Raw genomic sequence first — 224045 nt, 5'->3', positions numbered from 1 at the left:
TTGAGGGAACACTTCCCACCACACCCTTCTCAAAAGGCAGAGCAGAAGGCATCCCCCCCCTTTCCCATCTCCTTTCTAATTGTTCAGACATGTCCAGTTCATTCCTCTGCTTGGAGGTTTTATGTCTTCCCACACAAGATCTCAGGTTAGCAGTGATGTGAAGCTCTGGAATGGTCCATGATGCAAAGAACCTAAATTTTTTTCAAGATAGCTTGAAAAATTCAAGTTAAGGATTAGCTGATAAGATACTGTTTGGCATTGTCTTGGTTTTTATAATGAAGTAATCTGAGGTTTATCCCCTGTAGGCCCTGAAATGTCTGGATTCGTATCTGATTTTTTTTTCTTTTTTCTTTTCATCCTTTCTTTTAAGCAGAAGAGGTTGGCCATCAAAACATGAATCTTAGTCAAGCCATCTGACCACTTCTAGTGATACTGAGAAGTGTGAGATTTCTTCCCTACAGTCACTGTCCCATTCTGTCACCTCTTCTTTTACTGCAGCTGTTTCAGATACACCTCACATATCAAGAAGTTTATACTCCTGGGCAAATTTTGGGTTCAGGAAGGGGTTTTCCTTAAGTAAGACACATGGGGTTCCTGGGTTGTTTTTTAGAGAATCTTCCCCTGTAGCTTGAAGGTCCACCTCACAGAGTCTACAACATTTTGCCTTCCAAATCCCCTGCCAGTAAAGCATCTCAAAGTATTTGCAGAATACCTCCTGGTGTGAGGCTGTGCATATTTACCATCTGAGGCAATTGATCTTTCATGCTAAGGACTTAAGATGTTGATGGCATTTCATGGGAGGACAGGTCAGTGAGAATGATTTAGGTATATACAAAAGTATAAAATAGAGAAAAACAGCAATTCATAAAGAAATCAATACTAGGCAAACCCATGACTTCAGAAGCATTTGGAAAAGGGGAAAAGAAGATGGTGAAAAATACTGTTGAAAAGAGGGGAAGGAAAGTGAGCTGAATGGAAAGAACAGTAACAAATTAATTCAGATAGAGAAGAAAACCGTGCCCTCCTTCCTCACGAACTGCGCCCGATGGCGGTGCGAAGGCCTGCATTGCCTAGTGACACTGAAATACGTGCTGGCAAGTTATATATCTCCCAGAAGATGACTCATGTTAGACAGTTTGCAGCACAGGAGGCTGAAGTCAGTCCGCAAACTCTTAAAACGACGACGTGTTGTCTTTCCTGCCTTTGCTGTCATTTTCCCTTCCTTTTCTGCACCTTATCATCGTTGGCCCAACCTATGCGGACGTCTCCTTGGCTGTCCATCAGCATTGTCTGGTACTGCCCTGCTTCACTGACAGTCATTGCTTTGACCCACCACATAACGTTACTGTACTATACAATCCTGTGCCACTACTCTGTCATCGCTAACCTCTTCTGCCACCTCTTGTAACACTACATCACTACATCCACCGTGCCTGCTGGGGCGATGTTGCTGTTCCCTCTTACTTCTCACTCCCCCTCTCAATGTGACATCCCAAGGCTCAGGGTCACAATCCTGTTTTCCCACCTGATGCATTCACTGCTGCTAGCATCCTGCTCTCTACCTCTTGTTGTTTTCCAGCCACTTCTCTTTTTCCCGTTCTGTGTTGTCAGCCTTTATTGTTTTGACCTGTTTCCTGGCATTGACAGCCTACACCAACACCTAGCATAACTGTTGTCTTCTGTCTGTCCACAAGTACCACCCCTTTTATATTTTCATCTTCAGCGAAGGAGCTCCCAGTGCTGCAGCCACTGCATCTACCTGGGGACACGGGTGGGGAAGGTCCTCGGTCCTCCGCTGTCTCTACTCACCAGGAACTGCTGGCAACTACATCTGGTCCTAGAGGCTGAAATCAGCCCTCTCCACTCCAGATGTGCTTTTTGAGCTTCTCAGCTAATTTTTGATCCTGAGGGGGCATCTGCCATTTTTCAGCATCTGCTCATCATTCATTGAGGGAGATGCATGGGAACCCACCATTCTGTGTGCTGGGAGAAGCTGAATTTTCAGCTGACCTGGGAGGAGAAGCATGTTTTTGCAGTGGGTAGAGCTAGACTGATTTAGCATGACACATATGTTGTGGAGGGAAGCATGTGCCCCATGATTTTGTGTGGGACATAAGTTAGGGGGCGGTTGCAAGAGAGTTTGAGGCTTTGGAAAAAGAAAAGCCCATTCTTTTTCCCTTTTCCTTTTTTTTCTTTCTTTTTTTTTTTTTTTTGACAGGAGGAGAGTGCGGAATATTACAGGAGATTCACTACCCATTGTAGCTTATCATTGCTCCTGTCTGTGAAGTCCAGATGAAGGATAGGCCAGAGGAAGTGATCAATGCAGAAGATTGCTGTTACTAAGAAGAGCAGTGCTAGTGCAGACATGTCTTTGCTCAGCATTTCCTACTTTTCACAGAGAGAAGCCCAGGGACAGTGTTTCTGCAGGCAGTGCTAGGGAGAAGCAGCGGCCATTGTATAGCTGTGAGATGACCTTCTCTATGAAAAGAGGTATCCAGCTATTGAGAACTACCTGGTGTCCGTGGGCTTTCAAGAAGCTGCAGCCATGTGGGAGGGAGTCATCTTACTGTGTACTTGTGTGAACCCACTGCTGCTCACTGTGCCGATCTAATGGAGGACTGGGAAGCCAAGCTCTCGCAACGGAGCTTGCTGCTTCAAGCTTGTGGTCTGGAAGAGATGCACAGTAGGAGAGTGTGAATGCTGGCCCTGATGCTTTGTTCTGGCCCACCCCTACCAAGCAGGTTGCAGTGGTTCCTTGCAGTTCATTGATCAAGATGAGGGAGATGTGGGAAAGTTTGGTATAATTTCTACGGTTGGTGTGGAAATCGGTTTCCTGTTGCATGCTAGGATTGAATGAGTTGCTGCCCATCATTGCCTGGTGGGCCACAGGAGAGAGGTTTTAGCCTTGAAGTGCATTAGGTGCTTCACTGTCTCTTCTAGTTAACACATGCTCTCTCTGAGGCACATACCACCTGAACTTCAGCTATGTTCATAAAGTGCATCTAAACCAATGTTGGTAGGCTGCTGGGTCTATTTTGCTAGCTTAAACTGAGTGAGCAAAGGCATAATCAAACAAGAGGAACCTATGTGGGAAAGATAATCTTGAGCCTGGCTTTGTTGTTTGCAATGACTGCTCTTTCAATACCACATTAGAAGTTTTGGCTTGTCCATATTCACAATACCGTGCAGCCACAGCCCCTAAGTAATCTTGTGCAAATAACTTCATCTTATGTTTTGCAGATTGACAGAATCCATATCAAATTTCATGTCATATATCAAATAATTCTTCTAAAGAACTTGTTTAAAACACCTACATTTAGCATTCATTTGTAGAGACACAGTATACCTAATAACGGCTTGGTGTAACTAGCAGCTCATCAGATGATAACCAGATTCCTGCTTCTCAATTCACGCGGCCAGGCGTTGATGCCATATGGCACTTGGCCATGGCACATTCGACCTTGGAAGGCAGTGTGGCTCTCTCCTAGAGACACAGCATGCATAACATTATTTGTATGTGTCTTTATAATGCAGTCGAGTTTATCTTTGTTCAACTTTCAGTCTCTTAGTGGTATTTTCTGTAAGAAGTGTTTTATATTTAAAATACGGGGAACATTGTTGTTAAACACAGCATCACTTTGTTTATCAGTAAGTATTACTTTTTCTGCTTTAGGTTATATGCTTTACTTGTTTTTGTGGCTTAAATTGAGCAGGAGACCTTCGGGGACACAGTAACTGTGGACTCCCCACAGCAACTCTAGTGGGGAGCACCAGAGGATAGGTAGTCAAATAAAATCAAGTGCCATAGTATATTTCTCCTCATGAGGAATACAGCCTCTCCTAATGCATTTCTTGTATCTCTCCCTTATTTTTTAATTTCCTTTATGTCAGTTTATGGGCCAAAAAGGCAGACAAGCCACCAGCTCACACTTCATGGGTATCAAAGGCCTCGGAATTTTCCCCAGTGTCTTTTAACTGATGCCATTAACTTTTTTTTTATAATTATTATTAAAGAACAGCTTGAAAAAAGTAACGTGGCATTTATTTTAAGGCCTTGAAAGATAGTCTGCCATTTTTATTGACAGATGGCTAGGACAATCATCCTCATCATTGAGTATATAATGCCTTCTTCTACTCAGAACATGCCTAAATATAACTTGCAGCTGTTGATTCTCACTGTGTCTTTCTCTGCAAGTTACGGTGCAACCAGTACTCTGTATTTGCTGTGGTGTAATTGAGAGATACTGATTTAGTAAGACCAGAGTAACGCCTCAAAGTGCCGCCTATAAGGTGTTTTCTGACCTTCCCAACTGGTCCTGTCATTTTGCTCTGGACCACCTCCAAGCTTTCAACATACTAAAAAACCATGTGGGCGCCTGCACTGCTGACAGGTGTTGCAGCTCCAGGCTTTGCTGGGCTTCCAACTTGACGTTGTCAGTCACGGGTGACAGCAACTTCTCCAGTGGTTGCCAGCGAGGTTCCTGCCCTTGGCAACTTGTCCTCCCTCCCTGGCTGCACAGGAGCCAGCAGCCACATACCCACCCATTATCTGGGGGTGTCTCTGAATGTAGCAGGCAGGACAAAAAGCTTCTGTGAGTCCTGCTCCAGTGTAGCAGCCTCTGGGAGCATTGAGGGGACCAGCATTGACACCACGGGTCCCTTGGAGCTCCCCTTCCCGAGTCCCAGGTGGTTTCCCCCTCTGCGTGGGGCTCAGCCCCTCTGCTCACTGGCCCTAGAGCCACACAGTGGCTTCACTTCACAGGGTGGCATGGGAGATGCACAGACAGAAAACAACCGTTGGAACTAAAAATACTTGGTTATTGGTAACGCATAAAAAATGAAGAGGAAATGACACAAGCAAAAACTGCTTCCACCAGCACTTGCATTCTGCCCATGGTCACTCTTACACGTTCCCACAGGTCAGGCAACTGATGAGGTTCATGGGTGAATGGCATTGAGACAGCGTGGTAGTCCAGTACCTGAGGAGACTCCACTACCGTTGCTGAGCATCTTGTCTGGTTTGGGTATGTTCAGCTGGCCAGGTGACATGTGTAGATCTCTCGATGCAAACATTAAACAGCATGGTTCTTGCAGAGAGGCACATGCTTTCAACAGCAATTGCTGCTTCATTTTGGACAATGAATTTTTGCCATTTGTCTGTTAGCTAGTAATTAATCCATATAATGCAAATTATGGTGTACACATACACCATTATTGTTTCTTCAGAATTTACAGATTTCTTGGTTTGTTAAATCTGCAGCAGTACTTTTCTCAAAATGTATTATTCCGTCAAAGAATCAAGACAGGTTTGTTTCTCACAACTTTTTTTTAAAACATACTAAATTATTAATGTTATTTTCATGTTGAAGCCTTTTACTTGTAATAACTTCACACTCTCTTACCTGCAATTATTACAGTGGAACCATCTAACAGTCGTTGGTGTCATCTTGCTTTCTCTCTGTGAACACTGACACAATGTGCTTTTCCAAGGTCTTGGGACTTTTTGCTAGGATTTTTAAACACCTAACTCCACCAGGTGCCTTGTCAGCCAAATCTTTTGTGATTCTGACATGAAAATTATCTTGGCTACTGATCTGAAAATACTTATGCTTAACGGATGCTGTTAAAACACTTCCTTTGTCCGCAGATAAATTAGGAAGTTGTTTACCATCCTCACGTAGTCCGAATACCCATTTCTGTTCCTTTCTGTATACAAAAAACTACCTTCTCTTTATTAAAAAGCTTCCATCAAAATCTTTTCTATCAACAGTTTCACCTATATCCACCTGGTAAAAGCCTAGGCCATTGCTAGCATTTCTTGGTTTCCAACATATTTTGAAAAAAAACTCCTTCCAAGTGCCGTTAGCACGTGCAGCAATCCAGTTTTTCCAGATTATTTTGAACACTCCTTATCGCTCTGTATGCTTCATAAATTCCCACTTTTATTGTGTGCCATATACCTCCTTTCCATACACGCCTTCATTCTACCTTTTTCCCCTGTTGGTTATATACAAGAGTTCTAAGTGTTACCTTCAAATTCCATGTTAGGCAGAAAAGGCTTTTAATCATGTCTCTTTTTCACGACTACAGAACCACAGATCATTTCCACCTTGTAAATGTTGAGCAGTGAAATTTCTATGAAAAATTTTTTTGTAGTTTTCTCCTGGAGAGTCACATTTTTCTGATTGCTTGATTTGTGGTCAGTTTAACCCATAACTTCCTCTCTTTGAGGATTTACCATTTTGGAGTGTCAATTTTATCTACATATTTGCCCAACTTCACAGTTGAAACACATACATACATAAATATCTTACTTAAACATCTGCCTCATAGGCATTAACCAAATGCACCTATATACAGCTAGATACATACACGTGTAAATGCTGTGTATCTACTTACAACGTGTACACATACACACATGTATCTGTATATACACATGCACATGCACAGTCAGTCACCTATATACAATTTAATTTTCCCTGAAACTGGAGAAAAGGTGCTTCTAAAAATGTCTGCATTGTTGCCTGTAATGCAGCATCGCAGCAAAGAGCTGTGGCTATTGATGCTGCTCTCCCAAGATGAAGACGTGTTTTAGTGTGAGCCCACCTCTGAACGGCTGCTCAGCTCTGCCACCAAGGGCAGCCCCACCCCTTCCGTACCGACCAACAGCTCCGTTAATATCTGGACAGGGCTGGCTCTCCTGAGCAGGATGTGTCAAGGAACAGGAGACAAGGGAATGCAGGTGGGTGACACAAGGGTTTCCTCTATTCCGAAGTGCTTAGAAGTTGCTCAGGCTTTGGTCTAGCTGAAAAGGAGAGAGAAAATAAAAAGAAGCAAGATGCAGGAAGACCAAAATGGTGTAAAACATCACATCATGCTGCCTTCCATCAGAAATGAGTCTCCAGCTCATCCGCTCCCCACCTCTCCCTCCAGGATCCTGGGATATCCCGACCTCCACCTCTCCTGAGCGGGGATGCAGGGGAGAGAAGGACACTCCTTGCTCCTTCTCGCCCACGAGGGAAGTGGCTCAGCATTTTAAACTCCTACCTGCTCTTCTCCTGAGCACAATGAAGAGGACAACGATGAAGATGATGGTAGCAATGAAACTCCCCACCAGTCCTTCCGATCCCATTTGCTCTGCAGAGGAAGAGGAGGATCAGTGGCGTTAGGTTAGCTGGAGCAGCTGAAGAGCCAGCGAGTTGTCACAGTTAAATGAGCTTCCCCAGCTACTGACCATCTGCATGCTCTTGTCAGGTACACAGATGTGACACAACACACGTGAGATAAAGCCACACAAACGCAGGGCCAGTTACTCTGGCTGGACTGATGTGTCCTAACTTGTTAAACTGCAATATTGCTTGCTTTTCCCTGCTGGGTCAGGAGGAGAAACAGGAGCAATCTCCCGTCAGCAGGGAGAATGAGAACCCCAACAGCTCCAATGGGAGCAAGGATTTTTTACTATAGCTCTTGAGCAGCATCGGTCCTCAGCTGAAGATCAAGTCCAGCTGGACATGGCTCCTTGGGACATGGCTCTTTTCTTGTGCCTGTCCATGAGGGTCCAGCCCACGCGCTACCAATTTTTGATCTGTTGCTCTACTTTCGGTCATAAAATCTCTTTTCCCCTGAAGGAAATGAGATAGTTGTGTCCCAAAATCTTCAGGGAGTGAAATAAAAGATGAGGAAGTGAAAAGGAAAGGGAAGAGGATAGAGAGGATCGGTATGAGATTACACCGGAAGGAAAGCATGGAGAAACAGGCAGATGTGATGTGACTCAGGGGTTTTGATCCCTCCGATGGGTTGATGAGGTGGGAGGAGGTCTGGGCAGGATGAAGAACTCGCCCCTCTGCCCGTGACACCTACCTGGTGCCTTAAGATGGGTGCTCACAGAGATGGGCTCTGCCAGGGCCACGTGTGAGACATGGCAGCTGTAGGTGGCTGGTGCCCGTGCTGTGGCTGAGCTGATGCTGATGTAGGAGGTGATGCTGTAGGTGCCATCTTGGCTTTGCCGGTGGCTGGAGAAATGTGCATCTGAGAGAGGGATTTCCGTATCATCTTCAGGAGTCTTCTGTGTCCAGCTCACCAAGACGTCCAGGGGGTAATAGCCAGCAATGTTGCAGGCCAGAGTAGTTGTCACGTCTCTCTCAAATGACACCACTGCTGGAATGATACGAACTCTTGGAGGTGCTGGAGGAGATAAACAGGGAATTGACTTATTGTCAGCAGAGTACAAAAGCCCCCATCCACAAGGGAGAGAAGATGAGCTGACTGTGTCAATGCGTGTTGGGAGCAATGGGGTAAGGGTGCAGGGCAAAGTTTCAGTGCCTGGGAGATGGGACTGCTGTTGCCATCAGGCATTTCCCTTCCTCACCGGCCACGTGCAGCTGGATGATGTGCTGGGCCTGGTGCAGCGGGGTGGACACCAAACAGATGTAGCTCCCTTCGTCCTCCACACTCACTCCTTGCAGGGTAAGTGACGCGTCTCCACTCCCCAGTAGCTCTGCCACATCCACATGGACTTTTGGCTGCGATGCTGGGCCTGTGCTCCCCACCTGGTACCGGAATAGGCTCTGGCCACTGCCTCGGTGCTGCCTCCTCCACTCCAGGGAGGAGAACAAGGAGCTGGGAGCCAAGGCAAAGCGGCAGTCGAGGGTGACCGAGCCACCAAGATGCATGCGCAGAGAAGTGTTGCGTGATGACAACTGAAATTCAACTAGAAACAGAAACACAGGCAAAGCAAAGAGTTAAACAGATGTGGTTAAAGAAGGCACCCTTGGGCGGGACGGGCTGGCACTGGGCTCCCCACCAGGAGGAGGAGGAGGAGGAGGAGGAGGCACAGGCATCCTATGTGTTGCCCCAGGGGCCATGTGGACTGCAGAGCTGGAAGAAGCCAGCCTGGTGGTGTTAGTGGGGCAGGGAGACTGGTGGACACCAAGTGCATGTCACGGTCTTGAAGGTGCTTATCATCCTCAGGGGCTGGGGCATGGGAAACCCTGAGAGCAGACAGGGTCGGGGGCAATCTGTGTGACCCTCTTTTCCTTAAGCTCCAACTCCCGGCAGCCCTCAGGTCCTGGAGCGAGGTGGGGCGTGGGGGTCTCAGGGACACAGGCTCCCCTCCCCTTGTGTCCCCCAGTGCTGTGGGGGCACCCCAGGCCACCTGGTCACCTGTGGTCAGCAACGTCCCCTCCTTGCTCATAGGAAGCCTCAGCTTTGGGTGCAGTGTTGCATCGTGCTCCTCCTCCTCCTCCCAGCCGCCACAGTGGGGTCCTCTGAGCACGAGGGCGATACTGATCCTGCCGGAGAGCCGCAGGGTGGACATGAACCAGGAGGTATGGCACAGCCCGTCACCAGCCCGCTGGGAGCTGTACGGGGAGATCTCACAGGTCAGCTCCTCCCCATCACACTCGGCGTGCAGCAGGGACTCTGCATGTGGGATGGATACCGACGGTGCTGTGGGGACAGAGGAAGAGGTCTGACTGCCTGAATCCAAAAGGGGAAAGAAAGCACAAGCTGATGAGACACGTTATTTTGGAGAAGCATCATGCACTGCAGGGGTCAGTCAGAGCCCAGAAATGCAAGGCTAGGCGTAACAGATGAAGGCCTGCAAAGAATATGAGAGGTTTGTCATGACAGTCTTACATCCCTCAGTCTGTTGGTTGTATTTTATCCTGCCTGATCACACAGAGTTCACTCTGGGCAAAGGAAGGTGTTAGGAAAGGAGAATAAAAGGAACAGATTCCATTTAGCTAGCTCAAGAAAGCAAGCTGTGTATGTGAAATGCCCAGTAAAGACCCACAATGTTTATTTGGTTTAGGCCTGAATCCAGAAACAAAGGGGACATTGAAGCATCCCAGGTAAGGAAAGAAAGGGTGGCAGGAGTGGCTGACTGCAGAGACACACTGCACCTGTGCCTCTGATCACAGCACGGGCTTAAGCGTAGGTGTAAGCATCCCTAGTGACCTGCATGCTTTCCATGGACGTCACTGGAAACTAACTCTGTGTCTGCAATGCCTGACAGTAGCCTGGCTGTAGTGTGCTTCAACTCACCTATGCCCAGTCCAGCCACACCACTCGAAGGAGAGCTTGGACCCAGGCTAACGGATCCTGCTGGGCCTCCAGGTTCCCCTCTGAACATGTCTCAGGGCCTCAAACAGGCTTGTACTGAAGCACACGCCTGAAGATAAGCACTGTAGGCAGCGGACAAGACCACAGCAAAGTACACGCTCAGACCTTTGCTTCACTCCATTTGCAAAGTTATGCGCAATGCAAGGGCTACAGAGGCTGGACCGCAGGTTGGCACCCACGAGTGAAGTAAGAACCTTCTTCACTGGTTAGGTTAGGGTCCTTAAGGCCTTTATGGCCTTCTGAGCAGGACAGCTCTCCTTCATGCCCACTTACCACCATGCTTCCTGCTAGCACAGAACACTCGCATGACTGAAGATAGGAACACTCTTTATGGGTGCAATAATTCTGTGTAGTGGAATACTCAGGATAACCATGAGCCAGCAGCACACCCTTGTTGCCAAGAAGGCCAAAGGTATCCTGAGGTGCATTAAGAAGAGTGCGGCCAGCAGGTCGAGAGAGGTTGTCCTCCCCCTCTCCTACTCTGCCCTAGTGAGGCCCCATCTGGAGTACTATGTCCAGTTCTCGGCTCCCCAGTTCAAGAAAGATGAGGAACTACTGGAGAGAGGCCAGTGGACAGCTACGAAGATGAGGAGGGGACTGGAGCATCTCTTCTACGAGGAAAGGCTGAGGGAGCTGGGCTTGTTTAGCCTGAAGAAGAGAAGGCTGAGAGGGGACCTAATATATACTTACAAATATCTTAAGGGTGGGTGTCAGGAGGATGGGGCCAGATTCTGTTCAGTGGTGCCCAGCAACAGGACAAGGGGCAACAGGCACAAACCGAAGCATAGGAAGTTCCATCTGAACATGAGGAAGAACTTCTTCCCTCTGAGGGTGACAGAGCACTGGAACAGGCTGCCCAGGGAGATGGTGGATTCTCCTTCTCTGGAGATATTCAAGACCCGCCTGGACGAGGTCCTGTGCAGCCTGCTCTAGCTGATCCTGCTTTGGCAGGGGGGTTGGACCAGATGATGCCCAGAGGTCCCTTCCAACCCTGACCATTCTGTGATTCTGCAATTCTGTGAATTCCTGTTTTTGACAAAGTGTTTCCCAAGAGACAGGCAATCTAGGATAGACCCAGTAGGAAGGAGATGCCTCAATAGGGCTTTCTAACATTTCCCACAAACTTCCTTTCTTAAAGTCCAAACTGTGGAATTCAGGGAATCATGTGTATAGCTTTAGTGGCCATACAAAAATTAATTGTCTAAACTCAGTTAAAGAAAAATCTTGCAGAAGCCCGGTGCGGGTGAGTGGCCAAAACCCCGGCTGCAGCTCTCTCACTCACCTGAGGCTTCAAAGACGATGGGAGCAGAGGGGTCAGGCTTTTCCTGCGGGACTTTGTACTCAGTCACCTCACCCAAGTTCCGGTCATCGCTGACGCTGACGCCCCGCAGCACGAGGGCGGCGGGATGCTCGGAGGACGCCTCGCCAGCGGCACGCAGCAGGCCTCTCGCTTCTTCCCCCACGTAGGAGCAGCCCAGGGCGATGTCCACCCTGCGAAACGCAGACGCTGCGGTGGGGGCTGTCGCTGGCCCTTTAGGGAGGGAAAAGAACCGTCTGAACGCACGACCCCCGCTGCGAACCAACGAAGAAGAGTGGGATGGCGATAAATAATCGGGAGGCCGGGGGCTGGCTGCCACGGCGGGGTTGTTCTCCCAGCCCTGCTGCCAGCGGACCCCTCCACCCTGCTACAGCAGCAGCCTTTAGGCAGCCCCCAGACCCCACTGGGAGACCTTGGCTGAAAGGGTGGGGGGATGAGCGCAGGGGGATCCCCGGCCCCCGCCCCGGCCGCTCACCCGCTGCCACGGCCTGCAGGACCCCGCACAGCAGCAGGGCCCCGCACAGCAGCAGGGCCCAGCGCAGCCCCGGCTCCCCGGCCATGCCGCCTCCCCGTCCGCCTCCAGACGCCGGAACCCTCAGGGGAACCAAGGCCGCCCGGCTGCCGTTGGTTTCGCTTTCGCTCTGGCAGCGCGGAAGGAAGGAAACGCCCGGCCCTTGAGCGCGTTCACTCAAGAGACCCGCGGCGGCAAGGGAGCGGGGCGCGGCCAGCCGGGGTCGAGCAGCACCCCCAAACCTGCTGCTGGGCTGCTTTTGCCCGGTCCCTCTTTAAGTCGATACCACATCAGCCTTTCCCGCCGCGCTCCGGCGCGCAAGCTCATCCCCTCCGGCCTGCTGAGCAGCCCCTGCAAGCAGCCGCGTCCCTGTCCGCTTGCTTTTTAGAAAGCTTTAGCTTTCTGCAAGGCTTGGAGGTGGAAGCTGGTTGGTTTGCTGTTCCCCCCCCGCCCCGCAAAACCTTCTTCAACTGCGTAGAAGCCGGTTTGCTGGGTGGTGGTGTGAGCCAGCCCCCGAGCCCGGGGATGGGTGGTGCCACCACCGGCTGCCAAGTCAGCCCTGGCTTCATGGGAAAAACATCACGGCATAAAAAACAAGCTGCGAGAGGGGAAATGGGTGAGCTCTGATTGTATTTTAGCTACTGCCTTTTCCCCCCATCTTTCAGACACACGTAGAGAAAATGGCTGCTTCTCTGCTGATCGGTTCCTCTCTTCTCAGTCTTGCTAGCCCCGCAGTAATACAACTTAACCCTCACTGTGGCCTGCTGTGATCATGCACGCACAGCTACAGTAAACCATGATAACCCCCAGCCTCAGCTCTTTCAGTAAAACTTCCTGACGCCCAGCCCAGGAAGCACCTTGCACCCAACACAGATACAGGTTCTTGATACAGACTTACCCCTTGCATCCCAATCCCATCCTCACTCACCACTTCAGTCCCGTTGGAAAAGGCCCACAAGATACGTCAATTCTTCCTGCTGAAGTTATACTTACGAGCCCTGAGCTGTCAGATGCGGCTAGCTGCTCTGACTCGCTCTCCCACTGCCTCACTGGGGTAATACCATGCACTACCCGCACATCCTGTGAGTCCCGGCAGCCCCCTTCGATCTGAGCTGCGCTCATCTCTGCTCCCCGGGCCCTACATGTTATTATCCGGCATTATCTGTGCTCTCAGAGGGCACCCACATCTTCTCATCAGCCAGTGAAGCAGAGCACAACTCCTTCACCCCAGGCAAAGGCAGCAGCAGGGTCTGCTAAGGCAAGGCTCCTTCCACTGATTTGTTTCCCTCCCTGCTCCAGTGGGGCCAAAACTGCGTTTCAGCAGATCTGCCCGTTAGCTGTTCACGCAGAGGAGCTGGGGGAGGTCTGCAGCCTGCGCTGTGGCTGTGAAACGAGCTGCGGGGCACTGCCTGCAGAGAGGCTCAAACACAGCAGTTGTGATAGCCTTTGTTTTGCAGAGCAGTAAGCTGTTCTCTGTAATCAAACCCTTCCAGATGTCTGCGAAAGCTGGGACTCCCTTCCGTGCTCCAGAGCTGCGATCCATTGCATGCTGGATCAGCCTGCCTAAAACAAACAGCTCTGGCAAAAAGTTGTGCAACTTACTAAGCTAGCTAGCAAATATAACTTCATCGTGCAGGTGTTTGAGAGAGCCATTCAGTGATGCTGCAACCGCTGGGGGAGGGCTCTGTATCTGTTTCATATGCAGGGAGATGAAGACCAGTTAAATAAGTACCTGATGACAGATGAGGAGGTAACGATGGGCAGAGAGGCCTAGCCAACAAGGGGGAAGAATATACTAATTGTGATGAGAGAAGCAGCAGCAGACAATACCAGTAGCCAAAGGGCTATCTAGTTCAGCTAAGGGAAGCGAGTGAGGCCAGGGAGGCAGATTTTGGTGTACTTTGGAGAGTCAGAGAAGTGGTGATGGGAGGAGACCTCTGGAGGTCTCTGATCCAACCTCTGGCTCAAGCAGCTCACCATGATTTTGTCTGACCAAGTCTGGAAACCCTCCAAGGGTGAAGATACTGCCACCTTTCTGGGTACCTTTCCTTTACCTTTCTGATGAAAAAATTTTTCCTGAAACTCAGCCTGACCCTCCCAAGCTTCAGCTTGTTGCCATTGCCCCTTGTTGTATCGCCTGCTATTGTTGAGAAGACTTTGGCTCCATTATCTTTGTAACTGCCTCCCAGGTGTTGGTAGGAAAGAAATATGAGCAACTAATTTGGGGTGTAAACTAGCTATTGTGCAAGTGACATAAATATGGTAGAATAACAGTCATCCCTGTATTAAAATATTCTGCTGTTCAGGACTGATACAAAATGAAGACAAAAATAGTGCATTGGCATCACATGAATGATGTTATAGATTGCTTAGGTGACGCTCAGAACGTTAAAAGAGGCTTTTCTCTGGTGCAGCTCAGAGTCAGCTGTGAACCACTCAAGTTCATAACTGGATATGTAGGGAGAGAGCTAATGTTAAAAGAGATAACTATGCTGCCATGGGGGAACTAACTTCAGAGTTATGGACCAGAGAATAATCTCTGATGTTCATAAAGGGTCTTAGGCCTATAATTTGCAATATGGCAGATGACAAATTCCTTCACAAAACCATCACTGAACCTTCAAAAGATTTGTTAGTTGTAAATAGCAATTAAGTCATAGAGCAGGTGGTCATCAAAAATAAATCTGGAGCGTGTGATCATAATTTCCTTACATGTCAATTAAGTGGGAAGCTAAATAAGTATACTGTACATGGAGGGTTTGTTTTAAAAGAAATAAAAAACCAAGGAATTAAGAAGGCTCTGTAACGTGGACTGTAGTGGGAAGGAAACTGCATGTGAAAGATGCCCAGAATTTCAGAGAGCTCTACAGTGGCTGTGGAACTTGCACCCCAAGTAAAGAAGCAAAAATCCCGCTGTAGCTACGTGGGTGAACAGCCACAAAGAAAACTCTTCTTCAAATGTTTGTAGATATAATGTAACTTCAGTCTGGAAAATGGATTTTTAAAAAGGACAGTTTTTCATACAAGTAAATAACTGAACCAGGAAGGAGAAAGTGGCTATGCAAAGAGGATGGGGTCAAAAATAAAAATAATTGTTAAAATTAAATAAGTATAAAATAAATATAAGTAATAAATACAAATAGTAGTCTTCAACCAGAAAAATTATAGTGGAGAATGGAGCAGAGGAAAGGAGCGTAATGAATATGAGGGTACAGGAACTGCCACATCTGATTTGTAAGCAAAGCAAACATTAATGTGATGAAACTAAGAAAACAAGATAAGACTTGGGTTTTGCTGGATTTTTTTAAACCATAAAAATTTTTATTCTTAAGAAAGCAACAAGGAGTTACAGAGTTTTGCAAAATGGCAAACAATGTTCAGATAAACTTCACCTTATCTGTACTCGGTTTTGGGAGTCGGAGGCTTGGCAAGTAATTTCTCCCTCCAACCCGGACTTACGACACGTGTCAGTAGGTGACCTATGCTTTCACCCCTTAAGAAATATCATCTGCTGCATGTTGCTGTATAACACTGATTGGGAATTTCCAGCCTCTTCCTCAAGAAGAAGCATTTATCCAGAAAGTCTGTTGCTGGCAGCAAATGATGAGCGTACAGGAATATCAAAATTTGTGACTCTTTGTGGTTTTACCGTGGCCTCTCAGCTCATGCATCAACAATCCGCCAGCTGAATACTCGAACCCAGAACAGAGGCCGTGCCACAGAGTGGGGTCCACTGTATAAATTACAGTTCAGAACAAGAGTCTGCGTTTCACTGAGTTCATCAGGCTCATCCAAATACCTTCCTGTGTCAGTTGAAACCAAATGAAATAAAATAAACTCTCCATTCCCCTTACATCTTTGCTCTCCCAAACGTCACTCTTACCCTCCTAGAGTCCTGTTGAATTGAACCATTTGCTCCCAAACCATGCAGGTGCATCACCTCTTCCACATCCCACTTCCCCTTATCCCTGTGCCCCTTTACCTTTCCCCACTTGCCTCTCCCTGTGACACCTATGGTTGAGTGGGTCTCCTCTATCCAAACCTGACACCTTTCCTGTCTTCCTGCTCTCTCGTCCTGAGTCTTTTTGCCCTGCTCTAAACTCTCTGATTTCCACGATGCCATCATTTCTGTTCCCGTTCTTCCAACAAATGGAAACACTGCAAAACACATCAGCCTGGAGTGTGTGGAGCGTTGCTCTTGCCCTGCACCAGACTTGTGGGCAGCACAAACGGGATCAAAGCTGTGAAGGTCTGGAGCGTGTGATCTGGACTGAGAGCAACCTCAGTGCTCTGCTGGACTCAGGTCCTCTTTTCCAGTTCAGACCTTGTGGTGGTCACATTACAAGCTTAAACCAGGAGCCCAAGGACTTGCTGAACCCAAACCAAAGCCTTTCGCTTTTTAACTAAGCCGGTGTTGTGCTCACCAAGATAAATAGGGCAGACAAATTTGGTTCCTTGTAGCTCTCCAAAGCTTCCGACAACTCTGCTAATCAGCAGGACCATCAAGAATGAGCTAGCTTGGCATGTATCCTCTGATTATTTAAACTGCACCCGGCACCAGCCCACAGCTCTCCACTAGTGTTAAATGCAAGATAAAGTAAGAAGTGGCTACCAGCTGGCATTTGCCAGGTGGGTATGCACCAGCATCAGGGTGGTATCCACTTCCCTGTACAGCTTTCCTTCTTCCAGGGTCGGGTTAGCCGGACTAACTTGAAGATGGCTGTAGATTTTTAGCTTTCACTATATATGCTGAAGGTTACTTAAACAAATTTACAGTTTACAGATACATAATCACGGGGTGAATTTATCTCCCTCTCTCTCTGTGAATTAACAGCCTGTGTCTCTCCAGTGTAGCCCATAGCCGTACCAGAAGGAAAATGATCCAGTCTCCAAGACGTTGTATATACACCTCGGCTGATCCCAAGAGGTTGTGACATCCCTGTCTCTGAGTGGCACCTTGAACCGCCACATTTGCAAAGGTTGCATCCTCCCTGAAGTCTGACTCCGTGCACGGGGAGGAAGCAGGATCAGGGGTAACAAGGCTGGAACTGAGGTCATGCGATCTCCAGGAGCAGGGAGATACTGGAACAGAATCCTCTGGCATCAAGAGAATGAGGCCACAAGTGGAATAGCAGTGGAGCCAGTGACACTGGCACTAAAGGTAAAATGAGCCCAATTCATACCTAATGTAAGCTAAAATTTCAGGGCAGCCACACCAGTTTACAGCAGCTAAGTGGCTGATCTGGTGAGAGATGAACAGGCTGAACTTTTTCATGGTCTCTTACACCAGCCTTGAACAATGACTGAGACCCTATTATTTAAGCGTCTTTTTTTTGTCCCCTTCCTCAAATTATCCATAATTTTGAGTGGCTCCGTTTTTAAGCACCCAGCATAGATACTGGCACCCGATTTTTGGACGTGCATTTGCAGCTACCATGCTCTTCAGCTACATTTGGGTGCTCAGTGTCTTTCAAAATCAGGTATGTGATATGCGAAGGATGAGGCCCTGATGCAGAGACCAGTCTCAGAAGTCTGGCTGTATGTCCTCACCTTTGTCAACTTCCCTCTGTAAAACAGAGTGATAATGTTGGGCGACTTATGTTAGATGGGATGTTTTGAGGACAGGTGAACTTTTGTAAGCAGCTTTAAAGGATGGCCAGTTTGTTTTTGTGCGGTGCCTTGAGCCACAGGATAAAGGATCAGAGCACCCTGCTTTAGCTGCTCCTGGCCCTGCTTAGGTTCCCTGTGTTCATTTGCTCCAGTTTCCTCTGTGTAAAACTGGGATGCTACTTGTTGTGTTTTCGGCAGGATACCTGCGCAGATAATTTTATTCTCATGTGTAAAGCATTATGAGACTTCCCAGAAAGGATCTCTAGGGACAGAAAAGAGAATAGCATTAAAAAAAAAAAAAAAAGTAACTGCTGCTACTCCTGCTGCTGCTCCTGGGACCAATTCACTGTCCCCACAACTCAGACGATACATTCCTGAGGACATGTGTCTGGAGAAGAAAAACATTCTTGTATGGTCAACAATCTCACAGGGACCACTTAAGCTGCAAGTGTAGACAAGGACGAGATGCACTCAGCATGGCTTCGGTCACCACACGATTCACGCCTTCGATTACCAAGCACTCAGCTCAGGTTCATCAGCAACCTTTATCGGTAAGAGAGGGCTCCTTCTTGCATAGCTGCCTCACCCCAGATCTGCATCAAGACCAGAGATGCCAAGTGCGGCGTGCGTCCATCCACCTGGGCCAGTTTTCACCTGGCTAGCGAGGAGAGTGGTGGTCCAGGCCAGCAAACGTCCCAGCTCCTGGTGAGGTTCTCCTGCGCAAGACGCTGAGATGAAAGCCAGACCTCATGTCCTGAGCTCCCAGTTCTGGCTACGAGCTTAAAAAAGAAAGGGGCATGAGTCGGCGCCGCTGTGGCTGTGCAGCGGCTGTGAGCTGTTGAGTCCCTTTACGGCCATTTCAGAGGAATCCCACCCACCACCACAACTATGGCATTTCTAACTAGGGCCTCTGAAATGGGTTTAAATAGTGTAATAAGAGATGCTGTTGGTAACATGCCCACTTTCTCCCATCTGTTGCTTCAAGCATGTTCTGTTTTTAGATTAATGTATTTATTAAAAAATAAACCAAATCCTAATAACTCTTCTGCTCTGTAAAAAAAGAACAAATTCTTATACTCCAGCCCATTTAACTGAAGCAAACATTATCCATACCATTACTGAATGGGTTGCTGAATGCCTTTTACAGAAAAGAATAATATTTCTTTGACAAATTGTTTTCTGTTGCTTACGATTACAATTTGCAACTTACAACTGTAAAACTGAGTAGCTAAGGCATTCTAAAAAATTACTTCAAACATTCTTTGATGGCTTTAATGGATTTTTAAATAAGACAGAGAACGTTATTAGCTGAAAAATGTAAAAAGTCAGTGGAGCGCCTAAAACTGTTTGCTATTTGGTAATTTCTAACAAAGAGAAAGTTTGTTTGCTTTGGTTTGGTTTGAATGCTCCCAAGAGCTCAGCTTTAGGCTTGTGCTCAGCTGGGCAGGCTTGCATGAATCAGGGTCTTAAATGGTGGTCTGTGGCTGTGCAGTGATTTCCTGAGTCCTCATTGGAGTTCTAATTAAGTCACTTAATTTTGGGGGGTCCTTTTCTTTTGCCCACATCTCAGAACAGATTAGCAGGCCCTAGGTCTGCCAGACAGGAGGGCATCTACCTGTGCTCCTAGAACTTGGCTTTCAAGCCAAAACTAAGGTGTTTCAGACCTAGCTGAGCTAGGTACGTTAACTGCTCTTGCTTCTCTGAGGGACATGGTACAGGAGCAGCAGCCTACCTTCAAGGCTGTGAAGATGCTGTTTTCAAACGAGATCCTTATTGCTTTCTTTGGGATGCTGTACTAAGCAAGGAACAGAAACGTAAACAGAAAACACATGATATCAGTGAGCGGTGGATGAAGTTTCAACAACTAAATTAATGCAGGCAAAAAAAAGATGCAGGATGTTTCAAATGCAGCTGGGGAGAAGCCAGTTTTGTATGTCCAAAGGAGAGTTGGAAGCAACAATCTTTACACCGAAATTCCCAAATCTTCTTTTCAAGGGCCCTGAAAGGAGCATGGTGGAGGGGAAGCAGGTTGTTCAGACTCTACGCTTGAAAGTAGAAACTAAAGTCTTTTGAGTCTGCTCTCGAGATTCGCACATGCCTGTCAGCAGCACGGGGTCCGTCTTGCGCTCCACTTGGTAGAAGGGACAGTTCTTCAGGTGCTCTGACATGCACGTGATTTCGTTGCGCTGCCATTTGTTAACTCTGGAGAACAGGCTGCTGAACTGCCAGATCTAATACGGGAAAGGGAACATAAATTGGAGAGAGAAAATGGGAATGTTGGTAAGAATTGAAGAGGATTTTAAAAATCTATATATGCTTATAGCGGGTGTGCATTACTCGTGCTGGAAAGGCTAGTGAACATCTGATCATGCAGGGCAGGCACAACAACTAGTGGGGTCTGTATTGTGATGTACCTTGTACTTGCTGGTTTTGTTGCTTTAGTCATCACCTGCCATTTTTAACAGGAAAATATCTTTCTATAGTTTTTTGTGCCAGTCCAGTGCTGGGCTTGAGGAAATCCAGGACACCTGACCACCGCCCCTCTACAGAAAACTCCATCACATGTACAGTGTGATCCAAGATGTTTATCAAGCAAAGTGACTACAGCATGCTTGTGTGATACGTATCTCAAAGAAACCTGACTTCACAAAGACCTTGCAAAGCATCTATCAGCAACTTCAAGGTAATTAACATTACAACACTTGTTATTCACCCCACCCCAGAACAAGCCTGGGAAATCTAAGGTTAAAGTTACTCCTAGAGGACATACAAGCTTGTAAAAAGTAGAAATGTGCAGTTAAAATTTTCCAATTCAGTTTGCAGTGATACCATGTACCGTTTAGTGATATACTAGCATGTAGTGATAAGATTGTGATTAAATCACTTTAATATTTGCTGTATACCATTAAATCAAATGAACTCTTAAAGTCATAGTAGATTTCTTCTCCCTAAAAATGTTTCTTTCTGTGGAAGAAGGACAGTATGTGTACAACGCTGAAGATTACCTGACCCTGTCCTAGCCCTAAGTAATCATAGCTATTATACACATTAATTAAGAAATTCAGACCAATTACAGACAGAACGTTTTCAAGCACACTCTGTGCATTGGAAACAAGATTCCTGTGTGGTCAGTACAGAGAGCTAACGTGAAAAGGGTTAGACAGTCCTTAAATTCAATGCTGCTGGTTTGAAGTTGTGCTGCAATAACGGAAGTTAATTGCTATATGATTGCTCAGCTGGAATTTTTTTCTTTTACTGAAGGAAGCCGCATCCTCCAGTAAATTATTTCAGTGGCTAATTCCTGTTTTGGATTGCGCTGATTCAACTTGCAGCCACCAAACTTTGTTACACAGATCTTGAATTCACCACGCTTCATGTTTTCTCCTTAATAAAGAGCACTTTCTCTTAATAAAGAGTCATAAACTACTAAGTTTCCATTTGATAAGAGTCAATAGGTGGAGATCTTCAGGGATCTGCTTGAAAGCCAGGTCCTTAGATCGTTTCTGGGAGTCTTCCCCGGATCTCTAAATTATTTGTTCTGAGATCCCTATCTCGTCCACCTGGTCACGCTGGAGTCTGTCATGCTATTCTTTCAAACGGTTTTATGTTAGAACAGCTGCAAGGCTATCAGCTAGCAAAAAAAAAAAGTAATAACTTTTGTTCAACTAGGACTTAGACTGAGCTGTGTTTACACATTTCTTTCAGCCTACCTAACCAGCCAGTAAGGGTGGTGATTTTCCAGTGCATACAGTGGGAGACCAGCCTTACAGAAGAAGGCTTTCTATCCCCATGCTCCTCCCTCAGGTGCTCACAACCCAATGAATCAGAGACTCATGGCAATCCTGTGAACTACTAAGCACGAAAGCCCTCGGGGGTTGATGTGAACGCCTGAGCTCTTCTCACAGCCGTGTCTCCTTGTTCTTTACCTGTTTGGCGTTCCAAAGCATGCTTTAGTTTTGACTTACTAGACAGTCTTGTAAAGAGCAAAAAAAAGTATGAACTTGAAGTTCTTCAGAAATCCATGTGTGAACTTTAAATATCAGGAATTCTCAGTTTCTAGTGCCTAAAAACAGTGCACATGCAAACAGGTTACCCAAGACAAGCTTGGGTGGGGACATTCAGCTGGTCAGAAGATGTCCACTTACACCTTCCTACCTTTGCTAGATGTACTGCATTTTATAGCCCTGATCCCTGACAATTGTGGTGCAAATTCACAGCCTCATGAACCTTCCCCACATCTGCATGCTTATATGCAGCATCCCCTGCTATGCTTGTGTTTTATGTGAAAAGAACCCATGGCTGTCTTTTTCCCAGTGTCACAGTCACTTGCCTTTTTGCGAGCTCTCCACGAAGTACCGCCATGGGAATATCTTTTTTTCTCCCAGACTAGCAGGACCATTCCCCTCTCTTGAAGAAGAGTGGCACAGATGTCCCTCATCAGCACCGACACTTGCGATAGCTGAGATAAACTGAAGCTGTCCAGGAACCCTGCAATGTACTTGAGCACTTCCACTGGGAGGCTGCTCAGCGAGTCCGTATTTCTCCCTTGATTAGCCACTATGGAACTGCACTTCCCTGATTCAGCAAGGAGAGTGTCCACCTCTGGCTTAATAGCAAAGGTCTTGAGAGGCTTGCTGTATATAACCTTGGCCTTGAGTCCCTCAGGGCGGAAGTGATTCTGAACAAAAGTACATCCCAAGTAGGCCAGTGGGCAGCGATGCTGGAACCATCCATCCAGACATGACTGGATATCAGCATGCACGTTCTTGAAGTGGGATGGGAACTCGTCCCTCCTGAAGAAATGACTGCAAGTGAATGTGAAAGCTGAACTGCTTTTGTTGTGTCTTCTGGTTACACATTCAGTGTACAGCTCCACGTGGAGTTCTGGTGGGCTTTTTTCATCCAGAATATCTGCTAGAACAGCATTGGAAGAGAAGGGCTCCAGAGGAAAGCTGTATGTCTGTGTTGGAAAATCCATAAAGAGCCCATCGATACCCCTTGCTTCGGAGATCTCATGGCCTTTCAGCTCTTTTTCCAGTGCACACAGCAGTGTGGCTTTAATTATATCTGCCTTAGGTAGTTCTTCTAGGTTTATTCCCAATTCTGAGGTATCCACAGACTTGTCTGAAGTCGGTATCTTGTGGCCCAGCGCGTCTCCTAATCGTGCTCTTTTGCCACAGTAACTAACTGGCACTTTAAAGGTGTAGACAGTCTTCACCTCCTGAGCTTCCAAGTTCCCATACACAAAGTCTTTTTCTTTGGGAGTGCAAGCAGCTAGCTGGCCAAAGCGGATGAGCATTCCCCCATGATGTACCAGATACATGTTGTAATCACCTACACCAACTTCCTTCTTCAGCCTCTCCAGGACCCCTTCTTGCCAGGGAGCCAGTCCTGTCATTTCTCTATTTGGTGTTACTTCTTCAGGCTTTTGGTCTTTTGTCTCTTTTGCACCGTCAGATACTTCCTTTGATTTCTCTGTGGAGCTGGCAGCATGAGGGGCTGACGCTGTTTTCCTGGAAGCCTCCTCCGTTTTTTGTCCTGTGCTGGCTGCTGAGCCTGTTACCTTGCAAGCCAGGAGCTCTTTGCTGAAAATGTTCTCCCAGGTTTTGTAACTCCCCAGATCCATTCCCTCTTTGTCCTTTGCCAAATCTTCACGCTCACGTTGGCTGAGCTCAGACAACTGGTCGTTGCCGTCTTGGGAACCACAGGCTACTCCTCCCACAGCACCTTCTTCCCCACCCATGGCTTCGTCTATTAGCTCTTCCACTTCATCCTTTTTCCTCCACTCTGGAAACAAGTCAGCTATTTTTAAAGACCTGAAAAGGATCTTCTGGTCTCTGAGCGCCAAGGCTGTGTCCAGACACTCTTCGTTCAAGGTCTGCTTCATAATGTTCTTGTGGAGGGTTGTGTCTGAATCGACATTTGGCCAGCGATTCCACTCCATCGAGCAGCAGACAACGCTGGCTGGACAGACCTGGAGGTGCTTCGCCAGCTTAAAGCGGGCCATGGAAAAAGGGCAGCCATAGCCTGAGTTGAGGCAGGAGACCTGCTCTAAGGGACAGAGCAACAGGTGCTCCTCCTCCTTGCACATGTGGAAGGTGGCCCCGCAGTGAAAGCGGCAGTTGATGACCATGCAGGAGATGGAGGGCTCAACTGGTGCACGGCAGTGCCGGTTGAAACATCTCTCACAGTGCCTGTGCTGCCCAGGGGAAGCTTTCTGAGCCCGGTGCTGTGTGTAGCAAAGACAAGAAGACAAGAGTTATTGCCTGAAGGAGCAAGAATGGCCACAGACCCTCTGTGCCTGTGCTTAGTTTCTACGCATTAGGTGCTCACATGCATGTCTAGCTGGAATAAGGCTGTGGGCAAATGACTGCCAGCTCATACAGTCACTTATCAGCACTGATCCCCGCGGTACAGCATGGCCTGGTAGCAGCATGGGTGTAGATAAGGTCCTTACTCGTTAGCCCGGCAGAGGCAGCCAGGGTTTGGAAGTGAGCTGTTTTCTGTCCCAATATTTACACTGGTTCTATCTATACCAAGCTGCTGAAATCAAGACTGCCGGGGCACAGTGAAGGAGCTTCCCCCTTCCGCGATGCTGTTTGAGTAGGACAGATGACATTGCTTTTTCCTCTCTAGAAAAATTAGCTGGTTGTTTGGCCTGCGTGTCTTGTCATTCCTCCATAAAGACATGAATGTTGTGCAGCTGAACCCCCCCTTTGCTCTACACCAGCAAGGCTGAGGGTGAGGATTATCTTCACAATCCCAGTTCCCAGTGTAGACAACAGCCTGGGTAAAGGCTAATTTGCCTGGCCTTCTTTACTCTGCTTTTATGATTTACGCTTGCACTCCTAGCTGATGCCTGCATGCCATGGAACAGAGACTGCAGAGGACTTTCCTTCAGGCAGGTTGTTTGCTACATCTACTTCCAGGTGTCAAAACCTGGAATAAGGCGATGCCTCTGTCTGTGTTTTGGAGAGAAGCTCCAGAGTGCAGTGGAGGCTTGTGGCAAGGTTATACTCACCCAGTTAAATCCAGTTTCTTTCACTTTTTCTTTTTACAAACTGCCTTTCACCTTCCTTCCGCTCGCTTTCACCAGTGAGTGCTGAGTAGACAGGAAAGAGGAGAAGAGGGCAGGTATGGTTTATCTCATGCACTGCTCAGCACCACGGTGTGAAGTTAGGGCAGAAGGGGAGCGACAAAGGTCTAACCTCAACAGAGCTTCTCCCTTCCTGTGATGGAGCAGGGGAGAGGTCAGCTCTGAGCATGACTTTTACAGAGTGCCTCTTTGAGAAAAAAATCCTTTTTTGTTCCTTTGGGATCTATTTTAGAGCACGATCCTATTTTGTCAGTTCATCCTACATACTTCTGACACGTCAGTGTCAAGCACTACCCGGAACTGAATAGGTGACCCTGAGTTGATCATATTTTAGATTCAGTTTATGAAGGTGTTAGTGGCACCACAAGGGGCCAGAAAATAGGGAAAAAGGTCCTGGGCAGCAAGTAATAAAAAATACCAGCCTCCATTTCATGAATTCAGCTGCCACCAGGCAGCTCTATGAATTTAACATTTTGCAACCAACAGACTGGATTAAAAGAACAAGTTGAGGATGCCAAAACAAATGTTTCAGAAATTTCAACCGGCTTTCTTATATAACAGGCTAAATGTTTTAAGAAAGACTGCATTTCAGTTCTCACATTTCCATATTAACGCAGTTTCAAAAAATTTGTATGAATTTTCCCTCTCCTCCCCTTAAAAACCTGTGATATAAAAAGGACATACAACTTTCCTGAGGTCCAACAATGAAAAGCAGAAGTAGAAGAACCTGACGTATGAAGATCCTTATACATAATCATAGAATAGGTTGGGTTGAAAGGGAGCTTTAAAGATTATCTAGTCCCACCCCCCTGCACTGAGCAAGGACATCTTCAACTGGATCAGGTTGCTCAGAGCACCATCCAACCTGACCTTGAATGTTTCCAGGGATGAGGAAACCTCACCTCTCTGGGCAACTTGTGCCAGTGTTTCCCCACCCTCACTGTACAAAATTTCTTCCTTATATTTAGTCTAAATCTACCCTCTTTTAATTTAAAACCATTACCCCTTGTCCTGTTGCAACAGGCCCTGCTAAAAAGTCTGTCCCCATCTTTCCTATAGGCCCCTTTTCAGGTACTGGAAGGCTGCCGTAAGGTCCGCCCACAGCCTTCTCTTCTCCAGGCTGAACCACCCCAACTCTCTCAGCCTTTCCTCACAGGAGAGCTGTTCCATCCCTCAGATCATCTTTGTGGTTCTCCTCTGGACCCGCTCCCACAAGCCCATGTCTTTCCTGTGCTGAGGGCTCCAGAGCTGGATGCAGGACTCCAGGTGGGGTCTCACCAGAACAAAGCAGAGGGGCAGAATCCCCTCCTCCGACCTGCTGGCCATGCTGCTTTTGATGCAGCCCGTGGTACAGTTGGCCTTCTGGGCTGCAAGCGCACATTGGTGGCTCACGTCTCATTTTTTGTCCACCAGTACCCCCAAGTCCTTCTTGGCAGGGCTGCTCTCAACCCCTTCATCCCCCAGCTGGTGTTGATGCCAGGCATTGCCCCGACCCAGGTTCAGGACAAAAAGTTGTCACTACCAGATTACTAGCTTTGTGTCAGAATGAATCACTGATCTGCTTTGCTTTCATTATTGTTTTTGGTTCTTTCCCAGTAAGTCAATTAAATCAGTTTAATTAGTAAAATTAATACACTTATGAGACCTGCTTCCAAAAGTTCTCAGTTGCCCTTGCTCATAATATCTCTACCCTTGCAATAATTCCTGGCAGTAGCTGTTACTTCTCGCCAAACACGGGAAAACAGAAGCACAGAGTCCAACAACAACTAAATGGAGATGGCGATTAGCATGAGGCAAGCCTTCTGTTGTAAAAAATCTAAAACCATGAGAAATGACATTCTGGGTCAGACCAGTGGTCCACCCAGCCCAGCAGTCTTCTTCAACAACATCCATAAGACACGCTGTTTAGGGGGAACATGTAGGGGCTCCTGTGGTCCTTTCCTGTCAAACATAGTTGTTGGATCAGACAACTGCTCAGAGAGAGCAGACTCTCTAGAGACTGCTCAGTCACTACCTGGAGCTAATTCCCTGGACACCTCCAACTGGTGTCAGTAATTTGGCCCAAAGAAGTGCTGCTGCAAGTAGAAAACTCCTGGCCTTGGACTTTCTGCTCCTTGCTGTAGAGGCTGCATTCTGGCTTGGTTCAGCCTACTGCGATTCTTTGTGTAAGGGAAAAAGCTAATGATAAGGAGGAACTGTAGTTCTTTTTCCAAACAGGATCCAGAATGCTTTTTTTTTTTGTGCGTGAAAATGAGAAAAAGATTTTTGACAAGTCTTCCTACTGCACTTCCTATGCAGTAAGAACTGCCATAGGCCCAGCAGACTCTCATTTGTCTTTGGGAAAAAATAGACATTGTTAGTAAAATAATATTGACTTTGTTTTTTCCCTAAGGTTAAGGAAAATACAGTAGTGTCATTTACCTAGATGTGAGTGCTTTTGCAACCCCAGGCTTAAGTGACCCAGCCCTGAAGAGAGCTGTGCTGCAGCAGTAGGCTCAGACTCAAGGGGAAGAGATGCTACGTGAAGCTGCTTCTGCTCTCTTTCCTGAAGGCACTGTTTTAACTTCTTGTCTTTCACATCTAGGCAATGAAATCATGAACAACGCAGGAGAAGGAAAGACGTCTGGGGAAGGCAATACACATGGGTTTCTGCAGTCAACAAAGATCATGCATTTGTGTTGGCATTTGATGTGCACTAATTGCTCAACACATCTTTGTTCCATCCATTGCAACTTCCAGCACTAAGCAATACCCGTTTAGATCTCTTAGTGAATCCCATTCCTCCTCAGTCCTGCAGAGTGAAGGAACACATCCTCTGCGGTCTCCTTACCTAGGGACAAACTTACACTACGAAGTTTAGGCCTCAGGTACCTTCACTTTTGTTTGCATGGAAAGAGCTTGAGACAGCAATGCAGAAAAATATTATTTTGTGACTATCCATCATACCATTCCCTGCCTTGTCTTGGGAAGCACTGGCTTCCATACAGAGGTGACACTGAGGTGCTGGTCAGGGTGGCCCCAGCCATATCCGGCCCCTAAATACATGTTTAGGATGGCATCTGTCCTGCTTTAGGCTGTTTAGTTACGTGTGCTTTTATGTGGCTCAGAGAAGCAGGAGATACAGATGGATTTATTGGCAGCATCCTTGCTGCTCTCATTCTTGTAACATTTTGCTGCAAATATAATCTCTAAAAATAGTCCCAGCTATGACTTGCGTAAGGTCAGAGGAAGGCTGGGTACATTACACTGCAACAAAAACATGAATGTGTGAACAATATTTTCCACTGCAAAACTAATTCTTGGAGAGAAATAATTGATAAATGAAAATACATCTGAGGCACAGGCCTTATGGTTCTCCAAAAATACAGAAAGGGCTGATTGCAAAGTTTCTGGAGAGGATCCTGCTTTCACACTGCTGTATGCTGAAATGAACCCATCCGAATCACGTGAAGAAAACACATGCTTAGTTTATCAAAAGTCACCATATCAGAGCATTCAGATCCAGAATCAGTCTTTGTGATTATTCAGGTATTTTTCAGTTGAGTTTACCTCATCTCTAACTTGTATATGCTGTTCTTTTCAGACAAATGATTTCTATGCCTCTCTTCTCGTTGTCAAATCTGTGAAGCTAGAGAACACGAAGAAGGGATAGAGAATTTTTCTGATATTTATCAGGGTTTGAATGCTTCTTCTGTTCTGGCCTGCTGGTAATCAGAAGCTCTGTATTTTAGCTGATGATCTAGTTAGCTCTGTGGTTTAGTTGTTGGTATTGTTGTCAGTACACAAACTACAACTTTCAAAACTCTGAGCAGAAAGTTTACAAATTCTTGCCTCAGTATGTTTGATACATGACATCCGGAGGCAGGTGACACACAGATATGTCAGGTGATGACACATTTCTCTAAACCTGTACACTTCCTGTTTCCCTGCAACTTGCAAAATTTCCTAAGAGCTGGGTTAGAAAAAAACTCAAAACAGAAATGCTTACTTGAATCATGTTCAAGCTACTGTGGAAAGAAAGGATGCAAATTACAGCCCACAGTCTGTCCACTTTGGTAAATCTTTATTTTTAGACTGTCATGACAGCAAATCAAGTAAGGTTTAAAAATATACAGCTGCTGTTTTAACTGCAGATATGTGTGTGTCTGGAGCAGATCTGTTCAGTGACAATAACTTACAGTTTATAAACCAACTACAATTTATTTTCTCTAAACATATATTTAATTTAGTTGCAGTCAACAAAACAAAACAACACAAAACTGTTTTCTTATTTGGTATTTGCTGTATGTGACTGATCATATTACATGCTAAGTTTATACATCATATCTCAGCTCTTTGCGCAGAATCAAGGGGTGCTTCCCATTTCAAATAACCATCAAAAAGCGCCACCAGAAACTCCACATTAATTACCTTAAAGAACGCCTCTGAGATGAGACTGCAAATGAACATAAAACAATCTTTCTAACATTTACAACATGATAACAAGCTCTTAAAAAAATCTCAGGAAAGTTTGCATCCAAATGCTGGAGCCAAAATGTTAAAGTTATATAATGTTAAAACAGAAAAAGTATTTTCAAGGAATGTGAATATGTTTGGTGAAGTGTATAGGGCAGATGGGAAGTATTCTCTATTTCTTTTAATCCTTGTTATCTGGTATATAGTGTTTATCTCATTTTCATCATAATACTTAAATCCTGAGGTGAATACAGAGTTATTAAATTCCTTACAGGGTTTTTCAATATATTTACTATCTTAGTATCTGAGGGGGTTCACAACCAACAATGAATTTATCTTTCCAGTACTAGACGTGCACTTTAGGTTAAAAGATACTATTACTTCCATTTGGCAGATGTAGAATTGAAGTATAGAAAGATGGGAATAAATATAATTAAAAACAATACTTTATGTAAATAAAACAAAAGATATATACTAAGCATGGAGATGCTCTGGTTCTGATGTTTCACTTGCAGTTGCATCCCTCCTGTACAAAAACACTGGCAGAGTCAGCTGTAGAATCACATTTTCTAGGAGAGCATCTAAGTCTCCTTAAACTAGAGATTTTATTTGCTCTTCGTGCAGCGCTTTTCCTCCATCACTACATACATAACAATCTCAGCAAGAAATCAGGCTTGGGTCTCCCTTTGCTACATGGATGTATTTACTTCTTGGAGCTGAGGAAGAAAACACTGTGCCATTGGAAACCGTACTGTACTCCATTTGTACATGATTCTTGGGACTCGAAGTTTTCTAAAGTCCTGTCCTTTGATAGAAAATAAGAAGCAAATCCAGGAATGCCACCACCTGGAATCATGGTGACCCCTAAGTGAGCCAAGCCCCACATATTAACACCCACAGCAAGGACAGCTACAGCTTGAGTGACCACCTTGACGTTAGGTGTAGCGGGTCACTGTCCTTCGTGGCACACCTGCTCTGCAGTTGCCATTCAGACTGATCTTGCATATGTGTTACCAGCTGAGCTTTACATGAGTGAGGCAGTGAATACGGTACAGCCCAGGGTACGTGGAAAGGGAGAATAAAAGGTATAGATGAAACCTTCACCAATAACACAAATAAATTTCTAGCGAGCATGTGCGAGACAGTTTCTTTGAGGCTCAGACCTTGAACAAGGCTGTATGGGTTTTATAGGCTTTGATTCCAGGACAATCCTTCTGGTGAACCTCAAATCCCCAGTATAAGACATACAGAGTGAAAATGTTTTCTGTGAGACAACCGGCCTGTTAGATGAGGCTCTGACAACTAGGGAGCTACTTTTTGTATTTTCTAGTTGAGGAATAGCTTGCTGAGGCTGTGGTGTTTCGTGGCAATAACGACTGGTTCAGAGTTACTGAACAGGTTGGAATTGCTTTATACTGAAAAAAAAGTGCTTTAGAATGACAGGGATAGCGTAGGTCCACAGTATAATGCATGTCACGCATGTTCCTTGCTTTTCTTCCAGAGCACGTGCACTGCTCAGGTTCCCACAGCAGCACATCAGCTTCTCTTCAGCTCTTAAACCTGGCACGCGGGACCGTGTAGCTCAAGAGAAGCTGTTGCACCATCAGGCCTCCCCCTCACCTGGTAAAGCTGTGCTGTGAGCACGCAGTAGAGAGGCACCGAAACTTGCTTGTGCAATTTCTGTCCCGTGAAATGCACTAGGTGCTGTTACAGGAGGAGTACAGGAGAGCAATGAGGCACGGGTAACAGGGCGCTGCGGGCAGAAACCCCACACTGCGCTCCCCACTATGAGACCTGGATCAGCAGTATTTCTTACTCCTCCTTACCTGGTGAAACGTAGCCATAGCTCACCTGAGACAAACCCACCCAAAAATCCCAAGTGCTGAAGCGGTCCCCTGGGCTGGCAGTTTGGTGCAGGGTAGCCCAGCAGCAGGATCTTGTGCTGGGCATGGTGGGGAGTCATGTGGGAGACGGCTGGGACAGGGAGAAGGGGGAGGCTGTGGTATGGACTGCTCTGTGGCTCCTCACGCATGCGAGGGGTCCCTGTGCTGTGCTTGGTAGAGACACAGTCAGGCAAACTCTCACTTTGCATCAATAACTGGGAAATGGGTTTGGTTTTGGTTTGAGTTCAGCACGTGCTTTAAAATAACAGGTTCCAGTTTAGTTGCAGTTTGAGGAAAAAAGTGATCAGTCCAAACTGGTTTGTTTTGGTTTGGTTTTTCTTTTTTTCTTTGGGCTCAGGTTATATTTTGTTCCCTGGTAACAATCTCATTAACAAACTTTTCTAAAACCTTCTTGAGATAATCAGCTGAATGATTTAAGCAAAATAAAAAAGAAACCGAGCCCAAGGCAGATGGCCAGCATAGAGAATTTCAGGGCTATTGGTCAAGGTCTAAGTCATAAAAACAAAAGAGAAAAGATTCCTGAATAAAAACTGCTAAGTGGCCACAACTCTAAATGGTATAGCAATACCTCTAACACTTGCGATTCTTACTTCATCATCCTGTTATTCAGTCTGGCCTACAAACATAAAGTTTTTAGTCTGAATCTACAAAACTCACCAGATTTGAAGTCTTAGCATTTTTGCTAGAAGATTGCTCTTGCCTCTCCTCTGACCCTTACTGTATCTCCTTGCCTTACTTCTCTCAGAGTTTCTTGAAAATAACAGAAATTGAATTTTGGATTTATCATCTGTCCTGCTACTGAAGCTCCAATCTTAGAGTCAGCATCTTAGTGTTTTAAAACCCCAGATACAGCACTGCAAACCACGGCTAAGCCACTGAATATAACTGAATATATTATGGAGGGTTGTTTTTTTTTTTTAGACTAGCAAGTCACACAAGTGTTCACAGTTACCAGCTGTCTCTGCTTTAGGGTGTCATTTAAGACATCTTGTGTCTGATTATTCTACTTCATCTTAATTACTAAGGCTGTTTTGAAGACGTATTGATTCTCATAGCTCGATACAGTAACCGTTGCATTGCATAAGGTTTGACCAATAAAGACTCCAACTCTATTTACAAAGCCTTACCTTAATCATAGAGTCCTTGTGTGTGTACCAAACACTTGATCTCCTGGTTGTGCTCAGCTGGGTTGAAGTGAGGTGGGTAAGGGAGGACTGCAAGCAAAGAAAGAGAAGAGAATGGGAGGACACGGAGCAAGCCCAGGCAGAAACATCAAGTAATTTTTAGATGTTAAAAATAAAACCCGTGCATGTGACCATGTAGCTCAGCTTACAGAGCAGTCTCTTCCACTGTATTTGTTAACACTGTCACTTCTGGAGTGATCCTTCACAGAGAAGCTGTGAGAGGCAGAACCAATAACACCTCATGCGCCCTGCACAAGAGGAAAAGATCAAAACCTTTCCCAGAGCCCTGTGTCAGCTCCCTGCCACTCTCTGATGAAGGTTTGCCCTTTATGACTCGACTCCCCTTGGTGCCCACACCGCTTTGCAGTTTCTGCTGTTGTAATTGTTGCTGTGCCGCCAGCTCCCGTCACCACCAACTCTAGCAGCTGGTGTGGACACTGATGATGGGTTTCTGATCTGCCTGGCCAGGGGTGGGCAGAAAGAGGGCCGGAATGGCCGGGAGCCAAGCATCCAGGCAGCTCTGCCTGGCTGCCTCCCAGGGACCCCCAGGAGCCCCCTCAGCTCCAGCCCGGCCACTGCACAGCAACAGGGTCCTGCCAGCCACCGGGAGGAAGCCTGAAGGGTGCAGGTCCCAGCGTCACCCTTCCTCAGCCAAACCGGAGGGTAGCAGCGAGGGAGAGCAGTCACGTTATACCACCAGTATAGACCCATTAAAGCATTTCATGGTGAGTTTTGTGGTGAGGGTTTCGTACTCATAATGAGTACAGACATACAGGTACCTCACCTGTCAGTGAGGTTCAGGGGCGCAGATGGGGCAGATGCTGCTTCTCCCTGCTGGGCGCTCACCCCATCTGGCTGCAGAGACACCTCTCACAACCTTGCTGCTACACGCGACCACTTTTCACCACCTGAGAAACACGGACCACCATCTTTTGGCTGTGGCGGTGGCAGCTCCGAGATCCTAAGTCACGATGAACTTGTTGCTCTGCCTTATCTTTCCCTATCTGCGAGTCCCCAGTGACTCTCATCATTTGAAACAGGGCAGGCAACTGTGTTTTCATTTTTAGGGCTGAACAAAATGTCAGTAGGTGACAACCAAGGCTTGCTGGTGCCAATCGTAATTTAGTAGTGCTAAATATGGCTAGCAGCCGGGCTCCGTGGCCTTTTTTAGAAAGGGCTGTATTATTGTGATACCATTTTCTGTCATCCCATTGCACTGGGGAAAACAGAGGCCAGTGCTAACCTGCCTAAACCCAAATTTCACTCAGTCACAACATGATCACTGATCTGTTACCCCATCCACTTCCACCCCTCGTCCCACCAGTTCAGGGTCATTCTTCAGCCTTGAATGTTGTCATCATCTATTTAGACTGTGTTTAAAAACATGCTGCTTGTGTGCCTTACTTTTATATGAATTAAAAAAACCTTCTCAAAATTCTGCGTTGCTGGTTTAGGATTAAATTCCCTCCAGCTAAATTAACCCAAATTACTAAAACACTCATGGCTTCAGAAGTATCTGTTGCCAGAAATGAAACTACCTTCTGCATTAATTTCACCAGCACCTGATGTCAGCCTGGTTTTAGATCTCCATGTTTCCAGGCAGTCTGAACTCTGGTGGCACTTTCTACTGCTTCCATGTGTTGCTCAGTGGTCATGCAGATCCAAACAGCCTGCCCTGGGCCTGCCTCAGTCTGCGCTGTGCTCTGCCTTGCAGCCCCACGTAACACAAGCCCACAAGTTTTGCACATCCTTGCCTCCAGGTGATGGCTGTACTGCAAAAAGGTGGCATCTGTGGTGGCCTTTTAGGGCAGCATATTGCAAGACATGCAGAATGAACATAGGTCACCATCCCTGAAAATGTGTACGTGGTGGAGAGGAGCAGAAGAGCGAAGGCAATGGGAAACAGGAACTCATCCTTGTACCTGCAGCACACCACTGTACCCAGTTCTGGGCTCCCCAGTTCAAGAAAGATGAGGAGCTACTGGAGACAGTCCAGCGGAGGGCTACAAAGATGATTAGAGGACTGGAACATCTCTCCTACGAGGAAAGGCTGAGGGAGCTGGGCTTGTTCAGCCTGGAGAAGAGAAGGCCGAGAGGGGACCTTATCAATGCCTATAAATATGTTAAGGGTGGGTGTCAGGAGGATGGGGCCAGACTCTTTTCAGTGGTGCCCAGCGACAGGACAAGGGGCAATGGGCACAAACTGATGCATAGGAAGTTCCGTCTGAACACGAGGAAGAACTTCTTCACTCTGAGGGTGACGGAGCACTGGAACAGGCTGCTCAGGGAGGTTGTGGATTCTCCTTCTCTGGAGATATTCAAGACCCACCTGGACATGGTCCTGTGCAGCCTGCTGCAGGTGACCCTGCTTCGGCAGAAGGGTTGGACTAGATGACCCACAGAGGTCCTTCCAACCCCGAACATTCTGTGATTGCATCAGCTCAGCTGCACCTGAAACCAGACTCTCAGCAAAACCAGGAGAACTTGCAGATCTCTGCTGCCGCTGTTACCTGTGCTAATTTGATTCAAGGTATCTCAGGAATGCCAGCCAATGCTGTAACCAGACCTCCTGCTGCAGTACAGATGTGCTTACCGGTAAGGTGTGAGAAACGTGAAATCTCTGACAGAAAAGTGTAACAGTTATTTATTTTTTGGTGCAAATGGTTTGGGAGAAAGCTGTTGCCTGTCTGCTTTCATCTCTCGTCTCAATTCTGTGGGTAGAAATACTGTGCTGTATGGAAGCCCTTTGAAATATACCTATTAGAAGTATATGCTATCATATATGTATATGTATACCATATATGTATATGCATATGCATGTGTACACATATACATATGTCTATAAATATATGTATCTATTGATATGTGAAAATCGGGCCAGACCTGGTAGCCTGAGAGTGGCGAGGCTGCCGCAGCTCCATGCCCCCAGGTCCACGCAGCAGCCAGGCTGCGCCCGCATTCCCAGCGGGCACACGCACAGATCACAGATAACGCACATGCACCGCTTAAACGTCCACAGACGGACGGCCACCCGCGTAACACAGCCAGACGCACAGGGCACTCACGCGAACAGCAGCGCCAGCAGCCTCGTCCCACCCCTGTGCCCTGGCTGAGCAGGGTGGGGGTGTGCTACTGAATATAGGTGTCTATATATGTGTGTATTCATATATATATAGAGAGAGAGACATAGGTACAGCGTGGCTCCCTCCAGCAGCTGGGCTCAGACACTCTGCCCAGTAGCTCCCCTCGATCCCAGACTCTCCAGTCTCCCTGCTCCCCCAGCAGCCCCTTCCTCCGAGTCCTTAATCTGGGTTCCCACCTGCCACGGTGCCCCTGTGCCTCCGGCGGGCTGACGGCTCCGGGGACGGGCCCGGGAGCAGCCCCGCGCGGTGCCGCTTGGGCCCCCCTCCCGCCGTCGCCTCCCCGTGCTCCTCTGTGGACCTGCGGGCGGGCTCTCGTCACGCCGCCTGACGGACGGGTCCGCCTCGCCCGCACCGCGGCTGACGGGCGGCTGGCGGGGCTGCCGGCGCTACCGGTGCGGCCAGCGCCCCCCGCCCGCGCCTGTCACCGCCGCGCTGCCGCGCTCGGCCTCGCCGCCCCCCGGTCCGTGTCCCCTCCACCTCCCTCCCCTGGGGCAGCGCTGACAGGTCACGGCCCGCGGCCTGATGCCGCCCCGCCATTCGCGGCTGATGCACCGTGGCCGCCACGCTCCGCAGGGAACAGCCCCACCGCCACCGCCTCCTGGCCTGCGACCCGCCCGCCCGCCGCCTCCGCCCCTCAGGCGGCGAGGCGGCGCCTCCTCCCCCTCCCCAGCGCCCCCCCCGTCCCCGGCTCGCCGCACTACAGCTCCCGGCATGCCCCGCGGCGCACCGCGGCGACCTCGGCGGGAGCGGCGCCCCCTGCGTGCGGCGGCGCGGGGCAGCGCGCTGCATGCCGGGAGCCGTAGTCTTCCCGCTGGCCGCGGCCCACCGGTGCCGCCGTCCTGAGGAGGGCGCCGCTGCGGCGCGGCGGCCGCCGCCGCCACCTCCCGGGCTCGTCCGGCCCGGCCCGGCTCGGCCCGCGGGGCCGCCGGAAGAGCTCTTCCTCCCAGAGGGCGCTGCGGTGAGGTCGGAAATGACGCAGCTCGCTCGGCGCCTGCGCATTGCCGTCGCCAGCCAGCGCCGGGCAGGCAGGGAGGGACGGAGGGAAGGAGCGGCGCTCGCGCGCCTCGGGCCCGAGAGGAGACAGCGCGGGGCCGGGCCGCGCCGGCAGCAGGTACGGGGGGGCGGGAGGGGGCAGAGCGCCGCCGGGAGGGGCGAGCCCCGGAGCTCGGGCCAGCGGAGCGGTGGGGGATAACGGCAGCGGGGCGGTGAGCGGGGCCGGGCCGGGCGCGGGAAGCGGGACGGGTCCCCGCGGCGGGTGGGCGGGGGGCGCCTCGGCCCGGGCGGCGGGAGGCCCGGGCTGAGGGAGCCCCCAGCCTGCGCGCGTGCAACAGGCGGGGGCCGCGCGGGCGGGGCGGGGCCGGCCGGCGCGGCGGGTGCCGCGCGCGTGGGCCGGGGCCGGTCGCCTCCCGCCGGTCCCGCGCCGCCCGTCCGGGGGGGAGGTCCCGGAGAGCGGGAGGGCGGCGGGCCGGGCTGGTGCCGGTCCCCCCCCGGAGCCCCCGGGTGGCTGGTGGGGCGGCGGGGAGCTGGTGCCGGTGGCGGGCTGCCCTCGGCGGCAGAGCCGCGCTCCGGCTGTGGAAGTCGGCGGGGTGGGAGTCGGGCAAGTCCGCGCCGCGGGGGCACCGGGCTTCTCCGTTGCTGCTGCACGCCGGCGGGACCGGCCGCCTTGTCCGGTGGCGGGACGGGGCGTGAGGAGGGGCAGTGCCTCGGCTCCAGGGGGAACTCGGCCGGGGCGGGAACTTTCTCCTGGCTCTGCCAAGCTCGTCCGGGTTGTTTTTTTCCCCTGGTGATCTCGGCTGGTCTTGCTGAGGCTGCGCCTGCTCCCCGCACGCATCACCCCGCGTTACCCCCGCCCCAGCGCTGCCCCTTTGACCGCCTGCATGCGGTGGAGGGTTTGCGCTTTCTCCGTAGCTGCTGCAGTTGTCACGTCTGCCGAGGCCTGGTAGCCGGCGGGAGCTCATCCCATTCATAATCTTTAAATTTGCGTGGCTCGTAGAAGATTACGCGTAATGATGATTTTTAAGCTTTGCCTCTTGAGGGCGTTTCATGAAAACTCAAAACTGTAAGCTGAAAAGGCAGGTCATGAGCTGTGAAAATACTGGGCTGCTGTTTCTGCAGAATTCCCCAATGGGGCTGAATGGTTGTGTTTAGTAAATGCTTTATCCTGTTTTCCAGCTGCCGTTTCTCTGCTTTTTTGTTGTTTTTTTTTTTTTTTTTTGTTCGTTCGCTGGAGTATTTTCTGCTCTGACTGCTTGATGTTAACAAAAGACTTAACAAAGTTGGGATATGTCTGTGGGCTATCCAGAAACAGGATTGCAACTTTATTCCTAGAAACTAGTGTTGGTTTTTTTTTTTTTTTAAAAAAAAAAAGCTATTTTATATGTACCTGTGGCAATTAATAATTAGGATAGAGCAGTTAACAGAACACTATGTAGATTAATAGTTTGACTCACGCAAATCTTTGGTGTATCTGTCCTTGTTTTTGTTGCATCTTCATTATGTTGCTCTCCCTGCCACGTTACCACGTGCATTGACATGTGAACTAGCTCCTTCAAAACAAGTTTGTTTCTACTTGAACTGTGATTGCACCTTTTAATTACCCTTCAGACATACCCATAGGCACAGGGAAAATGAAGTGTAGCTTGAGGCATGGTAGGATAAGATGACATGTGAAGTAAGGTTTTTCTCTGAATGGGTTCACTTGTCATAATCTTTCAGATGCCTTGATGCTTCACTTCCAAGAAACACAGCTGTTTTGGGGGCTTGGGATTTTTTTTCCCCCATGTCCAAAACTTCTAAACAGAATCTTGGTCACATTCCATCTCGCATTCCAAGACTGTACCAGAATGTTTACCTTTTACTGTCAGCATGCCATCCATTGATTTTTTTTTTTAAATTTTTTTTCCCTGATGTTACGTTATCTGCGTTGATGTCTTCAGACCTGGCTTGCTTGTGTTCATCTGGGTGCTGGTTTCTGGAGAAGTCAGTTTAGTCCAGTTAGAAAGGGAAAGGCAGCAATGACCCATTTCAGCGGCACTGGCCAAAGACACTATGTGAACTAAAAGTACTACAGTCAGATGTTGTAGCAGTTTCTGAAAGGTTCTTTATAGAGGCTTTTAAGTGTAAATGTTTATTTAACCAGATTGTTTGATAGTCTTATTTCAGCTTCAGTGTTTCAATACAGTGCTCTTTTCTTTTTCTCCCCTTTCTGTTGAATAAGCTAAAATGAACAGAGTGGTATGTTTTATTTTAGACTGCCCTGTATCTGGCAGGCTTGCTTTGATATCTTTGTCTCTTTTTCCATGAGATTGTGGAATTTTCATCCTGAAGTGTTTTACAAGTGGGGGGGGGGGGAGGAAGTGGGGGACTTAATTGATATCCTTAACACAAAAGGGAACTGCACCTTTAAAAGCAACAGTAAAGAAGTTGCTAGGTTGGAAAATGTAACTGTGGCAAGAGAATAGAGGTTAATGGATGTAAAACGGTGTCCTCCAGAAAAATGGAAATCCAATCTATGTGAAAAAGCATAAAATATAGCAGATTAAAAAAAGTGATGTGAATTAGGTTTAGGGGTTTTAATGTAAATTGGAAACATAAAAGGAAATAGAAAAGCAGCAGGGAATAGCTAAATTTAATGGATTTGTTTAAATACTTGTGAAGGCCAGAGGGAATAGGGGTGTGAGGGAGCTGAGTAGGATAGAAGCAAGTCAAGAAAAATAAAAGGCATTAAAGGAATTGGTCAATGAAATGTTGTGAGTGGCTGGAATATCTAAACAGGAGGTTCTGGCATGATGTAATGGACAAACAACAAGTTAGGAAGACCAGACCACCTCTTTTTTTCAGAGAACAAGAGTGGAAGTTAAACTGATATGAAAATTATCCAGCTTCATACTAAAGGGGCTAAAGCCTAGTGGAAGTCCTTGTTCAAATAATAGAATAACAGTAATGAAAAAAATGCTGTTGTAAATTGCAGAGATAAGGGGTAGCGATATGATAGCAACTCAGGTTTCTTGCTGCTCTGAAGAAAAAATCCGTCCTTAATCTGAAACAGTTTTTGAAGTCTGTCAAGCAAGTAATGGATTAAACTGTTCTATGTTATTTGGAAGAATGAATGTGAGGTTTTTGAGATACAAAATGCCAGCAGTAGGATGCAAGGCCCATAGAAATATCAGTACTTTAAAATTATTTTGAAGAAGGTAGAGGAACTCTGGAAAAACAGCATAAGTAAGTTTAAACAAAACACTTAGTAGAGACCTCTGCTAAATATAAAACCTGTAGAACAGTAGGGCTGGAAATTATATTATACCACCTCATGAATATCTTGAACTGCATTAAATATTTTGCAGGCTTAATAATTCATTAAAAAAGGATAAAAAGTAGAGGTAGTCTAAGGCAGGTGGTAGACAGTAATTTTCCTTTCACCAGAATTGGTTTAAAAAAGCGTGTTAGTAGTAAGAGGGTATGAAAAAGTGGTAGGAAGTAATGGTAGATTGGACATTGTGTTATCACTTCCGTTGATCCATTCATGTAAGACAGGAGTAAATGGAGTTCAGTGACATAGAAGAAGTTTTAAGTTGGGATAAACTGAATACTTTCTTGAAATATAATTAATGCTTAGTGTCATGAGGAGGCAAAAGCTAAAGGCATTAGAATTGAAAGAAATACGAGTGTGTTCCTGGATGTGTATAGAAACAGACCCTTGAGTGTTAAGGGTATGCCATAAGACTTAAGATATAGCTAGTCACCAGCTGCTGAAAGCTTCCTTATGATCTATAGTAATTATTTTCTCTTTTTTCTGTTTTCATTTGGTAGTTCAGACTGTTTGCCAGGCTCAGCAAGGGGATTCGTATGCTCTGTGAGAAACTAACTGGTTTGATACACACAGATTTTTTTTTTTTTTTTTAATAGTCTGGGCATGAAGTTGAGATTATGCATAAGTGATATGCTGATTTTAGAAGTAAGTATCCTGTGGCTAAACTTCCTGAATGTATTTGTCTCCAAAGAAGGCATTGTAAGCCTGCCAAATCTAGTGCTATGGTTATATTTGAAAGTTCACCTGTTGAGATATGAAAATGTCATTTTTGGCAAACCAACCACCTTTGGTGGCACACAAACAACAGCTTACCTTTAAGTGAAGTTGGGTAATAATGTTGTGATTAGTATTAAATTGTTGTGGTGTGTTTTTTGTCTGAAGCAGGATGAGATTGCCCCTTAAAAGGTGGAGGACTCCTTTGTATAGCTTCCACCTGATAGCCTCTTTAACTGCCTGTGTCTTCTTGTTTTACTTTTTTTGTGTTGTGAAATGATCAGAAAGGAAAATAGATGGTTTTGTGAATATGCTGTGTGCTGGATTCAAGAGCTTTTGGTAGGAGAGATGCCGGGTGTAAACGGGTGAGGGAGGCAAAGTGAGTGTCATCAGGCTTTAAATAAAGTTCTTGCATTTTTTTGGCTTGGTGCAGCTGATGCAGCAATATTATGTGACTCTTTCAGTTGCTGATGTCCAAAGCTAGTATGAAACCAGTAGAATTTTGACTTACAGTTATTTTGTGCTTTTGCACACCCATCTTCTATAATGCTGAGTCACAGCAACTAGTAAATTTGTTGAAGGAAAATTTGTCATCAGGGGAGGCATGAGGTAGGTTTTGTTTCAGTGCCTTCTGGCATTCACAACCCCAAACAAAAGTTACTTGAAACTACAGAATCAGCTTAATTAATAATTTACTTTATTTTTAACCTTATTTGTTTTAAAGTGTCTGGGATTTCTTATTTTCATGACATGAAATGCTTGAAAGATGCACTCTCGTTCTCCTGTAAAGAATGTTTAAGGCATGTTAGGATGTTAGATATGTTATGATGATTTTTTTCCTGACAGATGATGGCTGTCAAACAACATAAATGAATGTTGTTTTTCAAATGGTTCAATTTTTAGATATGACCGTACAAAAAATACATCGTGGGTCAGCTCATTCTGCAAGCTCAGGGAAGATGTGCTGAAATGTTAGTCAAAATACAAATGAATCTCTGCTTTGAAAGAAAAACAAATTGCATTTTAGTTGGCAAACAGGAATAATCACATTTGTTATTTTGTGTAGATGGGCATGTTAAAGTGAAGTTGTTTTTTTTTTTAGTGTTAGTATAATCCTATGAGGCTGAGAAGTTTAATTCTTCATTGCTAGCTGCTTTGTTTTATGACTTGTGGGAACTTTTTCGTTTCAGGTTGATTTTGGGCTTGTGGGCTTATAGAAATCAGGGTAGTTTTGTGTGTTTTTTTATTATTATTTAAACAGGTTTATTGCACTGCAATGACTTCGAATGCCGTAAAGAAATTTTGTGTTTGTAACTCAGATCAGAAAGGCTCTGTTAATGAATTTGTTTTCCTTATAAGTTGACCTGGCTTTGAGAATTGGTGTTTTTTTTTTTCTCTCTTGCTCAAGTTAAAAGCTTTCTGGAACTTTGAAAGATACACCTCAACTCAAAATGGACCTTTTGAAAAAAAAATAAAACTCAGTCAGTCTTGGAAGTACCTTTGCGATAGTGTAAATGTGCAGTGAAGTGCTAGATATACAGTGTATAGTCTTTATTGATTTTTATTTTTTCCTTTTTTTTCCTGGTTTGGTAAAACTGTTTTCCAATAAACCCTGTAAATGCATTACTACTAAATCTTTTCACTGGTGCTTCTTCAAAAAAACCCCAAAACCAACCCATAATTCTTAAACTTTTAAAGATTAAGTGCCCAGTTGTATGGCTGTCAGTGCACCGAACTGGTAGTACAGGATGATGTGCCAGATCAGTTTTTGAGACAGCATCAAGTAATTTTAATTTTAGTGGGCTTTTTTTTTTTTCCTCCAGCCAGAAATATGCTTCCTTGGGTTTGTTAGTTTTGTGTTTTCTAGTATGAAAAAAACATTGGTACCTGGCCAGCGGATGTTGGCCTGACTTCACAGAATCACAGAATGGTAGGGGTTGGAAGGGACCTCTGTGGGTCATCTAGTCCAACCCTCCTGCTAAAGCAGGGTCACCTACAGTAGGCTGTAGAGGACCTTGTCCAAGTGGGTCTTGAATATCTCCAGAGAAGGAGACTCCACAGCCTCCCTGGGCAACCTGTTCCAGTGCTCCATCACCCTCAGAGGGAAGAAATTCTTCCTCATGTTCAGATGGAACTTCCTGTGCTTCAGTTTGTGCCCATTGTCCTGTCGCTGGGCACTACTAAAAGAGCTTGGCCTCATCCTCCTGACACCCACCCTTCAGATATTTGTAAGTATATATTAGGTCCCCTCTCAGCCTTCTCTTCTTCAGGCTAAACAAGCCCAGCTCCCTCAGCCTTTCCTCGTAGGAGAGATGCTCCAGTCCCCTCATCATCCTCGTAGCCCTCTGCTGGACTCTCTCCAGTATCTCTTCATCTTTCTTGAAGTGGGGAGTGCAGAACTGGACACAATACTCCAGATGAGGCCTCACTAGGGCAGTGTAGAGGGGAAGGAGAACCTCCCTCCACCTGCTGGCCACAGTCCTCCTAATGCACCCCAGAATGCCATTGGCCTTCTTGGCAGCCAGGGCACACTGCTGGCTCATGGTCAACCTGTCGTCCACCAGGACACCCAGGTCCCTCACCGCAGAGCTGCTCTCCAGCAGGTCCACCCCAAGCCTGTACTGATGCATGGGGTTGTTCCTCCCCAGGTGCAGGACCCTGCATTTGGCTTTGTTGAACCTCATCAGGTTCCTCTCTGCCCAACTTTCCAGCCTGTCCAGGTCACGCTGAATGGCAGCACAGCCTTCTGGTGTATCTACCACTCCTCCCAGTTTGGTATCATCAGCAAACTTGCTGAGGGTACATTCTAACTCTTCATCCAGGCCACTGATGAAGAAGTTAAACAAGACTGGGCCCAGTCCTGACCCCTGAGGGACACCACTAGTTACCGGCCTCCAACTAGACTCAGCACCGCTGATGACAACCCTCTGAGTTCTGCCATTCAGCCAGTTCTCAATCAGTCTCACTGACCACTCCTCTAGCCCACACTTCGTGAGCTTCCCTAGGAGGAGATCATGGGAGACCATGTCGAAAGCCTTGCTGAAGTCTAGGTAGACAACATCGACGGCTCTCCCTTCATCTACCCAGCCAGTCATGTCATTGTAGAAAGCTATCAGATTGGACTTCAGACATGTGTGTTAAAAATCCCTAATTCTTGTGAGCACAGAAGATCTTTCTGAACATTACCTGGGACTATAATCAATTGGCCCTTGGAGATTAGTAATTTTGAAAAAAAAACTTTTGATATTGTTTATTTTTATTTTAAACACATTTTCTGCCCCGCTTTTTTGTGGAAGATGAGGAGATCATGTTGTTGAAATGTGATATCCCAACAAACCTGATACCAGGTGTCCTCAGCATTGTTCAGATAATGCAGTCTGTTATCTTTTCTCCTTTTGTTTGCTTTAAAGCATGTCTTTTATATTAGAAAACCAGTCAATATTGAACTTTTTCATTAATTTATACTTTCATGTTCCGTATTGTGTAAAATTGTATGTCTTTTCAGACCTTGTATTGATTGACAGAAGTTTTAAGATGGGCCATGTTTTGGGCAAGTCGAACTTGCAAAATGGCCAAAGAGCTAGAACATGCTGAATTTGCCATAGATTAAGTGGATTAATACTTGCTTTGCTGTTTCACATGTTTATAAAAGTGCTAGAACAGAAACAATCCTCAATTAAGGCCTGCGACTCGGCATGAAAAAAAAAAGACTAGGAAGCCTGCATAAGAAAACATTTTTGAAAGATGCAGAGATGGGAAGTGATTCCATGAAGTCCCCTTGCTATTTCCAGTTTTTGACAGAAGAACCCGGAAGTCTGAACCCTGTTTCAGGACTATCAGTTTTTAGCTGCAAATGTTACATTGCGTTTGAATCTTCTGGCTTTTTGGATAGCAGAAGCCTGTGGTGGTTCTGTGTGATGGTTGTCCTGGGAGCGTGGGTCCCTGCTATTGTGCGTGAACTGAAGTCTCTTATTCCTGCTGGTGAATAGCACTTGTGCCTGCTGCTGCAGCTTTCCCCAGACAGGGAAAATGAAATTCACATGATCATTTTGTTTCCTTGTTAGTGCTAGGTTTTGGTGTATTATCAGCAAAACTTACTCTGCAGGTCTTTAGAAATACTGTGACTTCTAATTGTATAGTACCTGTGAGACATGTTTCCCAATCCCATTTTAGAGCTAGAGAAAGTTGAGCAAAGACTTTAGGAATGGACTTGTGTTGTGCTTGAACAATAGCTTTTTGTAGTTGAGATGGTTAAATGTCCTTTCCTCTAGATGAGCTGAGCTTTACAAGAGTCTGTAGACATTGGAAATTAGAAAGTAACACCCCTGTCCCTCAGGTGATACGAGTGTCTCTACTGATTGGCATTCCCAGAGACCACTATAATCCAGTATGCTTTGTCAAGTAATTTTGCAAAAGAAGCAGATACAGCTTTGCCAAAATATGTATCTGATTGAGCCAGTTTTTCAGACAACAGGAAGTGTCAGTGAAGAGAGAAGTCAGTCTGCTGATGCCCTCTATTTTCTTTTTTCCTCAGATAACCCTGTCAACAGTGTAGAGACTTGGTGGATGTGTTTTCATCTCTCTAGGATGATGGCAGATGTAGGATGTTGCTATAGAATTTTTTTCCAGGAAATAGCATTAATCCTAGGTGATATTTTTATCATTCTATGCCATATATTATTCATAGTTTTATCATGAAGACTTTACATTGTCTGTCCCCTGCAAGAAAGCTGACCGTTTATTTCACAAGATATAAATACCTCTGTTAGCATCCTGAACCTGTTGCCTTAGAATTGTCAAAAAGCAAATTAGAAGGACTTTGCAAAATCTACCCTTCACGGGGAAAAAAACCAAACATGTTTGTGGCCAAAATGTTGGATTTGTAGGGAGTGTGTTGATGAGAGTAATGAATGATCAAGTGCTGCTTTCAGGGTAGTTTTAAAAATTGAATGGGTTTTCTCGTCTCTCACAAAGATTGTCAGAAGGTGATACATCCTATAATCAGAGGTCAGTGAATTGCTCAAACATCTGTCCAGGCTGTGCTGTAGGTCTTTGGCATGATGTCAAGAAGCATGATTGTGAGGAAGCTCTAATTCTCTAGGAGGTCTAGAGTCCTATGGAAGAGTCAACAAACAAACATTTGCTTGGAATTAAAGATTTTGTAGTGTAGCTGAACAATTTCTTGCATTGAATAATTCCAGCTTCTCTCACGTCTTGGAGTTCCATCTCGACAGTGACGCTTCCAACACGGTTTGTCCTTTCAGAGACGACAGTGCCTCGTATTTTTTCACTGTCTCTCTGGCAGCAATTTAAAGGAGACACAGCAGATCGACAGTACAGTAGAGCTTGCAAGTATGCCTCCAGTGAGTCCTTTCCTGCTGACAAGTGCCTCTGTTAGTTAGGAGTAGACTGGTAATATGTTAGCTCATGGATCTTCAGCAGAACTTTTCTATCACTTACACCATTTCTCTTCAACCTCCTTGTTTGCCTTCATTTTCACATCTTCCTTTTCTGATATATTTCCAGTGGAAAGTACAATTTCATGTATAGGTTTACACTTCTGAAATAGATTTTTTTTTTTCTTATTCTCACTCCTAATTCCAAAGAAGGAAAGTTTGTCTCTAACAGTGTTTAATATCAATAATGTATGTGGTAATCTTAGTTTCAGTCATCTTGGTTATATATACTACTATGCAGGTCTTGTTTTGTAAGGCCTTTATTTTTACATTGGGATACTGCTGATGTGTGGAATATCCAAGAGTATTAGTCACATGGCACTCCTTCTAGCAAAGCCCATAAGTCTAGTGACAGTGATACCTGATTTAAGAAGGCAGGGAGTTAATTTTTGTTCCTATCCACATGATTGCTTGGGACAATATAGGTCATCGCAGTGAGTGACTCTGCATTTCCCGGTGCCTCTGAATTTCTTTGCCTTGACGAGCAAGGAGAAATGCAGTACTTTTCCTTTCTCCTAGAAATGTGTGCTTAGAACACATCCACATTTGGTAGGATACTTGTCTTGATCAGCGAAAAATTTGGGGATCACCATTTCCTTTGTGAAATGTGGACATTCAGGAATAGATGGTGGTTTTACTAAAAATATTTTTTTCATGGCAGCCAAACTGAGGAGGTGAAAGTGTCATATGTGGTTTGAGTGGTGTTGCACAAAAAACCAAAGAATGCACCATGAAAACTCCTCACTGGGTTGCCAGAGATATTTATCTATGGACGGGAGTATCAAAAAATGAGGAAAATATTATGCTATCTTTAGGAAAGAAAAGATGGGTAGAACATTTCCATGACAACCACCACAGATTTTCACCAGTAGCATTATTTTTGATAGTGCAGAGAAGATCCGGGACTTACTATTTGCTGTGAAGAAATTGCCATGGTTGAATTTGAAGTGACCTTTGAAAGATTCTCAGTTAAGCCACAACAAAGATGCAGAAGATGAGTAAGAGGAAATTTGAAGTTGTTTTGCCACTGTTGTTTAGTCTAGGGGAAAGCCTATATCCCAAAAACTGGGAAAGGAGAATTATAGAAAACAGTCCTTGGATGACTGTAACAACTAATGTAGGATTATTTTATTTTCAGTCTTAAAAAATTATTTGTCTGCTCACACTGGATTGGTCTAAAGATACTAGCAGTAGGTATAGGCTAGATGAAATCTTTGTTGTGGTCATTGAATTTTGCACCAGTAGTCAGGGAACCAGTAAAAGAATGATGAAGAATGATATGATTTTAGGAGATGTTGAGGATATTACAAAAGCTGCTTTTAGAAAATAACTTTGGATTTAATAGTTACACAGGTTGGTTGGCTGCATATCCACTTTATGTACCTGCCTGTGTGTTCTGATTTTGTTTGTGTACTATCAGTGAAGGACTACTATGAAATAAATTCTTGAACTTGTTACTGGTTGAATTTTGTAACTTCTCAGTGGTGAAGGGAGCTTAGTTTTTTCCACGTTTAATAGAAGAAACTTTGTCTTTCTAGTCTTTTGGTGGTAGTAATTTGTAGGAAGGCTTTACTCCCAGTGTACACAATGCACTATTTTGATAAGATTTTAAGTGTATGGATTACTCGGAAAATAGAAGAGGGGGTTTGTCAGCAATACGAGATGTCTTGAAAGTCAGAGATGAGCATAGCCAAAAGTTACAGCTTAAGCTTTTAAAGGGTGTTATAAATAGAAGAGAATTTGTAAGTAATAAAAAAAAAAATGTGAGGGGTTGAGGTAGTCAGAGGATTCAAATAAGAAACAGGTAAATGTTGTGCCTGTATTTTCAATAAATGAAACGATGATATAAAACATTATGGGAGAGGGCAAATAAAGTTCAGAGAGGAATATGAAAATTTACTTGTGACTTTTGAGAAATAAATTAATATGCAAGTTGGGAGATGAGGGGAAACTAGAAGAATAAGTACAATGAGGAAGAATATGCTAAGGAAACTTGCTGATGATGAAGTTGGTTGATGTCATTGGCATTTAGAAACATTGGACTGTTGTAAGGAGGGGCTGCATAGTGGAAATGAGGTGAAATTGTGTAACAAGAAAGAAAGATGTTTGCTGTCAAGGATTTCTTTAAACTAAACTTTCAGGGATTGAAAGTGAAGGTGTGAAATGATTACAGGAGCTACTGAAGTCCCAAATAAGAGCAAATGTGATTTTGTAAGTTGGAGAAAAAGTGTTTCAGATAACAATGGAGAATTATTAACAATGTCACAGGAGGCCTGAGATCTTGTCTGGGCTGTTGTGTATGCCTGTGTTTGTTCATGCTCGAGGGCAGATTGACTAGAGTGGTTGCAAAGCCGTTTTCCTGTTAGGCATGTCCTTTTAGCTCATGGTTGTCTGTCTGGTGTTTGAGTTCATTTTCTTAATTCTAAAATATATCAAATATTTCTTTCAAAATGTTTTAGAAACAAAAGAAAAGAGTGTTTGCTAGCCAGTTAAAATCCAAGGCTTCCCCAAATATTTTGTATGTTTAATATGCAGGTACTAGTCACTTAAACTAAAATGGGAAGAGAGTGTTATGGCCAAGCATATTGCAAGAAACATGAATACTTGTGACTTTAAAGAAATAAATTAATACGCAAGTTGGGAGATGAGGGGAAACTAGAAGAATAAGTACACCTAAACACAGGAAGAATAGCGTCTCTGAACTATTAAGAATGATATAGGGATCTTCTGGTGTTCTGAGACTTATCTTTTTGTAGGAACTTCATTCAAAATAAGCCATTTCAGGGAGAGCCTTTTCAGCAGAATTAGGCTGCTGAGTTACTTTCCTATATACTCGGGTTTTAATGCTGCATTCAGTGCGATCTATGACTAATCTTGAACACAATAGTTTTACGTCCCTTAACAGTTTTTTAAATCTCAGTTGGCAGAATACAGTAATGCTTGAAGTGATGCCCGAAATGTCTTCTGTGAAAGTCAGTTCTGATCATCAGAATTCTTATGAAGAGTTGTCCAGTAGCAGCAACTTAAAAATAGGCTCTAATAAGCACACTTGAGTATCCTCTTTTTTTTCTTTTTTTTTGAGTCTCTTAAAACTCTGTATTATCTGAAAGAAGAGGAGGTTAGAGTAGACTTGCTTATACGTTTGATGTATTTTAAATAGGAAACCGAAGCTGTTGAGAGTCTGTGTACACTCATGTTGCTCCATTTTAAAGTAAAAAGTGCACAGGAGATCATTTATCAGCTGGTGATTCTGTGCTTATGGAATTTGAGGTAGGTAGTGTATTTAATACATCACGTTAGGGCATTTTGAAACAGACCTTTAAAAGCCTTGTAGAATAACTTTTTATATTGCATAGTTTCCTAAATTTTTTATTACAGAGTTGGAGGCATTTACAACATATTGGAGATTCAGTGTCTGTATGAAGATACATGGAAATACTGAGATGTCTAGAATTTGGTTCCCAACCTTTTTTGGATTTAAAGGAACGAAGTAGCAGCAGAATGGAGAACTGAGAGGAGAGACCTGATCCACAGCCCATTGACTGAAGGGAGGCGTAGTCTTTCCACACAGTTTTATAGCTATTGTTTCATGCTAAGTAACTTCAAAGTGCAATATTGTACATGGGAAAATCATCATGGGTAGATAGAAATGATGATCCACTGAGTTACATAAGACAGACAGTACTTGGAAATTATAGACTGAAAAAAGGCCCTTCTGCATAAACAGTGGCTGGAGTAGAGGCTGGGGGTGGGGAGGAGGGGAAGAAAAGCACTGCTTTCTTTGCAGGAGCGAGCATTTTCAGTGGTTAAATCATTCTCACCCAAAATTTCACTCTCCATTTCACTTTTCTTGCAGGTCTTGTATTGTCTGGATAGAAGGAACACATGAGTTGTGTTGAGTTGACTTAAAGTGTGGATTTGGAGTGCATAAAAGGCCCTGTACTGACCTGCAAAGTGAATCAAGCTAAAAAGCAGCTAAGACCCCTTCACTTTTGTGTGAAGATGGGAATATGATTAGTATGGCTAATTTCCTGTATGGAACAATGTTAAGATTTATTAGTGCAGCTTTCTTTTTAGCCCAGTCTGTATCCTCTGCCTTATGGATCTCAGTTCTTTCTTAATAAAATACTGAACTTATTCATGCCTAGCAGCCTCAGTGAGTAAAATAAGGTTGTTGATCTCATGTAAAGAACTGGCACGCTGGAGTGACAGTTCTGTGAAATTTAGCTTTATGCCTTCTAAATTACTGGAAATTAGGTGACAGGATGTAGGGGAGCAGTGGCTGGAGGTGCATGGCTAAAGAGATTAAGAGATGGAGACAGAATATAAAATTATGTGTTGTTGAAGAGTAATTGTTTCATGACTTCTCTTTTTGATTGCATTGTAAAGGAATCATGACGACCTCAGGAAAAGAGAATTTCCGACTGAAGAGCTACAAGAACAAATCTCTAAACCCTGATGAGATGCGTCGCAGGCGGGAAGAAGAGGGTCTTCAGCTACGGAAGCAAAAAAGAGAGGAACAGGTACTATACTACAGTTGTGATAACTGTAATCAGGCCTTAAACAGTCTTGTCTTGCACTGTGTCTAGCTCTTTGCTTCTCCCAAGCCCCTTCTTAGTTGTTCCTGCCCTGCCAGATTCATACATAGTCAGTCTGAAATTGGAGTCACTTGCAGACTTCATTGCCTCTTCTGCAGGTGGTAGAGGATTTAAAGTGAATGCTCCTCATTCAGTGAACATCTGACATGGCTTGATGCTGGAGTCTTTTGTTTCCTGAACTCAACAGGCCGAGCAGCACCCCCAGACCCATCTTGTCCTTGCTAGTGTTTCTTCCAATGAGACAGCTGGATTAAAGGGAGCTGTAGCCTCTCTAGCTCTCCTTGTGACATCTGAAACTGGATACCATCTTTAAGTGATAGCAATCAAATTCTGTTCATCCCAATAAAATTTCTTTAGACCAATTCCATGTGATCATCCTCCAAAGTCCTCTCTGCCATAGTAACTCGATTACCCCAGCCTCTGCAGGTGTTCTACAGAAATCTGTTATACACAACAATTCTTCAGGTCTTTGAGCCCCAGCATACTCTGCCACCCAGTTGCAAGAAAGCAGTTGTGTGGAAGCTAGAGATAGCTCATAGATGGAGGGGGACAGTGAAGAAGAGGAGGGAGTATCAGTGAGGATTTTCCAGAAGTGTTGGCAACCAGTATTCTAGCTCATTGTTGTTTTCATTTACTCTGTGACTAAACTTCCTCCATTTACTGTCTGGAGGAGTCCTGCAGCCAGTATACTAGCTTCTTTCAGGTGATAGCATATGTGATTTTTATTGCAGCCTAACATGACATGCTCTGTATATATTTGCTTTATAATATATCTTAAATGCTTTCTCTCTTTAGTTATTTAAACGCCGAAATGTTGCAACAGCTGAGGAAGAAGCGGAGGAGGAAGTGATGTCAGACGGCGGCTTCCATGAGGCTCAGATGAACAACATGGAGATGACTTCTGTAAGTGATGAGAAAGCAACACAGTGTTCAAACTGAGCAGGCCTCTCGTGCAGTGACTTCAGGGCAATGGAATTCCAGAAAAAAGTGGACAACAGAATTCAAAGAGCTTACGGACAGCTCTTGAACACCTGTCTTGGTGATCTGCCCTGAAAGAGGTTGCAAGCAGAGCAAAATGTTACAGCTAGAGTGAGTGGTTGCTCAGTGGATATGCTTTCCAGAAAATTCAATAGAATGTCATTGTTCCACACAGTCTGATTACATCCTGGTTTTGATGTTTGATCACCATGATGGGTGATTTTATCAACTGTTGCCCAGAGTTGTTGGGGTTTTTCAATCTGAAATTCTTAATATTTGAAACCAGGCAATGTGTTACTGCAATTCACAAAGTAAAAAGGGGCTCAGTGGAGATTTTTGTTAGTGAACTTTGAAGTGGCACCATTTTTAGCCAGGGTGTTGAAAACACAGCTAGACATAGCTTATCTATCTACATGTGCCCTTAAACTCCTTTCCAAACTGGTATTTCATCGTACAGAGAAAACCTCTAGCAGAAATTAGATTTTTCTGCTTTCTCCCTTTTTATTTACCACAGGCTGGAAAGAAAAATTGTAAGGGATTCAGGCTGTAACAGAGAGGTGTAAGGAAAGTACAATCCTCACTTAAAAGTCTGACCACTGATCTTCACGCTTGTGTCTGTGTTCAGAGCATGGAAATGATGTTTTCATAGAAATCAGGCTGGGCTTGGTTTCTGTTGGTGGTTATGCCAACTTTGAAAAGTTACTGAGAAACAGAGAAATGCCTATAAGCAATGTGGTAGGTCACTAGTAGAATATAGAGTTCTACTCTTCAAGATAGTCTTGAAACATCAGGAAAGCCTAAATACCATTTAACCATTTGTGTGGAAGCTTATCTGAAATTATTAGATGGTTAAAAAGTAAGGCAAGGAGCCTATCTGATTGAGATAGGTACCACTGTTATACAGTTTACTGGTTTAGGTATCATTAATTTCCGAGTCTTAAAAGTTGGAGCTGTTAGACAGCTGTTACAGACAAAGCTTAAGTATTTTCAGCGCTGTGGTCTGTCTCGCTGTCTATCTAAGGGTTTGGATCAGTCCTATCTAAGGATTTAGATCAGAAGAAGTAGAAGAAAAATATCTGACTTCCCTTATGCTTCTTTACGTGGATTTACGTGCATGACTAACAGAATGTCAGATTTTACCTGGCATAAGAAAGGTTGCTGATTTAATATAGCCATTTTAGTGGAAACTGTCAGTATTACGGAAAATTTAATGCTCTGATTAGAATGACAAGCATTAGGTTTGTCAGCTCTGCTAAAAATGACAGGTCTTGTATGTTTTGGTGTAAGAGACTGACTCAAAATGTACATGTTGCAGAAATCTAAATAGCATAATCAAAATGGACCTCTTGCATAACAGTAATTGCTATTCTAATTTAAACTACCTTTTGTTGAAGCTAACAATTTTATATTTGTTTTAGAGGAGGGGAGATAGAGGAAAAGGGAGACAATACTGATGAGATGTTCTGAAGAGTAATTTTCTTGCCATTGCTTAAATAAAACTTGAATTTTGGCTTTTCGAGAAGAAAAACTACACTTCAGAATGATGCTGCTTATGTAGATGTACATATATGATGACTCATTTGTTGTCCATACTGGTCTTATCTAGGTTTTTAGTCAACAAGAGATAAAATTGATACCAGTTTAGCAAATGCTGTATCCTTTTACCACTAATCACAGATTTTCTTCTCCCTCTTGCTCTCTATTACTCTCATTCTGTCTCCCTCACCTGAATTCTAGAGTGCAGTCATCACCTCTGATATGATCGAGATGATTTTCTCCAATAGTCCAGAACAGCAGCTTTCAGCCACCCAGAAATTCAGAAAGCTTCTTTCTAAAGGTAAGGGCTGAAATTACTTGGAGCAAAATGTAGAAGCCTCCCTGGCATACATTTTTACTTTGACAGCAATAAAGATTGAGTTTCATACAGAAATTCCTGGGTGAAGCTCTGTTTTGGAAAATGTCAGCTAGGTGTATGTCATAGTCACGTCTGTTCTTGAAATGTGTAAAACTACTAAATGATCCAGATGTGATCTCTTCTCTAATGTAAGTATTGTAGACAGTGTCTCTACTACTCAAACACTCTGTTTTACAGAAACTGGGCTCTGCGTGCATGTCACGGTGACTGCAGAGCCACTACTGTGAAGGTGGTCTGCTTAAATTACTGACTGCCTTAGTGTTTTGAATCTTACTACCTGGTTACCTCAGAAGTTTGCTTTTGGTGGTGTGTATGAATCCCTTGCCTTTTAGTGTAGGTAAAGCAGTATTGCAGAGAAAGAATAGATTTTCAAAAAAGAGGAGTTGATATGTCATTGAATATTGTTTTGATGCTGTAACTTGAAAATTTCCCGACAAGGAAATGAGTGTATCTAACTTTGCTTTTTATTTCAAATAGAACCAAATCCCCCAATAGACGAAGTCATAAGCACACCAGGAGTGGTGGCCAGGTTTGTGGAGTTCCTCAAACGAAAAGAAAACTGTACATTACAGGTATACAAATATAAATATATTTATGTTCCTGTATTATGAAGGTATTTGGTGATGCAAATTAGGTAGAAAATAATCAGTGATTTGCTTAATTAGCTCTACTTCCTCTCTTTTTCTTCACTTAGGATAAAAAAAGCTATTTTATCTTTAGGATTTCTTGCAAAACCTCTGATGGGAACGAGAGAGAGAGAGAGAGAGGGAGATGTCAGAGTTGTGTTGTGATGGCCAGGATGGGGTCTTTACACTTTCTCTTGTAACAAAAACAGAGTTTGAAATTTGTACCTCACCAGATGAAAAGCTATTAAACTAAACTTTAGTCTTTGTCTTTTTTGTGCTAATCAAAGACAGTTTTAAATCTTTAGGATTATGACTTAAATATTTGATGAAATTACAGAAAGTTTAGAATTAGAATTACAATGCATAATGATCAACATGGAAGTCTTGAAACTTACAATTTAGTTTTTCAAAGCAAGTATCTGCTACAGTGGTGGTTAATTTGTCTTGAACTTGCTTCATGGAGCTTTGTCTCATTTCTAGCTGTCCTTTTTTTCTGATCAGGGTTCTTTCTTCTGGGCTAGTAGAAAATGAAAGAAAACCAATGCTCTAGTAAAAGAAAAAAAATGTTAACGGGTAATCATTAAATACAATGTACAGGTTAGAATCAAAGTTCTATCAAAATGTGTAAGGCAGCAAGTTTATTAACGCCATGAGAAATCCAAATTTTGGTGACTGGAGATAATGAAAAAAAAAGATACATTTTTTTCCTACACATTAGAGAAAAGGTATCATTTATGGGAATTACTTTTCAAATTGATATCCACAGAATTCCAGAGATCTGTCAGCTACTTTTGAGGAGTCTGTGGGAGGTACCTAAGGCTATAGCTGGGACTTAAGCCAGTTTATTGGTTTGCAGCTCTGGTGGAAAGTTTGTAAGCAATCTGATAAAAAAAAAATGTAATGCCTTTTATTACTTATAGGGACTCTAGCATGGAAACCTGAGACAGGCAGATAAAGGGAAACAAGCTCCCAATATTTGAAGGACATATTTGAATAAGAAGGGAAAATAAGGGTAGAGGATACTTCATCACATGCAGATGCATCTTTAGTTTGATACAGTCTATGATTGTTTTTCTTTTTTTTTTTTTTTTTTAAATTCCCTTGGCCTTACTGGTATAACTTGCATTGTATTGATTTTCACATGGAAAGAGCAAAAATCGATCAAAGCTGAAAATTCCAAGCCTGTCTTAAAGAGTTTGTAACAAAACATTGGAAATACAAACCCGAGTACATTGCTCTTGATACTCCATTCTGATTGGTTATTTTTCCTTCATCTTTCCAGATCTGTCTGCCTGCTTGGCACTTCAGGGTCTTGCAGGGAGACCTTTTTGCTGTGATCAGTTAGGAAGTTCCTCTGGACCTCACTTTAGTATTTGTTTTTACTCTGTCAGTGTTTCCAAAAGCATTCCTTGGCACACACATGGATTTTGGGCTTCCCATTCTAGGTGTTCCTGACTCTAGCTTAGCTGTAGAAGGAAAGGATTTTCAACTCACTCTGGAAATGCTGAAATATTTTTTTTTGCTCAGATACTGTAGCTACCTCTGTGGTGGATTGAATGTGGAAACTCTTCCGTGTTGGTAAACTTGGAACTTTATGTGACTTTATGCTCCGTTTTTCCTGTGTCATCAGTGGAGTATCCAGTAAAAAATGGACTGCTGGCATCAGTGGTAGGAAGGCCTAATTTGTCTGGAATTCCTCTGTGCCATTTTTACTCAAATGATTTAGAGACTTAAAAGAACCTCCCCTCTTCTCCATGATCACTTAAACCATACGTGAATAAGTAAATTTGTTTTGTGTAAAATCTTTTCGTGATGGAGAGAGAAATCTTAAAGAACAATACCACACAGATACCAAGATAATCCCTTGGATGAGATTTTCTTCCTGTTAATCAACTTTAATTATCATAAAATGTTTTATTTTTCTGTCCTTTCCCATTTGCGTGTGGCTGTTCCTTAGTTTATACATCCTGGAGCATCAGGTGTCCACAGTGGAGAGGGAGGAGAGAGGCTGTCACTCAGCTAACCTTCCTGTAACTTATACCATCTGAAGTGTGAAGTGGTGCTCACACAAGGGCATCATCTAATTTGCCGTTGATTCTAGTTAGATTTTTGGGAAGAGCTTAGTTTAACAGAACTCCATTCCACAAAAGATGGGGAGATCTTGTGATTAACTCATAATCAAAACTGATTTTATAAATAGTTCAAATAAAGTACGGATGTGATGAAGGAGAAGTACCTGCTATGTGGTCTTAAATTTGATTAAGCTGTTTATACAAGGTGTTTCTTCTCCATTATGGGTATGTGACTGGAGAGAGAGAGTCTCTCTGAGTTGAGTAGTTCAACCTGGCGGCATCCATTAGGACGCCAAAGGGCAAGTTCTGAAGTATGTGTAAGAAAGCTCTCTGGTTGAAAGATGACTAATAATCGTGTTGTACTGTATCATAAAACACTGGATACTCACTTCAGAGAAGGTAAAATTACAGGAAAGCAGGTACATTTTATGTTGGCCTTAAGCTCAGGCCTGAGTGTTCTGCTTCTAATTCGTTAATGATGAGTCTTGCTGTTTTGACATTGTGTGTTTCTGCTTTATTGCAGCCCATACTCTTTGTGTATTACAACGATGTATTTTGGAATCACTTACTCTGATCACATCTTACCAGAAGATAATTTCTCCTTTAGTTGATCAGGAGGGCAGGGTTAGTTGTATTTTTAAAACTGGAATCTTAATAATTAACACTTAAAAATTAAAAGCCTTGCAAGCCTGGGCTTAATTGTTGAGTTCTTATTTCAGGCCCATTTCAGGATTCTGTGTGTCTGCTTAGCAGGAGTTGCTTGTATGATTAAATCCTGAATATAATTCCTTCCCGCTCTTCAGAGATAGTCTTGGAAAGTATATCAGGATTTTCACTGGAATACTGCTGGGTCAACATCGGTTTAATAAAAATCATTAGTAATGTCAGAATTTATCATTTATAGCATACAACTTCTATCTTTATTGTACTTTTTTTTGCCTTTTCATTCAACTTTTAGCAGTCTTCGTTCTCTAGACTCTAGATGGTATCTGATAGGATTTAAATTTACTAGTGTAGTGTGATATTTTTTGGACTGAAAAGCATGCAGTAGTCTACCACTAGAATCTATATTTTCTGAGGTCTGTAGGAGAGTGTTAAAATTTGCATTTCAGCTTATAAAGTTAATGCTTTTGCACATTGAGACAAAAAGAAAAATAACTTACAAAAAGAGTTACATCAAAAGGTGTGGAGTATTAATTCAGGATCTCCGTTTGCTTGAAGTCTTGAATAAAGACATCATACAATAATAGCTCCTGGCAGTGAAACTGGTCGCTGGAGTTGGAGAGGCATGCTTTGCTGTAGTCGCAGAGTTCTACAAGATTGTGATCACAGTTTCTTTGAAATCTCCTTTCCTGTTTGTTTGTGTGTTTTTTTTAATGGCTGTTATTTACTTTATATACATGAAGTTTTGTCAAACGATGTTGATAGTGCCTCTCTTTGTGCATTTTCAGTAATACCATTGCTGATTAAGTGAATGTGGGTGTCAGATGCCTTGTGGGAAGACTCCTTTTTTGTGTATAGGCCCTTAGCCAGTAAGGAAAGGTAGTAGAACAGACCAAAGGTAATGTAATTGCATAGTAGAAAATAATATTTGAAAAACCACAGCAAACCTGATCTTCTTCTCATAAGGAACTTACGCAAATTTTGATTTCGAGTGGTATCAATAACTTTTAACTGTAGGATTCAGATTCTTACTTTGCAAATTGTGTGTGTTAATTAGTAATATCTCATGCTTTCCCTACATATATTCTTTTTGTCTTTAAAAGAAATTTAGTCTTCATTTTTGGTGTGGCACAGAAGGCTCCTGATAAACTTTCTTTTGTGTTCTGTGTTCCAGTTTGAAGCTGCATGGGTGCTGACAAATATTGCCTCGGGAAATTCCCTTCAGACTCGAATAGTGATCCAAGCAGGAGCCGTCCCCATCTTCATAGAGCTGCTTAGTTCAGAGTTTGAAGATGTACAGGAACAGGTAAAGATTAAGAATTTAATCTTTAATCTAATAAGGGGGATTTGTGTGTATGTTTGGTGGTTTGTGGGGTTAGTTGGTTTTTCGTTTGTTTTTGGTTTTTTTTGTTTGTTTGGGTGATTCGTGTTTTTTTTTTTTTCCCCCGTTCCCCAGAAAGGGGCAAGACTGTCCTGTAAGAAAGCCTTTAGAGGAAATGTAGTGTTTGGCAGTTTTTCACAACAGTTCCTTTCTACCTAGTAAGTGTTAAGATGTCTAAGCAAGTATTGTATTTTTCTTTTTTCTGGAAATTATGTATTTAACCACAGCCAATTGGGTAATGCATTTTGATCTCTAATGGGTTAATATTTTTCTGTGTATTGAGGAGTTCAGGCAGCCTTGTTTAGAAAAGTTGCTTTAGAGATGGAGAGTTTGTGCTTGTTTCTCCTGAAGGTAAAGCATGAGTGGAAATTATAGTTTGTTCTCTACAGACAAAATTATGGTTTGTTCTCTATTTTCCTTACAGAGTAGATGAATATTCTTTAAGGCCCAAAGGGATCAGTGTAAAGCACAGACCAGACATTTGACTCAGTAATTTCCGCATGAGGTCCATAACTTATGTTTGAACAAGGAAGTATTTAAGACATGTAATCTTGCTTTGAAGACTTAGGGTGATGAAATATTAATCATGTTAACAAATAGATTTTCAGTTAATTCCAACTTGAAAGTATGTACCTTTACTGTACAAATTTGACTAGCTTTGGGTCCAGGTATTTGCTTTTGTTTCACTGTCTACTCAATTAGTAAGCTCTCTGTTTTTTCCAATAGCTAGTTAGAGACCATAGCTTAAGCTTTTCTTGAGCAAATGAAGTTGAGCTCTGAATTCTCACTATGAGGATATTTCTGTGGTGGTTGGTTTGATTTTTGGTGACCCTTTTCTGAACGTTTCTTTGTTTCGATATCTTTCTGTGGTGGTGGAATCACAAGCACTGCATATTCCAGTAGTACTCTTCCAGCACTGCTGTTTGCAGAGATAGTACCTCATTTCATTTCTGCTTGATACTTTGGTGTGTAAATATCCAAGATGTCTTTACGGACTCTGCAACAGAAGCTGTCTGCGAGTTCAGGTTAAGCTGATTATCCAGTATGATCCATTGTTCTTTTCAGAATCACTGACTGCCAGTTCTCCATCCTGTAAGTGTGACCTCTATTCTCTGTTCCTAGATGTCTGGCCTTGCATTTGGCTGTATTGAGATGCATGACTGGAGAAGTCCCGACTCATAAGCATTGGATTGCTTTGTGTAACTTGCCATTCTCTTTTGTAGCTGGCTCAGAATGTTCCACCTGTACTTTAGGTTGCCTAACGTTTTCCACAAGATTGACAGTTTTTTGTTTCTCAGTTGCTTATAGTTTTCTAGTTCTTCCACTCTGCAACTTTCCATTTTCAGTGGTCTGTCTCAGGCTGAATTATTTTGGAAAAGGTTTTTTAAGAGAAATTAAATTCAGGTGCTTGAGAAAATGATATTAAAGGAAATAAATGGGAGGTTTTGTAAATTTTTTTTTTTTTTAGCTTTCTTTGAGAAAATGAGGGAGTCAGTTGCAGAAACTGATGTAGTTGCCAAGCCGCTCTCCGTAAAATTTGACATGTCATGGCAGTCAGGCAAAGTCCCTGGTGACTGTAAGAAGGGAAACATTGTGACCATTTTTAAAAAGGGTAGAAAGGAGGACTCTGGGAACTACCAACCTGTCAGCCTCACCCCTGTGCCTGGGAAGATCATGGGACAGATTCTCCTAGAAGCTATGCTAAGGCACATAGAGGACAGGGAGGTGATTCAAGACAGCCAGCATCACTTCACCAAGGGCAAGTCCTGCCTGACCAACCTTGTGGCTTTCTATGATGGTGTGACTACATCCGTGGACAAGGGAAGAGCTATGGATGTGATCTGTCTGGACTTCTGTAAAGCCTTCGACATAGTCCCTCCTAACAGCCTTCTCAATAAATTTGAGAGATATGTATTTGATGGGTGGTCTGTTTGGTGGCTAAGGAATTAGTTGGAAGGTCGCATCCAGAGGATAGGGGGCAATAGCTTGATGTCCAAATGGATGCCGGTGACAAGTGGTGTCCCTCAGGGGTCCATACTGGGACTGATGCTGTTTAATATTTTCATTCATGACATAGACAGCGAGATCAAGTGCACTCTCAGAAAGTCTGCAGATGACACCAAGATGAGTGGTGCAGCTGGCACACCAGAAGGATGGGATGTCATCCAGAGGGACCTGGACAAGCTTGAGAAGCAGGTCTATGTGAACGTGGTGAGGTTCAACAAGGCCAAGTGCAAGGTCCTGCAGCTGGGTTGGGGCAATGCCTGGTATCAAGACAGGCTGGGGGATGAAGGGATTGAGAATAGCCCTGCTGAGAAAGACTTGGGGGTGCTGGTGGATGAAAAGCTGGACATGAACCACCAGTGTGCACTCACAGCCCAGAAGGCCAACTGTATCCTGGGCTGCATCAAAAGCAGCATGACCAGCAGGTCCAGGGAGGGGATTCTGCCCCTCTGCTTTGTTCTGGTCAGACCTCACTTGGAGTCCTGCATCCAGCGCTGGAGCCCTCAGCACAGGAAAGACACGGGCTTGTGGGAGCGGGTCCAGAGGAGAGCCACAAAGATGATCTGAGGGATGGAACAGCTCTCCTGTGAGGAAAGGCTGAGAGAGTTGGGGTTGTTCAGCCTGGAGAAGAGAAGGCTGCGGGCGGACCTTACGGCAGCCTTCCAGTACCTGAAAAGGGGCCTATAGGAAAGATGGGGACACAGGGCCTGTTGCAATAGGACAAGGAGCAATGGCTTTAAACTGAGGGAGGGTAGATTTAGACTAGCTATAAGGAAGAAATTTTTCACCATGACGGTGGTAAAGCACTGGATGGGGCTGCCCAGAGAGGTAGTGGAGGCCCTGTCTCTGAAAACATTCAAGGTCAGGTTGGACTGGCCTCTGAGCAACCTGGTCTAGTTGAAGACGTCCCTGCTCACTGCAGGGGGGCTGGGCTAGATTGCCTCTAAAGGTCACTTCCAAATCAAAGCATTCTATGATTCTATGAAACTAGAAATGTGAGAGGGAGCTTGCCAAAATGGCAGATAAATGCTATGTTCTGTCCATATGAAAAACCATCCAGACCTAACTATATGATGCTTTTGTTTTATGGGAGTTGAAACTGGTGGCATTACTTTCCAAATTCAACCGCCACATTATACAATGTGGTTCCTGCAGTGTGATTAGTGTTTTGAGTGTGGTAAGGGCTACTCCTTTTTTTTTTTCCTAGTGGTCTGTGCAAGAGCTAACTTGTTTGGTTTTTTTTACTAGGTTTTTGTTTTATTCCTGCTGATGTTCAGAGAGCAGGCGGGAAGAGCAAACCTATTTAGAATGAGTGTGCAGCCTTCAGCCTTAAGACGTGTGAATTAACAGAAGAGTTTAGGGGCTACAGCTAAGTAGTTTACCTGTCTCCTCCCCCCTCTGCCTCCTAATAAACTGCTGACATGTTGAAGTTCACATTGAGGGCAGGCAGAGTGGGTTATAATTACTGGAAAATATTTTACTGTGTGATTCAGATACTGAATCCGTGATCTCTGTTACCAGTAAGTCTTTGAATACCAGTTACAAGTTGCTCTGTAGTAAGTAGTGCTAAAGGAAAATGTGCCATTGTGATGTGTTACCTACACCTTTTCATGGTGTGTTTCTGTGCTGCAGGCCTAAAGGTTGCAGCCCTGCTCACAGCTGACTTTGGGGACAAGGCAGGCCAACATGAAAGATATTCTGTTTTTTCTGACAGCTTTTGAAAAACCCAAACACTTCACCATAATAAGGTGTGCCTGCCCATTGCAGGGGGGTTGGAACTAGATGATCTTTAAGGACCCTTCCAAACCAAACCATTGTACTTCTGCATTACAGCAGAGCCTTAGTACACAATTGCATAGTGTTGATGGATAGGATGACTCTTGTCTCATTTAGTATATGTACAGATTGTTGCCCTGGTAACAAATCAGCAGGTAGTAAAGGAGGCTTTTTGTCACACTGTGGCCCTGTTTGTTAAAGTTGTAACACATTGTACTGAATGAAGGAGAGAAAAGGGAAGAGATTCTTATGATTAAGGCAATTGCAGCTTTCTGAGATAAATGTAACTACTGCTTTGTGTCTGATGCTGGACAGTTCGCTTGTATCAGTTTTCAGTAAGTTGATACTAGTTCTGTGGCTTTTTTTAAATGCGCAAGGGGAAATATTTGCTTTTAATTTTGTAGCTGAGGACAACTTGATACTCTTGCAAATGACTCTTGTAGTTAGGTCTGTTTTGAGCAGATCTGGTCCTTGGCTTCTCAAGCTGGAATTCTGAAACTGGAAGATACTAGGCCATAATTTTCTCTTCTGTAGAATGAGGATTCTTATCTTCATTCACACCAGTAGTGTGAATATTAATATTTGCAAGCGACTCTTGTTACATCTGTAACAAATTACAAGACTACAGGAAAATACAGAAAGTACAACTACATGTTCAGGGCAGATGGGCCAGAAGCTAGTCCATCTAGTTTTGAATACGTAGCATAGTGTAAACACACACACTCAAAATCATGTTTAGTATTATTTTAATTTGACTTACTGGCTAATCATTATGCACTGTTTTTGTCTTACAGTAAGTCAGTCTTACAGACTTACACAATTGAATCTGTCTTTTATTTCCTTAGCAGCTCAGGAATAGATACCAGTTTACCTTATCTGATCATGATTTTCCCAACAGTTATTTTTCATATTTATAAGCCAGTTTTAATCTATAGTGTTGTACTGTTTCTGTTGCATATGCTAGTTTCTGGGTCTAATGTGATTCTAAGTCAGTGGTTTTACTGAAGTCTGTGTGAGGGAATCTTTATAACTATGTTTAATAAACAACATATATTTTAATGAAATTGTCATCTGTCTTTTACGAGATCTGTTTCCCATTAAGCTATGCTGTTTGACAATTACCCTACCATCGTTTAACTCTTTCATTGTTTGCATTGTGTATCAGTGTCTCAGATTGTATATCAGTTTTTCTCTGCGAGGAGTGGTCAAACCTTTTGGCATTCATTTTTCCCATCAAAGAAAATGAATTTATTATAGAAGATACATATCAATTATTAATGAAAAACACTTTGGCTGCATCTTGCCCTGTCTCCTTGTTTCTGTTTTTGGTGTACTGATTCTTAGATTCAATCAGTGGCATATGTCCTAGTCTTCTTCCACTTACCACATTTTTTTCTTCCAAATGATATCTAGAAATTGAAGTATGCCAGCCTGAAATTATGTGTGTTGAAGGACTCCATCAAAGCCTTTTAGACATGCTTAAGGTTGATCTAGCTTCAGCAGTGTCTTAGCTGCAGTTCTTTCCTGGGTGCCCTTGCTGAGGTATTTAAAACCCAGATGTCAACTTGGTTTTCCTTCATGAACTCTGAATTTCCTTCAAAAACTGTGCAAGGCATTACTCTCTCTCTGAGATTATTGAGGTTGTCTCACAGTGGTAGATACGTGTCATTGTGCTCTGCTGAACAGCCGATGGCAGGAGCATCCCCAGCTGCCCTGTTCTTCTTTGGGAACATTTGTGTTTTCAGCTAAAGCAACCAATGCATTTTTTCCTTGGTATTTTTCCATTTCTAGTTGTATTGCTGTTCCTTTTGGTAACCATCGTTTGTTTGGCAGAGGTGACCTGTGAATCTGATGTCCACTTTCAATTTGGCTTTTACATCAGCAGTCCTACTAACTAGGTCTTATTAATCAAACTCAGGAAAGACAGTTGAGGCATGAGTATGAGCTACTTTGTCTGGGTGGATGAGATGTGAGAAATAAGGAACTATGATCACCCTAGCCACTGAAAGAAAGGTGTTTTCTGTGTTAGGGCGTAGTAGAAGTCCTCTCCTAGGAATCTGGCCTTCTGGTATCCTTTGTGTCCACTAATTCAGTCACATCTGTATGCAGGCTAATCTTTGCTGTCTTCATCCTAGCATTAGATCAATTTCCCAAGTCAGCGGCCAATACTAGAGAAACCGTTGATTCTTGCTTCATAAAATTTTTTTCTCCACCAAGAGGCACAGTCTCTATGCACAGTTCATGGTTGGTTTAGCACCTGGTTTAAATATCCGAAGGCCTAATGAAATAATGGCTGAGAGCCTTCAGAATCCAGGGGGAAGGGGAGGGTTGTCAGAAAGCTCATGGCTTATTCACAGAAGGCACCATATGGCTCAACAGTACTCCAGAAAACTTGCACTTTACCGTTGTTGACTACTGAAGTTGTCCAGCACTGTAGGAAAATGCACTGGAGTTCAATAATGAGTAAAATAAACTGCAACAATCCCTATTCCGCTATTAGCAATAAATGGAAATTTATACAGATGTATAAAAATAGATGCTGTCAACTGACAAGGCAGCATTTACATTTTCAGTTTACACACAACTTTACTACTTCACATGTTGGTTAAAAAGACTACTAATCTTAAAGTTACAGGTTCTTTTCATCTTCAGATCTGAGTGTCAATATTGGAAAGTACTGAAGCTGAAATTTTTTGAGTCAAATATTTTTTAAATCTAATGAACTCTGAAATTTACTGGAATTAAATATCCTTTTACCTCTGCGACTATCCAGAAAAGATGGTAAAAATATTTGGGATGTGTAGAATGAAGTCACAATGTTATGGCAAACAAGCAGTTTGCATCTTGAGGAGTGCATATAAGAATCAATGGAAATCTTTCAACATTATGTGGGCAAACAGTCCCTGAAGATACTTGTCATTGTTCACATAAACTCTGTGGGAGCCATGATGAAGCTTTGTATTTATAGCAGTGTCTGATGAGAAGAGTTTAAATGAGCTTGACGTATGTTCCTCACTTACCCGAAGAGCTGAAATTAGTCCTTAAGGAAAGACATCTTCCTTGTTAAACAAAACGGTGCATATTTTTCTAAAGATACTTCAATTTCTTTGCATCTTGTGTACTATCAGTCATTAGTATTACAAGGATTTCTTGCAACATGCTCTCTTATCAGGTCCTGTGATATCAGACTACTGAGCCAGACTTCTCTTGCCATGACAGATCGAGAGTTGGAAAGCAGTAGAGATGCTGTTTGACTTCTCTGGTCAGACTTTTTGGTGTGAGATTTGCTGTTGCAAAACCTGTCTGTCATTCAGGGTCAGAATGGATTCCTGGATTAAGTGATTATCACTGTTGTCAACACTAAAAATAGATATTACTGTAGTGGCAAAAACAAAGTCCATAGACAAGCGAAATACAGCTTCCATGTGTGTTTTAATGTGTGTAAGTGTGTCCAGGAAAGGTGACTGTATCTTCATACAGTTACCTGCATGTTCAGTAAAAGGAAATTATAGGAAATTCTAACTTTTTCCACCCCAAAATTTTTTTAAAAGATCCACAAGTTATTTAGAATCAGCTGAAGTCTTTGATTCATTCCTTGAGGTTCTCATGCTGCAGAAATGCAAGCATTGCAATGAGCAACAAATGTGGCTGCTTACAGTTCTAATACAAATGATGTTTTGCAGGAGGTGGAATGTGTTCTGTCCTTAAGCTAAATTTTTCCAGTAGCTGCCTTCTCCATCTTGAGTCCGTGAGGCTTCCAGACCTAAGGTTATACTTTTATTTCAGACAAAATGTTGTCACAACAATTGTAAAATAATAAGAATTTGAATGAAAAATAAGCTTTCATGATGAAGATCAGTTTCAGGGGAATACCACGGAATAATAACTGTGCTGTTTCAGTGCCAAGGTCAGTATAGCCTGGTGCCTTCTTTCTGACTGTGGCTGACAGCAGAAGCCTGGAAAACAGTAGGAGAACAAAACAAACTAATCATCTCCCAGAATAATCTTCTAGTATCTCAACTTGCAGTTTAGGGACTTCCGATGGATCTGTCTGTGGTGTTACTGGTAATACTGGTACAGAGGAGGAATCGTGTTGTTGTGCATCTAGCAAGCTGGCGTCTGTATCTGCATTTTGTATATATATTTTGTTACCTGGTTTTAGCCATATTAATTTTGCGAAGATTTGCTAGTGATTTTGGGCCCCTAGAGTGGCTGGAGTCTGTTTTTTAAAGTAGCGTCTTTTTGAGACTGTTTAAAAACATGTTACAGTAGAAATCTAATGCAACAAATCAATTGACATCATATTGATAATAAATAAGCTTATTTCAGAATATCTCTGAATTTCCTTCAGGTAAGAAATTTGGCTTATTCTGTCAATTTTTTTAGAGGAATAATTTATTTCAGGTAGAGATACAGAGAAAAAAACATGTTTATTTTGTGTGGGGAATTTAGGTATGTTCTGTTTGAGAAATAGTTATGTACTGTAACCCATTTTATGGCAAATAAATACATAGTCTTCAACTGGAGAGAAATTTGAGGAGGACATTCAGCTGCTGTCCATGATAAATAGGATTGCTTTTGTCCTCTATGTGCGGTATTGGAAGTATTTCCAGTGGTTGTGTAGACATTGTATGGGTTTTACCAAATAAGCAGATGGTTGTATCTATTTAATAGGATACTTAGCCCTCTGCTAACTAGAAATAAATAGCAAAAGTGAGTTTCATACACTTTCTTGTGTGACAAAATATTGTCTGTAAATTTCATGGAATTCATAAAATGGCTTTTATGCTTTGTATAGACTACTTTTAATTTTTTTCGGTTATAGCTCTCATACTAGTGAACAGTGACATTAAAAACACCACTTGACCCAAACATATGAATCAAAACCAATCAAATCTTTTATTCTTATCATATTACAGAAGATGGATTTCATGCTTCTTTAATTATCTTCTGGTGTTTTACATATTTTCTTCTCAAAATGAAGGGTTGCAGTAGTACTGATGTCCCAGGGAGAAAATACCTGTCCTTGCATTTTGTTGTGCATATGTCTTAATAGGCAACACTGGTTGTGTCTTGTATAGCTTTGTCTTAAAGAATATATGCCAATGTCCATCTGAACTCTTTGATTCTGAATGTTGGTTTATCTTGCATATAGATTCTCATTTTCATCTTAGCTGGTGTCAGCATTCTTAATGACTGTGTAAACAACACATGCTTTTATGGCTTCTTAGGAAATACTAATATGGGCTGTTCCACACAAACATTTTTGGGTAGATACAAACTTGCTTGACGTGTGCTATGGACATCTGGACTTGAACCAGCTCTGAACCAGGAGGAGTGTAGAATTAATATGTTACTAAGCCTGAGGAGATAAGCTCATCTCTCATATTGTGGACAGAGCAAGGTTATATCTGCCTGCAAAGTCTTTGGAGACATACGTGTTGGCTGTTTTGGTATTCCTCTTAAATCTCTGTAAATATTCCTGAATCGTATAGTGAGCTTGGGTGTATATGTGTAACACTGAAGCAGAATGCGTTCCCCTTTTGTGCATTGTCCAGGTTCTAACAGTGAGAACAGAGCATCTCCCACTCTAATACATACACTGAACTGGTTGAATTGTGAGAATGAAAGCAATTACTATTCTGTTTTTCATTGCAGGCAGTATGGGCTCTTGGCAACATTGCTGGAGACAGCACTATGTGCAGAGACTATGTACTGGACTGTAATATCCTGCCCCCTTTATTGCAGTAAGTCTGTTTTAATATGTTTTCCAGAATTATGCTTGAGTGTCTGATTTTCGTTTTTGCCATGAAGAATAGTAACTATGTTTATTGTGGACTAATCAGACTTCTTAGTGAGGGCTTCTGAACTAAGTTTTGTAATGGAGCTAAAATGGAAATGTGTTAGGAGCAGCTAAGCTGAAACTATTTTATTCTACAGAGTGGGTGGATGTCTGGGCTTATTATAGAGTCACAGAATAATTGAAGTTGAAAGGCACTTCTGGGGGTCATCTAGTCAAACTCTCCATAGCAGGTGAGATCAGGTTAGATTGCTCAGTTACTTAACCAGTTGAATTTGAAACATCAAAGGTAGGTTCCATAACCACCTGGGGCAACCTGTAACAGTATTTGACCATGGTATGGTAAAAAACAATGTTCTGATACCTAATCAGAATTTCCTGTGTTTTACCTTGTGACAATTGCATCTTGTCCTGTCACTATGCACTTCTGAGAAAGGTCTGGCTTCCCCTTTTCTGTATCCACCTGTTAAACTGTTGTAGGCAGCAGTTTTATCACCCCTTACATGGGCTGCTTCTAAGGCTGAACAAATCCGGGTCTCTAGCCCTCCAATTGTGTGTCATTTCTCTGGTCTACTAATTATCTTGATAGTCCTGTACTGAAGGAACATATTATTGCTGAAACAGTGACACTGTTTTGTGTTGCAATGTCCAGATTAGGATTACTTAGTCTCTGTCCTTTGCAGACTCTGCAGCAGTGGAGTTCTCCAGTGCTCGCATAAAGATGTTGGTACAGTGTGGAAATAGTACAGCTATGGGAAAAAGAAACTGAGTTGTTACAGTTGTGACAAAACTAGGTCTTGCCTTACTGTATTCTTCCTAGGCCAAAGAGCACTATGGCTGGTCATTTCTAAGCTGTCAGGAAAATGACTTGTTTAGAGGCTTCACACTGTGTTATGACTTAATTAACCAACTCCACAGACATCTTTGTCAGCGCTAGGGTTGATGTCAGATAAGGGAATGCACAACGTACCAGTGGCTGATGCGGCGTTGGTCAGTGTGATAGTCCTAATGTGTTTTGGTGTGAAGATTTCATGAAGGTGTCAGTATTACAGTTCATCACATCACTGGGCTTCCTGTGTTTCACGGAGCAGAAGCTGAACCCTGCAGCTGGTGTGTGGATGCCACCCCTTGACAACTGCAGGAAGAAACTGGTTCGGCGTCGTCTGTTTTTGTTCTAACAAAAACTCAGTGGGCAAGGCTCTCACATGCTGGGACTGGAGCCAGTGTGCGTGGAAAGTCTGTGAACTGCACTTGCTGTGAGACACATGGCTGTCTGGAACATTTGGGAAACCGTAAATCTTATTATATGTATTTTCTGAGGAGAAGTTTTGTTCTGCTTCACTAGTGAACTCAACATACGAAAGTGCAAAAGTAGGGCTGATAGTCTGAGACTGACATAAAAATGCAGTTCAATGAAGAGAGTACTCTCCGAAACTGCCTGCCCATCCTTCCACGCCGAGTAATTTTGTCACAGTTCCTGTGTCTTTTGAATGTTAATCTGCCACATTAGTATCTAAGCAATTAAATGCAGATAGTTTTAGGGTAATGGTTACTGTTCTTGTTGGGATACTAGGATTTATCTGTCCAGCATGTATGTTGGTATCCAGCCATCAAACTGCATTTTTTTTTTAAAGCAAAGGTTGCAATTTTTTATTTGTTTTAGATTGCTTTCAAAACAGAACCGTCTCACTATGACCCGAAATGCTGTATGGGCTCTGTCCAACCTCTGCAGAGGGAAAAACCCTCCTCCAGATTTTGCCAAGGTAAGATATATTTAAAAGGAAATGCTTTGTGAGGTGGTGTTATCCAAATAAGAGATAATGGTGGTGAAGTGTAAACTAAACAGCAGCAATGTTTCAGAATTTCTCTGAAACGATGTGTGGGCTCCTTAACAAATGACATTTTTGAATGTTTTTAGTCTTTTAGGCAGGTGTTGACAAGCACTCTTTTGATATCGTTGCCTCTTAGCTTTTTGTTACTGTTCCTGTACTGGAGACGACCATCCCACAGCAGAGCAAAACTCTGTACATTTGGCTGCTGTAGTGCAAAGTACAGCACATCTTAGCGGACAAGTATGAGTTTAAGTTGCCAGACATTGTACTGTAAAGGCTGAAGAATTCGCGTAGTGCTTTTCTGCTGACGTGCTCCTCCGTACTTGCGTAGCTACAGCCCTGCACAGAAATATTCAGAGTACTGAACTCTGAGATGCTAGTGCCTAGTCCTGTAATGTCAGATACAAAATTAACTGACATGTTAATGGATCTCCTGGCCCTTCTAATTGCACAATGTATATATCTCTTCTTAATGTCTTACAGGTTTCACCTTGTCTTAGCGTGCTTTCCTGGCTGCTTTTTGTCAATGACACAGATGTATTAGCTGATGCCTGCTGGGCTTTGTCCTATTTGTCTGATGGTCCCAATGATAAAATCCAGGCTGTGATTGATGCAGGAGTCTGCAGAAGACTTGTGGAGTTGCTGATGTAAGAAATTTGCCTGAGTGAATGTACTATATCTGCTCTTTTCCCTAAAATCAACGTTCCAGCAATAGGAAGTTTAATTAGATATGTCTTGAAATGTAATAACTTCCAAAAAGCAAGATTTGAATTTTAATTTTACCTGGCTGTGTTCAGTCTTCTCTATTTGTCATGAGTAACAGAAGCAATGGAACTTTTCTTGTAGTAGTTTTGCTGTTTCTGAACAGGTGTTTTTTCCTGCACCTAGCAGCTGTGTTTTTGTAAAATTGATAATATATACTGGAATTTTCTCTGTGCCATTTTGGTCTATGTTATAACTATCTGCCAATGAAATTGCTGAAGGATATCAAAGGTAGAAATGCAAGAAGCCTTAAAACTTACTAGAATTGACAGTACCAGGGACTGGAAATATAAATAATTTCCTAAACTGGTACTGTAGAAGAGTATACTTACACTTTGGTCAGTAAAGTGTAGCTGTGAGAGTTGGGGTCAGGGAGACTGGCCTTGTTCTGAGCCATTTCTTCAGGTCTGAGGGAAGGACATGGAGCATTCAGTTAACTAAGAACAAGTAGTAATGGCTTTCAGTGATGTAAATAAAAAAGGCTATTAAGGCTTTTAAGATGAAAACAAATTTGATGCTGGATTAATGAATAGAATGTATTACCTAAGGCATCTTTCTGTAAAGAAGCGTTCTTGTTTGAGAAAAGAAGTTCCTTACTTCACCCTTCCTATTCCAGTCCTGATTTAACAATGGGGGGAATGCATATGATGACAGAAGATGATCAAACAGCTGTATGGAGACATGGTTAAGTTAAACACACAGCTTCTATCAGTGTTCCTCTGTCTCATTCTCTGCCTTTGTGCATGCTACATTAAGTATGTTTCATAGTTAAAGCTGATTACTTTTTTCCTCCCAAAGATGCGTATGGTCTGAAGTACTTGTATTCTTTTAATCTCATATTTTATTTTTATGCTGCTGAATGATATCTGAAGACTTAAGTATTTAGAAAGCCTAGGAAGAGTTACCATTAGTTTAAAATCAAAGAATGTTTCAATTCATATAGTGAGAGTTAAGACAGGTTTTAGCAGGGAAGTTTTCCCCTGGCTGATGGATGTTCCTTCTTTGAGGATGTAAAGATGGAGATGCTTCAGGATAGTTAACACTTAGATCTTTCCTTGGTAATTTTAGGCACAATGACTACAAAGTTGTATCTCCTGCCTTACGAGCTGTTGGGAACATTGTCACGGGAGATGATATCCAGACGCAGGTATGGATTCATCTTCTCATGTGTTGTACTGCAATTCATCTTTGTGTTGTGGTAACCTGTTCACAAAAAGCTGCTCTTGTTCCTTTTGAAGTTTGAAGGTGAAGGATTGATGACACTAGTTGCCTCAAAACATGGTTTTCATAATTTTTCTGTTCAGCCCTGAACTGTTGGTGATTCTTATATAGCTATGTCTGGGATTTGTATATAGCTGTGCAATACCATTCGAGGGTTGGTTTTGTTTTGTTTTGTTTTTCTGGTTAGTTTAAAGCAGCTCTGCCTCTTTTCTGAATTTTATGCTGAATGATGTAGGGCCATCATATTTGACATTGTTGACAGTCTGTGACCGAAAAAGAGTGTCTGGTCAGATTCTGGATGGTATGTAACTATGTCTGGGCACATGCTTGGACAGGCATTGGTAGGATTCACTGACTTTCACCACTGTATTAGAATTGAACAGGGAGCCAGGAAGCTTGATGCTTCAGAGGCGCTAGGTTATCATGCTGTTGCTTGGTAGGTTTTGCAAGAGACAGCAGCTCCCATCAGTTTTTAAAGTCTGTGGGAGCGAAGAGTCAGTGCCTTGCATACATGTGTTACTTGTGATCTACTGGCTTGTGGCAGTCTCTTTTTACATGTAGGGCAGAAGCTTCAGTAAAGGGCTTCTGCTGTTGTACCTTATGTTGAAGTTTTTTCCCACTTTTTTTTGCATATTCTGACACCCTTTTGTGACACTTGGTAATATGAGGAAGGAAAGTACAGAGTAGGCTACTGCTTTTCAAACTTTACTGGCTCTTGGCCACCATCTCTGTTTACAAACTAAAAAGCATGCCAGTGTGGTGCAGAGCTGTCTGACAAACGCCCAATGAAATTGGATTGAAGTCACAGGCTCAAAGAAGCTGCTGTGGTGGGCTGTCTAAAGCTGATGGCAGAAATGGGATCAAAAAGTGGTAACAGCTGCAAACAGAGATGTGTGCAGTGGAGGCAGTGAAATGGAGACCCAGGAGGCAGCAGTAGCAGTTAGAAGTGTGAGATGATGTGAAGAGTTCGGAGAAAGATGCTTTCAGTGAGGTGTAGATGCACAAAACTTGTGATTCCCCATTCAAAGCATTAAATTACTTCTTCCATGTAAATAATGCTGAAGTTAAAATCCAGGTTCCTAACCTTGAAGCTTCTTTCAGTGCTTATTTTTTGATTTGTATAAAAGTATCCTTTGGAATTTTGTAGTTCTGTGACAATGAGATTAGAGACAAAGATGAGTTAGCAGCAGCAGGACACTTCGAATATCTTATCACTAGTGCTGGAGGGGGTTAACATGATTTTTTGATTGTTGCAATATTTTTTCAGTAGCCAAATTGCATGGGTTTTCTTGTATTTTCTCAGTGGCTTTTGATTTGCAGATCACTCATAAGAATGAGATTCATTTTCTGATTTCATAGTTTCATTAAAAAAAAAACACAAGGGATTACTAAATTACATGTAATGCAGGTCATTAAATACTGCCTAAATCTTAGATTTCAAATCAAGAAAATGTTTAAAGATTTGTTGCACGCAATTTTTTTTTAAGAGGAACATACCGTAAGCATTCCTAAAATTCTAGAGAACTGCTTAAGTAGGGTAGTTTGGTATTCCTGCCTGCAGGTTGTGCTGTATTCTAAGGACGGGTCCAGAATACATATAAAAATCTTTCATCGGGTGTGTGAGGGAGAAGGAAGAACTCAGTTTTGACGCTTGGTATGTTTCTGAATATGCCAGTAACATACAAGACAGTTGCCTGAAAACCTCTCTGTACAGCCACAGAGCACAAACCTGCTTTTGCTTTGTTTCATTTCCAATACTTTACAACTGCCAGTGCTTGGAGATGGCCAAAACCATAGAAGGTATGTGTGAGGGAAAAAGAAATCTTTTCTGTCCCAGTATATCTTTGATAAAATCCTGAACCATAACCTTTGCTATTTTTAATCTTAATTTGGAATGGACGGGTTTTAGGAGTATGTGTGGAGAGAGAGAGAGAGAGGTGAGCAAGGGAATTCAGATTCCAAGATCAGAAGTCATCATGAGGATTCAGTTTGACTCTCTCATCCTTCTGACCTCCACAAAGGGACTAAAAAATTGCTCATAAAATTCTGTACCACACTGTCTTTCTAAGCTGCCTGCTTTTACCATGCAAGGCAAAACTGCCATGCTTCTTAGCAATATTTTATTTACTTGTAAGAAGTAGCAATTTAATAAAAAAAAATTCTTTGATTTTTCACTCATTGAAGCTTGTTATGCCCTTTCAGAGGGTCAAAAAGCACATTGCTATCAAACATTACATGATCAAGTGTTCCATCTTGTAACATACCTGTTCTGGGGCATTTTCTCTTTTTCTTTAGGCACTTAGTCTTTATTTTGGAAATGCAGATTTTCTTGCAACTTTTCTGCTCTATACATTTGCAATTTTTAACAATTTTTTAATAAGTTACACGTTCATACTGTCATTGGACACAACACTGGCAACAGTCTTCCCCACTGTGCCAGCTAATGCAGAAAGCAGAAGTAGTTGGAGCTTCCAGGTATACAAAAATATAGAAAACAAGAATACAGGAAAATCCTGTCATCTTAATTTTGTTTGGTTGTAATGGGCTTAGTATCTTTTTGTATTCAGGTCACACTGAAATCATAATGAAGGTGTTATCTCTTATCTGAATTACTCAGTTGTTTTGCTCATTAGCTTTCCTACATAGAAAATGCAAACATTTATTTTTTAGTTCTTGCTCTGTTTTGTTTTGTTTTGTGTGTGGTTTTTTTTTTTTTGTGGTGGTGGTTTTTTTTTCCCTTAACTTTATGGGATCATCTGATCGGGTATGTTTTACGGATATTCAAGATACCGTATTCCTTGTTCCTGTGATTCTTTATCCTAGATTTCCTCTAACGTGTGGTTTATTTTTATTTCTTTTGTATTCAGGTAATTCTGAATTGTTCAGCCCTGCAGAGTTTACTGCACTTGCTAAGCAGCCCAAAAGAATCTATCAAAAAGGAAGCATGCTGGACAATATCTAATATAACAGCTGGAAACAGAGCCCAGATCCAGGTAACCTTTTCAGCTATGATCTTACCTTGCAGGCTAGAAGAAACACATGTTGGGCAATGCACTGGTTTTTGTGTATAAAGTGCGTATTTGTGTGTATACACAGTCACAGATATGTAATTACATATAAGGAAAAGTATATTGTAGGCTCTGTGGATAATTAGAATACTTCAGTGGCCCAGTCATCTCTCAAATTCAAATTAAAATTATTTAATTTTATAATCATCTACAGATTATAAGGGAGGAGAGACAGTCATGCAAGAGAATGACAAAATGAGGCTAAGCTCAAAAAAAACGCTTGTTTTAAATAATTTCCTTCATGCTTTTGACAGTCATTGAGATACAGAAATGCTTAAGTAAGAAAGGAATATGCTACAAACTTTGAGAATCAAATAACTTTACAAGTTTTTTAATTTCACCACCAGATCTGGACATCTGCATTGTAAGCTACTTTATTCCTGATCATATTTTCTTATAATTCCTGATCCAGGCAGTTGTACTTAGCTAAATCTAAAATTGCCTTTTATTAAACTGAACGGTAATCGAGGACATCTAACATACTGTGTTGGGATTTGTCCTTACTAATGATGCTAAATTTTGTAATCCCTTCATGTCAAGTGATAGCACACAGAAGCAAATGAAAGCGTCTTGTGTCAGTCTTTAGAATTTGGCCTCCAAAAAACCACATCTTTGTTCTGAGTCTGGACTTAGTGTCAGCCATCAGGAAGAAGTCCCAGGACTTGTCTCCAGATGGTGTAAATGAGAGATTAACCATCTCCTCCCCAGAGAAAGTTTTTTTCTTTGACTAGTTAAAGAACAAACTGCTCAATATTCCTCCCTCCATCCTTCCCCCCTCCAGTTAGAGTGTTTTCAGAACAGCTATACTAGGGGAGTTTTTCCTTGGCTTTCAAGAACAATTCCTCATTCCTTCTATTTTTCAGAAGTGATGGAGAAACAGATTATAGTGAAACCAGGCTTTATCTGGTAAATATGTAAGGTTCCCATCAAGGCAGTTGAATGAAAATCTCCTCATGTAAATCAAATGTAATTCTTCTGAAGTTATGTTTCTCAATGCTCTTCTCCCTCACTGGATACACAGAGTATTTTCAGAGATTGCAGAGGATATGTGGAAGTCCAGTTGGAGATACCTGTTCTTTGAGGAATAGAAATAAATAGCAGAAGTATTGGGCATTAGGAGTATGTGTCTCACTCATTAGTAACCAGGCAGAAACAGTGCATGTTCATGCAGAAGGTAAACCAAATCTTTTACCTTGGCAAGAGGTCAAGGAGTACTTTCTTTCTTCCATATCCTTTTCCTTGGAAGGCAGCCTGACACTTGCTAGTCTTGTATCTGATGGCTCTGGATTGTTCATTCCATATGATCAGAATGAGAATGAAGTGGTTAACCCTCTTCATCCAAGGGATGGAATTACTTGTCTTTCACAGAAAACTTGCAGGTGATTGTAGAAAGGCTGTATGTTTTTCCTGAGGAAAAAGCGTATAACATCCTTTGCAGGTAATTCTTGCAATCTTTTGGTTATATGTTCTCCCTTACAAAGAACACTCAGCTGCTGAAGGGGCAGCGTAAAGTCTTAATGCCTGGAATGAGGTCTTCATCTTCATCTTGGAAAGCACAGGAAATACATTTAGTAGTTTTGTGGACGATAACTCAGTCTCTGCTAAGCTTCCTGGAATGAAGAGTGAATTCTCATCTAACTTAAGAGATGCTTCTATTAGGAAATGAGTAGGCAAGAAAACTTATGAAGATGGAAAGGTGTGTAGGTCCTTCTTGTCAGATGTACGGATGCGACTAAGATGGAAGTGGAACTATGAGCAAAGAAACCTCCTACAGTTGTATTTGCTCCGGCTTTCTCAGTCCAGATTTTACTTTTACCACCGAAGATCTTGTTTTTTGTCAGATACAGAGAACAATATGGTTACTTAATCTAACCTTGGCAGAGCTCCAAGAATTTAGATTCTGCCTTTATTGTGGCTTGTGTGTTAATCTGTGGATTAGCTAAATTTCCAACAAAAAGTGCTGTGTAAAATCAGCAACTGTATCACTGTTTTTTTTCCTGCATCAGCAATTGTAATTATTGTGCAATTGGTAGTGCAGAGAAGGTAGTTACTACTGCTTGTACTAAGGTGAAAATGTTTTTGCCTTTGCTTTTCTTGCAGTGAAGAATCTTTTGGTTGCTTTATCCATGCTGCTATGACCTTAGAGACAGGGAGGAGCAGTATTTTCTCTCTAGAAGGCCATTTCTGCTTTTCCTGGGAAGTCTAAGAGTATATTCTGGGGAACAATCCAGCTCAATACATTTTCTTAACTTTGTGTTTTTTCCCAACTCTGTTAAGAGTTGCTTCAGGATGCACAATCGTATAGGAATGTTGCGAACATAAGAAAAAGAAGAGCTTGAGAAAATCAGATATCTGTACAAATCATTCCATAAGGAAGGAAGTATTGGAAGTGGCAAGAGAAAGTAAAGTTTGCGATTAGAGCATTTTTTCAAAACTTTAGGATCTCTGTTTTCATATTCTTGATCTACTGAAGACACAGTTGTGAAGAGTTCTAGAGGTAACTTAAATTCTAGTGCACCAGAAGCTATTTCAATAATGTATTAACTTCTGCGACTTCTACATAAGTATTCACTGTACCACGTCATCCTGTTCAAGTGAAGCAGTAAGTGCCTGTCCTTGTTTGCACAGTATTCTTACACCTGGTATCCACTACTCAGACATGTGAAAAATAAGGCTTTAGGTGGAGACTCTCAACTATACCCTTGGTAATCCTCTGTCTTCTAAACTGTTGTCACATCTTTATTTGAAAACAAGTAAGGATAAAATAATCTGTCCTTCGTTAAAACAGAATTTACCTAATCTAGCTGAACAGATTCATTAGGTACATCTATGCGTGTGTGTTTAATAGTTTTTAAAGGCTTTGGTGTGTCTTACCACCAGTTCAGATCAGCCCCCTTTCTGCTGAGAACTGCTTTGTGACTTGGAAAGAAGAGGTCGGAAGGCAGGGAGGGGGGAAATTAATGCTATGAGCCATGAATATTGCAGCTTCATTTCTAGCAGGAGATTCTTTAGAAGTACAAAAACCCCCTTAACTCTGCATGGAAAAATAGTTATGGATGTGTGGGCAGCAGCTTGCTTTCTAGGATTCTTACATCAGGAAGAAAACAGTGTCAACTAAATCACCAAAATACATGTAGATTTAAAAGAATCCAGCTTAAGACAGTTTAGGATATGTCATAGAGAAAGATGGAAGCATGTTGATGTCTTACTCAAGTCCAGGGAAGAAATGTGAGAAGCAGCTTCTCAGAAGTGAAAGCTATAGTTCATTTAAGAATCCCTCAGGCCTCACTCAGAGTAATTGAGCTGCCTTCGAACTCGGAACACGCACAGGCTATATATAGTGAAACACTGACTGCCCTAAGTGTGTACTCAATTTAATACATACTGGCAGTTATAAAAATGAGATTGAAAAAATAGTGTTTCTTATTCTGAGCAGGAGATGACTATCCTGGTAATTATGACATTGCAAATAAGTCCATCACGAGGCTTAGATTTTTTGGAACTACAGGAGGAGGCCTGTTAGAGGAAAGTTGTGAAGTAAAGGAATGTTTACAACATGCTTGATCGGAGATCTTGAGGCCACTGATTCTTGGAAGTAAAACTGGCAGTTGAAGGTGTAATTGTAATGATTATCTCCTGTTGAAAGGAAAGTCTCATCACAGATGTGTAACAAATGCTAGAAAGGCTCTAATTCTTTAGTTTCATGTCTCAACCTAGAGAAAGTCATGTGAGGTAGAAGGTGTGATGAAACTTCCTTTCAGCTCCAGAGATGGTGGGTCTGGTTTTCTCAGAAAACTCCTTCTCTGAGGTATAATATCAGACGACTCCTACTCAACGTCAAAATCATTGTAACATTTGAGCTGAAAAACACTTTCTGAAATTGGAAAATCCTGTTTAGTAAGGTGTTTCTTGACGACAGTCATATGCTAAAATGGAGAATAAAAGCCTAGTCTGTTTTCAGTAGCTGTGAGGACAAAGGATAGTTCTCATCTGGGAAGAATACGTGATTTAACTAAGTTCATAGATGAACCTATTTCATCTGTGAGTGGAGGTTTTTTTTTTCTTTCTCTAAATTAATTTAACATTGTGATGAATTAAAACATTATTTCTTGAGAACTGGTCTTGCTTACAGAAGGAATTCTAAAATACTAGATGCAGCTCTAAACTAAATTTATTCATTTTGAACATGCACAATCTTTAGCCAGAAATCAGGCAATAATAATTTCAGCACATGGTAACTTTTTTCCCTGAAAATTAAAAGTCTGCCTGGCATAGTAAACCGCATTATTGTAAGTTACCAGCTGAACTAACTAGTGGGTTGTTGCTCCAGAGCAGTCAGGATTTTAGAATACTATGAAAACTTTGGGTAGTGCTCAAGCCATAATCTCACAATCCCTTCTGCACTCCAAGAAGAAAATGACATATTTTGGCAAATCTAATAGGTATTTTACCTAACCAATATTAACAGACAGAGCTATATTTAGTGTTGTTTAAGATTGCATTGGGTTACACTCTCGCCATCCACCCACTCTGAAGTATAGAAATACAAAGTTAGAGGGAAGGACTTCTATATTCATTTCCACTTTCATACTGCCTGCAATGCTGTTTGGTGGCACGCTCTAAAGGCTTTCACTGCCATTTCTAAAAGATAAGACAACAGCCTATCACAATTAGATTTGCACTCAAACACAATCAAGTAAACCCGTTCTAGTGTTAAGGCGATGTAAGTTAACATGCATGAAATGTGTGCAAGTCAGTGCTGAACTTTCTTTTGTAGCTACTGTTAAAACACAGGAGGTTTGGTTTTTTTTTCCCCGCCAAAGGTGGAAGTGAAAGCCTTCAGAGTGTGTTATCAACAGTGCCTAGGCAACAGAAAAGCATGGTGGAATACAGCAGTCTTTCCCCTCTTTATTTCTGTGCTTTTAAGGTTTGGGTTGGATGTGTGTATCCTGATGCAGTCGTGATTGTCACTAAGTATAGTTTTTGTTTGTTAATTTCCTAGTTTGTATACAGCTTTGCTGTACTTCAGTGGATAGCTTCCCCAGTCAGGGAGAAGGGGAACTACATCTTCCTGGGAGTCAGAAGGAGAACTGCACAGCTGAAGCTAAATCCTGACTGTCGACCCTTCTGAAGGGTATGAAAGGCTATCACACACCCCAGGAAATGTTCTGTGACTTAACTTCGCAACCTGTTGAAAAGCTATGAAAGGCAGTACATCAGACACAATCTTCTGTATCTGACAGTGAAGACATCATAGGAGTTCTCTCCTGTTAACAGGTTAAGAAACTTACCACTTCTTTTTTCATGTACCTTAAATTCTTGCAAGAACATCTGAAAACTGGAGTATGGCTAGGCACGGTAGCAACAGGATCTGTGCTGTATTTGTCCTCCTTTAGGGTTTCCTATTCTTGCTGAAATGTGACGTGGGCAAGTGTAGCAAATGATTAATTGCCCGTCAGTTTTAAAAACTCTGGAATGAAAGTAATTGTTACAGACTGGGTTAAAGATACAAGGGAAGAATTGTCAGAGGCTCTTCTCCAAAAAGACCACAGTATTGCTGGGGACATGGAAAATGAATTACATGATTCACACAGAGTTGGGGCCTACACAGGCAAACTGTGTATCAAATTACTTCAGTATAAAGTGTGTTTAGTTTATGCTATTGTTGCACACATGGTCTAAAAACTTCACATGCTGTTTGTGGTGGCAGGACTTCAAAAAATATCTCAGTTAGGAGGAAAATATGGCATTGCTGACAAAGTCATATTTGTTTGAGCACCAGCAAAAGTCAAAGATTAGTCTGTCAGGTTAAAGTTTGTGTTTAAGTACAAAATATGTTTTCTGGCATGTGGTGAATCCCATACATCATACCACATTGAGGGCAGCAAAGCTAGAATACCTTTAATTCCTTTATTCTGCCTGCAAACTTCAGCAGTCAGCGGTGTATTTTGCCATCTTATTTTTGTAGGATGGACCCTAGAAGCTGGAGACACCTCAACAAGGTGTTGTTCGTTATAGTGCAGGTTATTCTGACAGTGGCAGCAACCTTGCATAAAGTGGCTAGCAGCTTGCTTTATACACAGTTTGGAGTGCATAGGCTTAGGTGTCTGTGTCAACAACGTAAAGGTCTACTAGAACTGAGATCTGAAGTGCTTCCTTCCTGACTCTCAGATGGCCGTGGTCTTGTACTCATGCCATCATGTTAAGTAGCTTTGGCATACAAATATTTGCTATATTATTTAAAAAGCAGTTGTAAATTCAATCAATAAACATGGTAACTGGGACACAAGTAACTGAGACACCTCTATGAACTGAAATTTTCAGCCAGGAGATCATAGCAGCCAGGCTATATTCACAGCTGCCAGCTAGTGGTGACTGTAATCTTGAGTTGTTAAAGGTAATGAGAGAGCTTGCAGGAGCAGGAAAGCAGTCATGCTGTAAGACTAGATTGCTTTCATGTTTATGTGATGAATCATATGTAGAGACATGATGCCAGCACTTGCATGCTAAATGTATAGGTGTACTTTTGCATACCATGAATGATTTATTTGTGGGAACTCAAAAGGGAGGAGAAGAAAATTCACTTGGTATTGACCAGCTTAAAAGACTAATTTAATACACTACTGCTGAAGACCTGTTCCCTAGCAGTGACTACAATGTATTTAATTCAACATCCATGCAGATGTAGTATAATTCTGAAAATTCACTTTTATCTGGCTTCACACTCCAAAAATTAAATACTATAAAGTGAAGAAGCTTGATTAAAATAAATAAGAAGCATAGAATGTTTCCAAGAGACAGTCAACCCTCTTGGAGGGCCACAGCACCAGGGATACCAGCTATTAAAAAAAAAATATATAAAACCCCAAAACACAATAAAGTTGACACTTCAAAAGTGAGGGCCAGATTTGCTGAAGGACCGAGCATTACCATTCAGTTCAATGTCAAATTAAAATTGAAAATTCAGAGTGCAGGTAAAATTCAAGTTCGGTTTTCTGAAAACTTGTAGTTACAAGGCAAGATGGGCTTCACTTCCAACAAATGTCAATGGATGCAGTTGGGCAAAAGTCTCAGTGTTAGTTTAATGTATTAAAGGATGAGTTCTGGATTACCTATTATGCAGAAAACAGATTTCTAATGTATTTTGAAGATACCACCTCAGTGCCTAGTAGTAGCAGCCTAAAGCCAGTGTGAATATTAGAAATCATCAGGAAAGGGATAAAAAAAAAAAAAAAACAACGAAAGGGGAATCCTTGTTCTTGTTCTAGTTTAAGTCTGCCACGTTGTCCTGTGTGTAGATCCATCGTCAGAGGATATGGTAGGAGTGGGTGGTAAGGAGGGACCATAAAATTTCAGCTGGATCCCATAGGAGGAACAACTACGTAGACTATGAGACAAGCAAAGGGAGATATGGCAGAGTTCTGTAGAAACGTGGGTGGCATCCTAGAAAGTGATTGAGAAATGATTGTTCTTTGTTTTTTGAGTAAGATCCTTGAAGGAAGAGGCATCATAGAAATTACTAGGTGCTGTGTTTAGGTCAAACAAGCAGGTATCTGCTCATACAGGTGTAGTCAAACTGGACCTTGTTGCTGCAACTGTGAATACTTGAAAAGGAGAAACAGAAAAATAAACATAACTAGAGTTTACACTTCCATGTGCATCTGCTGTTGATTGCTGTTGGAAGCCGGATGTTGGTATGTTTTGTTCTTACATGCAAGCACAAGACTAATTTGGATTGGAAAAATTCATTTAAAACTGCTAAAAATGAGACAGGTTTTAGAGTGTGTCTTTAAGTTTTGGTTACTCTGTTGGCCTGCTATTATACTCCTTGAAAAATTCTGGTCATATTTAGAGGGCATAGAAAAATGCAAGCATTACAGCTCATCAGCAGCTCAGAATGTTTAAACATCCTTTATGGCACGTGTGAGGCAGTTGCCCACTATTTTCATGAATGGCATTTTTCATTTTTCAAGCAATAATGGAACAGGTGGCAAAGAGTAGAGATCTGCAGTAGCTTGTACATCCGTCCTTAGTTTACAACTTGATTTTTTTTAATTTCCTTTTTATTTCTTTCACAAAGTTCTTGTTGAACTGAAATACCTAAAGCGTGTTAATTTTGAGTGAAAGCTATACTTGCCTTGAGCATTTCTATATGCGCTACATTGCTGTAGTCTTCAATACGCTTCCACATGTCAGACACACACAGCATAGTAATGCTAAAAAAGTAATTTGAATTAACACTTTCTAAATCCTCATAAGTTTTAGGTACCTCATTCTGCCACAGTCCTTTAGGGTTTTGTTCTGCCTAAGGTTTGATTTTCTTCAAGGAAAAAAAAAATTCAGTAGTTTACTATTTTATCACTTAGAAGGAATTTAACTGAAAAGGAAACATTGCCTGTTTCCAAAATAACTGTGGAACCTGTTCCCATGTAAAACGTCACAGAGCTTGGAATCCTTCGGTATTCTAGTTTGCTTTCAAGAGTAACTGCTGTGGGCAAGGCTGCAAGACATGGGGTGTAAATAATAGATACTGCTGGCGCATTCTCTGTATTAATGCTTTATTGTTTCCGCCCTTGTTGAGCTTAACTGGACTTTTGAAATCTAGTGAAGATATTAAGGTTAAAGCAAGTTATTTTCTGACCTAGTTAATGTATTTTTTTAAAAACAATCTAAGCTCTGACAGTTTCAACTATTCAAAACCTTTGCTGTGTTATAGAGGGACAGTTAAGTACCTTTAACAGGGATTCATGCTAGGGTGGGGTGGTGACAGCACTTACATTGCATGCCAAGCAGTAGGAAACATAAAAATATAGTGACTGATAATCTGCTTTTCTTTTGAACCAGTCTCTTTCGGTGAAGTGCCTTATGAGAGGCTGCAGTTCACTGTGGTGTTTTAACCTGTTCTGCTTGGGTAAAGATAGTCAACTTGACTGTAAAGCAGAAAGTAAACAAGATGTCCATAGGCTTTTATACAACAGAATGAGAAACAGAAATAAATAGAAATAGAAATAAGAGCACTCACCCAAGAGATGTGAGATCTGGATTCAGTTCCTTCTGAAAAGGTTCAAATGCACATTTCTCCACTCTGAGAAGAGTAATTTTACCCACCAGTCTTTGCATTGAAGCAAAGAGTTCAAAATTGATTGAGCCAGAAGGAAAACAGTAACAATCTTCTGTGATTCTCCCTCTTGTTGCCCTCTCATTGCTAGTGCCCTTTGTTGTGGAATTCTTCTACTATTTTGCAAGTTTAAATTGAAATATTTGAAGGTAACTTTTTTTTTTCATTGAGAAGGCTCAAAGTATGTTGTTACTGCCTGCCAAGATGTGCTGACTTAGTTGCGTGCTGTCAAGTAACATACTCTGATTTTAGTACTTACTAAAGAGGTTGGTTTTAAGAAGACAGTTTCTAAGGAAATAGATCTCATGTAAAAGCTTTCTTTTGGGGAGAGTATTTAAGAAGCCATAAATAGATTTTTGACATGTTCTTTGCTAGAATAGTAAAATACTAATGCCCTCACGTATCCTATCCTAGATCTGTATCAAGCTCTTTTGGTACAAAATACTTAACATCCCTTAACACACTGGTCTTATAAAGGCTTCCACCTCAACAACGCCTTTGTATAGTACTATCTGGACTCACATAAAATGTAAGTGTAGACTGCCAAGCCCCCTTTCTCCTCTCCAGCTGGTCAGGACTGAAGTTCACTAGTGAAAAGTTGTATTCCCTTACTCTAGATCCACAAGCACACATGCACATTCATGTATCTCTTGATATCAGTGTGGGCTCTCTGCCCATCTACTGTCTGTGGCTGCTTCCTGAGCTCTCTTAACTTGCTGTACTTGGCTCCTGCTTACTGGCTAGTTCAGCCTGATTCTTGCTAGTAAACAGATGCACGCACTTGTCTCAAGCATCCCCACACTTGCAGACCCCTGGAATATCAGCATGGGCCCTCTGTCCATGCCTGGATCCTGGGCCTCCTACTTGCTGCCTAGTCCAGTTTGCCAGCAAATTACGTACTCCACAATCCTCCATTCCCACCATTGTGTTTGTGGATAATGTAATTCCCCCCATCCCATGGAGCTGGTGCCCAGGCACTTGGGTCCTGTGACATGTAGCCCCACTCCAGCTGAGGTACAGAGACCCTCACTCAACTTCACCCCAGTCCCACTAGTAGCTGGTATCTGGGCATGTGGGCTGTATGGACTGTGATCCGGCACCAGTGCTGTGACCCTCACCTGCTCCAGTTGCAGGGGCCCCTTCACCCAATGGCTGACACCAATTGCTGGCCCTGAATTCACCCTTTATGGGCACCCCAGAAATATGCTCCCTAGTCCATGGCCCCTCCAGCTACTGATGCTGAGACCCCCACCCATTCCAGTTGCAGGCCCCACAGACAGATTTCTCCTGAGGTCTGATCTGCTTGCTGGTCCAAATTCGGTCATGCTGGTCTTCTCAGTTGATAGCACCTAATGCTTACAAGCATTCACGAGGGCTAGAGAGGGAGGTTGTGTGGGAAGATAGTTAAGAAAAGATTCATTATAAAATTTTGCACAGTCCCACTTGTACACATCTTATCAGTTACAAAATCCAGGATGGCTCTCTGCAAAGCCGTGCCTCTAGTTTCTTCATTAATTAGTGACTGGAGACTTTTCCTCTTCGTGATTATCTCTCTTATCCCTTGTCTATCAGATTTGTGTCACTGTGTGTTTTATTTATTACTTTCCTGTTATTTGTATCTCCCTTTGAGCTGAAAATGTCCTTGATCTGATAACCTTAATGAAGCAGATACTTTCACAGAATTTGCCTTTACCAGTTTTGTGATGGCTTGTATTTGTAAAACAGTAGTTTAAAAATGTAATCCTAAACTCTCGCTTCTTTGAATAAACCTTATGGAAGTGTTTTGGATCTTTGTCATACGTGTGTAACTAAACTGGTTTCATTTGTGTCTTATTGGAAAAGGTTCTTTCCAGAGGAACTTTCTAGAAACTTTGAGCTGCTGACTAAATACTCCTTTGACTTACATCAGTTTGGTGGGCTAAGCAGTTAACCATACTACCGAACTATCCACTGCTTTGCCTTTTTGCCAGGAAGGGACCTATTGGTGCTTGTTTTGAGGAGTTCTTACAATACATTCTTTCTTTGCTCTGTTGTCTTACCCAGTGGAAATGTAGTATGACACACAGGCTTATGAAGTTTTTTCTCTGTTTAGGGGATCTTGATGACTTAGTGGTTTACTGACTTCATAGCTGAGTGGTTCACTACCTAGAAAAATAAGGGAAGTATGGTATTCTTTTGCTGTCAAAGTATGATTAAGTAACACATTAGATATGGCAGTCTGAACGTGTTTTGAATTCTTTTGGGATAAGCAAGACCCCGGCAATAACTAGGGTTTTGAATGTAAAACTGTAAACTGATTTTTGCCCCTTGATAAGTAACGTTTCATTGTTAAATGTGTTGTGCTGAGCATAGATATTAACTAGGTCAGGACAAGGACGTTATTTCTAATGTTTATTATAACCCTGACATGCCATGTCTTTTTTCAGACAGTCATAGATGCCCATATCTTTCCAGCTCTTATAAATATTTTGCAAACGGCTGAGTTTCGGACAAGGAAGGAAGCTGCTTGGGCAATCACAAATGCAACATCTGGAGGCTCTGCTGAACAGATCAAGTATGAAATAGTTCAAATCTTTCAATGCAATTGGGTGAATTAGTGTTTGTGCAAGAAATCAAGCTAATAACCTAGAAACTGGAAAACCTTTCTGTATGCTTCCAGTGTTTGTCTCCAGAGAGACCACATCTTTGTATTGAGTTGTGAATGAGGCATTCATTCCTTTAGGGAGAAATCAGCTTGGGGAGAATTTCAGCTGTAATACTTACTTCGTTAATTGACCCATTTCTTTTATGTGAAAAAACTAAAGGCAACTTTTAAACTCATTTTCTTGTGGTCACTGTAGAGTGTAACAAAGTGCATTAGTAGTCTGGAGAGGAATAGCTCAGCCCCTCAGTCAAGGGCATTGTGTGCATTGTTTTTCCTATTTAATTTGTACCAGTACGTTATGCTTATACGCAATTTTGTATAAAATGATAACATTATAGATATGTTAAAATAATATAGTTGCTATTAATATAAAATATTTATAAATTATAGAATTATAAATGTAAGTTACAAAATTAAATTATTTCATATCTACACATATATAGGGAGATACAGAGAAGGTATTTTAAAGTTATTTTTATTGTTTCAAGATAATAGACTAGATACAAATAGATATCTATAATTTCTCCAGTTTCTCCAGTCGAGTTGATATTTTACCTGATTGTTTTGGTTCTTAGACCTTCACACTAGGTGCTTAAAGGGCTACACTAATTATGATTTACAGACAATTTACTGGGTTCCATGTGGTGTTTTTCAGGTATTTAGTAGAACTGGGATGCATCAAACCACTCTGTGACCTCCTCACAGTAATGGACTCAAAGATTGTGCAAGTAGCACTGAATGGGCTGGAGAACATCCTGAGGCTTGGAGAGCAGGAATCCAAACGCAGTGGCACTGGCATTAATCCTTACTGTGCTCTTATTGAAGAAGCATACGGTATGAGCTGTGGAAGACTCGGGCTAAATCAACGATCACGAACCCATTAGAGTTGCAGTGTAGACCCAATTCTATTAATTTCCTCATCGCTGTTATCTGAAAATTAACTGTTCTTTGACAAGTGTCCATTTACCAAAATGCTCCAAATTTTTTTACATTATCTTTGTCTGTATGTAGATTGGAGACAGTGTGTGCGGATCTGCTTAATTCTTTTGACTCTGAGGGAGCCTGCTGGGTGTCATTCAGCCTCAGTGTCTTCCCTCCACAACAGATAAAAGTTCAGGTGCACTACCCTGTTGCTCAGGTTGCAGACCTTTCCCTTCCCTCTCTGCTGCCCTGTAGAATTATGTCAGCAGCAGCATCTTCTGCGTTTGCCTTTGCTGTGCTGGAGTTCTGGCATGTACCAGCATGATTTCATCCCAGTTCTGAGGTACTGCTGCTCTTAAGGTTAGTTTCCTTGTTGATTGGCAAGTACTTACTAAGCAAAATAAAAATAGTTATCAAGAGCAGTATAGAAGAAGATAGTATTACAGAACATGGTTTCTTTAACCGTGTTTCCCTTCATGGTTACCTTGACTTCCAGGGAGGAGTTATATCAGAATAGGATTTTCTCTTGTCTGCTTCTAGGTTTTAACTTCCCTTTTCATGTCAGTGTTGCAGAAATGTCTATAGAGAATTGTTTCCTGTAGTCTTCATGCACAGTAAACGGAGCAGACAAGAAAGCGACTACGACTCCCAGTATTAGAGATTTATTAGAGTGGCTAAGACTTGGATTTCATAATAGCATCATTCCTAGGTATCAAAGGTAGTTTAGCTTGCTGTATTGTATTTTCATTTGTTTCTGACTACAAGGCCTGAGCTTGCCCATCTGCTTAATGTCGGCCCAAAAACTGGTTGCATGACTTTAACTGCATTTGTATATACATGTGATACAGATTAGGTAATGGAGTCTCCATCCTTGGAAGTTCTGAAGACTTGGCTAGATACAGCTGACCTAATCTGGTGTTGGTAGTAGTGCTGGGCTGGGCTGCAGGCTGGACTAGAAGATTACCAGAAGTCTCTTCCAGCTTGCAGTTATGTGATTGTGTACTTGTGGTCCTTGTAAACAAAGCACTGTGAACACACTTTCAGGAAACATGGTCCTAAGAGACTCTTTAGAAGAGGTCTTTGAGGCCTTGTTCTTTACATGTTCAAGCTTGTTGATTTCATTTTTGGAGTGAAAGGGTAGTGGCAGACAGAAAGTGTGGAACACATCACACAGTTACAGGGAACTTTGTAGTTCAGCCTGTTTTTCCTCGGTTGTGGAGAGTGCAAGTTCGGTAAGGGTCACCATAGAGGGACCTGTTCTTTCTGAAGGTGGGAAAGAATTGTCCTGGAACTTGATGTTCACAACAGACTGAAAAATGATCATGGGTTGTATGCTTTCACTGATCTATAGCTTTTACATCCTTCTTTTCTCTGCAGGCCTGGACAAGATTGAATTCCTGCAGAGCCATGAGAATCAAGAGATTTATCAGAAGGCCTTTGATCTGATTGAGCACTACTTTGGAACAGAGGATGAAGACAGCAGCATTGCCCCACAGGTGGATCTCAGCCAGCAACAGTACATCTTTCAGCAGTGTGAGGCTCCCATGGAAGGCTTCCAGCTCTGAGGTGCCCCCTGTGCTGTGTGCTCCTCTACCTAGCCAATCCTGTTGTCAAGCCACAAGCCACCCGTGGAGTGATTCTCTCAATGTTTTCCATAACCCTGTTTGCGCTCATTCGCTTGCCTTGTGCACATGCTCTTACATACGTCTGGAAAACTTTTGGCTCTCTGTGGCAGGATGGCCCCTCCTTGGCAAGGGGTCGCCAGAATCACCCTTCTCCTCTAGATTCTGAACCTCTCCACTGTCATCTTCGTGGAGCTGAGGCACCTTTCTATACTTCGAGATACTTCCATCTCCTACTACAGGAAAATAATCCCTCCTCCACTGGCCCCCACACTCCAGGCATCCAAGATAAGGCTGCCTTTCTCTTGTATTTGCTGCAGTGTGTGCCTGCAGTCCAGGGAGACATTCAGACTTTCTGAGAACGTACCTGAATTCATTCCCCATATTCTTCCCTGGATGCCTCCTTGGATGGCTGTGTGAAATGCGTTAGATCTTCACATGCAGTGTATCTACTTTGCTGTATGTGCGAGCTGGGGTTATTGGCATATAGAACATGTTACAAATAATGGAATAAGTTCTCCATCCCCTGCAACAACAGGCTGCAATGGACATGTTTTCTGATTCTTACGAATGCTGAACACATCTGGCTCCATCCCTTCTCAACACCAAGCTCCCAAGCTGGATTGCAGACCACTGTGGAGATTTGTATACCTTCCCAGTCTTTCCTCTCCATCCGCAAAAAAAGAGCCTGTGAATAGGTCACTCTTACCACCTCCCCAGAAATGACTTTCCAAACCAGCTTCTAGAATGGAGAAACTACCCTCACTTCTGCTTGCCAGCACGGTAGGATCCAGCTGGGCCTTCCTGAAACGTCAAGCCCTTTCTGGCTTCATGCTCCAGAGTCTGGTCCTTGATATTATAGTTATCGCTGAAAAATCCCTGTCTCTTTACATTTTTATGCAGCGTGACTTGAACAGATTTATCTTCTGAAAAATTACCTTCCGAGTACAGAAATCTTAATTTGTAGAACTTAACACAAGGAGCGTTAGATCTCCTTTTCATTTTCACAAGACAAGAGCTTCCTCTCCAGCTCACCTGATAAAATAGAGTCCTCCTGGTCAAGCCCCTTATTTAACAACTAAAAAGACACTACATTCAAAGGATAGTAATATTATACCCGGATCTGCCCGGCCTTTTCATTTCATTTTTCCGTTTTGCTGTTTACGAGACTTCAGGTGAATTAGCATGGAATGCATGGTTCCTACAGGTGACATCTGTAAGGCATCGCTGACTGCATGACAGCTGTCATCTGCAGCTGTAGACTGCCGTTCTGCTAGCAGCATGTTCTTGGCTCCGCAGCCTGCTTGGATCACAAACATCTGATGCAAAGGCCAGCCACTCCTCACTGAGTTCAGCTGAAATTGACACCAAACTCTTCACGCAACTGGGGAGATGCCACGTGATTGAAAGTGGTGGTTCCATTTCTGTAAATGCAATGGATTCTCCAGGCCGTCCGCTCCCCCCTGCATCGGGCTATGTTCTTTCAAGCCATTTTGGATGCTTGGAACACACATTTGTCCATTGTAAACATTTCAAAATCGCCACTGACAACTGCAGTGTCATGTACCTGTGGTAAATGTTAGTGGCAGAACTGTCTGCAAGATCCTCCTTATGACTCCTCTCAGTGACAAGCCACTGCAAAAGCAAAAAGAGCTCATTGGATACAGAATAATAAAAATACGCAAATCACTTGTCAAACTGCTGAAAGAAGCTAGGCAAAGGCCTGAACATCAGCTCTGTGTGACCGTTATTTAAGCAGTCTTCACTTCTGTCTGTGCTTCAGGATGGAGACTCTGACCTGTGTGGCCACTGCAGAAGCCACCTGCTGCCTCCCTAGCTAAGCCAGTTGGCCTCCACCTTCCCTCTCCCAGTTATTTTCTCTAGTGCTGCTTTGTGCTGAAGGAACATTTAGTTTACTGCACTTGATCTGTAAATGGACTTTGACTCTTTGTAATTTTAGGGGGTTAAATTTGGTGGTTAATTTAAAAAAAGCAAAAAACCCCTCAATGTTGCCTTTACATCACATATAAATAACTGTGTTTCTCTTTTCTTGAAGGGTGATAGAAGCACTGATTAGTAGCAAAATCTTGTTTTAGCTTTTGGATTTTTTTGTGCTGGATTTTTTTACGTGTAAATTTCCAATAACATGTCATTTCTATAAGATTTGTTTAAAATCATGTACCTCTTATTGGATGGTATAAAAATGCTACATATTTTGTAAACAAATCTGAGCAAAGTGTGTGTGCATATATTCTGTATATTCATATATGTATATTCTGTGTATATATACACTAGTGTGTATATATACATATATACACACACACGTATATATATACACACATGCATATGTGTGTATATATCTACATATCTATATATCTATATATATATAAGTGTTTTCTCTTCCAGGCTAGTGAAAACAATGTGGTGCATTGGCGTTTCCCTCCCCCGTCCCCCAAGAAAATAATGACAATTGCCTCTAAATGAGTGAATTAAAAAAAGAGTACATTTAAGCTGAATGGTGTGCCTTCCTGTGTAAGGAGCCTGGCCAGTGTTTGTTACTTTTGCAGTGGATATGTGAATTCAGATCAGATAAGTATAAATCTTTAAACTTGGTATGTTTGTTTGAAGTGACAGGCTTGGTTGACACAGGTAATATTGTTGTCATATATACTTAGACTGTGTAAGGCATTTGACTGGTACTGCATAACATTTTGACTGAAAACTAAAACAATGCAAAAATCAACGTGGCACACATTAAATGGATTTAAATGTGGCTAACTCATAGGTCTCAATTTAATTTTAAATGGTTCTTAATTGAGTGTATTTCCATCAGGATCTTCCAGTAACCAGTTCTTGGCCTTGCTTTACTTAGCCTTATTAATGGGTTGAAAAGAACCAAAATTTACTTCTAATAAAGGCTGCAAATTATGTGAGTATGAAAGGGAGATCAGACTTGTGAATTATGACAGGAGCAGCTCACTGATACAGGCTGATCAGAATTACTTGGTAAACCAAGGGCAAATAAACTATTTGCATTTTAATAGAGCCAAACCTGGCGTGTAACGTTACCCATCTAATAAATAACATTCAGGCCACAGGTGAAGGACTCTGGGAGGAAAAGTGCCTCTGAATGAGTATGAGGATCATTACACGTTATCACTTGAACACTGCTTCCGAACGTGATTCTCTGTGGCTACTGTAATGCTTATACATACAAGAACAAATCTGCAGTAGAAATGGGGAATTTTTATTAACTTTATATTTGGCATTGGTGCAGCTTTTTTCACAGGAATGCTCTCAGTGTTGCTATCAGCAGATAAAAAGAGTTGCTAAAAAATTAGGAACAGCAATGGCTGTTAAAAGGTTGTAAGTTCCATTCAGATGAGAAATGAGGCATTTTTTTGAGTGACATGAGAGTAACAAGGGTTATGTCCCCTGCTAGAAACATTGAAACCAGCGTTCTCTGCTTTCCTGAAGGATGTGCTGCTGCTCAAACAGGAGCTAACTCGGGGAACACCTCTAGCTTCCACCTTTGTGAAGGTCACTCTGTGTATTAAATGATCTGGTTTTGTTTTTTGTGTAAGTGGGAAACAGCGTGGTTTCATGTGCGGAGGCTAGGCCAGGGAGCTGTTGGGGCTCTTGGGTTCTTCTCTTAGTTCTGCCTTTCGGTGTGTAGTGCCAGAAAAGTGATCTCACATATTTTCTTCTCCCCTTATCCTGAAAATGGAAGTTAGTGCATTTATTTCTGTCTGCTTGTGGAGATCCCGTCTAAGCACCTTCCAAAAACCCCACAAGCTGCTAAGGTGAAAAGATTCATGAGAACAAGAATCTCTGAGTTGTTCTCGCAGCATCAGTTAAACTGGGTGTTAGAAAAGGGAAGATGTGAGACTACCTGGAATTGTTATCTAGCGATCCTGTCCGCAGACCTGTAATGCCTTTTGAGTGTTGCATATTTGCTGGGGCAGCAAACAGGAGCTGTCATTCTTTCTGTTGGTAAAGCTCCCAGTAGGATGTGGCAGGGTAGCTCTCTTGGATTCAGGAGGATGCAACAAACGATGGGGCAGAAGGTTATTTAAAGCTCAGTAACTAAGCCAGGACCAGTGCTTGGGCTTCCTGGGAAGACACTACACACACAAACAACCCTTTGAAGGAACCGCTGCCTAGAGACTTCAGCCAGTTCTTAAATTCCTGCATTGGTTCCCTGATGCAAACCAACTACTGGTGGCCAAAGTCCCTTCATTTAGTGTTAAGGGAAGGGAAGGAGGCAGTGATCCCGGAAAACCCCCATGTTCTCAAACCTGCGTTTCTGTAACTATCAGCACTGAGAGTCTTAAGAACCAAGTCCCACCACCCAGTCCTAAATGTGACAGTGCTCCTGGTGATGCACCTCTGTGCTTCCCTGAGGATTTCCAGAACCACTGTTGTACCTCTGTGCCAGCTTTAAGTAATTCCCATATTTTCCAGCATGGTTTCTTTGCTTCTGGGGTTGCCATAACACATTGTTCATACTTCCCCATGACTATTTTAGCCAGTAGACATGAAAGTCTTTCTTCAGATGCCTGAGTCTTGCTAGGAAAATAAACAGGACCTTTTTCTGGACTGCTGTGGCCATGTCCGTAGGGTTCTTGCATGCTCTTCTAAGGTGGTGTTCAAGCTGTCAGATTGATCATTGCACTGGGAGGTTTCAGTTGCCTCTGGAATAGGTGCAGCAACGTGGCATATGGTACAGGATTGATAATTTGACTTTTCTGAATAAATGTGAATGGTGGTGCAGACCAAGACAAAGGGGAGAACTGTTCAAGGGCTTAGTATGTTCCCCTCGATCAGGCATTGTTAAAAGGCTGTAGGTTAAAGCTATGAGCTAATCAGGTGATCTGAGGTATATTACGAAGTTCTCCAGTCAGCTAGACTGGCTGCTTAGGCCAGAAATGTGTGGGAGGTTTTTTAACCATTGTCTGTGTTTGGAGATGCTTTCTTGGAAATCATCACACTAGGAAAGAGATTATTTCTTTCACTGCCCCTCGGAGAAAGACATACATCATTTTTCTAGTGCCCAACTGCTTGCAAAAAAAATACTGCAACGGAGACAGCACAAGGCCCAATGACTTAAACTTTTATTTGAGACTCTGGAGTCTATGTGGAAGACAAAAGAAAACACAAATGTGCACAGCGATGCACAGGTTTTATGGTAGATACTGAAATGGTGGAGATACCAGAGTGATAGAAGGAAAGGGTGTATGACTTCTACAGGCACCTTCTGTCAAATCACCCGACCAGAGTTCATTTTTATAGTAAATGGCATAAAACTTATAGAAATTCAAGGAAAATGAAAAACTGGTGACCGTTGCTGCTCTGGGGTATTGCTCTCTAAGAGGTATTTTACATATTTTTATCTGAAGTACTTTACCAGCTGGGTGAGTCCACAGAGTTATATTTCCAAAACTAGAAGAGGTACCTGCCAGTTCTGTTCAGAGTGCGCTCGGAGGAGAGGTGCAGGGTTTTAAGCTCTGCCATCACCAAGCATACATCAAATCACAAGTTTCTTTTCATGGTAGCCTGAAATACTGTGTGAAGTGTGTGTTCTCCTTTTTGGCCTCACTTAATACGTAAGCGAGCACAGGCACAGTCTGGGAAGATTTTTTGGTTCCCACCTGTGTGCTTACTAGCGTGGCAAAGAACCAGAGCTGTTGTGAAAGATCTGCTCACATACCTGCAGTGGGATTAAGCATGACGTACGTTCAGTGCTGAGTGGACCGATCTGTGGAAGCCTGCTCTGTTTGATTGACAGCATACTTGCAACAATTGCCTTACAGAGAATCTGATAACAAGTTGTAGCATCATCTGAAGGTTGTAACTTCTGTGGTGGAATGACTGCACAGCTTGTTTGATTGGTTACATCTCATCAATATGAGTGGTACCTAGAAATGCAATTCATAAAAACGTGAACTGCAGCAGTTATTTTCTAGTTCTAGAGGAAAGGACAAAGTACTAGAGAGGACTACACTAGATACCTTATTGCTTCTCTTTTCTGGGTATAAAGATTTACCCTGCATTTTTTAGTAGGGCTTTTTTCAGCAATAGTGCTGATTTTCAGTAGTACAAGAAAAATAATCAGGACAAAGTTTCAAAAAAAAAAAAAAAATCTGCCTCCCACTATCAGGAAGTTCACAAACTGTATCTGTCAAACACAGGTGCCTCTCCTGTTTGTGGTGTCCCCAGTGGCCAGTTAGCAGGCAGTGCTGGGAAGTAACGCGGTTTCAAACAGCCCTGACAGTCCCAGTCCAAGTTTCCTTCCAAACAGAGAGGAGGACGAAAAACACTGGTCTCCAGTTGCTGCAAGCTGTTCAGCATGAACAGTGTGTGACTCTTCTGGGATTAATGCCAGAAATAAATAGGACTGTTGGGAGTTGCTCTGTGCAGGTGTTACTGGGTCTGCTGCTTCTAAAACTTGAGGCAGATGATCTTTTAAGTTAGCTAGTATCAGGGAAGCACAGATGACAATTTAAAGGGGGGAAAAATGCAAGTAAATCTAAGTGAGGTTTGGAAAAAAGAGCTCAGCAGCAGAGACCAGCAATGTCTGATTGACCTTCTCATACTCCCATACCTCTAAATACTAAATCTGATAGCATAGGTTGAAGCTGTTGCTCACTATTCCTCAAAATACTCATCTGTATTCTCTTAGCTTGGATGTTCTCTCATCTCACTACCAGCTCTGGTGTAAAAATCTGTTAGGTTGTCATCTGCAACACACTGGCTCTCTGGAATGCCATTTCGCTATCACTCCCCCTCCGCTTTTTTACCAAAGGCAGGCAGTTCTCCACAGAAAGTAATCCTCCACTTTAATAAATGCAGCCAGAATATATTGGACCTAGAACAGGTAAGAACTTCTGATCATTTTGAAGATGTTAATGCAGATCACACAATTATTCTTCACTCAAAGGCTCCCCTAATAATTGTTCTCTCTTACACAGAGGAACATACGGAATATTTTAAGCAGCCTGTAACTATACAGTACATACAGCACCACTCTACCTGAAGGTACCTGAAATAGTCACGGATAGTGGATGACTGCCCAGCAAAGGTGTTTTGTTTGTTACAAGTATGGCTGTACAACTGGAAGCCAAATGGGCTATCCCTTTGTGTCGCAGTTACTGTCTCATGTGTGGTAAATAAGAGCATGAGACTTCGTAAAGCAGCTTGGTACCACGAATGCAGGTGCAGCTCCTGCAGTCTTCTAAAAACCGCTTAGTCTTGTGCATAGCACATGTGGGAAACAACTGTTCTATCCAGTTTGCTCACTTGTCCTGTTCCACTAAACCTGAAGAAGAGAGTTTGGACAAAATGGGAGGTTGTCAGGAAAAGAAAATAGGTATTTCTGTTTTTAATGATTACGGGATAATGTATTAATTCTTTCTTGAATGTGACGGTAGAGAACTAACACAGGAAAGATGCGACTAGATCCTCCTTCCAGTGCTGAAAGGGACATCAGCTTTTCTTCCCCAGTCCTTCGTTTCTTCATTTCCTTCTAAGGTTTAGCAGATGTATTCTGAGTAGCTTCCTCTCTCCACTGAGCTTTCTTCTCTAAGTTTACGCTTGTAAGGGATTCACGCCTTTTTATAGCCTACAACATGAAAGCAAGAGCAGAAAGCATCACCTGAAGGATCACAGAGATGAAATGTGAATCAGTAGCTTACAAAATATCTGGCCTATCCTTACCAAGGTGCAGTTCTGTCAGCTTTAATGCCAGAAAGAGAGAGGGTTAAAACAACCAGAGACCATTGTGGCTTAAACTCATTACTTCTCTGGGAATAAATTAATCTTTTGCTAATGGCACAGGCGAATGTATTCTGTGCTTCTGGTCAATATTTAATACTAATCTCTGGTCTTCATAAGTCAGAGGTCCTGGCAACAAATCAAAAGTTAAACATAATAGATTTCCAGCTGCTGTGAAAACAAGGGTCCCAAAGCAGCTGTCCTCTCTTTCCGGTATTTGCATTCATAATACTCCAATGTAAGAGGAAAATATTCTGGTAACTGTCAATGTTTGATCTCTTCTGCTAAAGCCAGGGAAAAAACCTTTCCACTGTTTTGTTTCAGTGCGGCATCCTTTTCATTTTCATAGGTGAATGCTGACTGAAATGTCACATGACACTTCAGTAGTTCACAGTGCTGGGGTTGAGACTCTGTTACTAGTTTTACGGTTTCTCTAGAACACTTAGTAGTCTACAGAAACAAGACCTGAACGTTGTCCTCAGAAGAACTGCTTCAGAGAAAGGCAGCATGCCAGTAAGGTTCTGCCCATGTAGGTGCTTTAAGCTCAGGGTTTTCTGCTTCCCGTCATCCTTAAAAGAATGTAGTGGACTGTGTTTCTGTGACCACTGTGCTTTTTATTAAAAGCAACACGACAATGAGCTGCACAGATTACACTCGCGTTCCTTGACTTTGATGAGACTGATGCTGCTGAGAGACTTTAGCTTGGCTTCAGTACACAAAAAGCACGCCTTGCTTCTTTACAGAAATACCACAAAGTTAATAGTTCACCAACTATGTTAAAAACCACATAAAATTAAAGCATGACTAACCTTCGCTGCACGTGGAATCTTAAACTTTATTCTTGCTTTCTTCATACGATGCAAATTAAATCACAGACCTAGTTCTGCCATAACGCTGAACTTCTTTGATACCTTGCCAAATTCTATGCAAGTGAAGGGTGCTCAGCATCTACAGGACTTGGGAGATTTTCTATGAAATAATTTTTTGATTCAACAAACAATAATAATCTGAGAAGTTGTTCCATCCACACTGAAGGAGGACTATTTTTCAATGCAATTAAAGGGCACAGAATTATTACTGACCATCCCTCCAGTGTTTAAAAAGAGTTTTGAGAATTCTCAAGTCTGTTTGTTTGTGGAGAAACATACTCATTTGCTGTTGCCATTATATTGATTCTACAAGTGTTGCAGTGTGCAGAAAGCCTTTTGTAAATAGGTCCAGTGAACCGTGTGGACCATGGCCCAAGGAGCATTTACCTGCCTACCAGATCCACAGAACAGAAGGTGCTCTTTCCTTTCAAACTCTCGCAGCCCGTCAGCAAAATTAAGGAGTTAAAACAGCACAAGCTAAAACTAAGTATTGCGCCGAGAGAAAATATTTTTTTTCTTTTAAAGGAAGCATATGCAGTCTAATAGTGACACCACCCCTTCTGACTTGGGAATTAATTAAGGGTCTCTTCTGGGGCACTAGGAGGACTAATTTTTAATTTTTGCTCATTGATAAAATGAAAAATCCCAGAACAAAACAGTACTAACCAATCCATAGGAGGAACTGAGGAGTTTATGTGAAGATTGATTTGCACTCACCACCCAAAAATCTGTGCTTACCTGCTTCCCTCTAATCACCATGATTATGCATCCCAGTATTGTCAAGGCAATCATTGCATAGCTGAACTTCACACGCAGCGTGGTCTTTGCTGCTCTGATTGTTTCAATCCTCAAGAGAGAATAATAAAAGACTCATTATCAAAGACCCAAATAAATAATTTGGCTAATTGCTTGATTTCTCCTAGCATGCTATTTATGTAATCTTGTATAATGCTAACCATACTTGGCTCTTATCACAAAAGGGTTTTACAAGAATGGGAAAGGCTGATCCCCAGCTACCTTGGGAGATGTGCGGTCACAACGGAATTCCTCTCAAAGTCAGAAACAAACCCAACATTTTTAACTTTCAGTTATTGTTAAGAGACAGTAACTGCCTTTCTAGACCACTTGACTGCAACACAGAGGAGGAAGGCTGCAGTATTTAAGTGTTCACTATGGGGGAGAACAGGAAAAGGAGAGGGATGCATTTACTAATACTACTCTACTACGGGATTTGATAGTGCTATAGATTACACACTGGCTGCTGAATGTAGTACGCGTCAGAAATTTTGAATAGGACTTGGTAAAAGACCAGCAGTTACCACTTCCCTCCTGCTAGCGTAAAGAGTCTTAAGGTAGTCTGTTTTCCTAAGAAACTAAGCTTGTAAGCTTTCCAACATTAGCTCTGGACAGAGGATTACTTTAATTTTTTTTTTTTAATTTCAGCCACACCAGTAGCTATATAACTCCTTTGGGAAACCTGTTGCCTAGTCTGCTGTTATCTTTTAAAACCCACAAACCTTCCCCAAGAAGCTGGGTTAAACGCTGAATATCCTTCTACTCAAATGACATCTCAGTTACAGCAAATTCAAAATTTGTGTTAGAGACACCAATGCAAGTAGGGCCAATGAAACATAATGCTTTTAGATGTTCTTTCCACAACAGCCAAAGACCTATACCCTATATATTTAATTCTCCCTGCAGAATTCAGAGCAGATGACTCCCTTCTCAAGGGGGTCTAATATTCTCACTGATTAAATTGGGCATATTATAAAATTACAAATGACAATGAGAGCATCAACATCATGTAATGAAAGAATAAATGCATCAAACTAGGTGCTTATACCTCAAAACTAACATGAATAGTGGATTTAAGGGAACTGGGAAACGATCACTGTACACAAACATGAGTCAATATGGCACCTTTTACCGCATTTTGACCCTTACACTTGGAGGAAAAAAGATACCGAAGGATCTGCGATAGTTCCAACATGGTAAATCACATAGGGCCTGAGAACTGATGAGAGTTTTGTTCTTGTTTTTGAAGATGATGGCAAGAGTGATTTGATCACTGTTTCAGAGTATTAGATCTGAGTACAAGATTTATGATCATAGGGAACATGTCTATACACCAGATTATTTGTTTTTGCTAATAATCTGTGATGAACAACTTGGGTGCAGGTGGCAGTAAAGATTGCATTTTAAATCAATTCAGTGGCTAAGATTAACATTTATTTAATAAATGAGTTACTTCTGATCACCACATCTCATGAGATTACTGAGTTGTATCACAAACCCTTGCAACCCACTCTTAATTCAGCTTAGAACAGGCAAATAAGATTTTTCGCTTTTATAGTTCTCAATCATATTCTCCGCTTTGGCTGAACTATTTGCTTAAATAAAAACAAGAATTCCCTATGCACTTGCAAAAATGGTCAGCTTTTATCAGAACTTGGTTTGTCCTTTCAATAAACCATTGAAATGACTTCAAGCACTCCGCTGTTTCCTTAAAAACACTCCTAACAAGTGTCTGGTATGCAAAAATATGTCAACTGACATAATTTAGTAAGTTTTAATAATTTACGCCTTTATGTATTTCAAATGCGATTTTAAGAAAAATGATTCAATACAAAATTGAAAAATTCATTTTCAACAATAGTTATCCATTGTGATACATTTAGAAAAATCTTAAGGTACGAGTGGATTTTCAGTTCCGATACTGTGCACGCAAGCAAATGGAGTACCTTTAGAGGGCAGCTACATAGTTTGCTTACCCAAGTAGTACAAGATTTACTGTATCTTTTTAATTTAAATAAATGCATATATTTAGAAGCATTACAAGCATGTTTTAAAAGATAACTATACTACCATGAGGCATGTTTTTTAAACTAATAGTTGCCTGTTGTTAAGTTTGATCTTAATTTTAGATAGGCAAACTAGAACATCAGGTTTTATTTTCTACTTTTCACACAGGGTGAAGCATTCACATTTGGACTCCACCAGCAACAGGGAAATTTTGACTATGTATTTTTTGTTAGGGAGCCTTTCCACTGTTTCTTAGTTTAAATTCCAAGAGTAAGGAAAGTTGGCCCATGCCCTCCAGACTTTCATTAATAAATATTTTAAATGAGTTTCAGTTATTTTACAGCTGTGTCATGCAGGTTTCACACAATGGGAGACTGACATATAAAGAAAAACATTAGAAAAAGCTCACATTGATATTTGCAAAAAGCTTTTTTGATTGGGGGAGAAGAGTGAAAATTAACTCATTTGTGACGTTTTCCTAATAAAACAAGTGATAGATGCTGGTCATTCCTTCGGAAAAAAAAGCAAAAGGGGTGTATTATCTCAGCAATATGGAATAGTTCAGGTCATCTCATCTACAAGACGACACACCAGACACAAGCAGCATAAGATTTTTTCAGCTGCGAAAACCCATTCCTCTTAAGAAAAGTTATTCTAGGGTTGCATTCAAGTAACTTATTCCTGCATAGACAACGTCTCTTTTACAGCTTCAAAAATGGCACTTACGAGACAGTCTCTGGTATATCCTCTGTTTTTTTGAAATGGCCTGCCCACAACAAAAATCTCTTCTCCCAGTCTGTAGGCTTGTGTCCTGGCACCCTCAAGGGAGGCTGACCTAAAAAAGCCCAACAAAACACACAAAAAACCAAACAAACCAACCAACCACCAAAACCAATAGTCGGAGCAGCTGAATCGCCACAGCTGTAATGAAACCAGATAGGGTGAGCAATACAGAATTTTAAGTATGATTGCTAGAGTTGGTTAGGGAACAAAAAGTATATCAGAGTCAGATTAACAAACCTGTATGTATGGATTAAACTGAGGCCTTGTAAGGAAAAGCCAAATCTTGCCCAAGACCTCTATATCTGCAGCTCTAAATTTTCGGAACCTGCTCCAGCATCTAAGCCTTCTAAGCTGCTGTGGTATTATAGTTTTCAGGTTACATTTTAAGTAGTGTAAAAAATAAAATAAACAATGAAATGGAACTTCTACAGAAAAGGCAGTATGCCACACCATTGCATCACAGAATGTTAACTTTACCAGAGAGTGTAAGATTTTATCTTATCTGGAGTTATAAACAAACAGATGACTGTAGGCAAAGATTAGACCCTTTATTTTCAGTTGAGTCTTTCAAACTCCATATAAAAAAGTATTCAGAATGTAACAGGGAAAGGTGTCCACACATAACGTAACATTACAATCTAGCAAACAGGGTGCAAAGATAGACAGCTTCCCCCCCCCCCCCCCCCTTTTTTTTTTTTACACAAAATACAAACCACCAACCCAACAATGGGAGGTATCCTGTATGGCTGTGTGCTACCTCGTGGATTCATGAATTATCTAGGAAGCAGGGCGGATAGACAGTTTGCTTACAACACCACGTTATTCAGAAACATAAAGAAGAGGGCTAAGCTCAAAGAGCCGCAGAATCCTGATCAATGAGACGGATGGTGAAACCCTGTGTATATAAACAGGAAGCAATTCCCGTTCACATACAAATGACAGACTCTAACCTAACCATTACCGCGGAGGAGTAAGTCCTCAGGGTTTCACAGAGGTTTTGGAAAAATGTTCAGTAATAGCCCGAAAGGGAAACAGCATTGCCAGCAATGTTTAGGAACACAGACCAATACAAAAGCATTACTATGCCACTGTATAAAACCGTGACTCCAGCATTTTGAAAAACATGTGAAATACTGATCCCTCATCTCAGAAACAGTAAAAATACAATGGGTACAGAAAAAATTGGTAAGGAGGACCACAGGTATGGAATGGGCACCATATAAGAAACCGTTATCATGGACCGAGATCTTTGGTCTGGGAAAGCAGTGACTGAAGCTCCCCTCAGCATGACAGAGGGCACTAGAATTGTAAGTGACATCAGGAGTGGGGTTATAATGAACAAGTCCTGTTTTGGAAGGGCTTCGGAATAAAGGCACGTCAGATCAAAAAAAGCACCAGGTTCAAAAACAAATACAAGACTGTACTTGTTTTCTCACAGCATGGTTCAGCTGAGGAATTCCTTCCCAGAGGATGCAAACGCTAAATATACATCCAGCTTTAAGAGACTGGGCAAATTTATTAAAGGGAAATCCATTAAACACAATTTAAGACCATTAAAAAATGGTCCCAAAGAATGCAAAAGGACCATTAAACACACAGATGCCATTTCTGGGACAGCAGTCTAGGGGAGAAATGCTGCATTTGTCCTCTTTCTGTACTCTTCCTCAGCTCCTTGCTATTGGTCACCACTCCTATTAGTCCTCACAGAAAGGTAAGGAACCTCCTTTACTGGAGACGCGACACTGTTAAGGAGACCTTTGGTCTTACCAGTACAGCTGCATTATGTTTCTAACACAGAAGTAAGCAAAATGCTTCACATCTGTATGCTCCTTGTATCTAGCATCCGGTGGCAAAGAAGGGAACATGTTATACAGAAAGTCTCATTAGAGCTTTACCTGGACAACCCCACGCTTGAACATGAACTAAGCCAACGATCCAGACTGACTCTCTCCTGCAGGGCATGTTCAAATTTGTGAACAGCTGCAGTTGGCTGTACTTCGAAAAACTGCAAAAGTATTTTAGCTCATACAATGTTCCTAAACATCGATTAGTTTACACTGGGGTTGAACAGTCAGTTCCAGAGCACAGCAGAAGAGCTTCAGCATACTTCAGATAAGATACTACTGACCTGCTATGAAGTGAAAGCCATGTTATTGTCACAAGAAGAAATATTGACCCCTGGCTTTGTTCAAAATCAAGATCTTACTGCTAACTTTAATGCTCAGTTTTTCAGTCTAAAGACCGAATTCCATGTCACGAAATCTGGAATATTAGCATCTATGTCAGCCAAATTCCTGGTCTGATGATTGCAGCCTGGATATCTAAATATTTCACGTCATGAAACGTAGCATGATCTTTATCAGAAACTCTTACTTCTTGGCTGAAGTTGACTTTCTTCCGGGGGTTTAACGCAAAGCCTTCTGCTTATCTTCGGATCCACTCCCTTAGTCACCCTCAGAACTGAGGGAATATTTCTTCCCAGCAGTTTAACAGCCATATCTGGAAGAGAAAGCAGAGGAAGCAAAGGGGCCAAATCGTAACCTGGAACAGTAGAAAATGAGAATGCTACCTTTTAAATGGAAGTGTTTGGGTTTTTTTTTAAACACCAGAAAAAAGAAAATAAAACAATAGGTATGAATCTAACATTACGCAGAACCACCAGATTTAGGTTGTAACAGAGCATATCAAAGAAATTAAAGCTTGCCTGGAAGCCATGACCTGAGCTTGCCCATTAACCTTATTTAGAAAAATGGGAATGCAAGATTACAGCCTACGAGCGATTTGTAAAGAGAGAATGCACATCTCAGTTTCAAGGAACTTCTCCATTCATCTGCTTCAGGTGCACTTCGGACAGTGCTGCTCCAAGGGCAGCGTTCTCCCAAACTTGTCACACCCCAAAAGCAAGTAACAGGCTTGGCAGAGTCAAGAAAAAAGCCGAATCTCGTAGTACAGAGATACCTACTTTGTCCTGAGAAAAGGACAGGGCACCTTCTATATGAAAACTTACCCTCAAGAAAGAGCTTCTAATTCATTAATTAATACGTTCTGAGGGAAAAAAACCCCACAACTTTGAAAGCAAAGGGCCTTTCTAAAATACAAATTGGTTTCTCTTTTTCGTCTTTATGCTGGCTGAAAATTTTTCTCCCATCAGAAACAGTTGCCCTTTATTTTCCAGGCATAATACATTCCAGCTCTGGGAAAAAAAAAACAAACCACCACCACAACAAAACCCTTTACATTTATAGGCGACCGCCTCCAACGAAACCAAACCCTTCTCAAGATCTTCAGAGAAGGAAAAAAAGCACAAATCCATTCCTCTCTCCCCTCCCCCCAGGTCAACTCGGGGGCCGGCAGGCTCCCGCCGTTACTGCCCGCCAGGCGCGGGCGGTGACGCCTCACCCGGCCCCCGCCCCGGCGGCACCGCCCGGGCACCCCCCAGCCCCGCGCTCCCCACCTCCGGGGGCCCGCCCGCCGCCTAACCGGGGAGACGGCGAAACGGCAGGCAGCTCCCCCGGCCCCGGGGCGGTCACTCACCAGCGCGGCCCCACACGGCGCGGCCTCCCGCCCGGCGCCCCTCAATGTCACCGCTGGGCGCGCGCCCCGCCCCGGCCCCGCGATTGGCGAGGCGCGGCGGAAGGCGCGTGCCCCGGGCCGGGCCCGCCGCGCTGCCGCCCGGGCCCGCCTCCGGCGGGGGTTGGGGAGCCGCCGGAGCCCTCCCGCAGCTGGACGCGGCGAGGACGCCCCAGGCCGCCGGGACCGCGGTGGAGATGCGGGACCCGCCCCTCGGCACGGCACGGCACGGCACGGCCCGCCTCGCCCCGCCCACCGCCCCGCGCGTCATCCCGCCTCCCCGCCCGATTGGCCGCCGCCGCGGCCCTCTGCCTTTCCAGTATGGCGGCGCCCAGCAGAGCGGCGAGCTGCGAGGACTTCGCCGAGTTCCAGGTGACGCGCGTGGGGCGGGCGGAGGGGTCTGGGGCTGGGGAGGGGGCGCGCTCCCGCCGCCTCCCCGCGCCGGCGCCCGGCGCGACCCCGCTGTCTCCTGGCGACGCCGCGCGGCCCCGAGGGAGCGCGCGCCCCGGGGTGGGGGCGGCGAGGTCACCGCTCCCCGCAACGGTCGAGGTGCGGGGCGGGGTCCGGCCTTCCCCTCAGCGCCGGCGGCGGGAGCGCGGTGCCCTCCGGCAGGGAGCGGGGCAGGGCGGGGGGAGCCCCCCTCCCCGGGTCCCTTCCCGTGAGGGGGAGCCCGCGGCGTGGAGGCCCGGTGGGGCGCGGGGAGGTCCCTGGGCGCCTTCGCGTGCTGGAATGGAGCGCGAAGCACCAAGCGTGCCTGCTGCGGGGGCGGCGCGGGGGGCGGCAGCCGGCGGCAGCTGAAGCGCCCTGCCCCGACAACAGCCGGGCTCCCGTTCCGAGCTCGCCGTTCCGGTGCCGCTTGTGCCCGGTCTCCCGCCTGGAAGCGCTCACGGGCGGTGACGGGGCCTTGGGCGGCGGCTCCGCGGCCTGCCCGTGGCGCGGGCGCTTCCCTGAGGGGGCCGGGGCGGGCGGGGCCGGGGGGCTCGGCGGGGCCGGGTCTGCTCCCCCCTGTGGCCTTCGCCGCTGGGGACCCGGTGGGTTGGCAGCACGTACCTCTGCGGGCCGGAGTTGTTCGTTCGGTGCGGGGTTTTCTCTATTAAAAGACTTAATCGTGCAAATTTTGTAGTAGGCTTTTCTCAGACACATAAGCAAATATTTTTTTTTTTTTTTTTTCATACAGGAGCTGCTCAGGGTGATGAGGACGATCGACGACAGAATCGTCCACGAGCTGAACACTACGATTCCAACAGCTTCCTTTGTGGGGAAGGTTGATGCCGGACAGACGTGTAAAGAGCTGTACCAGTCTGTGAGTGTGCGCTCCCCTGGCTTTCCGCTCGCTGCCTGATGTTTTTTATGTGCGCTGGCCAGTAAAACATCACCAGTTTATACGGTGCTTTACGTATTCATAACTGGCGTGCTCGACTTCTCTACTTAGCTAAACCACGTGCGTGTAACGGCTGCGTCGGTTTAAAACCACACGGGGAGCTTATTTGTTCTGCAGCCGCCGATCCTCTGAGGCGCACTGCAGGCTTCGGTGGAGGGCATTAGCCCAGTCTGCTTTTTTTCTTTTAAAAATGGGTGCTGGCACGCTGTTGCACTACGCTGCCAGACTCCTGCTCGTGTGTATCTTTGACTGTTGATCAAGTTGGTAGCTGCCGCTCAGGGCGGTGTTGTTCCCAACAGGCACGGAGATTACAGAGTCAAAGGGATTTCTGTAGGCACAGCAATACCTTGACTTTAGAAAGTCTCTATTTCAACCTGTAACATGGAGGCTTTTATTCTTTGCTGAGCCGTTGTGACTTTCTCTCTCCCTCCCACTTAGTTGATGGATGCTCACACCAGCAGAGAGAGAATCATCAAAAACTGCATCGCTCAGACTTCCAGTGTAGTGAAAACTCTCAGAGAAGAGAGGGAAAAGGCCCAGGATGACGTAGCGTTATTAAAGCAGCTCAGGAAAGAGCAGACAAAGGTGAGTGGTGGAGCTTTTTAGAGATCGCTTAGAGGGGAAGGAGAGGGTGTCTTTCCCAAATGGAAGGACCGGTGTGATGGAAAGAACCTGGAGTGGATCCTGACTCGGGCAGTCTTTTCTGAGGTTCATGTTGACTGAGTTTGTGACAACCGTTTCCCCAGTCCTCAAGACAGAGCTGCAGCTGGAGCATTTTCTGAGATCCTATGACACAAACGTCGTAGAAAACCACATGTGCTTCCCCACGGTGGACTCTAACCTTCACTGACTAACACCACTGAGCGTACAGCTGACCTGAGGCTTGCTTAGTCCTTTCAAAATGCCCGGAGGTTCATTTGGCCTTTTTGAAGTCTTGTAAAACCGGTCTATCTGCAAATGGCAAGTATGGGTGCCAAGATGCAAACACCAGCAGATAATAAAGTACGGCTTTTGTGTATGCCTCTTGCACCACAGGGTTACACAGCGTTAAAGCTGTCCCTTTCCATCACCACCCTGAGAAGCATCGTTCTTACTCGAGGTGTTAATTGGAGTTCCTGTCCTCTACGAGGAGCTGCCAGACAACCTTGAATTCCACTTCACCAACTTTTTTGGTGTTTAGTATTTCTTGGATTGATTTTTTGAGTACCTTGTGGTGGTGTGAGAGAGCCTTCTGGGTTTGCATAAGGAATTCTAATGTGCAAACGCCCTCTCAACCTTCCGGCCTCTGGATGGAAAGTGTACTTCACCAGAGGTGAGCAGAGGTGATCCAGGTGGAATATCAGAAGTGGAGAAGGGAACCACACTGAAGTTTTTGTCCCCATTCCGGGGTCCGCTTTGTAGGGGAAAGGGGAAAGGGGAAAGAATAGTGCATGTGTACCTCTGGGACTGGAGATTAGCAGGGACATGAACTGTTCCACTGATTTCTCTTCCAGACCTGCTCTGTGTGGCTCATGTTCACTTTACATTTTTTTTTTCCCCACGTAATATGCATGCAGCACATACAGAATAAGCCTGCTTGCTTGTGGCTTTTTTTTTTTTGCATACACTGGCTAGGTGTGTCTGTTGTGTTCAGCGGTTTAGTGAGCCCTCCTCTGTTCAGGACTGTCTTAACCAGGGTTTCTAAAACGGTGCCTTTGGGTTTCCAGTGTAACAGTGAGTTCTCGTAACCGCCACACATCCCACCATCACATGTAGATATAGCTCTGTGGTCCTGTGTCCTGGGTGCGGCTTTCCCTGCTGCAGTACTGTGAGACTTGAAGAGACGGGTCTTGAAATTTTGCTTTTGCAGTGCTGAACTACCTCAAAATTCACTTACCCCTGTGCTTCCAAGAGGAGCCTGTTGTAGCCCCTGTTTCAAAGAGCAGTTGGGTGCTGATCCAGTTGTAGTGAAAGAGCTTCCTGAGGGGATGATTTGAGCTCAAGCGTCTGATTTTTTCTGGACATTGAGTGAGTGAACTATTTGTTCGTGTGCTCTTCAGAGAAGTGCTCTGTCATGAGCTCAGATTTAAAGTACCAGGTGGCAGGCAACTGGTTTTATTCTTGAAGTCCCACTTACAGAACTGCTAACAAGCATCCATATTAGTTTGGAAAACTAGAATGGTAGCTTAGTATTTTCTACAAATTCTGCTTGCAGAGCCAGTTCTTTAAATTGTTTAGTTACTGTGCCCAAAGCCTATCACTGAAACTACTGGGAGGATCATAATGATAATGTTTAATAATTGGAGGTGATTTAAAGTGTTAAAAGCAGTACATGATTTGGAAACCTCCCAGAAATCTTTTGATGAGGTGAGCTCGAATTGGACTTTATGAGGTATAGTCCCCCCGCCCTTTTTTGTTTTCTTGATTATGCGTGAGAGTTGTGTTTTTTCTACAGCTCGAATAGGCTATCTTGACAGAACGCGTCCTACATTTAAGAGCAGTCATTTCCAATGTATGTTCACTTCTTTGCAATACAGATCTGTTTTCTCTTGTTGTTCATCATTCTGTCATCCTACTAATGGTATAAATTGGAGGACTTTATCCAAAGTTATTACTTCTGGGTCATTGAATAAGAAAACTTGGAGTAGTGTCAGTCTAGCAGCCAATTCTTTTAATCCTCTTACATTAAAACATAATTTGATTCTTGTGTTAGTTTGTTATTGTCTTAGTTTACTTGAGTGAAGTGTCATAAAATATCCAACCAAATAAATTCTGGAAATCCAAAAGGATTGTTAGCTTTATCAAGCAAATTAGTTAAGGCTTGTTAAAATGTCAGAGTTTTAAAAACGACAACAACAAATTCCCCTGTGTAGCCATGTTGATTGACACTGTATTGCTGTTCAGGTCTGCAACTCTAAGGAAAAGGCTAAAACGGTAGTTTTCCTTAGGCTCCATGTCAAAGGCAATTAATGTGACAGTCCAAATGACTGTAAACCTATTCACATCCTCCAGCAGGAAAAACCTTGCTTTGAACTGCTAAAGATCTGAGTGGTTATTTAATGGGGACTAATCCTGGTCATCTAGTCACCGTGTGGATGCTGGATTGTTATTTCAGACAGTTTGGGGTCCTGCTGAGTAGGTCAAAGTTCACCCAGCAGCTGTATTAGCTGTGTGTGTTTGGACATCTTAGTTGGAAGGTTTTTGGTGGGATTGCTGTCTTGGCATACATCTCTTCACCAGCTCTCCAGTTGGAACCGTGTATTTAAAATGGATAAACTCTGATTCTTTGTTGCGTTAAAGACTCCAACAAAAATACATCCTAAATGTAGGCAAAAATGGCAGATGGTTCTTATGTCTCCTACTATTGCTTCAGGGCCTCCAGGCAGGGTCAAATTACTGCAGGTCACCTGCACACAACTGTCACACCTGCCCTTGGAGTTACTAATAGGTGGGAGACAAAGAGATTCTTGAATTTCTCATGAGTCGAGTGAGTGCTCAAGAACTGGGTATTGTGGCAGTTCTTGCTGGCAAGTCTGCCCGCAGTGTTGGCTGAATGGAAGGGCCAGACTTTCAGGATGATTATGCGTTGTGCCCTTCAGTTTGCGCTGTCCAAGGGGATGCACAGCTGGTACTGGGGTTGTGATCTAGAAAGTTGCAGTGGTAGTAAATACTGAAGTCTGTGGGGAGGCCTGACTGACCATAACCTCTTTGTCTGTTACTTTCTGCAGTTGAAATTGATGCAGTCGGAGCTGAATGTTGAAGAAGTGGTAAACGACAGAAGCTGGAAGGTACTCAGTCATTCGAAATAGCAATGATGTTCTGTCCCAACAGACAGTCGTGCACTGGAGGTGTGGGACTGGTGCGTGACAAGGCAGGTTAATTAGAAATAGGTGAGGGCAGTGCTGGGGGGAGTGTTTAAGGCCAGTCCTTTTCCCAGTTCTGGATGCGGAGATCAAAGCTTTCCAGTTGCACTGCAAAGGAAAGAAAAGCATCTGATTTAGGGGGGAGGAAGGACTGTGGAGTACTCCCTGTGTATATCCCTTGCTCCACCTTGCCCAGTGGCTAAGGACTTGATAGTCTTTTCCATGGTGGCCTGTCTGAAAAGCTTTGCTGGCCACTGTCAGAGGGATGAGTCTTTCAGATTTGGCTGTGTTTGGTACTGATCGTGATTTTGAGCAAGCAGAAGCCGGAGGAGGGTGGGGCTGTAGCAGCTGAGCCTTCTCCTGATGGAGCTTCTGCAGGCCTGGACTGATGCTCCCTGGTGCAAAGGGCAGCCTTGCCTTTGCTCTCCTGCATCAACAGAGGGGACAGATCACCCTCTGGACTGATGGCCCCAGACACTGTCTTGTTATAAAGCAACCTTAACAGTGAGCTGAGATTCTGAGATGGCTGTATTCTGTCACTACAGCATTTCACGTCTAGCATCCTTTTCTCATTTGTGGTAGCTTTTCAGAGCTTTCAATACTGTATAGAGAACCTCTTTCCCTCTCTAAATGCGAAAAGGATTTCTTCAAGCAGCTAGTGCTAGCTGCAGCTCCCTTTTTTATCTCTACTTGAAGATTTTGGTCCTCTAGACTGCATCAGCATAAACGCAATACAGCTTGTGTATTCTAGTCACCACAATACAGCTCAATGCAGGCTGATTAGATGAGCGTCCATGCATTTTTTCCACGTATGCTTTGCTGTCAGTACTGCCTCTGTACTGTCTCAAAAAGTTATTCACGCCCTTAAGCTTAATTAATTTAAAGCCAGCTCAGATATGACTAAGAAACACCACAGCATTAAGAATATGCTGCAGGTCACGGGTGGCAAACTTTTTATGGCAACTCTGTTGTCAGTTTTGTTTAAAAGGGATGGAGGGAAGAGCCGCCACACACTATCTCCATTCTGAAGCCCAGAGTTGATATGAAAGATAGCACTGGTGCCAGTGATTTCCTGTATCTGTATTAAGCTTTTGCTAGTGACAGAAATGTCCAGTTTTTCCTGAAGATGGAGAACACTTCATTTATAAATAGTGAGGTATGCATGCTGTAGCGATATCTTAGCCTGCTAGTGTTTAAAGTAGGGCTTGAACAGAAAAGTATTTTTGGGTTTTATCTCCAGCTTTGCTGTTGTCTCTGTCTGAATATAGGCATAAATCTCTCATGTAGCTGGCTGTAAAAATATGTCACTGAAGGAATTAGACTCAGTCATAGTTTTGGACTGAATATAATTTGTTACATGGAAGTGGTTATTGGTTTGCAGTTGAGGACCTCCACGCTTTTACTGTTGCAGACTTTTAGTTGTAAAGTCTGCTCACCTATTTACATTAACCCTAACCAACTGAAGACTGATTGGAAAAATCTGATTAGGAAGCAAAGTTATTTTCAAGCCCTTACTCTGGGTAGCTGTAGCAATAGGAGGTGTTCCACTGCATGTGGTAATGTAGTGGGACAGGCTGTCTGTATGCACGTGAAAGAAACTGTATCGTGACGTTTGCTTTCTGCAATATGAAGCAGTTTCAAATACGTGTCTGTTTCTTAAAGTAAATTAAATCTGAAAAGAAGTTGAAAATGACTCAAAAATTGTTAAGAATCAATGCTAAAACTAATGCATGCTGCAAACATCACTTCTGCTGAAGTTGCCATAGGTTCTGAACCGTCAATAAGGAGATCCGCTGTAAAAGTAGAAGATTATAGGAAGATACCGTTTAAAGTAATGTATTTATATAAAGTGATGCATAACTTTTCCAAAATTACAAGACAGCTCCCTTTGCCTGTGAAGCCCATGGGAGAGTTCATCAAACTTCACATCCTGAAGATCACAGGCATTTGGATCTGGAAGGTCTCTGGACAGCTTGGCAAAGCGTGCTCTTGCAGGAGTGCCGGTGGGGGAACTGGTAACTGCCAGTCCCTCAGCTTGGTGCTAGGTGGTGCTCGTGTCGCTTTCCAGGACGTGTGCTGTACAAACGATAAACAGCTAAATTGCTTGTAAAGAGCACCTGTAACTTTGGTGTGAGCCTGTCTGTTGTGCTTTTGATTCAGACTGCCTTACTTTAAATACTGACATTTATTGGCCCTCCTTAGGGTAAGCAGTCTGTTTGACAAGGCCTGCAGGTCAAGCTCAATGAACATGATCTTCACTCTCTAGTTCTGTGTGCTAAATTTTACCCAGAGAGGGTGCCAGAGGTGAGCAAGGGGAGAGCAGTGTGCCCTTTGCAATAGGAGGGCTGGCAGCATCAGCACCTGCGATCAGATAACTAAAAGTGTGAATATGGCTTCCAGGAGCCCTTGCACTTCTTTTTAGCTGTCACAACAATGTAAAATGTGTTTGCTCAGGAAAGAGAAGACTACAGTGTCCAAATTTGAATGCCAGATTGAACATAACATAACACAGCTGGTCAGGAGCCTTCCACTGATAATTTCTCTCCTTCTTAAAAAAAAGAAAAAAATGGCATCATCATCTTTGAGGATAACAGACTATCAGGATTATAAACCTGCCTTATCTGAGGGAGAAAACTTTTAGTGCTGTGCAGTCCTCCAGCATCAGGCTGCAAACTTTGGATTCACTAAAGCCAGGAGAGAAGGTGAATGGAGACAAATGTCTTGGTAAGTACTGTGTATTGGTACAGCAGGGCTGGGCAGCTTGAGATGGATGCTATGTGAAGAGAGAGTTGCCTGAACTGGCCCTGAAGTTCTGATCATCTCCTGGATAGGGGCTGATTCCCTTTTGCTCTTCTGTTTTGGTGTCTCAGGTATTTAATGAGCGTTGCCGAATTCACTACAAGCCTCCGAAGAGTCAATGATGTGGGATATTTTTCATCAAGGTGGTCCATAACCATGAGAGCCAAACTGGAAAGAGACCTTGGGTGAGCTGTATTGGGACTCGCCAGAACCAGTAGAACCCAATCTTGTTTTGTTTTGGACCTGCTTAGCTGAAATCTCAAGGTTGAAGTGATTCTCCTGTAATTAAAACAACTCATCTTTTGTACAAAATATGTGAACAAATGAATTTTATAGTATTAAAATAATTTTCAAATGAAGTGTGAAACTGGCATCTTTCTTGAACTTCTACAGCTTCAGCAGTCCTAGCGGGGAAGAAGCAGTAAAAAACAGTGCTGAGCAGGGAGGACAGGGCGCTCCCTGAACTGGTGCTTGCCAGACTATCAGGGCACAAGGTGTGTTTGTGCAAATGATTACTAAAATCTGAAAGGAAATAAAAATTTCAGAATGATCAGTGAGCGTAGGTTCAGCACCGCTGAAAGAAAGAAGCTACCAGCATTGTTCTGAACTACTCAACACCAGCAGCGTTGGTTTGGGGTTGCACGTGGAGACAGGTTTGCCACTGTTCTTGCAGTGCTGAAAGGCAGCATCTGTTACATACTGTCCTTTAGTCTGTGTTACCAGGTTCTGTTTGGTTTTTTTTTTTTCCTTTGGGGAATATGGTGTTGATTAAAACCACTTTAGGCTGGAGATGAAGATATATCTCATTAGGGAATGAGACAGTTAACTATCCAGTGACCCTATTTTGTCCCTCCTTCTGAACCTTTAAAATCAATTCTATAGGTGAATTGCATCTGAACTGAGAAAATAGCTGTGCATACCTGATGCTGTTGATTCTGGCTGTAGTGTTGTATTTAGAAAGCTTTAAATGCAACACCCCTGCAGTAACAGAGCATTTAAATGTGGATAAGTATGAGGAAAGCAGAACTGCTGTAACTATACCTTTATTTTTTACTAACTCTAACTGGCAGACAGTCAGATAACAAGGTCTGCTTGGTTGCCAGCTGTTTTTATTATTTAATGATAAGTCTTTAAGAACCATTGAATTTGAATAGAGGCTTAAAAAAACAGGCCCCGTAGAATCACTTAGGTTGGAAGATCGAGTCCAACCATCTTGCCAACACTTACAGTACTGAAATGACTACATACTGTTGCATCCTTAAATATATGTATATCTGGGGGGTGGGAAGTAAATGGAGGAATGTACCTGTGTGTCTGAAAGCTGGCAAAAGACTGTGCAGCATCATCTGTTTTATAATTGTTTGTCCAGCAGAGACTCGGAACTAGTTGGTGGCCTTTATTTTTAGGCAGCAGGGTCATTTAGTCTCACTTTTCTTTTGAGAATGAGGCAGAAATACATATTAAGCCTTTGAGGATGTAAATCCTAATGTTCAAATGTAATTTTTTCCCGTTTTTTTTCCCCAAGGCACTGCAGCTGCTCTAAGCAGAACTTTACTCCAGTTGGAGCGCTCGTCTCGCTCTTGAAATATTCTCATTGTTTTTCTGCAAGTCTGACAGCAGAAAACATGTTTGTTCTTCAGCTGTTAAATGTGGTGAATGATTTCACGGACCCCGATCTTGTGCTCGATCAGAAGCATTTTATTGCTCAAGTGAATACCTTATATACTAATACTAGAGCCAATCAGCTTTGGATTCGTGGCTTTGCAAATGCCAGTTCACGGTTCACGGTTGCTGTTTTTCAGGATCTTTTGCAGCTGGATGTGTGAAAACAGCTTATCTCCTGAGAACAGAGAAGGGAGGCGCAGGATGCGCTGATCCTTCAGTGTCATGAGACAGCGCTGTTCTGTCTCAAGTTATTTGGTTTCCCACGGTTAAATTCTTATAACGTTTATCCTCGAAGTAGAAATCAAATACTGCTCAGAACTGTGGGCTGAGTTGCCAGTAACCGAATTTCCACAGAGGATGGTCCATTAATCAGATGTCGAGAAAGCTAGTTTTGATTTCAGAGTTGGTACTCTCATACTGACTTGTAGTATAGGTGTCTAAAATCTTTGTTCTCTTCAGGGTCTGGATCTGCGACTGCAGAGACAAATTATCCTTTTAAACCAGTTGCATGTTAGAAACTTCTGCTAGCGTGTATAAAGTTGACATCAATACTCTTGAAATTTAAGCTTCTATTGTATTTCTGTAGGAACTAGAGGTTGTAATGAGAATTAATCACTGTCCTCCTGTATCCATCCACATGTTTGCTCAGCTGTTGTGGAAGAACTTCTTCACTTAAGCAGATGCTGTGACAAATGACCTGTGAAATGGATGTGATACATATGCAGATTTTTTTTTTTTTTTTGCAGTCGCCCAGTTTAGAATTTGTTCCGAGAAAACTATGGTACCCCCCCCCCCCAGCCCCAACATAGCACTGCTTTTCATGGGAATATAAGGCCACAGAAGTTGATTATACAAACCTGTGTATGAAAAACATCTGACACCTTAAGAAGACTTCTAAGTCCCAAACATGCCCTCTTTGGGTGTTTGCAACCTGCATGCAGAGGGTTGTGCCGAGAAGTTGAATTACTCTATTTAGTTTGCTCAGGGCAAAGAGGGATCTTTCTTACAGCACAGGGCAAATGGCGTGGGTCAGAGGCTGTTGGAATCTTGCTGTTGAACACGGTGGAGCATGAAGGTGAGTGAGTGGAATTGCATGCCATGCTTTGGGGCACAGGGAGGGAGAAAAAGGCTTCGCCATTTTTTTGAGTACTTCAGATCTATCTGTGAAGTGGGATGTTTTGGGATGGTGTGTAAATGGCTTTGGTATGAGCTGTGGGCCATACTAAACACAGGCAGGTAAAATCTCTGTGTCTGGTGATGCCTGTCCGTTCTTGGATCATGCCTTGTCTGTGACGGAATCCTGCTTCAACTTTGCCATCCGAGGTAGTGACAAAATTACTGGGCTGCTTGATGTCGTATATGAACCAAATAATGGTCCCCACACACACCAGGATTCCACCCTTTTCCTGGTTCTGATGTGATTTCTGCAAGTAAAGGCACTTGAACAAAAAGCACAACTGATGCCCGTGCCCAGAGTCAGATCTGCAGGTGGCCTCCCCCTCTACCGGGGCTTTCCCATTGCTTGGAAATGGTGACTCCAGGTGGGCAGATCCTGGTTCCTTGGAAAGCCCTCTCAAGCATGTGCTGCTTTGCTTGCTGCTGTGAAAGAGAAAGAGGTGTGTTTTTCTGGCACTCAGTCCTGTTGTCTGCTGCAGCCTGTAGGCACTCAAGACTGACGAACTAGGTAATGTCGTTAGAGAAATGTTTTAAGGATAGACTTGGGTTGTCCTGAAGGATACTGAGGGGAAGAGGTCCTTTACTAGTACCATAGGCTCGGCATAGGTTGGGGTATGATAGCTTTGTGCTCCTGAAGTTTAGGTTTCTGTTAATCCTGGTCGATGTACAGCGTCAGAAATCTTACGAAATCTGGGTGGGTATCAGGAAGTAAAACTTGTGTAGATCAGCACATTGAAAGCCAAGGCTGCTGCTGCTGTGAGGATGACAAGTAAATCCTCAGTTGATGGATGGAGGGCTGCTTTCCTTTGGCAGTGCTTAAAGTTTGGTGCAGACCATGTGTGATGTGATCCAGTGACAGTGATCTCTCTTGTCACTGCAAAACCAGAAGACTGACTGTAGAGCCCCACATCAAGGTGAACAATTGTCTCAAATCATCCATCTCGAGAAACAGACACTCGAATTAAGGAAACTCCTGAATTGGGCATTGTGCTTTGGGAAATTGCTCATTTTGTTGAGTAATTGGGGTGGACAAGCGCAACCTTGTGGAGGCAGGGTGCCGTTTTGTGAAACCCACCTCCTTCCCTCTGAGATGTTATATAGACAGGGAGGCAGGGGGAGAGTGTGAGACCACCAAGACCCCCGCCCCGCCATGCCCACTGGCTAAGCACAACAGTACCCTTCCCCTGAGGAGAAACAAAGTGTTGAAGACAATCTCTGAGTTGTTGCCGAGTAGCAGCCAGTGTTCCAAGATAGGGAATGTCTCATGGTTACAAACTTGCTTGACCAAGGACATACTACGTCTGCTGTGAGGCTGTGAAACAAGGAGTTGGCAAGAATAACAACTCTGGTGTCCTTGGACAATGCATGACCGTAAAAGGACAAAATAAGCAGGGGTCTTCCTCCCCAAATGAGCACCAGTGACCCTCTGAGACCCCTGTGCAGGCGTAGATGACTTTGCTGGCTCAGCACAATCCCTGTGCAAGTGACCCTACTTACACAACACAATGAATATGCGTTAGATAGGTGGAATAATTGTATTAGTTAGGTGGACCTTTTTGTAACTTTGGTGTATAAATATGCGACGCGATTGTAAGCAGGCATGCACACCCATCACCGGAGGACCCCGACCACCAGCAGAAGTCGTCGCTGGATGCAGATGTGGTGATATCTGTTATCTTTCTTTTTTGTTTTCCTCTCTATCTCTGACTTTCTAGGCACGTGTTGTTATGAGTTTGTCAGTCTGTTGTATTTTGTAGTTTATTGTACCTTTTGTCAAGTCAATATCCATTCTAACCCCACTGCCTTAAAAGTAATGTCATTATGAAGTCTCAAAGTTACCATCTTTTGTAATTCCAGTGAGTTCCAAGTAAAGCTTTGTTTGTAATCAAGCCTCTCCAGTCATTGTCGTGACTGCTGGGTACTGCGCAGAGAATTGAAAATGATCACCTCCCCGCCATCCACCAAGTGGGATGGGACATTAAATTTGGTGTAGTCTGCAGGATTCTCTGTGAGAAGCAGTAAAGAGGTTTTTGTGTGAAAAGGAGTGTCAGCCAGAGTGCTGCAGAAAGGAGAACGGATTTTTAGTTGGAGCTGAAATCCCCGGCAGGAGGTCACAGCAGCCTGGGGTAGGCCTGATCTTGACTGCTCCCCACTGTTAAGTTTGTTAAAAGAATACAAAGCTTGCTCGATGCCCCGAGGGTGGAGCTGGGCCAAGGAATGTTGGCAATCTCCTGTGACTGTGGTGGAACGGACAGGAGACCTGACAAAAGCAGTGATATGCCTCGTCCTGGGAGCTGCCTTAGTGGCCGCTCAAAGGGACAAACATACCATAAAAAGGACAGATCGAGAAGCCAGTGAATCCCTCCAAGAATTTGTTGAAACGTTGCAGGCAGAACTGGAGGTTGAACGAAAAAAGTGGCGAGTCGCTGAGTGGGCTTTGGTTGATGAAAGACAAATAACAGCAAACCTCCAGCACAGCCTGCAGGATGCTTTTATAAGGGAGAGGGAGTTAAGACAACAATTCACTGAGGATGATTTGAAGACCCATCCGGGGTTTTTCAGCCCAGCACAAGAAACTAATCCTCTTGTCCAAGATGCTACTGATCATTATCCATGAAAGGAGTTAGGAGAGGCAGAGGGCGAGCCTGACCCCACTCCTCAGCTCTGACCACTTGTTAAAACTCAGGTGGTATGTGAGAGCAAAGACGCTGAATCTACTGTTACCACGAAACACCCTGCAGTGCAACTGATTTGGCTGAACTACATGAGAAGTGCAGTAGACAAGCTAAGGAAAGTGAAACTGCGTATGTGCGGGGGGGGGGGGGGTGTCTCCCTGACCGGGAAGGATCTAATAAAGCTCACAGAAGAGGAGTCTCGGGGATATTGAGGCCCTGGTGTGTTTCTGACAGTAGAGGGTGAGAGAGAGCCGTGGTCTCTGACCCAGGGGGTAGCATGTGGGGCTGGTGGGATAGACCTGGCTGAAAGTGGGGGGTCCCTGTTGCCATCCCCACCCCCGGGCTGAGTCGGCTCACTGAGAGTATATACAAAAGGCTGCCTGCCTCCAGCTGATGCACGACAGGCGCCTTGTGCCTCGTCAGCCCTCCCCCGTTCTGTTGTTTGTCAATCCAGATAGGATGAGCCCTCTCATTAGAGGATTGCCAGACTCGTTGACGATGTGTGCAGTGCAGATCCAGGACCAGCTTAGGGTTGTTGCTGTGTGTGGTCCACAGGTGGGACCGGGTCTGTCTTGGGAGGAGGAGGCACAGGAGAAGCGCAGTGGCGTAGCTGCCGACAAGAAATAAGTTTGGGTTGGGAACTCTAAACCACAGCTGATGGCTGGAGTTCAGTGCTGGCTGCCTAGGGACGAAAGTGCAACAGGGGCTTTACCAATGGGTGTTCTCGGGCTTGGTTTGCATAAAGGGTGTGCCTAGGTGGGCTTGGGGGGGAAAGAGTGGGTATTCGGTCTGCCGGCTGCTGCAATGTGATTATTCCAACCCGCGCCGGAATTACCCCCTCAGAAATCATAAATGTAAAACTTTACCCTCTTCCCTTAGGGGCCCGGGAGGGATAACTCCTGTCATAATTGAGATGCGTGAACAAGATGTAATTGTCCCAACTCGCTCACCCTACCGTTCTCCGGTGTGGCCAGTCCATAAACCAAACAGGAAGTGGCAGCTAACAATTGACTACTGCGATTAAATGCCAAAAATGGGCCCCGTAACCGCTGCCATACCTAACATAGCTGAACTGATCGTGACTATACAGGAACAAGCCCACAGGATTTTAGCAACCGTTGATGTGAAAGAGATGTTTTTTATGGTTTCCTTGCACCAAGCGGACAGAGACTGCATTGCCTTTACCTGGAAGACGTGCAGCAGGGTAAATGGATGTCCTCGCTGTGTCTGGCCCCAGACCCCCCTCCCGTCTCCCGGGGAAAAGGGAAATAAGGGATCCAGTAAAAACACCCCGCTATCCAGGACAACCCATTCTAGTGGAATTACCAGCGGTGGGGGAAGTACCCTTAATTCTAGAAACCCTTAGACCTCTGGGGTCAGTATTACCTGCTGCTCCCGGGGAGGAGCCCTTCGGTCCTCCCGAGCCGGGAAACTTCTCACACCGTCCTGAAAACGAGCAAGGGGATCTATTGGTAACATTCCCCCTTGGCACTTTTTAAAAAAAAACCCACTTAATATGTATGTGTGGGTAGCAACAGATGCTCACGGCAGAGAGCATAGAATTAATTCCCAGTGGATAATCCTCTCCTTTTGAAACCGGTCCAATAGAACCGAGTTCTCACTTGTTTTCTCTTGCAGGGAGAATTCACAGAGTCTGAGGAAACCTCATCACAAGCCAAGAGCTCATGCTGTTCTTATCAATAGTTTGTGTGGTTTTTAGTCTTACAGTCTTTTTAATATGCATATATTACTATTGTCCTCGCTGTTTGGGATCTTTTAGATTATACTGATACTTGGACTTGCCGGACCAGTATTTATCCTGCACCATTTGGATTGGCCTGGGGATTCATAGTGAAATTTAACACAACATGCAGGATTGCGATGCGGAGTAGTGTTACCCTCACTCTGCCCAAACAGAGTATTTAATTTTGGCAAATCCAACACATAATAAGGCATCAACAGAACCTGGACAACCTAACCTGGCAAGTCCACGTGTTACCAAATTGGACCAAGTATGCATTTGGAGAATTGAATCCACAGGAACAAGAAGTGTCTAAAATGACTTCACAGAACCATTTGGCTCTAGATATGATGTTTCTTAAAGAGCATGGAGTTTGTGGAATGTTAAATCTGAATAAAGGCTGTCTTTACTTTTACGGTCTGGTCCAAGCAATTTGAGCCAGCCATGTGCGTTTCATTTTCTCTTCAGAGTAATCTTCGGTTTTGTTCTTTTGCTACTTGTTGTGAGGAGGAGGGAATTGGTAGTGTGTGGTATTTGTACTTTGTGTACAAAATTTGGGTAACTGTAAGGGTAACAAAGCCAGGCTTTAAAGATTTTTGCAGTAGAGCTTTCTTTTGGTTTAGACCTTCAGTAGAAAAGTTGTGCAGTTTGTGCCCGCAAGTCACCAAAGGCAAGTATCTGTATGCTGTGCAGGGGATGAGCAGGAGGGTGAAATTGTAGGCTTCTTGTTTAGCTGCAGCAATTGTAGATAAAAGAGGAGGTGAAGAAATGCAGGAGAAAGAGCAGGTCAAGAAGGAGAACCAAAAGGCTCAGTTGTTGGCTGCAGCAATAGTGGAAGGCAATCAAAATAGTGAAAGAAGAGGTGGTGGCTACAGGCCAAATAGGACCCGCTTTAGATCAGGGAGAAACAGATCTTTGGATAAAGATTAGTGTACTTTCTGTAAACAAAAGGGGCATTGGAAAAGGGAGTGCCCTCAAAATCAATTAACAAGAAAACAGGAAAATCCAAGGGTAGCAGAATTGCTTACCTTGGACAAAGATTTGGAATGATGGGGAGCGGGGGAGAATCGAAAGTTTCCCCAACAGAACCCCTGGTTACCCTGAAGTTGGAGAATGAAAAGATAGATTTCCTGATTGATACAGGTGCAACTCGTTCAGTGTTAAATACATATAAAGGTAAATTGAGTTGTCCTGGGTTCGGCCAGGACAGGGTTAATTTTCACCGGACTCCAGGAAGGGGCACAGCTGGGCGGGCTGACCCCACCTGGCCAAACAGAGCCAGGTATTCCATACCATGTGCTGTCATGCTGGGTTCCGGTGGGGGGCAGCTGGGCGCGGGAACTCACTTGTGGCTCGGGAGCATGGGCGGCGGTCCGGTCCGGGAGGGCGACTCTCTGGGTTGTGCAGTTTGTGTTGTGTTTTCTCCTTATCTGTATCGTTGTTGTTCCTGTTCCCTTTGTTTGCTGTTCTGTTAAACTGCCCTTATCCCGACCCACCGGTTTCTGCCTGTTTCTTTCCATTCTCCTCCTCACCCCGGCGGGGGGAAGGGCGACCGCATGGCACTTTTGTTCCCGGCCGCAGCCAAACCATAACAGAGTGAACAAACGATATTGTTGGGGCCACAAGGAATAAGGAAATAAGGCCTTTCTTCCAACCGATTATGTGTGGAATTGGAAACTGAGTTTTTACTCATAAATTTCTATGCATGCCTGATTGCCCAGTGCCTCTGCTAGGGAGGGATTTACTAAGCAAAGTAAATTGTTTTCAAAAAAAGGAAACATACAGGTGCAGACACCAGAAGAGAAAGCCCTGGAAGCACAAACATTCATGTTACAGGAAGAAGTACGAGGGAAACCGGAACCTGAAATAATTCCTGAAGAAGTATTGGATGATGAGCTTCCAGGATACCAGAACCTTCTCATGCAGTTGAGCCAGTAACCATCACTTTCAGCATGACTGGTAAGCACGAGTCTGCAGCAGAGGGCCCCTGGGGCAACATGGCCAAAAGGGCAAGTAAAGGGGGGAAGCTGCCGGAGCAGGAAGAAGACGAGGCATCTCAGGTTTTGCACAGAACAGGCCATTGCAAATGCTTCAGTGTGAGAATGGGATTCGGGTTCATCTCCATGAGCAACCGAGAGAGAAGCTTGGAGTCTTCAGTCAATGTCTTTGCACACCAAAGGAAGTTTGACTATAGCTTCTACTTCTTAAAATCACTTATAGAGAACCAGAGAGTAGTGGCCTGCAAGCTGTAAAGATTTGTTTCTTCGTTATTGGAACAGTACATAGTGGAAGACATTACTCAACTTTAAAAATATAAAGAATACTAGTGCTGTTCTCCCACCACAGACTCTCCAAGTTAACAGCAGCACAGTTATCTGAAGAGCAGTTGTCGTGTCTGGAAATGGTGAGCGTAGGCTGCAGGGGTATGTGATGTCAAACACGTCTCCAGTACTAAGGTGGAGACGCTCACTAGCTTGCTGACGTTGTGCAAGAGATGCAATGGGGACGGCTGTTCTCTTCAAGGCAACGTTGGAGGGCTATTTCGTTACGTCCAAAGCTTAATAGAGAGAGGTGTAGATGAGGGTTGCCTAGGACAGTCCGTTGCCACTGATCATCTTTGAGAGCAGGTCTGTGAAACGTCAGCATTGCAAAGTGACTTCATGATCTATGTGTGCAGGATGAGTGCTGCATCCCAATCTTAGAAATACCGCTGGATTTTGGGATGGCCACTAGCACTCCCGCAGAAAGATAACGGACTGATTTGCCTGTGTAAACTTTTGTGTCAGCTTGCTGACAAGTGGTGTTGATTTTCCCTCGCTTCTGCACAACTCTGTGCATTCTGGGGAAAATAAAGAAGTTCTTATGCTTTGAAGCAAAAAGCCAGCAAACCCAGAAATATGGAGTGCCATGACTGATTTCCACACAACATTAACGTCTTTAGTTTCACACCTAGCGTTTCCCAAGGTTATAAATCAACCCTGCTAGCCTTTGTGCTCGGTGTATTTCTGACTGATGAGAATGAAGCGTTCTCCAGAGGGGTAGTGCTGCCTTGGGGTTCTTGTCAACATCCCTTCCCACGGGAGTTGGTGAGAGCTGCATCCTGGTGAGTGGAGAAGTTTGTAGAGTGTCCTGGCTTGGCACTGGTGCTGCGTGGTAGTTGGATGCATTCTGTGGCTTTTGGCCTCAGTGAGGTGAGTGGGTTCTTCCAGGTAGTCCACTCATCCGTCCCACTGTGAATAAGGTGCGTGGTAGCAACGTGGTGTCAGACGATCAGCATTGGAGTGAATCAGCAGGGTCTTGTGCAAAAGAAGGAGTTTGAGCTCATCAGCTTGAATTGTCGTTAACTCAAATGCCTTTCTTCCACTCCTATAACACAGTTGCACAAGTTTGGGAAATACTGCAAGATCCTTATCGGTAACATGCTCTTGCCTTGACTCTTGAGTTTTGGGCCTCAGGTTCTTGACCTTGGGTCTTTGTACCAGGAAAAGGCCTTGAAGTTAGGTACAAAGTACTTGTTTACAGTCTGCTGCAGCACTTGTTGTCCATGAGGAGGGTCAGCAGGGTGGTTCAGACACTGATAAGTGTGCTGCACGGCCACCATTGCTGTGGCCATGAACAGACTTGTTTCTAGCGAGTTCTCGAAGGCTGACTGCAGCAAGAAATGCCCGTTGCCTGTGTGCAGCACACATTTTCATTTCACCCCCTCCTATGAACCCGCCCATAGGGACTAAAAGTCCAGATACTTGCTCAGCTCTTTTGGAAGAACTTCTTCACTTAAGCAGATGCTGTGACAAATGACCTGTGAAATGGATGTGATACATATGCAGATTTTTATTTTTTTTTGTGCAGTCGCCCAGTTTAGAATTTGTTCCGAGAAAACTATGGTACCCCCCCCACCCCAGCCCCAACCAACATAGCACTGCTTTTCATGGGAATATAAGGCCACAGAAGCTGATTATACAAACCTGTGTACGAAAAACATCTGACACCTTAAGAAGACTTCTAAGTCCCAAACATGCCCTCTTTGGGTGTTTGCAACTTGCATACAGAGGGTTGTGCCGAGAAGTTGAATTACTCTATTTAGTTTGCTCAGGGCACAGAGGCATCTTTCTTACAGCACAGGGCAAATGGTGTGGGTCAGAGGCTGTTGGAATCTTGCTGTTGAACACGGTGGAGCATAAAGGTGAGTGAGTGGAATTGCATGCCATGCTTTGGGGCACAGGGAGGGAGAAAAAGGCTTCGCCATTTTTTGAGTACTTCAGATCTATCTGTGAAGTGGGATGTTTTGGGATGGTGTGTAAATGGCTTTGGTATGAGCTGTGGGCCATACTAAACACAGGCAGGTAAAATCTCTGTGTCTGGTGATGCCTGTCCGTTCTTGGATCATGCCTTGTCTGTGACGGAATCCTGCTTCAACTTTGCCATCCGAGGTAGTGACAAAATTACTGGGCTGCTTGATGTCGTATATGAACCAAATAATGGTCCCCACACACACCAGGATTCCACCCTTTTCCTGGTTCTGATGTGATTTCTGCAAGTAAAGGCACTTGAACAAAAAGCACAACTGATGCCCGTGCCCAGAGTCAGATCTGCAGGTGGCCTCCCCCTCTACCGGGGCTTTCCCATTGCTTGGAAATGGTGACTCCAGGTGGGCAGATCCTGGTTCCTTGGAAAGCCCTCTCAAGCATGTGCTGCTTTGCTTGCTGCTGTGAAAGAGAAAGAGGTGTGTTTTTCTGGCACTCAGTCCTGTTGTCTGCTGCAGCCTGTAGGCACTCAAGACTGACGAACTAGGTAATGTCGTTAGAGAAATGTTTTAAGGATAGACTTGGGTTGTCCTGAAGGATACTGAGGGGAAGAGGTCCTTTACTAGTACCATAGGCTCGGCATAGGTTGGGGTATGATAGCTTTGTGCTCCTGAAGTTTAGGTTTCTGTTAATCCTGGTCGATGTACAGCGTCAGAAATCTTACGAAATCTGGGTGGGTATCAGGAAGTAAAACTTGTGTAGATCAGCACATTGAAAGCCAAGGCTGCTGCTGCTGTGAGGATGACAAGTAAATCCTCAGTTGATGGATGGAGGGCTGCTTTCCTTTGGCAGTGCTTAAAGTTTGGTGCAGACCATGTGTGATGTGATCCAGTGACAGTGATCTCTCTTGTCACTGCAAAACCAGAAGACTGAAGTCTGACTTAGCTTTCACAATCATTTCCACAGAGGTGTCTTAATTTCTGGTGAAAAATGACTCAAAATTACATAACCTTGCATTTTGGGGGGGTGGGGGTTGTCATAAATGTGTGGCCAGGTCGCTTAAATGATCACTCAAAGGTTTCGCAAGAAAAGATTGGCCTGATAATTTAGAAAATGTGATTTTACAGAGTTCATTGGCAGGGTTCACTCTATTCCTCAATAAATGAATGTAATACAGAATCAAAGGCACTTTTCAGTAGAAAATGTTTTATACGGAGTTGAAGAAAAGTGTAAGGGGGGTAGTCACCAGGTTCGGACTGGACCCCCTTGCTTTCTAAACTGCTTCCCAGAGAGGAGCCCAGGGGCAGCTGGATCCAGAACCGGGCTTAGACCACAACTGCTTATGCCTAAGCAATATGCTTAGTGGCAGTTCAGGGTGTGTTCACAGTTTAAACAGGGAAAGAGAATCACAGGAATTAAGCTGCTATTAGTCACTGTTTAACTTTGCATTTTCTGAGTGATTAAAAAGAATTTGCTACTGCAATCACAGTAACAGAATATTATGTTTTCAATTGATTCACACAAACACACACACTCCTATGCAGCCCATAAAATGTCCCCTTGATTTCAGTGAAATACTCACTTCAAATCAAACAATTTCTCAACGGCGAAGGTTGAGTCTCAAGGAGATCACCCCACATAGGTTGCCAGTTACTCTGAGAAGCGTCCCACTCAGAGGGAGTCACTGGGCACAGCCCGCTGCAGACCAGAAAGAGCTCAAAGGGCTTTCCTGGCTACTGCTGCTGATAGGGTCTCAAGATGATTGACTTTAGGCGCCAGTAATTGTCCATCCTGGTCACAATCCACATGATGCAGACAGCAACGATGCAGTTCCCATACTACCCAGACCGTACAGGCCTGACATTTGCCAGGTGGGTGCAACTCCAGGCATCAGTGGTTCCTGGTACAGTCAGGGAGCGCCCAATGGGCCGGACTCACTGCTGTTGTACAGAGACAAAAGAGTGCCAAGTCGCCCCGATTCACTACACGCCAGCCAGCTATTCCTGCAGTGCAAGCAAGAATACAATGCTGGCTGGTTCTGGGATTGCCAGGTGTGTGGGGTGTTTTTTTATTTGCTTTGCTTTGTTACTGTATGGGTGGTTTTTATTGACTATAGCTTCTCCTTCTTAGAATTGCTTATAGAGGACCAGAGAGCAGTGGCATGCAAGCTATAAGGAATTGTTTCTTCATTATTGGAACAGTAGATAGTGGAAGACGTTATTCAGCTTTAAAATTATAAAGAATACTAGTGCTGTTCTCCCACCACAGATTTTCCAAGTTAACAGCAGCACAGTTATGTGAAGAGCAATTGTCATCTGTGGAAATGGTGAGCGTAGGCTGCAATGGTATGTGATACCAAACACGTCTCCAGTACTAAGGTGGAGACACTCACTAGCTTGCTGATGTTGTGCAAGAGATGCAATGGGGACGGCTGTTCTCTTCAAGGCAACGTTGGAGGGCTGTTTCGTTACATCCAAAGCTTAATAGAGAGAGGTGTAGATGAGGGTTGCCTAGGACAGTCCGTTGCCACTGATCATCTTTGAGAGCAGGTCTGTGAAACGTCAGCATTGCAAAGTGACTTCATGATCTATGTGTGCAGGATGAGTGCTGCATCCCAATCTTAGAAATACCGCTGGATTTTGGGATGGCCACTAGCACTCCCGCGGAAAGATAACAGACTGATTTGCCTGTGTAAACTTTCGCATCAGCTTGCTGACAAGTGGTGTTGATTTTCCCTCGCTTCTGCACAACTCTGTGCATTCTGGGGAAAATAAAGAAGTTCTTATGTTTTGAAGCAAAAAGCCAGCAAACCCAGAAATATGGAGTGCCATGACTGATTTCCACATAACATTAACGTCTTTAGTTTCACACCTAGAGTTTCCCAAGGTTATAAATCAACGCTGTTAATCTTTGTGCTCGGTGTATTTCTGATTGATGAGCATAAAGTGTTCTCCAGAGGGGTAGTGCTGCCTTGGGGTTCTTGTCAACATCCCTTCCCACGGGAGTTGGTGAGAGCTGCATCCTGGTGAGTGGAGAAGTTTGTAGAGTGTCCTGGCTTGGCACTGGTGCTGCGTGGTTGTTACACACATTCTGTGGCTTTTGGCCTCAGTGAGGTGAGCGGGTTCTTCCAGGTAGTTCACTCATCCGTCCCACCATGTGATTAAGGTGCGTGGTAGCAACGTGGTGTCAGACGATCAGCATTGGAGTGAATCAGCAGGGTCTTGTGCAAAAGAAGGAGTTTGAGCTCATCAGCTTGAATTGTCGTTAACTCAAATGCCTTTCTTCCACTCCTATAACACAGTTGCTCAAGTTTGGGAAATACTGCAAGATCCTTATCGGTAACATGCTCTTGCCTTGACTCTTGAGTTTTGGGCCTCAGGTTCTTGATTTTGGGTCTTTGTACGAGGAAAAGGCCTTGAAGTTAGGTACGAAGTTCTTGTTTACAGTCTGCTGCAGCACTTGTTGTCCATGAGGAGGGTCAGCAGGGTGGTTCGGACACCGATAAGTCTATGCTGCACGGCCACCATTGCTGTGGCCATGAACAGACTTGTTTCTAGCGAGTTCTCGAAGGCTGACTGCAGCAAGAAATGCCCATTGCCTGTGTGCAGCACACATTCTCATTTCACCCCCTCCCATGAACCCACCCATAGGGACTAAAATTGGTCTGGTGTGTTGCCACCTCGCTGGTCCTAGCTCTGGCACAGCATTCCTCCCATGTGCTGGAGATGGGGACAGCAGGAATACCACAGGGGAGTAGTTTTCCTGTGATCTTGAAGTGTTCGCTCTCCCTCACCAGGAAGGGTTGCTAATAGTTGCTAGCCTTTCCTCAGCAGGTTGCATGTGTTTGGAGCTTTGCACATTCATAAATGGTTGTCACTGTTTAGAGCAGGGCAGCAATAAGCAGAGTGGCAGATGCTCTCTGTTAACCCCCTGCACTTCCACCAGATGAAGGGAAAAGGAGGAAAAGGGAGAGAGACTTACAAATTGAAGGTTAAAAGTTTTACTAATCACACTAATAATACTATTAATAATAAGAGAAATAATGCAAAATATACAAAATGGTGATATTGCAAACCTGCCTGGATGAGGTCCTGTGCAGCCTGCTCTAAGTGACCCTGCTTTGGTAGGGGGGCTGAACTACATGGTCCACAGCGCTCCCTTCCAACTCCTGCCTTTCTGTGATTCTGTAAGACTCTTGCGATCCCCCAGCTTAAACTGAGGATGACGTGCATGGCATGGAATACTGCGTTGGTCAATATTGGGTCACCTGTCCTGTCCGCCCCTCCCTGCAAGTGTGACCCTTTACGACTTCTCACTCGCAGGACCTGAGAGATCTATTGGTGACCTTGGCTGCTGTAGTAATAATTATACACAGGGGCCTTGTTCCTTTTTAACCAAAACCAGGACAATGGTCATGAATGTGACTGTAACTGCAGAATGAATACTTCTGACTATATATTCTGCACATTATATATTTCAGCAGCTTGTGACTTAGAAGCACCTTGAAATGAGAACAGCTGTTGTGCACACAAAACTACTGTTGTGAGAGGGATCATACTTTGTCTTCCAGGAAATTGGCCCTAGAGTTGCAATAAAAATGTAGATGGTACTGCATATCCAGCTGTTGCTGTGATTGCCTGAATGCAGCCAGAGGTTTGATGGGGAAGAAGCCATAATAACTTACTTGCAGGACTTAGCTGAACCTAGGGCTTAATTTTTTCCTCACTGGTTCTGGTGTTTACCTTGGTACCTTTCAGGTCAGGCTGAGGGAAGTAAAGTCACTGAAAGGAAAATGCAATCTCCTTCTGTTTCCCACTTTTTTGGAAGGCTATTGAGCCTTCAACTTGAATTTCAAGTTGAATGGGACCTGCACCAAGGAAATCAGCGCATGCTTTCTTCTCATCTGGAGTGGTGTTGCGAAATACTGGGTGTGACTCTGATCCACTTCCTAAGTGCACAGACTGATCATCTGCATGTGGGTGGAGAGGGAAGAGGTTCTTCCAGCCCAAACCAACTATCTTAGCATGTGGGTGGCGAGAGGCTGTTGTTTGCTTTTTTTATTGAGATGGAGACTATGGACACTTAAGATTTAAAATTGCTTTTCACATTTAGTATTATTAGTGCTTTACATTGCCTTTTCCCCTTTTTCCCCATTTCTCTCCTCCTCCAGTTCACTAATGGTACGCTCCATATGTTCCGAGTCATGTGATTCCATGACACATGTATAGGTGTATATATATGAGATGCCTGGTGACTCTGCTCAGGCTGCACTGAGCTTCCCTCTTCAGAGCCACCCATCATGTCAGAGATGGTTGGGGGCTATTCTGAGGCCCAGCCTGCCACTCCAGAAATCCAGCGTATTGTTGACGAGGTGAGTTACAACCTGTCGAGAGATGAAGTCTCTGTGTGCAAAGGGCTGAGTCTTGAAGCTTGTGCAAAGGTGGGGAGACGAGGTGGTGATGCTGAACCAGGGTTTCAACTGAAGAAGCTGGTGCTGAAAATGGGAATCTCCTTGATTACCAGTAAGCATTTTCCCAGCATTCTGCATTGGCAGTGTAACAGTAAGACCGGGACAAACCACTTCCCCGTCTCAGCCTTGTCAATAGCCAGGCATAGTACTCACTGCCTTCAGTTAATGTGTGCGTGTACTTTGAACAGATCAGAAATTCCCTTTTACGCATGGAGAGGAGACCCTAGGCAAGGACTTCTGGCACCTTCGTGTATTTGCCCTTCTTGTTTCCTCGTGTAGGACAGGGAGAACAAAGTCTCCTGCCAGCTGGGAGGTGTAAAATTTGACGAATGAGCCTACGAAATATTTTAAAAGGCTCCTTTGAACACTGCTAGGACAGTGGAGCATGCCAGATACAGAGCTATGTTTTCACTGCTAGGCTGTGTTATGGATGATCAAAAGATTCCACCCTGCTGCAGCGTGTATCAGAGATGAAACCACAGAGCCTAACTGTCCGTGAGCAGACATGCACTGAAAAGTGTCAACGCTTGTTGCTGGCTGCGCTAATGCTGACAAACTACAGGGCAAAACGGGAACGAAATGCGGATGTACAGATTTTCTAATTCCTGAAGAGGAAGAGGACTGACCTTAATTCTGGTGTTCTTCCGTTCTCAGTAACTTCAGGAAAATTAAAAAAAATAATTACACTTTGCTCTTTATTTTCTGCAAGGTGACATTTTTGCCTTGTGCTGAGTGCGGGAGAGAGAACTCTCTCTGTTCCTTTTCCTTTCAAAAAGCTCACGCTCCCCTGCAGAGACTTTGATATAGTGCTCGAAGGAAAATATTCTTATGGAGACAAGCCTTACGCTGGGGCAATCCTGCTCTGCTTCCAGCCAGACACGAGTGTCACCCTTTCATGATGCAATTCGGTGGGATTTTATGCTCTGCTGAGAGGCGGAGCAGTTCATAGGATTTGAGTGAAGCTGTGAAGTGCAAGCAAGAGTACAACGTTGGCTGGCTCTGGGATCGCCAGGTGTGCGGGGGGCTGCACACCACAAAAGGCTGTAGATAGCTGAACTGTGCGTATTTTAAAATCCACAGGGCTTAAACTGGGTCTGTGCACAAACACATCTCACTGAACTGGGAGCGTGAACACTGTCAGCACAGAGCATTGTGGAACTACGTTACCTGCAGCTGCTACGTAGTGAAGGACTGATGATGTTGGTGCAGGCCTGGGGTTGATTTCTGGCTCACAATCTCAAGGTGGTGCTTCCAGTTTGGGAGATGAAGTAGGCAGTTTAGTCCTGGGCCGTTGTAACTATTACAATTGTTTGTGTGTTACACGGTAACGTCGTGTGGTTGTCTTGATGCTCTCAAATAACCCTGTTTATTGCAAGTCCTTAAAGAAAACCATGAACGCAACAGGGGTCTGCGGCCTCCCAGGCAGACTGCCATGGGTGTAGGTCTGCCAGGCGAGGGGGGCTGTCTTGCACCACTGTGTAGCAGTGTGGTTGACGTGGGGCAGACCCTGCTAGGGAGCGTGGCTTGGTACCTGGCTCCTTTGACAAAGGAGGAGAAGGGCAGCAGGTAGCAGTTCCCCTGTGCTGAGCAGCTGCGAGTTTAGCCGGACGGCTTTCGGGGCGGGGGGAAATCAACTAGGAAGTCTAGTTCGAACAGGGTATTAAAGACTGCTGCGGGCAACACTAGGAGAGAGGGCTGGAGGTCTTGGTGGAAGTTGAATTATTTTGGGGTTTCTGGCTTTATTTCATTAAGGGTGCGTGTTTGAAAGGATGAAAATAGGAGCGGGAGATGTGAAAGAGAAGCCTAAATATGAACCTGCCAACCATTTTCCCCTTTCCTTTTACAGGTGAAGCCACAATTTGAAAACCAGGCAAACAGGAAATGTGATGTCTTTAAAGCCACAGAATATCAGACTCAGGTCGTTGCTGGGACGAACTACTGTATTAAGGTTTGTATATATTATAGAAGGGAGTGCTTTGTAGTGAAACGATATAGGTGACCTGCATAGTGGCTTATAGCAAGAAAGAGAAGGAAATGTAGTAGAACACCATCTGATGTGACTAGCAAAGTTAAGGCCTATCTCCAGATGCTTACAAAATTCCTCTGTTTGGCCCTACTGTAGAACAGGAATATAAAAACCTGTAAAAAGTGCGCTGTGCTTCTTCAGATAAGAATGAGAACTTTCATAGGATCATCTCACTCAAAGACTATAGATTGTCTTATCAGCTCATATTCTTTAAACTAGTCGTAACTTTGCTCTCCTGTTTCCTTTCAAGGCCAAGTAGCTTTCCTATGGCCTCTGTGTCCTCCCATTGTGTTTATTATGATGAAGATGAAGTCAACCTGAGGATCTGATGGAGGGTTAGAGTGAATTTTTTAATTTGACGCAAGCATCTCATACTCTGCTGACTAGTTTTGCATGCAAGCGTGTGTGTTGACACTTTGGTTCTGTGTCATGTGCTGCAGAGGTACAGCCTGCCGGCCAGTTCCTTCTATATTTTCCAAACCCACTTTCGTTGCGGAGGAAAACCGGGTAAGGCTTCATTTGGAGCCCTCTGAGAGTGCCATTCATCCTCTACTAGAAAACCTTACCCATGGATTTGAGCAGCTTTCTGTGAAGTGAGATGATGAAATTGCCGGGCATCTTTTGCAAGCCAAGGCCGGAAAGCATTGCTTAGCGGCAGGCTGGCGTTCTGGAAGTAGAGCAAACACTGCAAGCGGCTGCTGTGTCGTAAGCCCACGTGTGTGCAGACATATGCCTGGTAGGATGTGCTCCCTTCACAAGGCTCAGAATCTTTTTGTGAAAGAAATTGGCAGGTAGGGTTTGGGGGACAGTAATTCTGCAGAGAGACATTATGAGCGTTTGCTGCACACTTCTCATATGTAGCTGATCCCAAGAAGGACAGACACTGCCAAACCGTCTTCTTTCCCAGGTCCTTCCTTAAAAAGAACTCCTCAGTTATTTCTGCTCTGTTGGCGCCAGGGGATTGTACTGAGAGACTACCTATTCTGTGGCTAGCCTGAGTGAGACCTTTCTTACACAAATGATGCTTATCCTTCCCTTGCTCCTGTGAGATGTGCGTTCACTTGGTGGACAAGGTACGGAGTAATGAAGAGTAACCATTCAGAGGAAGGGTGCAGTAAAGCCAGAAGTCACACGCAGTTGCATTTCGTCCCTTAGTGCTATCCTGTGGCTGACCTAGGCAGGTAAAACACTTGTCTGCTGTCCATGCTAAGCCTCATGACCAAACTACTCGCTGATGAAGACTGACATGTTACCAGACTTGGAAGAAATCCATTTATAGCACTGAAAACCGATGATTTCTTCTTTCCCAGTCTTGCAAGTGACAGAAAACAGTTGCTCATTTTAGCATTAGCTGGAATGAGCTCTGTCACAAGATTAATTCTTTTACAGACCTGAATTTTTCACATCGCTAATATTTTACCAGCAGACTTAGAGCTGAGATGTAATCCAGACCAAGACACGCATAGTGCCGGGTTGCAGCCACCAGACAGCACGTAAAAACCTCTTAGAGCCTAAGGCGTTAAACTTTCCCTTAATACTACATCCCTCATGCAGTGGGAGTTCAGCAGCTCTGGGGCTTGGCTCTGTCTGTACGAAATTATGCACAACCCCATGGCGAGTCTTTATGGAAGGGCTTTCTGCAGGGGAAGGCGAGTTCATTTTAAAAGCTGTTTCAGCCTCTCACTCTCCCGCCCACAAGCACCAAGATGCATCCAGTGGTCTGTTCAGGCGCTGAGGTGCTTGCAGTAATTCTGCAGACAAGGGATCCTGGCTTTCAGGTTGTCACTGCTTCCAAGGAGCAGGTGCTGGTTTTGAGTAGATCTTTCTGTACCTTCTCGGAGCCGACACTGTCTCTGCATCTTGCCTGACCCCTGGGTCATTAAGATTTACTCATTGTCTCTTGTCTCCTGCCTGGAGTGTCCCAAGAAGTTGTGCGCTGATGCGCTGGGATCTTGATGACTGAAATAGAACGCCATCAAGACCTTTCTCCTGTTGTGCCTTCTGGTGCTTCGACACCCAAGCAGTCCTACTCGTTTTCCATTCACATGAGCCTGAAGGGTTTTATTACAGTTTTCTACAGGTGCAGACAGATTCTGCCGCCCGTTACTATCCAGACTTGGGTTAAGAGCTGTTGAAGTAAAAATGGAGATATACCTAAAATTAAGCTCCTGCGCAAAGCTATGCTTCCACATATGTAAGAGCATACTTTTGTCTGAACCTGCTTCACCCATGATCCTCACTTTCCTGCTGTTTTGGTTTCTAGGTCCAAGTTTCTGACGTCGAGTATGTCCACTTAAAGGTGTTTCAGAGCCTTCCTTATGAGAACCAAGGTCCCAGCCTTGTCAGTTTTCAGACTGGCAAAACCAGAGATGATCCCCTGACCTGCTGAGAGACGACAGGGAATGGTGCCTCGCTTCTGCAAATCGAGTGTGGATTCTGCTTGTGCCAGTAAATGCAGGAAAATAAACTAAGTTTTGAAAGCTGTCCATCTACTGCGTGTCTTGTCTAGGTCTGCTGCTTGGCTAAAGCTCAGGTCGGCTCTGCAATACTGTTCGAGGCTGTTTCTGCCACCTGAGGTACTACAGCTGTAAGACAGAGCACACCCACTGCAGCCCCTCTTTCCAAAACACTGTCAGGCTCGCTCTGAAGGCAAAACTTGGGCCTCCTGGGTGTACTTTAGGCATTGGCAGGCTTCTTGCGTTTGCTTTAAGTGCATTAAATGCAAATTATTGGTTGCTCATCAGAAAGTGTGTGAGAGAGATGACAGGTAATTTTTGTCAAGGGAGAATTGAGAAGCCAAACTGTGTCCCCCTTTGTAAGTTTAGCTGCACTGTGTGGGAGCAGGGTGAGTGGCAGGAACAAGCTCCTCGATGGAGCCAGGGCAGCTGAACCCCAGCATTCAGCCCCTGGAGCAAGGGAATGGCTGTCCTGATGTCGAGGGTGTGCTTTACTGGAGACCTGTGGAGCCGATTCCTGCTTCTTTTGTTGGTAGCATCAGCCACCTGCAGTGAGAGCAGTCTGCACCTGAGCTCTGAGGTGACAAAGGCAGAGGGCAAGCCCAAGCCACAACAGAAACCCTTCCCTGTTAGCAGCTGCTCAGGTAGGGGCCTTTGCATTAGCTGCCAGGGAGCTGGGGCTCGGCTGCGAGACATTAAATGCATAAACGGGTTTCAGGCCATGCCTTGCTGGTATTGCTGGTTTGATGCTATAGTGAAGGATGGGCTTGGAATTGTCACAGGCAAACAGTGCTGAGAGAAGTGTGACAGCTGCCCATTTCTCTGCCTGCCAGTATCCTGGATCAGATGCTTTAATTCCTCAAAGCGTGAAGACAGCCTGTGGCCTGCCTCAGCCTTTTCGGTGTCCTCTGTCAGCAGGTCTCCTGCTACGCTGAGCACAGAGGGCCCCCATTTTTCTTAGCCTTTGCTGTTGAGACACTGATACACCTGCCTTTCTTGTTGTCTTTCAGGGAACTCACCAGGTTAAAATAAAATACTTCTAATTAAAACAGAGTAAACATAAGGTTATTTGCACATGAGAAACTCTCCTGGAAAAAAACTCTGAGTACGGTAAGAGCCAATATCGAAAACCAGTAAAGAGAACAGTGAAACACCAGTCAGGTATGCCATCTCAATTCAAGAGAAATGTTTATTGTCATTAATGCAGAAATGCTTGTCCAGCTGAAGTTCCTTTCCAGGACTTTCCCTTAGGACTGAGAAAATAAGCAAGTTGGTTTTGGTTTTTTTAACTCCTACACCCCCTACTGGACATTGTCTCATACTGCTGCAAGAGGATAAACATGATTACCAAGAGAATGCGCATTTTGAAAGGCTGTAATCCTCCTCTTTGTCTTGCTTTTAAAATTGCTTCAGCTCAAGTCTCCCTTCTGGTCTTTGCCAATAAAACACATAGTACAACTGAAACCTACAGATAGATTCACAGTTGCAAAACAAAAACAGTACTACAAAGATCCTGGTTTTCCTCTTGCTCCTTGCTGTAAATACAGGAGTACTGGTGTCACTCCCCTTTCAATTTCCAGACCAAGGAAATCCACAAACACCACTCAGCCGCAGTATTCCTGTTCAGCTGCGCCCAAGTCAGCGCACCTACTTGGGTTTGCATTAGTGTAGATGAAAGGAGAGCCATGCAACTCTAAAATTTAGATCTTGCACAGGAAGGGAATGGCATAAAAGAAATTGATTTTTTCCAGCATTAAGTTTAACAAAAGACACTTCCTTTCTCTCTTGTTGGCACAGGAATCAACATTTTGCAGCCTATAGAAAATGCACGTAAGAAACCACTAGGAAAACGCAGAAGATGAGCTTGCTAGAAAAAAGCCAGTTCATCATGCTTAGTCTTGCTGCTCTGGTAACTGTGGAGACTCAGCGGCTGATTCTCGTGAGGAAGGCTTCTGAACACCCGCAGGTGCATGAACTCGTCATTGCCAACATGGACCTGTGAAGTGTGAAAACCAGTGAGTTCCATGGAGTAATGGCAGCTTTCTCCAGGAGGGCTGGTGTAGACTGGTGTGTTTTGAGGACGGAGAAGCAGAGATGCGGTAAGAAAAGCCATCACCTTGGAAGGTGTGGTCTCATTTTAAACCAGACTGGGAGACAGGACTTTGTGGAAATACCACCTAAGCCTTCTACGCTTGTTAATGCTCCCTGTGCCTGAGATAGGGAACATACAGGCAGGGAATCACCACAGCATGTGACAAACAGCTGCAGAGAAGTGATTAATACATTAAATACCTGCAAAATGCTCTAATCTTATCTGGCACAACAAGCACTTCAATGCTTTGATCACTGCTGCTTGTTTTTGTGTGTGGTATCACTACAGGCAGAGTCAGAGCAGGTTTGATACTTCATTGTAGCTTTGCACATCTGGACTTCGCTTAATGCAGTGTTAGCACTCAGCATCACAAATGTGTAATTATCCCCTGAACCAGCTTTCACAGAATAACTGAAAAGTACAAATCATTATGAAAATTGTGAAGTACTCTTATCTCCATTTAACACAGGCAGGGAGACGGGCTGGGTGGGATGGTTTTGGCTTTTTTTTTAAATGCACAGATTTTTTTATTCTTGTTAAGGCCAAATCATAAGCATCCCTGTGTAGGTAAGTAAAGGAAAAAAACCCACCATTCCAAATATAATACACATTAATTAAAAAAAATCCCATTGCCCAGTGTCCTTTACCTTGATGAAGTAGTTTGTTCCAGCAACCACCTGAGTTTTAAACTCCACTGCAGTGAAGACATCAAACGTTTTCCCTTCTTTTTCTTCTAGCTGAGGTTTCACCTTAAGGAAACAATAGGTTATTTAAGACTCATCCAATATTCGAGTATTTATGACTTAAAGCCCACACCATCAGGGTGCCTCAGCACCCTTCAGGTCACTGCTGCTGAATTCACAGACACAGAGTTCCTGCTTTCCAAGTTATTAAAAGACCAAAATAAATAACGTTAAGTTTTGGCAGGGGGATTGGACTAGATGACCCCCAGAGGTCCCTTCCAACCCCTAACATCCTGTGATTCTGATTCTGTGATGCAAGGAAGGGCACACAGCCCCAGAAAGCACAATGATTCAGTCCTCCCTCCTCCCCTTCCCCTGAGTCAGAGGATGGAGCAAGTGGTTTGAGTTTCAACCACGAGAGCTACTATTACAAATTTTAAGCAGCGGGGAAGAGAGCAGATGTAAGTATCCTACTTATCCTATCCTGTCCTGTGCTCCTTTAGCAATCCTAGGTGCTGTGCAAGGTTGGGTTCTTAGGTGTCCAAAGCACCCCGCCTCAGCGCATCCTGCATTCTACCAGCAAGCTGAACACTGGGCTCCGTGCCTGCGGACAGCACAGAGTCTCATGCAGCTGTGAGCTCATCACCGTGGCAATGACTCACCACAGCATGTGACAAACAGGCATCCTGATTCAGCACAGAGAGGGAGAGCCCAGAGAGAAGCACGCTCCGAAAGACCTGGCATCAGCCCACCCTGCCAGTTCATGATCTCTGTCTAGATCTGGGGGTCCCGGTGGCCGGTGCACAGAGCATGAGCCAGCCCTGTGTGCTGGTGGCAGGGGAGGCTAACAGCATACTGGGCTGCATCAGCAGCGGCCTAGCCACAAGAGTGGATACTGCCCTTGGCATTTGTCAGGGCACATTTGGAATACTGTGTCTGGTTTTGGTCCCCCAGTACAAGAAAGATGTCAGTAAACCATCGTGAGCTCAGCACAGGGCCACCATGAGGTCAGATGGCCGGTGCACTCGTGCTGTGAGGAGAGGAATAAAATGAGCTTGCTCAGCCTGAAGAAGGCTTTGAGGAAATCTTTCCAGTACCTGCAAGAAGTCAGGCTCTTTACTCAGAGGTGATGGCAGAAGAACGAGACTTCACGGTCATAAATCGAAACTGGAGGTTCAGACTGGTTATAAGGAAAAACTTTTCCCCTGAGGACACTCTGGCAGTGCAGCAGGTTGCCCAGAGAAATTGTGCAGTTTCCGTCCTCAGAGGTTTTCAAGACCTGACTGGACAAAGCCCAGAGCAGCCTGGGGCTGCTGACCCCGTGCTCGGAGGAGGTGCAGTCCCTTCTTTCCCACCCTAACAATCTGTGATTCAGTCACAGGGCTGAACATTATCATGCCCAGAAGGCTCTTCGCTGTTCTGCATGGCCTGTTTGCTTACTCCCAGAGCAGTTACTAAAAAGCACATGGTTCAGAATCTCCCTGACTAACCTCTGCCACAGCTGCCAGTGAGAAGCCAAAGGCTTTCCGGGTGGAAAACCTTGCCGTGGAGAGGCAGCTGCTACGGGACTCCTAAGCCAGATGCCGTGGGGCGGAAGCTGCCCTGCTCTGTCTCACGCTGCGCCTGCTCTGGGCGAGCAGCAGTACTTGCACGGGCCACGAATCTGAACACTGTTCAGCCATCGCCACAATCCTTACGAAACGCTACAATGGAGGCAAGAACTGGAAAAGCAGGAACAGGAAATGTATTTATGGCAAGCGAACTGGCAGGCTCTAACATCTCCACAAAGATTTAATTTTAAGCAGACAAACCCATTTGAGACGTCTGCCTTGATTTAACAAAACTAATGTTTCCTTCACAGTATGTATCCAGATAAGGATATGACTGCACAGGCAAATTTCAGTTTTGGGTTTCCCCACTTGTATTTCACTAAAGTAATTTAAACTGGCAGTCAAAACAAGCTGGACAAACTTTGAAATATTTACATGATTTAAATGGAGATGACAGATCTTTTTGTTAATTCTGTTCACTCCTGAATCCAACTAGGTTTTGTTTATATATTCTTCCTTTTATTTTTGGATTACCAAACGACTGCAGTTGGCCACAGAATAGAAAGTCACGATTTAAAACCTAGTTTTCAGTCCATGTGCAACATTAATTGCGTATTTGCATTATCTTTAACATGACACTTAGGCCTTTTCAGGTCAAAACAACAACTGTGACTCTCCGCAGTTCTCAGTAATGTACTCATTACTGCAAACTCAGGTTGGTGCTTAGAAGATGCACATATCTTTTTTTTTTTTTAAAAATCATCAGATTCTGCAAGCTAAATGTTAATTTCAATGACTGCTGTGCCTTTGGGTGCTCTGTATGTACATAGTTTAGGAACTGCCGCAGCCTCAGGAACGAATCTGGACAACGACAAAGAGAGTACGAAGCTGCAGCTCGGCCTTCATCTGCCTTCGCTGGCTTGACCCACCCTAGCTGATAAAACCAGAAAGGAAAGGGAACTTGAGTTCCCGTGACTGAAACCAGACAAGCGCTTTGAAAGAACTTCGTTGTATATTGGCATTTTCAGAGCAAAAGCATGTGCTTCATTAACATGGGCAGTAATTTAAGTTACTGTATGTGGCAGCAGGATCTGGAGCTGGCAGCGGTCCGGGCTGGATTCCGCGCTGGGGAACAGCAGAAGCAGAGAAGCAGCAGAGAAATTTTCTTCCTCGTTCCTGCCCCCCCCCCCCCGCAAGCACCACCCGAGCTCCTTCCTCAGGCTGCAGAGACCGGAGCTTTCCGAGCGGATACGTGGAGGGGCGGCTCTGCGCCGAGGCTGGCGGCAGCCATCACCTGGCGGGGATGGCAGCTCTCCGGCTACCGCCGAGCGCTCGGCGCTGCTCCCGCTTCCTCGCCGAATCCCTCCGCAGCGTGGCCGTACGGTGCCGAGCCCGCTCCGCCCGAGGCCAGCGCGGCTGCCAGGGCAGGCTGCGGGGCGCGCACCCCCGGCCTGCCGGCCTTCCCGCCCTTCACCGAGCGGGCAGGGAGGGCGTCTCCGCCGCCGGCGACGCCCAAGCACGCCGGGCCCCCGGCCACCCCCGGGACGGGGCCATCCGAACGCTCCGCCCGCGGATGCGGACGCTCGGCGGGCCGGCCCGCAGGGAGAGCCGGCGGCTGCCAGCCCAAGCCGGCAGGCTCAGGCCGCCAACGGGCCCGGCGGGGGAAGCACCGGGGAGACCCGCCGCGCCCGCCCGCCGCCGGCCCCTTCCCGGGCCCGGGGGGTCCCTCCGGGGGCTCGCCACTCCGCAGCGCCGGCCCCTCACCTCGTCCGCGATCTTCTGCGTCTCGTCGGTGGCGGGCCGGGCCGCCGAGGTGCCCCCGCACAACATGGTGGCAGCCGCGCCGCGCCGCTCCGTTCCGCTCCCCGCGTCAGGCGGGGCCGGGCCTGCCGGCGGGGCGGGGCCGGGGCCGGGGCCGGGGCTCAGAGCTGCTGGTCGGCGGGCGGCAGCCCTCGGCTCCGCGGCCGGCTGTCTGTGGGAGGGTGGGAGATTCCGCCGCCGGGACTCACCGCTGCCCGTGCCCATCATTCCCCCCCCCCGCGCGGGTCTTGCTGTTCCTCAGCCCGCAAACCGGAGCCTGGGGGAGGACGGAGGGTTACCCGGCTTTCGGGAGACGCCCTGGTGAGGCTTCAGCCTGGATGTTCAGGTCCTCAGCTAAATTTCCCCGAGTTAAACAGCCAGATTCCATGGAAAAACAACCACCGCCACCACCTGCTTCCCAGCGTCCCTCGGTACATTTATAGAGTCATAGAATCACAGAATGGTTTGGGTTGGAAGGGACCTTAAAGATCATCTGGTTCCAGCCCCCCTGCCAGAGCGGGGACATCTTCCACCAGACCAGGTATTTGGTAGCTCTGAGCCTAGATTTACCGGCAGCATGGTGAGGAGCGTGCGACGGAGCGGCGAGGAAGGGTTTCCTTCCCCTGGTACCATCTCTCTCCTCTCTGGAGAGCGAATCAACGCTGCGCTGGGCTTTGGGCAGGCAGAGCTCTGCCGGGTTTGTGAGCAAGGTGGGGAGGAAGGATCAGGCTCTTCACTTGGACCTTCCCTGCCCATCAGCCAAGTCTGCCAGCGGTAGTCCCACCGCAGAGCTGATTCCAGCAGGTCTGTGAGCCATGGGGGTGGGTGTGTGCACGCGATGGGGCAGCCATTCACGTGGGCAAATTCTGGTGGGACGTGCCAGTGGAGGTTCTCAGGCTTGAGCTTTCAACAGAAGGACATTACCCAGCTTGCCTCCATCAGTGTCGTCTTGTGTGAGACAGAGACTCTTGGGCAGGCGTCTGAGCACACCTCTTCTCCTGGGCTTGGCAGGATGAGAACATACTCTGCCCTCCATGCGTGGGAAAGCAGGTTTGGTTGCAGATCACCTCCACAAAGGGGGCTGGTCCTTTTCTACCAAACTCCCTCCGTGCCCAGCTGTGCATCCCTACAACAGGCCGCAGCTGTGGCGCGCACACGGCGTGCGGAGCTGAGGATTAGAGCTCAGGCGCGTGTGCGGTGAGGGGGCGTGGGGGGTCCCCAGCACACTGAGCATGGTCAGTCGGTTGCTGTGAAATTATGGCAGCTGTGGAAGCCTCATCGTGTGCCAGGGTACCAGTTCCTGTTAAGTAGATGTAAAGAGTGAAAAGCACTTAAAGAATGAAAACCACCCGAAGGATGAAAACCACCCAAACGTCCACATAATCTACGGTGTGCGTAGCCGGTGAATATTGTTCTCCAACCAAGGGAGCCAGTGGTGACTCTCTGTTTCTCACGTTGCCTGTGTTTGTGCACAGTCTTCGGTTTGTATCTTGTGTCGTTTTCGTTTAATTCATTAAGCTCTTCTGTGCTTACAATGCTGTTGGCTTCACTTCAGGGGCTACCATACTGGGTTTGGACTGTAGGATTCACTAGCACTAAAACCATCTGGCTGCTGAAATTTTCAGAAGTGTGGGCCATAACCGAGGCACTTTTAGCCCTTCCTGCCGTCTAGTGCCCAACTCCGTTCCTGCACTGAGGCTCAGCAGACCACGGGTCTCAATTCCATACCCTAAACTAAGCCTAGAGGCCACACTCAGCAGCCTGGGGCAGGGGCTTGGCTTTTCAGAAGCAGTGAGCAACTCTCACCAGGTCCAGGGGTAGAACATCATTTCCAAAATTGTGGCCACAAGGGTTTGTGTTTTCAAACTCTTTTCTTTTTCTTTTTCCTTCTAACCAGCTGTGCCATAGCTTTAATCAAATATTGTAATATGCAGGCCTTATAGTTAAAGTTGGATTGGTTTTTACATGGTGAAATTAAAATTTGAGCCCACTGGGAGAGGAATGTAACAGATCAACACAAGGGTTAAAATAACTTGTCTGAATAGTGTGCTTCTTGGGGTTCTGGACTTGCACTTTGCTCTCCTAAGCCAAAGCTCCTCTTCGTTGTCAGCAACAACTGGAGGTGGCAAAACAAAGTTTTATGCAGTAATGTCACCTGTAAGTTTTATTTGCCTGCCCTGGCAAAAAGAACAACCAAGCAAAAACAGTAACGAGAGAGTTGCAGTATTGTCCCCAGCGCATTCACACCGTCCTTTCGTCTTTGCTCACACGAAGCTGCAGCCCGTCCAGCTTTCCATAGTGGCCTAGGCTGCTTTCGTGTTTGATGAGGGAGGGTGCTGACGCCTTCATGTCAGACGCTTGTTCTTGCACATGGGATCTGAGAAGAGCAAAATAAATTCTGCAACGTAGCCCCACGCCCTCCTGCCAGGCTGTCGAGGGGTGCTATTCCTCTCATCGGGCTGCAACAAATATCTCTTCTAAAGACTCTCTTACTTCAACCTTTGCAGCCTGGATGGAGAAGAACCAGGCATGCCTTGCAAACCCAGGAGCACCTATGTCTACTTTTGGGGAAGTGGGACAAGTGTCAGGAGTAATGAAGTTCTGCTCTCTGCTGAAGTCCTTACTGTTTTTCTTTAGGTGCAGTCCACCCTTCTTGTTCTAGGTGCCCTCTCTTCAAGATGGGCCAGGAGGGAAATAACCTAGTAGGTGGCTTATAGGAGCCAAAACACATCAAACGGATGTTTGTCTTTCTGCGTGTCTCAGAGCCCGGGCCTGTATGTCTCCCTCATCCAGTCACCTACCAGCACACACACTTCAGGTATTCACCCACTCCTGCAATCACATTACTACATCTGGGAGCTATTTCTCCATCCGTAACTCCTCCATTTCACCTTCTTTCATCTGCTTTGTGTCAGGCCCACCAGTACCGTCACGACTAGCGCAATGCTCTGTGTAGGTGTGAGGCAGATTAATCTGGCAAAGCACAACACTGACTAAGGTGTGAAAGGGTTAGCCATGTATGCCATGTGGAATATTACAGCAGCAACACTTTGTTAAGCATACAACTACTAGCGACATAATCAATCATGGATACATCTCATTGTCCTCTTGCAACGTTCTCCAGGGGGATTTACAAGCTGTTCTCCCCCTCCACCAAAGCAGGCAGGCTGGAGGTAAAGCTACCTCAGCTAGAGGAAACCAGTAGGAACCTAGTAGCTTGGTCTAGTGCAATGGAGTCTGTGAAGGGTATTGTCCAGTATTTCCAGCTGGGCAGAAAGGAGAGATTGGGACATTACTAAATATAAATAGCAGGGCGCTCTGTCACATTAAATACTTTACATGTTCACACCCTTGGCTGTACACAGCATGCAGGATGTTGGGGGCTTTTTTATTTTCCCCGCGACCGTGCTTTCCCCAAGTGAAACCGTGTTCCTTGCTTTTGTAGAGCTGAGAGTCCTGATGCACATGGTTACAGATCACATATACTGGATAAAGAGGGAATATTATACAGTGTGGGAAAGAGGAATATTATACATAAATGTAAAAGCAGAGTATAGTGGAATTGCCTAGTGCCTCCCATAGTCAGCTGAGTTGCAGTCTGGCAGGAAAAGCTTACGGAGGCAAGGCAGCGTGCAGACTTCTGCTTAAGCCCCACCAGAGGCGATCTTCACTTGTCCTTCTGAGATGTCCTGGTTTCAGTAAAGTGAACGCAAATTCAGTCCAAAGGCTCCCCAGACACAGTCCTTCCTCTGGAGGCGTGTGTGTTACCCTGCTGCCACTAACAGTACGTGTGGTGGGGCTGTGTCACGGGATTGTGTCTTTGTTGTCTTTCCCGCTCAGAAGCAAGAGGTGAGCAAGTTCCTCTTGGGGGCTGGTGTGATTTTCATGATCTTCTTTCGTTAGGAATGTACTGTGTTCTCTGTGACAGAGCCACCTCCAGCGCCTATAAAATTTCGGGAGTTAGCTGATGGCAGGGAAGGCTCCACCTCAGGGCTTGGTACCTCTTCTTTGGTGTCTCCCATCACTGACTCCTGTGAGCTCGTCTCCGGGCTGGAAGCTGCCTGGAAGCCGATCTCAGTGCTGAGAGGCTCGCTGTTCTGCAGGGGAAGCAGGGCCCGGTGCCTCATCAGGCTGTCATCGCTGTTCTGGGCCTCCAGGGAGTTCCTGCGCTTGGCGTTCCTGTTGGGCATGGCGTTCTTCTGCGGCTCCTCGAAGCTCAGCGACAGAGTGACCGTGCCACTCCCGAAGCTGACTTTTTGCTTGCACCCACGCTGCTGCTGGCGCTGCCGCTCAGCGGAAGCCGGTAGAGGGAAAGGATCTTCATGGTTGCTCTTGCTGCTGATGGAGGAGGAAGGGGTGGAACCAGTGGAGCCTCCCAGGCTGTTGGAGCGCTTGCGTGACACGTTGCTGCGTCTCAGCGTGGCTCTGGCGGCCACCTTGAAAGCGTGGGCAGCTGTGCTGCAGCGCACCTCCTCAATCGTGTTGCGGGAGGGCTTGAAGAGGATAATGTAGACTTTGTTGAAGAAGATGCAGGCCAGGAGCCCAAAGCTGGCAGCCAGGATCGCAATCACCTCCACGGCAGAGACAAACTTGCCATATGTGCTGGCATAAGCAGGGATGAAGGAGATCCACACGATGAAGAATATCAGCATGCTGAAGGTGATGAACTTGGCCTCGTTAAAATTCTCGGGCAGCTTTCGAGACTTGAAGGCAAAAAAGAAGCAGATGGCCGCCAGCAGGCAGGTGTAGCCAATGAGGAAGCCAAGGGCCATCAGGGAGCCTTCATGGCAGGTGATGAAGATAATCTCATCCTCCAGTTCATGGTTTCGGTAACTGGATGGCGGGGCTGTGTAGAGCCAAATCACACAGATGACAATCTGCACAAATGTGCACAAGAAGACCAGGAGGAACTGGAGGTTGAGGCCCCACCACTTTCGGTGGAGGCTTGTGGGGATCTTTGCCTCGAAAATGAGCAGGACACGGTTGGTTTTCACGAGGATGCAGGAGATGCAGAGGACAAAGCTGATGCCGAAAGCTGGCTGCCGCAGACGGCAAGTCCAGTTCTGGGGTTCACCAATGAAGAACAACGAGCTGGAGAAGCAGCAGAGCAAGGAGAAGAGTAGGAGGTAGGACAGCTCCCGGTTTGTGGCCTTGACAATGGGCGTGTTGCGAAATTTGGTGAAGACTCCCAGGACAAAAGAAGTCAGGAAAATTCCCAGCACAGCAAATAGAGTCAGAGCAATCCCAAAGGGCTCGGTCCAGGACAGAAACTCTATCTGCTTGGGGATGCAAGATGTGTGGTTCTCGTTGGACCAGTAATCCTCGGGGCACTTGTCACAGGCACTTGCATCTGAAAAAAAAGCGACAGGGAGAGGGAAGGCTTGTCAGAATGGGAGGCTGAAGATGACATACACGGCAGCTACACACCAGCCTTCAACTTAAATATGTGGGGCATTCACTTTAGGTGTTTGCAGGTTCCCAGAACCATATGGTGATGTCTCAGAGTGTTTTACACTGAAACAACCAGCGTCTCACGAGCTATATAGCAGAACACAAAGTATGGTTAGTTCCAGCTTAAACAAAATCCTGCCCCTGCACTCATGTTTTTAGAATCCATTTCTTGGCAAAACTTTGCAAACTTTGATTGCTACCACCTGTTACACAGGCTTTGTCCTTCTCTCTTTCTTGTTGCTTCATTTTTATTATCTACTTCTGTCTTCATACCTCTCACACTTTTATCATCATTTGAAACATCCTGCCTGTCTCTATTACAGAGAAAATTAAAAACGTGCTTGCATCCTTAAGTGCTCTGAGAACCTATTTCATATTCCATGGAGGCAAGTCTTAGGAGTGTTTAAATTGCTCTTCCCTGAAGGCAGGCAATGCCCTGGAGTCCCAGCACTCTCTCATTTCATGTTGGAACATCAGAGGAAGATGTGTCTTAACGACATCACTCTCCCTACACCCAGCAAAGTGTCCCACTGATACTTACAAAGGGAAAATTGATGCCTCCATCTCTTTACTCTACATGAAACTAGTTTTGCCTGCTGGGATGGCAACCTGTGCCTCCAGCGGTTGCCATGATCAAAAGGCAAGGAACTGCTGCTTCTTCTTTGACCCAAATAGATCTCATGCTCCAGTGGGGAGGATCACGGCTCCCTTGATGGCAGTGGAAAGGGGTTGAGAGCAATGAGCTGAAAGTCACAACCTACCTCAGCCTTCAGGATCCCAGCAGTATAGCAATGGGCTGCAGTGAGTTCTGGGAATGAACACTCAGAAAACCCCTTTAGCAGCAACCTCTCTCTGAGCTTTGCGCCTAAGCACACATGGAGACGAAGAGCATAGCTTCCAGAGCAGAACTTGATGCTAATGAGAAAGCCAGGAATGACCAGCTAATGAGGGCAGAGGATTTCAAGCTCTCTCGTTCTGGAGAGGTAGCTGGAGGGAGCATCTGTGACGTGATATGATGCTGCTTTCCTAATGACTAGTTGCCTCACCTAAGCTGTTCATGTGAAAAACTCGCACTTGATGCAAAAGCTCAGTGAGAAGCTCCCATCACCACATGTCGTTTCATTTACATCCATTCAGCCAATCATTTTTATTTTTCTTCTGCCTTTTACCCGGAGGCCTATTGCAAACTGCAGGCAAGGAGAGCTAACTTCACGCAGCAGGGAATTCAGCTGCTTCTGCCAGAGACAGGGGCAGCTATTTAGCGCTGCATCCTAAAGATGCGCTTTCACTGTTCTCCTGAGGTGACTTAGAGACCATGCTGCCAGCGAAGGGAGTAAACTAGATTCAGCTCCTCCTACAAGGCTGCTCATTCCTGCCGCTTTGGGTTAGCGCTAGAGGTCGTACGGCTTCTCATTCTAGCTGGGAAATCAACCTGCCAAGAGTTTGTTTTCAGGAGGACCAGAGACCAGATCCAACTCACTCTGTGGTCACACGAGTATCAGCACTGCTCCCAGGCAACGGGTGGGAGCAAACAGCCGGGAGAGGACACGACAGATTCTCTCCTTTGGTGGTATCACTGTCTCAGCTGGATGAGACTGGTTATAATACTGCTCTCTATGCCTATAGAACTGGCAAGCACAGGAGATAAAGAGCATTACTGTCAGCTGAAATAGCAGCAGGAAACTGTGGAGTCAGAAGGCCACCCCACAAATTTCACCAGCACACCAGTGCCAGCTCACAAAATCCTGTGAAAAACATCAAAAGACTCCTATGGCACACGACAAGAATTGCCTCTATTTCATTTGAAAATGCTGCTCCCAGGCATCTTGCAGTACTGTATGTTCATACTAAAAAATTGTCATTCCTTTCTGATAGGATGCAAATGAGATTATCCCAAAGGGGAACAGTTGTTCAGTCTCGCATGCAGCCTACTGAAGTTTTCATCTCAGGCAAGGTCTGCAGTGTGAACTGGGACCAGTGCTGCTGGAGAGGCTGTGAGGAGATGCCGTGTGATGGGGACTGCTGTTCTGAAGGGATTTACTTGCCTTCATTACCCTGGGGATGCCCAACACGGAGGGAGCACTAATGGTGTTGGAAACTCAGAATTTTTCAACGAACTCTAAAACTGAGGTTACCTTTTCCCTCCACGGCAGAACCCGAGAGGCTCGATCCAAGCTCTCACTGAAATCAACGAAAAAGATGTCCCTGGGTGTCTGATAGGACCCAGATATTCTGGTCTCTTGTAGCAGCAGTGCTCAACAGAAGCTGTGGTTCATGACCCCATAAAGGGAAATACCCGTTTCTGCTTGTGAAGTCAGGGATGCAATGGACTTTTTTTGTTAAGCATGAAGTAAAACCCTGACAACATGAGGAAAAGCAGACAGATAACTACAGAATTTAGGGTTAGGGTAGGGAGTATCTCCTGTCTCCTTCCTCCAGTCTTTTGGAGGAACAAAATGGAGTTTGCTTGTGGCTGCCTGAGAGGCTTCCTATATACAAGTCCTTTTTCAAGTTCTCTGCCCTACTCTTCCTAACTCAGAGCACAAGGGACAAGCAGGCCTAGCAGAAGACAGGACTTGAGGGCCACAGGACTCGAATCCCATAAGCTTTTCAGAAGAAGCGCGTCCAGACTTTCAGGGAAGCCCCCTGGCAAAGCAGCCTCCAGTTCAGCACTGCAGGGAAGCGATTTCAGCGCAACTGCAGGTGACACCCAGAGGGCTCGCAGGGTCCCAGAGCAGCTCTGTGGGAATTACCTGTTTCATCACTGTATTCCCCGTCGGGGCAGTCCACGCACTCAAAGCAGCAGGTGGGCTCTCCCTCGATGATGCCCTTCCTGGTGCCTGGGAGGCAGTCCCTGCTGCAGTTAGAGAAAGGCACCTGCAAGAAAAGAGCCCGGGGAGGGTTAACGGTGGCAGTGCCCCACATGCAGCCTCTCTACAGCAGGACCTTGGGCTTCCTCCAAGGGTGTTATTGCTTGAGTAGCATGCTGGATGGAGAGCTTCAGAGGCTCACCTCTTCCCTCCACAGAACAGACACATTTTTGCACAATAGTCCTTCCTCGACCCACTGCAGTGATCTTTGTTTGAAAGAACACATCAAGGAATGGTAGGGAAGATCAGCAGATCTTTGTAATCTCTGCTGTGTTGTGGGCACTGCGAACTGGTATGTGACCCATGATACACATACCAGAAAACAGTCATTAGATGGTTAAAAGAAAAGACAATCCATCTCTGCTGGCAGGAATTTGAGTCAGCCTTGGCGATGATGGGTTCTGATGGCTGATCCCCAGTCCCTTATGTTGCATATGGACTGCTAATGATTTATGGGAATTTAAACAGTTTCTTGAAACCCACTTCCTCCTGTTCTCCTGAAGACCCTCTCCAACCTACAAACAAAAATGGTAAATTAACTGAGCAAGAGGAGTTTTCATATGAAAGAAAGGCCCCGTTTTTAGAACACTGAGCATCTAAAGGTGCAGATCAGGAGCTATATGCAGATCCAATGGCTTCCAGACTGCTGCTGCTGCTGCAAATGATGAGCTGTTTCACCTGCCGGCTGTGCCTTTATGCTATGTGGGATCTCACCTGGGCACGGTCATATCCCAGCAGCAGATGGTTGCATGGGCATGCTCACCGCATGCCTAATGCACACTGACAACAAGGAGTTCAGCATAGTAAGTGGAAGCCTGGGCCTTTTTTACACAGAAGCACAATCTGAGGTTGAGCTCACCTTTTCCCAACTAAATTAAGGAAAGAGAGCTGACACAGAACACGGCTTTATCAGCTCAGGGGAGTTAAATCCACAGTTTCCACTGCCAGCAAAGTACCATCACCTGGGCATACGTAAGGGCTGCTCTGGTTGGAAGCCTCCGTTCACCTTTTTGGAAGTTTGCTGCTAGTGTGCCCAAGTGCTGCTAACCTGCAGAGCTCCAGGAAGCTCCTGTCTGTGTGCGCTTAGGCAGTGAGTCTGGGGTGAAACTTGGAAATTGCCTGTGTGCAGGCACTGACCTCAGCCACCGGGTAAGCAAGCCCTCGGTAGTGGCAGCTCCCGTGCGGAGATGCCCGTTGTGTGGCTCAGGTATTCCCCTGCAGCTGAGAGCAGTCGCTGCTGCCTATCACTCCGAAGTATAGCTGCAGCATGGTTTGGGAGCACCGTTTCTAGGCTGTTAATCAGGATTGCCTAATTGGACAGACACACAAACAAGGCAAATCCCTGCAGCTCCCCACTTGAATCACTCTTTCCTGTTAATACCTATTGCTACTAATACAGTGTGCTGTTAATACCCATTCCTTGGGACAGACTTTCGGCAGGTAGTGCATCCACCAAGAGGACTTCCTCAGCCTGGACTGTCTTTCCCTAGGCTGCCGCTAATGATTTTGAACAGGGCTGAATCAAAGGCCCAGCTGAAGTCATGCACTGCTTGCCCATTATCTACTAAGCTGATTGAGCTTACAAGGAGGAAAATTAAATTGGTTTGGCATGATTTCATCTTGACAAATCCGTGGTGGCTTTTTCTTATCAGTTTATTATCCTCTAAGTGTTTATAAACTGTTTAATAATTTTTGTTATCAACTCTTAGATTACAGAAGCTCAGCTCAATTGTGTGTAATGCCCTTGGCTCTCCTATATCTGCTTTGAAAAACAGGTATTATGATTACACTTCTCTAATCCTTTGAGACATCACCCATCCTCCACATTTTTCAAAGATGAGTTGCTAGCACTTTTGAGATTGCTTTGGCTGCCTTCTTAAGTATTCTGTGGGGAATTTAATCAAGTTCTGCCAAAATGAATCTATCAATCTCACCTACTCCTTAACTTATTCTTTTACAAGTCTGTCCAATGCTGAAGTTCCTGTGTTAAAATTAACTACATTTAATCTTTGTTTGAGGATGACAGAGGCACAGCAGCCTTCAGTGAGTGAAGTACTGGCTACTGTCTTTGAGCAGAGCCTTTTATCTAGATAAATTCAAACTTATAAACCGAAAAAAGGCTGCAGCAGACATAGACATGACAAACCCCTCCACTGGCATACAATTTACATGCCCTGGCATGACACTCAGCAACATCCAGCCACATTTTAACATTTTAACAGTTTAGGACAGAGAATGAAGATAAATATTGCACTCTTGGAGCAATTTAGACCAAGAGGTCACAATTACTCAATTTAAGTAAAAAAACCCAAAACCCTAAGTGTTGGAAAAGGTGCATTTGCAATGATCAGAAGGAGGGGTTAGAATATAATGTTTTTTTCATTCCACTTGTAGTTTGTGCTCAGAGACTCCAGCTGGGCTCAGAAAAGCCTGAGCTCAGTATTTCTGCGGTGAGGTGCCGTGTCTGACCCATGCCTCCTTCAGAGAGCTCTGAATTTAAACCATAAGTGAAGCTGGGGTGTCTGGAGTAAAGGTAAGGCTTAACTGATGGTGTAAGTACATTAGGTAAGTGTAGCTACTGCAGAAGCAGTTACCTGATCTGTCAACCAATGTCAATAATTACCTGGAAGTGAATTGCCTTATTCATTAATCAGGTGCTGATTTACCATGTCTAAACATTGCAGCAGGGCCTGGCAGTGACAATTCTAAGCTAACGCTCACGGTGTCACCTCCCAGGCCACAAGCCAGATGCCTGCTCAGTATCTGCCTCCAGGAGCCAGGGTTTCTGTCCAGGCTGGAGTGGGCTGCTGCCAGCTATGACGGCAGCTCACTGGGCTCTTGGCCGGAGATCTCTGCACCACATTCCCATCACGCGGGGGAGACACGGCCCTGGCTGCCTGTGACGATACAGGTATGCTGAAAAGATCTAACATATGCAAGAAAGTGCAGGAGGACTGAGGCCTGACTAAAGTCAATGGCTACATCACGTAGTTTTGAGACTGCACAAGCACCTTTTGGTAGATTAACAAAAGTTAGCAGGTACTGGTATCTCCTGCTATTTGAACAGCGCATCCAAGTTAAGCTAGGCAGATTGACAGTGCTTGTTCTGTTCGGTTTGCAAGGCAAGTGTGTGAGGATGGCTCTGGGACTTGGAGGGTAAAGTCAGCAGAAAGAGTCGTTAATTTATCTAGGAACAGGAGGAAAGTCTTCTTGATAGAGAGATGCTGGGAGTGGAAGAGATAGAGGTCTTCAGCAATGAAACTACTGAGCTCAGGAAAGTCTGACTTAGTCAACAACTGGACTTGGGTAACGAATTTCTCATCCTTGTGGAAACAACACTGCAAAATTCCAAGCTATATACTTAGGCCAGAAAAAAGAAGTTATTTCCAGAAGTGTGTAACAAGGGTGTGAAAGACTATGGCAGAGGCTACGTATAGTGTAAGATGAATGGATCTTTTAGACATGGACCTATAATACAAGGAGTGTGCAGGGTTAATTCACATTTTGGATGTGGAAACTTGGGAAACACTGCTGTGAGGATTTAAGCACTTACCTCCTTAGAGAATCCACTCCACAGGATCTTGTTTTCATTGATAAAGAGCCTCTCCCCTTTCTTGGCATAGACGTTGTAGTGTCCAACCTCTTCAAAGACAACGGAGCCATCCTCCGGAGAGAGATGCCAATTGATTATTGAGTAATTCCCTACCAGGTCCCCAAACTCATCAAAATCCACTTGCTCTCCCATGTTATTGGTGAAATTTAAGTGCCGCAGATGCTTGAGAACCTAGAGAGAGATAGAGAAGCATGGTGAAAGCCTGCTTGTCACAACCTTACCACAGCACACATCTGCTATGGGGACAGAACTGGAAATAATCACTTTCCTACAGTCCTTAATCTCTTAAAAACCAATGAATCACAGCACTAGCAGGCTCTCTGTCATAGACATCACACGCACACACAGAGCGTGGACAAACCTCATAGATGGCACAAGGTATCATGGCCCTCAGGGTGGTCAGCACCCATCTGTAATCCTTACCAGTTGCTACCCCATCAGCCATTTAGCATTCCTTTTCAGTCCGTTTGAGCCACCTCTGCAAGCCCGTAGCTCTTCTTGGGGAGCAGAGAAGTTGCAGCAGCCACTGAAGTATTTCAGTCACCCACGCATCTCTCTCACCCTGCTCTTGCAACTACTCTGCATAAATGCTCTCAGTTGGCATCACTCGTCTCTGAATGATCACTCAAAAATGGGAATGCTTGAGAAACAATTCAAACTTGACTTCTGATTGAAAAGCCCCAAGCCTGATGCACTTCAGTAAAAAACAACAAATCAAGCTTGCTCGCCTAATGGCAGGCCTGGAGAATTCATACCACTTTTTTTGTGGCTGCTGTCTCCTGGTTGTGTAGTTTAAAGTAATCACATTCCACCTGTCCCCACGTGTTGACTCTTGTAATTTTCAGCTCATGCCTTGAACTGTCATACGCGGCGGACAAGAGCAGTTAATCCCAGGGACAACTGCAGTCAGAAAATTCATGATCTAGATAGCCTGACAGCTAGACCAAAGAAAACGCAGCCTGAAAGAAAGCCTGTACTGGCAGCCGTGATACAATTCATCCACCTCGTGTTTGTCTTCAAAAGTTAGTTGCTGGTTTATGCACTTATCAGCTTTTTTTCCCCTCTCATTTAACGGATGTTCTTAGTTACTGTCTGTGTGGAGCTCATCTATGGAAAGCTGCAGTAACTCTGAGGGCCCCGGGCTGTCAGCTGCCCCCAGACCACTGCGGCATAGTTACTGCTGTGGTTCTGGTGCCTGCGACAGCTTGTAAACCCAGTCCTCTCTCTCATCTGCGAGTGCCCAAACATACAATCCTGGATGGCAAAGTGTAAGAAAAACCAAAATGAAATTAATTTGTCTGGGCAGGCAGACCGCTCCTCAGCCCATAGACATGGAACAGACAATATTGTTTGATTAAGCCTTTTCACCTGGAAACACAGGGGCAGGGGAACAGAATCACTGCATTAATTCCTGTCAGTTTTGCTAACTGTCTCATTTTTCTCTGTTTCCTTTTGGGATCCTCCTATCTCATGCTAAAATCCCCAGAGCTACGGAGATAACCTCCTCTCACTGGCTATATCAATGCCAGCCTGAGTCTGGAAGACTCATAGCAGTACTACGCAGGATGTGGCTGGCAATACCTTGTCTGATGTTGATGGAAGTACATCAAAATATTGCCACAGTACTCAGCCTTTGAATAAGGGGTGAGATGGCGGAAACAGGATTTTTTTCTGTCCTTCTCATCCCTGCTGGCCCTCCTCTGTAGACCAGCTCCCCCACAAGGCGTGTAGCTGAAATGATCTCACTGAAGAGCCAGGATCTGGAAGACCTCACCCTCTGATGGACACAGCAAAAGAAGGTGCTCTGCTCTGGCACCTTGCTGTGGAGAGCGGGGCATGGCCTGCTGTATGGAAGAAAAGAGGAGGCTGCTCCCCTCTGCTCCCCCTCGTCCCTGAGGGGCACCCAGGAAGATGCTACTTGTCCAGCTCCATCAGGGAACAGTGACAACAGGGCAGAAGCAGCTCTGAGATCAGAACGGATGACACAGGGTCTGCAGAGCCACAGTGACGTCTGTACTGCATCAGCTCACTTTGGCCTCATCTGCAGCGAGACTGCAGTCCTAGACATGTTAGCAGGAAGCTTGTCCATCAGCAGTGTGTGTTCCAAGCAGGGAACCCACATTGCTCTGGACCCTCTAGCACCTACCACAGGGTAACAGCTGCAGCTTTGATGTCCAGATCAGATTTGTTACCTTGAGCTGAATGCCCTGTTTCTCCTCACTCCAACTCCGTATTGCTCTCTCACGCAGCACTGTAGCACTCTGCTGAACGACACTAGGATATCCTGAGTGGACATCACTGCTGGGTTGACCGTTATCTGGCTAGACAGGAGGTGCAGACCTTGCACTTCTTTTGATTACACAAAATGCGCACATACTCTTACACACATTAGGAGACAACCTTGCAAGAGGCATATTGAAGATTCTTCAGTTCAAGTCCTGCCTCTCCTGGCCAGCTGCAGCGGCAGGAGGCTGGCTGGTCTTACGGTCAGTGAGGTGAAGGGTGGAAAAACTTCTGGATTACCTAGATGCATTTTTTTGTTTGTTTAATTTCATAATATTAATTTCATTTATTCTATTCCTTTGCCTTACCTCCTGACGTTAGGCCTCTTAGAAAGTAATATGTACCCCTGGTTACTGGTGGGTTTTTGTAGGATTAGTTTAGCAGCGCGTTTCCCTTGGTCACACACTACACCTGAGGATTCAGGTTACAAACCATTTCGTGTATGACTTGATATCTCTATCTGGCAGGTAAATATTAATATAAAAACACTGATCTGCACTTAATGTTGTCTTTCCCCAGGCACAGAATAGCAGCATCAACTATACAGCCATAGCCATGGAGCAGGAGGGCCACAGTGTACCAGTTCATAGAGGAAAGACACATGCCCTATTTAAAAGCCCAAATGGAGGGGCAACAGGAACAACAGGAGTAACAAAACCTGTTTTCTCTTTCCAGCAAATACCAAAGTTTGTCTTCAAGTCTAAATTTCTGAGGAGCAGCTTGTGAAAGGGTAACTGAACGGCTACTAGGGCATGTTCCTGTTTTAGATGGTAAGAAAATCTCAGGATGATATCTGTATATCACACAAGTTCTGCTCTCTACAGGATGAACATATGGTTTCAACAGCCAAGGACTATATAAGCACTAAACTTTAAAAGAGTAAGTTGTAGACTCTGAATAACTACAGCACTTTTATAGGCACCAGTCTATCAATGATTAGCTAAAGCCTTTACAGTTAAAAATACGTCACTGTGTTTTGTAACTAAAGATAGAAACAGAAATACCCAGGACTCAACCCACAAAGACTTAAAAGACCCTGCTTCAGCAAGGGCAAGAGCATGTGTCAGGGGTGCATGTATCATATCCTGGAACCAAGAGTTTACGAAAGAAGTGTTGGCCTTGTGGCTTGAATACACCATCAGCAGCTGGTGGAAGCCCGTGAGGAGGGCATTGTGCAAGCTGCTGTCTTCACATGTTTCTTTCTGCAATTTTTCCTTCTTTTTTCTTCCCTCTGTCACAGGCTCCACGTTGAATTGCAATGCCTTTTAATTAAAACACCTATTCTGAGAAAGGACTTGCAAGCTGCCCTCTAGTTCACCTTCCCATTATTCCTGGTAAGGCCATTCCCAGCCATGTAGCATCCCATGCTTTATCCAGGCTAGATATTCTGGGTCATGTGGTTTCCACTCTCACGAAAGGAACACAAAACCATAACATAAATAGAGTTGTATTACGTCAGACCGGCAGCTCATCTCCCCAGGACCTGTTTCTGACTGTGGCCAACGGCAAACGCCTACACAAGAGTAGCAGGGGACGTGACACTTCCCCGGAATGCTCTCACACATTTTGCAGCTCAGTGACTTCCTGGGCCAAAGGTCTTTGTACCTGATAACCTGCAGTGGATTTTTCTTCCATGACGTTGCACATTTGTGTTCTGTACCTGTGTGAACTTTTCACATTCGCAGCCTCCTGCAGCAAAGAGATCTGTGTTTTATGAGAAAAGCACCTCTTCTTGCTTTCTACGCTGTTGGAACAGAGCAGCTGCTAATGTCTTTTGACAACATTCATGCTTATGTTGGAAAAGACAAAGAACTGTCATTTGCTAGTCACCTTTTCCATGCTTCTCACGATTTTACAAACCTTTTTCAGACCTCTCTTCAGCCACCTCTTCCCCAGGCTGATGCACCCTATCCAACTTTGCTGCTTCTTGTACAGGAGCTGTTCCATTGACCCTTCTCCAAACTTTCCCAGACTCCTTCATCAGTTCTAAGACCTCCAGAAGACATTGAAGTGAGATTCACCAAGGCTTAATGAAGTGGCCCCGGGGCACTCTGTTTACCTTTCTGTCCCTTTTCCAGTGTGACTATTCTTAAGAGTGCATTTGATTCTCTGACGACTCCTCAGCCTACCCAAGGACTTCTTCAGGCTTGAAGATCTCATTTGTGATTAGTCAGAACTCACCATTTATTTTTATTCTCTGCTGACTGTCTTTCAACCAACTGTTCATCCATGAGAGGGCCAAATTTGGTGACAGATTACCAGAAGCTTTTTAGCAGCCTGAGCACACTGTATGAAGAGGAGCTTCCTTATCCACATACATCCCAATGCCTCCAAAGAACTTCAGGAGTTCTGTGAGGCAGACATTCTCTTTACAAAGTCATGGTGACTCCTCCTTAGTATATTCTATTTTTCCTTTCTTATTATTATTTTTTACAACAGTTTCTAATAATGGGCTCAGCCAGGCTCTGCTAGTTCCTTGCATCTCCTCCAGAACCCTTTTAGAAAACTGATGTCACATTGGTCAACTTCCTAGGCCTCAGGGAATAAAACTGTTTCAAGTAAGGGTTTGGTCACTGTAGCCAGCACTTCAGCTACTTCATCTACGAGCTCTGGCAGAGCTCTTGGGTGAACATCATTCACTTGCACTGAAGTATTAAGGTTCATTTTGCTCTTGTGTCCCATAGCTTCTCCTACAGTCACTTCAGACAGATTCTCTACAAGTCCCCCATAAATCAACAAACTCAGGAACCTTCTCAAGTTTGTCCATGAAGAGCACACTTTTTTTCCTGCCGTGGCCTTACCTTGTCTTTTGCGGTGATAATCTATGGCTCAACAGACAGTCCTACTGCTGAAGTGTTTAAAAAACGATTTATGAGGTTTTACCCCATTTACAGCCTGTTCCTTATTGTGGTTTTTGGCTTGCCTTATTTTATTTTTACGTTTAACCTGCCAGAGTTTATGATCCTTCCAATTTTACTCACTGGACATAACTCAGCTATTTGAAGGATGCTGTCTCACTTTTAATAAATACCACTTAATACTTTTGTTTTGCCTTGCCAGCTTCCTTAGCCTTTCTCCACCTTTTCTTGATCCACAGTAGACACTTACTTTGTGTCACTAGTATTAGGGCTGGCGGCAGGCAAAAAAACCCACTTAAACTGCAAACATTGTCAGGCAGCAGATGATTTTGTGTGTGTGTGTGTGTCCAAAGCTGAATTTTTGTACTCTGGAGCACAAGCTAGGTGCAAGCAGTATGCAATAGTTGTACGTTCTGATAGCAGCTGGACTAAACAGAAGTGGCATGCCCTGAATCCTCTGATTAGTAATGAGGTGTGAGACAGAACTGCCAGTTAGGAGGCTGATCGCAACCAAAACCTAGGGCTCAGGGCTCGAAAGAAGAAGGTGAAGATCATGTCTGGATGAAAAACACTGGAAGTGGGGAAAGATCCTGGAGATGAAGGAGACGTGTGGAGATGAATGTTGGGGGATGCCCAGTGACCTTGGCCAGTAATACTTGAGACTTGTAACTGTGAGGAGCTGCACAGCATGAAACAATGACTTCCACCTTGACAGATCACCCACAATGTCCCTGCTGGGAAAGGAAGGTGAGACCTAGTGACTGTAACACTGTGGGGAAAGCAAGCGAGTGTGTGAGATAGTAAGCAGGTTGAAAGCTCTGGTCTTGTTAATTCATAAATAAACATCGGTATCCAGATCTGCTATGGGTTGTCATTTACTCTTAACTGTGACGGGTCCTTAACTAGTCTCCGTATACTGGCAAGGGTTTAATATCCTTGGCTTCCTTCTGTAGTTTCTTTCTAACATGTTTCCTCACTAGGTCAAATGGTCCTGCAAGGGAAGTGAACCTGGGCACATTACAGGTGTCTGTCTCCACAAAAGACAAACGATGCCCCCTCCTAACATGCAGTTGGAAGGAATCCTGTCTTGACAGTTAACGTACATTTTCCCACACTGGGTTTGAATTTCTGTCTACCTAGCTATATCCAGGCCTGTAAAACAGTTCTGGACCGATCGCTACCAAATGTTTTTCTCTCTGCTTTGGTAGGGTGCCCATGCTGAGAGCAGCAAAACATTCCACTTCATGGCTCCATGTGAAGATGAAAAGCTGGCAACTGTGCTGAAGACGGCAAGTCCTCCCTTTCATTCTTAATTGCTGAGGGCCCATTCCACCCTCTTGTTTTAGATCCTAATCAAGCACTCGGAGAAGATACTCTTATAATGCTGTAGTAAGCATAAGGGCTTGAGAGCTCAGCTATCACATTTGCCCAGTGGTCAACGGCATACAGGATTTGGCTTCTGCCAGTGGTCAAGTATCAGGAGGAAATACGTCCATGCCAGTTCTGAAAGAGCCATTTGTCCAGAGGGGTCCAGAGGTCCAGAGGTGGTGATGATAGCTCTTAGACAGTTAATCTGACTTCCATTTGAAGAGAAATGAAAGTGCAGGATTGTTTAACTGTTCATGACACAGGTAGTGATTTGTGGGAAAGAGGTGACATATTCTCACAGAAGCAGAGACCCCTATCCCTGCAAAGCTGACTGACTTTATTCAGGTCTCCAGAGAATTACAGGACATCAAGCTGCCATGACAAGATGTGCTGACTGACATATTTTAATTGGTAATTAGTTTGGCTTGGTTCTGCCTCCATCATGGATACGAGATCCCCAGGCAGCCGAGAGATGGATCTCTCCCGCTCTTCCATTGACCAGTGTCCTCTGCTTGAGCAGGAACAGCAGTGGTGCTGACGTGGGCTCCCATGCATACATTTTGTTTTTTCTTTGTGAGAGAGAAGCAGGCCCTCCAACAGAAACGTGCAGAAATTGGAAGAGGGAGGAACCCAGATGGACTGCGTTGGAAACACCTCACTGCTCAGCGGAAGGTGCTTGGTGCTTCCATGCTCGTGCTGTGCGGTGAGTGCTCCCTCTGCTTGGAAACTGATGAAGCCTGGAGTTTCCTACGACAAGGACCGGCTGGACTGGTTGTAACTGGGCTTGATGGGTTAGCTTATGCGGTTTTCTTGCCAGCAACAAAGGGACACTGCTTTGCTAATTCAAAACTGCAGCAGCTTTGACGCTTTCTTGATAGTGAAAGGTGACAGAAGTAACAAATTAATAGCTGCTACAACAGTAGGAGAAAGTAAATTCAACCAAAAATGTCAAAGGAGTGCATTTCAAAATGGGACTTGATATAAAACAGAACTAATCTGATTTGGGGTCAGATTTACTGCAGTAGTATGTTTACAAGCATATCCAGAAAGAATTCAAAAACACAAGCCTAGTGGATTTCACAACAGAGGCTGCGTAAGTCAAGTCAAACTGAAATACTTTAGAAAACCCCATTAGGTATTTACTAGTGTTTGCAGATGCCTGAATGCCATTACAGAACTGGGTCTAAAATGCTTCAGAAAGAGCTGTCTGCTGAGTCACAGAGGTTCCCAAAGGAATCAGGAAATGATCTTACAGTATTTTGGCATCGCATGGCTGGTTTTCCAGACTGATTTAACTATCAGTTAGGAGGTCACAGGACACAGTGAGGATGGGACCAGGATATTCTGCTTCCTGAAGGTCCCCTGAAACTCATGCTGGCCATGTGCACACCTGCTGTTTGAAGTGCACTTGTCTATAGAACACAAGTCCCGAGCCTGTACTGCTTAAAGCAAAGCTGATAGCTAAAAGCACATCGCTTAAGCATGCTATGATAAAGTAAAATGATTTTTCTTAGTGTGACATGACTGGAAAATATAGCAAGAAAGTTTTCATGTGCTTGGCCTTGACTGGATCCACATGATATATGAGGAAATAAACAGAGTGGGAACATCCTCTGCATACATCTCTGAAACCAAAGATTTACACAGGAAAATATTATGTGAAATCCAGTCAACTGAAATCCAGTGCAATTATGTTTTTAAAGTCAAACTTCAAAATATGACCTTCAAGTCAGACTTTCATTTTTAATTATAATTACTTTTAAGTAGGAAAAAGGTGCAACACCTTATTTTGAGTCTGACAAAATGCTCATTTGGACAGTGTTGTTTCAATTAACTGCAATTAGTGAGTTTGACTAACTCCAGGGGAGAAGAGAGAAGACAAAAGAGCTTTTTCCCTCTAACATTATCTCCTTTTTCTGTTTTAAATTAAGATCCAGCTGTATGATGGTACCCCAATACATTTGTATGGCCCAAAGCATGATATTGTGCTATTAGTTCCCTAGAGTTCAGAGGAGTCCTTCCTACAAGTAACTTCAGGAGTTAAGGCATCTGGAGTAGCCTCCATCCTAGTTCAATGCCATCCCAAACAGACTTAATCTGATCTACTAACTGCAGTAGATTTCTTCTGGAGAAAAATGACTGGAGTGACAGCATGTCTTCCCTCCTTACAAACACTGTAAGCATGAATGCAGTTCCTAGTAATCAGGACAAAAATCATGGTAGAGAAATGTAAAATAATGTCTGTGGAGAATCCCTAGATGTGGAATATAATGCTATGCAAAATTAAGCAGGCTTCTGACTAGTCTCTGCCCCAGTGGCATACAAGTGTAGGCCAGTGATGATGGAGGTCTCTGTACTGAACAGAATGGAGAAAATCCGTGAACAAGTAAAGGACTGAAAGACTGTACCCTATGCATGATGAGCCCATTATCAGTTCAGAAATTTTGGCTGTGTTCATTAAAATAAAAGCTCATTAATGAAAGCGTAATGATATATTGCTATCCTCATCACACAAATAAAGCTCAAACAGCAGTATTTATTATGGTGTGTGCTAAAAGCACAAGTCCAACACAGACCATTCAAACAAGGCTGCGAAACACAAGTATTATACTAACAGAAAGTAAAAGTTAAAACACCCTCGACAACAAAGAAGAAAAAAACACTAGGCTGCATATGAAGAAATTTCTTGAACATACTAAAATTCAAGGCCGTCATGTATGCCAGATCCTCATGACATAAGGCTGTAAGAGACAGCTAAAGAGGATGGAAAGCTAAAGAGACAGGTAAGGAGGAGCAGGAAAGCTAAATGAATGATATGTTATTGCCCTTGCTATAAGAAAAAAACCCTGGACATTCTCATCCCAAGGGCACTTATTTTGGAGCCATAATTGAACATTAACAGAAGTAGAAGGTCCTGAAAAAGAGATTAGGGAACAGCGCAAGCAATTTAAATCAGATCTAAAAGGCTGACAGAACCATAGAGTTCATCACAGCACTCCATGAGCAATAAAAAGAGCACTAATACAGTAGGTTTATGATATATGCATAAAAATGCCACTGGCTTTAAATGGCAAAGTCAATATGCTATCTAATATTATTCCACAGCAATCCCAATCCACCTTTCTGGTACATGTGTACTGTACTCCCAACAGCGTGCCTGAAGTTTCTCCCTGTGTCAGTCTGTGCAGGACATCAATCAGAGCTAACCCCTCTTACAGAAGCTTGTGTTTTTGCTTGGTGGGCTGCTCCAGAGTCGGCCTCTGCTGCGTTGCAATAGCTGCCAAGCAAAGACAATATCGTAAAAGGCAGAGGGATGTCGTCTGTAACCAAGGGCTGGATAGCCTGATATCAATCCCAGGAAAAAAAAATGGGAAAACAAGAGCTTTGGGTTGAGGATCAATTAATACAAAATGGTAGGACAGAAACATAGTTGCTGCCAGTCAAAAAGGCTTTGAATAATACAGATCTTGTCAAATCCAAGTTTGGCTGACAAACACACACCTTTAGAAGCGAAATATCTGAGCTTTACATTTAATGTAAAGCATCCATTCATGGATCAAGAATTGCCCAACAGATTTGTGAAAACAGATGTCAACAGAGACAGATCATCAGTTGATGGCGCATTCCTCCAGCCTCAGTAAACAGCTCACTGTTACCCAATATGTTCATCAATACTCTGGCAACAAATACAAAGGTGCTGCTGGGAATATTTGGAGAAAATGCATGGATTAAGGCAATGGTAAATAACAATCAAGACAAAGCATTTCCCTCAGATTGCTCTCAAACGTCTGGTTTTAATGCAGTGAAATTCAGATTTACACATCAAGGCACTGGTATTTCGAGCCATAGGTACAGAAAGGGTACCACACCCTGCAAAGTATTACTGGCAACTTGATCCGACCTTTCCATTGCTTGCTAGCAGGCAAGGAAGGCTAATTCAACTTGTGCACATAAAAATGACGAAGTAATCAGAGGGTGTAAATGTGGGATTTTTTTCACTGTCTGGCTCTGCTGAAGCTGTCAAAACAACAGTGAATACACGCCAAAAAAGCAGGATGAGTAAACGGACAAGATATAAAAATAAAGCAGAAAACATATCTTATGACTAAAACCTCACTCTGTTTAAATTATCAACATAAGACCAAGGAATAATTTAATCAATGTGCATAAATACCATATGGAGCAAAATTATGAGTACTGTATCTAGACTTTTAAATCTAATAGAGCAAAGCCCACTAAGGACCAATGAAACTAAAGCTCAGTTAAATCCCAACTAGAAATAAGACACAATCTGTGACAAAAGATGTTACCTGCTATGGATCGTACTGATAAAAAAAGGTCTACTATTCACATGTCTTTGAGGAAAATAAATCTCGCTAAATACAAGTTTGACTGGCAAACACAGCCCTTCAGAAGTGAAATACCTAGGCTTTACATCCAATGTGAAGCATCCCTTAGCTGGATCAAGATTACTTTCCTGAACGTGGTATAAGTTTATATAATTTATTATACAAAGGATTTCAAGCTGCATGATCATTTGGAAAGTGACTCCAACTGAACATATTTTAGGTTCCTATTATGGTTTCGAGGAGAGAGATAGTCTCTGGACAGACAAAGGCAGCTGCACAGGTAGTATGAGAACTAACTGTCAGTGCTGTTATTTTTGTACTGCACTCGGTGTGCTACTGTCTTTATCTACAGCCACGATGTGAAAGAACCATCATGGTCACCCAGTCTAGACTTAACGCCATAGTTGATTTGTTTTTTCTTGTAACAAATAGAACACAGAGAAATGCATTGGGTACAGTGGCCCAGGGTGCTGTGTGTACTAATGGTGAAGGATCTATTAGCAGAAGTCCTGACAGAGTAAACGATCTTTTAGTGCTCTTGGGAGGTCATCATACTGCACAATAACTGTTATGGCGAAGTATCTAGAAGCTGAAGATAGGGCTCTCTTTATTAATTGAAGTCTAAATTTAATACTAAATAATACAGAATTAATTGTCCAATTATTAAAGCTAATAATAGAGCCAATGATAATCCTACAAGTTCAGTGTTTTCAAGTAGCACAATTCATATATAATGTCTTGCATAATCAAAATCTGATTGCAATGGCTTTTCTGGAAGGTGTTTAATGCCATCTCTACCCAGCTGTGCAGAGAATGAGTCTGTATATGTGTCTCTCTGCACCCATTTGCTGACACTTTCTTCTAATAGCCTTTTATGGATGAGTCTTTTCAAAGTCCCAGCAAGGTCTGAAACTGCATCCTGCACAGAATACTGCTGATATTGATTTGAAGAACTGTGCCTTTCTCTAGGCCAGGAGGAAGTAATAACTTTTGACTGTGAATTCTTTCCTATTTGGAACTATAGGATGAATTACTTCAGTGCTTGAGTAAGCTGCCTCTCTGTTGCAATGAGAACCAACTGATACTGCGTACCTGGTGTCATTTCTTTTAACAAAACAATAGCCATTCGTCAAACATGAGTTCAGTGGTTGTTTATAATCTATTCAAGAACTACTATCCATTAGAAAAAAAAAAAAAGAGTCCTAAAGTTTCCTACAGTCACACTGAGTTGACTGAACTCATGTAATCATTTCAGACATTTAGAATGGGCATCTGTTGCAAGCACAGTCATAGGTCCCATCAATGGTCAACTGAAGTCCTGGTGGATTCCCTGTTACTGTGTTTGGGCGCATGTTCCACTGGGCTACTAGCTTAAAACCATTTTTTCCATGTCCTTTATCAATATAAGTCTTGGCCAACAAAGAAATCTCATGCCAAGGCTTTGATTTCTACAGTTCCTAAATAACCTTAATGTAATTCCTCCTAGAGACACAACCCTTTCTGAATAAAGTATTGCTTCTGCTCCAGTGGGGAGATTACTCTCTTGATTCTACAAGGCAAAATGGTCCTTTACGTGGCATAAAAGGTAATTTGTTCTCCTTCCTCCAAACTTCACCTACTGTGTGGAGCAACACCAGTCCTTCATAGTGCATGAAAGTTCACTTTGAGGATGAAACTATGTAGCTGGTTAGTAAAGCATCTGTGAAGATGGGTGACCACCCAGCAAGAAAAGAAATAACAACCTATGCTCTGATTATCATGCCTTTGAAGTTAGCTTCAACCCTACCTTGGGATAAATGGAAATCAGCCAAGTCAGAGGAATGATTATAACATGAAACTGAATTTTTGATAAATCCACTTGTTTCCTCACCTCACTTCCTGAGTGCCTTTAGGGGACTCTCAAGGTGCCCTTTGTCATCAGCTCCATTTGTGAGTAGCATCAGGAAAGGTCAGTCCTAGAAGAAACTTTACATCCTTTTGTGTAACAAAGACATGTCTTAGTAAAAGATACTGATGTCTTGGTAATTCAAGGCATAATTATGATCTGAAGTTGCTACACACAGAGACATTATACGAGCATCTCATGGAGCCTTCCCTACAATTCCCAGGTCCAATATAGGCTGAAAAACTGACTTCTTTTCCCCAAGTGACAAAGGTACAAATGAGCTTCATAAATATTAGAAAATGCTTCTTTTCAAATACAGCTTTTGTCATAATGCAGCGTATAGGTGACTACATTAAAAATGACTTTTATTAAAAATTCAGCAGGTTTGGGGGTGGGCAGGAATACTGCATTTTTTGTCATCCAGCAGTGCGTACTACCCTGATTCAGAAGAATCTCAGCCATTCTCTACCAAGTAATTAATAACCACAACTCCTCACTTCACGACATAGAGGTTGTGTATTTGCTGCATGCAGTTCATTCACTCTGCTTCTAGCAACGCTATTAGGGCGATGGTTTCCCTGTGCATTATCCACTGGTGTCGTTACAGGCCTGACTGCCCTTTAGTAAGGTCCAGTTAAGTCTTTCTCCTTTTAGTTGCAGAGACATCTAAATAATACTCCATTTATTGCCTGCTTAGTTGAAGAGCTCACAAGTAATGTTCTCAGCTGACGGCAAGTTGTTATCTCCAAACTGATGAATAAGCGATCCTCTGTTCTTGCCCTTATGGGGAAAGAGCTGTGTTTGCTGTATTGACCCACATATTTCTGTGTGTGGCTCAAGTTGTCTGCCTCTCAATTCAGTCTCCCACAACAAAGGCACACTGGTGAAATGCTTGTTTTCTGTTCGTAACAAATATATGTCCAGTGCATTTGTAATGCAGACTAGGTGAGGTTTTGCAGTTGCCTGATATTTAGCAGCTTCCTCCATCTTCATTGCAGTTCTTCCCAAATGACTAATTTTCACACCAGCCTCAGTTAATACCTGTTCTGATACTGTTTCATTCTCTATACCACAAAGCAGCTGTTTTCCATACAGCATTTTAATTGTTCAGACAGGCATATATAGTTCAAGAGACACAAAATTGATTAGATAAGTGCTCAGGCTCAAAGGTCTGGAGAGACGCATGTCATTTCAGGTATCATTCGCTTCTTTAAAGCTTTGCAGAATCAATTTCCAGCCAGCCAGACATACCTAAATGTAAAGCTGGAGAAGGCACCAATCCATTTTTACCACTTCATAATGTGTATCACCAACACAGAGGAAGGAATTGTTGGCTGGGAGGTGCACAGGTGTAATAAAAGACTTTAGGTGTTGCTAGGTGATGCCAGTTTGTATTTGCATTTATTTTGTGGAAGAGCATATGGCAGCTTTCCTCTAAGTCCGAGGTCAATCAGATTTCTAGGCATAGAATAACTTACATGAGTGTGTCTTTAACCTGGTTATATTTAGGACACCACATTTTTCAGTCTGTGCAGCATGCTTTGCCTTGATGCCTAGAAGAGCTATCTCATTTTTCACTCATGAGCCTGCCAAAGTCCACAGCCTGCAGTGTAACCACAGCCAGAAAACTGTCTGGGAGTCCACCTAAGGGTGCCCTGCTCCACGGCCCTGTGACTGCACACCTTTGCCTTCTCAAATCCATGGGAGCTTATCTTCCTCATTTAATTGCAATGCTTTTACTGTGAGACAGAAAGAGAGGCCCATCAGCTGCTTGTTGGCAATCATCAAGAAGCCTAATGAATGGGCAGAAACATAGAGTCAGGATAGGGTTTTCCTCTTCTTACACAGAAAGAATATGAAGTAATAAATATTTTCTCTGAAGGACAGATTAGGATCCCCTGCTGGTTTTCCTCTTATCTTTTGCAGGACCACCCAGTGTTTGAAATGAGAGAGACACCAGAGAGGCTCCTGTAAATGCCCCAAAGGGATATAAATCTTCACTCAGAGGGGAATTGAAAAAAGAATAGATGGACTTGCTATTAGAAGTGACCATGGGAATAGGCATGTGAGCAGAGACCAAGTAAACAAAAGAAACAGGGGGACCTGGGAAATCTTATCAAGGAAGATATGAAGAAAAAAGGCTTCAAAACCAGACTGTTTGAGCTGTTATGGAGAAACAGTCCAAAGATGCAGGGAATTTTGACAAAGAGGCAGCATCAGTAGAGGAGTCCTGAGCCCACGTCCACCTCTTACTACACCTTCCTGCTGCTGTTCTACAGCTTATGGGAGAGCCTGTATTTGGGGGAGGCCAGTCCATGAACCAGAACAACACACAGAATTAACCCTACTCAACACAGACTCCTAAAAAAATCACAGCCTACCGGCAAAAAAGAATGGACATCTGATAATCAGAGGTGATAGTGTTCTTTAAGAGGATTCTTTCTATTGTACTATTTGCAGTCATGCACTTTAATCCTTAGTGCTTTGTGTAGAATTTTGCCTTTTTCAAATGTGACAGAAATTGCTTATAGATTTTGCTCTGGATTGCCCTGCACCTTTTTGTTACCAGAACAAAACACTGTAAAAAGAAGTAATTAATGTGATCTTGATCAACATAGTACAGGACACAACAATGGCACATGCAGAGAATACTGTCTCCTCTTTGCAAGCATCTTGCAAGGGTGTGCACCCAGATTATCTCCTGCCTTGCAGCAGCGTAGGTTCTTAAAACATGCCAGCTGCAGGCGTATACATTGCTCAGAATAAGGGCAGCACAGACACGCTTTTAAAGTACGTAATTTTCTGTAGAGTACAGAAGTGCCAGTTTTCCCAGCTCAGACAGAGAACTCTGAACCTTGGTAGCACTACTGTGTGTTTTGGTTACATTCCCTGCAGAAAAGACTGAGCTGAGATCTTGCAAAGTGCACACAGGCTACTCTGTCTTGTATACGCAGCCGCTGAGAAGAGCTCCCATGCGCGGAAGAGATGTGGGAATGGTGTGCCCACGGCCAGCTCCACGTGTGGAATGAGTGACACAGCTCCTGCCTGGAAGCTGCCTTGCCTGCTCACCAGCTCTGCCTGAGCCTGCATCGCTGCAGCTCGTGCTGTGGCAGCCTGCGAACCCAGGCTGCCCAGTCCCATCTCTAGTGGGGATGCTCACTGCCAGCTTCAGAGGTGTTCGTAAAACAAAAGGAAGCAAGACCAGGTTTATGGACAGGGTCTGTCACAGACCACTGACATAGGTGGAAACAATGAGTAAGCAGCTTCTTAAACAAGTAGCTATAAAGAAACAGACAAGAAAGTTGTTAGTATTTGATATTTCATCTTGGGAGACACAGAAAAATCCTGTGCTCCCCATGCTGAAACATACTTGGAGCTTTCTTAAGTAGTAGATGGTAAATTCTTCACAGGAGAATTGCAATTTAACCATCTCACAGTAATTCTGTGCTAGGCTTCTTGCTGTCCAGTTCAAATGAACTGATCACTGAGGTAAAAATCTTATCTTTATACATACACCCACACAAGCACCCTCCACAAATTTTATAAACCAGTTCCTCCAAACAGGGTTATATTTTGAGTACATAAAATTAACAATTAGCAGACAACGAATAAATAATATGTGCTAATGGGATAACACTATTGAAAGGCAACAAAATTAAATGGTATACAATTAAACTGTGGAACACACCATTTATCCTCCGCAGCCACTGACCCTGCTGCAAGGGTTGCTCTGGACAGGAGCTCAGGCTAATGGAGCCACAAGTTCATCAGGTTCACTGTATCTGTCCCACACACCACCTGGTCGGTGGTTGCAGACACTGTTAGTGGCTGCTGCCTCTAGTCTCAGGCTTGGAGCCTTCCTAACACTGTCCTCGCCCTCCCAGGTCGCTTCCTATGAAGAAACTCTTGAACCGACAGTGAGAAGAGGGAGCAGGCACTAACGACTGGCAGAAGTACCACTGCAAATGAATTTGACTTTAGTAGAAAGGTTTTCTTTTCTCTGGTTGTCAAGAAACTGCTCTCTGGAGATGCTGGAGGATGCACGTTTGTGAGGTGAACTCATTATCCCCAGGACTGAGGAAAGCTTCCAGAGGGTAATGAGCCACAATGCCTGATATGAAGTAGGTGTGCACACATATTTGGCATGTACCTGCTATTCACGTGTTTGATTTTGAAATGAAGTGAAAAAATGCACAAATATCAAATATGCTTGACAGTCAACACCACATAATAGTGGTCATTTCAAATACAGCCTGTTCCTTTGTAGCACCTACTATTCCTACCCAATCATATTATATCCCACATACTCTTTCTTGATGCTGATTACCTCCTTTAAGGCAAGTATGGATACCCAAAAGTGTAGATCAGCAGGACGCTTTATATTTTGATACAGCCATCCTTCAGCACCAGACGAGCAACACAGAAATAAGAGGCCATTCTTCCCAACTGTGGAATCCTCAACAAACACCACATTATTTTACTTAGCTATGGTATGAATATCCTACTTTACTTTCCAAGTTGACAAGGCATAAGGGAATGAATTCAAAGTATATTTATTCTGGTTCATTTTTACTGACACACTGAAAGCTGAATCTGTCTGTGACTTGCCCATTTCTGCCAATATGCTCCTGAAAAGCAGAATAGCTTTGAAAGATAGAAACCTCAGAGTGAGACAGCAATTACAAGATTCCTCTAAACCAGGGTCAAACCCTGCACTCATCAACTGCGAGTAAAATGGTTTTGGTAAACCCAAATCAGGTACCTAGAGCAATGCAGGTTTCCCACAAATGCCAAGACAAAGCCTTTTTACTTTGATCTGACTGATATTTTTGAGTTGACCAAGACTAGGCAGAAACCAAACTACAGTTCCCACATGCGAATGCTGACCCAACATCTGCAAAGTTTGTGGCATGGATAGCCTTCATCTTAGTTAGACTATCTGAAACAGAGGAAATTACACGTGCAAACAGGGATGTGATCCTCCTTATATTCATCCGTGTTGTTCTGTTTTCAGGTCTGTTTGAGTCCATGTTTTCTGTGATGACCAGAATGGGGCAAACAGAATTTGCTACATATCTGGCATATCTTCATTTGATAGCCTTACAAGCTAAATCTGTTATTTAAGAATGCAGAGGATATTTAAAACACATACTGAATGTCACATTGGATAGCACAATCAAACGTCTGGTAAGGCATAGAGTATTCATAAAGGATTGGAAGACAAAATGCCAGAATACCATCCATATGCCAGTGGACAGAAAGCACTGAATGAATGGGTAAATACGACTGTCAGTATCATTTTATCAGTTCACAAATGCCACTGCTGAATCAAAGCAAATATCTATTATTTGCCCAATAGCTGCACGTTATTTTCCTTCATTACTCAATCTGCTTTAGTCTGATGCCATATAAGCTTAAAACTATGGCAAAAACATACAGCCTGTATGGAAAATTGCTGTGGGATTGCAAAAGACGTAGAGCTTGCCAAAGAAAATGAACTCTAAAAACTGTTTTCCTTGTTTATGTGCTCTCTCCAGGCCCCCTTGTTTATGTAAGGGCTCAATATATGATCAAGTTACCTTGCATCAGCCAGGCTGCAGTAATTGTCTGTGTGTGCCCTTTTGGCCAGTTGCAAATGCAAGAAAATTTAACTTAGTTTAAGCCCCTTTCACCGCAGGCAAACCTAACACAACTTACATTACTTTCCCTGGTGGGGTGGGAGTGTGCACCTAACTCACACACAGTGATATGTTAAGTCCCAAGAGCATTACGTTGCGTCTGAGACCCAGGATTACGAAAGGCACCCTAAAAGACATCCAGGACAGCTCTTTTTTCTGCAAGTATATTGCACCAGGATGCAAATGAAGGACTTACCTGCCATGCCTCAACCTTCTTAATGTCTGCACAGGATCCGTTAGTGAAGAGTCCTTTCCCAGGGGTACAGGTATATATATCCTGCAAGGCATGGGCAATAGAATATACTGCCAAATACACATTATAGGATATCCGCAAGTGTGTGTAGTCCATGTACGGTGTCTCCACACTGGTGATGTTCTCATCCCCTGTGCACGGAGGTCGGAAGGCAGCCGTTCCATTTCCAGCTCCCAGTCCCTCTTCATGGCCCTTGTGGAAGGAAGTTGAAGCTGGAGAATTTTTGGACCCGTCAGGGAGATAGCAGTTAAATGTCTCCTCCCAAAACTCCTTGGCAAAGCCGTTGTTGTTGGACTTCTTGGGATGCACCTTCTGCAGGAACTCACGAAAGCCTGGGATCTGTCCTGCCTTCAGTGCAAATCCAATGGTGCTGCCGATGACACGGAAGAACTCTGGCATGGCTATCAGGGAAGAGCTGGCCCAGGCCTCGCTTGCCAGCCAGATCTTGCCAGTGATGTTTCGCCTGACGATCTCTTTGATGAGAGGCTCCAGGTCTGGGCCACTGGAGAAAACAACAATCACCCTTGCTGTGGAGTTCTGGATGACCTCCACCACCTGCTGGATCTCCTCTTCGTCGGAATACTGGGAGATGAGTTCGCTAAAATCAATGCAGATATCTCTCTCCTCTGCCTCCTCCCGAAACTTTTCAATCCCTGGCCGGCCGTAGTCATCGTCAGCTGCAATTGTTCCCACCCAGTTCCATCGAAAGTACTCGATGATGTCTGCCATTGCCGTGGCCTGATGCTCGTCATTGGGGATTGTGCGGAGGAAGGACTTGAACTGGTTCTTATTGCTCAAGAGACGACTTGATGAGGCATAGCTGACCTGTGAGAGCATAGTAAACAAGCAAAACACACCATGAAGTGAACTGCCTGGGAATAAATTGCCTACATTTATCTAGCAGCCCTGTCAATCTGTGTAACCTCAGATGGGATGAAGAGAGAGCTGAGCACCACACTGGCAGCTACGTACTCTTAGCCTGTGGTTGCACACAACCTACTCTGAGAGTCTATGTTCTTGTAGCTGTGATTGTCTTACAGGGGCACATGTACAAGAGCAGCTGCTTGGACCTGAGAGGCTGGAGCAAGCTTGTGTCCACCTGTAAGGTCAAGCATCTGAGGGAGAGAGACACTGACAGTAGCTTGGAGGCATGGCAAAGAGGTGAACCATGGGTGGCCTACACGCATCTCACTGCACTTCCTGCCAAATCCAGAAACAACAAGAATGTATCTTTTAGATAAATGAGGGCAATGCACATAATTCAGACAATGAGGGCAACGTATATAACTCAGACAAAATGCAGGCTTCCTCTGTTCCAAACCAGACATCAGACAGCAGGCTGGTATTGCCATCCCAGACCTGCTCTGTCTGTCTCTCCTGGCCTCTCACCTCTGTTCCCATCCTTAAACAGGCAACATATGCATGTTACATACAATCCCTGCCAGCTGAAATAAGAAGAATGTGATGTATATCAGCTACTTTGACCCTGCGAAGTTGTTATGGTAGTGCTGATCGATACTACCTTAGCAGTAGTTCCTGATTGTTGGCCAGAACCCATGCTTCCTGAGCCACCATGTTTTACAGTTAAAATGGGATTTTACTTCCTTTCCTAAAGCTATCAAGAAATATTTTTTGTTGTAATCAGAACAAGTGCCATTGTCTTCTCCTCTGGACAGGCTCCTGCCCAGTGCTACCCTCATCTCCTACAACCTATTGCCAGGAGATACAGGCAAGGTACCCCACTCCCACATGTGCTGTAAGGGTACACTGAGGTGAGATACTGAGAAACAGAAGTCATAACATTTTCAGTTTCTATGTCAACGGAATGAGCAATGAGCCTTACATTAATTGTAAAATACATCTCCAGCTTGTACTGAAATGCAGGGTCTATTAAGCATGGATTTGCTAATGGCTGTGCTATAAAAGACAGCGATAATGCATATTCTAATGCTGCCCAACAACTCCCAGTTTAAAAGCCTGCTTTCAGCTGTCATACGTCAACCACCTGGCTGAGATTTCATTCCAGAATTGAACCTCCTAACGTATACCCATTGCTGCAACCTCTAGATAAGGCTACTGCCTTGTAGCAAATGCCATTCCCTGTTCAAAGGGGAAGTCCGAGAACTGCAAACATCTCTTCTGTTCAGTCCAACCCACCGACTCTTCTTGGCTGCCCTTGTTCACCTGGTAATGTGCTGTGTAAATCAATAATAACCCTTAAAATGCCATCACAGTGCTTATTATATGCCACCTTCCCATGTTACTCCAGGCAATACCTAGATAGCACATATTGGTCTTAGCTTAAGCCATTCTTGCCCTGCTCAGAGACCAAATGTACATTTTTTTCAGACTCTTGCAAGGGAGTCAGGCTGTTATCATTAAATAGACAAGATATATTACTGTGCAGGCAGTCAAGAATCCTTTCTTCTTCATTTGTGGTGCAGATGGGAATTGGAGCCCTGGCTGAAGTAAAGATATATTTTCTCAGGACAGACTGAGAGTGCAGCATGACACAATCTTGTTGCAAGGACTCTTGTGAGCTCTGGCACCTGTATTCTTTTTAGAAGAGGAATTGGAAATGTTAGGCTATGCAAAGCAACACAAAAATGGATAAGGCCAAGCACTTTTTCCAAAGTTGTCTTCAGTGTAGGAATCTAAAATCAAGAGCAATAACATTGAGCTATAATATGCCAGCCTCATACTTTGCTTAGGGTCTTGTCAGACCAACCAGCTTGTTAAACAAAAGGATGGGACCATGGATGCCAGCGCTGGCCCCAGTAGAGTCAGCAAACAGCAAGACAGATACTGTTGACACAGGAGGTGGCACAACTACACCACCACAGATGATCCCAGGACAAGGAGGGGCATATCCACATACTTTCACAAACCCTGTTTTAGAGGCCCTAGGGCAAAAGAAAGGCATGTCAGCCCAGAAGAAACCTTCACAGCACCTGACCAGCACATGCAACAACTTTACAGATCACCTGCTTGAAAGATCAGAGATGCTGAGAGACCTAAGAGTAGCTGGCAATGACTGAGCTCTGCTTTAAGTGGGCTCTGAGGGAATTGGGCATGGCCAGACAGTGACCATGATGAAGTAACATCACAACTAACCTGTCAAGGCTGGCAACTGCCAATGACTGACCTAAAATATCCCTGTTCACAGACTAAACCCCTCTAGAGGACTCTAGTCCTCCTAGACTAAGTTGCTGTTATTGGCTGCTTAGTAACCTTTGTGTTTGGGGATTGCACATTGCCAGCAAGACATACTTCTACCAGAAGAAAACCCCCACATTTTATATTGTTTCTCTCCTTGAGATTCTATTGCAAATGGCAAAGATTACACAACCTTTGTTTAATCTCTGCAGAGCAGAGAGGCAGGTCCCTTCTGTAACCTGAACAAGAGAGGTGAAAGTGTACCTGAGGTATGTAAAAGAGTCCCAGCAGATTTGCCACAGCGGTAGAGATGCCAGAGCCGGTTGCCCCCACGACTGCAATGGTGGAAGGGATATGGTCTGAGCAGTTGCAAAATTCGTCCAGGTTCAAGGAGTCTATCTTGTTCTGGGCCACAAAACTCAGTGTGGCCTCCAGGGCCTTAGAGACTGTATTGCAAGTGTCAAATATCCTGTATCCCAGGGTCATGTTGGGAAGGAGAGTTGGGCTACTGTTTATTTCTTCTATGGCAAAGATCATAGCCTGGAGCCAGCGAAAGCCTCGGAAATTGTACCTGTGGAAGCAAAAATAAAAACAAAATAGAATGAGAAGAAGGGAAACAGAGGAGATGAGACCATGACTGAGACAGAGTTAAGAATTCCAGATACAAAAGGCAAAAGCAACTTATACTATTTCTTGCATCCTACTAAATTTGGAAAGTTTTGCTTTTGTCTTCAGTGGTTACAGAAGAGGTGTACATATGCTACAAGGTTTCGTTCTGGTATTCAACTCTTCAGTTTGGAAGCTCTCTTCAGAGGCTGTGAGGATGAAATGAACTTCTCTAAGTCCCCTAAAGTCTGGGAAAGTTGAAAGAGCCCATGCCTGGGGTGTTGGCTCTGGCCTGTCCCTTCCGCTCAGGACCCTAAACCTGGATCCTCAGCATGATTCCTCAGCAAATGCTGTGACACAAAGCTACACCTACCAGGTTTCCTTCCAGGCTCCTCTGACATGTTTCTGAATGCAGATGGCAGTGTCTGCTAAGCCTGTGCTGAGCTCGATGCTGCCAGGGACTTGGGCTCAGGGATACTCGGTGTGTCAGCTCCTCGTGGCTTTACGCAGGCAGAGCAAGCTGAGACACAGCACTGGCATGCCGTTGGATGCACAGGGGTCTGGGAGCTCTGCTCAGGGAAATCTGGCCTCACTTCACACACTTCACGTTGTGAGAGAGAGCACAGTCAACCTGTTTATACCAGAGAACAGAGACATGCTATAAATGTAAATCCTAGTGTAAGTTGCTAACCTGTTAATTGGATACTTCAGGGCTTTCACTGAAGGAATAACTTTTCTCATTATTGTAGTGCTTTCATACATTTGCTTTAGACATGAGCTCAGAAGATGCCATCAGAGCTGGCCTGTGAAACTGAAACTGTGTTTTTTGAAGCTGTTTCTATTCTCTGAAATGGAGAAGCTGTGTTTTCTGACTATCTCTCAGCTGCACCTGGAGCTCAGCCAGAGCTGGGGAGTGGTGGCAAGTGTGCTGCAGGACCTGGAAGTCCCTGTTTAGAGCATCACATGGGCTGGCAGTGAAAGAAGCTGGTGCAGTGTGAGTGACTACTTAGCCATAAAAGAAAGAAGTTTCTTCCTGAAAAGCAGGGGGAAGAAAGTATCTTTGACACATGTTATTCTCCAGTTTTATTTACTGTGTTTCACCCCATAAAGTTGCACAAGCAACCAGCTGTGTGCCTGTGAAGCTGCCATATTTTAGGGTAATTCAGCTGGAACGGCAAAATTGAAACCAAACTGAAACCTGCCCTTCCTTGTAATGCACTATGGTTCAGGATACCAGTTGATTTTCAGTTTTGTGTTGAGTTGCAGCTGAGAACAGGAAAGTGTCAAAGCTGTTATGCTTGAGATCCATTAGGAAAACTGACGGGCCCCAGAACTGGAGGAGCCTGGGGAAATAGCCTGCCCAAGAACAGATTCTATATGAAATGGTAAATTTTAGGTTTCATGAGTGCCATTTTGAAATGCTTTGAGAGATGTTTCCATTACCAAGGTGAAGATTTCTAAAGATAAGCTTCATGAAATCACAAACTTTCAATCTCTGACATATATGTGACCTGAACATTTTTTAATTGCTGGATTAAATGAATTGCTTCCAAAGCTGTTGTTAGCTATGTTTGACTTCTTCAAAGCTGAATGAACATTGCCACATCACTTCCATTCCAGGAGTTTTATCTGATTCATCTGGGATCAGAATTTCTAAAGATATCACATCTAACGTTTCTCTTAAAGTCTTAAAAACTTCATTTATTCAACTTGATTCCACCTGCTCCAGACATCTTTGGCCAAAATCCAAATGAGGTTCTGCTCTGAGGTTGCACCCTAAAGACCAGACAGCATGGTTTCAGTACAGATCACTTCAAGTCAAAAAGTTTGAGGCCAATAAAAATCCTTAGTTATAACCTATAACCAGAGGGACAACCAGCTTTTTTAAGATCACATTTCAGAAAATGGATACCCTTTAGAACACGGGAGTGTGGGTTACCTTTAGAAGTAATTTGGTCATTTAGATTATTATTCTTTGCTCTAGTTCCAAACTATTAAGGAGTGAGACGCAATGGGAGAGCTCTCACATAAAAGGGCAAGTCTCAGAGTGAACGAGGCAGTGAGTGTTGTGTACAGAAAAAAGACACGGCAGGCACAGCATGCTGCCTCACATGGTCAGCAGTGCCCACTGGGATGAATGGCAGCAAGGAGGGGTTTTGTGACACTTCTTTTGAGAAAGCTAAATGTGTTTACAGATATTTTTAATTAAAATGAAAATAGGATTTGAAACAAGGAACTATATTCAGGCTCCTCACGTAAAAGAGAAAAATCTGAAAGCATTTTCTGAATTTAAAGGGAAGACTGCTGAGAAGCTGGGAAATTCAAAGGTACCGCTATACTACTGTGAAAAGCTTCACTCATTCGAGTATGTGTAAAAGTAAATTTAAGCATGCTCACATTAAATTATACAGGTGGAGTACAACACAAAATATGTTGCCTGCTTGACCAGCAATTTGGCTTAATTTTTTTAAAATACCACAAGGTGGTATCTTCAAACACAGTGAGAACTGGACTGTCTTCCCCTTGACTTCAAAGAAAATATTTGCCATTTAATTCAGTAAATGCAGAGTAAGGCCTATGACACACAGTTGCTTTTATATTCCTTTCTGACATATGCTCCTGATGAATGTTTATTTACAGCATAAGACCTGTACTTCAGGTACTTGTGCTTGGATTGGTTTTATTTCAGAGGGGAAAGGAGGGTAGAGGTGTTTTCTGGGAGCTAGACTCCAAAATGTCTTTGAAGTGCTTTTGATACTTTACCTCAAACAGGCCTGGGCAGGAGACCTGCAGTTCTCTTCAGTTACACCTCTGCTGATAGAAGCATCAGCAGATCAGGAGAAGAGGATCAGATGGGATGGAGACAAACACACCTTGCTCTGTCTTCTCTAATACCTGATAGAGCTTCAGACAAGGTCTCATTTTGTTAACTGATACAGTGTTGTATCAGTACTGCAACACGGAATATGGCCACAAAACTGGTCTAAATGAAGCAAGATTTGATGAGTCCTTCAGTCCCTGTGAATGGAAATTGTGTGGATAAATTCTCTCCCATTGTACTCTAAAACCCCAGAAAGAGGCTGCAGGTAGGTTCCTCTTGGCTTGGTGAGTACATGAGTGATGGTAAAGAGCAGCTTTTGAGCCTGGCAGCAGGTTACACTGATCCAGTTGACCTCCTGTGCTATGCTGCTGCTGTGACCAATATGACTAGTTACTGGAATGCTCTGTCAAGCATGCAGAAATTTGACTGGTCATTTCCATGAAGAAACTGCACAGGAGTTGCTAACAGAAGCAAATTTTTCATTAGATTTCCAGAATATTTAAATAGCCACTGATATTTTCTTGGTGGACCAAAAGCAGCCTCTGAAACTTATTTTCTGCCATATTACTTTACAGGTACATTGGCATAGTCTTGTATTTAACATTTCTGAGATGTGGTGCTATGAAAAGAGGCCATTAAACTCTAAATGAGAGTTTAATGTAAATAAATCAGTGCCCAAAGGTGTAGATAGGAAATTTTTATTTACACTCTGTTCTTTAAAGGTTTCCACTCTGATGCCTGTTCTCCCACTTGTCAGAGTATGCATCCCACTGATCTTTCTATTCCCAGGCAGGAGCACAAAGAGGGAAAGAGAAATCAGAAACAATTCCTCCACAAATCCTCATTTTAATTGTCACATCTGCAGGGGACAGATTATCTTTGCAGCAGCCCAGTTTGCCAGACTGTAGACTCACAAGATCTCACTGATTCCCACAGGTTTCTTCCTAGTTGGTATAAACATGTCAGTCAAGGGGTGCTCAGGATGGCTTAAACGTCTCAGTCAATGTTACAAAACAAGGATATGTAAATTAAGGGACACAAGCTCACTGCACAGTTTAAGCTCCCCATAGCTCCATCCCCTGTTTGTTTGCTTGTTTGTTTGCCTGGTTTGGTTTGAACAGCTCTTACTGTCTGGATGCAGCAGGGAAATTAGTCCTGACCCCTGTTTGTCTCCATAAAGGAATAATTTACAGCCTCCTGTGAATTCATGACCTTCATTTATGAACACTTGCAAGGCACTAACCTAAGAGCGATAGAATATGAAGGAAAATAAGGAGAAAGTAATGTGAAAGCTCTAAATACAGCTTACACTTACTCACCCATATCCGACAGGTACTTCTATCCAAGAATGGTGGCAAAGCCTGCAAATGCCTCTTGGCTCATGCCAGTACTCCTCTTTCTCCAGTGGTTGTATGCACATACTAATTTCTATGTCCTCTCTAGATTTCCAGTACATTAATTACATGTTATTGCTGCTACTACCACTGCTATTACTAAGCTATGCAAAAGGGAGACCTTCAGTCATTTGTTGGATTCCTGAAGTCAGTAGGTATACTGAGTTGCTTACCATTCTTACAAGCTAGGACTATGGGTAAAGGGAATTGTGCAGACAAAGGGAAATTAAAAGTTAAAAAAAAAAATTCAGCAGGTGGGTGGAACAGAAAGAGGAAAAGGAGTTAATTCGGTCTTAGGAAAAAAATTCTAAATACCATGTTATGCATTCAGTTCTGCAGTGGGATTAGCAAATACATCTGCAAGGGGTAGAATTAAAATTCTCTGTTCTCTCAGATGGACAGACAGACTCAGTGAGCTAAAGTGTCCCAGAGCCATGCTCTGGGAAGTCCTGCACTATGACATGGGGACAGTGTGTCACCACAGTTTCGCAGTCTGAAAGCTATGTGTCACAGTGTGAGGCCTTTGCTAGGTTGCTCATCAGAATACAGGAAACAGGCATTAAAAGTGATGACCTAGTGACACCATACTGGCAACGCCGTATCTCAGCTCAGTAAAGATATATCTTCACTGCAAGCTGTTCATTACAACAAGAAGAATACATGGGTATGGCCCATCTGTGCAATAATGCTAACGATACTACTACCACCACCACCATCACCACTACTGCTAATCTACCTGAAATCAAGAAAGGACAGAGAAATCAGGATATGAATAGGCCTCCGTGGGTGCTGACGGGGAATGGGGGTCAGAGATTGCTCTGCCTCCACTGCACACATCAGATACGCATCAGCAACTGCTGCAAGGAAAGTTGCTGCAACAGCACCTGAGGCATAAAAAGGCAGAAGGTATATTTATACCAAATGCGGGCTACTTGATTGCTTAAACAACAAACATGAAACCAACTTGCTCTCACTTTCTGTACTCCTATTTGACATTTGGTGTGGCAAAATCATGAGAAAGTTTTCACTTTGGACTCTACAACTCAGTGCTTAAAGAATGAAGATGCATTTTCAGTAGAAATAGCACAAAAAGAAAAGAGAACAGATCATTACTGTTCCCCCTGCCTTTTGCTGCTGTTATGCATACAATTTTCCAAATAACCATGTGCAAGGTATGCACAGTAGGTTCAGGCCAGCACATATGCTGAGCTGGGGTGAAAGGTACCATGCCACAAGAGTATGAACAGCGTGAAAACTGAAAAAGTGGAGAAAAAACTGTCCTACCCATTTTGAGAAGCCCTGTTTAGGAGCACAGCTATGGCACTGAACATAGCTAAATGTGTGGGAGGACATCAAAACAGCACAGACCAAGTTGAACAGTCCTCAAAAGAAAGGAAAGCCACGTTATCTGAAATTGTTTGATATTGAACTCCAGAAAAGACTGGGGCAAACCATCCACAGGGTTTCAGTGGGTCCCTCAGGGCTTTTCTCGGTTTCAAAGCAAGGAGCTTTTTGTATGGTCTGATGACTTGCTCATCATCATCTTGCATATCTCCCATTGTGCCCTTAAAGCAGCTGGTCTGGCTTTTCAGGATTTGCCTGTTGTTTGCAGTGCTACCTCATTACCAAATCTTTTGGCACCACACACTTGTAGTACTCGTGGGGGAACTTTCTCCTGTGATCCATTCTAATCATGTGACCATGTCATGACAGTCACCGAGGTTGACCAAGCGCTGACAGAAATGAAAGCTATGTTCAGTTCGCAAATATTTGCACTGTCCTGCCTGCCGCCTGGAGCAAGGTGAAGAAGACAACGGAGCTGAAAACACCCATTGCTTTTCAGCATTCCAGTTTTAAAATGCTGCTTCTGGGAGAGAAAAAAATGCTGAAAATCTGGCAGAACATCTTGCTCCATGAAGTAGACATTCCACGTACATTTAGTCCATGACTTTCTTGTGCATGCACAGAAAAAGCCAAAAGAACCCCTGCTTAATTATGCTTCTTTCTGCATGTTCCCTATGAGAGCATCTGGAGATGATCTTATAACCTAGACGGATGTGTCTTGCTCCGTGTCTCAGTGGGAAACTGCACCTGAAGTCTGTAAGCATAGCAGGAATGCTGTCAGCCATCCTTCATTACCATCTGCAACAAAACTGTACTAGATCCCCAGTCTAGGATGAGAGGTCCAAGTAACACCAGATGGACAATTTTTCACGTATTATTACAGAAGATGGCCCATAACACTGAAGTGTTTTCCCATGCATGGTCATGACAAAATTCCACATCAATTTCTTATATTTTGTTTATATGACATTTGATTTGCAATCAGTTTCTGTCACACTTTCCACTTGTATGTATTATGTGCAGGTTTGTACTGTTAAAAATTGTTCATGTTTCATCATAAAAATGGCTACACTTCAACAACGAGAGAATTTGTTTTCATGTGCATTTCTCCCTCCAGGGTTAACGGCCAAAGACTGAAGACAAAACCTATATGCACTGTTTACACAGAAGAAAAGGACTTGGATGAGGAAAGCCTGGGTAAGGAGTTTAAGTATGGGACTTTGTAAAGGTCCTAAAGAGACATCTATGTGTTCAATGGGATTTTTCAAAAGCAATGACCTGTCTCACTTTCACCTATTCACTTATTTAGGCCACTGAACAGTTTGTAAAGTCTTAGAAGATGAGAGGCAGAACTGGAAAACAACCCCAGAATTTGATTTCTAAGATATTTCACCATGCATGACTGCAATCAAGTGAACTTAAGGGCACTATGGGTTAGTTTCCATCCTTCTGCTAGAAAAGCTAATTTTCAGATACTGTTCAAATGTCCCCTGCGAATGGCCAGAGAGATCATTACATTCATGTTTTGGCAGCTTTGGGTAATACAAAAATTGTCCTCCTTCACTGTCCAAATATAATTTATGTTACTGTTTAACATATGCACTTCCTGTCCTTACACACTTGTTTTTTCTATTATTTACTCCATACCTTCCCATTGCCTCTTCAAGCATCAGATCACAGACCTTATTTACACAATGTATAGCCTGTCACCTGAAGTTGAGAGAGGTCAAGTCTTTCCCACCAAAACTTTTTATTTTTCCTTTTTGTAGCTTACCTGATACACTCCACTGATTCTGGTCTTGATTTTAGATCCTGGTCTTTAGCAGCCACTCCAAAATGAATGGGGAACAATCCTCCGAGAATAATGTCTCCCTTCTTCTGTGCCCGCTGGTTTGGCCCATAGGCAGCAGCGTTCCAGGTAAATAGCAAAAGAATCAAGCCGTAGCTATACAAAGTCATTGTTCCTCTTTTCACCAAGGGGTTATAGGATGCAAAATTGGAAAATATGATGTAGGAAAGCAGATGTCGTAATGTCTAAGCTTTTCCTTTCCTTAATACAGCGCAGGGAGGATTCGGGACACATGTCTCCAGGGAGATAGGCAACAAGGTGGGAGCCACAGTGCTGGTATTTCTCCCTCTATATTCTCCATTGCAAAACGACAATTCAGTGATCCTTCTTTCTTCATACCAAAGCATTATGGAAAGCCCATCTCTGAGCACTGTAGAAGAAAGACATGAAAAGTGATCCCAGCTACACACCAGGGCCCCACGCTGCCACTGTGGTTCTGCTTTGTCAAATCAACCCCTCAGTATGCCCCTGAGGCTGCCCCCACTCAATAACCCACCCGGCACACATACCAAGACAGACTAAGCCAGGCACTCCAGTGGTGCCAGCCACACCTCCTCAAACAAGCATCAGATGCCTAATTCTCTGTCACATGTGTAAGGTGGGTTACTAAATCTTCCTATGGTTCTGTGTGACTCTGGTCGCAGAAGACCCTGTAAAACTTGTGATTGGACCTCCATGAACAGAGCACGCTGTGAGACTTGGATGGCTAAGTGGGGAATAAGGAAGCATCAAATGCGTAAGAATCAAACCTTTCTCTTAAGCAAATAACTATGGTATTCCTTTTGGTGTCAGTCCATCCCTTCCTTTCCATTGATCATTCTTAACTCTCTGGTTTGAACTTATCCTTGCTAAAAATGAAACAAGCTCGCAAGAAAGACTTCTTTGACATCGAAAGTGAGGATGACTTCCAGGGAAGCATTTGAAATCAAGATACTTCTCCACAATGAATCATGAAGGCTTGAAAGGTTTCGTGATCATGTCATTGCAAGTGTAGCTGTAGAGCTTTGAAGTCTGCATCCTGGGGATGAGAAACATTGCAGCTTCTCTGTGCTCAATACATTTTCCCTGCAGCACATCTACAAGCATGCCAAATGAAGAACTAATTTAATTATGGCATATGAAAATGGCTATGGATATGGGGGAGGAGGTAGCACAAAAAATTCACCATAAACAGCTCTTCAGCCCATATGGAATGTATCTAAAAGCTAGTAATATATATCTGGTTAGTCAAACTCAGAATAGAAGCTAGGCATACGTTGCTAATCCTAAGGACAGTTAACATCTGAAGCAAGTAATCAAGAATTCTCAAGTGCTGTGAACCTTTTTATGAGGATGACTTTATTACGCACCAAATGTACCTAGACAGATATGACCACTACCTATTTCAAAAAAGGAGGTGCTTCAGCGAAACACTGTGATCATGGGGGTTCTTCTAGTAGCCAGACTTAATGATTATGCATGCTGCATAATCACCAAGCATTTGGAAATATTTCACACATTTTTGTTAAAATGAAGGTCCAGATGTAGTAGTCAATGGGAGAAGAGAGACAAAGCTCACATCATTCTCATGCCTCTGCAGTAAATACATTTAGACAGCTGGGTAGACGCTGCACTTCTCTGTGGCAGGTCCATTCTAAACCATTCTTTGGTCCTGGCTTGAATAAGCACATTTTTATTGGCAAGGCCAATCGAATCTTTGGCTAGAGATCAAAATATATCTAGGCAAACAATTTTCTACCAGGAAATGTGGATTCACACTGAAAGATTTTGTAGGAACATACTGGTTTTCATATGAAAAAATAAGTATTTCGTGTTTTCAGCATCCAGCTGACTCAATCCAAAATCAGGAACTCCCATTTTTAACAAACTTGACTGTTAGATACCTACTCCTGAATGGGGATTTCAACACTATACTAAAAATCTGAAACATGGACATTAAATGTCCAGCTGCTGCTGCCACTGGCAGTCAGAAAACACTTTGGGATATTCCTCTGGCAAGCAACTGGAGTTGTGTCACACTGATTTGTCAAGGATGCAATATCGTCTATCACTTGGGAGCCCGTTGTCTTAATATATGACTGGTACCTTTTACTGAGGAGCCTCTGGTATTGGCATGTGGCCCCTTCACAGCAGGATGACAGAACTCTAACCAGAGCCAGGATTAGGAGGTGACAGAGCAATGCAACAAGTGAGTGTTCCCAAGCATTTGGGTTCTCTTTTTTCCTGGCAGATGGATGGTGGTTCTTGCTTCTTCGTTGCCCAACAGAATAAGGAAGGAAACACTGCTATGTTTCAGCTAGGGAAAGGTCATCTTCCTCCCACCACTTATGGATTCAGAAAAGATAAGAAAAAGCATATCAGGGATTTTTTAGACTGATGTTCTCTTTTTCCACCTGGCTGAAGCTAAGTCTGCCAGGTCCTATAGGATGAATTACTGAAAGGCAAAAAATCATTGCAGTCAATTGCAGATACTTTCCATTCTGTCCTGGTTCACAAAGCCCTCCTGCCATCTGATGCCCCATGGAAATACCTACAGTCATCTACAGAATGGTTGTCTGGCCTTGTGGCAGGATGAAAGATGTGGACTGCCAGCTGCAGAAAAGAGCTTTACGCCATGACCCACTGCCTTGACACATAGCTAGCTTTCCTGTGCATACATCCGGACAGATTGTGAATGCACAGCAAGCTCAGCACTTCAGGAGTACATTAAATTTACTGCAGATGAGGAGGTTAAGTATAGCATGCATGCTGTCTACATCTGCTCACAGCCCACTCCCTGCCCCAGTGTGAGGACCACTTAGGAAAGTTTCCACCCACATGGAGAACCATGGCTAAAGCATCACTGCAGCTACTCTATCTGTCCTTTTTCCCAAGCACTGCTCAGATAAGGCAGCAAAGGATGTATGCAGACAAACTGTTCTACTATTGTCAGTCTGTTCCTCGCTGCCATCCTTCCAAGGACATTCTCCCAACACTGAGTGAACTGATAGCATGGGGTCCCTAAGAAAAAGTGTGGTCTGTTGCCAGCTGAACTGCTTCACCTGTTTTGCAGTCTGCTCTTCAACCACATCCAAAGGTGGGTAGGGCCCTCACGAATTGCTCTGGGGTCTGTAAACGGTCTGTGACACACTGAGGCTGACAAGTGAGGTCTGTCACATGATCTCTGGTCCAGCCAGTTGCATCGTGAATGACATATCCCAGTGGAGCAGGGTGCTTGGCCTTTGGTGCAGCTGATTGCCCTTGTGTCCTTGCCTGCTTCATTAATCTATCTGAACATCTCCCGCTCAACCACCATTTCTGTCTGGCACAGGCATGAAGAGCTATGCTGGGAGCTTCTGTTTTTACAAGCAACTATGAGTTGAACAAAATACTTTTACATTAATTTTGATTAACTTCTGTGCATGTTCTATAATGAGCAGTCACAAGAAGATCAACAACAGGCCAAAATTGTGACCTCTCCTGGACAATTCAGTAAGAAATACCAGCCAAAAAGTAAGTAAAATGTTCTTCTGGGTAGCAAAGTGAGATTAAAAACAGGGAAGTAATGCGGCGGTATTATTAAAGTCAAATATGCTTGCAGATAATATTGGCTTAGATACACCTGTCCCAGCGTAGCATTTAGCACACATGAAAGCAGCTCAGAAAGCTGGCAAAAAAGTTGAGCGTCCAGGATTGACTTCATGGTTAGAAAGGCTGGTACTGTTGAAATTAAGAGAGGATACAAAGGAAAGGGAAGAGCAGAAAAGATCTGAAATGATAAACAGTACCTCGAGCCTGACGTGACGGGCAAGAGCTCATGGTTGACGCTTGTGGACAACGGGAAAGAAGAGCAACCTAGAACTTTGTGGGCAAAGGGAAATAAGAGCTCCCACTTTCTGTTGGGAGCCCTCTACCTGCATCTGCCAGAGAGCGAAGGGGTCCAGGGGAGCCAGCATTACAAGCACAGCAGTCGTGCTAGGGAAGAGCATTCTTGTTTAAATACTGCCAGGTTTGAGGATAGTATGAATAGAACGCTGCTAATCACATCTGGTAATGAATGGACAAACCCTGCTGTGCCCACACCAAGGGCAAGCTGGGGGGTCACCCCAGGGCTGAGGAATCTCCCCAGCCAGCAATGTAGCCTTCCAGGACAGCAGAGAGGAGTCTTGGGAAAGTGAAACAAAGAGGAAGAGGGGTCTGGATTTTAATTTCTTCAGTAGTAAAAAATAAAAAGAAGGAAAAAAAGCTGATACAGTATACTGAGGTGAGGGCCAGCAAAGATGGGGCCAGCACTTAGAGGTGAGATGTTTGAATCAGGGAGAATAATTTCTGAAGAGAGGCTGCAAAGAGACGGGATGGTTTGACTAATGCTATTTGGCCTAGGGCATCCCCTTCCCTCCCTCCCTCCCAGCTGGCAAAGGCCTGGATTGCATGCTCCTTCAGGGGCAGAAATGGAGGTGCCCAGCTATGGAACTGGGAAAGGAACCGTGTGTAGGACAGTGGGATGACATCAGTGTCATCCCCATCTGCTCTGGGAAAAGGGTGAGATCGAGACCACAGCCTGCTGATTTATTACTCTGCTTTTCTGCTTTTCCTTTAATAAGGCTTTCTTTTACCTTTGGGGTTCTTTGCTTATGAAAAAGGAAACCATTTGCATCATGAACAGATAGACAATGTAATTTAGTTTGCTGGGATGCTATGGAGGGGTTTGAGCTGGTGCTGCTGAATATTTAGGAACCACTCTACCCCCAGACAGTACGTGGCTGAAGTATTAAATGTAGAAAAAGCAAATTCATATTCTTATTTCTCTTTTCTCACAGCAGGCAAAGTTGAAAGATCTAAACTGGTAAAACAGGGTTCGTTTTAAAACAGCATCTACAGCACTCAGTACTCGAAGATGTCACTCAAGAGCATGACAAGGGATTATACAATGAAAACAAAGTTATTCATTCATGGTATAGGGTAATACTTGGTATCCCTCTGAAAAATTTGGAACTGGCTATTCTCAGGGACAGAGCACAGAATTGCAGTAATACCAGAGGTGCTGTCTGTGAACAAGACGGCATGTGTATACATAAAACACATCCCTGAGGCAGCATCTGAGGGATAAAGGTCCAAAGATGCACTGGCACAAAATGATATCCAGAAAAAGCAAAACTAAGTGTATGACCAGCTCCTTGTAAATCTCAGTGTCAAAATTTACAACTCTCCATACTTAAATACCAACTATAGCTGGGAAAAACCAGGTATCTCAAACTCATTTAATAGAAGACATAAGTCTCCCAGCTGCTTTCAACTCCTCTCCACACCAGAGTTTGAAAATATTTGAAGACACTGATTTCCTGATGAACAGTTATTAGCTTGCTGCCAGTACTCCAAGATAATATCCTCTACTATCATCTTTTGTTGTGGCAAATCTTCCTTCAGTTGTCTTTTCTTTAATTGGATTAAGATTATGAGCCTCTTCCTTATTAAAGACAAGTATTATGCGGCCAAAGATTGAATTACCTGCTCATGCATGCCTGAAGACATAAAACTTAGCAACATGTAGGTGGAAACTGTACTACTAATAGAACAATTACTGTGGTCCTGCAGTTTTAAGATAATAAATTAGAAAGATTAAATTAACAAGCAACTGAATTAAGAAGGAAGCTCAGAATCCATTGCGCTTTTTTTCCTTTGCAAATATTTTTACATTTAAAACATTATTTAGTATTCAGACGTAAATTCTTTGATTATAAGCTCTTCAGTGCAGAACACTTTTTCCCTGTCCATATATTTAGCAAATACAATTACATGAGATTTATTTTGCAAGAAAAATACAAAAAATAAGCACTGTCTTTTCCATTATTTTTGACACAACCTTATTTTTAATCCCCCTCCCCTTCTTTAAAATATTCTTTAATAGTTTTTTTTCCACTCTGTTTTGTAACTATCAGACATTTTGGTTTTGCACTCTCTTGGAAGTGAAAGTAAAGTAGCAGCTATCTCGCCTAAGCTTCAGTGGAAGAACTTAAAGTGGTTCCAGGAAGAGAGGGAGACATTGTGTCACTATTGTCATAGCAGAAACAGTACCTGAGGGGCGAGAGGTTGTACCCTGGGTACAGTTGTGGGTATTTGAAGGGCTTACAGCAATCGATAGTTTTTCTAGTTGAATGAATGTTTTAGTTGTCAGACTAAATCACGCAGAAAAGCCAGAAATGTTCAGTAAATGTTTGTTCTTTGGGTGAAAAGAAGCTGAATGGCACACTCATGGCATATATTACTTATGAAGTACTTCTTAATCAAACAGTAACTAACCCCAACTCTAAACAGCAGCTGCTCAAGTTCATATAACAGCTGAGCTGGAAAGGATCTCAAGTGGTCATGCAGCCTGTCCCTTAGTCCAAGAAGGGCTCATTAATAGTAGTGCTGTTATCAGCATATTTTCTCTAAAACCTGTTGAGGAAAAAGACCTGTCGGACACCCAGGGCAGCCTACTCCAACGCTTCTCTGCTCTAACCGAGGCAAATGTTTTCTCACGTCAGACTTGAATTGTTTTTGTTGGAACTTAAGCCTGTCTTCTTCTCCCATCTATCACATGCAGTCCAGTGCCTCCCTCCTCATAATCGCCTTATTTGGGATTTGAATTCACCTCCCCTTTTTCTCTTTTTTCTTAGACCCAGCAAACTAAATTAATTTAATATTTTTTCATAAAGATGCTTTCCTGAGCTCGTATTATTCTTGTTTTGTTCCTCTGGCCTCTCTCCAGCATGTCTCCACATTTAGTGCAGAACGCTGCCCAGAGATGGACACAGTGTCCTTGTTTGGCCCTTACCAGCATGGAGCAGAGTGGTAGGATTACTTCATGTATCTTGCAGACTATAGCCCTGTTTATATATCTCTGTACGGCACTTGTCTTTTCTGGAACAGCAAGACATTGTTAACTTATGGTAGAACATCAGCTGAACACAAGGCAAAGCTGAGCATGTTTACATCTGCGAGGCCATGAAACCTCATAAGAAATTTTCACCTTCCTAAAGGTTTTCTCTCCCATTCAGCCTAAAGGTAGAACCTGCTAAACTTCATGTGATCAACCTGGATAACAACAAGGAACCAGTGTGCTCAAGCTCAGCTAAGTGTCCTGGGCTTTCAGGACCTTTTTACAGCAGAGAGCTGGGGAAGATTCCTGATCCTGGCCATAGCAACAGGGCTGTCCCAGACCCCAAAAGACCCTGGACTCCCACACAGCCTATTCAGCAGCGTTGTCCTGCCTATGGGAGGCCTGGATGTCCCATGGCCAGCATAGCCTGCAGGCAAGGTTGCCCCAGACCTGCAACGTTGGGTGGTTTGGAGGAGCTAAGCTGCTCCATTCAACTGTTCTGTCTTTAAAGAAGGCAAGTGGTAACTGAAAATTACTATAAAGCACTTATTGCCAAAGCTGAAAGAGATAATTCTTACACACCACACTCACTCCCCAAAACAAGGACGTATTTGTCCAGACAAATAGCATGACTGGGAAACGGAATCTCAGCCTCAGAAAAGTTTGGGGAGAGACAAGAGGAGTGTAGAGCAAAATTCAGATCTAGAATAATGACTCTGTTTTAAAAACACTACCCATACACTTGATTTTGAACTAAATACAAAACATGAATGCTAGAGTTTTTACAAAATCATCAAGATGACCATCACAGGATCTCCAGGACAGTATTTCCATAACCTGCTATTAGCTTAAGGGGGTGTTATCTGTTACAGATGAAATTTTGCTGGTAGGAATCAGGATGCTAATATCCTATTACATTACAGTAAATGTATGTCAAAAAAAGATACATTACAGTCACATTTGGCATTGGAAAAGCTAAGAGGCCAAAAATACTGCATACAGATCAGACATGGTACTGAAGAAGCTGCTGAAGCTTGTAAATAACAAGACATGGCAGTTCAAATGAATAAAGCCATATTCTTATCGCTGGGAGGAATAGCCTGCAAAAGGAAACGTAGGCCTAAGAACGTGTTAAAGTTGGCCATGAAAAACCTAAGCACTTGTCCTAGAGTAACATTCTCAATTCTCCAAGATAAACTAAACATAACAAAAAATGAGTTACTGTTTAAGTTTCTAAAATTTTTTGTACCAATAACATTATTTTCATGTAGCAGTCATATAATTAGTTTTTCTTTATTCCTACGATCATGTACTTGTGTCCAAATAATAAAGAGCCTACTACGAAAGAGTATGGAGTCACACCCTGATCCATGTTTAGCGCTACAAAATACAAGAGTGGCAGGAGTGACAGAAATATGCCTAGGGTACCACTGCTGATATTCTGCTCAATGCTGCAACTTGAGAGCAAGTAAGCCTAAACTGTTAGAGGCTGATGTCCGAGCCTCTGGGGACTGCAGATACAGAAAAAGGAGCCAGGACTAACCAGAAGACTTTATTTCAAGGAGTCTCAAACAAATTTGGTGGTAGCAACAGCAGTCAAAAGAGCATCAGCTCGTGGCTCTTGCACAACCAGGTAAAAACCCAAACATGCCCACAAGAAGCATTTACTGTGTGCGGATTTAACGTGGGATTACGAGGCCTCTGATCTCCCTCCCACTTCAGCGCTGGCTCGTAAAGTGCATGTGATCACATGCCAAGCAATGCAGCTGGGACTGAGCGGCTTTATAGCAACCCCCTTTCAAGCAGGACTGTACCTGACTTTGGGATTCGCATAACACTTCTCAGGTAATTTTCATCAGTATCATGTTCAAAATCCCGGATCAGTATGATTTGGGTCCTGGGAACTGATATCCCTTTGTGGAAATAATTCTGAGTTTGCTGATGGTGGGAAGCAAAAACAGAAACAGAAGTGGTAATAGAAAATACCTTAGAGACTCATCGAATGCACTCAGTGAACACCATTAGCAGATGCAGGGATGTGTTAGCAGACACAGAGCTGTAAGTGGTTTCTGAGTAGTGAGTGCTTGGTGGAAATCTATGTGAAAGGTGACCTGTTTGGAGCCATTTCTACACAGGTGTGTCTGTAAGCTAGCCTGAGAAGCAGCTCTATGGCCCTTACAGACATGACAGGTTTTATTCCTCTGAAGGATGTTTTCTGCAATAAGAGCTAAAGCTCATTTTTACAAAACATGTAACAAAGCTCTGAAACAAATACCAGAAGGGAATAAGACAATTCTGCAACTTCTTGTCTTTCCACTCAGCCTTTTTCAGTACATGTGCAGCAAGAGTGCATGTATTTATACATAAAAGGGAGTACTGAAATGCATGAGGTTATTAAGGCATCCTACTAAGCAAAGCATTCTGCTGCACCCCCAGCACTCACTGAGAAATGACTAGACAAGAAACAACATCTGACAAATTCATTAGATTGCTTAATGAACTGCTAAGAAATGCTGAGGAGCTACAGCATCACACAGGAGCTGTGGCAGAACAGCAGGGCTTGGAGGGATTTCCAAGTCCTAGGGAGTTCCAGAGGCACAGCAGCCCATCTGCTGCCTTTTGGGAAGTTGCCATAAACCTACCAGTTACTGACAACCCTAATGTATGCTGGAAGCTGCATCAGACTCTCCAGCAATCTCAGATTTAGAGAGTACAAGGACCAGGGAATCTATCTAGTCTGCATCTTAAAGCTGTCCTGTTTTGCCTCTCTGCGTTCTAGACTCTTACCTTCTCTTGCTGTGTCACAGTTTCCTAACTTGGTTGTTTCCAACCCTTCCTGTTAAAAGTCTACCATCATATCAGTTGTTTAAAGTGAGTGAAATGATGGCTTACACAGAATACCAGTCCAAGGCTTCTCAGTTGTTTCAATGATTTTTCTCTTCATGTACAGGGGAGATTTAGACCGTTAAGAGTTGCAATAAAATAGGAGGAGAAATATTTTGCTAAGGTATCATTTTATATTAAATTAGTTTCCCTAACTTTCCTTGTTTCTGAAGAAAGTCCCACCAACCATGCTAACAAGCGTGCATTTCAGTGACAGTTGTTTTACCTCACCCCATATTTTTGGGAAGTGACTAGACCTTCCAGGACAGATGGAGAAAGCAAGCCTGGGGGATGCTCTGCAGAATGAAGATACTCTACATCTTTGTAGGATGGTGCATATGGCAGTGGGATGTTGTTTGCAAAATTTGATTAGTTCAGACTTTTGCCTGCAGGTGAAACCGTCAGGCATTCAACCTGTGTGCCTTTCAGGGTACCTTACATTCCTGCATATTCCTGCATCTCAAGCGAGCCTTTCCTCCTACATCCAATGCAGAAGTTTTGCCGGCAAGTGTCACCCAACTGAACAGCTCTTCATTCCTGATTTGCAGGATTAATAGCTTGTCTGGCCTTAGAAGATACGGAAATGTTAATGGGTGCTGTGTTCACAGCCCACAGAAGTAAAGTCCACAACTGCTCTACAGAACAACCCTGCAGAGGTAACTAAGTTTCTCCATCATTCCCAGCTCCTAGTCTATCCTAGTCTATCCTCTTCCTCTCTCACAACAAATATCTCTGGGGTTGACAAGAGAGCTCAATGCCCCTAGCACAGTGTCTCTTCCTTGCTAGGCATGCCCATAAAACACTGTGATTGTGTTATGTTCTTTGCATCAGGGCATTTCTTTAAGATGCACTTCTCTACAAGCAAATGAAAAGAGGCTTCCTCTCATTTCTTGAATCATAGAATCATTAAGGTTGGGAAAGACCTCTGAGATCATCAAGTCTAACCGTCAACCCAACACCACCACGCCTACAAAACTATGTCCTTAAGTGCCATATCTACACATCTTTTGAACACCTCCACAGATGGTGACTCCACCACTTCCCTGGGCAGCCTGTTCCAGTGCCTGACCACTCTTGCAGGAAAGAAATTTTTCCTAATATCCAATCTAAACCTCCCCTGAAGCAACTTGAGGCTGTTTCCTATCATCCTATTGCTGGTTACTTGGGAGAACAGACCAACACCCACCTTGCTACAACCTCCTTTCAGGCATCTGAAGAGAGATGAGTGATAAGGTCTCCCCTCAGGCTCCTCTTCTCCAGACTAAACAATCCCAGTTCCTTCAGCTGCTCCTTATAAGACTAATTCTCTAGACCCTTCACTAGCTTCGTTGCCCTTCTCTGGACATGCTGCAGCAATTCATTGTCTAGATGGGCGTCACACTGGCAAGCCTCCAGTTGTCTGGGACCTCCCCTGTTAACCAGGACTTGGCAAGCTCCTGCACCAGCTCCTTCAGTACTCTCAGATGGATCCCATCTGGCGCAACAGAGTTGTGAGTGTCCAGGTGGTATAGGAGGTCGTTAACTGCTTCCTCCTGGATTTTGCGAGGTTTATTCTGCGCTCTGTCCCTGTCTTCCAGCTCAGGGGGCTGAATACCCTACGAATAACTGGTCTGACTATTAAAGACCGAGGCAAAGAAGGCATTAAGTACCTCAGCCTTTTCCTCATCCTTGCTGGCAATGTTCCCCCCCACACATCTAATAAGGGATGGAGATTCTCTTTGGCTCTCTTTCTGTTGTTAATGTATTTGTAAAAACATTTTTTGTTATCTCTTACAACAGCGGTCAGATTGAGTTCTAGCTGGGCTTCTGCCTTTCTCATTTTCTCTCTGCCTGACCTAACAAGATCCCTGTACTCTTCTTGAGTTGCCTGCCATTTCTTCCATAAGTAGTAGACCCTCCTTTTTTTCCTGAGTCCCAGCAAAAGCTCCCTGTTCAGCCAGGCCAGTTGTCTTCCCCACTAGTTTGTCTTACAGTATGTGGGAACAGCCTGCTCCTGTGTCTTTAAGACTTCTCCTTGAAGAATCTCCAGCCTTCCTGTACCCCTTTGTCCTCCAGGACTGCCTCCCAAGAGACTCTCTCAACCAGCATCCTGAACAGGCCAAAGTCTGACCTCCGGAAGTCCATGGTGGTGGTTTTGCTGATCCCCATCCTTAGCTCACCAAGAATTGAGAACTCTGTCATTTCATGGTCGCTAAGCCCAAGATGGCCTCCGACCACCACATCTCCCACCAGTCCTGCTCTGTGAACAGCAGGTCAAGTGAGGCACCTCCCCTGGTAGGGGATATTGCCCAGCTCACTAGGGATGAGCCTAGGCTTGGAGTGCCAAGGCCAGGGGTGAGATTGACAGCCCAGCTCAAGTGTGTTTACACCAATGCATGTAGCATGGGCAATAAACAGGAGGAGCTGGAAGCCATTATACAGCAGGACGGCTACGACTTGGTCGCCATCACAGAAACGTGGTGGGACAACTCGCATGACTGGCATGCTGTCATAGATGGCTACAGACTCTTTAGGAAAGACAGACCAACAAGGAGAGGTGGGGGAGTTGCTCTATATGTGAGGGAGCAACTGGAATGCATTGAGCTTGGCCCGGGGGCAAATGAGGAACGAGTTGAAAGCTTGTGGGTTAGAATTAAGGGACAGGCTCACACGGGTGACATTACGGTGGGTGTGTACTACAGGCCACCTGACCAGGAGGAGGAGGTTGATGAGGCCTTCCACAGGCAGCTGCAAGCAGCCTCACAGTCACAGGCCCTGGTTCTCATGGGGGACTTCAACCACCCTGACATCAGCTGGGAAGACCATACAGCTAGGCAGGCGCAATCCAGGAGGTTCCTACAGAGCATCGAGGATAACTTTCTGATGCAAGTGGTGGAGGAACCAACAAGGAAAGGCGCGCTGCTGGACCTCGTGTTAACAAACAAGGAGGGACTGGTGGAGGATGTGAAGGTTGGAGGTAGACTCGGCTGCAGTGACCATGAAATGGTCGAGTTCAGGATCCTGCGTGGAGGAAGCAGGGCAATAAGCAGGATCAAAACCCTGGACCTCAGGAGGGCTGACTTTGCCCTCTTCAAGGAGCTACTGGGAGGAATCCCGTGGGCCAGGGCTCTCGAAGGCAGGGGGGTCCATGAGTGCTGGTCGCTCTTTAAACAACACTTCTTCCATGCACAGGAGCAATGCATCCCCCTGAGAAAGAAATTTAGCAAAGGAGGCAGGAGACCTGCATGGTTAAACAAGGAGCTTCTAGCGGAGATCAGGCAGAAGAGAAAGGTCCATGGAATGTGGAAAGAGGGACAGGCCACTTGGGAAGAGTACAGAAACGTAGTGAGAGCATGCAGGGATGTGACGAGGAAGGCCAAGGCTCACCTGGAATTGAAACTGGCAAGGGATGTCAAAAACAACAAGAAGGGCTTCTTCAACTACATCAGCAGCAAAAGGAAGGCTAGGGACAACGGGGTGCCGCTGCTGAATGAGGCGGGTGTCCTGGTGACGGAGGATGCGGAGAAGGCAGAGCTACTGAATGCCTTCTTTGCTTCAGTCTTCAGTGCTAAGACTGGCCCTCAGGAATCCCAGGCCCCGGAGGTAAGAGAAGAAGCCTACAAAGAGGACGACTTTCCCTTGGTCGAGGAGGACTGTGTGAGGGATCGCTTAAGTGATCTGGATGTCCACAAATCCATGGGCCCCGATGGAATGCACCCACGAGTGCTGAGGGAGCTGGCGGATGTCATTGCTGAGCCACTCTCCATCATCTTTGAGAGGTCCTGGAGGACAGGAGAGGTGCCCGAGGACTGGAGAAAGGCCAATGTCACTCCAATCTTCAAAAAGGGCAAGAAGGAGGACCCAGGGAACTACAGGCCGGTCAGCCTCACCTCCATCCCAGGAAAGGTGATGGAGCAGCTTATCCTGGAGGCCATCATGAAGCAAGTGGAAGAAAAGAAGGTTATCAGGAGTAGTCAGCATGGATTCACCAAGGGGAAATCATGCCTGACCAATCTGATAGCTTTCTACGATGACATGAATGGCTGGGTAGACGAAGGGAGAGCCGTGGATGTTATCTACCTTGACTTCAGCAAGGCTTTCGACACAGTCTCCCATGATATCCTCCTAGGGAAGCTGAGGAAGTGTGGGCTGGATGAGTGGTCGGTGAAGTGGATAGAGAACTGGCTGAATGGCAGAACGCAGAGGGTTGTCATCAGCGGCGCTGAGTCTAGTTGGAGGCTGGTGACAAGTGGTGTCCCTCAGGGGTCAGTACTGGGCCCAGTCTTGTTTAACTTCTTCATCAACGACCTGGATGAAGAGTTAGAATGTACCCTCAGCAAGTTTGCTGATGACACCAAACTGGGAGGTGTGGTAGATACACCAGAAGGCTGTGCTGCCATTCAGCGTGACCTGGATAGGCTGGAAAGCTGGGCAGAGAGGAACCTGATGAGGTTCAACAAGGGCAAGTGCAGGGTCCTGCACCTGGGGAGGAACAACCTCATGCACCAGTACAGGCTTGGGGTGGACCTGCTGGAGAGCAGCTCTGCGGAGAGGGACCTGGGTGTCCTGGTGGACAACAGGTTAACCATGAGCCAGCAGTGTGCCCTGGCTGCCAAGAAAGCCAATGGGATCCTGGGGTGCATCAAGAAGAGTGTGGCCAGTAGGACGAGGGAGGTTCTCCTTCCCCTCTACACTGCCCTAGTGAGGCCTCATCTGGAGTACTGTGTCCAGTTCTGGGCTCCCCAGTTCAAGAAAGATGCAGAGCTACTGGAGAGAGTCCAGCGGAGGGCTACAAGGATGGTGAGGGGACTGGAGCATCTCCCCTACGAGGAGAGGTTGAGGGAACTGGGCTTGTTCAGCCTGAAGAAGAGAAGGCTGCGAGGGGACCTTATAAATGCCTACAAATATCTGAAGGGTGGGTGTCAGGAGGATGGGGCCAAGCTCTTTTCAGTGGTGCCCAGTGACAGGACAAGGGGCAATGGGCACAAACTGAGGCACAGGAAGTTCCGTCTGAACATGAGGAGGAACTTCTTCCCTCTGAGGGTGACGGAGCACTGGAACAGGCTGCCCAGGGAGGTTGTGGAGTCTCCTTCTCTGGAGATATTCAAGACCCGCCTGGACAAGATCCTGTGCAGCCTCCTGTAGGTGACCCTGCTTCGGCAGGGGGGTTGGACTAGATGACCCACAGAGGTCCCTTCCAACCCCTACTATTCTGTGATTCTGTGATTCTGTGGTAGGCTCAGTTACCAGCTGTGTCAGGAAGTTATCTTCCACACACTCCAGGAACCTCCTAGACTGTTTCCTCTCTGCTGTGTTGTATTTCCAGCAGATGTCCAGTAAGCTGAAGACCTCCACGAGAACAAGGGCCAGTGACTGTGAGACTACTTCCAGCCACTTGCAGAATGCTTCATCTATCTCTTCATCCTGGTTGAGCTGTCTATAACAGACTCTGAGCAGGATATCTGTCTTGTTGGCCTTCCCCCTCATCCTTACCCATAAGGACTTGACTTCATCACCACAATTGTTGAGCTCTGTACAGTCAAAACACTCCCTAACATACAGAGCCAATACTGAGTTGAACAGAACCAACTGAATACCAATAAATGCCAATCCAAGAACATAATTTATGAAACTGTGCTGTGCAGTTCTGTCTTGGAAAGAATAAGAAGGAACTATCCTTGTTATCAACTCCTGGATGCTCTATAACCTACATTTGTCTTTAATTTTTGTCTCTCTTTCTTCTGTTTAGAAAATAATAGGTTAGAAGGACTGGTCACCAGGGTCAGGCATTTTATACTGTTTTCATTCTGTGCTACATTGTGAGGCGGGAAAGAATGGGGGAGTGGTGAGGAAGATGACAAAGTAGTCGGTCATTTGTAAGTAGTTAAAAATACACAATTTACTGCGGTGATATTCAAAAGAGATGCCACACTTTCTGATTTGCCAGCAGAAGATCTGCTGGTTAGTAAGCTGAAAGGTCAGGGAACATGAAATAACAGAATAAGAACACTAGAATAAGGAAAACCATAATTATCTTTCTGTATTTCTCTGAGTTAATCAACCAGCTTTTGATGACTCTTCTATAAAATAGCAGAAGCAAATAAACTTGGATCATGTAAGTAAACATGAGAAGAAGAATCTGGTTTGTATCAGCAAAATTCTTCTTTCTAAAACCTTCTGTGACACACTGGTATTGGGTGCAAGCTACTAGAAAAGTCAATTTGTCTATGAAGTGCAGCTTTTAAATAAACTAGGAGAACAGACTTCTGATAAAAACTTGGTATGGTTTTGTTGAAAGTGATGTTCTCCCAGAGCTGGTGTGGGGAAGCATCCTTGACCTGATGTCTGCTTCTTTCTCCTGGCTGGCTGGCCAGCCTTATGCCAATCACTTTTTTGTCTGGGGCTTGGCTTCCTAATTTGTAATAGTGGCCAGAAATAATTTCAGAAATGTATTGCAGCTATGCTTCATCCGTGTCAACAGATGTCAAACTGAATATCAGATGAATCAAGGCTGATTCAGGCTTTTCTCTAGCAAAAATAGAAAAAAAAATACTTGAGAGTTGAACATTTTTTCCAGTTCAACTTTGTAAAATTGCTTACAAGGGAAAAACATATTTCGCTTAATAATTTCCTTTAATTTTACATGATTTTTTTTAAACCTCTGCATCTGAAGAAAAGCACTTTATTTGATCCCATTTTTTCCATGCAGAATCCTCAGTGAACCAAACAATAAGGACAATTGTACTTCTGAGCCAATTTCAACATAAATCCAATTCAGAAAAAAAAACTTAAGTATGTGCTCAACTTTAGTGAGACTTGACTTTAATGAAATTTAGTAGATTCTAAAAGCTTAGCATGTACTTTAGTGGCTTGCTGAATCAGAGACTAAAGTAGCCCCTGGCTGGCTGTTCCAGTCTCATTTATACTATCATTAAAAACAAATAAACACTTTCTTTGTGTTGGATGGCTTATTTTTACATGAAGTCCAGCATGATTTATTAATAAATCCCTACCGATTTTTTGTGGTCTTTTTCCTACCCTTTGTCTTACATTTCTAGTTCTCTACTGTCCCAGGATGTAATTTTTTCCTATTTTTCCATTGCTTATTTTCTCTTCTTTATGATTTTCTGAACAGAATAATTATTGTTCCTTCTCCAGCTTTCTTCTCTCTACTACTTTCATTCTATTACCAAAACACTCTTTCCTATTTCTGTATTTCTTTTGCCTGTATACTGTGTGTAGCTTCTTCCTGTTACAGAAGGCAGGAGTGAATAGGGTCCCCAGAAAAGGCAAATAGGTCCAATGTAAGGGGCATCTCGGTAAGCTCAACAGAAATGTTGGACATTAGCAAGGATAGAAGTTCTCCTGAACACATAAAATCACTAAACATTGGGCAGTGGAAGGCAGAGAAGAAAATCAAGAGTAGAAATGCAGGTGTGAGAGGAAGTGAGTAACTGGCACGGACAGGCACATGTCCTGCTCTAGTCCTATGGGGAGAGAAGGCAGGTTTTGCTGACTCTTCCTTGCAGGGCTGGCTTGCACTAGCATGTCTCATGGGGGACAGAGCACAGGGTGGAATGCAATACTGTACGCTATACACTGACCCCTGAATAGGAACAGTGACCCTTAGTTGCCTATGCAATTCACTGGAAGATCAATGTGATATGCAAGGACTTGTTTATCAGTTATGATTATTTATATCATTCACCTAAGAAATGCTGGCTGGGCCTGTGGGGCTGCAGTTCCCTGCTAAAGATGTCAGTAAGACGATACCACAGACCCATGACATACAGCCAGTACTGGTGAGCCGCAATACCAAAGCAGCAACAGGCAAGCACCCAGCATAGCTCTCCCACAGTGCTCCACCCGCCCTCTTCAGGGACACACCATATTATTTACAAGTTTGTATGAAGCAAACTTTCCATGATAATTTGTAAAAGATGAGAGGGACAAGCGTAAACATTTTTTTCAATAATCCCACTTAGATTCTTCAGAGGATTCATCTTGAGCCCTACAGATGCATGTTTTCTGTCCTGTAATGTATGACGACGATGGAAATTTTCATCCATATTGAAATCAGCAGTCCATTTTGTGTAAGAGCCTGTCTCTAGCAGTACCCAGTGATACCTGCTTCAGAAATGTTGTGCCAGACAACTGTAGCGTCAGTGTCTTACGAGGAACATTTCCACCTCCACGAGTTAGCAGCTGGTTAATGTCCTAAGCAAATAGTTTTGTGAAAAACAGCCCTAATTTTGTAAAAGTCAGTCCTAGAATAAAATAATCAACACCTTAAAGTTTTCCAAACTCATTTATCTCCACAACTGAGACGCACACATTCCTGTGAACAAAATATATATCCCTGAGTGGTGTTCCCCTATTGGAAATTCCCTGTCTCTCTCCTCACTTGATACAATCATCTAAGATATCCAAATCTGACGTGTTTTTTATTGCACCACTATTGGAGGTCATCTAGAGGTCCAAAGAGTCATCAAAATATATCTTGAGCCTTCACCTTAGCTTTTTCCTGCAGATTCTGGCAGTTTAGCTCAAACTGCTGTGAAGATGCCATTAACAAAATCAGCCAGGTTTGTCACTGAAGCAGACCAGGAGCATGGTTCTTGCTGGGGAGACTGACTAGGTGAAGAGCAAGCTGATGTAAGAATACCACCTCAAACTGCTGCAGCTAGATCCAGAAGAACAGGTCCAATGCTCAGGTGTGGGCTTCTTATGACTACATTTATGTCAACACATCTTTTATCACACTTTTAAATGAAAAAAAGGCTAGGAACTGTATCTTTCTCACTTTCAGATTTATTTACCTGGTGAATTCAGTATTGCATATGATTCTACTACCATGTTCTGCAATAAGTTTCATATGATTCAGCTGGTAACTAAGGTATTGCTCAGTGTGAGTAAAGATAGCAGAACTGAGGTGGAGGTAGGGACAAGGGAAGCTGTTCAGCTTCTAAAATAATCTGTATTCAGAGCAAAGGACTTCATCCATTTTCTTCATTGTGCAAAAATAAAATTCATAGAAGTGCATGTTAATTTTCTTTCAGCACACGGAATCTTTTGTGCTTAAAACAGTACATGACAGAAAATTGTCATCCTTTCTGGCAGAGCTCCTCTCTGAAATAAAGCAGGAGATCCCCAGCTTGTCTTTGATGAGTCTAGTTGTTAGGCTTTGTATTCTTTGTCTTTCCAAGTGAAGCCTTTTTTTCCCCTTGTGTTAGACACGACATAATTTTTTCCAGTTCATAGTTAAGAATGATTGGTGAGGGCTATCAGAGCTCCGGGGCAGGACAGATGACCCCCTCCTCTGCATCATTTCTATATCCAGCACAAAGAGTTCCCAGCAGCGTGGAAACAGAAGCAAATACAGGCTTTGTGTCATGGAAAGAGTTGAAGAGCGCCCTGCTTTATTGCACAAGCTAGCATGTTACGACTTGAAGGGCCTCAGCTAGAAAGAGAGCCTGACTGCTGGGGTACCAGTTGTCCCCCAGCGGAACAGGATCGCTCAGGAGAACTACAGACCTGGGGGCAGGCTGTAACAGGGAGGGAGCTCTTGACCATCGAGGAAAAAACTAGTACCACTGGAAGATACATGAAGGCTTTCGTGGTCTTCATGGCCCTTTTGCCATGCTGTCCAGAAATCAGAAGACGCTGTGGCCACCCACTTCCTCTGTGCATCCCTAAGAAACACAACCTCGTTAATTGACCACAATGTGGCAACCCCTTGTTAACACAGCCCCTTCTAAAATAATATTTTTTAATTGACTTTCCCCCTCCTCCTTTCTGAAGGTGATCTTTCTGGAACAGAAAAACACCCGGGGTCACACTCCGGTGAGCTCCAGCCACCTCGCCTGCCTGCCAACTCCGCAGCTATACGCTCTTCATCTCCGGGACGACGGTGTGACTTTTGGAGGCTCCATGCCTCATTTAGCCCTAGTAATGGCCTAATTGGGTTGGAAAAATGCAGGAGCAGGAGCGTGATAAAAAACCAGCTCTGCTGTGCTTATTTAAGCAAGTGGAAAAAGAAAAGAAAAGAATAGAAAAGGAAAAAAAAAAACAAATCCACATTTTCTGCCTTGACTAGATATTTATGTGTGTATCTTTGTTTATAACAGGGCTTTATGCTGACTGGTTGTGCTGCTGTTAGGATTAATGTGGCAAATGAATGAGTGCTAGGAGAGGGCCAAACCTGGATGCGCATTTCACTCCCAGTAACGTTTTCCACAGGAGTCAGCCCCCCATCCACTGGGCTTCGCTCCAGCCCCACGTGGTTCTCGGGAAGGGCAGAGTTAATGGGTGCTTTCATTATCTGCAGGGGAGGGGAAAGACAAGTGGGAGGAAAGGCGAGTGATGGGAGTCACTGTTCCAGGCACAGGAATGGCAGGAGCTCGTGCCATTAACCAAATGTTTGTTCACCATTTCTTAGCCATACTTTTTCCTCTCCTGGGAGGAATTCTGCTCTCTACCAAAGGAAAACCATCCTGCCCTCTCTTGAGCTACTCCTGTAATTTTTCCTGGCAGCCTATAAAACCCCTAAAGAAGGAAATGCTAACTCTGCCCTCGGGAAATCTCAGAAAAGAACGAGAAGGAGGCAAGACAGATCATTTTTAAGTTTCAGAAGGTGAGGAGCCTCTTCTTTCAGGGATTGCAGCACCAACACAAGTCAAGACCGGGGGATGAACCAGATTCCCCTTCACCAAAAGATAAATCCAAAGTGTAGTTCGTAGTGGAAAGGACAGCCTTCCCTTCTGATGGTCATTTTTTCGTGTGCTTTCATCATCCTCAGCAAGAGCCCAGGTAGTTAAGTGACTTTTTTTTCTCCCGTTTCTCTCTGAGGGGGAGCCCTATAGTATCTCAGAGTGGAGCCTCCTTAAGCTGGAGCCAAAACTGTTAATACAACATTGAAGTTGGAGAACTAAGCATGAAAGTTATACTTGCCACTGTGCAAAGGACAACCTATATTTATTTTAGCTCTCTGCCTTGGGGACTGGTACAAAACATACTATCCTGTGCTTTGTTCTGTCTAGTATTAAAATTTCCAAGAATAGATATTTGTCTGATAAAACTTCCAGGGGACCCTGCTATAAATCAGAACACATCTTCACCGGTGACATTTTAAAAATCTGATTGGGTTTTGGTACTCTTATTTACAGCACAGCCCTATAAACATTTCCAGAAGCACAACAGGAAGGGCGGCAAACAGCACGGAGCAAGCACAAGCAGCCAGTGGGAGGAAAAAAAAATTAAGGATTTTCAGGCAACCCCTCATGCTTCCTTTGGGAATCTCACTGGAATTGTTCCTAATCACTTTTTACCCACATTTCCTGCCCACTTCTTATTACAATTTCCTTGATAACTTGACATAAACAGTGTCTAACTTGAAATAAACTGTGTAATGGGGGATGTGCTCTTTTGAAGAGTATGTGCTATATCTGTCAAGCGGCCAATAACAAAACAACAAGTTTCCTGCGGCTCTAGGGGTAACATAAAAGTTTCCCTGGGGAAGCTCAAACAGCTCAGCCACAGACTTGTTTCTGATGGACTAGAAGTTTGAAGTGCTTGCCTCAAACTGGCAATTGCCTAGGTACCAATACTGGTGATGTGGTTACAATTACAATGTGCAAGTAGAATGTGGCATCGGCCAGTAAGACAGGACTGGTTCCACAGTATAGCCCTGGAGCTTTAAACAGGAAAAACTTTGAAAGTTTAGAAAAATCATCAGTCCAATTGACTTTTAGTGTAACATCAAATGGGAAATGTAAATAAAGTGTTAAGCCTGTCGAATCATGGGCCAAAAATGCACTTCTAAGCACAAAAATATTGATACTAAACCAGAAGCTATCTGGGATAAAAGACAGCAATAAAACATACTAAAAATCACTTATTTGTAGCATGGAAGAAAGGGGAAAGTAAAAGTTAGTAACCATTTCTAAGTTACAGTATGCAGGGAACTTATGAGGGAAGTTAATAAATCAATGAAGTACTAATAGTTAACAGAGGTAAAGAGGCAAAAAAGATATTTTTATAAATATTAGTGTGCTTGAGACTGGCCACAAGCCCACTGTTAGATGCGGGTGATAAAACTGTAAATGACAATCCAAAAAAGGCGGAAATATCCAATAAACATTTTGTCCTTCGCACATTGTTTTGTCCTTGGAATGAAGCTGGAGAATGTATCATCACATATTACGTCAGCACAACAAAATTCACTGCAGGTAATAAAAGGAGAACTGAGACGTGATCTGCTAAAATTAAATGTTTTCAAATCAACAGGCCTGGAGTCTTACATAAACTCAGTGAGGAGTTCTCCGAACCACTAGTGTTGATACTGAACAACTCATGGAAAAACGAGAAAATTCCAAAGGGTCAGAGAACTGCAAGTGTATCTAGGTATTAAATTAACTACTAAAGAAGGAAGGCCCAGGAAATTATAGGCACCATACCCCAGTATCAATTTGGATAGAATAATTGAATTAGTTAAGTCAACATTCTTTCCAAATCAATGATGATAAAATACAATTAATGTGAACCATCTTGTCAAAAAAAACCACTGTTCTTTTTACGAAAAGCTGACTTGATAAAGGCAACAGTGTATAGTACAACATCGACTTCTCCAAGTCGTATGACCATACAAATCTAAAAATTGCAATTACCAGAGATATTAAAAACTAGTTTACATATAGATCTCAAAGGTTTTGTTAAAGGGATGGTTTCAATGAGTGGAGTTATTTCTAAAGACATCACTCAGAGATCAATCTCATTCTGAATCTATTCAGTATTTTTTAATCGGTCTTCTAGATAGTAAAATGAAACTGTTTCTCAAAAACTGAGAAGAATACACAAGTTAGCAATGAAGAAGACAGTTTTAATGTATAAATGATCACTAATGTTGGAATATACAAAACTACAGCTCTCCCCTGGGGACCAGCGGTTTTCTGTATTGTGTTCAACAGACTCATCTTTCTGGTGGCTCTGCGTTGAAATGAACTCTATCACTCATGTAATCTCATGTTTCAAGGCTTCTGTTGACAGCCTGCAGGAGGGAGAGGACAGTACTTTTTTCTGATGCCCAATTTACCCACACACTCTAGGATGCTTGAAGGAAGACAAAGCTTCACTAATTGGCAGCAGTTAGACTGGGACCCTGGAAAAGTTGCACCAGTATCCTGCTAGGACACAAAGGATCTTTTTTTTTCTGAAGTGTGTGTGTTGGTCTATCTTGCTCACATGCTGAGGGTCAAATTTAAAGTCAGATATGGAATTAGGAAGGAATTTTCCATCTCACAAAGACTGGCGAGAATCCCAAGTGTAGCTAACTCACTGTTTTCTCTTCTTATCTCCCTAGACTTGCACAGGGAAATGCAAATAACAAACTTAAACCCAGAGATTTGATAGATTTACAAGATTTTAACAGAAAAAAAAGACATATTTCTTCAGGGAATGCAATCACTGTATGACTCGAAGAGGCTTGTTTCTTCTGAGCAAATGTAGAGAAAAAGACATGCATGGTATTGGGGTAAAGGAAGGGTATGTGTGATGTTGCAGGTCTCACGACAGTTTACTGCAAGCTCCTGGGGGCATAACGAAAGCCAACATATATATTGTGTGCTACACGTGTGTCACTGTCATACAATGAGAACGATGTGACACTGATTTCTGCTGCAGATTATCTAAAATTTGGTTGTTGAGGAATTAACTCACTTAGCACAGCTGTCATGTTTCAGCTGTTCAAGCAGTCCTCTTACAGTATCTAAAACAATGACCAGAAAACCAGCTTAAAAAGTAGCCAGTAGTTAGAACTGTTGCAACTACTTCTGGTGTTGACATATTAACTTACTGACAAGGGAAGTGTTTCCCATAGTGTCAGCACAGTAAAAGTTGAAGTCTAGGTCACATGTATACTTGCCTTGTGCGTAAACAAAAAAACCTGATAAGTTCCAGATCCAGAGTCCTTTTCCTGTGGGTGCTACTGTAGTGAAGCAGAACAAGCCTGGCTTGATGTCCAGATAGCAGGCTAAACCTGCAGTGTTAGCAACGGTGTGACACATTGTTTTGACTTAGAACTGAATAGAGCAAAGACAAAAGCCTGAAAAGGAGAATAAATACAGACGAGCAAGAGGTCATTTCATGGATAGCTCACTTTTATGAGAGTTACCCACACTTACAAGAGGAAGTGCAAACATTGCACCTGAAAACTCGTTCTTAAACCCTCCTGAGGCTTCTCACTAAAAAGTGATGTCCTATTTTCTGCTCTTTTTGATTGTATAGATTCAAATCTTAAAATGTGCCTGTGTTAAACCCAAGTCTACCAGAACTGTAGCCAGCTAAAAAAGCTAATATGATACAAAGTGAAAGAGAATACTCTTAAAATTAATCTATCAATGGAAAAAATGGTCTTATTTTCTCCCTTCCCACTACTGAAAAGACAGACCTAAGGTGTACCACAGAAATGCACTTAAGCACATCTGGATTTGTATAAACTAGCAAACTCTATGAAAACACCAGACGGGCAGTGAAAAAGTACCACAACAGTCTAGGCAACAAACATTTAGAAAGTGACTGGGAGCAGCAAATTTTAATCAAATTGTTCAACCCCTTTTGTTTCTTTTGTTCTACTTGCTTATGTCTGATAAAAAGCCTTGCTAAAGACTCAGCACAATCCCCTTTTCAAATTATAAAATATCAAGGCAGACTGCTCCTAAACCTTCAGAAGACAGCATATTCGCCTCTCTTGCTATCTGCAAAGCTGAAGGAAACAATTTCAAACAAAACAAAGCACCCCCCTCCTGGTCCTTCTGCAAGGAATCAAAGCGAGCACAAAACTAACATTAGCATTTGTAACCTCTTTCTGAGCTCAACCCATTAGCAACAAAAACATCGCTAAGAAAACAGTAGTAGGAGGTACTCCAGTAAACAACTACATCAGTAAGATTTCAAGTGCTCACTGTATATGCCTTATTTCTTGCCAGCTTCATTTCTTGTTGTCATTTACTTCTTGTGCAATGTTGAATGCAGCAAGAGAAATCTCTGCTTCCCTACCCAGTAAATAGAGAGACAACAATTAGCTTTGACCTTTTCTGTGGAGGATGTTGAGACTGAATCATTGTTCCTCGGCAAAATAAAAGGACAGATTATTATTACATATAAAATTATGATAATGATAGTGCATACTCCTCTCATAGCTTCTCTCCAAGGATCCAAGACTTCCTAACAAACATTAAGCCTTGCTACCACACTCTTGGAAGACAAATGGTTCGTCACTGCAGTTTTCAAGTGGGAGAATACGATGAACAGCTAATGCTTATACACCTAATTTAAAAAAATGCTTTCATTATTTTATTTGTAAATGTTTATTTAATTTCCTGAAAGTGAAGTAGGGAAAAATATACTATTTCATGCCACCCCTTCAGCTCTTTGAAGCCTTAAAACATCGAGCCTGTAAATTCAATTTGTGTCTGGAGGCTCAGCACTAATAGCTCTGTCTGGAACATCAGTATCAAGGGACAGAAAGTGTCTTCAGAGTTTAGAGGAAGCTAGCAAAGGGAGAGACAGAAAATATTTCTTTATTTTAGAGAGAGATCAGTAAGAGAAGAATATTATAACAGCATGTTATTTTGACTGTCAGCATCTCAGTAAGAGCACCAAAATGTATGTACAGACACAGAAAAAAATGGATCCGCACCTCTATATATCTTGCCCAGGTTCTTTCTCCAGCAGAAATCATTGCTGGTCATTTCAGAACAAGATAAGCTGAGCTGGGATAACTAACCTCCCACCTCAGGTCCCACCTTCATCTCCAACAGTTACAAGTTGTTTAAGCAGTGAGGCAAACGGACTTCATATTTCTACCTACAAGTGTAATTGTTAGCAATGAATATTCTTGCTATTACGACTATTCATTATTACTTTTTTAAAAAATCATTTTTGCAAGCCTGCTATATTCTTGGGACAGTAAATTTTCTCTGGTGTTAAATTTTCCACTGACTGACATGCATATCCAGGGGGTTTCTAAAAACCTATACTGCTTTTCTGTCTATCCTGACTGAAGGACAGAGTTAGGTAAGTGTCTCTAAATGTATTATCAGGTACACGTTAAGACCATCAGCAAGAGACAATGCTCAAACTGCACTTAGGAGACAAAAAAAGAGGAATGCTCTGCTGAAATCCAGAAACCCCAGTCCAGCTGTTGCTTTTCCTTTTTCAAAAGTGAGCCATTTTGAACTCAGTTGTCCTTACCAGGTGTGTTTGTCATCATATCTTTTATCAGTAACTATCAATCAAGACACCATCACTGGTCTTATTTACATATTCGTGTGATTAATATTTCTGAATATATAAACATATGTTTATATTCAGGTATTTCATGTGTCTGTGTATTTAGAATCACATAAATGCAGCAGTGTGTCTTTGTCTGTCTGTCAATCTGCTGTTCCTGGCTTTGGCCTTGCTAGTAAAACTGTCAGCTGTGCTGTGTCTTGTGGGATCTAGCCATATTGAATAAAGCTTGCACCATGTCAGCTCAGTAAAAATAAGCAAAGTAGTCTTTACCTGCAGCTTTAAAACAACACATTTTTTACAGAAAAAACTGATGTCTCATTTGCAAGGACATGGGTTCCAAACCAGTATGGTTACACAGGTCCAACACCTTAAGAAGTTCAGGCCTTGAGACAAGCATCTGTTTAAGCACCATTTTCTGTGAATGCATTTGACATATGTTGAAATAGATCAATCGTTGTAGTTACTTCAGCTTTTCCTAAGCCAGTGTGCCTTATATAGACATAAATATATATACAGACCTATAAATTTAGACTTATTTCTGGCAAGCCTCCAGCAAATTACATTGCTGAATAAAGACAGCTACAATGATTGATAATAACAGGAAATAAATTAACAACTGAAAGTAAGAATTGGACATTCAGTAAGAGAGAACATATTGGACTACAGTTTAAAAGAAGTGCTAATAGTTTATGACACACCATGGTCACTTGCCATTTCAATGGACACTCCAGACTTGGGTCCTCAGACTTGGGAACTGAAGCTGAAAAGAGCTAGGTGATTAGGGACACTTGCAAAAGCCCAGCAGGCAACTAATTGAATGTTTAGGTATTGATTAATTCTAAAAATCTGACTCTTGAGAACCTAAGTGGTGCTGAAAAGCAGCAGGATTTTGGCTCACATCTGTCCACGAATTATTTGTTTACCATGTAGGTGTCTTTCAGAGTTTCAAAACCATGTCAGCCACCCCTATAATGAAGTTCTGTCAAAAAAAGTTCCCCCATGTAGTGAATGCTGTCAGAACTTAAGGTATTTTTTCCATTCCACATCAGAATAACTACAAGACCTTCCCTAGGTTAAAGCCAGAAATGTCAGAAACATTGCCCAGGAACGCTGGTGCCATTGGTGAGGCAGGTGCTTGTCTGCAACACACCACTTCTGGAGTCCAAACAAGTTGACTTGGCTCTGATTTGGCTGAAAGACTAGAACCGGGCCATCCTACTTGCCAAGTGAGCCACTTGCACATTAGGTTATGGTCATTCAATTATGAAATGGGTCTTCCTCTTTTTGACCCAAAACTGTATGGTGTATTTGAAAAAAACTTTCCCAATACAACTTCTATATGCTTCCATGATTTCATTTACATAATTTCACTTTCTCTGTTAATCCTACTCCCATTTCTCTTTCAGAGCAGTATCATCCAAAACATTCTCCGTCTCCCTCTTCCCTATTCACAGAGAACCAGCAGAACCTGCTGTTTTGTTTGTGAATGCACCCACACACACTGGCAAACTGCTCAGACCCCCGGCTCAGGTCTCGGCAGCAAGGCTTTTAATTTAGGGGCAGTGTGAGAAAAGTGCACAGTATCAGAAGCCAGGAGGTGGATTAAAAAAGGACAAAGCTTTGAATAAAGGTTCAAACTCTGTTCTAATCAGTGAGTGCAGAAGAGTTGTTCAGACAAATAACGTTTGAGAAAGCTTCTTTCTCTTGATATCATGTGACCTTAAAAGAATACAATAGTTGTGTATGTGCTTTCTCATTTCTAAGCTAATAATAATTCAAGACTATGGAATAGTGAGCAATACATGAAGAACTGCAAAGGAAATTAATTCCTGATACAAATGTCTGAACAACTATTAAAATCTGTGTAAAGTTAGCTAAAATTTCAGAACCTGCTATCAATTTTACCTATATTCAATTCATAATTATCTGATTACTTGTGCATGATTAAAGCACCCTGTAACCAGCGAGCAGGAGCTTTTCCTCAAACCACAGCTGAACCCGAATGATTGTTTTGCTATTTTGTTTAAATGAGCTGAAATAACTTCAGTCATGGTGGCATGTTAACTAGAACTGAGCCAAAGAATTAACTAGCTCAGCTCCAAAACATAAGCTCAAATTCGTACTGCTCTATTCGTCCATTTTTTCATTTTTTGTCTCAGTATAGAATGAATGAGAACGACCTCTTGATTTTTCAACTAACTGAGATCTGTATTATCATGCAATCTTTATTTACACAGTCATACAGTATTCCTGGAATAATATCATGTCAGACAGCTGTTATTGTAATTTTATATGTATCAATGAGAGTCTTGGAACATGCAGAATATTTCTGAAGAAATGATCCAAGAAGATAGTATAAGAAGAATAGTTCATTTAGCAGTCTCCAGAGGAACCACGAGATCCTTTCTGTTTCTTCAGGCATTTAGGAAAAACAGAGGTATAATGAGTAAGAGTTGGGATAAGGTTTGCCATTTGATATAGTTATGGATTTTGTTCAGAGTGAGGACATCTGTATATTTTTATATGCAATTACTACTCTAAACTATTTAAGTTGCACTGTAAACATGCATTGTTTAAACAGATATCAGGACTGCAGTGGGCTTTACAAACTAAATAAGCAGTGGAAGACGGATTTATTTTTTGCCTTTTTAATATTTACCCAATCCATGCTGATAAGGATTTCATTACTTTATTAATAAAAAATAAAGATAGGAGAAAGCAATGAATCTAGGCATCTGTTACAACCCATAGCTTAAACGATTGACTGAGACAGGACTATGTGCTGCAACGAACAATTACACATAAGTAAATGTTGCTGTACAAGTCATGCACGGATTCTCCAAGTTGTTCTTGGCATAAGACCAGAGAAGGTGAAACAAAAATAGCATTATACTATCTTTGCAGTTGCCCAAATCCAGTAACCAACAGGGAGGCCAGCCCCAGCCCTGCATGCCACCCTATAGCTACAGGACCACTCTGTTTGTCACCCACTTGCCTGTGGTTCCAACAGGGGTTTTGATAACTGAGGACCACTGGGAGAAGGTGAACTTTAATTCCCATGGGTATTTTCCCCAGGTACAGCAAACACTAAGGGAGCTGGCAGGTACTGAGGAAACAGGTCTCTGCATTTTAGAAACATCTCAATTTAAAAACCGTACTCCATGGCCTTTTTGGATGAAGCAATGCCATAAAATTAACATAAGAGCACTTAGATTGAAACTGGACAAAGCATACTGGCAAAGCAAAGAAATCCCATAGGTTACTGTGATCATCCTCAATTTCTATCAATCCACAGTATTGAAAGGAAAAGATTAGAGCCGTGAGTTATCTAACCCCACTGCCAGCTGTATTAGTGCAACTGAGTTCCCTTAATTAAGAGGTATATCTCTCATAATCCCTTTCCCCAACAGGATGTGAACTCTTGCTCACCTAAACCACTTCATTTAGGAGGAAATGTGCATCGCTAGGTGCACACCAGCACAGCTGTGTTACATGCTTAACTAAGAATTATGACTTCTTTTTCCTCCTAGTTACTGTTCCTGTAACGTTCCCTGAATAATTTTTGTAGTTCTAAAGAAGTTTGCATAATATTAGTGTAAGCATCATAGACATATGTTAGCTGGCAACTACAGGCTGAAGTCAGAACAAACTATCAAAAGCAAAAAAGACATTTGAGAGCACAAATCGCAGTAAGAAACCAAGTAATTTAGGCTTTTAAATGTTTTATAGGCTCATCAAAAATTCCACCTTTTCATCTTTGGGCCTGGAAATCAGATCATTTTCAAACTTGAATGCAAGTTGCCATCTAAACCCATATTTAGATCAATAACATGAATATGAATGTAAGTACCCAACAATAGAAACCTGAACCTGAAAATTGTGTATTTTTTCTACTTTGATAATCCTTGACACAAAATGGGAACCCATTATGCTGTAGTTAGACATTTTTAAAAGCTCTTTTAGATCTTTGGATGAAAGACAGTATCTGGATGCCAAGCTGTTGTCAACTGTTTTTACTCTCTGGAATCGTATGTTCAAATCCTGCCTCAGTCAAGCCAGCCTTTCTCAATTCCGAGACAGCTATTTCAATGTGCTGTGATTTACTACAAGCAGAGCTTTCAAACAAGGCCATATAATGTAGGGCTGTTTCAAAAAGTGCCTATAAAAACAAAATCTTAATACTCCACATGTGTTGCATGCAAGTATATTCTTTATAATTTACAAGATATTCTTGTTTTTAATGGTCATCCCTCCAAGCTTACCTGCCAGTTTGCAAATTGCTAACAGCCTCAGAAAGTCGTCAGAACAAACTGCGCCCTCAGTGTCACCTACACTCTTTCCGTATCCCCCAGTTTGTTGGCACAACTGTCAACAATTCTCAATTAGAAGTCAGTAATTCTTTAGGCAATGCATATGAAGAGAGATGATACAAATCGTTGTGTCAGCTCTCCGGTTTTGCAATGTTAATAGAAACCATAGTGCCCAAGATTTGTTTTAGTTTTTAGATAAATACGGAAGCAGACATATTGAATGAGAAAATGGGACTACTACAAATCACCTCTCAGAATAAGAATTCACTTTAAAAATTGCAAAAAGTAACAATATCATGGCATTGCTCATAGGAAAGACAGTTTGGCAAAACTCTAAAACTTTCAGGAAAAAGAAGTAATTTCAGAATAAATTATTTAAATTATTTTGATATAGTGACATTAAAATAATCTGTTACACAATAATAATCTTTGTCAACAGTCTCTTCTTGCAGGATGTCATTCAGAGGGCAATATGTCAACACCCGAACTATGGCTATGTGTGTTCTGCCTTGGGATCTTTAGTGTCGTTTGCTAGGCACTGTCACCAACCTAAAGGTTCTTAAAAAAGATCATCAAATGCAGCCATCATCAGCAACAGCCCCCACCTAGAATCATGGAAATAAAGTGCTATGACTCACTGTCATTAATAGGCAATAAGTCTCTTTCTACAAACAACGTGTTGATGTACAAGGCAAAGAATACTTTATCGGGGGAGAAAGGAACAAGGCATTATACACGAAAAGCATGTCATCCTCATGCAAATAACAAATGAGGAGCAATCAGCCTCGCAGTACCTTGTTTCACCTCGTTGACCCTGTTCACTCCCACAGCCACACAGCTCTTCCCACATTTCACAGAATCACAGAATCACAGAATAGTAGGGGTTGGAAGGGACCTCTGTGGGTCATCTAGTCCAACCCCCCTGCCGAAGCAGGGTCACCTACAGCAGGCTGCACAGGACCTTGTCCAGGTGGGTCTTGAATATCTCCAGAGAAGGAGACTCCACAACCTCCCTGGGCAGCCTGTTCCAGTGCTCCGTCACCCTCAGAGGGAAGAAGTTCTTCCTCATGTTCAGACAGAACTTCCTGTGCCTCAGTTTGTGCCCATTGCCCCTTGTCCTGTCACTGGGCACCACTGAAAAGAGCTTGGCCCCATCCTCCTGACACCCACCCTTCAGATATTTGTAGGCATTTATAAGGTCCCCTCGCAGCCTTCTCTTCTTCAGGCTGAACAAGCCCAGTTCCCTCAACCTCTCCTCGTAGGGGAGATGTTCCAGGCCCCTCATCATCCTCGTAGCCCTCCGCTGGACTCTCTCCAATAGCTCTGCATCTTTCTTGAAGTGGGGAGCCCAGAACTGGACAGAGTACTCTAGATGAGGGCTCACTAGGGCAGTGTAGAGGGGAAGGAGAATCTCCCTCGTCCTACTGGCCACACTCTTCTTGATGCACCCCAGGATCCCATTGGCTTTCTTGGCAGCCAGGGCACACTGCTGGCTCATGGTTAACCTGTCGTCCACCAGGACGCCCAGGTCCCTCTCCACAGAGCTGCTCTCCAGCAGGTCTACCCCAAGCCTGTACTGGTGCATGAGGTTGTTCCTCCCCAGGTGCAGGACCCTGCATTTGCCTTTGTTGAACCTCATCAGGTTCCTCTCTGCCCAACTTTCCAGCCTGTCCAGGTCTCGCTGAATGGCAGCACAGCCTTCTGGTGTATCTACCACACCTCCCGGTTTTGTGTCATCAGCAAACTTGCTGAGGGCACATTCTAACTCTTCATCCAGGTCGTTGATGAAGAAGTTAAATAAGACTGGGCCCAGTACTGACCCCTGGGGGACACCACTAGTTACCAGCCTCCAACTAGACTCAGCGCCGCTGATGACAACCCTCTGAGTTCTGCCATTCAGCCAGTTCTCTATCCACTTCACCGACCACTCATCCAGCCCACACTTCCTCAGCTTCCCTAGGAGGATATCATGGGAGACTGTGTCGAAAGCCTTTCACTTAGGCAGGTCTGTAAGAGGGCGGACAGTGCTAGTGCTGTGCCTACTCCAACTCCCACACCACCACTGCCTCTTGTCAGGTCGCCATGTCTGCTCCAGACCTTCTCACTACTGCTGGTTTCAGTGCTACCACTGCAGCACCTCTCATCGTACTGTGCTGTCAGCTGCCTCGTCCGGTGCTGATGATATAACGTCAGACATGTCCTACCTCAGCTATGGTAATTCCAGTTTGACAGCTACTGAAAAATGGCTAGATCCAGGCCCCTACCTGAGTGTCCCCAGCTCTATCACCACACAGGAGTCCAACAGAAGGGCTGCACCTCTGCTGTCCATATTGTTCACCTATGACCAGTACATATGGGTATTTCTGGTTGTGGAAACTCCTTCCCATTCAGAGTGCCTTGCGTCCTATTTTTGTTGTTCTTCCTTAATAAAAAAACTTCATTGCCCCAACAGAAAATTGAAATAGACTCTATGAAAGCAACGAAAACAACTACAGAAAAAAACTCCTAAAAACTTACTGTGCTTCATTCTGGCTATTTCCAATATATGGCGACAGATCCTGCCTGTGTGAGATTCCAGCCGCGGAGTGAATGATACATCCCTCATCAGAGCACAAACTCAGCAAGAATGTACCTATGACTTTGGTGATCAGGGAACATGTGGTTTCATTTGGACCTCAGTTTTCAATTAAAACTAAACGCTTTTACCTCTCATAACTGTGAACCAAAACTTCAATGCTTAAGTAGAGTGAAACAAATACAGTAAATGTTGCAGACACTCCAGAAGAGGAAGGGACTGCAGTTATTAACATTGAGGAACTAAAGCTCAGGTCCTCAAAGATTCTTGACACATTCAGCATCCACTTTAGGCACAGAGATTTTTCTACCCTCAAAAGTGTCATCCAGTTGCTGCTTAAGCCTGGAGGGTTGAGATCTCATCTCTGTAAGCCAGGACATTGACACTGTGCCTCCTGCACCACTTCAGAGAGAGACACTGCTCAAAGCTCTCAACGGAAAGCTCCTGAGCATGTATTCAAAGTACGTGCTCTAACTGTGGAGAAGGGAGGATAAAGGCTTCTCCTTAAAGATCAAACAGACCTTTCTGATTGACAGCTGCTTTCAAAGGCTTAGGTATGCAAATATCCATGAAAATGGACATGACACATCAGAAACCATTAACTGTGCAAACACCGCTTCCTCAGAAATGGGAGCACCAGTAGCTGTACCTTAGCTAGCTGCTGCAGTTACTCAACCTGAGACTATCCTGGGAAGTAAAAGAAGCATAATCTGCTATTGGTACGTTTGTTAAAGTCAGAAGTCTAAATCATATCAAGAATTCATGCTTATACATTCATATATACTGTCACGCATCACTTGATATTAACGTTTGTATCCTCATTACAATGCTTTAGACAAGGCTACCATATGGAGTAATGTATTTAAAGGACATTGTGGTGCAACAGGTGGAAACTATTTCTGTTGTTTAGAAACCAGACTTTTACAGCCAGTTTGTCATTCACTAACTGGATCCAGACCCTTCAATCTCTAATACATCAAACAGGAGAATTGCCTCCCTAAGGTAAGATAAGGACTATAGGCAGGTTCCCTGAAATAATAAACACAGGCAGCAGAAGATTTAGGATTACAGCTCAGTTTATAAATCTGTTAATTTTCCCTAGACTGAAGGCCACTGAACAGAGGAAACTAATCAGTAAGGTTTGACATTTTATCATTTGTGCAAGAATATGACTGTCTTGCAAAATATATGCCTATGCAGAAGACATCAAATATCTGTGGGACTTAAGTGTGGCATAGATTAGTTGTCCTCTGAGCAGACTGTTGTCTGTCCAATGCAAAGTCTCCTGGAAGGAACTACCTCCACAATTCAAAACACTTTCAAAACACTTGTGTAGAAAGAATGGCATTTGGACAGCTGCAACACTGCATGGTGTAGAGTGTACTGCTTGGTCTAGACAGGGTACAGCTTAGTTAAATTCCTCCTCAAAAGCTAAATGTAAAACATGTTCTGAAATGTAAACAAAGAGAGATCTGAAAACTGGATTGCTGTTGCAGGGCTTGGACAGCTGGCTTGCTCAGGGTTAGTCAGAAGTTCCTAACAAGTACAAATTATGATATGTTCAAAATATTTAAAAACACATACAGCTAAATAGGTCATGCTGAAAGCAGCTACCATAGCAGACTGAGTGTGGTACATGTGGACCCATTCAGTCATGGCTTCCCACAACGGAGTTTCATGCAGTGCCAAAGAACTGAGTAGAAACGTGTATTGCCTGTGCCAAAGACAGCAATGGGGTGAAAGGGAGAAGGAGATCAGAATAAAGAGGCAATCCCTGCCCACGTGCACCAACTGTTGAGGCACTAGTCCAGATATTCAAACCTGCCTACACCGTGCCTTGCTAGAATATCAGAGATACCTGCACCGATCTGGCAGACCTGACACAGGACCTACAAAAGATCCTTGCCCTTCTGAGGCACAGCAGCCATGAGCTAGGTAAAATACTGCTGTGCACTTGAAATGGCACTCACTGTGTATTTCAAAAGTACCTGAACCTTTCTGGGAAGAGTGAGGGGTGCCAACAAAACTGACAGCAAGCTCTAGATCAGCTCAGGTTTTCAAAGAAGAATTTAAGTAGAAGACTGGATGAAAAACCCATCTGCTACCTCAGTCCCTAATCAATAACTTCATTGACGAACCCCATTACCACCAGACATCAACTCCCCTTTTCTCCCTCGTCTCTCTGGAGAGTTTTGTTCAATGGACCATGCGAACACAGCTATGAGTGGATGCTCCCAGAGAGCTCCCGAGTTTACTGAATGTGTTGACACTAACAGCCTGTATAAGAATCATAGAAACATACAATCACTAAGGTTGGAAAAGACCTCTAAGACCATCAAGTCCAACCATCAACCTAACACCACCATGCCTGCTAAACCATGTCCTTAAGTGCCAGTCTACACGGTTCTTGAACACCACCACAGATGGTGACTCCCTGGGTAGCCTATTCCAATGCCTGACCACTCTTTCATGAAAGAAATTTTTCCTAATATCCAATCTAAACCTCCCCTGACGCAATTTGAGGCCATTTGCTTTCATCCTATCACTGGTTACTTGTGAGAAGAGATTGACACCCACTTGCTACAACCTCCTTTCAGGTAGCTATCGAGACCAATAAGGTCTCCCCTCAGCCTCCTCTTCTCCAGACTAAACAATCCCAGTTCCTTCAGCTGCTCCTCATAAGACTTATTCTCTAGACCCTTCACCAGCCTCATTGCTCTACTCTGGACATGCTCCAGCAACTCAATGCCCTTCTAGTAGTGAGGGGCCCAGAACTGAACACAGTATTCAAGGTGCGGCCTCACCAGTACAGGGGGATGATCACTTCCCTGCTCCTGCTGGCTACACTATTCTGGATACAAGCCAGGATGCTGTTGGCCTTCTTGGCCACCTGGGCACACTCCTGGCACATGTTCAGACACTGCTAGCTCATGTTCAGAGCCATAGATCTGTTGCACGCTCACTGAAACAGTCTGCTCCCACCCCCATGGCCTCCTGATGCTTCCAGTTGGTACTAGAAGAACCAGGAGTAATGGGGCTGGAGGATATCTCCCCATAATATTACATTTCTCCAACAGCTTGTCTTCAGTGGTGCTCCTTCAGCATAGGCAGTTCTCAAACAAAGAAGCTTCACGAGCAAATGATTAATTAATGGTGCCAGGCCATTGGTGAGCCAGAGGGCAAAAAAACAGGAATGGGGAATGAATGTCCCCTTTTCAAGAAGATTAAGGTTCTGAGGTAAAAAGAAAGCACAGAAAACAGAAAGCAGAAAATACAGGTCAGACTAAACTTGTTAGAGCAAAGGACTACATCTGTTAAGCTCTGCCTTGAGGAGATGATGACAGGAAATGGACAGATGAAATGTCTTTCATCTTCTTAACCTAATCAGCCTCCGACAACTTCAGCACTTTATGGCAGGGACCAGCTCTCTTACCTGTTCACAGAGCATACTGCAGACCACTATTCTGCTTTATGAAACATCCTCCTAAGAGGAGACAAGTAATGGTAACAGTAACAGGACAGCAGCCCTATTGCAAAACCCAGCAGACTGCTCTGAGCAGTGTTGTGGTGCTGGAAGGATTTGCTGACTGAAGGTAGAAAGCAGGTAGAACTTCTTACAGCACAGATGATTTATAGTCACACTTTAATGTTAGATTTTGCTTTGAGTTGCACCTAAATGTTCTGTTTCTTCTAAGATGCGTGTAAGGAAACCCAAAGCCCCTAGCTTCCTAATGTTTTCATTAAAGATACCAAGTGCCCAAGAGTAGAAGCAACACAACAGGCAAACAGAAGCATCAGATGTCAAATTCTTTCAAGTTACAGTGAGCCTTCTGGAGATGAATAGCCCTGTTGTTTATTCATGATAAACACTTGAAAAAATCCTGAAATCAAATGTTTTTAAGTTCTATGAATTCTCATGTATTTGGTTTGCTCAGAAAGGTTGGTGCATCTGTTACATACCTTTTAAAGCTCACATATTGTTATTTTCAAGTAGTAAGTTTAATTAGCAGAACTTACTAAACTGATCTCATAATTTAAGAAAGTGTTGTAGAGAAATTGTTTTAGTCATTAGAGGTAACAACATGTTTCTAATTTATTAAGCTGAAATAACTGTTTCTGGATGCTGAACACTGATAAAAGTCTCAAAAATAGTGTATTTGTACACCATGTTAAACAAATCAAGTGTATTAAGGAATTCCTGTAGACAGTAGCATGGACATTGAGTTAATTTTTTTAAATAGATGCCAACAGTTCAGCTGCAATGAATGGAGCATTCAGATAAATTTCCTACTATTTTGGTAGTGAGATGTCTGTGAACAGACTGATTTTCATCATTTATTTCAGGACCATGAGTGTACCTTTCTGGTTGACTCATGGCTATGTATTCATTTTTTGAAAGGACTGAATTCCGTTTCATGACTGTCCACGGGCTGCATCATAAATTCAAGACTACACACTCTCCTCTCTCCACTGATCTCCCACAGATGCCAAAAGGAAGCTTGTACAGAGATCAAAGGAAGAATTTGGGCTCTGTGTAGTAAAATAAAACTTTCAGTTGTTATTTTTTACATCACTTTCAGAACTGCTTATTGGAAAATGTTCCCTTTGCTAGGATTATTGCCACCCTTGCTCCTGTCTCTTTTTCCTTCCCCATTCTTCTTTCTTTTCTTTGTCTTTTTTTTCTTCTCTTTGTATATGTCATCACAAATTCCCCTTCCCTGTGCAATGTGTTGGAATGGTCATTGTCAGCATGCAAAGTACCACCATTAACCACAAGTACTTGCACTCCGACAAGTCCTGAGGAGCAATGGCTCAAATGTACCTCCAGACTTAGGACACAGCGTAGCACGACGGCGCTCAGTTTCTGCACAAAACAATATTACATTGCTGTATCTGCAATGTCACAGCTGTTTAACACCACTCCCCCCATTTTTCAAGAAGCAAGAATTAGAACCCAGGCCCTTACTAAATGCCGTACCTGTATCAGATGCTCACCCAGGTGTTCAGTCATCAGACACTCACCCAGGTGTACAGTATCTTGTCCACCAAAGTATTCAGCACCAAGTAGTCTCTGTCCCAGTGCCAGGCACTGTAGGCACAGACAGGTTAATACGCCAGCCTCAAGTGCCCCAAACTATTAATAAATGTAAATTACCACGTTCAGTAGCATGAAGTTTTCCCTCCAACTCCAAAATGGATTAAGATAAATAAAGCAAGTTTCAGGTACAGGGGATCTAGTTATAAGGTCCACCTGAAGACTGCAGAACAGAAAAGCAGTCGCCTGACCCTATGCACCACAACAGTCAGATGAAGCCTTCTGAAAATGGCGGGAAAAAGGATCAGAAACTTTTGAACCCTTCTGCTTTGCCTGTTCCCCTGTGGTAACCATACCTTACAACAATACAGAACTTTTGGCATGGAAATTCCAGTGTGCTTTAGAAACACCTGTTTCTAAACAAGACATTTCTAACAAGATCCTGTGAGGCACAGTTCTTATCCCCACTTTTGGAACTGGAAAACTGAAAGGAAATTGTTTGCCCGAGGTCAGTGTCCAAGCCCAGAACAGGTTCTGGAATAGTCTTTACAATTAAGCTAGCAGATCGTGTTGCCTTCACTAGCACTTCACATACGCATGAAGAGATCACAATCTCTCATATTTTGTGAGCTAAGCAGTTCATCTATCCTAACTTTCTCAGCTGAACAAAAAATGTGCTTATAAAGAATTAGCCCTGATACATCAGCTGAGAAGATTTTGGTACTAAAGCTACCACTCTGTCAATGCCCCCCTCAGTCTACTTGAGTGTCAATAATGTTCTTACAATCGTTGGCACAAATTAGTGCAGTTAAAGCATTCCTCACTCTTGCAGTTAATAAGTGACTGAGAAAGACTATCAACTTATGCAGAAGAGGTTGTTTGCAACCAACAGTAGATGCAACAGTTTGCAACCAACGTGCAGATGGAATGGGAGCTGACTAAAAAGCTCCCACTGTCTCACTTGATGTTTTTGCTTATATTTTGGAAGATAATTCTAACAAGGTTATTGAATAGCAAGAAAGTATTGAAGTTTGAGAAGGGCGCAGAGGATGTCAGATGGACAGACCTGGGATGTGAATTCGTTCATTGAGCCACAAAGTTTAGCACAGGAGGTAACTGTACAACCTTCTCTGTCAATACTGCTCTACTGTTACTTTGAGAATGATGTCAAAATTTTGCCAGCATGCCACCCACTCCATCACTAGCCTCTTTGAGAGCTTATGGGTAGGACAGCTTGGTGCCAAATACTGTGATGAGACTTAATACACACTTGGGCACAAAGCTGGGATCACCCTGATAATTTTATAGATGACCCCAAACATCAGCCATGTCATGTCCTAGAATAAAAGAGATGTCTTTGATTTGCCATAATCAACCTGCCTTAAAACTATCTACTTTTCAACAACTTCAATTATATTAATTAAACGTAAGCTAGTTATTGAAACAGTATTTCATCTGAACAGCCGTCAGATCCCCTCACCACTGCTCAGTAAATCTCAGCAAAAACCTTCCTAATAATCACCCTACTAACTTTTTCCACGCTCAAAACTGGAAGAGATGTATGGATCTAGACCTCACAATGGATCAATGACCAGATCCCAGTGAATGCACAGGGAACAGAACTGGATCCTGTCCCCGGGGATGGAACTTGCATTTTTCATTGAAAGAAGAGCTTAGTCCTGCAGCATGGTGAGGCAAGAAGGGTAGGACAGTACGTGAAAAGAGTTCAGAGTTGCCCAGCCCCAGCCTAAATCAAGAACAAGACTTAAGGGCTCTAATTTCCACAATTAGCATAAACACTATCAAGGACCCTACACTGCCTGGGAAATAGCAACGCCTCACTAATACTCCCCCGACATTGCCCCTCCCAGAACATCCTCTTTGCGTTTACACCAGGCGATGAAACTCGAGTAGGAGGCAAAAAAAAGTTCTGACTGTGGTAGAGGCACTGCTCGAAGGGGAGATCAGGAACAGCCTGCAAAGCCACTCTCCTCCCGCCGCGCACGGGACTGAACAGGAGCACCACACTGGGCATGGCTGGGAGGTGCAGGGCTACTGGCCCATTACCTCCCCTGCTCCTCTGAGTCCGGCCTGGGCTGTCCAGCTGGGTTACCTGTCGCTTGCAGCACGACTGCGCAGTAAGGCACACAGAGACGGTTTTGGGGAGCAGAGCCCAACAGTGAGCAGAAGGGCTGTGCGTAATGGACCACCCATTCCAATTAGGAAAAACGTCAGTAAAAAGGGAAACACTTCAATTAAACATATCAACATAATTCTGAAGATCATATACTGTATCCACAGAAGTCAAAATGAAAATTTGAAGGGCAGATTAATTAGTTTTTAGAATCTCCCTTCAGACATACGGTGAAATTTGTTTTGAGTGGTGTCAGGAGCTCCCAAAACTCCTAATTGTGTTATAAATTGGTTTGCAGGATACTGCTTTAGCCGCTCTCTATCAGGACCACTTGGGGTGATTTTTTTTCCCAGCGCGTCTGATTTCAATAAAACAACCTGTTGCTCTTTCAAGTTTTGTTATGAATTACTGTTCTTCCCCTCAATATTATTTCAAGATAACTTCAGCCAGAGAAAACACCTCCGAGCACTGCGGAAATTTCGTCCTTTTCCCCGATCCTACATGGATCAGAAGCCACCCTGCCCAAGATGTGGGGAGGGGAGGCGGAGGGGTCCCTCCGTGGAATTACGTCTGCATCCGCCGCGGCCGGCCGGGCTCAGCCTGCAATGCCCCTGCCTCCCCGCCGCCCCGGCTTGCCCTGCACCCCGCCTCGCCGGTCTCAGCACCCCCAAAGCCAGACCCCGGCGCCGGGCTCTCTCCCCTCCCGCCTCGCCGCCCGCGCGCCCCCGGCCTCCCGGGCGGGCGGGCTGGCCCCGGCGGGAGCGCTGCCCGCCCCGGCCCCGCTCCCGGCCGCGCACCCACCTGCCCCGCGCACCACCGCGCCCCGCTCACCTCGTCCCGCCGCCGGGGCTGCTCCCGCCGCCGCCAGCTCCTGCCCTCACTCCGGCACTGGGCAGGGCGGCGGCAGCATCCCCCGCCGGCCCCCCAGCTGCTGCGGCGGCACTTGCAGCCTCCCGGCAACCGGCGGCGCGGGAGGAGGGGGTGGGGGAGAGAGAAACCCCTGGCCAGGGCCCCGTCCCAGCCCTCCCCGCCGCCTCCGGCGCCCGGGCCCGCTCCCACGGGCCACGCAAGGCGGGGCGGGCGGCGGCGGCCACCGCGGGGACCCGCCCGGGCGCGCCCCGCTCCCTCCGCGCCGCCCCGCGCCGCGCCCGCAGGTAACGGCCCCGCGGCCCGCTGCTCCCGCGGCCGGGGCATCGCGCGTACCGCTCCGGAGGTGCCCGAAAGCCGGGTGCCGCTTCACGGCCCTTGCCGCGGCGAGGCTGGGCCGCGCCGACCGGCGTGCGAGCTCCCCTGCACGGCGCGGGGCTTCGGCCGCGGCGCCCGGCGCTGCCGCCCGGCTCTGGCGGGTCCCCGCCCGGCTCGGCACCCGGCGGGCTGGCACCCGGGCTCCCGGCCGTGCAGCGGGACGTCGCTGTGGGGAGGGGAAGCATCGCTCGCTCCGTTTGCTTTTGAAGACTGGGGTCTTCTTCCAGTTCACACCGAAAGAGCCTGGCCTGCTGTTCTGTGCTGTGCCCCGGTGCCTGACCCCCACGCAGTGAAGATACCGGAGCCCGGTATCTCCCGAGACAGAAACTGCTCAGCCCGCTCCGCGCAGCCAAGCTGTGTTGTGCCGTTGCGCACATACACACAGCTCCAGATCCGCTTGATGCACCCAAATGGGCAGTGCGTTCGGATCCGAAGAAACGAAATGCGGAGAACGAAATGTTTCCATCATTATTTGCTAGCGCTTACATTACGCTGCTGTTCATGTCCAAAGATCTGTCAAGGGTGGTTGAGAGCAACGCTGTCCTTTGGGATCATCATACAGTTTATACCTGAAATCTCTTCACCTTATAAAATGCTTTTTTTAGGAAAAGCAGCACGTAGTCCTATACTCAGATTCAGATGCCCAACTCTAGGGGTCTGGATCTGTCCTGAGAGTCCACTTTTGGTTTTCCCAAGTAGTAACAACAAACATGTTGTTAGAGTTGCAATGTACTGGTGCGAGTGACACGATATGT

At 44.0% G+C, this 224045-nt stretch overlaps 8 protein-coding genes across 13 annotated transcripts; 3 read left to right on the top strand and 5 right to left on the bottom strand.

Annotated features, from left to right (window-relative positions):
• Nucleotides 1-6037: 6037 nt before the first annotated feature.
• TAPBPL (TAP binding protein like) lies at nt 6038-12393 on the bottom strand. Of its 3 annotated transcripts, none has more exons than XM_075437975.1 (7): nt 12194-12393; nt 11405-11653; nt 9163-9447; nt 8369-8710; nt 7861-8184; nt 7048-7137; nt 6038-6805 (listed from the first exon to the last, which is right to left on the bottom strand). In XM_075437975.1, the coding sequence occupies exons 1-7, from the start codon at nt 12276-12278 to the stop codon at nt 6765-6767; spliced, it is 1416 nt and encodes a 471-aa protein (XP_075294090.1). In that variant the 5' UTR covers nt 12279-12393; the 3' UTR covers nt 6038-6764. The 3 variants fall into 3 exon arrangements, with proteins under 3 accessions (XP_075294090.1, XP_075294082.1, XP_075294097.1); XM_075437967.1 differs by lacking the exon at nt 12194-12393 and adding an exon at nt 11916-12150; XM_075437982.1 differs by lacking the exon at nt 12194-12393 and adding an exon at nt 11916-12150 and having other exon boundaries at nt 6038-6801.
• A 2857-nt stretch (nt 12394-15250) lies between these two features.
• Nucleotides 15251-32226, bottom strand: FBXO40 (F-box protein 40). 2 transcript variants are annotated; one of them, XR_012765739.1, is made up of 4 exons: nt 32144-32226; nt 21892-23790; nt 19294-19792; nt 15251-18340 (listed from the first exon to the last, which is right to left on the bottom strand). XR_012765739.1 is itself a non-coding variant. In XM_009932362.2 (3 exons), the coding sequence occupies exons 1-3, from the start codon at nt 32150-32152 to the stop codon at nt 19595-19597; spliced, it is 2106 nt and encodes a 701-aa protein (XP_009930664.2). In that variant the 5' UTR covers nt 32153-32226; the 3' UTR covers nt 15251-19594. The 2 variants fall into 2 exon arrangements, 1 of the variants encoding a protein (XP_009930664.2); XM_009932362.2 differs by having other exon boundaries at nt 15251-19792.
• A 4127-nt stretch (nt 32227-36353) lies between these two features.
• KPNA1 (karyopherin subunit alpha 1) lies at nt 36354-91601 on the top strand. Its single transcript, XM_075437905.1, has 14 exons — nt 36354-36454; nt 50212-50345; nt 51216-51323; nt 53136-53235; nt 53791-53885; nt 57849-57980; nt 67494-67582; nt 69299-69398; nt 69951-70114; nt 71298-71376; nt 74318-74443; nt 86063-86190; nt 86936-87114; nt 88579-91601. The coding sequence occupies exons 2-14, from the start codon at nt 50217-50219 to the stop codon at nt 88764-88766; spliced, it is 1617 nt and encodes a 538-aa protein (XP_075294020.1). The 5' UTR covers nt 36354-36454; nt 50212-50216; the 3' UTR covers nt 88767-91601.
• Nucleotides 91602-93915: 2314 nt separating this feature from the next.
• Nucleotides 93916-104698, bottom strand: FAM162A (family with sequence similarity 162 member A). The gene is made up of 5 exons (XM_075437913.1): nt 104585-104698; nt 103424-103549; nt 100994-101102; nt 98204-98312; nt 93916-96444 (listed from the first exon to the last, which is right to left on the bottom strand). Exons 2-5 carry the CDS (start codon nt 103545-103547, stop codon nt 96349-96351), a joined length of 438 nt encoding a protein of 145 aa, XP_075294028.1. The 5' UTR covers nt 103548-103549; nt 104585-104698; the 3' UTR covers nt 93916-96348.
• Nucleotides 104699-104886: 188 nt separating this feature from the next.
• On the top strand, nt 104887-113001 carry MIX23 (mitochondrial matrix import factor 23). Of its 3 annotated transcripts, none has more exons than XM_075437927.1 (5): nt 104887-104992; nt 105798-105923; nt 106440-106586; nt 109709-109768; nt 112714-113001. In XM_075437927.1, the coding sequence occupies exons 1-5, from the start codon at nt 104942-104944 to the stop codon at nt 112762-112764; spliced, it is 435 nt and encodes a 144-aa protein (XP_075294042.1). In that variant the 5' UTR covers nt 104887-104941; the 3' UTR covers nt 112765-113001. The 3 variants fall into 3 exon arrangements, with proteins under 3 accessions (XP_075294042.1, XP_075294059.1, XP_075294050.1); XM_075437944.1 differs by lacking the exon at nt 104887-104992 and adding an exon at nt 105251-105308; XM_075437935.1 differs by lacking the exon at nt 104887-104992 and adding an exon at nt 105624-105696.
• A 16418-nt stretch (nt 113002-129419) lies between these two features.
• Nucleotides 129420-134093, top strand: LOC104327479 (cystatin-A). The gene is made up of 3 exons (XM_075412908.1): nt 129420-129514; nt 131460-131561; nt 133903-134093. Exons 1-3 carry the CDS (start codon nt 129443-129445, stop codon nt 134026-134028), a joined length of 300 nt encoding a protein of 99 aa, XP_075269023.1. The 5' UTR covers nt 129420-129442; the 3' UTR covers nt 134029-134093.
• A 1166-nt stretch (nt 134094-135259) lies between these two features.
• LOC104327490 (cystatin-B) lies at nt 135260-140328 on the bottom strand. The gene is made up of 3 exons (XM_075412895.1): nt 140185-140328; nt 136835-136936; nt 135260-136091 (listed from the first exon to the last, which is right to left on the bottom strand). Exons 1-3 carry the CDS (start codon nt 140248-140250, stop codon nt 135963-135965), a joined length of 297 nt encoding a protein of 98 aa, XP_075269010.1. The 5' UTR covers nt 140251-140328; the 3' UTR covers nt 135260-135962.
• Nucleotides 140329-143329: 3001 nt separating this feature from the next.
• On the bottom strand, nt 143330-223291 carry CASR (calcium sensing receptor). The gene is made up of 7 exons (XM_075412894.1): nt 223249-223291; nt 181924-182368; nt 174249-174555; nt 170772-171653; nt 152095-152325; nt 148425-148548; nt 143330-145570 (listed from the first exon to the last, which is right to left on the bottom strand). The coding sequence occupies exons 2-7, from the start codon at nt 182106-182108 to the stop codon at nt 144120-144122; spliced, it is 3180 nt and encodes a 1059-aa protein (XP_075269009.1). The 5' UTR covers nt 182109-182368; nt 223249-223291; the 3' UTR covers nt 143330-144119.
• Between the last annotated feature and the right edge of the window lie 754 nt (nt 223292-224045).

Source organism: Opisthocomus hoazin, chromosome 1 (genome assembly GCF_030867145.1).
Source record: "Opisthocomus hoazin isolate bOpiHoa1 chromosome 1, bOpiHoa1.hap1, whole genome shotgun sequence".
Taxonomy (NCBI): Eukaryota; Metazoa; Chordata; class Aves; order Opisthocomiformes; family Opisthocomidae; genus Opisthocomus; species Opisthocomus hoazin.
This window is presented reverse-complemented; position numbering and strand designations above follow the sequence as displayed.

What these genes read in the sequence shown, in the direction of transcription:
- TAPBPL (XM_075437975.1), bottom strand. Translation starts at nt 12,278, where the DNA reads ATGAGCTTGCGCGCCGGAGCGCGGCGGGAAAGGCTGATGTGGTATCGA. An exon ending in CATCCAGCTGCACGTGGCCG is followed by an intron (nt 8,185 to 8,368) that starts GTGAGGAAGGGA and finishes TATCTCCTCCAG; the next exon opens with CACCTCCAAGAGTTCGTATC. An exon ending in CACCCATCTTAAGGCACCAG is followed by an intron (nt 7,138 to 7,860) that starts GTAGGTGTCACG and finishes CTTCCTCTGCAG; the next exon opens with AGCAAATGGGATCGGAAGGA.
- FBXO40 (XM_009932362.2), bottom strand. An exon ending in CGTGGAGAGCTCGCAAAAAG is followed by an intron (nt 19,793 to 21,891) that starts GCAAGTGACTGT and finishes TTCCCGTATTAG; the next exon opens with ATCTGGCAGTTCAGCAGCCT.
- KPNA1 (XM_075437905.1), top strand. Translation starts at nt 50,217, where the DNA reads ATGACGACCTCAGGAAAAGAGAATTTCCGACTGAAGAGCTACAAGAAC. An exon ending in ACAACATGGAGATGACTTCT is followed by an intron (nt 51,324 to 53,135) that starts GTAAGTGATGAG and finishes CCTGAATTCTAG; the next exon opens with AGTGCAGTCATCACCTCTGA. An exon ending in TCTTATTGAAGAAGCATACG is followed by an intron (nt 87,115 to 88,578) that starts GTATGAGCTGTG and finishes TTTTCTCTGCAG; the next exon opens with GCCTGGACAAGATTGAATTC.
- FAM162A (XM_075437913.1), bottom strand. Translation starts at nt 103,547, where the DNA reads ATGGCTGTTAAACTGCTGGGAAGAAATATTCCCTCAGTTCTGAGGGTG. An exon ending in AAGTCAACTTCAGCCAAGAA is followed by an intron (nt 101,103 to 103,423) that starts GTAAGAGTTTCT and finishes GGGCTTTTTTAG; the next exon opens with GTCAGCCTCCCTTGAGGGTG. An exon ending in GATATACCAGAGACTGTCTC is followed by an intron (nt 98,313 to 100,993) that starts GTAAGTGCCATT and finishes TTCTCTCTTGAG; the next exon opens with GATTGAAACAATCAGAGCAG.
- MIX23 (XM_075437927.1), top strand. Translation starts at nt 104,942, where the DNA reads ATGGCGGCGCCCAGCAGAGCGGCGAGCTGCGAGGACTTCGCCGAGTTC. An exon ending in AGGACTTCGCCGAGTTCCAG is followed by an intron (nt 104,993 to 105,797) that starts GTGACGCGCGTG and finishes TTTTTCATACAG; the next exon opens with GAGCTGCTCAGGGTGATGAG. An exon ending in TAAACGACAGAAGCTGGAAG is followed by an intron (nt 109,769 to 112,713) that starts GTACTCAGTCAT and finishes TTGGTGTCTCAG; the next exon opens with GTATTTAATGAGCGTTGCCG.
- LOC104327479 (XM_075412908.1), top strand. Translation starts at nt 129,443, where the DNA reads ATGTCAGAGATGGTTGGGGGCTATTCTGAGGCCCAGCCTGCCACTCCA. An exon ending in TCCAGCGTATTGTTGACGAG is followed by an intron (nt 129,515 to 131,459) that starts GTGAGTTACAAC and finishes TTCCTTTTACAG; the next exon opens with GTGAAGCCACAATTTGAAAA. An exon ending in GGACGAACTACTGTATTAAG is followed by an intron (nt 131,562 to 133,902) that starts GTTTGTATATAT and finishes TTTGGTTTCTAG; the next exon opens with GTCCAAGTTTCTGACGTCGA.
- LOC104327490 (XM_075412895.1), bottom strand. Translation starts at nt 140,250, where the DNA reads ATGTTGTGCGGGGGCACCTCGGCGGCCCGGCCCGCCACCGACGAGACG. An exon ending in CGCAGAAGATCGCGGACGAG is followed by an intron (nt 136,937 to 140,184) that starts GTGAGGGGCCGG and finishes TGTTTCCTTAAG; the next exon opens with GTGAAACCTCAGCTAGAAGA. An exon ending in GAACAAACTACTTCATCAAG is followed by an intron (nt 136,092 to 136,834) that starts GTAAAGGACACT and finishes CACACTTCACAG; the next exon opens with GTCCATGTTGGCAATGACGA.
- CASR (XM_075412894.1), bottom strand. Translation starts at nt 182,108, where the DNA reads ATGACTTTGTATAGCTACGGCTTGATTCTTTTGCTATTTACCTGGAAC. An exon ending in GAATCAGTGGAGTGTATCAG is followed by an intron (nt 174,556 to 181,923) that starts GTAAGCTACAAA and finishes TTGCTTCCACAG; the next exon opens with GTACAATTTCCGAGGCTTTC. An exon ending in GACTCTTTTACATACCTCAG is followed by an intron (nt 171,654 to 174,248) that starts GTACACTTTCAC and finishes ATGCTCTCACAG; the next exon opens with GTCAGCTATGCCTCATCAAG.